The sequence below is a fragment of the Eleginops maclovinus genome, chromosome 22 (genome assembly GCF_036324505.1).
Source record: "Eleginops maclovinus isolate JMC-PN-2008 ecotype Puerto Natales chromosome 22, JC_Emac_rtc_rv5, whole genome shotgun sequence".
NCBI lineage: Eukaryota > Metazoa > Chordata > Actinopteri > Perciformes > Eleginopidae > Eleginops > Eleginops maclovinus.
In genome coordinates, this window is record NC_086370.1 from 13837880 (window position 1) to 14126237 (window position 288358).

General features: G+C 40.9%; 16 protein-coding genes across 28 annotated transcripts in view; 10 read left to right on the forward strand and 6 right to left on the reverse strand.

The window, feature by feature from the left end:
* The first annotated feature begins 492 nt into the window (after positions 1-492).
* LOC134858356 (rho GTPase-activating protein 19-like) lies at positions 493-8816 on the forward strand. 2 transcript variants are annotated; one of them, XM_063874209.1, is made up of 11 exons: positions 493-598; positions 1359-1612; positions 2059-2139; positions 4140-4349; positions 4481-4707; positions 4810-4896; positions 5498-5563; positions 6303-6524; positions 6619-6714; positions 6896-7009; positions 7510-8816. In XM_063874209.1, exons 1-11 carry the CDS (start codon positions 552-554, stop codon positions 7513-7515), a joined length of 1410 nt encoding a protein of 469 aa, XP_063730279.1. In that variant the 5' UTR covers positions 493-551; the 3' UTR covers positions 7516-8816. The 2 variants fall into 2 exon arrangements, with proteins under 2 accessions (XP_063730279.1, XP_063730278.1); XM_063874208.1 differs by having other exon boundaries at positions 520-616.
* Positions 8817-12802: 3986 nt separating this feature from the next.
* On the forward strand, positions 12803-96926 carry slit1a (slit homolog 1a (Drosophila)). Of its 4 annotated transcripts, none has more exons than XM_063875095.1 (37): positions 12803-13370; positions 23566-23637; positions 25736-25807; positions 27293-27364; positions 58837-58908; positions 59500-59571; positions 60704-60775; positions 61552-61715; positions 65626-65773; positions 70622-70693; positions 73102-73173; positions 73275-73346; positions 73581-73724; positions 75101-75264; positions 76264-76287; positions 78864-79008; positions 80001-80075; positions 80155-80298; positions 80412-80555; positions 80648-80814; positions 81554-81689; positions 83392-83460; positions 83543-83614; positions 83730-83801; positions 87822-87893; positions 89432-89595; positions 89686-89810; positions 89921-90018; positions 90099-90238; positions 90806-90899; positions 91015-91152; positions 91239-91467; positions 91582-91712; positions 91820-92013; positions 92874-93162; positions 93246-93457; positions 93603-96926. In XM_063875095.1, exons 1-37 carry the CDS (start codon positions 13171-13173, stop codon positions 93839-93841), a joined length of 4641 nt encoding a protein of 1546 aa, XP_063731165.1. In that variant the 5' UTR covers positions 12803-13170; the 3' UTR covers positions 93842-96926. The 4 variants fall into 4 exon arrangements, with proteins under 4 accessions (XP_063731165.1, XP_063731166.1, XP_063731163.1 ...); XM_063875096.1 differs by having other exon boundaries at positions 91820-91974; XM_063875093.1 differs by having other exon boundaries at positions 89432-89810.
* Positions 96927-98308: 1382 nt separating this feature from the next.
* Positions 98309-123785, reverse strand: wu:fc17b08 (ligand-dependent corepressor). Of its 3 annotated transcripts, none has more exons than XM_063874582.1 (7): positions 123675-123785; positions 115644-115709; positions 114479-114558; positions 114056-114188; positions 113523-113843; positions 113321-113420; positions 98309-104779 (listed from the first exon to the last, which is right to left on the reverse strand). In XM_063874582.1, exons 1-7 carry the CDS (start codon positions 123769-123771, stop codon positions 100129-100131), a joined length of 5448 nt encoding a protein of 1815 aa, XP_063730652.1. In that variant the 5' UTR covers positions 123772-123785; the 3' UTR covers positions 98309-100128. The 3 variants fall into 3 exon arrangements, with proteins under 3 accessions (XP_063730652.1, XP_063730653.1, XP_063730654.1); XM_063874583.1 differs by having other exon boundaries at positions 123679-123757; XM_063874584.1 differs by lacking the exon at positions 98309-104779 and adding an exon at positions 104952-111558.
* Positions 123786-123835: 50 nt separating this feature from the next.
* On the forward strand, positions 123836-132605 carry morn4 (MORN repeat containing 4). 2 transcript variants are annotated; one of them, XM_063875392.1, is made up of 5 exons: positions 123836-124002; positions 128207-128280; positions 129840-129954; positions 130042-130151; positions 130238-132605. In XM_063875392.1, the coding sequence occupies exons 2-5, from the start codon at positions 128214-128216 to the stop codon at positions 130384-130386; spliced, it is 441 nt and encodes a 146-aa protein (XP_063731462.1). In that variant the 5' UTR covers positions 123836-124002; positions 128207-128213; the 3' UTR covers positions 130387-132605. The 2 variants fall into 2 exon arrangements, with proteins under 2 accessions (XP_063731462.1, XP_063731461.1); XM_063875391.1 differs by lacking the exon at positions 123836-124002 and adding an exon at positions 127067-127131.
* On the reverse strand, positions 131480-137353 carry ankrd2 (ankyrin repeat domain 2 (stretch responsive muscle)). 5 transcript variants are annotated; one of them, XM_063875386.1, is made up of 9 exons: positions 137152-137353; positions 136403-136472; positions 136127-136275; positions 135792-135899; positions 135599-135697; positions 135362-135460; positions 135104-135202; positions 134930-135028; positions 131480-134071 (listed from the first exon to the last, which is right to left on the reverse strand). In XM_063875386.1, exons 4-9 carry the CDS (start codon positions 135888-135890, stop codon positions 133949-133951), a joined length of 618 nt encoding a protein of 205 aa, XP_063731456.1. In that variant the 5' UTR covers positions 135891-135899; positions 136127-136275; positions 136403-136472; positions 137152-137353; the 3' UTR covers positions 131480-133948. The 5 variants fall into 5 exon arrangements, with proteins under 5 accessions (XP_063731456.1, XP_063731459.1, XP_063731458.1 ...); XM_063875389.1 differs by having other exon boundaries at positions 136399-136472; XM_063875388.1 differs by lacking the exon at positions 137152-137353 and adding an exon at positions 136540-136588.
* Positions 137354-137996: 643 nt separating this feature from the next.
* st3gal7 (ST3 beta-galactoside alpha-2,3-sialyltransferase 7) lies at positions 137997-142215 on the forward strand. The gene is made up of 8 exons (XM_063875421.1): positions 137997-138108; positions 139437-139602; positions 139685-139811; positions 139896-140233; positions 140427-140613; positions 140742-140882; positions 141204-141353; positions 141738-142215. The coding sequence occupies exons 2-8, from the start codon at positions 139454-139456 to the stop codon at positions 141822-141824; spliced, it is 1179 nt and encodes a 392-aa protein (XP_063731491.1). The 5' UTR covers positions 137997-138108; positions 139437-139453; the 3' UTR covers positions 141825-142215.
* hps1 (HPS1 biogenesis of lysosomal organelles complex 3 subunit 1) lies at positions 142021-150551 on the reverse strand. 2 transcript variants are annotated; one of them, XM_063875420.1, is made up of 18 exons: positions 150399-150551; positions 148279-148450; positions 148031-148165; positions 147446-147588; positions 147253-147361; positions 146579-146739; positions 146336-146438; positions 146147-146231; positions 145988-146043; positions 145719-145886; positions 145126-145305; positions 144573-144646; positions 144344-144481; positions 144148-144213; positions 143830-143974; positions 143166-143279; positions 142965-143047; positions 142021-142871 (listed from the first exon to the last, which is right to left on the reverse strand). In XM_063875420.1, the coding sequence occupies exons 2-18, from the start codon at positions 148393-148395 to the stop codon at positions 142709-142711; spliced, it is 2040 nt and encodes a 679-aa protein (XP_063731490.1). In that variant the 5' UTR covers positions 148396-148450; positions 150399-150551; the 3' UTR covers positions 142021-142708. The 2 variants fall into 2 exon arrangements, with proteins under 2 accessions (XP_063731490.1, XP_063731489.1); XM_063875419.1 differs by having other exon boundaries at positions 145988-146046.
* Positions 150552-155035: 4484 nt separating this feature from the next.
* Positions 155036-202197, reverse strand: hpse2 (heparanase 2). The gene is made up of 12 exons (XM_063875183.1): positions 201923-202197; positions 199912-200066; positions 198975-199136; positions 176505-176678; positions 175365-175536; positions 172129-172176; positions 167187-167280; positions 165381-165487; positions 165069-165183; positions 160695-160840; positions 158480-158626; positions 155036-155825 (listed from the first exon to the last, which is right to left on the reverse strand). The coding sequence occupies exons 1-12, from the start codon at positions 202195-202197 to the stop codon at positions 155663-155665; spliced, it is 1758 nt and encodes a 585-aa protein (XP_063731253.1). The 3' UTR covers positions 155036-155662.
* Positions 202198-206129: 3932 nt separating this feature from the next.
* Positions 206130-219241, forward strand: LOC134858875 (metal transporter CNNM1). Its single transcript, XM_063875055.1, has 10 exons — positions 206130-207597; positions 211190-211333; positions 212434-212574; positions 212785-212954; positions 213181-213280; positions 213889-214034; positions 214447-214690; positions 215879-215983; positions 216516-216617; positions 217001-219241. The coding sequence occupies exons 1-10, from the start codon at positions 206130-206132 to the stop codon at positions 217078-217080; spliced, it is 2700 nt and encodes an 899-aa protein (XP_063731125.1). The 3' UTR covers positions 217081-219241.
* Positions 219242-219405: 164 nt separating this feature from the next.
* On the reverse strand, positions 219406-225092 carry got1 (glutamic-oxaloacetic transaminase 1, soluble). Its single transcript, XM_063875659.1, has 9 exons — positions 224874-225092; positions 222720-222901; positions 222516-222639; positions 222129-222241; positions 221929-222033; positions 221635-221785; positions 221083-221248; positions 220840-220982; positions 219406-220583 (listed from the first exon to the last, which is right to left on the reverse strand). The coding sequence occupies exons 1-9, from the start codon at positions 224980-224982 to the stop codon at positions 220447-220449; spliced, it is 1230 nt and encodes a 409-aa protein (XP_063731729.1). The 5' UTR covers positions 224983-225092; the 3' UTR covers positions 219406-220446.
* Positions 225093-232746: 7654 nt separating this feature from the next.
* nkx2.3 (NK2 homeobox 3) lies at positions 232747-235608 on the forward strand. Its single transcript, XM_063875218.1, has 2 exons — positions 232747-233378; positions 234520-235608. Exons 1-2 carry the CDS (start codon positions 232988-232990, stop codon positions 235146-235148), a joined length of 1020 nt encoding a protein of 339 aa, XP_063731288.1. The 5' UTR covers positions 232747-232987; the 3' UTR covers positions 235149-235608.
* Positions 235609-238773: 3165 nt separating this feature from the next.
* nkx3.3 (NK3 homeobox 3) lies at positions 238774-241992 on the forward strand. Its single transcript, XM_063874270.1, has 2 exons — positions 238774-239234; positions 239871-241992. Exons 1-2 carry the CDS (start codon positions 238958-238960, stop codon positions 240395-240397), a joined length of 804 nt encoding a protein of 267 aa, XP_063730340.1. The 5' UTR covers positions 238774-238957; the 3' UTR covers positions 240398-241992.
* Positions 241993-253462: 11470 nt separating this feature from the next.
* Positions 253463-259985, reverse strand: slc25a28 (solute carrier family 25 member 28). Its single transcript, XM_063875083.1, has 4 exons — positions 259448-259985; positions 256835-257063; positions 255912-255968; positions 253463-255460 (listed from the first exon to the last, which is right to left on the reverse strand). Exons 1-4 carry the CDS (start codon positions 259790-259792, stop codon positions 254886-254888), a joined length of 1206 nt encoding a protein of 401 aa, XP_063731153.1. The 5' UTR covers positions 259793-259985; the 3' UTR covers positions 253463-254885.
* Positions 259986-262637: 2652 nt separating this feature from the next.
* pyroxd2 (pyridine nucleotide-disulphide oxidoreductase domain 2) lies at positions 262638-269292 on the forward strand. The gene is made up of 16 exons (XM_063874231.1): positions 262638-262826; positions 263240-263259; positions 263359-263452; positions 263820-263893; positions 264084-264239; positions 264419-264572; positions 264696-264757; positions 264842-264939; positions 265030-265171; positions 265281-265415; positions 265491-265563; positions 266207-266360; positions 267609-267760; positions 267990-268096; positions 268452-268572; positions 268831-269292. Exons 1-16 carry the CDS (start codon positions 262694-262696, stop codon positions 268899-268901), a joined length of 1746 nt encoding a protein of 581 aa, XP_063730301.1. The 5' UTR covers positions 262638-262693; the 3' UTR covers positions 268902-269292.
* Positions 269293-270289: 997 nt separating this feature from the next.
* zgc:123010 (uncharacterized protein LOC641500 homolog) lies at positions 270290-278271 on the forward strand. The gene is made up of 16 exons (XM_063875133.1): positions 270290-270480; positions 272748-272830; positions 272916-272996; positions 273121-273177; positions 273266-273478; positions 273587-273700; positions 274126-274171; positions 274340-274430; positions 274515-274656; positions 274768-274872; positions 275029-275122; positions 275268-275295; positions 275460-275537; positions 275715-275817; positions 275908-276029; positions 276143-278271. The coding sequence occupies exons 1-16, from the start codon at positions 270423-270425 to the stop codon at positions 276276-276278; spliced, it is 1551 nt and encodes a 516-aa protein (XP_063731203.1). The 5' UTR covers positions 270290-270422; the 3' UTR covers positions 276279-278271.
* A 2952-nt stretch (positions 278272-281223) lies between these two features.
* The window catches only part of loxl4 (lysyl oxidase-like 4), a 22832-nt gene continuing 15697 nt past the window's right edge, over positions 281224-288358 (forward strand). Inside the window, exons 1-4 of the mRNA XM_063875568.1 lie at positions 281224-281299; positions 282645-282977; positions 283879-284174; positions 284252-284466. Coding sequence (XP_063731638.1) covers positions 282665-282977; positions 283879-284174; positions 284252-284466 — 824 coding nt within the window. The 5' untranslated portion in view covers positions 281224-281299; positions 282645-282664. The remainder of the gene's footprint in view (positions 281300-282644; positions 282978-283878; positions 284175-284251; positions 284467-288358) is intronic.

Genomic DNA, 288358 nt, shown 5'->3' on the forward strand with positions numbered 1-288358 from the left:
TCCACTACATTTAGCTTTACATTTACCAACTACAACATTTAAGCAAGAAACACATACATGCAAAATCGGAAATGGGCCATTCTTAATAATACTGTAGGTATTTTTCTTGGGTTACTGTAAAATATAAAACCTTTAGAACTTGAAAAATCAAAAGCAATGACAGATAAATACAAACTGAAAAATCACAAAACATGTAAAAGGTAGTTTACATACCAAAAACAATGTTTTACTGAAGTAAAACAAATTAATAGCACTTGTTTTTTCACTACTCAGTAAACAGTTTGTTCAAATAATGTAAGTGTGCAGTTTAAAGCTGTTGAATTCAACATCCTTTATCAATAGCATGTGCCACTTCAGGTGTTGACATGGCGGACCCTATACTGGTCTTTTGGAATTCGGGATTTTGTAATAAATTCAAAAGCCAACATTTTCAACTTTTTTCTCTCGACTAAATAAACCTAGATGAGAGCTCTTGACCTACGAATATTTCCAGCCAATCAGAACCCCGTGGGCGGGACTAAGAATTAAACAGCGGAAGATTCAAAACGAAGATGGCGGCTGAAAATGATCCCCACAACAATCACAAACTGAGCAGAAGGTACAAACTTTTCGCGAAGTATGTCTTTAAATGAACATCTAACCTTACATCTTGAAGTATGGGTTCTTGCATTTATTAGTGCAGATGCATTATTTGTGTTGGGAACTACTAAGTAGTAGAGTAGCTTAGTATCAGATGTGTTAGCGTTAGCCAGCTTAGCTTACCTAGCAACAGTTGTGCTTTCATTACCGTACATTATGAAGCGGGTTTATGCAAGGTACGCTTACACATACTTTTTTATTTGCTTTGGTGTATGGTGGTGCAAACACAAACATAAGAACATGTAAGCGAACATAAAACAATATAACGATTATAAAAATAATAAAGTATAAATATACAAAGACACTATAAAACGTAGTGCTATGACTATATGACAAACTGCAGTATATTATATTTTGAAATGGAAAGCTGTGCAGATTTAGGGATGTATGGAAATGTGCAAAATGTATTCAGAGAGATGGACATGGCTCTCAGTATTAAAAAAAGAAGGAGAGAGATGTGTATTTTTGCATTTGCATGTGTAACGTTTACGTATGTCACCCCTTTTGTCTTAACTTGACTAAAAGCAATTAACCTCTGAGCCTCAAAATGAGCACCAACCAGTGGTGTAAAGTAACTAAGTAGATTTATAACATTTTGATTGCAGGACTTTTACTTGTAACAGAGTATTCCTACACTCTGGTACTTTTACTTAACTATAAGATCTAAGTACTACTTCCACCTCGGGCCCAAACCCACCCTCTGTGTTTGTCTTCAACAGGGGAACAAAATGCACTATGTTTATCAGCCAGTTAAAGCCAAGCACAAGCCAGCCTGTGATCTTTAACCCAGACTTCTTTGTGGAGAGGCTGAGGCATGAGCATCCACAGGCCTTTGCGGATTTGGTGCTTAGCAATATCACCCGACTCATAGACCTTCCAGGGGATGAGTTTGCACAACTCACCGGAGAGTCAGAGGCCAAGGTGCCCTCTACCAATGGCTTTCTGCGATCCTTCAACTTCCTGAAACGGAAAGGTGGGGACACTGCTGTGTTAACACTTTTTGAAATGCAATTTTAGACTAATATTGTATGTGTGCAACAGTATTAACGAATGGTAAATTGTCTATAAAAGGCCCGCCGTTTATTTATCCACAAACCTATTTAATGTCATTAAATAACACTTCTTCAGACTTGCAATGTATGTGTTTCCACCAGGGCTGGAATTATTTGTCCATTAATCGATTAAGCAGTCGCTTAAAATGAATCTGTTTATCATTATTATTTGTTAAAGGATTTTTTTTGCTGAAAAATGACCTGAACCTTACACTATCTGTTATCCTGACATTAATAAATGTAGGTTCCATTTGATTGATCGGTAATGTTATAATGTATGAAATGATTATAATAAATTATTTTAGGGAATAAATCCAACATGTGCAATCTAAACAATCAGTCTTACTTTGTTTTTGATGACTTTCAGACAAAGGAGTTGTTTTTGGTGCACCACTAACTGAAGAAGGAATAGCACAGATCTATCAGCTCATTGAATACCTGAGTAAAAGTGAGTATTACTGAATATACGGTCATACATTCTGCCATGTTCAGGGCACATCCACAGCCGTTATGATGATTGATATCATGAATACAGTTTGTATGTGTCACTCCAGAGGCAGGCAAATCTGAAGACATGACATTTTGTTCAGATAATCACCTCTAATATTTATTAGATTTAATAATCTCTTGATATACCTAGTTTAAGTGCGTTATCAGCCTGTATCTGCGGCCATGTTCAGACCTGACAAGGAAATCCATTCACAAGTGGACAGCTCTAAGTACAGATATGAATGCATCCAATAGACTTTGAGATCCGATAGCCGACACTACGACGTTAAAAGAACCACATTATTTAAGCAGTGTGTGTATACATGCATATTATGCTACATTGAAGGACCACCTTCTCAAGTGTGTGTGTGTGTGTGTGTGTGTGTGTGTGTGCACACATGGGGCATAAAGGTGAAATTAAAGGTCTCCTATTATGCTATATTTAACAATGCATTGTAGGGTAATATCTATACGAAACATGTCTGTGAAGTGTATTGGCTCAAAATACCAAACAGATCCCCCATTGTAGTATGCCTAATACCCCTCTGTTTCAGCCCTGTTCCTGAAGTGCTGATTCTGTGACTGTCGTTTTAAATTTGAGTGGATCTGAAGCTGGCCACGCCCCTTTGGAGAGCATGCAGCTCTCTGTCTGAGGAGAATAGTTTCTAACGGTGATACTCAACTAAACGCTGCCGTGATTAAACCCCATATTATGTTCCAAACCACATCAAGCATTATTTCTGAAACACTTCTCAGTGTTTACCGCTAGAACAGTGACATTATATGCAAACAACAACTCTTAAGTCCCTCCTGCAGACATCCTGCTTAATACACAGACACACAGAGCTGCACGAGGGGATTCAGCTCGCGACTGTATATTAGGGACCATAGGTTGAGACGTGTCACTTGTGCGGAACGTTGCCTGGAGTTCAATGTAAAGCCAGCCCACATTTCCGATATGTCGTCATATCGACAGCAAATCTGGATCAGCTTGTCTGTACCCCCGTTTTTAGAGATGTGGGTAAGGAGGAAAAGAGAAAGGAGACTATTTTCTGACACTTTGTGAGTCTCCTTTCACACAGGGGACACATATGTATGTATAAGACATCAAAAAGTGCATTTTGCATAATAGGGAACCTTTGAGTTTACATTATCAGTACTGGTTACAAACATGCTCAGAAGTAAACGACATGCTAACTTGATGAAGGATTTTGTGAGTTGATTAGAGAAAGACCAAACGATATTTGGTATAAACACATTAACGATGCTGTAGTCCTGAACGCTCTCCGGGAAGTTCGCTGGAGGTGATGTATTGTAGCCCAGGTGTGTTTTATAAGTGATCGCTGCACCATACTTATCATGGTATTGTCTCCTCTGATTATTGTGCCATGCTGTTGCACCCGTCATAATTGTTTTTAAATGAAAACTGAACATGTCCGTTTTTATTTACATATAAATGGGGAAAGTGAGATCTGATGATAAGTGGTCACTCGAGACGCTTGTTGAGATGCAATCATATCCCAGGTGTGAACAAACGTAGTCACAGCTGACTTGTGATTGGATCCCCCAAGATGCATGTTAACGCAAGGGCTGAACAGGGTCTTTAAGTCTTATAAGAATTGGATTGCTTGAGCATCAAGGCTGTAACTTAAGTTGTACTACTTGTTCTTTGACTTAGGTGGAGTGCAGTGACTTAGCATGAGGTCATGTTTTTTTTCTAGAAAGCGATGATGTCATTCTCTGAAAGTGGACACCAGGAGAAAATGCTTGGGTCAATAATTTATCTGAAAGCACTTTGCTCTGGCTGTCTCCCTCCTTTCTATTTAAATTCACTCCGTCCCCCCCCCCTTACTTCTGTGTCTTGCCTCCTTCAGTTTTTGTCTACCCTCCTACACTCCACATCATTCTTTTTCCCTCCACTTTTGCCGTCGCTCAATATCTTTCTCTCCCACTCTACAGATCTTCATGTGGAGGGGTTGTTCCGTGTGCCAGGCCACAGCCTCAGGCAGGCAGCCCTGAGGGAGATGCTAAACGCGGGGGCAGATATAGATCTAGAGACAGGAGACTTCCACCCCAATGATGCGGCCACTCTGCTCAAAGCCTACTTGGGAGATCTGCCAGAGCCCCTGCTCACACACAGACACTATCATGCTCACCTGAAGATCGGAGGTGGGGGTTAACTCAACAGGTCCTTTTTATATCTCAAGATAAAATAAACCTGATCAATTTAAAGACAAGAAAGAAACCAATAGTTTCCCCCTTGCTCCCTTTGAAACAATCCTCTTATGTTCTGTGTCCAGAGCTGACTCGCTTTGATGATAAGGGCGATAAGACGGATGTGCCTGACAAGGACCGTCAGATTGAGGCCTTTCAGCTGCTGTTTATGCTGCTCCCTTCAGCCAACCGCAGCTTGTTGAAGCTGCTGCTGGACCTGCTCTACCACACCGCTCGGAATCAGCACATCAACAAGATGTCTGCTATCAATCTAGCCACTATGTTTGCTCCACACATCATCTGGCCCAAAAATGTAAGTGCTATGTGGATCTATCTACCTTCTAATTAAGTTAAAACCATCCCCACTATGTTTGCTGTCAAGTTCATTTTGACAGGGCTTTTGTTTGTGTTGCAGGTGATGGCGAGTGATCTTCAGGGGAAAATTGAGCAACTGAATAAGGGGATAGCGTTCCTCATCAGGCATTCACAAAAGCTCTTTAAGGTAAGCCACATCATGATGGTTTTCTCTGCAGCTGACTTCTTATTCTTTACAAATATATGTGTGTTGTTGCGTCTCTCTGTATGATAGGACATGATCGGATGGGATGTTTGTTTTCATTTAAAACAAACCCGTGAAGGTGTTTTTATTTAGATATCATTAGAATAATAAATGTAAAACATCACAGCTAGGAGGTAGTGATGTTGTTTTTTTAATATGATCTTACTTTATAATGCGATGCTTATAACCACCCTTTCATGTCAAGTGATGTTGTTGCCATGGTTGCATTACATGCAAAAGGGGTAAAGAAGAAGAAACATATTACATTTACATGTGAAACAAATATCAGTAAAGGCTATTTGGTTTTCAAAGTGACACATAATCAGCAGCATTTTAAAAGCCAAAGGCTGCAGCATTGTATTTATTAATTTATTTACATTGTATGCCTGGTTTATTGCCAATGCTCCACCCGGATGCCATTTTTTATGTTGAGAGTGAGGTCATACATTTCCAAATACCCTTCACGTGGATCACATGGTATACTTTTAATTGTTCACAATGAGCTCTCTTTAGAGGATTTATTTTACATTTACTTTCATTGAAGGCACCTACGTACATCAAAGAGTATACCCGCTTGTACTTCACAGGATCAAAAACTCTTGAATCGAGGGTGAGTGTGTTTTGCCCTCCAATCTTTTGTTCTCTTTCTAAGTTCATCTTAATAAAGAAGTGTGTGGGGTAGAACCATATTATATTTATCTCTAAAGCTCTGTTCAAATGTCGTTTGTTCCATTTTCTCACTTTTGAATCTAGAAATGTCAGTGTCTGGTTAATTTAGGGTACATCCTGTCTAAATACAGAACCTTGAGAGACTCTTATCTGCACTTAATAGCATGAGTTTTCAAAGGAAATTGACATCAAAAACATTCCTGCCCACTGCCATACCACTGTACAACAAATCCCCTCTGGCTGGCAGAGAACTCTCAGCTCATAGTTTCTCTCTGAGTACAGGACTTATAACTTGCTGTACATTTGACATATATATTTAATTCAATATTCCACTCCCTGCAATCAAATGTATATATTATTTTTTACTCTCTAATGCTGGTTTATTTCTATTTTTTATATCTTTTTAGAATAGTTTATTTCTACTCTCTTACTCCTAATTATGTGCAATGCCTTGTTTTGTTTTATGCTGCTGCAACGCAAACATTTCCCAGTTTGGGATTAATAAATACCTCTTATCTTATGGAAACGTCTCAATACTGTCAGCTTCTAAAGCCTCTTGTTTCTTGCTCACATGTTGTGCTGTGTAACTTAGCTCTTGAGGTGTTACTATGATCACTTGAAAAGCAATAGATTTAAAGAATTTAAAGAGTCTCGTCTCATGTGATGTCCTACATTTCTAGGACGACCTGACACTCTGTTCTGGGAGTAAAGACGAGCCCATACCTGCGGTAACAGCTGCCTCCCCTTCTCCCTCTGTGAGGACAATCAGAGGTGAGGTCAGCAGTTCCTCCACCTCAAAGTCCCCTGAGAGAACGAGTTACACTGAGTCTGCCCTCAGAGAACTGTACCAGCAGGTCAGCACCATGCCTGAGTCGGCCAAAAAGAAGAAACTAATCAGACAGGTGTGGTATAGGTCCGCATAGCTATTGCAAGGAGGAAGAACATAAACACACTATTTTCAACCCTGCACCTAAATGTGTTGTATTTTGTGTGTAGTTTGACAAGCAGCCATTGCTGGCACCTTCGTCTGACTCTCGGACGCCGTTCAGCAGGAAACACTGGCGCTCCCGCTCGTTGGGAGGAATTATCAAGGTTTGTTGACGGTGCCCCTGTGTACCATTACAGGTTTTTCAGCCTTAATTCCATTATGTTCAGATTCTAAAGGAAAAACATTTGAACGAAAAATACGCGTTTAGTTTACAATAGAAAAAACATAGTATGTTTAACACAACCCTTCCCATCTCAATGTCGTGCCCTGTTGTTTATGAAACAGAGGAAGGTGTTGGGAGGTCAGGTATTAAGAGAGAAAGAAAACTGCAGACTGCAGAGTCCTCCATCCTTTGGGCAATTGATGGCAAAGGAAGAGAAAAACCCCAGCTGTGGAGGAGTGAGTATTGGTGCAACACAAAGCAAACACAGTATTTTCAATAATTGTAATGTTGTGGTCCTGTAGGCCACCTGCCTTCAGATGCCTCTTGCCATCACAGGAGGTAATCACATGAATGTCAGGATGACTGACCGGCTCAATAAATAGTTTTGAAATTTTCTTTAATATTCCCCTATGATGGAGGGCATGTATGGAAATACACACAAGTAGCAATTTCCTTTTATTTAAATCAAACTAATCCAAATGTTGCATTTTAAATTGTGGGACAGCACGATTCTCTCCTAAAAGTGTCATCGACTATGACAAGTAGTTTTCCTCCTGCCTGTGCTGAAGCAGTTTCCTGGCTCGTCCAGCTGCCTGTCTGTGGTTCACCACAGGCCAGCCTGGCCTCTCTTTGACTCAACAGTGCTTACATTGCTAATGATGCCTGATGTACTCTGCTGAAAGGATTAAAAATAACCAAATCTTTTTTTCTCTACCTCTCTTCTCATCTTGTTTAGGATTAATCGACTTTAAAAGAATGTGCTCTACTAAGGAAACATTGGTCTGGCTGTTATGTAAGGGGTATTAAAGGATCTTCTCGAGGTGTCGACACAAACTAAACAGTGAAAGGCACTGTGCAGCTTTGTTTAGACACCATGTTTAGATCTGTACTCTGCTTTTCTTTCTCAAGAAGTAAGATGTTTATGTCTTGAAGGTTAGTGAGATAGCAATTTCTTGCAGTCTAGTAAGGTTTACTGAAGCTGAAAGTCTGATATGAGTTAAATCGGATGATCCACGCCTTTTATTTCAAGTCAATGCAATTAATGGATTTTCTTACAAGGTCAATAGGTGATCCGTCTTCATCTCCTTGCATATTTTTCTTTAAGATGTTTTGCAGGAAGCAAATGATCTGTATTGAAACCAATGAATTTGTGGGTGTTTAGCTTTATCATCTGGAACACATTTATTTAATTTGCAAACCACATTGTATTTATTTTTTATTGCTCATATGGCTGTTTCAAGTCCCTGATTCCAAAGCATCAGATGTTTTGATAGGATGTGATACGCAGGCTTTTTCTATAAAAATGTGACTTTTTTTTGTGTGTAAGTAATAATAAGTTAGTAGGACTCTCACAGTCAAAGCGGACCCTTCAAGACTTTTTTTTTAGACAAGTTGTGAATTCTGAGTGCCTTAAAGTGAATATGTCTTAAGTAACTGTATAATGCAATTCTAATTTCCGCTGGAAATTGCTAATAGCTTTGGGAGTGTGCTTAACTGTCTATAAAAATGTAATTCAGGCATCAGGTAGCAAGTGAAATACCAGCTTATGTAGATAGTTTGTCTATGTTTCCATTAGCTCAAATCCTGGGTGTCAAGCTGTGAGTCTTTAAACTACTGCTACTTTAAACTACTTCTTGATCTTGCTTTTATATTTAAGTGGTCTTAAGGCCAGTGTTGACTCTTATGCAACATTTTATAACGTTTTATATATCTCAGATGAATTTATGCAAACATTTTTCTTTTGACCTTTTTTAAAATTGTACTGTCTATATTTATCTTTTCAAAACGTTCAGTTCAAATGAAGGAGGATTTGTTGTTTGCCTTCAGATGTGGTTGTAAAGCAGGTGCTTTCTTTCAGAGTTTGAGCCACTGCCACTTTTAAAGCCTGCTTGTTGTCTTTTAACTCTTTCAGTAGCAGTTTTCAGGTCAATGGTCACTGCCAGGCTGTTACATTCCAACTATAATGTGATCATTGTCGACGATGTAAACTGATGATATTAATGCTACTGTGAAGCTATGCAACTTACTGTAATTAAAAGACAATCAAGCAAAGTTCTGTGGGTGTATTTTCTTTTGACATGATATAATGTGTGCTTAAGTAGGATTGCAAGGTAATTATGAACCTTTTTTTCATTAATTGGTGTTAAAAGACGTTTATTTTTATTTCGTTTTTATTACTCTCCCTGGAATTTGAGTAACGCTACCCTCTGCAGCAGTTTTTCTTGCAGCCACAAGGTGATGCTGTTTAGTTACAAATAGTCATTCAGCCAGAGCACATTCATCCATAGACTGTATGGGTACGACGTGCTTTGATTTGTCCGTGAAGTTGCTCAACTGTTAAAGACGATGATTATGAATATGATTGATATATCTGCATACACTCCTGTGCTGTAAAATACCCTAAATATGTACATAAACATTCAATACTTACCGAAAAAAGACATTCTTAATTCATATAAATGAAATTAAATACATTATCCCACTAGCCGCTGCAAATAAATGCTGCTTTACATTTTTGTTTCCCCTTTCTTTAACTTCTTCCAAATTGAACAGTGCATGTCCCGATGTCAAACATTCAGAAAGTAGTCAACAAGTTGTGTGTTCGTGTTTGGTTTTAAAAGTGTTCATTGCAGCAAATAAGAAACAGGAAGAAAATGAGATTCAAACAAAACAAATTGTACATAAAATAAGAGATTTTGCTAAAGTTTACAGATGTCAATCAGTTTGAAGCTAGATATGACCTACAATTAAAAAAATACCCAAAATGCCTCAGAAGGGATCATCTGTTACTAAAAATCGTTGCTGGATTTGCCCATGAAATGGACATATTTGACGGAGTCTGAGAGAGAGTGGGTGGACTGGTTAGAGTGGAGGCAGCCTTCTACAATAGGAGGAATGTCTCGGTGTGTCATTATAGTGTCCATGTCAATGCATGTTTGGTATTGTAAGTATATGTTGTAAACATCTGTGAGAATGGACCTGCTTTTTCTCATGTTCTGTAAATATACATCAGACAGCTTCCATGATAGGAATAGCATTGTTTTACAGCCAAAACTCTGGAGGGGCTTTATTTAGCATTCCTACTCCAAAATGAGAATGATGACTGTAAAATGAGTCCGACGTACTGTAATCAACTTCACATTATCTGGTGTGCAACTAAACCCACAAGCACTTATGATGAGTAGATGTGATTTTGCTAGTGTATGCAACAAAATGCGTTTCAGAGGGAGCTAATTTAGTCTAGAACTACCGATAGTGCAAGGACAAACATTTAAGGTTAACATATTTTTTGTAGATTCCAGCATAATTTATAGCTTTTTTTTGTGTCAACAATGGATGGTTGAGGAAACATTCTTTCATTTTCTCTGAGGCACAGCTCTTCTGAGGGTGAAATACAAATAACTGGGGTTTGAAACCATGCTGTGGACCTTTCTGGATGCTAAATTTGGTTCCTCTTTGTTTTTTTCCTTCTCTCTATTAAGCACATTTTGCTTTTGTAAATCACACATGTAGGAACTACCAACTTGATTCTTTTGTTTAGGTACGAGCAGCTGCCAACTCTGTCTTATTTCTTTGATTTCTAATTTAGGCTTCCAACTGTTGAAACGTATCTTTTCAACTGGCTTCAGCACTACTGTGAACTTCTAAATTAGGAGTCATTTCACATTAATTGCAGTTATTTCCTCATCAGAGTCAGTTGTTGGTGAGCTTGTTTGTTTTTGCAAACTCTTTCAATCCTCCAGATTAATTGCAAATTGCTGCCATGTCCTCCCAAGGCTTTGATAGCAGCAGAAAATTCAAGTTGCGTATTTGCGTGCATTCCAATCACGACTGTGAGAGCGAAGGGACGTTACCACCACCCCCCATTACCACTAAACACCACTGTGCCCTTTTTAATTAGCCATTCATTGGAGGGAGATCTACACGGCACTGACACTTTTACGGGGACAGATGGAGTATTTTTTCAGAGGAGCGTTCGTGTGTGTAGTGTACACCTGCACACACACCTCAGCACATGTACTTGTTTCCAGTTGGTACAGAAACAAAGCAGACAGACAAATGTGTCAGCTTGCATATCCCCTCTGTGTGCCTTTGTTAGTTAAAGTGAAAGAGATTTTGGGTCTTTGGGACTGTTCTACTGTTTATGTTGGGAGGGATCCACCCTGCAGCAAAAACCCTCTGCAGAAATAGACTGGCTCAGTTTTAGTTAAGTTCCAACTTTTTTATTACACTGATTTATTAACAAACTAAAATGGAGCAACAACTAACTGCTTGTAAGTAATAGTAATTCCTTCTGACAAATTTAATACAGGAGCTATGCCGTGTATAATATTGAGTTTATCAGTGAATTTCTACACAAGTGCATAATGAATCATTCCTGATAATGCTGACTGTGTACTAAAGGACACCAAACCAATAATGCATCATTGACCCTTACCCCTTACATGAGGGGATGTACAAGTATTTATTTATTATTTAAGTATTTTGTATTGATTTTGTGCCGTTTAGCAGTTGATCCAGCGTTAATCTACCAGCCTCATTACGTAGGTAAGGCTGCAGATAGCCAGGACCTAATCAATCTAATCATTAACAAGACATGCTTGTTGCTGCTCTTTTTATTGCTAACTTTTTCTCAATTTCCTGCACTTTATTTTATAGTGTCACCGTTTGTTTTATTGTGTGGATAACTGTGAATTGGATTCAACCCTTTAAAACCAGAGGGCCATTTCCTAGCAATTTCCTATTAGTGATTTTCACTTCAAGCAGCTACAAATCAATATGGATTTGGAAAAAGTTTCCTGAAAGCTACAATTTCACTGTCAACAGTGGCTGGACTGTAAAATATACAGTGTTTTAACTAAACGTCCAACTTTAGAAAATAATATTTATATGCTTATCATTGAGTTTTCCCTTCTCAACACAGTCCAGTTTATGTCAGTATGCTTTGAGTCCACTGAAATGCATGATCCTGGAATTAAGAGGGGATGTTATGCCAGTTACTGCCATAAATCCAAATGGCTGAGCAGCTTTGGTTATGAGAGTAGCTGCTTGTCTTTGAACGTATTAGGAAATCATTTCTGTTGCTGTTCATGCTTAAAATAAAGTGTTGACTTTTTATGGCTGTGGTCTGCCTTCCAACAGGTCATGAATATTTGTATATGTGTGTTTGAGTGCGTTTACTTTTTCATACCAGGTTGCTGCTGCAGCTTCTGTGTGTGTGGGGCCACTCGATCCAAACGTTAGACCCACATTTACAGATTGTTTATTCCGTATTTTTGCCTCCAAGGACCGAGGTGTTGATTTCCTCTTTTTCCCAGTGGATTCCCTTTTGCTACATGCATGCATTCACACACACACACACACACACACACACACACACACACACACACACACACACACACACACACACACACACACACACACTCACACTCACACTCACACTCACACTCACACTCACACTCACACACACTGACAGCCCAGTCTCCCCACAGAATCTCCCTTCGGGCAGGGGTTATGCAGTGTCATGCAGGTTAGGTCTCTCTCTCTCTCTCTAGGGGTGTGCCTGGAGGCCAACCTGAGAGAAAAGGAGTAGAGTGAGTACAAAATAAAATCTCATCTGTAATGTGAATAGAATCAAGCGAAAGAAAGGGATCTCGAGAATGAGAGTGAGTTCAGGCAGGGTTCTGGGGTGGGGGGGTGTTTTGTGAGGAGGGAGAGAAGTGGGGGTGGAGAAGAGGGGTAGGGGTGGAGTCGGGGGGCTCTGCTATTTGTAGATCCTTGTGATGGATGACTGGTGAGTGTGTGTGAGAGTGTGTGTGTGTGTGAGAGAGAGAGAGAGAGAGAGAGAGAGAGAGAGAGAGAGAGAGAGAGAGAGAGAGAGAGAGAGAGAGAGAGAGAGAGAGAGAGAGAGAGAGAGAGAGAGAGAGAGAGAGAGAGAGAGAGAGGATTTTTTTTCTCTTTCTGCTCTTTCTCTATTCCCTCTCTCTTCAGGCGAGCAGAGCAGAGCGGGACTGAGTGAGAGGAGGACAGAGACGCAGACGTGTGCAGACCAGAGCACAGCAACTCCACAGAGACAAGAGAGCAGAAGAGTTTGCAAGGAGAAAATAAGAGAAAGAAAGAAAGCTTTTTTTTAAATCAGCAAACTGTGGTGGATATCATACCTACATCAAAAGAAATATAGAAGAACAAAAAGGAGTTGCTTCACAGCTAATAGGAAAATATTAGCATTTTTTCTAGTTTTGTCTTCAATTTATAAACACCACACATATTTCATTATTTTAGAGGACTTGCGAGGTGTAGCAGGACTCTCTTTTTTCCCCAGAGAAGCAGAGAAAGGTGGACAGAGAGAAGTAAGGGTTTTGTTGAAGAAGAGCTGGCAGCAGTGTTGGTGTTGAATATGTCCATCAGAAGGAGCTGCTTTGGGGCAGGCATGGGACGGCTTGCACTCTGGATGTGGGTGGTGATGCTCTCCGCTCTGCTCATGGGCCACAGCAGCGCCTGCCCAGCCCTGTGTACCTGCAGTGGCACCACAGTGGACTGCCATGGACTGGGTATCAAAACCATGCCAAGGAATATCCCCCGCAACACTGAGAGATTGTGAGTACCATCTGTGTGTTTGTGTGTGTACATGTCCATGTGTGAAAGAGGAACTCCCTTACTGTGTCCCTCTGTCTTCTTTAGTCACTGTTTCTCTTCTGTTCCCTTGTTTTATTGTAGCAGTGCCCATGACTTTGCTTAGACTCAAACAGAACAATAGCTGTGCCTGTAAAGCTGTGTGTGTGAGTGTGTGTGTCAGTCAGTCAGTCAGTCAGTCAGTCAGTCAGTCAGTCACTGGCATTCCAGTCAGGTATAAATAGGCGTTAGGGACTGGAAAGAGCAGGAGCAGATGTGCCTTTAACATGTGTCCATAATTTACTTACCTGCTTGTTTATTCTTACTGCATGAATTTTATATTTATTTCTAAGTTGTGAAAGCAAAGTCTAAATTTTCCCATTTTCTTTTTACGTTGAATACATTTAGAAAGAGTTTTACGTAAAGTTTTTGAAACAGACCTGGGTTCTGCAGGTAGCTAGATTCTGTTCTGTTCAGGGAACATGTATCCCCCCCTTCATATCATATGTCCTGTCTGTGCAGCACTGTGCCTCTTTTTATCTCCCACCCCCCCACTCTTCCCCGTTTTCACTTTCCGCCACTCAGGGGCCAAAAGACTCCCCTCTCACCCCCTTCTCATGCCCCCGAACACTCACTCCACAAATTGTTAAATCATGTAGAAAATTAAGCAAATCTGCTACTTAAGTGAGCCTTGCACGAGGATCACGTAGCTGTCTTGTGAAACGGAGAGAGGATGGGAGAAAGAGGGAGAGGTGAGGCAGACGCCGGCTTGCCGAGTGGAGTTTCTCTGTCTTTTCGGACATTCCTCTGAAATATTCATCAGTAAATCAGAAGTGAGGAGTGCAAGGGGAAATAGATTGTTCTATTTCAGCTTTTAGAATATCAGTCCTGAATAAAACATGCAGTGGGAACCAAGGAGAGAAAGCCTGTGTCAGAGGCAGTGTTGGCATTGTGGGAGTTAGTTGCATATTTTATGCTTTTCATATTTAATTTCTAAGAACACCTTTTTTGTTGCAAGGCGGTGCATGCTTCCGGGTTGCTTATGTGCACATGCTGGTTCAACATTTAAGCAGAGAGGAAACATGCTCATTTTGTGGTTTCCTTTTACATGAATGGCCATTCACACTGGAAATATACCCTGCCCCTCCACTCAAGAGTATTTCTGTGTTAAAAGTTGTTTGTGCATTCATAGGTCATGTACAGCAGGGGATTTTATCGTTGTAACATCTCTGTGTGTTTTCATACACGTCTAGCACACTTGGGATGCTGCATTTTTAACATGATGTGTATAAAGGTCAATGGTAATTTATTCCTAGGTTGTTCCCTTTTTTTGAGGGGGGGGGGGGGGGGCTCGGGATTGTGTGTTAACTGCATTTATTAGCCGTGTGTGTAGGTCATGTAGATAGCCAGTCTCCACGGAGAAGCACTATTTAACAATAAAGTACTTTTCCGCAGGCCGTTACATGGGGTGATTCATCATGGTGATTGTGCAAGTCAACGCTGCCCACCCTGCCTCACATGATGGTCCCATGTGCAAAGCTAGATTTATGTGTATGCATTTTTAAAAAGCGTGTCTATGTGAATGATATTGTGCAGCCGCTACTGGGGTCATAAACTTGACCAAATGACTTGGTCAAGTTTTATAGAACTGTCCCAGAAGTTAGGTCACTGGTTTTGAGGACAAAATGTCAACTAAAGATTTGTTATTTGTAGAAACACTTTAAAATTACAAATGGATGTTGAAAAATGTCCTTGCATGTGGAAGAAGGTACTGTAATGTTGGGAGGGAAACGCAGATGCAGGCAAGAGAAAGCTAACAAACAGAGGAGGTTGCGTTTGATTTCCTGTGTGTTTACGGATATCTGTGTGAATGCATATGCGTGTTTGCACTAACGTATACAGGGTGATGCCTTCGGGAGATAGAGTGTGTGTGTTAAAGGAGGGGGTTGGTTTTGGGGAGAAAGTGTGTGTGTTTGTGGGGTGGGTATGTGTACAAAGGGTGTTGAGACAGACAGCAGAATCCCATTTGCACTTGTCAGTGTGGGTTTGGATCAGGTCTGACCCCTGCGCTCCTCAGACCAAAGCCTGTAATGAAACTGAGCTCCACGTATTAAAATCACACCTTGCCTCGTAAGGGCCACCGGCCTCTCCCTCCCCCCGCTCCCCATCTGCATCCATCCTCCCTCTTTTCTTGTATCTCTTCTACTTCGCTCTGTACATCTGCTGTGACAAAATAGCACATGGTAATTACTTTGACATCAGGTTATGCTTAGAGAATATCAACATCTGTAAGGCTGCATAGAGTGACTTATCACAGGCAATAGGGTTGTCAGTTAGGCGTTTAGGTGGACAACTATTGAACAAACCTGCATCCCACTCTCTCTGTTTTATCTCTATAACAGACCGGCTGTTTAGATTAAGTGTGTATCTCATCTGTGAATTAGTTGATTTGCAGAAGCGGAGGAGCTGCGTGCGCGTACCTTCATCTAATTGCGAAAAGCCAGAGTATTGATGTGTTTTCTGTGCCAGAACATACCCTGTGCTGAGATTTGGGGGCACGTTGGAGCTCCTCCAGAAAGAGGGAGGAGGGGGCTGCACACCATATGTGTGTGTGTTTGTGTTTCTGCTTTCATGCATGCCTATATAAATCTGATGTTCACTTGTGTTTGTTCATGAACTTAAGCATGTGTGAGCATGTGTGCAGTGAATAAGTAATGTTAGATGAAAACACATGATGCTGGTGAAGATGAGGGGCTCCATTGCTTCGATAACCATGTTTATGTATTTGGGGGGTTGAAGGTGGGAGGTGTTTGTTCATGTGCCAGGGAATGCCTGCGGTGTTTTTGGCACCAGCACAGAGCTGGTACCACTGACAGCTCACCGGCCACCTGATCCATAATTTACCCAGACAAGACTGAACACAGCCCTGCCCGCTACCTGCCAACTCCGGCTTTGGGACTAAAGGGGAAAGAGCGAGATGTAAAAAGACAAAGAAGTGGGGTGAAGGGTGGAGCTGTGGGGGTCGAGAGCAGGATGAGATGATCGTTCAAAGTGAGACTGGCACATTATCTGAGGTGGTCATGAAGGGATTACGGCACGGAGGACTGAAGAAACGTGTAAATCAACCACAAAGCTGATGAATGAATAAACAAGACTCTTATTTATAACAAAGGGCAAAAAGATCTAGGCTTTAGGTAGACTGACTTTCATTCAGGTCTTTTCTAGAGTCTTAATACATCCATCGTTATTGCCCGTAATCCCGTGAGGAGTGATAATGCCTGGAATGAAGATCATTCAGAGAATGTTTATGCTCAGTGGAGGATTGTGAAATTACTGGACTGGGACTTGGTCAATTTGATTTACTCTCTGCACTACACAGCTGTGGTCTTTTCTCTTCTACTGAATACTATAGCGGACACAATCGCTATAGCTGACTATAAGTCCGTCAAGTTGGTGGTAAAATATTCATTGTAGGTCAAAGTAGTTCCTTTTGTGGCACATTGTTCTGTTTTCATTTTTTAAATTGCTCCAAGCACATAGTGATCTTTTTAATTTTGACATACATGTTCCATGTTGCTTGTCTAAGCAGTGTGATGACAGACTGCTAAGCATCAAAGCAGCTGCTGTGTGTCTAAACTCACCCAACACCCTGCTCCTGCTCTCCTGATGAACGCAGCTACTTTATGGAAGTGTGTTATTGCAATCATGAGAAGAAATGACCCCATCAATGCGTGTCAAAGAATGCCATCAAACACCAATGCATGCACTTTTTTCTTTTTGTCTGAGAGCTTATATGATACATGGGAGCATGTGTGAGAGTACATGCGTGATTGCCTTACACGCCTATTTAAGAGTGGCTGTATCTCAGCAGACCATGAAAATCGAATTTGGAGAATCCACCTAGATCACCTTTCATCTCTCAGAAGTCCATCTTTCCTTTTAACCCTCCTGGCTAGTCAGTAAGAGGCTGGCAATTGAAGAGTGAAGTGTATGTGTGTGTGTGTGTGTGTGTGTGTGTGTGTGTGTGTGTGTGTGTGCGTGTGTGCGTGTGCGCATGTGTGCGTGCGCGCATGTTAAAAAGCACATCAGTGAACACTCCTGACATTGTAGATATGCCTTCATAATTCACATTTCACGCTAGTCAAGATGCTTTTGATGTGATGCAAGTTCGAGAGGAAATGATGGGCAGCAATCCAGATTCATGGGCTGCTTGAGATCAGCATGGGTCTACACACTTTTCAGTAGCTGTTTTCAGTACTACATGTGTGTTTAAATGAAAATGTTAATTCTCAATAAGTAAATGTATAATTTCATTAAAAGGTATATGAATGGCATAAAGCTCCAGGAAAAACCAAAGGTCTTAAAATCCATTATTTTTGTCTGAAAAAGCAAAGCTAAGCTTATATGTAGCTGAACCAGAGTATATATGGCATTTTTGCTTAAACTATGACCCAAACACACCTGATTGTCCAAGGAGTTGAAGATACCATTCCCTTTTGATCAACTTATCACTTAATTGACTTCTCATTCCAGCTTTGGCTGTAAGGTTGTCCAGCAGATGAGCTAATCTTTCTGAAGACCTGGAGGAATGCAGGCTGAGATTGGGGGGGGGGGGGGGCTTTACAAAGAACAACTCTTTATTCTCAGGGTTCAGCAGACAGATTTGAAGACACATGCAGCATCCATCAAGTACCAGTCCTCAGCGAACATCTGTCATGCAAACGTCTTCTGAGTCTTCTGTGTGGAGTAACTGAAACATAATAGATGTGGCAGAGCAGATGTCTTGTCCACATGGTACACTTTACAGTCAAAGAACACATTTATACAGCCTAGATGCCTTCACGCAGGACTCAAAGCCACAACAAAACCTCAGTGTCTGTCACTGAACAAACTACAAATACAGTACAAACCATGAAAGACCCTTCAGTCTGCCTCTACAGCGCTGTGTGTGTTATTTTTTCAGAAACATATCGAACCAGATGTTTTTTTGTTTCACTTAGGCCTGAAAGTGTGTCATAACGTTTGATCAGAAAGTGGCTGTGTGCTGCTTTCCTCCCTATTCGTTTGTATGGCTTTTTTTTTGCAATCTTCCACTCTTTTTTGCTATCAGTCTAGTTTCTGCCTAGAACAGCATCTGCTGTATGAAACCACTCTGAATCTCCTTGTCAAGGTTGTTCTAGTTTAGACCAGATAAAAAACAGCAAAAGAAAGATGCTTGGGTTTTAGTCCTTGACTTTCACCTGTAGCCGTTAATAAAAGGATGAAGGCTCTGCTGGTCAAGGCCCCGAGAAGTGGTTTATTGAGTTTGTCTGCGTCTGCGTGCAATGCATGTGGAGGATCTGCTTGGTGTTTACCTTTCCAATCAGAAAACCTGCTCTTGAGGCCTGACTGAGCAGAATAAAAACTGTAAATAGCCCTTGAGGAGCCCAGGAGCTAGGCAAACACTCTTAGACGTCTTTGCACACACACACATGCACACTTATGCTTGCTGATGCACACACTAGCTAAAAATGTACAGTGGAGGGACATAACTGCCTGTCTGAACCCCGCATTTCAATGTAGAGGGAATGTGTCGTTCAAGCTGAACAGAAATCTAACCTCTTAGCGTGGACAGAATTGTTCCATTTGCGTTGAAGAGTGTTATTTTGGTCATGGTGGTCGGCTTTCTCAATCTCTCTTTCTTTCACTTCCTTAGTATCTCTATCTTTGTGTTTGAGGTTGTTGTAAGCCCAGATGGTACTGCCTGGTTCTGTAGCTTGTTGGTTCACCTAGTATGTAGGTCACTCTCACGTCACAGTCTACCAGGCCTCATTGCTACACCAATGTTTCCCCGACAGCCCGTCAGCTCCTCACTGCCACGCGCAACACTCCACCACTCTGCTCCACACCGTCGCTTTCAGGCAGCTAACAACATTGTCACAGCAGCTCTGTCTTTTCTCTGTCTCTCAGTGCCTCTTTCTCCCCCCCCCCCCTTACTCTCCTCCTGCGTGTTTCACGGCTGTCACGTCCATATGTCGCAGAGTTCGGATAAATAAATTCTTTACTCTTCCGCAGCTTCTCAACCTGCTCAGCTCATTCATTAGGGAGAGCGCTTGCTCCGGTCCAACAGCATTATCACTGTGTGACTGTAGTTAATGAGCATCTACGCTCGGTCTGTACATGACCTCAGGCTTCTGATCATCAGATTGTTTCCACAGTGAGGAGTTTGGACAGCTCTGTGCCACCAATCCTCTATCAGCTGGCTTCTGTCTTCCCTGCCAGGCCAAAGCTGTTCAGGACAAATGGTCCTGTTGCGCTAACATCAGCGATTCACAATGACTGCACTGCTAAAATCTAAGCACCTTGATTAGTCATTTTAAATTCAAAGAGTCATTTGGAAAGATGTGTCAAAATCCTTACTTGTCTGCATTGTGAATATATCAATCTGAATGAACTTTGACCTTATACATAGCAACACTCGCCAAGTTTGACCTCTAGATAAACGATTATCAAGTAGCTGTTGCAGTTTGGTCTTGCTAGTTTAACTGTGAGTGTGAGTGAGTGTTATGACAGCGAATTAAGTGTTTGATAAAACAAGTACTATTTTAAACTTGTGAAATGCTCTTGTAAGCTTGCTGGGGATGTTTGCTAACCTGGCTTTGTTTTGTCTTGTCGTGCCTCCTTTTTGTCACAGCTTGTGAGTAGGAAGTTTTCATTGTGATCATTTTAGGCCTGCGAGCATAGGATTATTGAACTGAAGTTTGGACTTACGACTTTACCAAGTATTGAGAAGTAAAGAGAAGACTTAGCAAGATATTTTCAATTCTCCACGTCCACAGTGTGGCAGCTATTTAAAGGGCACTTAAAATTGACAGATTAAAAAGATGTGTCAGACTTTAGAGTGGCCTTCCATGTTATTTCTGACAGATCACATTGCCTTGTTTGCTAACCTGTAATGTTCCAAACGGTCTATTCATTTCAGCTCTCCATAAATAGACTATGTTGTTGGAAAGCTGTTCAGCCAACAGTAGTTTCTCTTGTGATCATTATTTTATTTTGCTCTCACCAGCTCCCAACAGAGCAAAATTGACTTTCCCACGGGCCCTGTTTGTGTACATGCCAGTAGGTGTGCTTGTGTTCACTCCCTGATACCGTATATTTATATGGTCTCTGTGTATGTGTGTAACAAACATTGCACATGTGGATATGTGCACAGTTTTTGTGAGAGTACATCTGTACGCAGGCCTTGGTGAGCAGTCTGTTTGCTTATTCTCCCTCTCGTCTTGGGTTTTTATTTCATGTAATGTTGCTCAATACAAACCAGGTCCCCGTCAGCCGTGAGACCCCAGCAGCTGCTAGAAATAAACATAATGAGTTTTCAGTATTGTAGCAGCGCCCTGAGCCCCTTTGAATTACAGAGATGTAGAGCGTTGGAGTATAGCTGCTGTGTGTCAACCCGAGGGAAGTTACACCAGGAAGTACTCCCAGGCATCAATCTGCTTGAGTCGGAAGATGAAGAGGGATTAGATAGTGATGTCATAAATCCACTCGCTCTCCAGGAAGTCTGTCAGCACTGGGAATCCTTGCACAGTTTCCAGAGGATGGGATGGATTTGACTGAAGCAGTTGAAGGGTGCAAATCCTTTGCTGTATTAACTGGGTATGATATTCTACCTCTATAATTTGAAAACCAAACATCTGTCAATGAAAGGACTGAACGTGCCTTTGCTTCTGTGCCAAAAGTCATTGCTTAGCCTCCTTTGATTGTAAAACAAAAAAAGTAGCCTTGACTGATATTATAGCTAATAAACAGCAGATTTAGCTTTGAGGCATTGACATCATATATTACTTTGGCATATAGTGCCCTTATTTAGACATGGAATCAACACAAAGACAATCACCGCTGACTCCAAACTCCAGACTTTTTGCACAGAAAGAGTAATTTCTCCAACCTTTCTGTATTTAAGTTACCTAGATTTCTTGATCCATGGAAGAAATGACTTCCTGGTTCAAAAATTGTTGTTGTTACTGTACATCAACGACTATCCTAAAAACAAGAGAGTAAATTGGATCATTTCTCCAGAGACAGAATACTTCCATGGCAGCAGATATCACCAGATTTTCCACTTTATTAGAAAGAGTTTCCTTTTATGCAAAATGCATGCTTTGGACAGTATATGTACTTGTTACAGAGCGGTATAAAAGTAACTTTGGAAGATAATGTCAACATACAGCACTCATCAATCCAAGGGGCAATGATATTACCAGGGCAATTTTCAAAGACCTGATTATCACCTGCACAAATTCAAGAAGTTGAAAACATTGCATGCTTTCGGTTGCAAAATAATGCCAATGGAAAAGGTCAGAATATGTCATAAACAGTGTGGATCCTGACTAGCTAAAACATCATATGCTGCCGGTGGCATTTGAGCACTGCCTAAATGTCAAGGCTTTGCTGAACAGGTGCAGGGCAAATGTGTTTTTTAAAAGTGGATACTTTCATCAGAAAAATACGTTTCCAGGAATAATACCTTTGTTCAGTTACCAGATCTCAGCTAACAAAACACTTTAAGATGTTGTTGCATGAGAGATTAGATTAATCAACCCTGGAGTACATTCAGAAACTATTGCACGTCTCCTATTACAGGACAAAGCAAGACCTCATTGCTGGAAGAGAAAAGTGGGGTTTCACTTGTTCAAGAGCGAGACATTTTTCCACATATTCCCCCTGCCACCCCACACTCTAACCATCTTACTGCGATTCCTCCTCTTCTATCTTTCTCTTTTTTAATGTCCTCCGGGTGTCATCAGCAATGACCACCCTGAAGATAAGACATTGGGAATCCAGAAGTATGTGCGTGGGTGTATGAATGTGTGTGGCGATCTGCGTAAGCACCTGTAATGAGCACCACATGTGTGTGTATCGGAGCCCAGGCTAATGAAGCCCAGTCCATTATTTATTTCCCGTGGCCCTGTCGCTTGGCCTGTCGATGCACCTGTGTACACACACACACACACACACACACACACACACACACACACACACACACACACACACACACACACACACACACACACACACACACACACACACACACACACACACACACTCATGCATGCATGCACGCACACAGACACACAGCTACACACTCACACACTCACCATCTGTCTATAATGACCGCTCTCTTTCGTACTGCATTGCGCTACAGTCCCTGGAGTGGTCATTAGACGAAAGAAGGAGAGAGTGACTGAGGGAGAGAGACCGGTGCTTTCGGCGTAGATTTGGATCCAGTTTTTTGGTTTTGCTTCGGGTTGGGGGGTTGGGGAATCAGGTTAGGGTGGACTTATAATGCTTATACAGTGCAGAAGCACAGTAAAACCTTTGCGTGCTTTGCCTGCTCTGTTTTCCCTGTCATGAGAAAACAATTTGCAAAAACATCTGAGTTTTAATATGGATCTTTCAGTCTTTCATGGCGGGACATTGTGAACCTCTCCTATATCAGAAAAGGGGACTGAACCAGTGAGGGTGCAACAGTCGAGTTCAGCGCGCTACAATTAAAGTCATACACAACACTTGATGGTTAACTTGTAAGAACCCAATAGTAAATTCAAAACCTCTCCTTTTTGACTTTTTTGTCCCTCCCTTCCTTTGCAGCTATGGCCAGCTCTCAGCAGGGAGGCTGCTTCTATTATATCCCCAGCACTTAGCTTGCTGGCCTTGTGGCCCTACCCAAATCCCCTCCGCTGGCTCCTGCTAATCCTCACCAATAGTAGAAGGACAGAGAGAGAGGGGGGTTGTGGGTGATGGGGGGAGAGGGCTCGAATAGAAAGACAAACAGGGAGCTCAAATGTGGCTTCCATTTTAATAGAACTTCTTTAAAAGCTCCCAGTAGAATACAAGCTTGAATTTCCCTCAATCACAACCTTTCTGATTTCATTCGTCATTATATGTTACCTTTAACATCTCAAGCCATTTGCATTTCATCTAAGACATTTTCAATATGCAAACAGCTTGGGGCACAGTGTGTGTGCTGTGTGCCTGAAGGGTATGGTTATGTGTGTTGCTTAGCTCCAAGTAAGATTTGGAATCAGGTATCAGTAGACATAGATGCATCCGTGCCACTGAAGTCATCAGGCTGAACAGGTTCTGAGGGAGAATGAAGATGAAATATTCATATATGTTTGCATGTCTATCTTTTCAGGGAGCTGAATGGGAATAACCTCACACGCATCACGAAGAGTGACTTTGCTGGACTCAAGTACATCCGAGTTCTGTAAGTACTTGCCTACAAGTTTATATGTGTATCTGTGCTGCATGTCCATGTATGAGTTTATCTATTCATGCATACCCGAGCTGTGTCTAACCTTGCAGCTCACACATTGTACAGACTTGCTGCTCAAATTAGCATAAACCCAGTGAAGTGGAGATGCTTCTGTCGAGAGTCCTACTCCAGAGTACATTAAGCTACTGAGTGACTGCAGCCAGCGGAGTAATGGACTTCTGTCACACTGTATTCTGTATGTTGTAGTGGCACTTATTGTCCCTTAGACGCACATTTGCTCACTTGCCCTCTGTTCCCACACATCAACATGTAATGTGTACACAAGCGCTAGTCCTAAATAGGCTCTCCACACAGTTAACACATTCAGGTAAAGTCATTGACTCCCTCTGTGTTGAAATTAAACAGCACTTGTGACTTTAGGTATTAAAGTAGTTATAAAAGTGACTTTATATGTGCATAGGAGCACACATACTTGTGAGTAATGCCAGTACAAGAGAGGAAGTTGTGGAGACCTGAACATGTTTTAAATGTAACACAAGCTGCACATAGTTCTTACGACACAGCAAAGCCAGGCTATTTTCAATTCTTATTGTTAGTTGGCCTTTCTGTCCCAACTGTTCTTGTCACTTAAAGTCTTCCTATGCATGTCCCCTTCCTGATCCGCCTTCTACCTCCATGTGGAAATTAAATGCCTTCATGTCGGCAGCTTTTCACCAGCAAGAAAAAAGGAAACAACACCTTGCAGGGGTACTAAAGACAGCCCTTCTTTTGCTGTAAAGCCTCTGACTCCCTCACAGCCACCATTGTGCTGTACGTAACACACACTGCTCACTTTCTGAAATGTCATTCATCTATATACAGGATGTATGATTACCATGGTTAGGTGGTGGTGCATGGCATGTCTGAAAGAAAAAAATGTCTGTCTCTGTGTTCTGGGGGGTGACCTCTGTTGGGCAACAGCATAAAGACTAACAGAGGGTTAACCCCTGACCCCTTAGCAACCCTCAGGAGGAGCCGAAAAGGAACATAAGTTTATCTTTACAGTCAGCTGCCATCAGTCTTAAATTAACACAGCTGATTTACTGCCATTCTGCCACTGCTGGTGTACATCATTGATGTGTGTGTGCGTGTTTGGAACAATAGAGGAACAATCGGGCGGAAGAGGTGAGATCCCAAAAAAAAGTTGATTTCAAATCAAAAGTAGTGATCCATTTTTTTTCCTTCCATCTAAATTCATGAGAAAGAGATCGGAGGTGAATTGCACTTTTCTCTCTATGTTTATGAAGTGCGAGCAGTGATTAGCATTTATATTCGATGGGGAGGAAGCCCAGACTGCTGAGTTGCAGCGCGGCGTCACAGGAGACATGAGAGGTTGCCTTCAACACAGAACAGTTGTATACGTAATGAAGGAAAGCTCTTGTTGCTTCTAAAGCTGCTGGACGCTTTTCTCTCCTTCCTGGCCTTGTGTTATTGTAACACTTCCAAAACCATCCAAACCTCTTTTTTTGGGTGCATTAGCTTTGGCAATGTAAGTGAGGAAAGGATGTGTTCCTGCTTGTGTGTGTGTACTGTAAGTTTGTTTGTTTGTGTTTGACTAATCACTTTGATGTACTGCCTGTGACTTTGATACTCTCCAACAGGCACACATACACATACAGCTGACTTTCCCTTGATTGTGCCAATTGTGAAAACTCTGGAGACCACCTCAGTTTCCCCTCTTGCACTTTCTGCCCCCTTGCCTACCTTTTCGTCTCGTCTCCACCCAGCCTCTGCACCCAGTGGACCACACCAGAGCCCGAGCCCACACTTTCTAAGCCACCTTAGAAACTTTCCTGGCTGCTATTCCTACTTCTTGTGCCAAGATTCCACACTGTGCCCTCAGTCCACACCACTTTCCTCTGTGCGTGCACGTGTGATAAATACACTGCACCCAGTTTGAATATACGTGCTGCAAAAAAACCCGCCACCCAAACCCCAAAGCCCCCTTTACTTTGTTAAAGCCTGAGTGACCTTTTACAGACTCGTAAAAAAGTCGAAGCCACACTGTATCACATTGTCTCTAAAGGCTCTCTTTCCCTCCTCTTTGCAGGCAGCTGATGGAGAATCAGATTACTGTGATCGAGCGTGGGGCTTTTGATGACATGAAGGAGCTGGAGAGACTGTGAGTACCACCAAGCATTGTCTGTATAAAGCCTGATCAGAAATAACACTTGTTCTAACGTCGTACTTCAAATCAAAGCCCTAATACTGATGTATTTTTTCCAGTACTGGGATAAGTAATTTGTGATGAGACTAACAGGAGGAACTGACCATGGAGGGTGTATCAAGTGTGAGGCACTTCCCAATCATTCCTTTGTGGTCGGATGGTGCTGAGAGGGTACAGCGTAGGCTGGGAGAAATGTTTTATTAGCCTTCCCTGACAGGAATGCCCTCAGTGGGATATGTGGGCTTAAGAGACCTCCCCCACCACAGACCCTGGCTCATCTGGACAGCACCAGGACTCCTCGACAGCTTGTAAACCGACTGGGAAAACACACAGACAAACACAGCCGACCACACCTCAACCAGCTCATTAGCAAATCAATAGTGCTAGCCGCATGGAAACCTGCACAGCAGATGACTTTAAGGACACATGCCATCATGCACACACAGTGGTTAACTTATAAAAGACTTTCCCCAGATCTGAAACCCGCATTAACAATTTACATTACCATACTCCAGACGTGTAGGCCTACAGCCCACCCCCCGCCCTTCTCCTTCGAGTTCAACTGATCCCAAACATTGGGTAGACATATCCGTTTGCCAGACCAATGTGGAAATGAAGCGGCTCGTTTCTCTAATGTTTAAAAGCCACTAACCCAGCAGCAGGTACAGCAGACCATTAATGCCCATTAGGCACTAAATCTCAACCTCAGCTGGCCAAGCACCCTTCTCAGTGTATACAGTGAGTGGCGCAGGTCCCAACATCTGTCTGAATGTGTCTCAAGGAATGGCAGCGGCCTGCCTCTCAGATTTGCAGCCTCTCAGTGCCACAGCCGATGCATTCACTCCCATGTGCCTCCAATGGGCCATTCAGGGAGAAGAGAGTTGTGGTTTCCAACAGATTAGCAACAGTCTGTTTCTCATTGACTTAATTGTTGTATTTGCATAAAGCCTGCCAGTCCTGGACGTTAGTTGTTTGACGTTGCCAACCACAATTCCTGTCAGTGCTTCCTTTGGCTTGAATAGCTGCATCCATTTCTCTCAATTTTTATTTAGGAACATCTTTTTTTGATAGTTCACCGAAGATAAAATCTGTTCATGCTCAGATAACTGGTATGGATGTCATTTGCCTGTTTAAATGGAAATGCTGCAATTCCGTTCCTCTGAGAAAGTCCGCAAAGCACTAAGTCCTACTAGGCGCAGCATCATAATTTAACTGTGCAGAGATAATTTACGGCGGTGTCTCTGACAAGAGGTTTAATTCCCCTGAACTTTCAGTTGGATATTTATGTGACATTCAGAGCACACTGAAACACAATAGCCTGTGGCTAAGTCGATTCTCCGGCAGCTAGAAGAAATTATTCACAGCCTACACAAGGGCACGCATGCATAGAAACGCACACACACAAATTCACCGGTTGATCATATGTTTTCCCTGCCGCAGGCGGCTGAACCGTAATCAACTGCAGCAGCTTCCTGAGTTGCTGTTTCAGAAGAACCCTGGCCTGTCTCGACTGTAAGTAAATTCAGTCTTATTTTTTCATTTGAGCACACTGATTTTCGTATTTGTAAGCACACACTCGCTATCTCTCTTTGTCTTTTCCATATCATGCATGCCACCAATATTGCTCAGAGATTGTATGTGCTACAACGATATACTGCAAAGCATTGATTTGAAAAGTCTGAAGAATGTTGGCTTGGTTCGGCCTGGGATAAACACAATTGAAGGACAATAAAGCTTCAATTTCTCTTTGCTGGAATTCCTTCAGATGTCATTAACATTCAGACTTATTAGGTGACGTTTGTGAAGTGTGCACTGTGATTTCCATTGTAAAGCTGCTGGATGATCGGAAATCTGAGTTCTTTGCACACTGTTGGGCCTTTGTGCCAAGCCATCTGCAGTTTCTCTGAGTCTGTCTGCAAGAGACTCCGGTGAAAGGGAGTTGGTGTGACATTGGGACTAGAACCGATGGACACATTCGACTTTGAAGGTGATAGGATGTCTGTGTTCCTTAATGAGGTCTTTTTATGTGCCCAAAGCTCACTCTGCCAGAAGACTCACATTCTTCAATGATAGTTTGAATATAATGGGTCATCACAGTTTTCATTCAGTTTCCCCTCTTAAAGCTAATCCTGTACCATCTCACACCCACATACAGCCGCGGAAAAAATTAAGAGACCACTTCAACACTATCTTTTCTCTTGTTTTATTATTTATAGGTATGTCGTTGCGTTAAAGTGTTTTTTATTTTTTTATTGTATTCTCTAAACTACTGACAATTTTTTCTGTGTGTTGGAATCCAACAGACACTGGAATGGCTGCCATACATGTAGAGATAAAGATTTAAGAAAAATGTGGAGTGTTCTCTTAATTTTTTCCAGAGCTGTATTCTGACACTGGAGTGCCCAATGCAGTAAGAAAATCCCACAGTAATGCTAGACTTTTATTCTCTTCTGCAGCAAGACTTTTTTTATTTCGCTGAGATAATCAGTGTCCGTTTCCTCGCTGATCATTCCAGCTTCCATCATTCCAGTTCGGATTACTTCTAGCATCTGGGAATAATGAAACAGTGGGACATGGAAAAATAATTTCCCTCCGTTCAATCCACATAGTGGTACAACTAACCCATGATCCCGGCCTCAGCCCTCCATCTGTTTATCTTGCTTTTGATGTTCAACACCATCTTGAATCTATCTGTCACTTCCTTGTAACTATCTCCCCACGTCACCTCACCATTACGCCCAAAACAACCTGCAGGGCTTGAGGGCAAGGACTCATCTTTTGGGGATAGGCAGGCCAGCTTGTGGCTTGCTTACACTGAGCAGCACTGGATTGTCGGTCTATCTGGAATAGACACAGAGCAGACGAGGGCTTCCAGACCAACGGATGGCCTTGAACAAGTGTGATTAGTCCATATGTAGTAGCGGTCTCTGCCAACAACCAGAGGATTGTACTAACAAAGCTCCCCTGTTTCATCCAATCTAACTTCACGCTCATTATTCTAAACCTAGCGCTGGCTTTTCTGCCACGTTCTTGAGACTTTGTTTAATATTGCTTAATCGATTCACTATGTGTCTGTTTATACACTCATTTGTTCTCTATCCTTGGCTGGATAAAAGAGAATCGTAATGGGCCTTAAAGCTTTTTAAGTGTGGAGGTGCCGTACATTCTTTAGCAGTTAAAACAAATGTGCAATCCTGGGCCAATGGATTTAAAATAATGCCATCTTTATGGTGCTGGTGTTTGATTGACAGCTGTTACTTCATGAAAGACTTCTAGTGCTTGTTAAAAATTAGGTCCCGTAACTGGGGATCAGGAACAGCGGTAGAAGACAAAGGTTTTTCCTAATGCGTTTCTTAACTCCTGAGCGGCGTGTCTGGGCCGCACGGTGGGTTCTGGTTCCAGTCTGATGCGGTTAGGTTACAGCCTTGTCTCGCTCCCGCCAGCAGCTTTTAATGGACTTAAAAGGTTCTCAGCTCCCAGAGGAAGACTTTTGCGCTTTTGCGTGTCTGTGTGTGTGTGTGTGTGTGTGTGTGTGTGTGTGTGTGTGTGTGTGTGTGTGTGTGTGTGTGTGTGTGTGTGTGTCTGAGGATACCAGAGAAAAAGAGATAGAGACAGATAGAAAGAGAAACAGTGTCTTGGATGCATATGTATTTTTGTGTGTGTGACTCTTTTCACTTGCTCAAAGTGCTCACGGGGGCTTGTTAGGGTCTGTCTTTATGATCCTAACAAGAGAGGTTAATGTGAAAGCCTGCTGCCCTCAGGTGGAGTGCTAACCCAGATGGTTTCTCTTCTTCCTGGACGCAGGATTAATTGCCCCTTTTCTTTTTCTTTATACTTTTTAACACTCTTCCCCTCCGTCTCTCGGATTCCCTTCTTTTCCCCTCTTTTTGCTCATTCTTGAGTGAGGTTTTGGAGAAAAACTTTGTATAACAAAGTGGCTATTTGTCTTAGACGTCCCGCTGTGAGGACAAACAGAAAGAAGGACGTAGGGGATTGAGGAGGGAGGGATAGCAGAGGAGATGGTTGCTCTCATTAAACTTTTAAGGAAAAGCTAGCTGGGTTAATAAAAGGCTGTTGTTAATGAGCAGAGGACTGTTGATTTGTGGGGAGTTTTTAAACACTCCACTTCCATGCAGTCATTAAGCTAATTGGGTAATGAGTTTCCACTACAAAGGGAAAATAAAGAGTGTCCTTGCTATAACACAGATCTTAATAAATGGCTAATAAAACCTACTCATACAAAATGAACAAATGTAAAATAATTACTAATAGCAATTATGCTCAAACCTAAGAAGTTGAAAATGTGGACCTTGTTTCATGAAAAAAGGAGGTAGCACACATATTTAATTTCATTTTAATTTCAGTTTTCTGCTTTCTGTTCCAAAAGCCTATCTCTTTATCCACACCCCTGCTTCCCTGTCCCTTCCCATGCCAGGGAGATACCAGAGACACTGATGCATGAGGGACAGAGAAGAGATAATTGGAATTGATTGGAGATGATTAGAGATAGTTAGAGTTAGTTAAAGCTGCCTGTGATGGATGGCGTCGTCGAGAAGGCATGGGAACAGCGGCCGGGAGGTGAGAGGTGCTGCGCAGAACATCAGTGAACAATAACAGTGAAAATAGAGTTGCATTCATCACTGTTAACGACCTGTTGCCCCCAGCCCACCACCCCTGAGTTCTCCTCATCCCACTTCCACTGCACTTCAGATCTGTAATCTACTCATCCATGTCTGTAATTAGTGTCTTTCGCAGTGGGAGAGCAGGAGGAAGGAAGGACTGAGGGACCCAGAAAAAAAAAAGCGATAGGTGAGCCGAGTTAGAGGAGTGCAGAGCAGTTAGCCTGATAGCTGGCCCCAGGTTATAGCATCTGGTTTGGGCTCGGGATGGGGGGTTGAAGGAGGAGGAGGCGAAAGGGTATTTTGCGGTTTTTGATTACCGTGTTGCTTGTTGCTGCCACAAACAAATGGCGGCAACAACACAGGCTTGTTTGAAGGGTTGTTGCTTTCGTTAAAATCTAACGTGTGGTATCACGTGGTGGGGGTGAGAGGACGGTTAAGAGAGGTGTTCCCTTGTGTATCACCCCAAGAGGTATGGAGGAGGAGAAGGAGGAGGAGGAGGGGAAGGTGTGGTAGTACCTGCAGGGGAGCAAATGAAACCCTGGCAAAGGATCGGAGAGGGGAGGCCATTCTTCTTTATGATCATTTTTTCATGTTAATGCTTGACGACGGGTACGCTGATATACACAAACCCTAAACACGCACGCTGAAATATTGGCTGGGTGACACACATGCATAGGAGCACATTCAGAAGACAGAGAAAAAGAGGGAAAATGTAAATAACACTAATTAGACACAAACACTGGCAGAATAGCGCTATAATTACATTTCTGTGCGCTAATGTGTGGATGGCAGGCACACACAAGGGATTACGTTCTTTATATGGCTTTGAATGTAGATAAAAGAGAGGCTTCAACTATGTGTTGATGCAGAGCTGCCTCTTCTGTGTTTGTGTTGGAGGGATGCTGTGTTTTCTGTTTGTTGATTGCTTGATGCTTAGGGAACGGTAGCTCAGTGGAAGAAGAAAGAATTGTTTGCGGGTAGTAGATCTGGAATAAATAATGTGCACTATCATTAAACCTATAAATCATCTCTCTGTCTCAGTATTCCCACTTGTTTTGACATTGTTACCATTCAATATACAGTATTTTCCCCTTTCATTTGCTGAAGATTGATTGGCTTGTAAAGTCACTCTGGTGTTCCAGGACCTTTTATGCCACAAAGCCAGCAAATTAACTCTTTCAACTTTTCACTATTTATGTATAACTGGCTAAAAGAGTGTCTTAAATGTGCCATTTTTTTTGTCTCCTCGTGACTGTTTTTAAGTGTTGTTATAATGCTGCGCTGTGCATGTGCGTGCGAGCATGCATGTGCGCCTGGCAGGCTGTTAATGGCCAGAGCTGGTCTTGCCGTTTCCTTCCCTTTGTCTCTGCTTATGAATGACCTGCCTCGACGTGCTAGGTCTCTCTCTCCCTCAGAGGACCGCATGGGCCCCCGCTTGGCAGCAGTCCCCATGGCAACCCATCATTCCATTCATCAGGGGGTTTCTGTGCCATCGATGGGAGACATCCTGATTTCTTGACTGTGGTTTGTCTGACACTAAGTAAACACTGACTGCAGAGACTTTAGTGAGCAAAGTTCCCTTCAGACACAATGAAAGCAAAATACCTGCGTGCATCAGAGGCTTTTTATGGTTGGTTCAGCCGAAAATGATAACGTTTTTTTTACTACTAATGGTATTTACCCGTACAGATATTTTTGGTTTACTTGATAGATTTTTCAGATTTGTCCATTTCTAAGTTGTGATGTGGTGACTACACTGAAAGGAAAGCATTTTTTTGGTAGGATGTTTTTTTCTCATAATGATGTTGGTGAGTAACAGGGTATAGATATCAAAATGTGTATGCAGGCTATGAAGAGCTTTTCCGAATGTGGGCAAAGCAACTATTTAAGTTTCAACTTTAAAGAAAGTATTAACTACCTGACCAGGAAGTCAACCGAAAAATACCTGGCAGGCCTTAACTTCTTGCCCCTACCTCTCTTCCTGGCCCTGTCCTTGTCAGCTGGTAAAAGTGGCTTTTATGGCTTGTCGCTGTTTTCTTTACGAGTCGGACCGTGTGTGAGAGAGAAATGCAGACCAAACCATGTGAGGGGAGCGGAAGCCAAAAGGGGGTAATTTAAAAACCACTCCGCCATCTGAAATATTCACAACCGCAGCACAAGGGAAGCGGGAGAAAAATGAAGAAAAAAAGAAAGAGAAAAGAGAGTCAAAGAAGAAAGAGTGAGACGGTCAGAGGTGCAAAAAAAGACAGGGCGAAGGCACAAGAGAAACAGCGGTGTTTATATTTACTAACGATTCTGTGTCCTTCCTCATGAATTATTGAACAGATGGATTGAGGCTTGTTAAATATTCACACTAAAGCGCTGGGACATCAGTGATGTGTGTGTGTGTCCAGTGTCTGGTACACACTGCTCTACATACTCACCCACACCAGCCCTGATGCTCTAAATATTCATTGGGGCAAACATGCACACAGAGACACACACACACACTCACGTTATTCTGCGATGACCGTCCCGATCATACACATCTGTGTGTGTGCATGTACGTCTTCACACTGGGGACTGGCCTGGTCATTATGAATTGATACAGCATGAATAAGACATCACAGTGTGGTCTAGATCCGTCATGAGTATACACACACAGGGATTTCACTCGCAGAGCTGCCGAAGGAGGCCTCCTCCTCCTCTCTGTGCTACTGCCGACAGTTTGCCTCTCTGACGGCTGGCTTCGCCTGGTCCAGATTGGAACTGACACACACACAGGAGGAAAAGGGTGCCCTCGTGTCTTCACACACATACACTCACTTCTTGAAATCACCAAGCAGGGGCTTGTGGAATGCTGCAATTCCGGCCAGGAATAACAACCCGTATAGCACTAGTTGGGTTGTCCTGCTTGTCTGTGTGTGTGTGTGTGTGTGTTCATGAACACATGCTTAGTGGGGGTGTGTGCCTTACTGCTATGTGCAGTTAAACGGCATGGAGCATGAATGCAGCCATCAGAATGAAACATCCAGCTCATTCATCACAGGCTTAATAGAGTGCAATCTCCCTGCAATAGGTGTTTCCCTCGCTCAGTGCATCTGTCCATCTCGTTACGCTACGGTTCAAGATCTGGGGTTTCGATCAACGGTATCTGCTCTGGATCATCATGTGGAAGTGTTGTGTGTGAGGAGCTTAGCAGGAAGACTACAGTGTCTGTGTGTAATCTCTAGTTATGAGCTGTTAGGGTCTGGACTTGAGACTCTGGAGATCAGCACTGGAAGTAACCCAAGCAGACCCAAACACAGTCTCTCCGCCTTTGAGCTGGAGTGGAGAGGGGGGTCAAAATCTTTCCCAATATCCTCAAAAGCAGGAAGAAGCAAACTGCCTACACATGCGCATGTGTTGCCCAACACAGCAAAACCACACAAATATGGTAAATGGCTGTTTCAGCCCTATCCTGCGGCCTCAGGCTCTATCTCTGATTCTGAGATTTAAAAAAAACAAACAAACTGCAGGGCAAATTATGCCTGCACACACACACATACACATACACACACACACAAGCACACATGCAATCAGACTAATGCCATTGCACCAATACTTTGCCCAACTCCTGCTGATTTGCTGCTGTAGCAACCAATGCTCTGAGGGGCTCGGGCTGTTTACCTTTTCTGAGCAAGCGGAAGACACACAGCAACACCCAAGAGTTGGGAGCTGAAATGGTTCCAAATGAGCTTCATATTTACTGAACGAGATCTCATACAATAGCTTGGGAAAAGAGCGGTGAAATGGATGGAAAGAGATTTTTGGATTTCTAGTTGTGTGTGTGCATACATAATTACAGGCTTTAGACGCATCCCTTTATCCTGTGGAAGGAGCGTCTTAGGTTAAACTCCTTCCTCTTCCCTGTGGCTATATTTCTGTTTCTATGTTCGTGTGTGTGAACCCTGAGCTCTGTCTCCTCTCTGTCTGTGGTGAGCAGGTCCATTCTTAGGGCTTTATACTTAGCACACCTCCAGGCCTTTTGTTCATGAGACTCCACAGGGTGTAGAGCTGTTGCCACATAGCAGCTGAACTTAGGAAGTTGGTTACTGTTTCATTGCATAAAGACGAAGCCTTGTGTGCCTCAAGATTAATTAGGTTGACATGGTGCAGGCTATGTAATAAAGCAAACTGGTGACAACAGATTTGCTAGTTGAAATCTGAGATCGAACAGTTGGTTGGTTAAGTGAATGAGGCAACTTTTGTCTTCTGCAACTGCTGCTGAGGTGCTCTCGAGCACACCACCTCCCCCCTACAGCTCCCATAGAGCTGCTAATATGCAGCTGTGGGCTGCGGTTGTTCTGTGGAGGCTTCCATGTAACACCGTTTGGATGCATTGCAGTGATGTCAAATTGAAGGCAACATTCAGATGTATTATAATAAATTAAACATTAATACTTCATGATTGCAAGTTATACAGACAATGTTTCATAGCCAATTTTCACAGAGAAAACCCTGTCTTCTCTAAACAGGACTATTGCAGAAAAAAGGTGTTTCAGCGTATAAAAAAAACCTTCCCCGCTCTTTGTTCTGGACCTTAAATCTTACATAATATCCAAAAGTAGCGCATTATGAAAATGTTACTATTTTAAAAAAGCTAATTTGAACCAATCCTCACAATCTTTGCCGTATTAAGGATAGATTTGTATAGTTTCAACCTGATACATACAACTTTTGAAAAAGGTAACCACCAAACATGAGCTGTTACTTTGAGTCATAAAGGCTTAGATAAACCTCTTTACCCACATCTGATTTAACACAGTTATGTGTGCATATTAGTTGAGAATCAAAAACAGACACTTGGAAGTAAAATTGAAACATGCATCTATTCAAACAGTCTTAAATGTGAATACAACCAGAAACTTCTCTCCTGTATGTCTGTGCTCTCTCTTCAGCCATCCAACTTTCTCAGTAAACAAAAGACACTTGTCTGCTGAGGTAAGTCGATGGACTGCCCACATTCCAGTAAAAATACATATTGAGCCGTGCAGGGCCACTGAGCACAGGGGAAAAAGTGGATTCTAGTACAAACGTCTATCTGTTTCCTATATTTGCTCCCTCTCACAATACTGTCCTGCTGGTATCACAGTATGGAGCGGTGATCTCATTAGCTACAGTGCGTTTGTGTATGCCCACTGTAGAGATATTATTTGGTGAGAAACAGTATGCTGCCTTCACTTCTTAGCTTTGTAAGGTCTAACAGGAAATCGCTGAGGGATGGAATCGATTCGCCTTCCCTGCTGTTTCAACTACAAGTGTTCACACACATTCACACACACCTGCCCCACCCATGCAATGCTTCGAGAAATGAGTGTTACATCTGAAGAGCAGCAGAGCTATGTGTGCGTTTACCTGGTGTGCATTGTATCCTGCAGTCACACCAATCTGATGCCTCAGAGGGCGCGCTGAGGTGGAGAGAGACATCGAGTATTGATTGACAAGGAAGAAGGCACAGTCGGAAACCACAAATGATGAAAGACAGAAGGGCAGGGAAAGAGTAATGAAGGTGTGGTAGGGAAGAAATATAAATCCTTTTTTGTAATCCTACTGTAGAGATCCTCTTTCCGCTCGGAAAGTAACAATTTTTCCTTGTAAACTTTAAATTGTTTTTCCAGATAGTTTAAAATTCCATTCTGCTAAAGCCAGTGAAGGCTTGCAATTCAATCAAGTAAACAGAAACAGAATGGGAGGAGTGAAAAGCGGGTAAAATGAGTTAGAGGGCAATGGAAGGACCTGAAAGGGACAGACAGTGCCTAGGAAGCAATAAATAGTGTGGGTATAGGGTAAGTGGGGTTGGCAGATAAAGCGAAAGAAAGAAAAAGAGGCAGAGGGGAGAAAGATTGGCCTCATCTGTAGACTATAAAAGGATTCTCATCTCCTCTCATCTATGTGGCTGTGCTGGGAGAGGGAGCCACGGGCACCTGCAGTGGGGCATTAGCCAAAAGCCCTATTATCACTTCAAAGCTGGACTCTGCTGGAGGAGGCCTGAGTGACACTGGGGCCCTATGGAGGATGAAACACGGCACAGAGATAGGAGTAGAAAGCCTCCTCCCTCTGTCAGCTTTCCCCATTTCCCCTCTATCATCCCCCCTGCCCCTTTCACTGTACCTTACTTCTTCTCTGTCATCTACCTTGTCTTACCTTCCTTATCGCTTCCCTTTCCTCCCCCTGTTTGACTTCCTCCCTGCCTCTTATCTGTATCTTTAACACCTGGCTGCCCTATATGAGCTCCCTTTCCCCATTCCTCTTCCCTCTTCGATGAATTTCTCCATCCTCTCTGGCTTATAAAAGGCCTGGGGACGGGAGGCCCTGATGAGCCCCAGGCTGTGGTAATGAGCTCGCAGGCCCTTTCATGTGGAGATCAAGCTGATGGCTGGAGGGGGTGTTGTTGGTGCTGGTGTTAGTGGAGTGGATATTACCAGCAATGGATTGTGGCTTGTAGAAAAGAAGAGTAATAGGTCAACCCAAGCCCAGACCGGACCTGGAGATGCAGACAGTTCCCATGAAGTCAAGAGTGTCCCAGCCAGACACAGAGACACACAATGCGGTCAAAGAATGGGTCAAATCATTATGGTCTTTGTTACTTAGCGCATTCCTCTGTCCAATACATTATCCCGGAGACCTTTCCCTATATTTACAGGCCACAGAAGGTCGGATGCTTTAAGCAGGACAACGTCTATAGGCCAGAAATCAATGGCAGACACACAAACTCATACACCATTTTCTATTACTTCTCTCCGCTTGCTCTTTGATTGTGTCAACACTTCATAAAATGGACATCTTAATAATTCCAGGGACACAGAAAGGGGGACAGAGGGATATTTGAACAATGGCTGATGCTCTTTGATTTGACTACGCCTAAAGAAATGTCGCTGCTCCTTAAAACCTGTTAAATCCTCCAAAACCAATCTATGCATGTGCGTGAGTGTGTCTGTGTGGTTCTATTAATCCGTAACGCATAGCCACACACCATTAATGCTCCCTCCCCCTGACACCTTCATTAGACCCAAAGACGGGAATTACTTCTGACTTGTAGATTAAGACCACTTTTCTGAACTGCCACGTTAATGCATGCTATTGTTTCAACTAATTCATTCATTATTGATTGACGTAGTGTTTAGAATTTAAGAATATGGTGAGAAAAGGCCTTCAAAGTCTTTCAATTAGCAGTATAAAACATAGGAAGGTTGCACATTCCTGCTACATATTTAGTGTCAGAGTGTTTGTGTGCAAGTGTGTGAGAGGATATGCCCAGGTTCCACTTCATAAAGCTGTTGTAAAGGAGGCCATTCATGGCTAACAAAGACTTTTCACATGGACAAGCTAACCTTCACACTTCCTCAATGCTATGTTTACACATTTTTATTTCTTCTCCCTCTCATGTGTTTATTTGGTAAAAATCTTTGGTGATTTTAGTTTGTAGAGTGCGCTACAAAACAAGACCTCCTACAAGGGGTTGTATTTTTCGCAAGACATTTTGGCAGAATCCCAATCAAAGATGGATATGTGATAAATACATCAGTTGAATCATTAGAGTGTCAGTCTGTAATCTGGGCAGGGTTGACTTTTTCCACATTCCTTTGTCTTTTTATAGTATGGCTTCTAATAGTTTCTATGGAGACTGAATTGGCAGAGTGTTGTTTTGCTGCGTTTAGCCCCTCGGCAATCGCAGCCTCACCTTCGTACCTGTGTTTCTGAATATAGAAAGATAAAAGGTGGTGAGACATGTGTTAACATCCTTGCTTTTTCTAGGGGCAGGGCAGTTAAGAAATGTTAAAAGTTTATTTCACATTTCGAGTAAAGTCAATGCTGGGTGATGTCGTGTCAAAATCAAATTAGTTGAAAGTTTCTCCCTGGCTGATTGAAGGGGACCTGGGAGTTGTCATGATGCTGTCTGTCCTTTTATTCTCTGTAGCATAACAAAGATATGTTCAATGTTTGACAGATGTCGTAGAACTGAACTGCACATTACTCAACGTTTTAGTTTTCTTGTTCTTTGCTTTTCTGGCTTTCCTCCCGGCCTCCCCTCATAGGAGGAAAGTTGGTTTAACTAAAGAGAAAAGGTAGAAGTCAGACAGTTTTTTTTCCAAGTTGTAAGAGTGAGCTGAGCGGAGCAGAGTTGAGCGGAGACATCCAGCTGGGTTAGAGAAGCACAGCCTGGTTTCCCAGGCAGGCACCGTCTTTGTGACATGGTTAAAGATGTGTCCTAACACCATTCCCATCACCCCTCGTCCCCTCCTCTCCCCACCTCGGCTACCATCCCTCCATCCCTCCCTCCATCTCCAGAGAATAGCCTGCCCTTTGCTCAAGCCATTCCGTCTCCTTGGAGCTCATTGTTCCCTGGTTGCTAGGCGATATGTGGGGCCTCATTTGGTCACCTTGGATACAGGGGGGAGCCTGGGTATTTGGTATGGGGTCAGGACTGACAGAGGTGATGTGAAGGTGTGTGTATGTACGTAAGAGGTTGTGCGCACACATAGTTAGCCATCAAAGTGTGTGTGGGTGGGTGCGTGTGCGTGTGTGTGTGTGTGTTTGGTTGTCTGTGTGTGGTTGTGTGTGTGTTTGTGTGTGTGTTTGGTTAAGGGTCAGGCGTGACAGCACTGGTACAATAGGGTGGGGTGTGACCAACCCCTCCTTCACCATTTATTAGCCTATTCAGTCACCCACTCCCTTGCTCCGAGCCAGGCTGGGCCAGGAGGCAGCCGAGCTGTCAGTCAACAGGGAGGGGGAGGGGCAGAGAGGGGATCCCACAAAACATTATTAATGTGTAACACAAAAACTGCTGCAGTATCCCTCTAAAGAGGAAATTAACGAAACAAGCAGCCACTGTAACGGCAATTACATCGCTCTGAATAGACCAGTGTCTTCCAGTTGCCAATGCTGCATCTCTCACACCTGCTCTCTCTTTCATCTCTCTCTTTTTCTCTTTCTCGCTCTCTATCACTCGCTTCCTTTCTCTCTTTCCATCTACACTCTGTGTTTCTCTCTTCCTGCTCATTCTGTAAAACACACACCAGGGGAGAGCCTCTTTGTCAACCGCCCTCCTGAATTCCGATCCTCAATCGTCAAGCTGGCCGTGGCTGGCCGGCCTTGAAGAGCCCTGGAGTGGCTTTCATAAACCTTCACCACACACACACACACACACACACACACACACACACACACACACACACACACACACACACACACACACACACACACACACACACACACCACACACCACACACAAACACACACACACACACACACACACACACACACACACACACACACACACACACACACACACACACACACACACACACACACACACACACACACACACACACACACACACACACACACACACACAGGCTACCCTAAACTATTGTTGCCAAAGCTGAAGCACTTATAGAGTGTGTGAGAGTGATGAAATGAGCAAAACGGAGAGGAATTTTTTTAGAAAATTAACTCTTATTGAATCGAGCCCTATTCTCAACTCTATTCTTCTGTCGTTCTCCCCTTAGCTCTCTCTCTCTCTCTCTCTCTCTCTCTCTCTCTCTCTCTCTCTCTCTCTCTCTCTCTCTCTCTCTCTCTCTCTCTCTTTGTGATTTACAGTAAAGTCTATAAAGTTTATTTGACTGTGTGATTAGCTGCAGAGGCATGTTCTCTGATATCATTAGGTTCTGTGGTGCATCCCCGAGCCCCGAGAGAAAAAACAGCAATGAGCATTCAACCCCTAATTAAGCTTCATTGAAGATGACTCACAGTCCGTGTTATGTGTCTGTGATTCATCAGTGTGTTTTTATGATTTTTTATTCAAGAGACAAGCAAACTTTTCCTCTGCCCGATTGCCCTTAACTCTTTTTTTCAGACAGTGTATCACGGCCTTCTGTTTTGTGAGTAGCAACAAACCAGCACCCAGAATGGATTTTGCAATGCACTGCAAAAAAAGGTCTGTGGTTGCATTGTAGAAAAAAATATTCCCTCGGGAATCAGTCTTCCCCCCGCAGGGCCTACATGTGTGTGTTCCAAAACCAACAGTGGAGCTAAAATTGTTGCAGTTTACCAGCTAAATGGCTGCCTTGTGTTTTCATCACTCATCACTAATGAGTTAGAAGGAATGTGTTGTCCTCACCCGAGCTGTACCTGATAGCGGATGTTAAGTTGATCTGACATGCCCGTGCTGAAGGAAAAGCAGAAAGCCTGGCACTGTGGAGGGCATACCTGCGCTGAGAGGCAGGGTGTGTCCGACCTGGGTTCACCACTCTGACAAAACCGCAGTGGTAATGCAGCAGAAAATGACTCCAGTAGCTGGCACATAAAATTGAGCTCAGTTTGACAGCGGGAGAGTCGTTTTTTCTTTTCCTGAGCCCTGCGCAGTTTCCGGAAGAGTCATTAAAGAATCATTGAGTGAGGATGCAGAGAGATTCATATTCATGAATTCATCAAAACAAGTTATTGAAAGCAGCCATTGCATTCATTAAGTGGGTCTGCTGAATTCGTCCATTGGGCTGCATTGATGTGGTGTTGACCCCGGACCACAGCGTGCATTGCTGTCAGTGTGGCTTTGTTGGTGGAGCGCTAACCTTTCTTTGTACCCATGTTTGGGCCAGTAACCTTGCTTTGTGATGCAGTGTGTATCAGGGTGTAGTGTGACTCCCCTTCTCCATAAATCACTGTCAGATTCCAGTGGTACGAAACAAAGCCCTCGCCTGAAGCTTGGATAATGGGCTTCTTGGTGTTCATGCGTGTGTACCCGTACGTGCATGTGTGCCAAGTCTGTATCCGTTCATCTACCAATCAGTGACAAACAGTTTATAAAAATTCATTGACTGTGAGATGAGTTTTCTTCAGATGAATATTGCACGAATTGCAGCATTGGGTGACAAAACACTCCATCGATTTCAAGGAAGGAAGAAGGGAGGGATTGAGGGAGGGGGCGGTAGAAATGGGTAAGGGAATGAGGTTGATCGCTGGTGCGTGATGGAATAAACTGCTGAATTTCTGTCACTGTGTGCGCGTGTATGACTGTGTGTGTGCGTATGTCACACACAGGGGGCTAATAAATAAATGATGTTTGAAATGAGAGCAGCTCTCCGTAGACCATCTCCACTTCATGAGAAGTGCCTGTTTACAACTCTGCGCACACAGTGCATGCACAAACCCTCATGCGCACACGTGCTGCATCTATGGCTATCAGAGCTGATGAATAAGTTTTTGCTCTCCTCTCCAGGAACATGTCTGTGCTGTGAGCCTCTAAGTGTGTGTTCCCACTCTCAGGCTTTTATCACATTACTCCCTGCATTCCATCTATGTTGATGGCGAGGGGATGGGAAGCATTACTTTGCAGGCCAAAGCAAATACACACACACACACACACACACACACACACACACACACACACACACACACACACACACACACACACACACACACACACACACACACACACACACACACACACACACACACACACACACACACACACACACATTCAAATAAACACCTACCTTGTGAGAGAGGCTTGAGAGCATTAGGAGAGCTTAGAAGAGCAAACACGGTGAAGGCAGGATTTGGGCAAATTCTAATGGGAGGAAGCGGTGGGGTAAGGAGAGGATTTATCCCCGGTATCCCCGCAGGCCCGGGCACGACAAAAGCCATAAGTTTAGAAACCAAACAGTGTGTGGCGCTGAATCATGGTTCCTGTGTTTGCTGTGCGGGCTGTCCTAACATATCATTACTTCTCTCAGGAGAGATGGCTGTCTACCTTCCAGACAAAACCTGACCTTTTACTTTCTCCCAACGGTAGATGAACCCATGCCATTCTTGATGAGCTGTGAGTGAAAATGAGAGGTGGTGGTGGTGGTGTGTGCTGCTCATGAGGGGGAGAGAGAGAGAGGGAGATTCATGGGTGTCAAGGAGAGGGCATTTGTTGCACAGAGGATTCCCACAGTCCCATTGTTTTTGGAAGATTTTCAAACATTACCATTTCTAGGCAACTGAAGCAAAGGTCAGAATGGAGGAAGGAAGAGAAGAACAACAGACTAGGAGGTGAGGGAGAGGGAGAGGAAGAAATGGGTTGGTGGCAGGGGATACAGCTTTGGAATGCTGCAGTGGTTTTAATTACAGACAGAGGAATAGTGTTTTTAAATATTTAGAGTACAGACGATCTCTGGGTGTGTGTGTGTGTGTGTGTGTGTGTGTGTGTGTGTGTGTGTGTGTGTGTGTGTGTGTGTGTGTGTGTGTGTGTGTGTGTGTGTGTGTGTGTGTGTGTGTGCACACATGTTGTGTTTATGCAGTCCTGTGAGTTACTGATAGCTTATTCATGTATGTGCAGGAGGGGGGGGGTCATGCATTTGTTAGGAAGGAGATGAGAATGTGGTATTTAGGTAACTTTCATGCTTTCTGATCAGTTTTGTGGTGGAAACCTCTGAAGCAATGGAGACGAAACTCAGAGAGACCTGGAACTTTGATTGCAAACATTGAAGGTTTATCAAGAAGTTAAAGGCCGGAGAATTGACAAGACATTTGCTGCATCCACGAGTTGACAGAGCGGTTGCCCGACCAATTCTGAAGAACTGTACTACAATACAAGGTTTTAACCAGTTCAGAATGGACCATCAACATTCTTCAGTCGCCAGACTAAACAAATATGGACCCTACGTCTAACTAAAGCTGTCGCACATTGGATAACAAAGTGCGTCCGGGAACCTACGTTCCAGATAAGAAGGGCTTCTAGATGTCCCTGAACAATAAACTAATCTCATGTCAGCTTGTGCTCTGTCATAGACTGGCATCAGCAATGCACCCAAGCTGCCCCTCCTTAAGGGAGATTACAGCAACCCCGAGGCCGAAAGACCTATGCCATGGGAATAGAGACAGAGGAAGGAGAAAATTAGGAACTATGTGTCATTATTATGTTTTTTATGAGTTGAGAGCATTACTTCTTGGTTTAAACAGAAATAAAAAGTCTGCTAAACTTAGAAGTTTGCATGTTTTGTGAAATACATTTAAAAAAACACAGCATCCTGTTCGCTTAAACTCCTGAGTTTGAGTTCCTGAACCAACGCAAGAATAAGAAACACAAAACTGAATGATTGTTCCCTCTAAACAACGTATTTTCCTCCCAGACAGATTGCAATAGAGATTCTCTTCAAACCCCACTTGACACAAACACTCAGGCTCTCAAAAGCAGGCAAAGCAGTAAAATTCAGCTATAAATGAAATGGAGTGGTGAGTAAAAGCCACAGGAGATAGGGTTAAGATTCAAGAAGTTGTTTAAAGGTGCTAAGTGCTAGATCTTGACAATGTGGGTCATGTTGTGAGAGACAGGCTTGAACTGCTCTCATGGTTCATGACTCTCCGGTAGATGCATCTGTCGGACTGACGTTTGGGTGCAAAAAGATAGAAGGGCCGTAATCTCCTAATCATTAAACAGGGAACTACAGGATGTAAAGAGATGGGACTGCTGTCTGTGAGCGCTAAGCCGGAGGAAGTCGGGATGCCAGAGTTAAGTGGAGCAATATCCTCCTTGCATGTGTGAAGGGGCTACTCTTGTTAAATGGGTGCTATCATAAGCAAACAGTCACTCCGTCTCTTGCTGTATTGTTTGCTCAGAGCGATGCCAAGGTCAGTGCAGACTCACATCCAGAATGGTAAATAAGCTGTAATTTTAAGGCAGCGCAGCGTTCTGCAGGCTCACATTGATCTGTCATTGACAAAGTTAATGAGCGTGGACATGAGGCACGGAGTCTCGCCACAAAGACATCAAAGTGCCGCTGCTATGACTGGCCTGCTGTGAGACTGGCCTTCAGGCAGACACCCAGGCTGCCGCAAACCCTGACTCCCCAGGAGGGGAGTGAGGGGAGGGGATGGAGGTGGAGCGGATCTTGGCTCTATGTGTAAGGAGTTTGAATGTCTTTATCCTTTTCTCCCTGTCTTAACTGTCTCTCTCTAACACACTAATTTCTGGCGCATGTTTGGCCTGTGTTTGTGGTTCTGAGCAGGGTTAATGGAAAGTAGCAGCAACTTTTGAGCAGCAAACAAGATTCCTTAACTACTCTGCCTCTGCTCACCACCTGCTGCTTGGGAACCTGCTGGCAGCACACACATGCACACACAAAAGTATTGCTACTAGGTAACCCGTTGGCTAGCTGCCTTTTCATTCCTCTCTGTCAACAGCAAATAAGAGAAGGGGAAAAAGCAAAATCCAACAGCAAATATTAGCCTATGCGGGACAAAGGCATTCCAGACAGAGCTGTCACTCTCACTCGCTCATCCACAGTGTCCCATCCTCCCCAGCTCTACCCCCACCTTCTCCCCTCACACAGTCACTCCTGTTCCTTCTTTTATTTCCTCCCATGGTCTCTCTTTTCGGAGGTAGGCATTTCTGAAATCTGTAAAACTTTGTTAAACTCATATCAGCTTTGTTATGACAAAATGCATCTCTATTTGTCATGAGAGTGTTTGAGTAACTGGTCCAGCTCTCAGTTAAGATCCCTGAAATCAACTTTATTATCTTCCACCTGGCAATGGAACTTTTTAATTTAAAGTAACGGTTTGCTTTGATATTTACTTAGAGAATTAGGGAATCAAGCAAACTGCTTGCATTTGATTTCTCAAATTGTAGGAGGCAATTCCCCTCACACCCGCTGCTCACATTCTCCCAGCTTTTTAGTAATGCTCCTCCCGATCCTCGTCTTCTTCCCTCCCCTGCCTCTGGGGGTTCAGATGTCATCCTCATCCTTGTCAGAGGAGTGTAATGGATCGGTCACGCTCAGGGCCCTCCCAGCCTGAGTCACAGAGCTGGAGTGAAAGGTCATGGCTAGGGTGACATCGGAAGCTCAGAGAGAGGACATCCGCTTGGCTGTTCCCATCTGCGTGTGTTAGCAGTTCAGTGTGTGTGTGTGTGTGTGTGTGTGTGTGTGTGTGTGTGTGTGTGTGTGTGTGTGTGTGTGTGTGTGTGTGTGTGTGTGTGTGTGTGTGTGTGTGTGTGTGTGTGTGTGTGTGTGTTGTGTGTGTTATTTTCTAAATAAACACCTCCTCGTGACTAGTATGCTGGCTAGCTGTGGGGGATGATATGCACAGAGCAGTACACAAGAAAATGAATAGCAATAGATCAGCTACATGATGTAGCATTGTCAGGTAACCATACAAATGTGTATTTACACACACTCTCTCTCACACACTCTCTCTCACAAACTCTCTCACACACACACACACACTCCTCATGCCTGGCCTATCTATCATAGTCTCTGGGGTCCTCCTGTTCTTTCTGGAGGTCAGAGTTGAAAATGGTATAGAGTGCGCCTACATAGACAAACCGCATAGAGCATGTGTGTGTGTCTGTGTGTGTATGTAGGTGCCAGAGCTGTGCAGAGCCTCAGTGTTGATTAGGTCTAGACCAGTGGGGTGATCTATGGCCATCTGAAGAAACATAAACCAAATGTAAGTCAACACATATGATGATATATTACTTGAAGTTCTCAGGGTCAGCAGCACTTTTTCACCAGACAGTTGAAGGTCTTTCTTGTGGTTTTCTTGATACTTACAGGATTTTTCTTTTTGTCGGATGGCTTTTTTCCCCATCAAACCGATATGGTATAGAAGAATCACAGCGTGCACGATTAATGCATGGCACATTTTCTGTCTGCCTCTGCAAATGTCTTTTATTTCATAGTTGACTTGGGTGATTTTATTTTGCCAGTCTATTATGTCCTGTCCTCCCTTGCATCTTTATTATCCTTTGTTTCTCCTCCACCAACCCATCTCTCCTCCTCCCCCCTCTTCTCCCTCTGACTTTTCCTTTCCCTTTTTTGCCTGGGTGGTGAGTTTTAATTTCATGCCCCCTGCTCTGGCAGTTGGTCCTTTAGCGAGTGCCAGGCTTGCTTTGTGACACACAGCTTCCTCAGGGGCTACCAGTCCCTCTTACACACACAAACACACACACACACACACACAGCCGCAAATATGAATGATCTCAGCCTCGGGCAATGCATCGTCATCCATGCAGAACTTATGGCAATAAAATGATCCAGAGGTTGCTTTCAAGAACAGACAAAGACGCGTGCTGTCGGAGGCATGATTACACAAGCAGGCAAGGTGGCAGGTTAGTTCAACAACAATGAATGGACTTGATTCAGTGTTCACACATATGGAACAAAAAGCCACTGTATTCCCACTTATCCATCATAGCTGCCATTGTTTCAGTAATTTATCTAAAGGTATGGGCCTCATCTGGCCAGCGCCAGTATGCTGTATTGGCATTCATTCATTACTCCACACAGACGACTGGCAGCCGTGGGGAGTAATCAGTCTTTATGCTAATGTTTGTGGATGATGATGGATGTGCTCCAGCCTCCATTATGTTGGACCCTTTCTGTTTCAAAAAGGAAATACTATTTCCTTCATTCAGTGACATTTTTATCTACACAGATGATAAGATGACTTGTAATGTTGAAATTCACCTTTGATATGTACGATATGTTTTTGATTAATTTGGAATACTGTGAGGTAGACAAAGAGACCCCTTTGAATTCATGTGTGTGTGTTATTGCTTGATAGTGTGTGTTTTTGGCCTTTGTGTAGTAATCCATGCCTACGGCGGCACCTCTGCAAAGGTTCATTAACCCTGAATTCTCAGTCTTCTCAGGCCTCAGCTTTATCTCCTGATCATTGTAAATATCAACTGCTGCAGGCTGGTGGTTTATTAATGAACACCTCAAGGCCACATTCGATTATTCCAAAAATATTTTAAGGCAAGAGGGTAATATCCCATGTCGAATGAATAAAAGAGGCAGGTAGTCCCTCTGTCAACCCTTTGAAGAAAGATTTTGTCTTAAAGGGACAGAAAAAAAACACCACCTTTAGTTATCTTACCATAGTTTGGGTTACAATTGTTGAAGTTTGAAATGTATCCGCTATTAGATGTTTGTTTAATCCAAAGACGAATGGAGTAACATTTGTGCAAGCAAAGCATTGAAAGATGACATAAAAGCTACTCACACAGTGAATGGAATTTCAATGGAAATACTTTAAACCAAAGTAAAAGTTCCAACGAAAAAGTCTGCCATTATACCATAAGGAATAATTGTTAATGTCTCCTCGGTCATAGTGGCAGATCATCTATATCCATGAGCTGAAATTGTTTGTCTTTGTCTGTCATTATGTGGTGGTTGTAAGGTCTGCTTCACTTACTCCCCTGCCTACATTGTATGTTGGCTGTCAGTGTGGGAGGATGAGGGTATTCCAGTCAGAGCAGCATGGAGGACAGAGTAAACATCCAGAGCACTCACTGATGTCCATTGTTCAGCTCTTTTTCTCAGGATTACTCCCACCCACTGCAGCACAGCTGGGACCAACTCTATTGTCCTCTTCCTTCCTCTGCCAGCCTCAGTCTTGTTCTCACAAACAGAACACACACACATGTACACACACACACACACTACCCTCAAGGCTTAGTCACAATTCCAGCTGGGTTCCGTCTCCTAGCAACCAGCACCTCTGCCATTTCTGGTCCCTCACCTATAGTTTGGACTGACAACCCATCCCGACATCAGGGATCGTACACACACATACATACACATTTACATACACACTGGTTGGGATTTTTTGACTTGCTGCCTGAGTGAAATTGAATCAGAAAAGTATTGGGTCGTTAGCTCTGGTGGAATTACTTTCTTTATGCAGTGAAGTTAATTAAAGAGCACTGATAGAAAGAGGAAGAGTGGAAGAAAAACCCAGAGGCTTCGATTCACTTTCACTGCATATTTTCCCCATTTTTTTCTCTATGAAATTGGAATTTAAAATAGCCCACACAAAAGAAAGTCAGCAAGTAAATTAAAGAACACACAAAATCAAAGTTTCAAAGTTGGTCTGTGTTGTTGTTTGAGTAACTATAGCCGATTGCCTTCCTGACAGCCTCATGTTATATTCATGAGAAGATTTCCATAGTCTCGGAGACCCTGCAGTTATTTATTCATCGCTTCCTGAATGCCTTTACTGACCCCTGACATTTACACACACCTGTCACAGGAAGGAAACATTGCCTCTTCAAAGACGCATGTAAAAGAAAAGCCCATTTAACTTTGTCTTATTTTTTATAGGATAGATCTCTTGTTAAGTGATTTCGACAAAAAAAACAAAACGTCTCACTTATTAGCCTAGTGTTCTATGCCAAAATGAATTGAAACCAAAATGATAAGTCAATGTAAAAAAACATATCAGCAACAGCTTTGATTACCAATGGGTTAAGTCATTTTGTTAACAAAACTGGTTCTCTTTGTCTTTGTCTTCCATGAAAATAATCTGAAAATATATTTGGGTTTTGGACTGTTGCTCAAACTGAAGAAGCACTTAGAAATGTCAACTTGATCTATGGAAAAAAAAAATCAAACGTGATTATGTCATTATGATAAATATTGGCCAAAAGTCTCATAGCAAATTTCCCATATAGCCTTATGATGAACACAGTGTTGCAGTGGCGCTATCAACAGGTGAAATCTGACCCCTGGTTAGAAATCCATAGTAACACTAGAAGATCTTAGGGTCTGCTCCCATAAACTGTCACACACATCTCTAAACCCCCCTTCTGTTTGTCACAAAGTTGTGTGCGCAGCTTAACATTATTCACCTGTATTGTGTAATTTGTGAAGCTCTGAGCGCAGATATACAGGGACGAAAGACCTGCATTACTGCTGATTACATTGTAGTGTGGCTGCACTAAGAGTGTGTGTGTGTGTGTGTGTGTGTGTGTGTGTGTGTGTGTGTGTGTGTGTGTGTGTGTGTGTGTGTGTGTGTGCGTGCGTGCGTGTGTGCGTGCGTGCGTGTGTGCGTGCGTGCGTGCGTGCGTGCGTGCGTGCGTGCGTGCGTGAGTGCGTGTGTGAAAGCACTGTATGTATTTGCGAGTGTGCCTCCGAGGGTTTGTTTGTGTGCATGTGAGTGTGTCCTGTTAAAGATAAGGTGATACATGCCCCGAGTGAATTGTCGACCTGACATCAGCCACAGTGCACCTGTCTCATACATCATGGTGAGCAGGAGGCAGTAACCGTGTGAAACGCCAGCAGCCTTTATTGCTCCATCACTTCTATGGGACAACTTAATCTCCCACTCAGTGCAGTGTGGCATAATTTCCTCCACAGGAAAGTGAATCTTATGAACTATATACTGTATATATATGTCAATGCACAACTGATAGGAAAACAAAAGAAAAAGTTTAAAGATATAATTTTAAGTCCAACAATGTCGAGGGAAAACATGTTTTTTTTTCTGATGAGTTCCCTTATTTAGAGTATGTGTCCTTGAATGTGTAGGCCGGTACCTTTGGGCTGTTTTTTGATTTAGCTTTCAAAGGGATTTGAACAGAGAGCAAGCATGATATAAAGTTAACTACTCGTTTCACCTTCCCTCTGGCTCAGTCCTCTCCTCTCCTCTCTCGTCTGATACTTACCATGTGTAACAGCGACTGCGAGAGTTTAAAGTAATGACTTGGAGGTTTCACTCTCGATTACAGTTAGTCTTGAGCAGACTTAGTACGAGTTCCTCGGAGGGAGGAAAACGGAGGAAACGAGATGATATATGCAGGAGTTCAATTTGGTCAGCAGTCATCAAATCTCCCACTTCTTCTTTCATGTATTATTTTTTTAACACGCACTCCCCAGAGGCTTTTCTCCTTCTGCTTCTTGATGCAACTCTGCACCTCTACGAAGTGCATGGAGTCGATTAAGTGTCTGGTAGTGTGTTCAGTTTACGTGTTGATTGAAATAGCTCCTGACTGTGTGTGTCTTTGTGTCAGCCCAGTGTTCTGGTATCAGCTGCCTGTGGTTAGGTGTGGTGGATCTGTCATCCCAGCAGCTCAATAACGCTGACCTCAGACCAGCTCTTCCTGGAAAAGCTGTCATTCGATCTCAAGGATCAGTTACCCACTTTTTAGGTAGCCAGCCGTCATAGAGGCATCTTTAACTACTTTAGTAAGACCACATAGTGTGTACTGTATCTGAAAGTGTGTGAGCAGCCACCCATATTGGCTTTGTTGTCTTTCTAAATGGTTGTCTCCTTCCCTTTAATGCTGTCCAATGTAAAACATGGGACTAACACAGCAAAATGATTTCCAGGCTATTCTCAGAGATGGAGGTCATTGTTTCTGGCTAAAGTAGGGATAGGTAATGGCACTGATAATAGACCTGTTGAGCGGTATGTTTTCTCTCACCATCCCTCGTTTCCTCTCTGTTCTTCCCACACTTTTCTTCTATTGTCCAGCAGGTAGACAGAATGATGGATGGACAGGGCTTGGCTGTGTCCCTGTGCAAAGTGGCGCTATCGAACACCCCGCCGTCAGTGGATAGCGCCTGTAAGCGCTTGTCATGATCGATGCCGCTCAGCCCTGCTCCATCACTCAGCTTGACTGCAAATGAAAGGCTTGGACACACTCAGAAACACAAGTAGACATAATGGCTGGGGGAAATTAGGGATGAAGCGAGAGTGGGGAAAAAGGATAGATTTTGTCCCTTCTTTCTTCACCATGTTAACTCTTTCATTTGCTTCACGGGTGGCAGCAAAGCACCCTGCCAAATGTATGCGTTCATATGGGTTTTTTTAAGCCTACAAACACACATAGACATCATGAATCACTTACAGTGAAAGAGGAGATGTGGGCAACAGTTAAACTAGCTTTGTCTCGATTCTCTGTGTGTGTGTGTGTGTGTGTGTGTGTGTGTGTGTGTGTGTGTGTGTGTGTGTGTGTGTGTGTGTGTGTGTGTGTGTGTGTGTGTGTGTGTGTGTGTGTGTGTGTGTGTGTGTGTGTGTGTGTGTGTGTGTGTGTGTTTGTGTGTGTCTGTCTGTCAGCCCTCATGTGGGCTTGATAAGTTCCACTGACATTGTGTTTTCTCTTGGTGGTTGTAGAGTGTTCCAGTCTGGGAGCGATGTGTGTTTCTTATTGGTTGGGGGGCTGTAGATGATTAGAGCGGAGTCCATCCATGAAATCCCCTTTAGGTTCCATCGAAAAGGGGCTGTGTGTGTGTGTGTGTGTGTGTGTGTGTGTGTGTGTGTGTGTGTGTGTGTGTGTGTGTGTGTGTGTGTGTGTGTGTGTGTGTGTGTGTGTGTGTGTGTGTGTGCATTGTGTGTGTGTTTTTGTTATGAGAGCAAGAGAGAAAAGAGAGAGAGAGAGAGAGAGTGTGTGTTTTGCTAGCTGTATTTTTCAACATCAGAATAAATCACAAACCGTCTCCAGATGCGTCCACATGGCCTCCTTTTAGAAGCGTACAACATTAGAGGGTTGACAATATAAATGAGGGCTTTGCTATGACAGTCTGTGGGGTCTGCTGAAAATTAGATAATGCTGCTTGATGACTTATTTCCTGAAGTCCATATGAATAAATAGAGAAAGCGACACTGCAGAAGAAAGAGTGACACGCAGCTACGCAGTTATTTTCCCCGGCAGTTTGTACTAGTTTTGGTGGACTTGTGTTGACATTAGCTTTCAAAAGAAAAGAAAATCTACAAAGAAAAAGATCCTATTGAATTATTCTGCCTTTGGTATTAGTGCAGTGTTTGTTTTTCATTAGGATTCTTTGTAGAGTCTATATTTAGGCCTAGAAGGGAGACAGAGAGGCGTTCTCTCCTGGGTTTTTGCGTGAGAAAATTCCTAAAGCAAAGCTGTTTATTTCTCTCTTAATAAGAGCAGCAGTTTTTCCTTCCCCGCTTATCAAGTCCTCCTCCCACTGAGCTCCATCCGGCTCTCATCTCTGCCACAAAGGGACTACAGAAACACCTTACACACTTTGCGTGATTGCATGTCCTATATCTGTACGTCTGTGCATGATAATTTGTGTGAACAGGAATGAAGGGTTTTTATTTTAAGGCTGTGTTTTTGACCTCTAGATGATAATGGTAATCATCATGATTATGATCGTGGTGGTGGTGTCTGGCTCCCTTGTCCAGATTGCACTGTGGCACATATCATTGAGTGTAGACAGGAGAGCGAGAAATTGAACTGAGAAGCAGATAGGACGCATGTTTATCATTTATTTTTGCAAGAAAGAAAGCATAATGGGAAGGTGTGGAGAGACAAGGATAAGAAGGAGGGGGGCATGAGGGTGAAAAAGAAGAAGCATACTCTTGACAGCACACAGAAATAATCAGTCACTTTCTCTGGGCCACACAAATACACACATATACATGCTTTTGTTTTGGCAAGCACCCAAAGGCCCTGCAGCCTCGATCCATACTCCTTCTTACCTCATTCTCCTTATGTTATCCCCCACCCTCGACGCCTTCCCTCTGCCCGACACTGCGGGTTTGTTGTCTACTGTAGTTCTCTGTACCTCGACCAAAGACATTTCTACACATAAATGCAGTGTGTTAACAAATTCCGGTTTTTAGTGGGCCTTCACGCACTCTGGACTCAGAAATGGCCTTCCTCAAGGGATGATTTGTTCTGTCATTGCTTTCTCATGGTTAGACGCAGACGCCCCTCGGTTGGCTGCATCAGCTGGAGCTTCTCCACTGACAAGGCTAACAGCTTGACTTCTGCAACAGATCATTAACTCCCGACTTCCCCTAACTGCTCCTACTGACTGATATTACACATAGACAGAATACATGGCATAACAATAATGTATAAACGCATAGTAGGAAAATTGAATACCCTCAAAAGTTTAACTTGTTTATTTTTGTAAAAAAAGTCTCAGTCTGTTTTGCGGGACAGAGATGCTTACTCGACCATATGGATACTACTATTATAAGTTTAGAAATTATTGGTCTGACTTAGATAAAGACAAATTGCAGATTTAGACATACACAGACAGTTTCTACGTCTTTGATTTGTTCATTTTAATGGATGGCTCCTTTACTTGCAGTACCTTGAGTCATTTGTTGTTACATGTCCGGGGTCAGCCACTTCTCTCTGAAAGCCCACTGTTTATGTGTGTTGTTGTTTATGTGTGTGTCTACTAGTATTTGTTTTACTGTGCAGAGTGGAAGAAAGTAGTTAGCAGTTAGTGGCAGCACTCTGCCATTCTTTTAACAGCCCTCACACACCTCATTAACGCTCTTAATGAGTAAGTAATCAGACACATTACCCCTATGTCTTTCTCTCTCTTTCTCCCCCTTTTAATGGAGGAATGAAATTAGGAGCACTTGGCAAGAATAAACCTTTTCTTATCATGCAATGTCGTTAAGAAATCAAGAAAACAAACACAACGTTTTAGGTAAACACACTCTAAAATAAATGCTCTCACACTGGCACACATACAAGCACAACATATGCACATTGTTTCAGGACTAGCAGTCAATTATCAGTAGGAAATGTAATCAGGCTGAAATTAAGGTAAGATCAAGCGTTTACTTCATATGGTTCTACTCTTTTTTTAGAGACAGAATTACAATGTGTTCTTAACTTGACTGTGTAATGATTTTGAAGTTGTACAAAAACCCAATGTTATCAGAAATAGGATGGAATAAGGTTGAGAAGCTATGAAGGCATTAAAAACTGTCCATAGCTGCACTGCCTAGAATAAAGTGTTAAGCAAAGGTTGATTTTATTCAGCCTTTCAGGTCATGTTCTTTGCATTAGTAAGCCACAAATCACCAGCACTTCTCCTAGATCCCATAAGTTATGCATGTGGGATCAAACTTTGTTTTACCAATCCCTACTGCAGCATACAACTTTAAATAACCATTTATCCAGTTTATTAACTTGAGTATTTTAAAGAACAAAGATGCTTTTGGTTACCTAAAAAAGCTGAAAAAACACTTAATATACATGCCTACCAGAGTTACCAGAAAAGACAGAATATGGGAATAAGACGAAAATGGTAACAAAGAACAATAAGGGTGAAGGGGGTCAGAGATGGAGAGACCTCCACATAAATCTGTATCTGGCAGTGTTTCTTTCCTCAGTGAAATCCTTGAAACTAAGAACCTCAGACCATCCCATCTGATTTAGGATCCACTGTGTCAACCACTGTTGTCAACCAACTGTAGAGGCTGAGGTTGTGAAATCTTTAGGGCATGAAAGAGGCAATTGTTTGTGTTCACATGTAGGCATGTGTGTGCATATGTATGCTTGTGCGTGGTTTCATTTATTCATTAAAAGCTGTATATTACTCACCCACAGAGTACCACACTGTGGAACCTGAGGCCCTGAGGGTTTTACCCAGAAAAGGCTGTCTGTTCTTGAGGTGGCTGAGCCATTTCAACATCACTAGGAACTCTTTTTGTGGTCAGAAATAAAATATTTAAGAAATAAAAGGGAATATTGTAGCCACAAAAAACAACCACCTGGAAATCTTTTTATGCTGCTTTTTTGATCGACATGATTTATGCCGCCACAGTAGGTAGTTGTGTCGGGCAGAGGAGAGTTGAAGTTGTGTACAGTATTAGTGCTGTGTACTGAGATAGAGATCAGAGGTTAATGATGGGAATCAGACAGGAACGAGACATTACTTTCAACTTGCGGCTAATCTCCAGACCAGGCGCCTTGAGCTATGTCTGATAACATTGCTAATTATACCAGATATAGACTCAGCGGGGATTCTTGTAAATAGGCATATCAGTAGCTGAGTTTATTAACAGGGAACTTTACACTGACTCAACGACACCATTGTTTGTACAAGGGAAACCTTAAAAATCCTGACCTCCGCGTGTTATGGGTTGTAGTTCATACAGCGAGGACACACCTGAAAACATGTGTGTTACCTCATCATTAGGACTACAATGGAAATGAACTGTGAGCAACGTCACTTAAAGAGAGCCAGGCTACATTAATGAACTAACTGCCCGCTTCGAGGTATGCAGTGCATTAAGGTAAATCTATACCAGGTCTAGGCCGTTTGAACACTAACTTTGCCACACTCGTTCACTCAGGCATGGGCTCACACACCTGGAATGAAAAAGGACTGGCATGCTGTGTGCAGGAAATAAGGAAACAAAGAAGTTGCCGGTCTGACATCATTACAGCTCTCTGGGAGATGCCGGGGGGCCTGGGCTGGGGATGAAGGCTGCAGCCTTGCCTCAGGGTTTGGGTCTTCCTTGTAATGTGTGGCTATGAAGGTTTCTAGAGTCCTTTAACCCTGACCAGAGCTGTGCCCTAAGGTTAGGACCTGTGCTCCGGCTTCTGATACATAACCTTGTAGGTTATCTGCTCCTTTAATAGTTTACAATCTGAAACGTAGGGTAAGCTTGAATATGTGCCAGATATTCAAAGGCAGAATGATTTGTAGGAGAAAAAAAGAACAAAGACAAAGGAACATTTTTGTACCTTTCTTTCAATTCTCTCCATGCCAGTTTGCTTCATTTAATCTCAAGTGATGCACTGTGGTGGTATTTGCTGAAGGGTTGTTCATCACGCTATATCTATTGTCATGCTTTGGTGATGGCGACCATGATGGTCAATATCATTGCGGTGACTGTCCTCACATAATCATGTCTGTTTCTGTGCTTCTCTGGAAATCTGCTTCCAAACTGATCAGAAATGTCAAATACCTCGGAGCCAACACAGTTGGGGCTGAGTTTAGAAAATACCAGTGAGGGGCAACCACAGAATATGTAAAATACAGCATGGTCTCCCGCAGAAATGTCCTGTTTGCTGTTTTAAGAATGTGTAAATGCAGAAATGAAGCGTTGCTAAATTTAATGTTGCTCTGGCTCCTGTAGGAATTGAACACGTTGATAAATCCCAAAAGGACACAGAAGACTTCAGACTCCAAACCATGACCACTAAGATTATTTTGTTATATGTGACAGAGGAGAAAATGAACCAGGCAGAGGGAGAAAAGTAATATAAGTAAATGAGAGAAAGACAGACTTTCTGGCACGATAGATAGCATCATTTAGGGGTGTCATGGGGGCTTTTTTGGGCACACATTGTCCCTAAACAGGCCTTAAGTTATAAAGCAACCTCCCATGACCTTAGCATCTAATCCAATCAAACAGCACCATAAGTGGGAGCATATATCTCAAGCCAATCGTGTTATAGCGTACAAATAGGATTATGGGGTTTTGAGTGTGTGGATTCCACCCTAGAGCTTTTTATTTTACTACTTACACACATAGCGTTGTGTTCACATTGTCAGAGCCTTCCTGCCCCGTCTTGCATTCCAGCTTTTTTATTTCTGTCGCCATCTCCCTGTCTCTTCCTCTCCTTTCTTCTGCACTGTAGCCTCTGGCAACAACCCTGTCCTTGCCCAACAATCTGTTATAATTTCTTATCGTAACCTGGGGAGAAAACACACACATTCAGACACACAAAAAAAGATATACCGCACTCCTCCCAGATGTCCATGGGGGGGGAAGTCGTTAACAGTGTGTCTGCAGTACAGCACAACTGATTCTCAGTGTGTTTTAGTGTGTTTGTTGCAGGAAGGTGAGGACAAGGTGAGAGGACTAATTAGTCATCAGATAGAGTGCATGGCCAGGTAGACCAAAAACATTCCTCTCGCATGGAGTCGTCTTGATAAGAGGCACCAATATAGCCCTGGTGCCAGACTGACTCAGCTTTCAATTCTGGTCTCAGGCTGTTTTGCCAAGAGAACAACAAAGGAGCTGGAGGGAGCACAACTGTTCCCATACTTGCTTGTAAGGAGACATGAAGGTGGTTTCATGTTTGGGATATAACTATTAATGTGATTGAGATAGATTGTTGTTGTGTTATTGCTTAATTTGCCTACTGTGTTGCCTGAATATCTTTGGTAAAGCAGATGTTATGCACATTTCCTAAGGAAATAAAACCATAAAACCTCAGAAGATAAAATTAGACTCTGCCATTAGATGGAATATTTATGTTCCCTTTGAACAAAAGCCAGCGACGTGTGTGTTTCATTTGCACATCTGTACATGCACTGCGCATCTTTGTGAGTTGTGAATAACAGCCGGATAAAGCTATTGTCAAACTGTTGAAATATGATGCAGTTAAGATTAATGGACAGCTTCTTCATTAGTTTATCAAAGGTGAAAAGGTGCTCAATTTAGGGCCGTACCCACGTAGTTATGTCATTTTAAATACACAGCCATCTCCTAATGGAGACTGTAAAGACAGGGCAAGACCCCACAAGTTACAGCCGTCTGCCAACATGCAGTTTGATCTCTACATCACTTTCACCCTGCTCATGCATTCATGCCATATGAAATATTGAAATGTGCATGTGGAACTTTACTATCATAAAACTTCAAGAGTTGCTTTGGATTTCTCATATTAAAAGAACCACAAAGCAAACACAAATTCCATTCATTTATTTGGCCTGCAGAGCCCTTTTTTAAATTTCTGCCGCACCATAAAGGCACAACCACCCATTCATTAGATCGATTGCACAACAAAACCCCTGCTGTGATTTGTGTTCCCCTCTTTTATACTGCTTTAACAAAGAGTTCAATATTAAATCTGGGAAAAATGATGGAAAGGGTGACCCTATGGGGACATAATGTGAGACTGGTTTGTGGCCGGAGTCTTGGGAACTCATTTCAAAATTACCCCGTGGGGTTTTTGCATAAATGTGTGATGTGGTGTACATTAACATTAAATAAGTAGAACTTATCAGTCCCATGCAAAACAGTTGAGTCTTTTTAGAGATTGTGGTGTTTTTCTTCTGCCTCTATGGGAGGCCATAAGTACTCTGTTTACGTCTGTCCTTGCTGTGGGGGCAAGACAGGAGCCTCTGTGGCAGCGCCCTACAGTCATCGTTGTAGTGTGCGTGTGTGTGCGTATATGTGTGTAGAGAAGGGGAAGAGCCTTTTCTGAATGAGATTAGCTCACCATTTAAAAGGCAGACAAAAGACTCTGCTAATTATAACTATGGCTACTTGTGTTTCACTCACTCTCCTTCCCTCCTCTCCTCTCTGACCCTCCCCTTTCTCACTCTTACTTTCCACACACGTGCACTTTTCAAATGCCTAATTTGTACACACCGTTGAGTGCTAGACGGACACACACACAGCCTAATAGTAAAAGACAATGTTCTTTGTGCTGCGTCGTTTAAATTAATCCATCCCACAGGATCAGCGAGGACCCCTCATTGGGTCGCCGCCCTGCTGCCTGTTTGTGAGTTGGGTACCTCAGACCGGAGCATGGTCAAGGCACAGAGAACAAATTATGGCATGAATGAACACTGACTAATACAGCTTTTATAAAATAACCACTCCATTGTGAGTAGAGATCTCAATGCAGTACCACACCTCTGGGTTTTGGCACAGATTTGAGAGGGGGAAAACACTGCAATTGGCTTTCTGTATCGCACTGAAGAGTGTGGTATAGGGATGAGTGATATTGAATAGAGTGCATGTTCTGCTTGTTGAAAACCATGCTTTAATACTGGAATATCAGGGGATAAGGTATGTGTAACTAATGACTTCTTATTGTTTCCACAGAGATCTGAGCGAGAACTTTATCCAGTCCATCCCCAGAAAAGCCTTCAGAGGAGCTACAGACATCAAAAACCTGTGAGTACCTCAGCCCTTTCAGCAGGGAGAGATGTACTAATGAAATAAATGATGATCTTGTTGTGAGCCTCTGATGTAGTGTTGATAATTTGATGAAATCAATGATGAGCGAAGCAAATCAAACTAAAAAAGCTACTGCAAGTGAACAGCAGTCAGTATAATTCCAGCATGACTTTTTTTCTTTATGTGGCTGAGTTAATGGCCCTCGCTAAGAATAAAACACCATGTGTGTATTGGTGTGTTTGTGCATGCTTAGTGGATTGACTCTGATTAAAGAAGACACAAGCAGCTCCCCGAAGATGGCTTGTAGCAACAGTGATTTACACCGTCACCAGATTACATGCACATCCACACACAGAAGCACAGATTTATGGTGTGTATTGATGCAGATAAACAGCCAGTCATGTCCCCCATTGCTTTTTTTCTTGGGTGTAACATGATCTGAGATGACTAAGCCAGTATGGATTAACAATAGCTCATCAGTGTACTGCCTACTGTATCAATGAATACAACTACTCCACAGGGAGACAGAAATATTGTGTAAGTGTCCCGTGTAACAAATCCTCTCTTTATTCCCTGTGTGCTCCACAGTCAGCTGGATAAAAACCACATCGGCTGCATCGAGGATGGAGCCTTCAGAGCTCTGAGGGGCTTGGAAGTGCTGTAAGTATCTCAAGTGACGCTATTCATTCAGCTTCGCCTTGCATCAATCCATTAAAGCACTTAGTTAAATCAAGGCTTTGTTGATAATCATATCTAATATATACACACATATACGCAGACCTTTAATTAGTAAGGCCTTGGTTCTTATGCCAAAATACCCCCAGTGGGCCTCATGAGGGGGCCTGCATGATGGAGACCAAGCTCCATTAACTCATTGTTCCACACAGTTGACAGCAGTGTTCCCCTCCATCACATTAACACCCTATCCAGCCCTGGGCGGGCCATCTGACAAGGGAGTACCAACCATCTTGATCAAAAATCCCATTCAAGTGAGCATTCCACCCTAGGCCCAGCAGCGGACATGTTATGCAGTTTTTTTTAAACATTTAATTAATCATCCCTTGTCAAAAAAATCATAATCACAGGCCTCTGTCAAAGCTCTCCACCTGAAACAATGGAGGCCGTGGGACAAAGGCACTTTGACAGCCTTGTTATTTTTATGGTGAAAGACTGTGTCGTGCATGTGTGTTTGTGGGCTTTTTTAAGGGGGTGGGGAAACAAAAAAAGCCATTAAAGGCTGCTTTCATGGCATGGATGGATTGCAGATGTAGTGATAGGTTTGTCATTATGGTGTAAGAGGGGGTGGGGGTCTGTATCTATAGGTTTTATGGGGGAGGAGGACAGGTTGTGTTAAAGGGGGGAGCAGCTTGAAATATGGTCGAGGGTTATTAGGCTGATTGAAATTACCTGATTCTCTCGCTGCAGCTGATGCCCAGGGTTCGATGGGGTGTGTGTGCATGTGTGTGTGTGTGTGTGCGTGTATTGTATCTTTCTCAAACTACAAGTTGGGGTGCTTGTGATATCTCTTGAATGAGCATCCATGTGTGTATATTTGCATGCACGACTGTACGTGTGCGTGGGAGGTGCGAGGGCTTCCCATCTGTGTGGAATGAGGTGTTATATTCCCAACGGGATGCCACAAAGAGAGACAGCAAGAAGGGGAGAGAGGGGGTAGATTAAAAAGGATGGAACGGAAGAGGACGGCCGCAACACAACTCTTTTTGAAGTATAGATGTAAAAATATCTCCCCTGCACTGACGATATGACTTTGTTTGCTCTTTGCTTTTAACAGGACGCTGAACAACAACAACATCAGCAGCATCCCTGTCTCCAGCTTCAACCACATGCCCAAGCTACGAACCTTGTAAGTTACATTTATCTCACCACAGTGCTCTATACCTCAGTAAAATAAAAAATATATCCTTCATGCATGCAGGCACACTAAAGAAAGTGCTGAAGCCCCATGTGCTCTCAATGGGAGTAGATAGGGTCTGTCATTCCAGGCAGTGTTAGGGAGCAGCCATAACCACAGAGCACCACAGAAGAGTCTGTAGCGATGCCAGCAGCCATTATCCCGTCCAACTAAACACACTCAGAACAACAACTGGACCGATAAACGAAAATAGCCCCAGAAGCCTATTGTACATTGTGCATTGTATGTGATTACTAAATCTGAAATTATGCACAAATTAAAACAATTATGCCTCTTAGAGCCGTGACTCCAAGGCCCTTGCGGTGGCTTTTTGGGGTTCTTCACTCCCAGTGGGGTTATATTAAATAGCTTTTCTGTTTGTGTGCTCACTATGTGTCTGTGCACATGGTTTTGCAAGTAAGCAAACGTGCTCCAGAGGTCCACCACACCACATCGAGAGTTATTCTGGACAGGCACAGCATTTCAGGAATGCTGTATTTGGAGTATTGGGTTTGTAAAAGTCCTCTTTAGTGTTTCAAATGTGCCATTTACAATCATCCATGTAGCGTATCATTTAGTGTGTTTCACCACAGGGATTGGATGTGATGAGTTCTCGGAATAAATAGACACTTTCTTGCTATTTATGTTCCAAGGTAGTGTTTCTTTTAGATAGCAAAGAAGGCAAAGACAACCTTATGATGCATTCAATTGTTCCTCTCATTTAACAGCCGTCTCCACTCCAACAATCTGAACTGTGACTGTCACCTGTCGTGGTTGGCGCAGTGGCTCAGACAGAGGCCTACGATTGGTCTTTTCACCCAATGTACTGGCCCTACTGAGCTCAGAGGACTCAATGTGGCAGAGGTACAGAAACACGAATTCACCTGCTCAGGTAAGACCCATCTAGTTACTAACACTTTAGAAGAGAGATACCACAATAGCATTGCATTTCATATTGTGTATTGTTCACTTGACATGGAAAGCTTCTTTTACTGCCTCTCAAAAAGGGATAAAAGGGCAATGTCATTGTGGGTACTTTTATCAAATCGTCATGGCATAAACTCTCTGTGCTATCTAGTATATATTCACCCTCCACTCCCACTGTGCTTTTGTGTCAGTGTGTTCACCTGGCAGCCACCTGACAGCTCCTCTGCCCCGGGCAACCCCACGGTTCTCCTCTGGCCCTGCATGTGTCTCCAGCTTTCAGAAGCTGGCAGAAAAAATTCCATGACATATATATATATATATAACACACAATTTGAGCAAAGTCCTCACCCGCTGACAGTAGTGGCCCTCGTTCAGTGGACATTATTCATGGCCTCTCACCTCCTCGCACATGGATTATTTGGCTTTTTAACTTGCTGTTTCTCTCTTGCCTTGTGCGTGTGAGAGAAAGAGAACATTTGTGATGGGGTTATCATATCAGGACAATGGAAAAACAGCATGAGAGCCTCTACTCCCCACAAGGCTATCTTTCTCTCAGCAGCAGCTGCGGCGGGTGTTTGTGTCTACGTTTGCGTGTTTGTCTCTCTGTCTCTCTTTCTCTCTCTTTTTCTCTCCATGGCTTGTGATTTTTACACAGCCATACGGCGTGACAGTACAGATCATTAACTATTCATCGCCCAGGGAAAGAGACTCATAGCGTGGGAGTGAAACAATTCCATATAGGAAAGGGGAGCAGTGGGTGTCAGGGACATTTGTCTCTGGATGGACACAGGTACAAAAAGTTGAGGTTTTGCATGATGGTGAGTTGCAGATCATGCTGGATGCAGATATAAGCTTCCATTATGTAAGAATGTTTATGGGTTTTTGTGTTTGTATTGAAGACAACTGTAGGAGATTATTTCTATGAATGTCTCCAAAGTGAATGATCATCGGCACTTTTTGAAAATCCATCGCTGTGTTGGTCCGCCTTCCTGTGCAAAAAAATACACGGTCATGCATTCACGCAAACACGTGCACAAACACACACTCCCAGTTTTTTCTTGAGTGGATGAGTGACCAGAAGTTGAACTCCCAGAGAAGGACTCATTAGGGACTGGCTTGTTGGCACACACACACACACACACACACACACACACACACACACACACACACACACACACACACACACACACACACACACACACACACACACACACACACACACACACACACACACACACTGTATTCTTGTGTACGTAGTTTGTGCTGTGACCAGGCCAGGCCACCTGCGGGGGAATTTGGGGCGGGGTGGCGTTCTGTTGGAAGACAGGAAGAGGGAAACAGAGGCATGTTGTTGTGAGGCAGTAGAAGGAAAATGGGGTACATTGTGTTAGTAGTTGTTGTTGCAAAATATGAGTATTTTCTTCAGCGTGACTCACTGACTATCACTCCCAGTATTTTCTGAAAGTGTCGCAATATTTCACATTTTTGTCAGTTATGAGCAAAGTAACACATTTACTGCTTCAACGAATAATATATTTTTCCAGACAGACGCATCAATCCAAACATCTTATTAAAATACCTCAAATTGACAGGCTCATTAAAAACCGGGGAATGCAGACCCAAAAAATGTGTCAAAATTGGATTTAAAAACTTACAAACACTTTTACCCCTATTTTTCAATTTCTTTCTTAGAGGCGATCTGATGCATGACCAGCAGCTCATTTGTGTTTCTCTCTCTCTTTTCTGTTAGGTTCTAAAAGGTCAATTTTCCTCTCATTTACTTAATCCCCTGATTCAAATTACAGCGACTTCTTTCTCTGAGTGGCTTCCACTGTGATTTTATTGAGCAAAACATAAGCCTGAAACCCTCTTGCTTATTTACAGGAGAGGTGAGTAAAAGTTGGACCACAATTGAGGTTATAAGACATAAAAAATGATGATGACTATTGCATTGAATGAATGCTCCCAGGGAAAAATAAACGAAGTAAAAATATTGTGTTTTAAATTAGCAATGAGTATTGACTTGCTTGAGGGGTGGAATAAAACACAACTCCTGTGGCTGGAAAAAAGGAAGAAATGAGTGCAGGGAAAAGACGAGAGAACCCAAATGTTGTTCTGAAAGGAATTCAAGGCAAGAGACAAATGGAAAGAAGCCAGTGATAACATTTTGAAATGATGAAAGAAATGACATGGAGTTAGGTTAGATTCAAAGTCTTGGGAGCAAATGGACAGGAGGTAATAGGTGGTGGTGACGGTCATTGGCAGAGAGGCTGAAAATGAAGATGCTAAGAAGGGTGAGAGGGAACAGAAGAGCAGCTGGAGGATAGGAAAGTGATGGAAAGGTGCGAGCAAATGAAATAAGGGAAATGGGACAGGAGAAGAGTGGTAGAGACAGCGGATGGGAAAGGGATAATGGGGAAACCAGCTCCAGGAGTAACAGGGGACAAGAGTACATCAAACAGCTTCACCTCAAGTATACCTGTCAGAGAGCTGTCATTGTTAAGGCCGCTCCAGCTGTGCTCTGCACTTTCCCTGATCCCAGGCCTGTCAAATATGCCATGTTGGATCAGAAGGGAGTTCTTCTCTGCCCTACAACTGATCCCAGATCTGTCAAAGCTCTGCCATCCCAGATCACAGGGCCTCAGATCACATGGGTTGAGCGACTGTTTGAGTGTTGATTCACGCTCTTGATGCTATTTGTTGTGTTTACCTGATTGCCAAATCTGTCAAAGAATCTTGTCTCTTAAGGTAATTGAATATGATTTGCCAGATACAGGAAGCCTAACCTGAAACATAGCCTAATGGTTTATGGTCCAACAGGGAGAGCCCATAATTTCACGGAACAGGCAGCCATCTTTCTTTCAGTTTTAGGAAGTGGAGTTTTGGGCGTGTTGCTTTTTCTGTCACTGACTTTCACCATCACTCACTCCGACTTCCTCTCCCTGAATCTCTATCCCCACTCCACTCTCTCTCGCCAACATTTTCCACCCAAGCTGAGCGATGGATAGGAAGGTAATCAAATATTCATGGTTTGAAACTCGGATTAGTAATGCTGTGTAAATGAGGCCATTTAAAAGTCTGTTTTATTCATTTTATCTGGGTTAGGCTCGCATACACACATCTGGTACACACACACACTCACAGACCCAACACCCCATACTGCCAGAGCAAGCTCTCACTCTTCACCATATCGTTGACAGTGCCGCAGCTATTTGAACAGGTATCTAGAGACAGCGTGATGGGTTCTGTGCTCTGTATGCAAATGTAAAAGTTGAAGTGTTTTAGAACAAATGGAAGGGAAGAGGTGGGGGGTTGTAAAGCTGAATGTGCAGAATGGCATCAATTCCACACAGAGAACGCAGACTCAGGAGAAAAATTTACCGAGCGATCAATGGATGTTATTGGGAGGCCTTCAATCGCTGCTCCGGCTCTATTATTCATGTCTTTCTTCTTCTCTCGATATACCGTGGCACTCCTTTGATAGATAACCCAGTTTCTTGCCCATTGATTCTCAAGGATGTTGGGCTTTACAACAAAGTCAAGAGGAGGATGTTTCATTTCTATTTCTCAATGTCAAAACATCCCTGGGAATGTGTTCATTTGCAATTCGGCTTATAAAGCACAAAGGGTTGATGACATGAACAACAAAGCAGTGTGAGCTCCACATGAGTGCAGGAGCTGCTCCATGTCGGCGCTCAAATCCTCCGGCAAAACAATCTCGCCCTGTAATCCTGCTCAGAGTCATGCTGCTCTCATTGAAACAAACCAAATCCATCTGTGATCACATACCTGTAGTCCCTTGTTCTTTTCTCATCATAATTGTTTCTCACTGTTTCACTTCTCATGGAGTTGCTCTCTTTTAATTTTCTTTGCAGGTCACCAGGAGTCTTCCAGCCCTCAGCCGTGCAGCATCGGTGGAGGCTCTTGCCCCGCCATGTGTACCTGCAGCAACAACATAGTGGACTGCAGAGGGAAAGGTCTAACCGCCATCCCAGCCAACCTGCCCGACACCATGGCTGAGATGTAAGCACAATACCTGTTTTCTTTAATGAAATCAACCTACAAACAGATGTCATATTTGTCCCAATGATAGAAACACTAAATCATTCAACTATTTGATTGGAATGTTCTCATGGGCTCCACATTTATGTGTCATGGTGAAAATTGTGATGGAAACTTCTGAAGCAATGGAGACGAAACTCAGAGACACGGGAGAGCTGGAACTTTGATGGCAAACACTGAAGGTTTATTATGGAGTTAAAGGCCGGAGAATTGACAAGACATTTGCTGCAGCCACGAGTTGACACACCGGTTGCCCGACCAATTCTGAAGATCTCTAGCTAGTTCAGAATGTACAATCAACATTCCTCTTATGTTCCAGATAAGCTCGGTCATAGACTGGCATCAACAATGCGCCCAAGCTGCCCCTCCTTAAGGGAGATACAGCAACCCCGAGGCCGAAAGACCTATGCCTTGGGAACGCAGACAGAGGAAGGAGAAAATTATGAGCTGTGTCAAAGTTTAACCATCTAAGCCAAAAATTCTTCAACTTTTTAGTAAAGGTGTGAATTTAGGTTAAACTGTGAATCAGCTGTGGGTATTGGGGAAAGAGTTGACATCTTAGTTATTTTTTTATACTTTGCACCTTTTTTTTTTCTTTTGTCTGAACTTTGCAAAGACCACTTAGAGTTTCATCAAAGCGAAGTAAAACAGGACACAAGATTTTGCATCATGTTATACCATCTTAACACGACTATTTACAGTTCCCTATAGGATAATGTGAGGTAAAATTGCTGTTCAATCAAGACCTTTTTTACCAATCAACATTTACATATTCAATCATGTAAAGCTCAGTTTTGATAATATTTTTGCGGCAGATGATGGTCAGAACTAGACAGCACTTTGGATCTGTCATATTAAGGAAGTTTAGATTCTTAAACAGCAGACCCACATGACTGAGGCGCTGGGAAATCCTTTGAAACATGGCACTGCTGGGCATTTGTTCGCAAGTGTGTGCATTAAAGATGTATATGTGTTTCCAAATATATATCTCACTGTCTGTGTATGCTCATGCCGGGGGTTTAACATGGCTGAGAAGATTTAAACATGCATGTTTTATGTACATATGTTGTTCCAGCTTGCTTTTCTCACTATGCATCACCGGGCAGCGAAGCATCCATCAATTAGGCGGACAGTGTGAGAGACGCACGCAGACTTAAGACTGCCGCTACATGCTCTTATCGGCTCAGATGGCTGTGAACCACATGTGTGCGCTTTGCTCACATCCCTCCATCAGTTTATCAGTCTTTCAACATCTGTCTGTGCATTATATGTTTACGCCCCACATGCTATCAGTGCACCATAATTCCCCGAGAATGCACGGCTAGACTTTCAAGGTAGTGCTTTTACTCCCTTTATCAGGGGTTTATTGCGCCTGGTAGAATTCTGCTTTAAATAGCATAGCAGTTATACGTTTTATGCATGTAGAGGAAAAGGGAGTATAGGGAAAGGCAGCAGTCAGATTGAATGATCTTCCAAGGAGCATGTGTGTAGTTCAGAGGACACAGCAAGTTTCTAGGTCTCCTCCTCCCCATGGGGTCTGTTTATAAATACCCAGTTATATGGGAGTCACAGATCCCATGTTCCCCAACAACCCTGACCCATTTCTAGTGCAGTGGTGTGCTGGATTTCCAAATTTGGACGTATGGTGCACACTTCTTATCTGATTATTTGACCACCCAAAAACACTGAGGTATTTCAGACCATTTTAAGTCTTTGCACATACTGTGTATTGACTTTTGAGATGTAAATAATTCAACCTCACCCTTGCCTCTCTGTTTTTGCCATGTTTTATGGTTTGTAAACTTCTCTGGCCTGCCCTCCAGTTGTAATGTTCCACACTTGGAGTATCTCATGGAGACTTATGTGATCTATGATCCCAATAACCGGGGAGCAGCAGTAATGGGAGAACAGGGAGACGGCTGAAAGATAGCTCCACCATGCAAAGTTTTTATAGACAGTAGGTTCTCTCTGCACAGCAGATGAGTAGAGACATTTAAATGTCTCCCTGCCCTTCTGATCTAATTGGTGCCTAACCACGTCCTGCTAATAAACTCTACTATGTCCTGATTCATGGTTTACAAGACCAGGGAATCACTGGCTGCTAACATGCACATTCCTCCTGTCCTGCCCATCAGCGCATTACCTTACAGGTTATATTCCCACATCACTTTTTCCTTTACTATTTCTCCTCCTCTCTTAATTTATTTTCCTCCTCCACATTTCTCTCCGTATTTCCCTGCTTGCCAAAGCACCACAGGCAGGTTTGAGGAGGCAGATCAGCAGTGAAGGAATAAAAAGGCTCAGTAATTTGGTGCAGCAGGTTTGATCTGTGCTTGAAGTTCATTATAAAATCAGTTTCAATTACAGCAAGGCGGGCTGCTGGATATCAAGGCCAGCCTAATGCCTTGTTAATGAGGCACTAGGAAACTCACATACACACACAAACACACACATGCTGCTCTCATTACGTACAAATCGGAGAACTGCAACCTCCATGCCCTGCTCTCCCCTAATGAATGCCAGTGTTGTGTTTATGGCTGTGGGGATGTGAGCTGGTTTCTGTACTCCTCTCTTGTGAGACCAGGCCCAGTTAGCCTAAACACTACCACAACAGATTATTATGCACCATAGTCTGCAATGACTGAACTCTGCCATAAAAATGCAGCCCCTCCTCTCCCCTTGCCTTTCATCCGCTGCTGCGGTCCTGCCATCCATATCTGACTCACGCACGCATTGGGTGAATACCCAAAGGCGTAATGTGTTTCCCCTTAATGAAAACCATGCTCAGACCCTAATGAAAAGGATGAGGAGCATTGATTGGGCTGACAAACACCAGCTCACAGATACACACGGACACACACACACATACAAATGTCCTGCCTGACAAATTGGATAGGAAATCATTGATTGTCCATCCGAAGGCGACTCTGAGAGATTGTTTCTTCTTTCTCTGGTGATTGGACAAAGCAGCTCCTTTGTTGATTGGAGGGATTAAGTCGCTTGCACATATCGATCTGCTAGCAGCCACAACGCTTAGGCAAAAAAAGTTGTCAGACAGCATTGTGTGCCCTTGTCTGGCTTGGAGGGTTTTTCTTATATGCTGACACACACACACACACACACACACACACACACACACACACACACACACACACACACACACACACACACACACACACACACACACACACACACACACACACACACACACACACACACACACACACACACACACACACACACACACAGCTCGTAGATGCTGAAACACATGCAGACAGCATGAAGAGTGCCAGACTGGTTTGAACCGGGCAGACAGACTGGTTGATGAGAGAAGGCGCTAAAGCCACTTGGCCCAGCACTCTGCCGCATGGTGAGGGCAGAGGAACCACAGCGCTGTCACTTAGCTGTAAATCCACAGACACACTGGAACAGGCAGACAAAAACAGACAGAGAGAGCATGAGCACCGCAGGAATCTGTGGTCTGGAATCACTGTTATCCTAAGAATGTCAATTACGCTCCTATGTCGCTCCATAAATGTAGGCCACTCCTTTGAAGGGTAAAGAGTCCTGATTGAAAAATGTGGAAACTCAAAACTGTTAAGCGGCTGTGGCAAATGTCTAGCAAAACATTTACCCCCCATAAACAGACATAAACATATCAATGCAGGACAGCCAAGAGGCATGTAATAACTCTGTCTCTAGAATAATTTAATTATGTGGAAATGGTCATGAACCAATAAATTACACACTTAAGAGAGGGTTGGTTAAAACTATCAACAACATTCAGTTTCCAAAAAGTTTTTTAATATTTCTCAATTTCCCTGTGGTAACAAATAGCATTTTAAGGATCTTTTATATTCTGTCGTCCTCTGGTCTACCACATCTCGCACAGGCCCATGCCTCATGTTCTGCCGCCAGTTCCTCTGCTGGGAGGCAGCATGGTCGGACAACCAGACAGGCCCACAGCTGGCTCCCTCTGGGCCCTGCTAAGCCTTGTTAAGGATAGTTTTAAAAGCTGTGAAGTGACCTGCAGATAAACAGCCCTCTGCCAGATACACCAGGGAATTGCTCTGGGACTGAGCTCTGGGTCCTAAGTAGCAGCCGGCCTGAAACACACAGACGTGCATGCCCACACTAATGGGGTTGAGTGATGTCTGGTTCCCCAGGACCATCTGACACTGATTAGAGTTTGTGACTGTTCTGTTCTAAATGACCAATTGTATGTTTTGTCTCTATGTTCATTTTGTTCTTTGACAGTTTTTTTATGGTGGGATTTTGTCAGACATTTTTCTTGTCAACGTTTTGCCTCAGCAGCCCTCAGGCTCACAGGAAAGAGTAAACTAAAAAAGTAATATTTCACCACACTGCAAAGGTTTCAGCAGACACTTTGCAGACACCCAGAGGAGAAAAACAAATTTCGCAAGAAGTGAGATCATTATTGATTTCAGGATCTCATATGAGAACATAAGTGCTGGAAACTGTAAATGTTATACTAAAAAGAAATATGACTTTTAGTTGACGGCCTTTAACACCTACACACAAATCGAGACGTAGCCTTTTCCCCTCCAGTCCTTTTCCACAGCACTTTAGTATTCAGACTGTTTATTGGTTCTGAGGATGTTATGACTCCAACATGCCTGGACCTATTACAGCTGGGAAATAGATCTCCGCTAATATAATCAAGCCAATAACCAAAGGTCAGAGGTAATGGGAGGATTACTCAACTATGTTGCCATGGAGAACCCTATTGTTGGTTAACTGATGGTATCTTTTCTCCTTTTCTCTCCTTTTTTCTCCTCTTTTCTACAGACGTCTGGAGCAGAATGGGATTAAATCTGTTCCTCCTGGAGCCTTCTCTCCCTACAAGAAGCTGCGTAGGATGTAAGTACAGCAGTACATTCACCTCAGGGCTAAATAATACAGACAAGAACAAGAAGTTGAGGGCTGGAAAAAGAAGCGACAATTGGCAGTCTTCTCATTCCACTCCTGAGGAGCATGAAGTATTTATTTTGTCTGCGCCGAAAGAACATATTCTTGTTCTCAGACTTGGGGTGGCATGGAAAGCAGGCACTCAGATGCTACATGAGCATAATAACAGTTCTCATCTTTCATGCTGCGCACTGGTATTCCCCTGGCCAGTGTTGTGTCCAGTCTGTGTGTGTGTTGTGCCTGCGTGGGCACACTGTAAACTGCGGCTGGGACGATGATGAGGGGATGGAGAGTGTGCTGGAATGAGTGCTGAGGCCTCGCTCTCTCTGGGAGCGAACAGCATTGGGCTGGTAGCTCAGTGGTTTTTCACCAGCTGTCCGGTCAACCAGCCAGCACACACCAGTCGGCCAAACCCACAGCTCCAACACCACCAGGCCTGACCGACACAGCAGCAGGGAAAAGGAGGAAACTGAGGGTCAGGGAGTTTCTCTGCACTTCTTTAGGGATCCTTCTCTGCTTTATAATCCAACTCCAGGGACAGTTTGATGTTCAAATGAGGTATATGCTGACCTCATCAAGAAACTGCTTTCTCATTGCAGTGCAACATTTACATTTTTCATTACTTTTTTGACAAAATGAGTAGAAAACCATGTGGCCTCAACCAAATCATGCTTCTATGTCATAGTAAAGGAAACAGCTAAACGCAATACATTTTAAGGTAAATTCGAAACATGATTACACAACCTGGTAATTACTTTTTACTGAATAATATGAAAAAGACTTTTAGATTTTCATGTAAAAACCAGGTTCAATGGCTATTAAACAGATTTAAATGCATATAAACAAACTGTTAAAGTTAATATTTATTTTGTGCCGAAAAATATGATGCATCAAAATACAAATCTTATCTAAACCCCACAAAAACAGATCTTACATTTAATTTCAGCTTGCTTTTTTTGTAAGTTTATGCTCAACAAAATCATAAAGGCACTTTAAGCTAAGTAAAACTTCAAGCAGACATGAACTGCTACTGTTTCTGATGGTGAATCTGCATTTAGCAACAACAATGCATGGCCACATGTCTGTGTTGACCCTCAGTCCCTCTGTTGATTCAGCTGGCAGTGTGCCCTCACTGGCCGGCCTCTCCCGGTGTCCAACACCCCCATAACACACTGTGTGTAGACAGCATCAATAGATCATGATACATACAGTATGTCCACGCTATGGGTTCAGGCTCTGCAGATGTTCAAATGTATGTCTTACAGTATAAATAGATGTCTCCCACATATTATCTATAGAAAATATGTTATTGTAAGTCATGATTCTATAAGTTAAAGTTATAGTTAGGGATATTGTGTGTTTGTATTGTTTATTTGTGGAAGTATGTGAGCATCCCTCTCCTGACCCTGTGTGTCCTCCTCTCCCAGTAAATACCAACCACACAGATTTTCTTTCACCTTGTCCCAGTTTAGATGCCCTACACATGAACCGCTCCTTACGACAGGGATGCAGCCTTCACACACCGACACATACACAAACACACCAGTGTCTGAGTTTACAGACACACACTGGTGCAGATTTGGCTCCTTCGCCACTTTTTTAGTTTCCAGGAAACCTCAGTCCTTTGCAAAAAGACAAATGGGTACTTATTTGACTGTTACCCTTAAATGAGAAAATATCCCTCTCCTTCACCACATGATGATTTTCCTTCAAAGGTATCCAGTCGACTGGAGTTCAGTCCACATAGTCCATTAACTCTCCCTCTCCATCTGTCTTTCTCTCTTTCTGTCCCACTGTTCCTCATTTACTGTTGCATTTACTCACACACACACACACACACACACACACACACACACACACACACACACACACACACACACACACACACACACACACACACACACACACACACACACAAACACATATGCACACAGGCTTAGTGGTTATCCTGTGGGGAGAGGCCTGTGGATCCTATTAACTATGTTCAGAGGCAGTCTACTGCATTTTGGATTCTAGCCCTGCACCCCATTTTTACTCACACACTCACCTTGATACAAAACAGGGCCAGTTGATAGGCCACAAATAATATAAGTAAATGTTTTGATTGGCTCCAAAACACTAGCTCGCTCAATTTCATTAAATCTCTTGAATAGACGCACCAGCAAATATGGGAAGAGAGCTGGAACTTATTTCCAACCAGCTCACACTACATTAACTTCCTCGTTGCCTGCCAGTGACACCAATGGATGTATTATAAGAACACCCAGGTGACACTGGGGTAAAACCTCCCACAGAAAACGGACTTTCTCACAAGAACTCCGTTTCTTTGACTAAATCTCTGACCTTCTTCTTCAACGCAGAGACCTGAGCAACAACCAGATCTCAGAGATAGCTCCCGATGCCTTCCAGGGCCTGCGCTCCCTCAACTCCCTGTAAGTGGCCCTGAGCCGAGTTTTTGCATGTATCTCTGCATAAATATTCACCCTGTTGTCATTTCCCGTGTTTTATGCAAGTGTGTGTTGTGATTTCCCAGTGTGCTGTATGGAAATAAGATCACCGACCTGCCCAAGGGGGTGTTTGACGGCCTCTACGCCCTGCAACTGCTGTAAGCAGAACACACACACTGCTGATATACTGCAGACTGAAACTGAATACCACACATCCTTTACTCCCACTCAGTAAAACAAGTCCTAACCTTCAAATAAACTTTGTACCTGTGCATAGTCTTCTAGATGGAATGCATAATGAATGAATACATAAAGAAACTCTGACAGGCTGCTTCCCTCCTTCCTTCTTCCTCGCTTTCTCTTTGTCTCCTTTTCTTCCCCCTTGCTCTTAGGTTGCTGAATGCCAATAAGATTCACTGCGTTCGTGCCAACGCCTTCCAGGACCTGCAGAATCTCTCACTGCTATCACTCTACGACAATAAGATCCAAACTGTTGCCAAGGGCACCTTCACTTCACTACGAGCTATACAGACCCTGTGAGTCGAACACAAGCACATAAACATGCCGCTGCGCACGCTCTGACACATACTGAGCTGTCACCATAAAACATGAGCCAACACAGGAGTTGTTTACTTGCAGGTCTGTGTAATAACACCGGAATGGAATCATGAGGTAGAGAGGAGAGTAAATCTATCATCTTCACAAACACACGAACACACACAGCTTCTGCGGCCAGATCGAGATCAAAAACAGCGCACACCACACCCTCTTTCCACCGCCGTTACCCAGACAGCACCAATTCGGTCTAAATGAATGTTCTCCTTTTTTCTTCTTTTACGATAAACAAGGCAAACCACATGCTGTTATCAATACAGACCCCACACCATGGCGCCTACCATGTCTCAAACACTCCACATGAGATTGTCATCCATATATGCAAATACATTCAAGACACCTGTTGAAGATGATGATGGATAGTGCTACTCCTATGTTCACCACACACACGCACATGCACATGCACACGTACACACACAAGCACACAGCCCTGGGTTTAAGGGTCCCAGTCTAAAAACAAGCTTCTTGTTTTGCCTTTGCATGTATTTATACCCCTTCGAATCGGGGTATAAATACATGCAAAGCCTTCCCACGATCTCTTAACTCCTGTATTGACTACATCATTCGGATTACAGCGCACACTGAAGTGAGCTAAAGAAAAGTTGAAGGGATGTTGATTACAATATTAGTTATGGTCATCTTGGATTCTTTATTTTCTGGTGCTTTTTGTTGAATTATTTTGAGTGTTACGCTGAGAGCTGTAGCTAATCTCGAGTCAACCCCATTTATAGATCATGAAATTGGAAACATCTGTATAACACAATATAAATCTCTTGCAGAACAAACTACTGCCTCCAAAATAAAGGCCATTTCACTATATTAAATTAATGCATGAATAATTTACTAAATAATCAGCCTAAAGTTATTATGTATTATATTATTGAATAATATGTTGAATTCTATGGAAATTCTTAACATTGTCATTTTTTGTTTTGTTTTTGAGTAGAGTTTGCCCAGAATCATGAATCAAAACATTTACATTTTAAGTTACAGATGGACAGAGCCAAGCTAGCTGTTTCCCTGTCTCTATGCTAACCAGCTACTGGCTGTAGTTTCATATTTTCCTCACAAGAATTAGAGTGGTTTCAACGTTTTCTTTTACTCTTGATAATTAGTGTAAAAAGCCATTTCCTGAAATGCTGTAGTATTGTATTAATGGTAAGATCATGTTATTATGATATGACTAAATATAGATATTTTCTTTATGGTGTTTCTGTTGGCCCATGGGTCACAGTTTCCATGTATTTAAAAAAAATATGTCAAACTCATTCTCTCCCTCCTTACTCCCCCTCTCCAGTCACCTGGCCCAGAATCCATTTATTTGTGACTGTAATCTGAAGTGGCTGGCAGACTACCTGCGCTCCAACCCCATCGAGACCAGCGGTGCCCGCTGTGCTAGTCCTCGCCGACTGGCTAACAAGCGTATTGGACAGATCAAGAGCAAGAAGTTCCGCTGCTCCGGTAGGCCGGTGGCTCTGTGTCAGTCTGACCAAATGTCTCCCTCACATTTCTCTCTCGGGCTTTGTATCTCTCAGACAGACTCTGCTGTTTTTATTCCACTTGTTTCTCACCTTCGTACTCTTTCCTTCTCTCTTCCTCTCCACTGGGAGTGGCTTTTATCTCTGCTTTGGTCTTACAACACATTTAATGAGTGATCATTCCTGGCAAAAGGTTTTATTCGACCTATCATTTGCTGTGCCGGTGCAACTCAATCAATATCTCCCCAGATGAACTTGGGCCAAGGAGAGACAGATTTTTCACAGTGTCTCTATTTCCCCTCCATATTACCACAGTCTGATTTCATATTCAAACCGCAGTGAGCTGAGATCACCAGTCGAGGCTGGTATAAGGGCTAGAGTTTCTTTATGTGCCCACCAGTCCTCTGCCCTCTGCCAATCTCAGCCTCTATCTCCCCCCACTGCTCCCCACTCTCTGCCTGCCAGACTCAGGTTTCCTTCACTCCCCCTCATCCCCCCTCTGCACTGCACTATCCATGCCTCACCATCCACCCTCCCTCCTTCTCTGCCCACTATTGTGTTTATGCACTGTGCTGTGCTGTCTGGCACTCTGCGCTGCTGAGGTTTCACACTTCTTTATAGCCTCATTTGTTTGGCTAGACCTGCTGAAGAAGGGAGTCCATGTGTTTTTCTCCTTCTGTTCTCTCTGTTTTTTGTCTTTTTCCTTCGTTTTTCTATCTTTCTTTCTCACTGTCTCCTTCTTTCCTTCATGTCACTCTTCCTTAGCAACAGCCAAATATTTACCACCTTTTAACATCGTTACTAGTTCCTCCACATTGCCATGCACAGAGACAGTCCTAGGCTCCTCTGTGTAAATGCCATATACCTTGTGTCGTCATATATAAGCTTTATATATGACTGTTCTGAAGCATAGCAACACCACAGCTATGCAAGCCAGACTGGTCTCACTGACATCCGTCCCTCTTTCTTTTCTCCATCACAGCCAAAGAGCAGTACTTCATCCCAGGTGAGTGCTTGTAAATGTTCACACCTATCATTGTCTTCCTCTTTTCTTTAATTATCCCACCGCAGCCATGTAGAGGCATCACTCTTTCCATTACGTACTGCTCATTTAAATACCATTCTCCCGCAGCTTAAAAGATATTTTCAGTTTATTACAACTTTTTGTAGTTTTGGCCCAATTCCTTTCCATAATGATAACATTTTATTTACCAAGTTTATTGCTGAGAGCTGGAAACCTGGCAACATAGGTAATACTTAGTCACATGGGGAAGGAAACAATAGCAAGATGCCATGATGTTGAAGAGCAAACCAAAGAGACTAAAAATGATCCTTTCATTTGGATGATGGTGGGATGAACAGAGGAAATTAACATCACAGAATTTACTTTGGGCATTAAAGGTTGAAATTATTCAAAATGTGCATGCTGGTAGGTAATTACACATATAAGAGCAGCTAATTGGGCGTTTGACTGACCGGACCCATGTGTTGATCTTAATGGATATATGTGTGAGAGCGTCTGTTTCTCCTCAGCTCTGTTTTCCTAACAGTCTCAGCAGATAGAGTCAAAAGGAAGTGGCTCTTTGCTTTGGCATGAGCACAGACAGTCACTCACCAAGAGGGGCAGAAACAGGGGGGGTGGAGGGAGGAGGACAGAGAGGGGAAGGAGAGTGTGTCCTTTCTATCTGTAAGCGCTAAAGAAAATAAAGCCCACCAGAGGACCGAGATTCCTATCAGCGGATGTTTCCGGACCTCTTAACAAGAGCACTTCCAAGAAAATAACTAGGAGGAGCAGTGATGTGTGTCGAACTCATTGCTTGTGTGTGTGCGTGCCTATGAGGTGCAGTTGCTTGAGTGATTCAGTGTCTAGGGCTGCTTGTCTGCGTGTTAGTAAATTAATGTGTCTTTGTGCGATGAGCTGAGATAAAGCTCTACACTGGCTAAGAGAACAAATGGGAGTACAATGTAAGCACAAGGAAGATCAAAGTCAAATGTGATTAATGAGAATTTTACCCCCCCTGAATTATAATAATAAAAGACTGCACAATACACACACAAACACACAGACACGTGCACTCAACACACACACAATCACCGGCAGCACAGGAATCCATAATACATTGATAATGAGGAACCAAGCTGCAGGGAATTGTGAAAACTTCTACAACTCCAGCGATGAGTCATTTTGTGCCTCAGAGAGGGAAAAACCTAATTCGTCTCCTCGTGCATTTTTCTCCCGTTTCGTTTAAATCTGCTGACAGTAAAAGTGTCACCACCACCCACTTGTGATGATGACGATGACTCAGGCTCGTCACGAATGTCCCCCGGCTCCTTTACATCCTCAAGATCAAAGCGCTGAGCTGTACTTTCATTGCTTCCTCTGTAGCAGGAAATGCCTTTTCCTGTTGTATGGCCTGGCGAGGGAAAGTCTGTTAATGACCTGCATTAGTGGGACTATCCGCACCCTCCACTGAGCCACTCTGAGAAGTGACTCAAATTACGAGAAGTCTTTGCATTGGCAGCCACTGGAAGGCATTTCTGTGAATGCAAATTCACTCTTTTTCTGTCCAAACATATTCTAATAGGATCAAAAATGAGGCTTTGAGGTTAGGTTATGGTTTCAAATGTCACTCCATTTATGTGAAGATCATTTTGGTGCATTAAATGTAGGATTTGTCCTGGTTGTTTGAGGTTTTCCTGCTTGGGGTCCAAAGGTGCTGACGTCATTACCAAACCTGAGGGGCATCGGTGTGACCATGCAAAAAGGGAACAGGATGTTAGGGTATCCTAACAGAAATCACTGGGCTGTTCCCTCTAAATGGGACATATGCACACACATTAAGTCTACACGCACATATATACACAGACACAGAGACACAATACACAAACTCAGACACACACACACACTGTTCTAAGTGGCTCCCAGTGCTTCTCCATTATTGAGCAGCCATGATGTAACTGGCAGCACGCTTTTTGGCACGTAACGTCTATTCATAGACAGAAGAGGTGCAGGAAAACCCACATTCCCCATGCTGCCTCATGCCCTTGCTCTCAGGACAGACGTCTTTCTGCACCTTTGCCACTCACCTTTCATTTCTCTCTCATCTGCATGTTTACATCCCTCTTCCTTTTTCTTTCCTGGATGCATTTCTGTCCCTCATGCCCTTCTTTTCTTTTTGCTACCTCTCCGCTCCTTTGACTTCACCTGTCTACACACGCTTCCTGTGCTCTCTCTTGGGTGCTCTGCTTCACTAAAGCTGGCAGCCTAAATCCTCTTTGGCATCCCTATCTCAATCTCCCCTGCCAGTGTTCTTTTCACCCCACTGCTCCCACTCTATCACCTCTCTAAAATAACTCACCCTCGCCCCCACCCTTCCATCTCTGTCCTATGAATAGTAGCAGAAAGGCAGGATGTTCCACTGCGTGCCTAAGGTTAAAGATTTGCTCGGGAAGATGCCTTTCAGGTCACAACAGGACAAACTACTGACATTCAGCCCATTCCTGACTACTGCATCAGTGAGGCAAGTTTCTTGGTATAGGAAAGAGACTTATATCAATCTGTGTGAATTTGTTCCTGTTCAGGTACAGAGGACACCCGTCTGAATAATGCCTGTAACAGCGATCCAGTCTGTCCTCCCAAGTGCCGCTGTGAGTCGAACGTAGTGGACTGCTCCAACCTCAAACTCACCAAGATCCCCGAGCACATCCCTTCATCCACCTCTGAACTGTAAGCAATCAGGAAAAGGCCACTTTTAACAAAGTCATGATAAGTAACATGTAATTCCTGCTCTGACCAGGCTTTATGTGCAAGGTCTTTAACAGCACGATGTTGAAGAGGATGTTGTTACACTGTGCTTCAATCCCTTTTAGGACTCCATACATGTACTTCCACTTTGGCTATGACTGGAGATATGGAAAGACATCAGATATTAATTTAAAATGCTTGGTTTTGGAGTAAAATGTTATAGTTGCTGATCAGAGACTCTCTAAAATAATGTTTAATGTAACATATTTGGTGGTAATCCTCAGGTTATGGAGATAAAACCTTTTTTTTAATTTTAATTAAGTACATAAACATTATTCCAGAGCAGATTCTTTGCTGGGTCAGTTATTATGTGATACAAACTAAAATTACGAAACTTAACAGCTCATAAAGAATAAATACTACTAACCTCATGTGAAATATAACCTCATCCAAAGACAAAGATCCCTTTGTGCACAGTTAGGCTCAGGAACATTACCAAAAGCTCCAGAGACAGGCATTAATGCCCCTCTAAATGAGGATAGACCTTGCTTGTTGTGTCAGCTAGGTGAAATTGAAAATGAGCTGCACTTTCTGTTTGACTTTCCTATCTACAAGGACATAAGACTTTTAAGTTTTAGTAAAATTACCTCAATTATGTGGATAACTTTTGGCTGTATGGCAAACAAAATTGTACGTTTGAAAGGAATGTTTTTTTTGTGGCAGATTTTATTTTCAAGCCTTCGTAAAGAATATTTAGTTTAAAATATAACGATAAAATACCCTGTAATAGAATAGCAGAGACAGCATGAAAAGAAGAGAATAGGTCAAGAGTGAACCTTTGAATTTGTTTTGAAGGAAATACAAAGTTGTTGACCAAGCAAATTCAAAAGATCTGAATATTTGAAGAGGACTTTATATTTTGATCCATTTGTTTGTTTGTAGGGCTAATTTATGTTCCACTTCTTTCTCTCCAGCCGCCTTAACAACAATGAGATTACAACTCTGGAGGCAACTGGAGTTTTTAAGAACCTTTCCCAGCTTAAGAAAATGTAAGTTGGACTTTTATTTTACTTTTTAACTTTACCTTACAGCAGTCATTATGTTAATATCAATTTCCTTCTCTGACAGTAACCTCAGCAACAACAAGATCACAGAGATTGAAGATGGGTCATTCGAAGGTGCGTCATCTGTCAATGAGCTTCACCTCACGGCCAATCAGATCGACTCGGTCCGGAGCGGGATGTTCCGCGGCCTTGAGGGGTTACGCATGCTGTGAGTAATGCATCTACACATACAATCACACTCTCAGACATGTTGTATCTCTAAATTCAGGATAACATCTCTGATATTTTTATGATGAGGTGATTGATTTCTTTCCTCTTTAGGATGCTGAGGAACAACAAGATAAGCTGCGTCCACAACGACAGTTTCACAGGGTTGCACAACGTCCGCCTGCTGTCTCTGTACGACAACCAGCTGACCACAATCACTCCAGGAGCATTCGACACTCTGCAGACTCTCTCCACACTGTGAGAACCTGGCATACACGCAAGTTTAACTTCAATCATGCATTTAATGTTTCAAAACTCTCACAAACTTTCTTACGCTCACTTTCCCGCAGTAACCTCTTGGCCAACTCATTCAACTGTGACTGCCGGCTGGGCTGGCTCGGCGATTGGCTGAGGACTAGGAAGATCGTGACCGGTAACCCTCGCTGCCAGCGTCCTGCCTTCCTGAAGGAGATCCCTCTGCAGGATGTGGCTTTGCCTGACTTCCGCTGTGAGGAGGGTAAGTAGTGCCAAGTCAAACTGCCTACGATTTAAGGCCCTTTCTGTATGTCCTTATTCAGACCGTATCTGAACTGTTGTTGCGGCTTCCTCACTTTAAATGAAGTCATCTGTCTCTGTGAAAGGAGATACACATCTTCAATATAGCAGGCGACCTCCAATATGTGTGAAACTAACCTGTCTGGGTATGACTGATGAGGTTTTAGTGTTGCACTCTGCTCCACAATACATTATGACCAAGAGCTGCTTAAAGTGTCTGAGATCATCTTAAATAATGACCGCTATTGTGTGACTCTTTTGTTTACTGAATAGATTGCTACTCAGCACTTCCTAAGCTGCTGGTCGATGCCAGGCTGAGTGGAGCTATTGAGCTGTTTGCCATATTGACCAGTCAGCCTATTTGCACCTGAATGAATGTTGGACTTGTCTTCAGCTTCCTTTCTTTGCTCTGTCTAATCGATATTACATTAGCGAGGCTCTTCTCCCTCTGTCCTTACTTATTTTTCACACTTGTCACTTCCTACTCTTTATTTGTCTCAATGCCTCACCATCAGCTAGAAGGATTGGCCTGTTTTGGCACTGTCTTTTGTGAGATTTGCTTTGTCTTCCTACACATTTTTTCCAGGGACAACAGCTCTCTCTGTCTTTGGGCTGTTTTCCATGTTTTTCCTCCTGGTCATTACTCGTCTCTCTTCTTGTCTGGTATCTGACTCGCCTCTATCTCTCCTGTTTTTCCCCAGGGCAAGAAGAGTCATCAAGCTGTGTGCCCAGACCCCAGTGTCCCGGTGAATGTACTTGCCTGGAGACTGTGGTGCGCTGCAGTAACAAGCACCTCCACACACTGCCCAAAGGCATCCCAAGGAACGTGACTGAACTGTGAGTTCCCCAGCAATAATTATGCCAATTGCATGCATATCTTATCAGTTTGAGTTCCAGGTATTTTTGTTCCTTTGTCTGGCTTTGGTGGAGGCAGCTCTGGGAAGAAAAACAAAGGAAACGATATATAACAAAAAAGTAGGGAGGAGGAATGAAAGAGATAAGAATTAGTGAAAACAGTGGAGACAAAGAAGACAGATCCCATCATCTGGAAGAGGGGAAAGGAGTCAATAAACCCCACAGTTATTCTCTCAGACATTCTTCTTCTGTGTTCCCTGCAGCCCTTAGGGCTAGCACTGATGTCACTCTCCAACTCCTAGCCAAGGATCTGTGTGTGTGTGTGTGTGTGTGTGTGTGTGTGTGCACGCATATTTGCGTAATGGCCAAAAGCCTGTCCACAGGAGCATAGGGGAGCAAGAGGACATTTTAATGAGCAGTTTTCAATGGAACGGGGAGGGAATGGAATAGGTCTGGAACTTTCCAATACTGCTTCAAGTGATTCAGACTTACACACACACACACACACACACACACACACACACACACACACACACACACACACACACACACACACACACACACACACACACACACACACACACACACACACACACACGCTGTGAAAGCCTTAAGGCCTGTCATTGTCCCAGCAGGTGTGACCAGGTGTGCCCTTCTGTTGTGGGCTTTCATCTATTCATCTGGAGAGTTTGCTACTCCATCATTATCCCAAGTGTCCTCTGCACCATCATTACCTATCATTACCTCTGAACCCTAAGGCCCCCTCCCTAACTAACCAGCAACCCACCCCCACCCTTCCCACCCAGAAAACAGTCAACACAAATAGCAAGAGAAAGCCCCTGCAGCTAGGTTCAGGGGGACCAGGACCCTAAATCAGCCATTTATCGCGGTGACAGCCCTCTGGTAGCACTTTATGTTGGCAGTCAGCAGGGTGGTTGCATCCCTGCAGGCATTATGTCAACTGTGGTTGCTTGTAAATACATCAGTATGTTAACACACACATCCAGGAACACACACTTAAGTGATGGTACCTCAGTCACTTAAGAAAGTGGTGTGCTTGGAATGTTTGAAATTAGCTTTATTTCACTCATTGTTTAGATACAATGAATATTTAACAGTATTTGTATGGAATAAAAATGATTTTACAGGGAGCTACAGACCCTAACCTCACAAGACACAATCTGATGTCAAGATATAAAACAAAAAGAGTAATTTTAAAGAAAATCAATCTGACAAATGATAACCAACAGAGGGCACTTTGGTATGAGAGAGGATGACTCAGCATTGATAAATGAATCAATAAGACATGAAAGCATGATAGGAACTGTATATTTGTTGTGCAATGTTGTGGTATTTATGGCAAAAATGGGCAAAGTTGGTCAAAGGTCACCCATGTTAAACGAGACACAATCTGAAGTCAAGAAAGAAAGTTTTTGCAACATGAGCCTTAATGGGCTGCAACAGCATGTAGAAGAGTGTTGTGGCTAAAAAGTGTGATGTCATACAACAAAGCTTTAAGCTCAGCCCCTAACCAGTTCTCAAAGTGAAAATAATATGCTGACAAAAAGCAGAATAACATTTCCAAATGTAGAATCGAATCGGTTTTTAATGTATTTGTAATATTTAATCCCATATTAAAATGATCCTGACTCATTACTGAACTGCTTGTGACGCTTGTGTTCAGGTATCTGGATGGAAACCAGTTCAGTGTTTTGCCAAAGGACCTGTCTGCCTTCAAATACCTACAGCTGGTGTAAGTATTCGTCTGGCTGGCTCCTCTGCCTCACTTTTCCGATCAATATAGTGAATGTTTGTTTTTTAAATGTTCCTTTCAGAGATCTGAGCAACAACAAGATCAGCTCTCTCACCAACTCGTCCTTCGCGAACATGAGCCAACTCACTACTCTGTAAGTGCCATCTCAGCCAAGAGCTAGTATTTCATTCCGGTGCTGACAGTAGGATGAAAACAGATGACTTTTATATGTATATATATATGCATATGTAATTATTTTTACATTGCAGAATCCTGAGCTACAACTCTCTGCGTTGTATCCCAAAAATGGCCTTCAGTGGACTGCGCTCTCTCAGACTGCTGTAAGTTTATTTTTTATACATAACATTCAGATTTCTGTGTGTTAGTCTTTGAGTGTCTGTTTAGGGTTAGGATTAGATCATAATGTATCTGTCCAGTGGTATAAAATGCATATCTGAAAAGTTGTCTCAGAATTTCAAGACAATGGTCAAAACAGCATTTTTATTTGGGACGGTTACTGAAAGCTTTCTAAAAGAAGACAGGACTCACTTTCAGACTAAGTGGGTTATTGACGAGGATATTTTTGCAGCTTGCACTGACTACAGAGGCGGTGCAGCAGATGCCAAGAATCTCTGATTTTCTCCAGAGGACAGAAACACAGTCTAAACAGTTATGACAGCTTATGAATTTACACACACACACACACACACACACACACACACACACACACACACACACACACACACACACACACACACACACACACACACACACACACACACACACACACACACACACACACACACACACACACACACACACTCACACAACCTCTGACCTATTTTTCTCTGTTTAAATGGCAACCATGGGGGCAGCAGCAGTGCTGTTGCAGCTTCTGCTCTTTCCCACACCTCATATAGAAATCTTCCCAGTCTGCCTGTTCACCTCTTAACGCCCCGAGCTCATCACTGCCTCACTGCAGGGCCAAACACGCGCCCCCACAACCTACTGTACAAAATCACTCTGACGCTGATTACCAGCGAATGGTTGCCCCGCTAACCGTAATGGTTTTGACTCTGCCTCCGGGCTTTTATGAAGTTATGATGTCTTTGATTGTGTCCTCTCAGTGACCATGGGCTCCCCGTAGTTGAATCGGTCTGCTAAATAACTGAGATGTAGAATTTAAATACGTTTGACAGATAGATGACGAAACAAAAACCAACCTCATGGCATACTCTGCAGATACAGCAGCTGGATCCCTCACACTTTAACTCGAACGTACAGTTTAGTTCTGTGAGGGAGAAACAGCGATCAGGCCTAGCATCACTCCTTATGAAAGTTTGCCTCTGTGTGTGTTTGTGTGTGTGTGTGTGTGTGTGTGTGTGTGTGTGTGTGTGTGTGTGTGTGTGTGTGTGTGTGTGTGTGTGTGTGTGTGTGTGTGTGTGTGTGTGTGTGTGTGTGTGTGTGTGTGTGTGTGTGTGTGTGTGTGTGTATGCATAGTTTATATGTTTGTCATCTCCTGGCTTGGTGCCCGTTAGTATGTGTGTGGGAGTGGACTTATCGGCCTTCCATGTGTGCTCATAGCAGGCACACTTTTTACTACTGACAACAAAGCTTTGACAAAGCCTCTTTTTACGGCAGGATTCGTCTAAAGTCCCGATCATTACGGGGCACAAAGCGTAAGAGCCCTTTTAGCGTGGAATGAGAGTGAAGCTCGGTCATCATTAGCCGATGCCGCCTTGCTAGCCGGGCGCGTCGCTTTGATCTCTAATGAAGCAGCATCCTTTATTTCTGCTCTAACTCACTCACGCCACCTTCACTTTTAAAAATATTGCAAATGTGCTAGACGCCATGTGAGGCCCTCTCCTCAACGCCATCCGCCCCACAGACACCACACAGGCTCAGAATTATATAAGCTCACACAGACTGTCTGGACTACCTTTTTTGTCTCAGTCAGGCGAGAGTCCACATGAAGCAGAACACTTTGATGTCTTTACTGCTGGCGTGATCAATCATAAGTCTCCCATTAAATGTCAATTGGTGCCAAGCTTTTTTTTTACAACAAGGCTGTGTGGGTGCAACAATGCTAAAGCGACAATGAGCTCCATTTAATAGTTTCAACCCGGTTCAAAGTTCAAAGTTGGAAGCTTCATAGAAAACCACAGTGAGATGCCAAAGCCGACTACAAGCGGGACACACTTGTGCGTACTCACACACACTGAGGTGCCAAAGGCTTTATAAAGCTGCCCCTTTGGCTTTACAGAGCAGTAAAGAGGAGAAGAATCATTAACGCTCAGGGCTTCAAACAGACCAGGGGTCTGAGCCTGGCATGGGTGTGGTAATGTGGTTTGGTGCACAGTGTGTGTGTGTGTGTGTGTGTGTGTGTGTGTGTGTGTGTGTGTGTGTGTGTGTGTGTGTGTGTGTGTGTGTGTGTGTGTGTGTGTGTGTGTGTGTGTGTGTGTGTGTGTGTGTGTGTGTGTGTGTGTGTGTGTGTGTGTGTGTGATGGTTGTGGTTTTTTGAGCTGCAGATTAATAAACTGCTAATTGGCCTGCTGGGTATTAGGTGTGAGGTGAGTGAGCTGAGACAGCGCTAGGGCGTGACTCGCCAGGGCTTGGGTGGGAGGCTGTGAGAAAAGAAAGTGATATCAAAGACTGTGATAAAGTAAAAAGAACCAAAGAAAAAGCTCAAGCCTGCAACAAATGAAATAAAAGCCGACATATTTCGAAAAATGCCGTTGGATGCAGTGCTGTGAGGAAATTCCAGTATCACATGATCTTCAAAACATGCAGCTCAGAGGACTCACAGAATCACAAACACATTATTAACTGGTTGCAGGTGAACAAGGCTGTGTGAACATTTTGAACAGTTGGATAGCCTGTGCACACTGACTGTTCAGAACGTCTTGTGAGTTGCAGGAACATCAATTGCAATTCCATTCTCAGGATATGCAAGATTAGAAATAGATTAAGACGTAGGTAAGATGGAGTGATGTAATGAGTTACAGTTGTTGAAAATTAAAAAAAGGAGACAGACGGAGAGAATGTTAGCAGGGGAGAGGATCAAGTTTCTTCCTGGAGACTCCCTGGCTCCTTTCTCCCATGAGATCTGTGCCTAGCTGGCACACTGCAGCTGGCTTCATGCCCTCAGTATCCTACCTCAACCCAACTTCTCTCTCTACACTAATAAGCATGCTCCCCTGCACACAGGCCAATTAAGTTGTTGTCTCAGATGGTTACATTGTATGTTTTCCCTTTCGTACTCGAGCACGGCTCTGCATCCTTACGCTGACCAGCTTCCCCCTCTGTATCCTTTCCCCTGACTCGTCCACAGCTTAGTGGTAATTCACAGATCAAACAAAGAAGGAAGTAGGGTGTTCAGTGTCTGTTTATACATCCCTTTTCCTCATCCAGGCACAGAGAGCAGATGTGTCATGTATCGGTGCTGCAGACTGAGCTGTGGTAACATAAGAGTGTGGTCAGCTGAGGGTTGGAGGTGGTAATGACCCTGCGGATTACAGCACCCATCAGTCATTTAGCCATTAAGCCATGTTGGCTTGTCACCCTGCATGGAAGTCAGAGCAGAGCAACAGCATATACACAATTGTTTATATATACCCAAATATTACTATGGATGCATGAGCCCAACCACACAAGCACATACATATATGTGTAATTCTGCATTCATAAATGTTTTTTTATATTTTGCATGTGGTGCAACTTTGTTACCCCCCCCCCCTTCTGTGGAGTTGCTGGCGCTGCCAGCAGACAGACATACATAGAAACTTGACACCAGTCTTTTACAGACGCACAGAGCTTCACATCTTTGCCAGCTGCACAAGGCTCGACCAGAAATACATACCCAATACAACCACTGAACACAACAATATTTCCTGTTATATCTGTTCTGATTAGTTGTCCGAAAGCAAAGTATAGTACGTGGTACAAGGACTGCAACTAACATGTATTCATTACCATTAAATATGCCAATTAATGTTTAGAATATGTCAGAAAATTGTAAAATAGACAATCTCAGTCTTAAACATTACATTTTCCAGAGATAAATAATTAAAATGACTGACCCAACAGTTCCTAAGCCCAAAGAGGATCAAATTCAATCATAAAAGAAAACCAGCAGAAATGCACACTTCAGGAACCTGTAAAATGCTTTGCGACTTAGTGGTACATTTATTACAAAAATAGTTACTTTTGAGTTTATAGTTGTCCGTCAACTAATCAAAACATTTTCTAAGCATTTAAGAACTGATACTACAATCCAAAAGCATTTATTTTTCCTTCGATAAAACATGTTCATGGTTTTAATTATCTCCTTTTTGTCGTCTCTTTCCTCCATTGCCCTCCAGGTCTCTCCATGGCAACGAAATCTCCGAGCTTCCTGATGGCATCTTTAACGATGTGGCCTCACTTTCACACTTGTAAGTAGTGACACACACACACACACACACACACACACACACACACACACACACACACACACACACACACACACACACACACACACACACACACACACACACACACACACAAATCTGCATGCCCCAAAGCTAGCTTATGTGATCCCATTTCTACTAACCACTGAGTTTGTGGCCGTAACACACACACAGTTACAGGCACAGAGAGGGTCTGGTCAGACAGCCGGGGAGCGTGGCTCACAGTAGTCTGTCTGTAGTCCTCTTTGGTGGGCTTCATATGAGCCAGGCCCTCCCTTCATCAGCCGCAGTCCTGCGGTTAAAGAAACACACAGAACCCTGTACTGTCTCATCTCCCTGTGACATCTCTGAAACACACACACACCCACTCACTAACTCACACACACATGCACACACAGATTCTCCATGGTCCGTGGACCTCAGTGTTTGTTTTAGTTTGCTTATTTATGTCTGTAATTGTGTGTGTGGTGTGTAGCCGTGTGGTTGTGCATGTACTCGTGGACATGTGCAAAAGTACACAGAGGTATCTTTGCAGTGTGCCCGCCTCTGCCATCCAGCCTAGATATTCACACCATCCCTTGAGAGACACTGATCAATAGACCTATCAGTATCAGAGTGTGGGAGGGAGAAGGGAGAGCTAAACAAAGACATTTTTTAGGAGGGCGGTACAGGAGTCAAGGCTGCATTAAAACAAGGTGAAGGGAGGGATGGAGGGCAGCCATTGATCCACAGTCACAGTCAAGTGGCTTTCATGTTAGCAGATGTCAGGTGTCAGCTATTGGCCCGGCCTGAAAGATGAGCCTGTGTTCCACCGTAATGGAACAGCATCGATTCAGGAGTGTGTGTGCATCCAGCAGGAGGACAGAGCAGCATTGATTCACAACCACCATGACAGAAGTGGTTAAGAGTGCCTTCTGTTTGCACCTTTGCCTATAATTAAGAAGCCCACCTCAATATGATGTATGGCACAGAGTGGCATTGAGCCTTAAACTTTAAATCCGTTTTATTCTTAGAGAAGCAGCGGTTTAGTTGTATGATCAAAAAAGTTGGCTTGGTTTGTTTTGCGTAAGGTTCTAGAGACACCTGCTGGTGATAGAGTGTATTACAGTATCATCCTATGGAGCTTCAAAAGTATAAATCAGAAACCCTTTATTCATACCACAGCTAGGAAAAGGGATGGTGCAGACAAAAGGCAAAAATAAGGAGCAGAGTAGTTGAGTAACATTAAATCAAATAGGAACACATCCATGTTATCAAACATTAGTAGCAGCATTATAAAAAGTAGGTGAACATATGGAAGTAATGAGGCAGCAACATGTGACCTCATTTAGAGTGTGTAAAAATAGTATATTGCACATTGTACAGTCAACTCTAAACACTGGTGTTAGAGTATTGAGGTAGCAGGTAACATGACATTATATATTGCTGTTACTGTCTGTATTGTGGAGTGATCTACTAGGGGCAAAGCACAGCAGACCTACAATATCACAGCATTTATCCATTTCTTTATACTGCTCTTTTAGGGCAATTGGTGCCAACCCCTTGCACTGTGATTGCCGCCTGCGCTGGCTGTCAGACTGGGTGAAGACTAGCTACAAGGAGCCTGGCATCGCCCGCTGTGCTGGTCCTCAGGGCATGGAGGGGAAGCTGCTGCTCACTACACCGGCAAAGAAGTTTGAATGTACAGGTGGGTTATTGTGTTGGAAACAGAAATATAATGTTAGCAGCTCTAGAATATACCTGCAATTCATTTTTATTGGTTTGGCATTTCCTTTAGGTGATGTGGACACTACAGTGCAGGCCAAGTGTAACCCGTGTGCGTCCAGTCCCTGTCTCAACCAAGGCATCTGTCACAGCGACATGGTGGAGGTCTACAGGTGCAGCTGTCCTCCAGGTTTTAAGGTAAAAGCTAATGTAAACACCCATCTGTGGGCATCCTTGATGTGTTGCAGGTCCCAAAGAATGCATAATGTAGATCTAAGTAATAATGAACATTATCTCTGTTCTGTCAGGGCAAGAACTGTGAGACAGCTCTGAACGCCTGTGTGAGTAACCCCTGTGCTAACGGAGGAACCTGCCAAGTGGATGAAGAGGCGGAGGGAGAATACCGGTGAGGAAGGGAGCTTTGTGAATCTATTCTTCAGAAGAAACTTTAGACAATAACGTAATGAGTTTGTATGTTTGTTGCAGTTGCACATGTCCACTGGGATTTGAAGGCCCCATTTGCCAAACCAACATTGATGACTGCGATGACAACGACTGTGAGAACGGAGCGACCTGCCTCGATGGAATCAACAACTACACTTGTTTTTGTCCCCCCTACTACACAGGTCAGTGCAGGCAGGACAGTCTGCCTCAATGCAACTGACACAAGTACCAGCAAGATAAATGTTTTCCAATCCAAAGAATTTGGCATTAAACAAAACAATCTGTCAGCATATAAATATTTCTTGAAATATGCTATAAAAAACAAAGACTTGACTTAATCAAAGAGATTTGAAATGAAAGAATAATAATAATTTATATTGATACAAAAAACTAGATTGCCTTTTAACTACACACCATTAAGAAGTATCTAAGAAATAAATGATTCTGCTTCTTTATGATAAAAATATATACATATATTTATTTGACAGTTTTTGTTTTAAAATGAGCAAAACAAACGACAAAAAGAGAAACGCAATCTAACTTTCAGACCTAATTTTGTCTACATTTAAATGAATGCTTTGAATATCTAACCTAGACAATTAAGGTTAATTGCAAGTATTACGTAGTTAGTTAAAATAATGTTATGCATATAGTGCATGACAAGATTATTCATCATGAATTAGAAATATTTTCAATAAATCATTCGGAATAAATAAAAAAACGTACTATTTTTTACTTGAATTGTGTAGGGGAGATGTGTGAAGAAATGGAGGATATGTGTGCCCCTGGACAAAGCCCCTGCAAACATCAGTCTACCTGCCTCATCACCTCCAGTGGACCCAAGTAAGTGCCAGCCCCATTAGAATAAGCTAAATATGATGATGCACTATATTAAAAAAAACAGAAAGACTAGGGGGTAGCTTTTCCTTGATTCCAGTATTGTCTGTGTGTATCGCAGGTGTGTGTGCTCTCCTGGTTATGTTGGTGACGACTGCAGTGTAGACTACAACGACTGTGAAGAGCATCGCTGCCAGAATGGAGCTCAGTGTGTGGATGAGCTGAATGGATACTCCTGCGAATGTCCTGAAGGATACAAGTGAGAGGAGCACACATTTAACACACGCTGTAGGTTGATAGTTTAATTTGCTTTCCTTACGTCATCTTTCCTCTTTCTCTCTATAGTGGTCAGCTGTGTGAGGTCGCCCCGTCTCCTCTGTCCCTGTGTGAGCTGGCCGACTGCCAGAACACTGCCCAGTGTGTTGAGCGAGGTGGACGGGCCCTCTGCCAGTGTCCCCCGGAGTTTGGGGGACCACGCTGCGAGAAGCTTGTCAGCGTCAACTTTATTGACAGAGACTCCTACCTGCTGCTCTCTGACCTCAAGAACTGGCCACAAGCTAACATCACACTACAGGTAAACACAGAGTGTGTTAATGTGTGAGCGTGTCTGTGATTCCTCTGTTTCGATGCTGCCGATCTGAACCACGAATAACTGAAACACCCATTGCTAACATTTCTCTCTGCATAGGTGTCAACAGCTGAGGATAATGGCATCCTGCTGTACAATGGAGAAGATGATCATATTGCTGTGGAGCTCTACCAAGGTCATGTCAAAGTCAGCTATGACCCAGGCAGCCAGCCAGGACATGCCATCTACAGGTGAGTTTCCTTTGACACAGCAGGTTACTGTCGCTGTGAGTTTATGTTGTATTTTTATTACATCTAATCACGATATCTGATTTGTTATCTCTGTTTTCCTCTACCAGTACCGAGACTATCAACGATGGCCAGTTCCACACAGTGGAGTTGGTGACCTTTGACCAGATGGTGAACCTGTCCATTGACGGGGGTCTCCCTACCACAATGGACAGCTTCGGGGCGGTGCGGCCCCTCAACGGGGAGGCTCCACTATACGTGGGGGGTAGGGGCCCTCTCCAGAACACACCTCCCTCCTCTGCAGGCACTCTTAACTACTACACTACTGTCAATCACCACCCCTCCCCCCTCGCTTTGTCACCACCGCAACCGATCCCTCCCCTCAACCATACAACCCCTTCAACCCTTTTACTCTCCTCCATCCACACCTTCAGTCAGGACTGTGTTTGCTAGGTCACACAATGTTTACATTTATTAATAAATAAAACATTTCAAGATAAAACCTAACTGTCAAAAAGCACATCATAGCCTTTCAGCAAACAAAACACCACTTTATAATCCCATAGCTGTGATCAGCTCCTTTCTTACATTGGGTAAACAACACCCTCTAGTGATCACCATAGGAACTATCAAACACAGTCTCAACTTCAGATTTTTCTATTTTTGCATGCATGTAATTCCACAAAATGTTACTGTGTTTAATTTTAATGTGTGATTAAGCCACTCTTGACATTTGAAGATTATGTTGATTCATACCAAAAGAGAGATTTTCTGAAATGTGTTGTTGTGCATCCTCAGCTGACATTTAGCTCAGGAGTGGCTCAGAAAACGTTCAGTGTGTTTCATTGCTGTGTTGTGTTGTGCTGTCCTGTTCTTCATTCATACAACACTACAGAAGACATTTTCCCCATACCATTGTTGTTTTTGCTATCAAATGTTTCAAGGATGAAGTGTCTTGTGGTGCAAATGCAAAAATATCCAAGCCAATCAAAAAACAGTTGCATATAAAAATGTGACATACTGTACACGCACTGTTGGGATACCCATGTTTGAAATACATTCCTCCATTATCTCATACCAGCCCTGTGTTAGATGTCTGTGTTGGTGATCCAGCAGGCACGTCTCCACATCTTTTAACATCATCTCTTTTTTCTGCTCCTCCAGGCATGCCGGTGGATGTACATTCAGGCGCTTTCCGTCTCTGGCAGCTCCAAAACGGCTCCAGTTTCCATGGCTGTATCCAGAACCTGTACATCAACAATGAGCTCCAAGACTTCACCAAGACCCAGATGAAGCCTGGCGTGGTACCCGGCTGCGAGCCCTGCAAGAAGATCTACTGTGTGCATGGCATCTGCCAGCCTGACGGGGCTCAGGGACCTGTGTGCCACTGCCAGCCGGGCTGGAGCGGGCAGCAGTGTGACGAGCCTGTGCTCAACCCCTGCCAGGGCAGCAAGTATGTTAGCTAATGGCATAAAATGAAAGTGTTTTTTTTTTTTTTTAACTGAGCAGGAAATGTAATCAAGGTTGTCTTCCTAGGTGCGTCCATGGAAAGTGCATCCCACTGGACACTCAGTCGTACCGCTGCGAGTGTGCAGAGGGTTATCGTGGCGCCTTGTGTAACCAACAGGGAGAGCTGTTCAACCCCTGCCGTCGCTTGACCTGCAAACACGGTCGCTGCCAGATCTCAGACACAGGCGATGCCTACTGTCACTGCGAGAGTGGCTACACTGGGGAACTGTGTGATGCAGGTGGGTTGCTCTATGGCATTATGTATGAGTAAGATGCGAAATGAGCAAATCTTATATATTATTTAAAAAGATCAGTGAATTTGACTTCAGTATTCCTGTGTATACTCTGATGAGTAATGTCTGTGAGTGTTCTTCATGTTTCCAGAGTCTGAATGCCGAGGGGAACCTGTGCGAGACTTCTATCAGGTCCAGCGAGGCTACACCATCTGCCAGACGACACGCATGGTCTCTTGGGTGGAGTGCTCCGGAGCTTGCGACACCGGGGCCTGCTGCGCCAGCCAGCGAATGAAACGCCGGAAATACACCTTTGAATGCAGCGATGGAACCTCCTTCAGCGAGGAAGTGGAAAAGACCATCAAGTGCGGCTGCGTGGGCTGCATGTAGCACCATTCACTCACATTTCCTGCCGCTGCCGCCGAGCAGAAGATAGAAAGAGAGAAAGAAAGGATAGAAGTAGGAAGAGAGAGGACTGGAGGAAAGAGAGGGAGGGAGGGAAAGAAAGAAAGAGAGAGTATAAAGAATATATATAAAACCTCTATCTATATATTATGGACAACAATGTTTGTAAAATAGGACATTTCCTCCCCTTACCAGGGTGTGTGAATTACAGTAACACAGAGAAACCAACATCATGAGCAACAATGTAGATGTGACAACAACGGCAACAGAACCATTGCATCTGCAACATTGTTCCTAGGGGTCCAGAGATTTCAAAAGTGTTGCATTCAGAGTGAAGCATCCCTCCAACCCAAATTACCCGGTGTGAATTCCCCATCCATCTGTGAGGCCTCTGACAGCCTAACCACCATCTACCATCTTAACCTCGTGGAGGCAGTGAGGGCAGTGGGGGTCCAGCCTGGCCAAGAATGGCAGAAGGAAGGCAGAGAAAGACACAAAGAGAGAAACAGGAGAAGAGACTTTGACTTGGCAAAGCTATCTTGAGTTGAGCTTGGCTGGGTTACCCGGACTGGGCTGGATATGGCTTGGGTTGAGTTAAAGTTGTTGTTGGTTTGGTGTAGCAATTTCTCTGCCAGGAAACAGTCATCCATCCACACATGCACACGTAGAAGGGAACAATGAAAAGGTAGGGTTAGAGTGGCACATACTCCAGTGTGGATGTCGTGGCTTCGAGGCCCGGTGGCTTCCCAGTTGTTTGCTGTGAGGTACCTTAATGTAGAAACTCCATAAAAATAGAGACTGCACTGACTAGCAGCACTGAAAAATGACATACACCTCTCTGTACATCATCACACGCATGGCATACATACATTTACAGTCTTAAAAAAAAGTGAGAGGGCTTGTGTGGTAAAACTATCTATTCTGTTCGTACAGCAAACCAATCTGGTGCTGGCATTGACCAGTGATTACCAATCCCCCAGCATGCATTGCCTCAGGGTTAGGATGATTTGCATAATCCCACACCCTTCAGAGCAGGAGGCCGCTCCTCTCGATGCCTGCAGTATTAAACTTGTGCAAACTGTTGCATGTGTGGAGAAGAGTTTGCCAACAAATATGTAGAGCTCCTTAATATCGTTATAAATGTTATTACAAAACAAAAGTTTGCAGAATCATCTTCTGGTTTCTGTTTTGTTCTGTCTAATTTCTCATATTGATATGTTTTTATTTTTGTTATATTTTGTCTCATGATGTAACCTAACTCCTTTAGCTGCCCCCAACCCTCCTCAACAACTCTTTATATAGAAATGCCTAACAGATTCTAATATATATATATTTGTATTTCATTTTGGTATAGTATTTTTCTATGTTAAAGAGTAAGTCTGTTTCTGGAAGCTTTGGGACTGGTGGAAAGGCTTTCAGTTGGTTCCCTAGGTGTTTTTATTTGTTGATCACACTCGCTCCAACAAGGTAATTAAATACATGAATTGGCCACAAATACAGCAGCTGGTTGGCCTTGTTGTATAGAAGGCAGTATTGGTCTAGAAATGTGTGTAATATTGTATATGTTGTCTTCCATGTGAATATTACATCTAATTCATGAAAGTCTGTGCTTGTTTTTATTTATTTTATCTAAAGGCGTTTTCTGTAGAAAAGGGCGCACATGTTGCTGACTTTCAAATATTTTAAAACATTTCAAAAAGATGAAAAAAGGTAAAAAATAAAGAATAAAAATACATCTGTAAGGTATTTGTAACATCACTTAATAACAAGTTACAGCAGTGTTTTCCTCCTCTCTGGCTCATACATTCCTCATTCGCTGCAGGAGCTGGAGAGGTCAGAGCCGGGATCAAGAGATGTCCCCCCCCCTCAAATTTACCTTGTAATTACCATACCACGGCTTAAAGGCTTCTGATTGTTTTCATGTTCATTTTGTTGAAGTGTCCTGTTGTATTTCTACCATTTTAATTTGAGATATGTTTGCCATAGAGGTGTTTTTAGTTCATTAGTCAAGCTCAACTGATCATAAGCTGCTGTCAAGCCACAAAAAGGATGAAATGCTTCTGAGGACGATGATCATGTTAAGGTTTATCATTCGAGATCGGTCTGAATAGGCGACCGTGTGAAGCGTTACATGCCTACTACTGACGGATCATAAATGAGAGAGGTCTGGACATTTCAATGTTTGTCGGTTCTATCTGGCGATCCACACAAAAAAGTAATAAATGGTGCCAATTACAGTGAACACAACAGTCATACCTGAATGTATAAATGTGTATAGATAAATATGACCTATGCTTATTCATGAAGTGGTAACTTTTAGCTGTTATTTAGTTTCCAATGTAAAATATAGAAATCACATACTGTTCAATAAGTAACAGTCCATCAGGATGGCTTAAGGCATTGTTCTTCCTGCAGATTTGGATTGTGTTCATCCATTTCGCCGATCTAAATGTCTCTTTATAGTGTGAAAAGCTGCAGAGCCAGTTCTCAGCTTGGTACATTGCACACAGAGCTTCTATTCATATTGCTACCCATGTTAACTTTGTTTTACATGCTGTAGATGTGATCCAAGTGTTGTACAATAACTTTAATAGAAGATCTCGTAAAGGATGCTTATGAACAGTCACTGTAACTCTTAGGCTGTGTGCCTCGTAAAGGTGCATATGTAGTTGAACGTGGCTTTCTTTTCATGTCTCCTTTCCTTCCTCTGCACTGATCTATACTGGACTGGTGCATTCAACTTTCTGGTAGACATCTTAGTGGTGCTTGTGCTATATTGAGATGTAATTCAGTTATCTGGTCACATACCAGAAACACATATTTTTCATCCTATGAACTATATACATAAATATGTTATTGTAAACGACACGATGTCTCTGTTGTATTGAAATGGTGCAAACACTAAAAAATATCCCTCGTTGGGTTCTGTCTATTTGCTTTTTGTTACAGGATAGATGGTGGGATTAAGCGGAAAAAATCCCAATATTGCTGAATGTATGTAGTGCCACCGACAAAATGTTTACCAAACCTCCACTCTTTTTCATTAATTAAACTTAAATGTGTGTGCTTTTAAGAATGTGTTGTCTTTTTTGTTTTAGTTAACGTCTTCTTGGTCTTCTGACACAATTTAAAAAACAAACATTTATAAACCAACAGAGATAATTAATCCTGAAAATAATATATTTCATGAATAAAGTCATAAAAAATGTTGTCGCAAAAATTGCAAAGATTTAGTAAACAATTTAAAGAAATGAAGAATCTGTAATACTACAGTATGTCATACATATAGAAAATAATGTAATATAGTTTATTATTAAAAGAAAGTCATAGAAACGTCATAGTATAGTATCCTAAATGTAATATGTTGTAAATAATATATGAAAAGGGATTGCAGATTAGTTGCTACAATAAAAAGGAGGACTCGCCTCTTTTAAATGAAATGTAGTTTTCCTCTCCCTCTTCTCATCTGAGTGAAAAACTGCAGTGTGACATTATGAAAGTCCTTAAGTTAGCTAACCAGTTAAGAGGCTTGAATAACAGAGAAGTCTATTTTAATATAAGGACAGTGAAATAACTGTACACACCATGGGCACACTTTCTTTTGGAAAGAGGATGCCACAAAGGGTCACCGAACAGTCACAGCCTTAAGTGGAAGCACCCCTAACCTCAACAGTGTAGCTTAGTGGCTTCACATAGCACGTGTGTCTGTCTCAGTGGGGCTCTGCCTGAAGTGTTACCAGTGGACAAGCATCATGCTCAACATGATAACATTCAACAGCTTGGCTCAGTTCAGATACCCTGCTGGGTTTGCCTTTCAGCGGCACAGGCTCAGTTCATTGTCTTTAAGTAATAAGAAGAGCAAAAGGGGTTTTAGTAAGTGTTAAAAGACATGTGTTGCTATCTTTACTCCTGTTGGATTTTTGGATTTCACTGTTAAAGGTATATGAATCACACATTTCCTAATGTCATTTTGGTGTGATGTTGTTCCCTCAGTTTTCTGCAGGGCCTGAGGTGATGGAGGCCAACTGTTTACCAATCTGTCCCTCTGTGGGAGCTTCCTGTGGTGCTCAGGACTCTTGCCTCTGAGCCATATGGCCAGTCCCTACAGTGTGAAATGCCTTCATTTGCTACCACAAGGCGTTTCACAAAGATTAAAAACGGCAAAGTCTTCAAGGAGCACCGATGCCTCCCCCTAGATGTCATAAAGGGTAGTAAATATTAGCATGGAAGGATTTTAACGGGTCATTATGTGTCAAATTAGGCATTAATTGGAACAGACAATGCCTGAAACAGACCGTTCTCTCAGAACAGGTATAAGGCTTTTAAATGTGCAACCTAGTTTATTTCAAGTAAATGGAATGCTAAAATGTTCACTTTGCCACTTTCTTCACTTCATTCAAGTTTGGTTAAAGAACATTTTAAACACTTGTACAAATGAGCCAAAAACCAAGATAAAATCCAACATATTTATATCAACTCCAGCAAAAATACAAAATTCATAACATAAAGATGTTTCTTTCTTGGGATTACCACAAATAAAGCAGTCATTTCTTTCTAATATACAAAATCAAAATCTTTAAATAGCAACTGTAAAGAATAAACATGTTCAAGTCCGATATTTGGTGGGCTGTTATAGATTTGCTAAACTAATTAGCTGACAAGGAGTTAAATAACAATAAAAACATGAGGGACATGTTTTTTCATTTACAGACAATTTACCCTCTAAAGAGAAATGAACACAACAAAATAACTGTGCTAAAAATGACAATACACTAATGAAAGGTACTACTTTGGAAGTTAGGAAACTTCACATTATGAGAACATCTGCCTGACAATAAAACATAAACTGCAACATACATACATTGGATAAACAACACAGAAGTGTGACGAAGACTACCCAAAAATGTCACATCCAAACTTGTAAAATCAGGGAAGGAATGAATCACCCTATAATGTGTCATTAATGCTAAATAGGCCATAATTTCATTCATATTTACCAATCAAATATACATTTTTAGGCCTTTGTTGTTAGGGAACATTGTTGCCAAAGTTATAAATAGGCCGGTATCCCAAAGTCATCTCAGATTTTTCAGTACAGCTTTTTGACTTTTAATTGTGCGTACAAAGTCTTGAATGAGGTTAGTATTCTTCGAAGTTCAAGGGTATAAAGATGGGTATGGGTGTGAGCTCTGGGAAGGCTACAACTTTAATGCTAGGGTTGCTTTCTGCACCTTACCAAGACCTAACACGTGCAGAAGCAGGACAAATGCTTAATGGGATGTTACTGTTATGAGTATAACAATGGTCGACAGGGATGAAAAAAAACCAAAATAAGATACAACATGTTTTTGATGACACACACACAGCACACCTGTCTGTCTAACAATTGAGACTTATTTGCTTTAACATCTAGAGCCTAAAGTGAAAACAATATTAAGTTAATGCTCTGGGAAAATTAGTAACCTGAATGCCTCAGTCAACATAAGAATGTACAGATGACACACGAGGCATAAACTGTGTGAAACATAAACCCCTTTACACACACTCTGTGAAGCTAGTTAATGCAGACAGCCTCTCCATTCATTGAACGTTTGTATAGCTACAAAGGACAGGAGTTTTCACATTTAGCGACACATTCTATTTGTTTACACTTCATAAATAAGGCACCGGGTCACAACAGTCACATATTCACAATGTTGTGTTTAGAAGACAAGCTGGAGAAACAAACTGTCTACTTATCTTTTACAAAACACGATCTCCCTTCTCACAGCAAGCATTCTGAAAAATGCAGTGTATGCTATTATCTAAAACAATCATTATTTACAAAATGGCAAAAAAAAAAAAAAAAGTAACAAAACTGAGTGAACTCAAATGTCACTTCGATAACTGCATCAAATGTTTGATGTGTATCCCAACTTTTAAAATGAGGTTTTATAATGTTATCTGCAGCCGTGTGTTGGGTAGCTGGAACGGAAAGCCGAACAGTAACTACATCCATTCCACTTCGTGTAGGACGTGTCTGTAGCCTTAAACTCAGAGCAAACACTCAGCAAATATCACAGTTGTTTTTTCACACTGAAGCTTTACAATAGTATAAATGACTTTCAGAAAGTCTTCCTTCTTCACATATTCGCCAACTGAACAAGGTGTCCTGTGAAGGGTTTCATGCGAGTAGAAAATATATATATATATTTCTGGTCCTTCTGCATGTACTCCAGATAAAAGAAAACAACATAACTTACTCAAGACTACCCTTCTGTGCAGGTGCACTTTCATTTAGAGAGTGATGTCCTGGTGCGCTTTGCTGGCGTCTCTAAAGGCTCCTGAGCTCTCTTGGTTGCGGATTTTGTCGCACTGCGAGGCAACACGGCCGTCTGCCTTCTTTGCGCCCCTCTTCTCATCAGCATGGTTCTCTTTGCTTTCCTGACTGGTTTAGAAGATGCATTTTTTGTTTTCATGGACTTCGCAGCCTTCCTTGAAGCCTGACTGGGGCCCCCACTCAAGGGGACTGCTACCTCGACTTTTCTCTGGGATCTTGTTAGTACCTGGTCAGGAGAGGTCGGAGCCTTGACATCCACACTTGGCTGTGGGGTTTCCTCAGCCTTCTCGGCTCCTTTGACTACAGCGACAGTGCTTTGTGATGATTCCTTTGTTAGGGATTTGGTAGGACTCACTTTATTTACAGCTGCTTTTTCTACATCTGCTCTCTCTGCTTCAGTTTGCTTTTTATTGTCGGCCTTGCTTTTCGATTTGTCGCCAGGGTTCTGTTCAGATACTTTAGGAGGCCCTAGTCGTTTAGAAGATCTCTTTGGCATTTTGTCTTTCTTAGTTGCATCTCTTGAAGCTTTACTGCTGCCCTGAGCCTTGACTGCCCTCTGTTGAACAGGATGCTTAGCAGTTTTTTTACCTGCCAATGTTTTCCTTCTTTCCATCTTTGCCACAGCTGCTTTCATTTTTTTCCCTGCAGGTAGGGCTGATTTTTGTGCCTTCGTAGATGGTTTCACGTTTGACTTGGCAGCCGACTTTTTGTTGTCCAGTCTTTTCATATTGTCATTTTTTAAGGTTTTTGAGGCCTCTTTCAGTCTAACGTTGGTTTGAACCTGCATCTTCTCTCTGATATTGGAGTATTTCCTCAGGATCCGTGCGCTAGCTGGATTCTTTGATTTACCAGAGGCTTTCTGGGATTCACCCATCTGTGCACAGGCTTTTGCAGAGGAGTGTGACTTAGTCAAGGACTGAGAAGTACTGGGCAGTTCTCTTCTCTCTTTCCCTTTGATTGAATTTGCCATTTGCTCCAGGGCTTTAGCAATAAGTTTCTGATTCTTGGGGTTGCTCTTCACAGGAGAGGCGATGGCAAACTTCTTCAAATGTTTCTTCAAACGCTCTGCCTGTATGCTTGGAAATATCCCCTGAGCGGTCCCTGAAGAACTAGCACTGTGGAAGCACAGCTGAGTTTCCGACGGAAGACGTGTATTTATCTTCTTCACAATGACGAGGGACTTTGTTTCTGTTGTTTCGAGGTACCAGCGACAGATACTGGAGAGATTAAAACCTTTCATGAAGAGCATTTGGACAGGGGAGTATTTCTGGTGCTCTGAAGACTTTGATTTCCGTGCCCTGCGCTTACTTTTCCATATGGCTGCTTGCCTGTCTGCCTTGTTTTTGTACTTTGTTGCCGGCTGACCCTCTTTGTCCATTTGCACCCAGCCCTTTTGCATTTTATCATACTTAAGGTTCAAATTTGTAAGTAGGTGTTGGTTTTCTTCAGCAGTAAAATTTTCAAGGAATCTGTTGGTTTGTTTTGGGGGCCCAGATCTTGATGTAACGATAGGAAGGGCAGAGCTTTGGGGAAACTCACGCGCAACAGCCACTGAAGGCTTCACTTGAGCTTTGGTTGCTTTTTCTGGGATTAATCTAATAGGGGAAGCTAGGTCATTCTGTCTTCCAGCTACAGTAGCACTGGTAGAGGGTACAGCTGATCTCTGGGATCTCAAAGCCAATTTCTTGTTGTCAACTGGTGATAAATGAGTAATAGTTGGAGGCATCTCAGCTTTACTCTCACTCCGTAATGGCATTCTTGTGGGTTTGTCTGAAAGGGAAGAACTGCTCTCATCTCCACTTGCAGACTTGTCTCCTAAAGATGCTACATTTGACTTCTGCGGCAAAGCAACATCACTTGCCTGTGCTTCCTTTCGGGGAACCAGCTTACTTCTTATTGGCGTAATCTGTGTTGGCATTTCAGTCTTTACAGGACTTGGACTTGATTCCGCAAGTGGCTGTTTGTCATTCTCACTGCTTTCTACTTCAGCATTTGTAGATGGTAGTTTGGGTTTGGTCTGTGATGTACTTTCTTCTGTGTTGCTCTGCATTTCTTGAGAGGTTGTCTCTACTTGCTGTGAGTCTTCAATCTTTTCTTCCGCCATTGTCTCTGGGACTGGGACTGTGTTCTGATTGGACTGTTTAGAGGCTTCAGGGGAAGATGATTCGATTGGGGGAGGAGAAGTAACAGGAGGCGGAGAAGGAAGGGGTAGGCAGGGAAGGGTGTTGGTAGATGGAAGAGCATGGGTAGCAGTAGGTTTTGGAGATGAAACTGCAGCATTAGATTTTGGCAGCGAAACTGGAGTTCCAGCAGCCTTCTGTCCGGCTGATCTAAGTTGTCGCTGCTCGGACAGGGCAGGCAAACTATCCTTGTCTCTTTTTTGTTTCCGTGTTGGATTGGTCCTGGGGGAAAATGTAGATGTTGGACTTGATAGTGTGGCAGAAGATGGTTCCTTATTGTTCTGAATCACATGAGTAGTATCAATAGATTTTACAGCTATGTCCGTTGGAGCAAGATGCTCCTCCGAATGCTTGTTTTCAACAGCTAAATCAACCAAGGTCTTGTTGTCGACATTCTGGCTAGTTTTAACTGGGGTTTTAGTAGGAGATGTGATGTTGTTATTTGCTCTACGCCGCAGACTTCTATCAGAGGCCGATATGGGTCTACCATTGACAAAACCCACTACGACAGCTTCTGTTGTCTTTATCCGCTTTGGCATTGATACTGCAGTACCCTTTTTTCTACGCCAAGGGGGCAATTCCTTCAGGAGTGCATCAAGTGTCTTTGTGGACACGTCTTCATCATTATCACCTTCAGTCTCTAAGGGCACTACACAGTCAGTTGCCTCGGACATTTTCATTTCTGGCTCTTTTGGCTGCGCTGCCAAATCTGTGGTGCTGGACTTTTCTGTCACTTTGAAGTCGTCATGGTGTATCTGTGTCTCCGGTTGAAGTTCCTGACCTTGCTCATCTTGGATTTTTTCCCTTTTATTTTCATTTATTTCTTCCTCAACTTGAGCCACTGGTGATGGGGCGCTATTCTCCTTGAAAACAGGCTCACTGTTATGCAGTCTTTCTGATGAAAGCTTGGGCTCATCTTCTTTTATGATACTGTCCCCTAATGGCCCGACTTCTGTTTCTGCTACTATTTGCTCAGGACTTTCATGCATGTCCTCTTGAGAATCATGCTCGTTAAATTGTTCTGCTTCAAATGGAGCCTGAGAAACAACTTCTTCGCTTCCTGTTGTCTCAACCGAATCTGCACTTGTATCCATTTCTAAATCTGTGTTCGTATTCATTTCTTTGTTTTCTTTTGGGGACCTTATCAGCGATGAAGGGACAAACTGCTCTTTGCTCTGACACCTATCTGTCTGACTATTTTCTACTATCACATCTTCTTCACTGGCTGCTACCTCCACCATATCTCCTGTTCCTGGTACCCCACTCTCATTTGACACTTCTCTGGACATTTTCTGACTCATTGTCTCTCTACAGGCTCCAGCAAAAGGCATATCTACAGGTGGCACACCTTCAGGCTTTGAAAGCATTTGTTTTGGGGTGACCAAGGTGATCATCTCTGGCATTGGAGTGGGACAGTTTCCCCTCCCTGCCAATGTTCGGACAGTTTTCAACTCCCAGATTTCATCTGAATACAAATGTCCTCTGGTGCTTTTTCTGGCATTGCGGCGAGGAAGCATGCCATGCTGCTGTTCCTTAAAACACTCCGTTATTGGTTTGTCAATAAAAACAATGTCACAGTGGCCAAGATCAGGGTCAGCCAATCCCCTACAAGCTGAGTCCCTAATTCCATGATCAGAGGATGACCTGACGGTCTTCCGGGCAGTCCGTGGAGCGTCTGAAGGAATGCTCATGTGGACTGAAAACAAGTTTGCTTGTTTATCTTTGACATGCCCCAGACTATCTCTCTGCCTAACGTGATGTGCATGACTGGTTTGATTGTGTCTTTTCATAGAGGAGCTAAGTCTAGCACTATGATTCTCTGTTCTATTGGATGGATTTGAGTTACTCTGCCTGTCCTCCAATGTGTCAGAGTGAGATGAAAGAGAGGCGTTGAGCACACACGACAACTTTTTACCGGCAGCAACATTACTGGCCATGATTTTCATCTTAAGAGGAGCATGTTCACCATGGCGGTTGTTTTCTGAATCCAATGGATTTGCAGTGTTAGGGACCAATGCTTGGCCAGGGGTGCGAAGATCCAAAGCAGGGCCAGCTGATGTTTTCAGCAACACAGCATTGTTTGTCACTTTTCCTATTGCATGGGTGCTTGGGATGGAATAGGACATATCATGGACTTCTGACTTGGGAGTGGATTCACAGGGAAACCTTAGCTCAGAGCATGACTTCTTAGGGGTGCGTGCACTGGATTTTGAAGTGAAACAAGCACTTCCCTGGATCCCAGAGGAAGAGTTAGAAACTTGCTGTGTATTGGAAGATGACAGTGCTTTGACCTCAGTCTGTAGAAAACCTATAGCATCTACTATCTGTTTCTGATGTTGAGTACAGAGTTTGGCCATGAAGCGCTCCAGCGTGGAGGTCGACTGCAGGTCTTTTGCTTTCGCAATAGGAAAGTCTTGAGACTCCCTGGGGGGGGAAAAAAAGAAATATTATTGCACACGAAGAAGAAGCATTATCTGTTCATACTATTGATTGGTTTGTTATTAATACACTTATGGAGAGAAATGTTCATTTGAATCGGCAAGTCTGTGGTTTACTTGCTTAAGTTTGTTTTAAATAATTCACAAATGGTACACAATGTTTATCATTGCATATTTATTAGAAGAATAGGTGATTTTAAAAGTGAGCCTTTCATCCAGTGAACATAACCAATTACATTGTTACAGCTATTACATTTTTTTTTCTTTGCACAGTGGTGCCTTTTGTTACAGTATACATCAAGAAAATCTTACACATGCACAACACATTTATTAGCGGTGGCCCACAGGTCAAACACATGTTTATCCCTTGAAAGAGAAAATACAATGGGGGCGAAATATAGTACATTATTTTTGTCAATTTTTCATGTATTTAATAACTAGTGTAAAGGGTGACAATTCGATACAAGTGCTTAACAGCTTAAGACAAATTAACTAGTAAAAGAAAGATCAAGCGAGACTAAACAAAGCTAAGTTATTATTTCTAATACCTGTGTTAATGCTAATCTAATGTAATCAGTCAACTGGGTGGAGCATGTTTTATATTTGTGACTAACATTTTTTCAGTGAGGTAGGTCTATTACAAAATCGTCTGCGACCTTTGGAGCATTTATATTATTATATTATGCCAAAAATATATAATTCTGAAAAGGTTATTTTCTTTGTAAAAAAAGAAGAAAGAAAGAAAGAAAAAGAAAAGACAAGTCCTTCTAAAGATACAGTGGATACATTTAAACAGATAAATGAAACCACATCTGGATTCCTGAGGTGACATGTCACAAGGCGTAAAAGTAATGAAGAACTGAAATAGCTTAGCCCACAGCATGTGCTGCTGAGCGAGAGGTGCTGGCAACTGCAAGATGAATATGTGGTCATAAAATGATCTGCGTCTGATATTTTACGCGCCAAACAAATACTTGCAAACTATTTCTTTACAACTATAAATATTGCATTGCCGAATAACAAACTACGAATATTTATTCTTTGACTAAGTAAAGCTGAAACCTATAGCGTTTCACATTTCACCTTTAAGCTATAGAGGAGATGCGGGATACCTAGTGTAAAGCTTGTTATGTAGACTCTACCTAGTACTACGATTCAGCTATACAGCAAAGTGAAGTTTAGATTTGTATTATTATTGGGAGTATTGTCAGTATACTCTAAAACATGAAGAAACAAAAAGTTATTTAAAATGAAATACGTTTTTCAGCTCTAACTCGCAAATTTAACAATCCAACCTTTGAAGAGGGAGGTGTAAATGCTGCAGGACATTATCTGAGATACATTTTAAGGTTTTCTGTAAATACCTTCAGAAATGCAGTATGAGGATGTTGATGAAAGAATGATGTATGAAGTATTTTTTTAAAATAGGATGTGCTGTTTGAGGCACTGAACTTGAAAGAAACTGTTGAACTAAATAGCCATTGGTCAACATCGTACCTGCAGGTAGGTTGCAGGAGGTTAACTTTGACATTCATTGTGTAACGAGTATGAAAAACAATAAAACTGAGAAAGATGCACTGAGATTTTTTTTGGACCCAAACACAGAAGTGTATGGCATTTCAAATATCTCAAATGCACATTTGTCAAAAAAAGAAAAAGAAATTAAGAGATTAAAAAAATAACATTTCCTGGAACCTGACCAATGTTTTTGCTAAGCCCACTTTAAATCCTGCTAGCAAGTTTCTAAGGAGTAAAGTGGAGTACCTGAATAACTTGTGGTAAATGTTTCATCCCTGAGAGTTTCGCTCTCTGTTTTACTTTGCATGAGCAAGTCGGGAACTGATACACAAAGTACATGCCTTTTTCTTCCAGAGGATCAAAACAAGCAGAAGCAAACAAAACTCATTTTAACAATATTCCAAGCACACAAACATGGAGGTATTGACTCATCGACAATGTCCATATACTGCACTACGGAGAGAAATAATCTCGCAATTAAGCACAACTATATTTTACCAGACAGGTCCAGTGAGCCATTTACCAGATTTGAAAAGGTTTCTGGATATTTCACTTTCACAGTTTATCTACTTGATACATTGTTGACTTGACAGTAAACACACCAACACTCCAGTATTTTCAATAAAACACCCTCAAAGATAAACCGTCACCATATACAACTAACTTCCCACTGACACAAATGATTTAGTACCAATCATGCAAACATACCCAGTGTCATTCCTGTACATTGTTAATGTTAAATCAAACATAAATATGTACATTTTCTTTTTAAATACAGGAATATTCTCTGCTCTGGTCAATGAAGACCTTCTGTCCTCAAACAATATATTTACCAAGCAAAAGTTTCCCCCCTTGCGTCACAATAAACGGGATCTTATCCCTTCGCATTTATTACGTAAGACAGTTAAATATATATTTAAGCATTATCTACTTATGTCTATACACACTCAAGTGAACAACCTTTTGTTTGATTAAAGCCATTTACATTCATGGTTACTTAAGTGGTGATAAAATCATTAATTCATAAATATTGATTAATAAATACTGCATTAACAAAATAACTCCACGGATCAGTTTGTGTAGAAATGTAAGGGGGTGTAAACGCTTCGCCCACTATGGAAATAAAAAGGTTTCCCTAAGTAACAACTGTGCAAACAAAACCCAGACCCCAAAAAGGATTTAGACAACGTAAATATCATATATTTGAGGCGGCAATTAACTACAAGGATACATTGAAATATTTACATACGGTTGAATTCAAGCGAGATATTCTCCCGTCCTATAGAACTTTATGAAAGCTTTTTCTGTAAACTATTTGCCTTCACTCAAAGATTTTACAAGAAACTGTGTTGAGTACATGAGAAATTGCTACATAAAACAGCTATGAGAACCGTAGACTGTGATATGGGATTTCCAGATGAGGTAGTCGGCCATTAGATTTGCTACAATAGACAATAAGGAGCGAACATTTTATTGTGTTACCCGTCAATGAACCAAAAAAGCGTGTATGCCTTAACAAATTCATTAAGATGCATTTAACACGCTGAATGAGAAAACAAGAGTGGCTTTTGAGTCATGCTGGATGATTGTCAATGCTAAAAAATACAGTTAATGAAAACGAATCAGCGAGCAGATTTTACATAATGGTATTAATTAAGTTTTCTTGGAGAAGCTATTAATTTTTCAACCAAGACAAAGTGATTCAGAAGTTTTGAGTATCTAAGAAAATCTGTGTAATTAAGCATGGTTGATTGAATGTATCAAAGTGTAAACTAAAAGTGAGCGGTGAGATGCAACCCAATTAAAAAATTCAATTAAAGAGATAAAGCCTTCAATTAGGAGCAAGTCACGAAGGAAATGAAAGCAAACTGAGGAAAAGGGATGCCCAACTAGTTAGTTAGAACCATTTAAAAAAGTGATTCCATTGTTACATTGCGATTAACATACAAGTGTCCCTGAACGATGTTACTGCTGAACCGACTCTCACTTAAACATGTTTACAATTGATGCAGGTTGATGTTACGTTAGAAGCTAAATGCTTGTGGTGAGAGAATCATTTCTTTTATCAAAACATCCATATTCATCTAAGCAACATTAATAATGCTGGAGGAAAAAAAATGACCAAGATCTACTCGAACTGTGCATCGACCTGATAGAAAGAATATTGGGCCATGATCCCATATTCTGGAATGTCCTGAGGTATAATTGGTAATGCACAATGAGGTGTCCTGATAAAGCAAAAATACCGGGCAAACATTCAATGAAAAGGGCTTTTTATCCATAACGTGTTGTACCATTACCATGACAACACCGAAATATTCTCAAGGAAAGGAGCGTTAACCCGCACTCTCACCTGGTTCATGATGAAGAGATCTATTGTCATTGAATGTTTGCCATGGGAACTTCCGCAAATGCTAGATGTGGGTAGAGGCATGACAGTAGCTAACATGTTTGCTAACTTTTCTAGCTAGCAAATGTTAGCAAGCTAGCACAGTCAGTCAGTGTGTTTGACTCCAGTTGCTAATGATGGATAAAAGTTTTTACAAAATAATGACTTTATGAGCATCTCAAATGACATAACGGCTCCTACTCACACATATTTGTTAACATGACGTAAACATTTTTAACATATACACTGTTGTATTGGAGAGAGTTAAAAGTTATCGGTTAACAAGTGTTCAGCTAGTGACTGTGAATAATCAGGTCGTTAAAATGGAGTCCTCACAGACCGATACATGTTAATAATTGACCTGAAGACAATTCTTTATCATGTGCCGAGTGCGAGCGAGATGTGTACATATGTGCTGTATATGTATAATTGTTTATACATCGTAAATAAATAAGGATCAATTGTGCCCTTCTCGTGTGGAGAAAGACGTTCCCAGAGATAATACCTGAAATCTGAAAAAGACATGCCCTGATTCACAAAGAACTGTGATGCTCTGAAGGCTTACACTGGCACTGAAATGCTACTGAAAACTAGTTAAGGTAGGTTGTGAAGTTATCTGAGAGTAGGACACACATACTTGTCAGTAAGACATCCTGACAAGTTACCTCAAAAAAGGGGGATTTGGTCATCATCCCCTTCAGAGGTGACTAACACGAGGCAATGATTCAGTGAAGCTTATCTCTAGCTGAGGTATATTTATGTGTATACAGTGATCTACTATCTGAGAGATATTTTATATTTTCTTTGACTGACAAGTATTGCTTCCCCAACTGAATTCATCCTGAGTGCAGTGAAGGCAATGGAAAAAAAATACCATTCATAAAAAGGACAGCAACACACACGAATAAAAGTTAGGTGGAAAAAATGTGTCGTGCTTGACTTGGATTCATAAGGAAAGTGAAAACCTGGACAACATTTCATGCTATTGCAACAGACTAGAATAATAAATACATTTGTTGTATATAGTGTTTGGAATAAATACATACTCTGAATATAATTTACTTACATCTCCAGTGTCAATTTTAGTCACAGAAGTGCATTTGCAAAACAGTGATAGAGACCTTCACTGTCATCCATAATGACCTAGATACTCTGTAGGATAAACTGTATCTGATATACAGCCGCGGAAAAAGTTAAGAGACCACTAAAGCATCATCATTTTCTCTTGTTGTATTATTTATAGGTATGTTTTTGGGTTAAATTATTATTATTTTTATTATTGTATTCTATAAACTACTGACAGTTGTTGTCTGTGTTGGAATTCAACAGACACTGGAATGGCCGACACACATGGAGAGATAAGGATTTCAGAAAAATTTGGAGTGGTCTCTTAATTTTTTTCCGTGCTCTGAACAGTACCGGGAGAAGACACCAAGGGGCGCTACTTCCTTAAGAAATATTCAATATGGCATGCATGTATAAAATACATGTTAGAGCCAGGAATGACTCATTCAAAAACATAACCAAAACAAACAAGATAAAATGTACGAATAATGTTGTTAGTTATAGTTCTTAAATAGTAAGTATGCCTTCCAGGCACAATATAATTGTCGAGGAGACACTTTGAGTGTGTAAAATAGATGGCCATAGCATATTTATCTAAAACTGACTGAAAAGGTAGGTGTAGAATTAAATATATTAATAATAAATATGGCTAATGAGATTTAAATGTTACTGTCAACCACTAAGGGTTGTGGGAGAACCGTCAGCTACTACGACTGTCTGGCAAATGCAACATCTGTGGGGTTGAAAAGTACATCATTATGGTCACATTAAAGTTAGATCACTCATTCGATGAGAGGCTTCCATCATGGAAATCCTCTCCGTTCTCATCAGATGCACTCTCCCTTTTGTCTGAGACAATTTGCTGGGAGAGTTCGATCCTCTCTGGGGACCGTGAAACACCCTGCTCCTCTATCTTTATCAGCTTCAGTTTCTTTTTGGGTGGGTGTTTCAAGGTCCCCAGTCGCTCTTTAACTTTGTATTCCAGGGTGCTGTGTGGAATGCCATAGATCGTTTGGGCTTTGGACACACTCATTTTCCCGCCCATCACCACGTCGATAGCCTCTTCAAGGAGGTCGGTGTTGTACTGTCGGTATCGACCACGCTTCTTCCTTGGCTGCTTGTTACCTAGGTCTGACTCAGAATCCAGAGGGTAGCTTCCCTGCAAGGATTTGCGGTCAGTGTCATAAGGCCAATAGTCCTTTTCTGAACCTGAGCTACTGAACCCCCCACTGCCCTTTTTCTGGATCTGTCTGGGTAGAATGGAACGAAGTGCCTTTCCCAGACCGTTCTCATAAGCTGATCTCGAATACTCGCTGGAAAGGGAATCCCAAGACGAGTCTGTTGCTGAATTCAAAACTCGCACCTGGGGGATCTTGAGGTCAAAAGGTGATGAATGAGAAAGAGGGAGGCTGTGGTCCCTACAGGCCTCCTGGAGGTTCCTTTTCTCATAGGCAAGTGACTTTGTCAAAAGTCCAGCAGCCTCCAACAACCTGGGTATGTCTTTGAGGTGCTCACTAGCCTCGCTGTTGGTTTTGAGTTTGAAGAGGGCCCCAAAATGACTTTTAGAATTCCAGGAAGAAGATCCATTTTTGAAAAGGTCAGAAGGTCTGGAGCCGTTGCTGAGAGGTGACTCAGGGTCGCTCTCCAGATCGGGCTCCTCTTTGATGTGCAGCGAGTATGCAAGAGATGAGGAAGGCTTATAACGGTTGGAGTGGCCGATATTCTCTCTCCTCCTCCCATCCTGTAGGCTCTTCATAAACAGCCCGACTTGCCCGTCTGCTCTCAAGGATGGCCTGATTGGATGGAAGGAAATTGGGTGTAAGCAGAGCTTGCACAGTGCCTTTTCTCTCTTTTCTAAAGGAGGATGGGTTGGGGAGGGGAGGATGTTGGCCACTCCTTTATTATATGACCTTGCTTTGGTAACATCACTGTGTTTTAAAATACCTGACTGCGTAGTTGAGTGTGACTTTTAAGAACAAAAAAGTGTCAAGTTTGACCATTTTTTTATTTAATTGCTGTGATGATTGTTCACAACTTTTGCATCAACAAAATAGATAAGAACGAAAAAGAAGACAAAGGGCAAAGAAACATAAAAACAAAAGCAAAGAAAAGGCATTTATTGGAGTCTTGGCTGGAAAAGCATAGCCAGAAGGAGGCCTTACTTGTCATTACAGTAAGGCAGCTGGGCACGTAGCTGTTAAGCACGGCACACTAACAATGTCATACAAAATGACCGATGCAAAGCTCTTGACATTTTGTGTGACGTTACCACTGAACAAGCGCAGAAATAAAAGAGTAAGCCAGCAGAGGGTTTTGTGTATCAAAAGTCAAAACCCAACTCAAGTATGAACCAAAAAGATACACGTACTTTAATTGAAAAAAGTTCAATTTCAAACATAATAGAAAATCAGAGCCAGCTTTATTCCGCTAGGATTGATCATCATTTTTGGATTATATAGGCTCTCAAAGCAGTAATTGAGGAGCATTCAAAGCCACTAGTGTTTAATAAATATACAAAATATAATTATTGGTACATTTAGGTCCAGATGGATATAACTAAAGGGGTAAACAAAAACAGAAACAAAACAAATCCTATTTAGATAATGTTTGATATAATTAGATGGCTACAGAAAATTCCATTTAAGTTTGAAATACAGCCGTCATGTTTATGTACATATTGCACGTTTTACAGGAGAACTACCTGTGTTACCAACATTATAACATATGCACAAGCAATGCTTACAGTTTGAGAATATAACAACTTAATACAATGATTCCTCGGGAGAAGAACATGGTGTGCAAATGTGAAATTATTTATTTAAACACCTCTACTTCTGCTACAACATAGAGAGTCTCTGAGGATTGCGTTAAAATAAATATGGAGAGCTACATCCGCTGCATTTGTGCAGGGCTTCAGTCCTCAATGAGAATTTTTGACAAAAGGAGTTGCAAGACTCAAGAAATGAGCAAGGCCATGAGTCCTGTAGTAAATCAATATCAATCAGGCCAGCCAGTTCTTTGCCGGACAATAATGAACCAAAACAAGGCTGAGCTCACAGAATCCTTTGAAGCCACAGTAGCTCACACATTAACAAGATGCTACCCATTTATTCCCGAGCTGGCCATACCAGTGACAGGTCCCACAGAAATCAGGACCAGGCAGCTGCATTAAAGTCTGCAAGTCATTTCATTGGAATAGCAGCATGAAACAACTGCATCCAAACGACGCACTGGAGTGAGGTTTAAATTTAGAATCCAGCAGCAGAAGCACATGAAAGATGTCCCTCTATTGCAGCTGAAAAAAGTCTTAACTGTGTTTATTGGTGGCAAAAACACACTTCTGTTAGCACAACCCTGTTTGTTGCTATTCATATTTCAAACTTCCAACGGTCTGGGATTTCAGGACTGAGCTAATCACATGAATTGATGCTTTTAACTTTAACCCCTCATTCCAAATTCGTTTTGTCCTAAACTACAATCAAACATATCTGTGAAGTCATCATTGCTTAAGGAATGGAGACTAAAGAAACAAAAGAAAATAGAAACTTATCTTACCCTTTGAGTGTGGAAGTGGCTGGAGAAAGGCAGGGACTCCGGTCGGAGAGGCTGCCACTGCTGCAGCGGTTCTTTTTGACAGATAGGTCAAGAACTCCATCTGTTAAAAAAAAGGAAGGAAAAAACTCAATGTTAAGTTCAGAGCACCAGGGCACCAGCTCAGTCATGAATAGCTGCCCTGTTGCAGAAGTGTTCACACTACCTTGTTCAGTAGGCAAAGACGGGGGCCTCTTGATAGTGAGGTCAAGAGGAGCCTCCTGGTCAGCCATGAGGAGCTTGCTGAGGACGGGGTTCTGGTTGTGTGCGGGCCCAGCCACGGTGGCAGTGGGGCTGGTAGGAGGAGAAGCCCCTGAGAACAAGGGAGGGGGCGGCAGGCTTTGGTCAGGGCAAGGCTGGGAATCAAAGCCACTGTCCTGAGAGGAGCTGGTTTTTGAGGTATATTCGGCAGCAAACTGTCGCATCATTCTCTGAAGGATCTCCCGAGCCACTACAGGAATGTTTGGGTCCGAGAAATTTGGCACATCTGAAAGGAAATAAACATGGAGTTAAAAACTGTCAAGTTCCTTGAGTGAACATTCAGAGTCATGAGTTATCGGATGTGTAATTGTAGCAATAGGGTAAAACATTTACTTTTAGAATTCTCAATATAAGCCTACAAAGCTACCCTACTAAGTTCCCTACTAATAAGCTTTTTAGTGTCACTTAGCTTTCTCCATCACTGCCACACACACTCACCTTTTCTGCCAAGGACTGCATGGAGAAATTCCTCGGCTTGTTTCTCTAGTCTGCTGATTGTGTTCTGATCTTTTACCAGGAGGGGTTTTGGTGTGTCTTCAATCCCCTCGTTGCTTAAGCGAATTAAGTGTTCCTGTCAAATGACAACACTTCTAGTCAATGGCATTCAGACCTACACAGGACATGTACACTGAACGATACATGGGAACGTTATTTTATTCGGCTCATTCAGGTCAGATGGCTGTTTCTCACTTTGTGTAATTTGATGATAACTAATCCCGCTAGTAAACAGTAAAGGATTAGAGAGCATGGGCACTTCAAATGCATTCCTTACATCCATCCGTCTTTTACTTTTAGTATTTCCTCCTACAAGTTCAGAAATGAAAATGTAAGGAAAGAAATAGAGAAATCAACAACTCTTACCTTTACATTGTCTCGTCTCAAACAGCAGAATAAACAGTTTTCATCGAATGACCAGTCAGACACTGCTGTGGGCTCTAAGTCTGTGGGCACAAAACAGATGACAAGCAATGAAATACAATTCTGTCACAAATCTGTGTTCTTTACTTTTTCTAAACGACGTGTTTTATCAGAAAACACCTAAAAAGGGGGGTTTTGGACCACGGTTATAGTAAGAGCTTTTACTTAAAAAGGTGCAGCAACAAATCTTTTGACATTCAATAACCGCCCCATAGGACGGTCAGGCTGCGGTCACTGCTTACGTAGAGCCAATGCCACATTGTTACATAAAATATACATCCAAGCCACCCCTGCTCCTCCTACGCCTATTTCCAGAAGGAATATTTAAAAAGGGGGGGGGTTCATAATATCTGAATGAATCTTATGTTTGTTGGTTTGGACAAAACCCTCTCCCCCTCCACGATACATTTTATTATTTGACTATGTTGTTATCTTTTTTCATGATTTAACATTAATATATTAAGCACATTGAATGAAGCCCTGTTGGAGGAGTCTGGGACTGGGACTTTGTGTTGCCACCAACTACACCACAGCTATTGTGCATATGTAAATAAAGCCTTAGACTCTTTGACTGTTAAAAATGTGGGATGCATCACAACAACGACCTACAGTCTTCTACAATCAGTATGTATCCTTCTTCAGAGTATGACTCAATAAGAAGACAGAGATGTGTGAATGAAATAACGGAGTGGGCCGTTACATACAGGCTTTTTGATTTGTTTCGGTGCGACTGACAGAAGTAGAGTGGTGCAGTTTAACATAATGTTCAGCAGCCTTACTGATATTGTAAAAGCTCTACTGAGACTTTAACAATCATCTCTGTGAAAGTGTAATGAATACCAAATTAAGGGTCACTATTGTCTCACTAGCATCATGCATTTTAAAATGTCTGTAGTACACTGTAGACTTTTACACTGGCCCCACGCCATCCAAAACACCAACTGTGTGGGGAAACAAGGCAGCTTCTCTTCTGCAGTCTGGGAGAGTGAATGTAGAGAGGTACCACATGGTACAATGCAGCAGTCATAATGACCAGTTACACGTTTAACCAAAAAATCTCATTCATGCACGCGTGTGATCATGGCCACAATTATGATAATGGTCTTACCTTTAAATAATTGTAGGTCTTCTTCCAGCTGTGGAGTAAACAGACCTTCGAGAATGCTCTCAAACCCTGAGGAAAACGATGAAATTCAGTAAGTATGCAGTTAAAAAGGATCATATACATTTGGACGAAATATTTGTTATGGTATACTCCTAATTGAGGCTTGGTGCTCCAAACAGCAGAATAGGCGCTCAAATGAATCACTGTTTAGGGCACCCTCATTCGCCCAAGGGCCCAAATTAATTTGTTGTAGTCAGGGAAGAAAAAAAATGGAGCATGGTCTACTGTACATCACTGACGTGATAATGTCTCGTACATTCACCCAGGCTCGTCTTTGCATTTCCATTTCATCTTGACAACCCCTGTAAGCAATCCCCTGCTTCTATTAAAGCACACATTATCAGTTTTCACCCCAGGTTTTTTTTTTACTTCAACAGTAAATACATGCTCTTCATCCTCCTGTTGCCAAGCAACGAAAGCTACCTACAGAGTTGGGAGAGACTGCTTGGTGAAACATTAAAAACAAGAGCGCCATATGATAGTGTAAAAGTACCCTATTCAATGTTGCAGATTGGGAATTCTGCCAAAAACCAAATCTAAAATTTCACTTAATGCAGTTAAGCAACTTACAAAGAGCTAGCAAAACATCCTTCATCCCATAAACAGGCTGCAGAAAATCTTGGATGCATTACTGATGAGAAGGTGGTGTCCTGCAGCCCCAGCTGTTTCAAAGATTTAATGTGTTATGCTGCATAGGATGTGGTTCAACAGTGCATTAACACAATATGCAATGTCTGCCTATTGCCGCGGGGTCAGCGTAACAAATCCAAAACCACTATATGCATTAAATCAAGCGCTAAAGAGGTCAGGGGTAACATCTGTCTACTGAACTGGATTTTAAATGAGTCAGAGTGCTATTTCAAATGATGCAGGCACCAAAACAGCAGCATATAGTGAATCAAACCATTCGGACACCGAACAGCTAAACAGATGGCTGTAAAAAAGAGAAAAGCAATGCAAAACATATATATGCATTTATAGGATGGAAATGATATCACAATTTAGCCTTCTATTTAAAAAAAACAACATCACAAGTTAAATCAGCCAGATGTGTTTCTAACATCTAGTGCTGAAGGCCTATTTACAGAACGTCTTCACAGAAAAACAAAATGAAAATGTACAGTGCTTACCGTCCCCCCTGTTCCAAAACTCACAGTGGATTCAATAAAAGCTGTCATCTGTTAAAATGCCCTCGCTGCCTCCCTACAAATTCCCACCCACTTTTCAACAGCCAAACATAAAGAGGGGAGTGGGGGGGGGAGTGGTGAAACTCTGCCTTGCCTATAGCTGCATGAGTCTGTTTCTGGGTTAGTGCACAGGACTTCAGCTGAAGCTATCCAATCCTATTTTCTGAAATATTTCAAAGGCATGGGGAGAAAAGTAGGTCATCCACTTTGGTTTGACAGAGAAGCGGCGTGACATCAAACTACTCTTAAGGAATTCAGTTTAGGGCATTTTATAATGTGTCAGTGTAAACCATGACTTTGAGGCAACATTAACATGCATTCATACTGGCACATCGTGACATCACTGAATCAGAGAAAGAACCCTCTCACAAAATAAGAACAAATCCAGTCACTTCAAATATTTATAGCGTGTCATGCAAGCTCTACAAAATAAAAACGGAATAATGGCAGAAGTTAAAATGCACAATAAATGGGATACAAACACTGCAACCTCCCTGAGTGCCCTGCACTTTGCCTGCCATATGTAACACACTTTTGGGAGTAAAAATAACACAGAATGTTCAACTTTTCACTTACAAAGGAACGTTCACCAACTAATTAACTTAAGAAGGAATAAGGCCACGCTACGACATATCTGGTTTGGTGTATAGCGATCAGCCACCAGATACAATCATAAGCACGGGGTAGAAAGGTAGAGAGTGATAATGGGAAAGAAGCAAAAAGAAGACCGGTGGTATTTGCCATCGGGCTTTAGACCTAATTATAATAAAACTTATCGAGAACTAATGAAAATGACAAGCCAGTGATTTCAGGTTAATGAGGCTAACGAAAGTCATCCCATCCACTGCGAACATAGGGGGGGTAGGAACCTACAATTGCTAGTTCATGTATTTTTTATTGTAGGCCTATATACATTTTTTTGGAGAGCGTTACTCATTCTTGTTAATCATTTTGCTTTATATGAGGAAAGGGATGATTCAGGACCATTTTGCTATTTCTAACCCTTGTTGCCTTGTGTATTTATTTACTCTAAATGCACAATGTGGTTTTTCTCCAGGCAATTTGTAGCCGAGTTACGGCACAGCTTCATTTTAGGAATGCTGAAACTAAAAATGTATTAACATACCGAGAGTGTTGCTGAAATGATAAATGAAATAAACTCTGTTCAGGAGATGAGAAGAGCCCCTTTTTGTCAACAGCGGAGGATGAATGTTCCTTTTTTGACCAAGGAATAAAAATGATAATAAAAACACATACACTGTAAGTTCAGTCCATTTCAAATCATACACTTGAACCGCATTGCTATTATTAATCGTATTGGAAGTCAAAGGTTAACTATTATAACGATATCTCAGATTCAGTATTAATAGACACACAAAGCTAAGTGCGATTTTATTTGTCATCATAGAAATATTCTGTTACCATTACCATTACCGTAGACGGACTAGGAACCATTACTGAGACGTCTATGATTTTTAATGAAGCATATTTGGACAGAAGGGGAAACACACTCTACCCAGAATTTAGACATACCTACTCTTCATTTTTTCTGAAGAGGGTTTGGTTAAAAGGTAAAAGACATATCTGCAAGAGACTAGCTTTCAACCAAGCTTTTCATGCAGGAAACATGTCGACAGAGAAAAAAAACATCAGATTTTTTGAATAATTGCTTAAAATGTTTCCATTCAAAAATATATCAGGGTTTGTAACTTAGAGAGTCTATTGGCAGAAGTGGAATGTTTTCGTCCATGAATAAATCAGACTACATTAAGAAGCGTTGTGTTGTTGTCCGGACAGAAAGTCTTCACTAAAGGAGCGCGTCCTCCTCAGCAAGTTTGCCATGTTGCACTACCATGTTTCTACAGTAGCCCACAATGGACAAAACACTGGCTCCAAAGTGTCGTTAGCATTTTCGCACAACCTAAACGCTATCGTCGGTTCTTTTCGCGCTCTGAACAGGAGTGTTTAGTTGGTCGCAATCGTACCGCTAGGTGCCACTAAATCCTACCGACGGGACCTTTAACCCTTCTTCTGACCTACATCTCCAACCAAAACAGACAAAATGAAGAGAGGAATGATTAGGAGTGTATGACACCCTCACCGCTAGCACTTTGAAAGATTAATCCCACAGATCTAGCATCAGCTTAACCTTTCTAAATGCTAACCTTAACCTATGCTGTACATCACTGTGAATTGAACATAATGAGTGATGAAACCGCTCTTTACTGCTTATTGCTCGCGCCAAGTGGGTTGGTGGTGTAGCCAAAAGGTCAACATTCAGCATATGCATAAAATCTCTGAAGAACCCCCTTGTCATTTCTGCAGTTCAGTGGAAGTAAACGACTTCTTTGATAACCTTAATGATGCTGCTTTACTTAGTGCTAACAAGTGACTTAATTGATTAAACCATTATTGAGAAATCGTTGTTGGTAAATGACACAATACTGTGCTGTGCATGAACTTTGATGGCAGTGGTTAAGACTTCAACTAGAGGAACCACATTTTACTGAGTTTATCCGAGCAATGCTCTACAACATTGTGGTAGAGTTTACCCAAATTAATCCAAAACAACAAGGAAGCAGCTACGGTAATGTCCTGTCCCGTGTGCCTTTGAAAAACCAGCTATTCAACAATACAGACAAAATGAATGGACTTTCACTTGCAGAACCTGGCTACAAGAAGTAATGGCGTTTGCTAGCGCTGTCCAATCATAAGTATGCTAAACATTTAGAAATCAGTTCAAATGTTTTCATCTGACAAAGCATAACTGTTTCTGGCACAACCTTCTGATGGTAAAAAAAATCTGGTGGGCAGCAGGAAAGGTTGTGTGTCCATATTGTAAGCTTCACAGTCTTCCATATGAATTCATTTTACATCAATTATTTCTACAAGCAATCACACAAATGTAAATTCTGAACTTAATCATGCTTGGATGTATGCATCACAAAAACGGCAATGTTAATAAAATGCTTATTTAGCCTCCTCTTGAGACTGCAGTGATCTTTCCAGTGGATGACCCACCCTTCCCTCTGCCGCTCTAGTGCTGTGGGTGTACAGTGCTGCATCAACCCCCACTCAGCCCATCCCCCACTGTAACTACTGTACAAACGCTATCTCTGAAGGAGTGACCGCGAGCTCGCAGAACGGGAGCTTCCCTAAGCACGAATCTGTATGCAGCCAAAATAAACTTTGCCTACAGCCTTTGGAATACAAAGGGGATTTATCTGCCACAAATTATTTTATCTTTTAAAAACCTGCATCACGTTTTAAAAATCCAACCAATGTTCTGTATGTGATGCTTATGCGTGGATTTTTGTACGAGGAGGGTCACTGATATCCCCGAGCAGTGCACTATGAAGATGTTAGAAGGGGCTGGGGGCTGAGGATGAGTGCAGAGATGACAAAGTTGCACAAATTAGTCGAGATACACTACATGACTATTTTCATCTAAAGACAGAAGATCAAAGAGAACAATTCTTATCCTGAACGATCTAAAACGCATTTTTTGTTGCCTTCTAAGCTATATACAAAAAGGAACTCACTGTAGGTCAAAAAACATGCTTACATGAGCAAAAAGTGCTTAAAATGTCATTTGGCTACACATTGTGTTCATTAGAAGTATACAGTAGTTTGGAACGGGCTATACAGCGAAGAGGTGGCAGCTTTGGGCAACATCTACAGCAGAGAAAAAACTCTGCATGAATACTTAACATGATATGACGCAAACTGACAGTCAAATGGTGTAATGCTGCGCAAAGCATAACTTTGAATAACAAATATGATACCGCCATGATTTTAGGCAAATATGAAAAAAAAGGATGCATGCACACACTGCTGAAGCACAGAGGAACACACAATTAAAGTGCACTCCATATGAATCCATTAAAGCTGGAGGTTATGTTTGCAAGATGTCAACAAACCTCAGCTGGCTCTTTTTAAGGAAAATGTAGGCCAAAAGCCCATCAGAGGGGACATGCTGGAGGAGAAAATGGGCCATGCTAAAGTTTAAATAATAAACAAGACAATCTGCCTGATGTCAATATTTGCTCGTCATATTTGAGCACCTTAATCTCACCCACCAATGCAAGCATGAAAAACTGGCATTCTTGGGATTTTCAAATGTGAGCTAGGGCTGTTCCAGTCCTAATGTTCCCAAATCCACACATTTCCATCCACACAGTTTCATCTGGGGGCTGGTGGACCATGAACACATGTAGAAGCAAACATACAGAGACAATTGTTGCTGCTGTTCTGTGGGACAATTGCCCTTGTCTCTGCCCTGCAGTTCGACTGCAAACATTAAACACACAAAGACAAAAAGTCCATTTCAGCATCAGCAGGGTGGTGGTGGCGTGCAGCCCTCTCCACCAAAAAGCCAAACAAAAGTATGTCCTTGTTGTCATGGACAGAACATGCCATTCTGCAGAGAGCAGACTGAAGCTGTTGTCATGTACTCTGCAGCTTTACAATAATAGCCCAAACACAAGGGACATTTGTCAATCATAGAGGGGGGGCTGACTAACTGAACTGCCCAGGGAGTGGGGGCAGTGACTAGTCAGAAACTCTTATTCTTTCTCCAATTCATTTTAATAATGAGCACACAGCCCACCTAGTTTTAGACTGGAATATGTTTTTCTGGATGGGTCTAAATCGCCAGCTGAGTCATTTAAAGTAAACTCTTAACATAATAAACATTAGAACGGTCAGCTGTGCTGTAAAGCCCTGCTATTACAACAAATAATTATGTCAATTTGAATATTGTGCCTTTTACATCATACAATATGTCTGTTGAGATGGACTATAGGGCTGAAAGTCTGCAGCTTCGACTGGTCTGCGTCGATGTTCTGCTGTTCTTTCTGATCATGAAGTCGGCATCTTCCTTTCCCAAATAAAGTAAGAGCTGAACATGTTTAACATGCATGAATTTTGTGCACACACAAGCCTTGTACATACATTGAACAATTCAATAAGACCTATTCATAGAGCAGCCCGATGAAGTGAGAGTGATTAAATGTGACATTTTGAGATCAGCAGTGCCAGAAGTGGTGTTCTGGGTTTTAAATACATTTTTATGATGCATGTGTTCATGTTAAATTCAGTTTCCTATTCTGCCCAAAACCATAAAATGCATGCATTTAAATAACATAAATGTTGCATCAAAAATCCAAGAGGCCTTATTTAAAACATGGACAGACAGATTTATGTGTATAGATTATTCTCATAATTAAAGTTTGCATGTTTTTTTCCTATTAAGCTAACAGCAAGTATCAGAATAATATGGGAAAGGTTTCTTAATGGTGATTGCTGCATTTCTTTATGAGTTAACACAGGAAATGATGTTTTCACATTACCCTATGAGAGATAAAAGTGAAGATCAACTTTGTTTTAACCAGAAAAAAACGATTTGATTTGAACATTAGGGTCAGCGAGCAGCTCTCTCCTCATTTGTGTGATCAATGTGTGTGATGGTGCCGAGTGTCCACATTGGCTGTTGCTATGTTACTGACTCAAAAGAAGAAGGTTGGCAAGACATGGATTTAAAAATGGCCTCTCCGTCTTCTTCAAGTCCTACTGTAACATTGTGTAACACTACTAGTGTAAGCCAAGTGACCTTATCTGCTGATGATCAGTCCTAAAACTTATCACAGATACATTCTTATGGTTTAAGGAAGAACAGATGCTTATAATAATAAAGTTTCCAGGAAAAAAAAGAAACATGAACACAACAACAGAAAGGTTTACTGTCCTAAAGCAGCAAAGTAAAATGGTTTTACATTACTTAAAGCAAGTCGTTAAAAAACAATCACGTTTCTACACACATTCAATGCTTAGACCGACCAATTCTTTGTAAACAACACCAGTTATAGATTAAAATGAATAATACATGTGTAAATCAAGGGATTGCACCCAGAATGCATCACAGAAGGAAAAAATATATGGCTGTAGGCTAACACAACCGTGTTGCTTTTTAACCATAGAGTAAAAGCATTTCACTAAAACCCGAAGCTGTCAAACAGGTGGACGGACGGTAGGACAGACGAAGACACTGCAATAAGCATGGCTAAAAGTCTTCCTGTCCAACCCCCAAGGTCCTGTTCTGCAGGCTCCTGCTATTGACGACATTGCTTTAGCTATACTTGTACAAAATTGTTTCAACGTCCACCCCCACACACAATAACAGAGCTTTAATCCTTCAAGTCAACGAGGCCATTTAATTATTTGTTTTAAAAAGAGGCACTTTAAGTTTATTAGTGCAACAACGTCGCCAATAAAAGACCCCCAGCAGCGAGGTTTCTGCCACTTCCTCAACACAATATTGCACGCATGCATGGGGTGATTTAGATTAACAAACAGGAAAACATTCACCAGGGGCGTAAGTCGCCCTCCCCCATCCAAAATACTACAGTATCATTACACGGGGACGCGCATTTTAGCAAACGGGGTCTTTTAGCCGACGCAACGCATAGAGACACTCCCTTTAAAACAAGCACGGTGCCCTTTAAACAAACTAACGCCAGAAACGTTAGATAACTCAAGTCTACAGTTCGGATATGATATGCAAACAACGACGAAACCTACGAAGTACGGCAAATTGTCACAAAATGCAGTTTATATAAGAAACTACTACTACTGGCTGCCGTGAGAAGGAAACAGTTGAGGACAAAAAGTCGCTCGGAGATGCCCCGAGTGAGTCCGGTTATAGATGGTTATTTACACCGATAAAGGTCGCACAGAAGCAAAATTCAACCGGTGCAATTGTACGCCGTGTACCTGACATTGTCCTTACCTACACAGTGAATGAGTTTATGTTTCCAAGAGTCAAGTTCCTGCCGAAAGCCGCGCCTGTCGATTGTGCATTGCTGCCTTTTACACTGACTCGCCATTTTCTATCGTTCTTGTCTGGCGAGCACGAGCACGGGAAGAGGAAGCGCTCCTTATGTGAACGCGCACGCCCCTGTGTTGAAGAGGAAATCACTCCATAGGGAAATGTAGGTTTAGTCAGTGGTGGATAGTAAAAAAGTACATTTACTCAAGTACTGTAATTAAGTACTTTTTTTGTGGACTTCAACATGACTTGAATATTAAATTTAATACTACTTCACTACATTTAAAAGGTAAATAAAGTATTTTTACTCCATACGTTTATTAAACAGCTTAGCCACGTTTAACCAGTGGTGGGCCGTCAGGGCCAGCAAGGCCTTCTCTGCTGGCCTAAACATCATCAGAATATAAATTTAATTTTGATATATTTTTTGCACAAATACGTATTAAATTATTCCCCAAAGTCTATTCTCTTCATTTTATAGCGTTCGTCTTGGCTGCGCTGCTTCCAGCCTCAGAACGAGATTTGGAGGGCTAGCCTTTATGTTAGAGCTTTTATCCAATCATATTTCAGCCATAATGTGTTGCTAGGGTCAAACAAATCTGCCCTTAGGCCTTCAGAATCAACAGTGCGGGCGGCTGTAGCTTAAAGTGAACGCAAACAAAAATGTGGCGTTAACCAATCAGATTTCGAGGTGGCGACAACGGGCCAGCTAGCAGGCGTACGCTAACGTTAGCACGTGCACATCTTCTGATTGGATACGCACTATTGAGAGGCAGAGCTAGGCAGTAGGCAGAGCCATACAGTCTATGGGCAAAGCTAGCAAACAGAACTAGAACTTGAGCGAGCTAATTTGTGTAGATTTCTACAAGCTATTTTTTTCAACCCACAATGGCTGAAGGAGGAGAAGAGATCAATTTGGTCGAAGATATAATTACAACGCCATTTTCAAAACGAACTTTTCAAGTAAAGCTACACATCTTGAAAAGGGAACGACCAACTCCAACGCTAGGGAGCCTAGCACTGCAGGGAAACTACGAGCGGTACCCCTGGCTCACAGCCTCCGAGAGGCACTGCAAATTGTACTGCCGGGAATGCCTGGTATTTGCAACTGATCGATTTGGTGTTTGGAGCCACACTAAATTTGCAAACTTGAGTTGTCTAACCAAGGCAGCAACGAGACACCAAAGCACAGCTGGGCACTTGGAAGCACTGGTGCTTTTGAAAACCTTTGGGGACACCCGAGTGGATCTACAGCTCAACGAACAAGTGCGCAGGGAAACGGAGCTCCACAACGAAAGGGTGAACAAAAATAGGGAAATATTGAAAGACTGATTGATTGTGTCCTGTTTTTGGGTAAACAGGAACTTTCATTTATGGGACACGATGAAAGCGCCGAGTCCAGAAACAGAGGACACTACGTGGAGCTTCTTTCTTTTCTTGCTGAGAACAACACAGATTTGCATTACCACCTGTACACAAACAACATGTTTACTGGGACGTCAGGCAAAATACAAAACGACCTGATTTATGCTATTGCTGAAGTGATGGAAGAAGAGATCAAAATGAAGATTAAAAAAGCACCCTTTGTCGCTGTTATGGTGGACGAGACGTCAGATGTGGGTAATGTAGCACAGCTGGCACTTGTTCTGCGTTATGTGACGGACACAGGTGTCAAGGAGCGGTTTGTCAGATAATCTGATTAATTAAGTTAACTGTAAATGCTGATGTATTGATTATAAATGCTTCGGAAATATTAATATAACTCTGTTGTACTTGACTATGTTAAGGTGATGCAATGCCCGGTTATACTGCGTTTCTGTCTAAATGTATAGTGTCTAGAGCCATGGCGTCATAATGATGGTATTAAGAGGTGGAATAATTCAGGTAGGACTGTGTAGGACATCACTGAAGGCCTAGGTGTGAAATGCACGGCCCGCCACTGCGTTTAACAAAATGCGTCTCTGAAAGATGTAACTATTGGACTAACTCTTTAAGTCACAAAAGAGTGAAATTGTTCAAATATTTACTAAAGTTGGTCAGAACTTTGTTTTTCTACAACAGTACAATTCTACTTGATGCAAGAATACTTTCGAGAAATGTCCCATTTCTATACAAATTCTATATTACATTTAATCCACCAATGTTACCAACAATAATACTTATCTGGTAGTTTATTATAGATTCAAAGGATTCAAGGGCTTTATTTTTTCATATGAACTATAGCTAAATTGGAGTTTTTGGAAAGATAATCTTGAGTCTTAGGCTCCTCAAGCTATGCTACATGCCATATACTTAACATAAAAGTACATTTACAGAAAATAGTACAAAAAAATAGAGCAATGGACAAAATTGTTCAAATGAGGCTGAGGTATTTTATTTTACTTAAAGGTCACTCACTGTGGTGGCATTTCTGCCGTTTATAAAAGGCTGATTTAAACAAACAGGCAATAGCCCTGTGGTGCTAGATCCTCGGATCCCAAAGGCTCCCATATATGTAGTAATGAGTGGTAATTTCATTAATTGAACAAAAAATGAAATTGTTAGGCCCCAGGGCAGATCCTGCTATTTTGACCAATGCTTTTCCACACTGAAATATCTCCATAAATTGCAATTGTGTATGTATATAAATATTTGATAGTAGTAGTAGTACTAGTACTACTAGTAGTAGTAGTAGTAGTAGTAGTAGTAGTAGTAGTAGTAGTAGTAGTAGTAGTAGTATTAGTAGTAGAAGAAGCAGCATAGGTATTAGTAATAGTAAGGGTGGTGAAGTGCTTTAATAATCTTCAGTAAAAATGCCCAGCAACCTATTTGAAATATTTCTGCTCCAGTCTCTATGCTCGAGCACTAGGCCAATCAGAGAAAGTTTTCAATGAGAGCCAACAACTGTCATGCAATGAAACTGCGCGGCGCTTTAGTCAGGCTGCTGTTGTAATGCTGCCTTCATAACTGTCGGGATTATTGAATTCGTGAGCTGAGCCGAGCGTGAACGTGAACACAAAAACAAAAGTAAATACTTTCAGACAAGGAAACTTTTCTATGAAAGTTTTTGGTTGAGTCTTTATTCGTCACGGATCATATGAGACATATCTCAATGTTTGACGTTTGAGATTGTATCGTGTAGGAATATGTTTTGCTATTTCCATGTAACTAAACTGCTATAGCATAGCCATTCCCCTCAATTCTAAAATAAAATAACGACCAGTAAAAGCTTTTATTGACGATTATCTTAATTTGTGACAAATATAGCGCACTTGAAGCTTATTTTTAACGTAATTTGTTAAATGAGTGTAGGGTGTAGGAGTTTACGAAGAGTACCTGAACGCAGCATACGTTTCTCAGCCGGTGTTTTCATATTGTACGCCCCTCCGCTCTTGTACGTTGGTTTCCATGCTTCATCGACGACAAACGTAGCGTACAGGTAAATGATAGCAATAAAAGCTGTTGTCGCTTTTTGCTTATTAGCTATGTTGCCATAGGTTACGGTCGATTAACATTGGCTTGTCATTACAAGCGATAGGCTATTTAGCAACATGCATGTAAAGGCTGCACTGACTGAAACATTGAGTCTAAATTCGATATGATAACAATATCGTTTAAGTGTTTCGATCTTTTGTGAGCTGATGAATTATTTAAGATTTTCAATGGCGCCCCATGGGTAAAACTACACCTTACTGCCATTCTGTAACAAAGTGTTATTTGTTGTACACATTATTTCGAAACGGGCACTATGCGATAAGCTTTTGTTTATATCTGCAGTCATGCTACAGTCACGTTTTCCTGCTTATTCCGTCACAGGAGGCGCTTCGCCCCCTTAGTGTGCTTTTAAACTAGGCTAACACACCTCAACAACCAACCTGCACTAATCAGACTTCTTAGGTTGACAGTTATAGGACCTGGTGTAACTTCAACCTATGAACCCACCCATACTTAGGTAAAACATATAATTACACAGACGTTTATTTTTCTCCTCACCAATTCTGACAACAGTATCCTCACTATGTAAATATATGAAGACAGAAACAACTGCCTCAGGCTTTAATTGAGGAAGCTGCATGACCTTAAAAAGAATCCTTAAACTAATGTATTTATGATGTTTGGTAGTGTAACTAAAGGAGCTGAATACTAGTCAAATGAGGTTGTATGCCACTAAGCCGAATGCATGATTTGCTCTGTCTTTATTTTATTCATTTATTGTATTAATGGTTATGCCCAATTAGTAGTATGTTTGAAAAGCTTGGGTTAGTTGCTTTCGTTACCATTGTAATGAGCTGGGCTTGAACAATATGTCCTGAAGTGACAATTATTCCCTCTGCTTTAAGAGTTGGAGGAGGATTTATAATCCCATTATGGAAAAGGTATTTCTGTCTTACTTTCCCCCATAGTTGAGGTTAAGGTAATGGTCAGCTAAAAAAAGTATTTTAGAGCTGAAAGCTGTTCAATGATTGTGTTCTTTAGCTCTGTTGCCAATGTGTGTGTCTGTGTGTTGAAAACAGGGGGGACATGACTCTGACCAGAGGATCTTTCACCTATGCCAGTGGGGAAGAGTATCATGGCGAGTGGAAAGAAGGCAAGAGAGTCATGCATCTTGGTTTATATTTAAATTTGTGTGCAAGGATCCCCAACTTAACTACACATAACTTCACTTGCACCTTCTGTACTGTACACAGTGCTCACAATGTCTCTCTAAGGCATCATTGTGGTTGCAATCAGTCAAGTAAAGGAGAATGTAGAGACACTGACGGACTGGGAAAATGCATTAAGTGTTTTTTAGGTACCAAATTGGGAAAGACAACTCAACAATTATTCTCTCTCAGAATGCTAATATCAATAATATATTAAATTAATATTTCTAAAGGTTCAAATCTATTACTGTACTAAGTTCAGCTCTACTTATGCACCATATTTTAGTTCCTCAAAATAGTCTTAATGTACGAGTTAAATTGTAACCATAATTAACAAAGCCATAACTGAAGAGAACGCAAATTGATGTTAATTCTCTGAATACTTGAATCTTGTGACATAAACTAAGGTAACAACATTGATTCAAATGTAATCACAGACTGTATATAAAGAAGTTAATGAAAATATATGTTGTCATGAATCTGCATGGATGTGTGCATACTAAAATGTTAAATATTCTTTCAAAGGTTCACTTTAGCAAAGATTACATGGACGTTTGCAATGCTTTAACTCACTCTCTCCACGCACACATGTGTGATGCTGGGGACATGCAAGCCCAAAGCTGTTTATTAAATCCCAATTAGCTAGTACTGGTGACCCAAGACGAGCAGAGCCAGATTTACCAGATTTAATCTTCTGGATTAGACTTTGAACCTGTTTGGGAACTCTTGGAGAGCCCTCTGTCAGCTTCTACTAAATACAACCAAATCAATTGAAATACAAGGTTGATCATCAAGGGGGTTCTATTCCAACTTGACATCAGGATTCTAATAATTTACAAATGCTTTTAGGTCAACGAAAAACACTGTCCACACCATTTTAACTGGTGTATTCCTTCCACCTTCAAAGGCATGCTGACCTCCTTTTACAGTTTGGCAAATGTGAGCATAAAGCCAGTAATAGCAGATGTCCAGCAACGTGTAGGTGTGTGCCCTCTGACATGATTATAAGCTTCAGAAGTGGATCAAAGGTTACCAGAAGGGGAATGCAAGTATATTCCTTGAGTGTTTTTACAGTCTGGATCTTGAAGTGGAAATCCCTGCTAAAAAATCTGCTGGATTAGAGTGCTGTAATTCCCACTACACAGGAGGCAGATGGGACTCCTAATTCAGTAGTAAACCCTTAGCTGACAGAGAGGGGGGAGGATACCTAAATCCCAGCATGTACTGACTTGTGACATATGTAGTGGCTCTCCCATACCAAGTGAATATAAAACCATGAGCTGCATTGCGAGTTCAAATGTCATGCTCAGTTGGTCGTCTCTTACAGTATGTTGCACCATTACGAAGGACTAATCCATAAGAGGCTAAGTGGTTAGATAGGGTATGATGACACCCATGAAGATCAAATGTGAATTGACAAACAGTATAAAGGTCATATGCCCTTACAGGACTCATCATCTGACAGAATTTAAGCCATTAATCACTTTGATCTGCATCTTTCCAGGTCGGAGACATGGAGTTGGCCAGCTGAAATTTCAAGATGGAACCTGCTTCTCTGGCCAGTTTGAGAATGGACTCTTTCATGGCTTTGGTGTACTGCTCTTTACAGATGGATCCAGGTGTGTGAGCAAAAAGAAAAAGAAATGCATGTTTTGTCCTCAATCAAAAGTTACAAATAACACCCTAATCTCTTTTTACCATGTCAGGTACGAAGGAGAATTTGCACATGGAAAGTTTCAAGGTGCGGGGGTCTTTAGTCGATGCGATGGCATGAAGTTTGAAGGAGAATTTAAAGATGGACGTGTTGAGGGATATGGTAAGGCTATTACACCACGAGGAAAGTTTGCCCATCAGGATGTTGGTAATATCTCTCTTCATTGTGTCCTGTGTCTGTGCCTCCAGGGCTTTTGACTTTCCCAGATGGAGCTCATGGTGTCCCACGAAACGAGGGCTTGTTTCAGAACCACAAGCTGCAGAAGAGGGAGAAGTGTCCAGGAGTGGTGCAGCGTGCACAGGCTTCAGCCTCCAATGCTCGCATTCTGACACTTTGACCTTCATGGACCCTGGAGGACACATGATCAGGGTTTCAGCACCTTCTAGGAGGATCTCAAGGATGCAGTGCACTCCAGCTCTTCTCTCCGTGTCCTCTCTTTTTTCACCATTTATTGTTTTTTTTCTGCATCCTCCTTGCTTAGCCTTCACAGTGGCTTGGAATGCACATGCAATTTGACCAAATAATGGCTTTCTTTCTGACTGACTTGAAAATTACCACACCATTAAGCACACCTTTAACTTCACAAGTCATGCAAACACCAAATGCTGCTTTTTCCCCCTTGTACTTATTGTTGCACGCATAAATAGTATCTAGTGTTTTCTCTAGAGTAGTTAGCTATCATATCAAACACCTTGTTCTAATTGTAGATCTGATACTTTAAAGAGGGTTTTTTGCAACTGCATTTTGAGTAGTTGAGAAAAGGTACTCTTTTAATTATAGCAATTCATATTTTAAAAGTCTGTTATCCATTACAATAGAGTTATAAGGTCCTATGTGGAGACTTGGCCTCTGGTACAGCAAGCAAGCACATATGGATCTAAACAATGCAAAGCTTTGAAATTGGCTTTACACAGTTGTTTTAGGATAAAAGATACACTTTGTACATTTGTGTGAATGTACTCCACAGGGCACCTCCTCTCAATTAACAGTGCTGCTGCAAAATCCAGCTTTGCATGTATTCATCATAACTGGTGTGTCTCCTTTAAAAAAAAATCTGTATTCACGTTTGCCTTAAAGACATTCTGGTACGATTGTAGTTCCTGGATGTCCATCTGAAATTAAGATGACTCACAGTTCCCCTTCCTTCTCCTCTGCATCATTCGCCCTAAGGTGTCTGTCATCTTAATAAATTTGCGGCCTGTTTAAAGATTGCCTTCTCTGAGGGACATATTGTTAAGCTGATGCTGAGTCTCAGCTACCATTACTCACAAGTCCAGCAGCTCTCCTCTCTACAATAAACCTCCTCTCCAAGTGGGAATCCTTGGAGAGGAGTTTTAACTCTGCTGGTTAATTATCTCATATTTGTATTAACTGAAAGACTTGGATGACTGGACATCCTCAAAGTTGTTAAATAATCATAATTAAATGCATTGAATTGGGGACATTTCTTTTAATTAAGGCAGCTGAATGAAATCATTTCTAAACCAGATGTATATATTAGAGTATGTAATTATGTATGTGTTTTTCTGTGTGGTATATACATATTCATTGTCATCTGTTGGGTTTTTCTCACCTTAAGGAATTGGGTGTTTCATTTGTCACAGGAAAAACTGTTACTGAGTTAGCTGAGACCGTGTAGTTGAGTATTTTGAGAAATGTATAAACCATTATAGCCAATCACATCTCTTGTGTGATAACCGATTCATTCAGTGTTCTTTAACAGCAAACGCTTCTACAAAGCATTTTTACATTCACCTACATAGACGTTTAACCAAAGACAATCAAATTATATTACAGGTGACGAAGCCTGGAACAGCCAACAGGAGTTACATGTGTTTAGTCTCACTGCTTAACAATAAAAATAAATCAATAAGGACAAACCCACCTGGGGATTTGGTGCGCATGAAAAACTAACGGACCTAAGATTAAACAGGGAATTGTTTTGAGGTTCTGTTTCTAGCCTGGATTATTACAGTTACTGATTTTGACTGTTGTTTTATTCTGTGAGGGGGAAAAAATCAATACTCTGTTTCATGAACTCACACAGCTACTTGCTTTCAATCCCTTCTTTGATATGTCAGTGTGCTGCAAGGTACAATCAGAAATATTGAAGATAACATTAGACATAGAAACAGACCATTGCATGCCTCAGTGCTGTCCTCTAAGAGCACACAATGATGCTTTAATGTTGGCTGTATGTGCAAAGTGTGTAATATGTGTTTCAGATCATGTTATGGTTTTTTCCTTTCTACTATTTCGGAGATTGCGCCAACTCAAGCCTTCTCTACCTACACATGTCTGCCTGAGTGGAATTTAATTCTCAAAAATTCCACCTTTTTCCAACTGGAAACAAATGATGCTTGAAAAGCGTGCCTTTTCCAGATTTTCATCTTCCTATGAAATATCATTGCCGTGGTTACCTTTTTTCAGTAACAATATAATGTTGCTTTAGTGCTCTTAGATAAAACTACTGCACAGTATCCCCTCATTCTCCTTGAATAGGTCTGACTATGTATTGGAAAGGCGATAATGTGTTTAATAAAGCCTTGTGTTGAGAAAAGACATGTATTTCATTGGGCTATCTTGTAGATAGTAACATGATAGAATTTTTAAATTTTAGATACCTATTTAGCTATTCCTGACATTTTAACACAGGGCTAGATTTGCATTAGGATGCAGCTGTACATTATGATGATTTCATGGTTAAACAGGTTTCTCTGGTTTTTGGCTGCCACACAGCACAAAGCAGAAGCATCCAGTTCTCCCATCCCCCTTCTCATCCTACACTATCAGCAACAGCTCAACAGCACACAGTTTGTATCTCACATGGCATTTCAAACAACACAAGTGAAGCTGTTTTACTTATATACTGTAAATCCAACAGATTTAATCTTTCAGAACTACATTACATTGAATACTGTATACTGTATTATCTCTGTTAGGGTCAGGTTGGCAAAATCAATGTCACATAGCTAACCTTGTATTGTACACAGTATGTGTCCCTGGCAGTTATTCAGCCTTGCCTGGAACAGGAAATGCTGTGTGTGGCTGATAATGTAGCTGATGAGTTTCTTACAGTGAGCACATTGCTTTTTAACAGGAGGCTGCATGCTTTCCAAACAGCGTTATGCATTTACATTGTGAAAAATACACACAACATTTGTTGAAAAAAATTAATGACTAACTGTGCATAAACAACTGCATTGCAAGCAGTGGAGCAAGCTGTTGGTATCCCCTGTATAAATGAACAACCTCCCTCAGAAACATTTGAGCCACTGATGATAGAAGGAAAATATGTCCACTGAGCTCCCCTTCAATCCCTGACTTTAGCAGAGGCATACCAGCCATCTCTGCTATCGTCAGCTGGCGTCTCAAACACAGTGCTACTGTGTGCTCTGGCCTTGTCTGTCATCTAGATAAAACAAGGACTTCTTGATGTATATCCAAACGCAGCTTCTGCACAGCACTATCTATTAATATTATTCAACTTCTAAAGGCATCACAAATCAGATATGAAACATCCATGAGAGTGATCCTCAGATCATAAAGCTCTTTAGAAGTAAACATCAAAAGCCAGGGCTTGGCTAAAACATTTGAGAAATTCAGCTTTGTTTCCGCATTTAAATGTTTGCGTCTCCTTCTTTAAGATAAGCAGATCATTTTGAATCTGTCACATCCAAGCTGACATTTTCTAGTGTCAGAGTTCAGACTAATCTCAAAGGTTTAACTGCCATGCCCTAGAAAGGCAGATTTGGTTGGTGAGCACATATAATGTATGTATTCAAATATCATGTACACAGACCTACAGTGGAATTACAGAATCTATTTTAAACCTGAGACAGATCATGGAAAGCGATTTCATAAAAATGTACTGTATGGGTAGATTTGCAGCTTTTGCACTAATCATTCCTCTCTCTTGCAGTGTTTTCTGGTCCCACCTCCCTCAGCTTCTCCAGTCTCTGAAGGGTCTCCATGATGTCAAACTGCCATTGTTTTACCTGCTGCACTGCGGTCACTCCCTCCTATAACACAGTTACACAGTTTCTGTTAGTGAGGCGGAATATTGTATTTTACCACACGTTAGCTTCTTATATGCAATCAATGAGTAACCTTTCTAGGAACTGTTTGACATTTTGGCAAGTAACGTTTACCTGCTATGGACTGCCGGTTATCTCTTTTTTAAATCATCAGCATTTCTTTGAGTTCTCATTGAGTTAGCTTAGCATTAAGACAAGGAACACAGTTTGACAGTTGGCCTAGATCTGTCCAGGGTCAAAGGTAATACATTCTGCCTACCAACACCTCAAAAGATCCCCAACTTATATCTTGTTAATTTAATAAAAACCCAAGTTCAAAAACCTAAATTTGCCAAAAGGGTTTGTGCTGCTCTATTTCTTGATAGGTCCAATTGCCATCAACCTGCAGAAACTCAAGGTAGATACTTTGCATGACCAGGAATATATCACCTCGTTAAACAACCAATTCATTTTCTTATTCTTTGTTTTTTGTATCAATTAAATAACGAGAAATTGGCAGCAGTAAGGCTAGCTTGGTTGAGCTTGCGACAGATTTACTGGGGCTCAGATACCATACGGAGGACCAAGGATCGATCTGGCCTGGGACAAGTTACACGTCTTCCCCTCTCTCTCCTGTTTCAACACTGTCACTCTCCTGGCCAAAAAAAACGATTTTAAAAAACCAACAATATACAACATGTTGATTACTGAGCTTTAGCTCGTTCTACTATAAATGCTAAGATACCCAACTGACGGAAGCTGGCTGCAGTATCATATTTACATATAGGCAAAATATATGTTCCCAAAATCTCAAATCCTTTAAAACCATCTTGAAGCCATACGAGAAATTTTGAAAAAACTCACATGATTTTTTATTTTTGTGTCAGCCCCTGCATCTATGAGCAGCTTCACTATCTTGAATCTGTTGAGATGCACAGCATCATGAAGGGCTGTGTCGCCTTCCTGAGAGTAAAACAAGGTATTAAATGCAGAAAGGGTATCAAGATGTTGAGAAAAGGCTGTTGAGTTGCTACCTACCCTGTCCCTGGAGTTGATTTTAGCACAACAGGACAGCAGGTACTCTACAATGGTCGTGTGGCCTGTTCTTGTGGCCACATGCAGAGGAGTGCTGTACAACTGCAATGTGGACATTGACATACATTCACTGTGACAAACACATTAGGGACTAACTGTATAGGCGTATAACATTACGTAACAGTATGTTAGACAGTAGTTCCATATACACTAGTATGAGTTCCTGTACAAGATCAAGGCACAAATAAAATGCACATTCACCTTATCTCTAACATTCAGGTCAGCCCCGTGGCTCCTCAGGGCTTTGACAACTCCCAGTCTTCCCCCTCTGCAGGCCCAATGAATGGCCCTGGAGCCCAGCTGAAACACAGTAGATTGGCCCCATTCTATTAATAGCTCACTCCAGGCCACTAGAGGCTGGAGCTTTAGTGAGTGAAGATAATCTCAACCAATCTCATCATCATCTTTACAAACAAGCCATGTGCCCACATGTCTTACTTGATCTTCAAAGTTGACATCAGCCCCTTTTTCCAAAAGCGTTTGGACAACTGCAGTGTGTCCCTCTACAGAGGCACGGTGCAGGGCTGTCCTCTTCAGCTTGAAAGTTGAAATAGATCACAAGTAATAAAATGACTTATTGTATAGTATGTTGTAAATGTATCTGATTTAGTGACATACAGGGAGCGCATACCTCATCATGCACATTAGGGTTCCCCCCATCATCCAGATATTTATCTATTACATTCAGTTTCCCTTGTCTGGCTGCTTTCATTAATTCTGCAGTATCCATAGGCTCTATCTATCACGCGCATACGACACACACCGAGACACACACACACACACACACACACACACACACACACACACACACACACACACACACACACACACACACACACACACACACACACACACACACACACACACAAGACAAGACAGGTAAGGAGATCCAATTTTATATATCGTTTTATCTATTTTATCTCTGTTGGGCACATGAAGATGGGATTCTTGAAAAACGTAGCTCACCAGAGGGATTTCAGCTGACACCCTGGGCGACTATGCTCTTGATCTTCCTTTTACTTTTGCACAGATCTGTGATAGTCTCTCATATACTCAGATCCAACATTTCACAGTGTAGGTCTGAAGACATCCCCACTCTCTTCTCTGCCTGGAAACTGACAGAAAAAAGCAATACCATAATAATTATATATATAAATGATGATTATCATGCTATGAGCCATACTGCCATATTAATGGAGAATCATCAAACATTTTGGTAACATTAGTATTTTTCTTACCTACCTGAACTTATGTTTCTGATCCTGTCTTAAAGGTTGCCACATCAATTGGCCGCTGTTCAATGTCTCTATCTCTGTAGGACCCAGAAAAAAATAAATAAAACTGTCAATAAAGTCACTTTGAAAGTTGAAGCTTTATACCTTGAAGTTACAATACTGGGTAAAATGTGGCCAACTGAGTGTTGCTTTATACAGAAGCGCTGCAGCCCAGTGGCCCCCTGGCTGAAATATCGAGTTCATGGTGGGACATTGTGTCACCCCATCAAACAGGTGTGTGTGCATTTTGGTGAGTGTGTATGTGTGTACGTGTACTTGTCAGCATTACAATGTCCCTCTCTCTTTCCCTTTCTGTCATGCACAGCACACACACACACACACACACACCACACACACACACACACACACACACACACACACACACACACACACACACACACACACACACACACACACACAACCCCCTGGCATGTCATGGCCCGGGTCATGAGCTCAGGGAAAATTCATTCCACAAGATCCCGATTTTCCTGCAACATTGTGTACCTCTCTTCCAGTGTTGCCACAGTTACCTTGACATTGTTACTTTACTGATTACTTGATTTTAAAAGTAACTAAGTTAGATTACAAGTTTCTTTATTAGTTACATTCAGCAGCTGCCGACAACCCCCCCCCCCCCCCCCCCCCCCCCCTCACACACAACATAAAAATGAGTCCAACATACTGCCCGACCAACTTCTTCAACTCTCCCCCACTTACTGCTTTAGTTCGACTGTGCGGTGCTGCGACTCCAAATGTTTCTTCAAATTTGACGTAGTGTTTTTGAAGCTAGATAGCACTTTGTCGCCAGCACAGAGTGTACAACGAACCTTAATATTGTCATCTTTAGCTGACACAAACTCAAAATAGTGACTGTATTTCCACCTAGAAAACGCGCATCTCTCTCCTCCCTCCATTGTTGTTTACGTTTGTGTCGCTGCGTGGTATTACACGTGAGTTGTCCTCAGGCTGAAAACGTGACTTAACATAGACGTCACTCCCTGAGACGAAAGAAGAAAGCAAAAATATATCTTTTTACAAAGGAAAATAACAAAAATAGTAACGCATAATGATTTGGATAAGTAACTTTAATCTGATTACTGGTTTGGAAATAGTAACGCGTTAGATTACTCGTTACTGAAAAAGTGGTCAGATTAGAGTAACGCGTTACCGACATCACTGCTCTCTTCACAGGAGTACAACCCTCATAAACACGCCGTTTTGGGGGATTATGTTATTTCTAAAGGTTTCATTACTGCCAAGTGATAGCTTGTAAATATCTGTTTGATAGCACACCAACAATCAATGATACAGCCTCAGCTTTGATGTTTATTTTACAACCATGTTATGGGTAGCCTATATGAGTTGGACTGAACAGACATCACACAGTAGATATAACAATTACTTTTTAGTGCATTAAACCTTCAAAGTGTCATCCATGGGTTTTTAAACATTTATTTATCACATTTTCTCACAATGAACGTGTTTCTGGACATACCTCTCACTGACATTTACCTGCCACAGTGTGACCAGGGTAATGGTTAACCAGTGTCATTGACGGAAGTGGCAGAATTCAGTGGAGTAGGAGGCAGCAGCAGCCATTTTAGCAGCATAGGACTCTGTTTACCCTTCATGCATGGAGCCAATAGCTTAGATCTCTCCCAGGCTGGCTGTGAGGTATTTTGTTCGTATTACTCAAGAACTGTTTCTCTTTCTGCTTCAGTTAGTAGACACGATTTTTTTAAACACAGTGTTTGTTGACATTTTGTCTTACTCTAAACTCCATAAATACAACCATGTTTTCATAATGAAAATTTGTCTTTACTATTTAGAATAGCATTATTGGTACATTTCATTTTAATTATGGGTTGTTCCAGAATTGGAGGACGTTTTGACATCACAACTTTAAAAAAATGAATCCTTTATTTTCTATGTTTGTTGTTATGTATTTTATAAAAACAGGTAGTAAAGCATCACAAAAAAGGATTTGGCCAGCTCATACATCAATGGTACACTTCATCTTAGATATTTTATTTGTTGCTTTTCAACAGCGCTCAATGGGGGCTAGAACTTTAAAAGCAATAGCAATCAACTTTAAATAAAGAAAAAAAAGACCATTTTAAAACATGTAGATTATGCTAAATTATATAAAAATGTTATTTTTCTAAAAATAATAAATTGTACTGCTATTGTGCAACCCTGTTTCTGTCATTTCCTATTGATTGATTGAAGTATAGTGATAGGGTTGCAGGTAACAGGGTTGCAATCAATGCTTTATCCTTTAGGAATTCATGCTAGCTGCAGAATGTAATGCTACTTTCAAGGCAAGGATACATTTGAATTTAATTTGTCTTATTGTGATAATGTGAGTAACAGGGTTGAGTGGCGAAGAGTGCCACACTTGTTCTAGACTGAAAGAATACGATAAATATGAAAAATAAAAGAGAGGACTGAGCTTTGATCTACCCATGGCAGTAGCACATGGCGTGATAATGTTATTTCCTCTGTGTTATGTAACTGCAGTTTATTTTAACGTCCTCTGCCAAGTTGTGTGGGTTTGGGTAACAGGGTTGTGCGCATGTTAGAGACACACCTTCAGTTTAAAACTGTTATTCAAAATAGGTTTATGATTTAACAAACTGCTATGACAATTGCAAAAGACATGCATTAACACAAAAATAGCAAAAAAAAATGTAAGTAAAAAGCCTATTTTAAATGTTAAATTAGACATACAAGTTTTTCACCAAGAAGTAGGGACAAGAGAAAAATGCTTTTTTAGAGGAGTTTTTGAGCTATTTGATATTTTAAATAATATTTTGAAACCACTTTTTCTACAACTGATTTTACATTTTGTCTAAGGACAAGTATATTTAACACAACAAGTGCATGTTTAAGCATTTTGGGCATGGATCATTTATAATTTTACAGGTGGGACTGGAAATGTCCTCCAATTCTGGAATGACCCTTATAGGATTTTGATCATTGCTGTGATGTGTGTGTTTCAGGTGGGCGTACAGGTGCCATGGTGACGCTGAATAATCTGAGTGTAGAGGATTCATACGATGGCTCTCCTCTGCTGCCTGAGGCTGCGGAGGCTGCAACACCAACGTCTGTCTTTCATAGACTGCGAGGGATCACACAGATTGAATCCAGGGGGTTTTTCCTCAGCAGGTGCATCTCTGCAGGATCTGTATTTGTTTATTGGACCTGTTCTCACATAATGCTATAATGCTATTGTCTTTTCTCCGCTCAGGAATGAGAACCTTACTTTCAGTCTGGTGCTGCTGATAGGATGCTACTCAGCTATTCTGATTCCTGCATATCTCCCTTCGAAGACAGTGACAATTCTCAGTGATGACAATATACACCCTAAAGATCTGGTACAGAAGCACATATGAGTGATTGTTTTAGATTATTTCTTTACTTTTATCAAACCCCTTTCTTTGTTTTGCTGCTCACTTCAGGTCTTACTAAATAAGTCAGCCTCCCTGCTGTCAGGCCCCTGCAAGCCTCACTGGTGTCTGAACCACCTCCAGGCCCTGTCCTGTTCTGCAGGCCTCCTAGACATCCCAGTGTTTGTGCAGCAGGACAGGCCTGTGCCCTGGGATCTGTCCCCTCCTCTGGGGCTCCAGGGCAGCGAACAGCATCTGGCCCTGGCTCTTGCATCTCTGCCTCAGCCTGGCCTGCCTCCATCACTGAGGAGTGATGGCAGCTGCAGGCGATGTGTGGTGGTGGGCAATGGAGGGGTTCTTCATGGGAGCCATCTAGGATCCCACATTGATCAGTACGATGTCATCATCAGGTATGTGTGCCGATGTTAGTCAGAAACATGTGGGAGGAAATCTTCGTTGTGTGACGGCTCTGGTTCTATGGTAAACCTGTGCTGATGGACCTTTTCCTCAGCAGCTAAAATCAGAAAGAGGTCGAGAGGAAAGTCATGCAGGGAGAAAATACCCTGCATCATCAATTTCATACTTTTTAATCTCTGCAACCAGGCTGAATAATGCTCCAGTGCCTGGCTTTGAGAAAGATGCTGGTTCCCGCACCACCATCCGCCTCATGTACCCAGAGGGAGCACCCCATTCTGCATCTGAGTACAAGAAGACCACCATGGTTGCTCTGGTAGTCTTTAAGTACCTGGACCTAGACTGGCTCACTTCTGTCATCACCAAAAAGCCCTTGGTAAGCATACATCACTGAAACCATTGCACATACAAATGGAGTATTACATAAGCCATGTGCGTCATAGATATTCATCATCACACTCACTGCCTCACATGCTCTACATTTCCTGGGTTGATTTTTAATAGAGTTTCTGGTCCAAAATGTGGTTCTGGAGGGAGGTGGTGGATGATATTCCTCTGAGACCAGAGAGCTTCAGGATTCTCCACCCAGAGATAATTCACAAAACAGGACAAGTCCTACAGAAATATGCTCTGAAGCAGGGAAATGTGAGTTCCATCATGCTTTGCCAATGCTTTGTTCTACACTTTCATACAATACAACATGCCAACAGAAAACCAATCTTAGAACAATGGCACGTCTAGGTGGCCTTACATCTTCGTAATATATTTATATGCCCGGCTCTGACATGTATTGGTTTTTGCTCTAAGCCTAGGAATTAAGGGTGTGAAAGATGAGCAAACACAACCTTCAACTCAACATCGTCATACTATTACCTATTCTCTTAATAATGAGTAAATGTTATAACACTAGTTGGTTCTCAAACTGGTTGAAGAAAGGATAAAAGATAATTTTCTCTTCTAAAAAAGATGGTGCCAACACTAGGTGCGAGTGCGGTGGTGATGGCTTTGCAGCTGTGTGACCAAGTGAGCCTGGCAGGGTTTGGGTACGACATGAAGCACCCAGAGGCAAGGCTTCACTACTATGAGACCCTACGCATGGGTGCAATGAAGGCTCAAGTAAGTTTAGATCACTCAATGTTGGTACTAGGGTGGTAAATTAAGTATTTTCTTCTCACCTGCGACTATGGCAGGTCATTGAGCATTTCTATCAGTCACTCAAAGTTTTTGTCTTAGTTCTTAAATCTTTGCATTCTTAACACTTCATCAATAGTTCAAGACAGTACAAATATATCATGTAACCTTAACAACTGGCTATTTTTACCTCTGAATTCTGCCTTCTGTCTGCCAAACAATAGGACCTGCCATCTGCCATGGTGGCAGCAGCCAACATTTACCGTGTTTGGCAGGGGGCAGGTGCTAATTGCATTCTTAGAGCAGTACACCTTAGCAAGCCTCATGTTTTATTTATTTATGCCTTGTTTTTTTATTACCATTGTCCAGGTGGTGCATGATGTCAGTGCTGAGAAACTCTTCTTGAGGGACCTGGTGGCTGCAGGGGCCATCACAGACCTCACAGGAGCTCTATGAGGCAACAATGCAGAAACTGATAACGTACCGACCCCACTCCTCCTTCTCACTGCGAGGCCGTGTGGAGTCCCCCATCACAGTGCCCAGCTGGAGGAATCGTTTGTAATGCGGACTGACCTTTCAAATGCTCACAGTCTCCTGGGTCGACTGACAAGAGAGCGTATTAAAGGTTGGACAAGCTCATGGTCGGTGAGACTAACTTTAGAATATCTTTATTAAAACTCAATAAAGTTGTTACAATACTTGCAGTTACTATTATATTAATCATCATATGGCTGAATAACTGTTTCATCACACCTAGGACCAAGCTGCATCCATTTGCAAGGGTGAATAGTTCAAATGATGCCGTTTCAATTCTATTTATAATGACTCAATAAACAAATAAATGTGATATTACTGATGTTTATTGTCTCCCAAAATACACCGCTACTCAGAGAGACATAAAGTAATTACAGTGTTACACTAGCAGTAGCAAAGGCAACAATGGCAATATCTACATAACTCTCAACAAAACACAAACATACAGATTTACTTATAAATAAGAAATGTGATAAATGAGTATTCATATATTATAATAATACAAATATATTATAAACATCCAGGAGTGATATTATCAATAATCTTTAAACAAGAATCACCATAAGTGCAACAATGGTGTCCAATTGTGCTTATAAGTAAAAACATAAATGCTTCGAACAAGTACATATACATATATATACATATACATACATATGTCTGTCTTTCATAGACAGACATATGTCGGGTGTGCTCTGTATTTATATGTATATATGTATATAAAGACAGTGAGAGTGTTTTTCTCTTCTTGGCAATACAACAAACAAGTACCTTGGCTACTGTGACTCAGTTTAAGTGTGTGGGTGCGTCTACAGCAAAGGATTGCGCGAAGGCTCCCATAGTTTGCTTGCCAGCTGTCTGCAGTGCTGGAGGATGACCTCCGTGGGGATCACCCCCAGGTGAACCGTCAGCAGTTCGTAACACTTTACCACCTCACCCTGGTGATTCTTGCTGTAGTACCGCAGCAGCTTCCTGCAGGACATGTTACTTTCTTTAGCCAGCAGTAATCTTGTTTAGATTAACATCAACAACATTACATCTATATTGTCATGTGTAGGTGTTTACCTGTAGTAGTCCCAGGCAAGCATCCCAATGGGGGCAGAGTCGTCAGGTAGGGTGGGTATGTCCCCTGCCTCTAACTTGTAGCCCTGATTGATCACATATGCTATTTACATTATGCCATTTTTTAAACCTTTACCATATAACATGCTGCTTATTTTTCTTTGTTATGATCTGATATAAAAAGATGACATGCCGGTAACTCACAGTTTCATTTTCAAACCAGAGGAAGTAGCAGAAGTAGAAGTCTCCGTCGCGCAATGTGACCGTGGAGTAACCCTTCTGGAGATAGCGCCGCGTTGTGCTGACCAAATTCCACACCTTCGTGATGGATAGGTAGAGAGAAAATCATTTGAGACAAAAATTAGCACAACTATTGAAGTTATATTCATTCAGAATATGCTTATTTGCTTTGTTGAAGAAAGTTATGTTATCGTTGCAATATGGAACTAGAGACAGTTGGCTTATCTTAGCATAAAGACAGAAAAAGTTCACTAATAAATATAGTTATTTTCGTTTAATCTTTACAAAAACTTAAGGGTCGCAGCTGTTTTCCTCCATTTCAGTCTAATGCTAAGCTAACAGGCAGCACATACAGTATTTACTGCATTGTAAAAAGAGCATATTTCCCCAAATGTCAAAATATTTCTTTAAGCTCATACATTTTCTATACTACACTATACCTAACCAATCACATCATGAATATAAAATTATTTTTATATTATGGGTTCTTTGCACTGAAAGCAGGAATAAACTAACAAAAAGTAAACTATGACTTAATAAGATTAACAGTTTCTGCTCTGTATTTATCAATCCGAAATTGAACTCAACGTCAATACGTTTGAAGGCGTGCACTTTCGGTATGACTGACCTTGCTTTTGACGAACTGAGCCAATGGTCCCTTCCCCAACTCCGACGTATTGCGTTCGGTGATGTTGAGCGACGGTGCAATCATTTGGCCGCTGGATCGGTCCACGCAGATAAAATGTATGAGGCCCGGAAAGTCCTCCAGGTAAGTGAGATTAACTGGGTCAAGATCAATACACTCAGGATAACAGTAAATCATATTTCAAAGAGATTGCTGGGTGTATGCATGTTGTTCAAATATGCATGCACTTCCAGAATGATCACAAATTAACACAGACAACACGGCATCACAGGGAGCAAGTTTCATTTGCTGAAAGGATATGACACCATGGTTATATTCCTCTTGCTTTTAACCAGCAAAAAATCCTTCCAGTCCATCAGTTTGTCTCTTTGAGAGAAGAAAGACAGACATGATCAATGACTAATACCAACTGTCTTGCAAGTTAAACAAATTCAGATATAATTCATATTTGAAAATCTAGATTTGTGTAAAAGATGTTTGGCTGACTGATACGCACTGCACCATGGTCTGGGCCCGTTCCTGCAGGCCGGGGGAGAGCCGTCGAGGAGTGTCGGCCGTTCCAGATTCAATGAGAAAACACTGGCGGTATACTCCACAGAGCTGTGTCTTCATATTCTTACAACTGCGGATAAGCCTAAAACAAGAACCATCAATATAATCACTGAAAGCGTCGTCAAATAGCTGTGTTATGCCACATGTTGGCCAGCAGAGGGCTGCAGACTCACTCTCTGTTGAACCCTGGTCCCCCTTTGCCGATTCGGTTCTTGAAATCTGTCCAGACATTATGTAACTGTACGGACTGAATAGAACATGACAAAAAAAGGCAGATCTTACTGTTGGTGCAAAAATGGAATACATGGAAATGGTTTCATATGATGTAATCACAATGATTTAGTAATATGCAAAGAACTGAGCATGAACGACAAGCTTCAATGGTGGTAAAGAAAAATCTACCAACTAATGTTTATTTGCTACATCATGTTTTAGGAGAGGTACAAAAAAAGGCTTTTAACAGCACATGCAGGCACCAAATTTGAATAAATTACCCATCAACTATTTCATGGGTTGTCGAGGACCAATTTTATTGAAGAATCTGATTTAAAAAAATACAATATTTCAATGTATTATGTTTTTTCATATTCTTAAATGTTTTTTTTGATGACTGGTATTCTTTGACAAAGGTTGGTGTGTATATCAGTAAAACACAAAAGCCTAACTTAAAGGACATACTGTATTGTGTATGATGCAAACCACGTTGGTCCACGTACAAATCCATACCTGTATCTCACTAGCCCCCAGGGCTTTTATGAATTTATCCAGTTTGCTGCGGATGTCTTGTATAGTGGGCTGGCCTCTGGTAGCAGCTGATCCTTCCTGGCCTTCATTTAAACGCTTCTCCAGTTTGGCGAAGGCCTCCAAAAACGTATACACTGACATGGCCACTGCACTGGTGGGAATCTGTCAGAGATAGAAGTGAAGGAGTTTAAACAAGGGAGCAAATATGTATTTATGTAATGATAACAATGCATAACATTGCATTTAATATGACCAGAAAATCGTGTCACAACTCTGCCCCCTACTGGCCATTCAAGTTTACAAAGATATACAAATAAATTACATAATATATTATAAAATTACAAAATAATGTATGTAAAAAAATGAAAAAATTAATAATTAAATAATAATAATATCTATATGTATATATGTGTATATAAACTCTTTTTAAATTAATATAAAATAACCCTTATCACTTATCACTTAATATAAAAAAAGATATATGGTAATAAATTAATTAAACGTAAATGAATGAATACCAGTTGGCCTGAAAGGAAAATAAAAATGTAGATAACATCAGTTTGGTTTCCACAAACCTTAGTTAGCAGCACAAGTGTGATGCCGGGCCATAGAGGCAGGCAGTACATGGAGTGAGGCATCATGGGAAACAGCCCATCTTTGAGTGAGACTTCTAAGAATACTCTGCGAGGGGTCGAAGGGTCGGGCGGAGGAACTTCCAACGTGTGCAAGCTGTCCTCTGCCATCTGACGACACAATTTTACCGAGATCTCATTCAAACCGAATTATAGTTTATTTTGTGTTTGATATAATAAATCTGGATTCACTATTAGGTATATACACTCACCTGGACGTCTGGGTCCACAAACTCAAACACAGGAGTGCTTTCTCTCACTGGCATGTCTGCTGACACACAAATGAAGACAACGTACAGCAAACTGTTGTTGTTATAATGTAATGGGAGAAATAACTGGATAAATATTGGTACAAAGACTCCTATACCAACCTGAACTGCGCGAGTCCATATCTGTAGGGGAGGGTTCTGGGGTATAAAAACTTTCAGGACCAGAACCAGATGTACTCTCAATGTCCTTCAAAGACAAACACACAACATGCACAGAAACGGACGATGAACATTCAGAAATAAGGTGACTAACTACTTGTGTCGGTGTGAGCTGCTGTCATAGTTTTCTACCTCAGGATTAGGATCATCCTGGTCCATGTTGCTAGGATACATATTTTGTGCCATGATGATGAGGGCCAGGAGGTCTGAGGTGGAGAGTGTGCTCGCATTGCGGCTAGAACAAGAAGATGAGCAAAGAAAACTTGTCATTTATAAAGAAAACCTTGAATAAACAAAATAAAGCCTCACTGACACAGAAGTTATACATAATAGTGATAAGAAAAAGGTAAAGGGGTTTAAAGGACACATCTGTACCTAGAGTAGAAGGCGAGTAGTTTAGTGTGAACCAGGATGAAGGCATGCAGCACTTCCTCTCCAGCTCTCTCCACACTGCTGTTGAGCTGCTGAACTAAACGGCGCTCCAGGAACTCGATGCACTGCTCGCACAATGTGGGGTGGATAAGCCTTTCCACTGCCTAAGAGGAGGAGGGGGTCCAAGAAAATAAAGATGTCAACCATTGCTTTCTTCCTCGCCTGAACATGAGACATTTCTGCCCTTAAATCATTTGGTTTAGGGGCAAAAAATTATCCTAAATGTGAATCCAACTTAAATCCAAATTGTTATTTACTGGGTTGTCTGATCTTGTTCTCACTTGGACCCCTTTTTGCTATTGCTATTGATTTGGTCAGGTGCAACTTTAGTGGCTGATTAGAAAGCTAAAAAATAATATAAATACCAAATTAAAAAAGGGAATTTCTGGCTTTCTGCCATCTAGTGGTGAACATTTATATGTGGAAAATAGAAAATCCTTAAACTGGCTGTCCACCAATAGCCCGATAATGTGTGGTTGATGGAAACTTAGATCTAAATATATATTTAAGCAAGAACAATCTGATGAGGGACACATTTGTTATACAACAAGTAAGAAACAAACAAAAGAGGAGGGGAATGTTTCCTTTAAGGCCTGCAGTATAAAGTGTCACTGCACCTCCACTAGGAAGCTCTGGTCGTTCTCTCGGAGGTGGCAGTAGGTCTCCAGCAGACTCTGGAGGTGTTTCCACAGCCTTGCTCTCTGCTCTGTGTCCTGAGGACGCAGTCTGGGGACAAACACAGTTCATATTTAAACTAGATGATGCTTAAAGTCTGTCCAGTATAATAAAGGAATGCACAAAATGTCTTACTCTTTCCTGAGGAGGATACTGCTGAGGGTGACCATGCCAAACTTGACTTCAATCATCTTTTTCATCACGTAGATTTTCCTCCTCAGATCCCCCTCCCCCTCCTCACCATCTCCATTCACAGCAATGTAGAGACACTCATCAAACTAAAGAGGACACAAAATGACATACTGAAGCCTACATTGCCCTATGCATGTACATTTAAAGAAAATGAAGTTAGTTGTTTTAAACTGTTCTCCAGAGAGTAAATATTTGCATGGAAAATGCCTATCAGGCTGCTGTCAGTGACTGAACCTGAAGGAATTATCATGTGCTGCAGGAGGACAAAACATGGTTTGATTCCTCAAGACTCACGTGACTAACAGGACGCTTCACTGGACGAGAGGCCTGCTTTAAGATCACAGTGCTGCTACTGTTAGTAAAGCAAAGTTAAGGAATGCAGGAATCTGCTTCCAACGCGAAAGGATTAAGGGTCAAAAGAGGTTTAGGAGCAGAATTGCATCCTTTTATTATTCGATAGTGTGGATAATCTACTCTGAGGATTGTGCAGTAGTGAAAACAGCTTTTATTTTGAAAGGCAGGCGCTACCTGGTGTAGGACGTAGATATGGTTGTTCTCTGTGGTGAAGGAGGTGTAGCTGTCACCCAGCCTGTCCACCATGGTGATGCAGGAGATAATGATGGGAGCAAACAGAGTGCTGATGCTGTCCTCAAAGGCTGGAAGCTGACCATGACAACAGAGAAAGGTAACAACAAAAGTTAGGAGTTATTTTAACAGCTACAGAAAGCCTTTTGAAAGGAGTGCAAATAGTATTGGTTGATTTTCTTCCTCCTTACCCCATGGCCATCTTCTTGAGACGCCCCGTACTGGTCTTGTACATTCTGATGGAATTCAGGGTCGGTCCAGTGGAAGAGGACCTCTGCACTCTGACTGGATATCAGCAAGCACTTCATCTGTCCTGCTTCGCTATGGTGTCCTATTTACTCCAACCGCTCCACATACATTATGCTATAAAGAAAAGAGTATTGAAACAAAAGATTCAAATAATGTCAAATATTATTTTCAAACAGGCCTAGTTATATACAGTATCAGCCACTGGAGAAACTGGGGGACATTTTCCCACACTCCATTGCCCTTTGACCTAAACACTAAGATACTGGTAAATACTGGTAAACAGTATCTAAGAGCTGATATTTTATCAGTGACAACCTCTGGTGAGAGCACTGATAAAAAAACAAAACAAGTAAGGTCAGACGCAAAAATGCCAACTGGGTGGGATTTAAGGACGCTGTCGGTCAGAGCAGATATAAAAGTCCACTGCAGTCATTTGCTGCTGCTGATGATTGCACCTTAAGAAATATATTTTTTAGTTTAATCAACCAAGGATTTTTAAAAGGATTTAAAATGTTGTATTTTCTTCTGATCTAATGAAATCTACATATTCAAAAAAGAAAAAAAGTTCAACGGCTAAATGCCATAGTTCATCGATAATCTTTTCAATTTAGTTCAAAGGAAGATTCACTTCCTTCACTTATTTCTAGTCTCGTCTCACAATTGTAGAAAGGCAGAACAAATGTGATGCAACACTTCCTTAATATTGCTAACCATCATCAAGGTTGTGCACACAGCCTGCAGTGACATCCCTTTACTCACACATTTGATCATGTTCATGTGCTGTAAGTGGACATGTTGTAACAATCAATTGACTCTAGCTGTATCAATAAACCATGGCATACGTTTACATATTTTCTTAAAATCACATTTGTTACTACAGTGTTGGTCTGGAAATACAATATTGAGTCATTCTATTTAACCAAAGTCCTTTTTTTCATGTCCCTTTCTAATTCCTTTTCTAAATATTATACTTTTTACTTTCTAACCTGCTACACAAACATGCTTTACAAGGTAATGTTTCTACTAACTAGATTATTTTCCTTTTAAATTAAACTATGGTTCATTGCTTTTCCTTTTAATTATTTGGATTTGAATCATTTGAAATCCACATACGTTTGGTCTGACACTCAATAGTTAGAAGTGAGCTCAACCTCAACTAACTACAGCAGAACAATCCTGCTTTAACATGAGAGCATACTGTAGGTAATAATAGTCTAATGACATACAAGTATACAGTGGTTTAATGTTACATAAAGTACATTCACTTAAGTACTGTACTTTAGTACTATTTTGAGACACTTCTACTTTACAGAGAATGTCAAATCTTTACTACTCCACTACAATTCAGAGGTATATTGAGTATTTTTACTCCACTAGATGTATTTAATATCTTTAGTTACTTTGCAGATTTGGAATAATTATGTGAAATATAAACACCACTTAAATAAGATTAAGTAACATTAACAAGCTACCCTGCAGTATACCATGTCATTCAAACTAGCTGCAATAATTATAATCAAAACCTATAATATACTATTAGTGAAATGGGCAACATTTGCACAATGAGTACTTATACTTTTGTTACTTTAAGTACATTTTGTAGCCCAAAAACTGTTCTACTTTTACTTGAGTGACATTTTGATTGCAGCACTTGTACTTGTAAGTAGTAAGAGTATTCCTACACTCTGGTACTTCTATTTGTACTCAATTACAAGATCTGATAGTATAATAGCATAAAAGGCAAAGGGCACATTTTTCTGCATGTAGTACCTTTACTGGTATAACTTTAAGCACATTTTCCTGATTATACTAACTTGTACATACTTATTAAATGATTACACTAGTTATTGGTACGGTACTTTTTCTAAGTCAATGATCTGAATACAATATAAGCCTGTATGCAACATTGGAGTATTTTGTAGTTGTTCCAATCCGTACATTAGGCTACATCTCGTGTTTTACCTTAAGCTGTTTACTTCCCCTCCCCAAACTTCAACTTCCTTAATTCACGCTGAATGCCCATGCGGAAAACAAACACACTTATATTTATGCCACTACTCACTCTGTGTTTCCTGCATCTCAGTCCAGTTTCTCGGTTGTCCGAAACTTCAGCTGTCCTCAGTTTGCCGACGCTTTCATCGCGGCTGCTGTCTCGACCCTGCCTGCTTCTTCCTGCAACACGGGAGAGTCATGTGACAACAGCAGCAGGAAGTTAGCGCACAGATAAAGAGCTATAGAGCAGCCTCTTAAACACAGTCCGGTCTAAAGAGTTTGTAATAAATGTGGATGTTTTCAATGGGTTGCCCGCGTCGAGGGATCCGCGTGCCACTAAAAATCACATGTTAGTGCCTAAAGTGGGGCACATGACTGAGGCTGTGGGGCAGACAATGGTTTGGCATTTGTGGAATGCAGTTTACTTGTTGAAATAGAGATTAGACATAGAGTATTGCAAGTGTCTAAGACAAAATCCCTTATATATTAGGATTAACAGGACTGAGTAGCCTAATAATAATATTAATTAATTAATAAAACACCACTAGAAAATGTAATTTAATTTTACATTCTGTTCTTGTACTTATTATATTTGCATATAGACTTCTGCATTTACTTCGTCACTACAACATTCTCTGCACTATTTAGTTTATTGTGCTTATTTATTTATTTTGTGTATAGTTTTCTTCATCTCCATTACTTGCACATTGTTCTTGCAACATAATCTGCACTATTTTATTCCAAACTATTCTACTCTTTGTTCTTGCACTGGTTTTTATTTGTTTATTATTATTTTATGTCCTATATACTGTAACTAGGTTGCTTTGCTGGAGGAGCTTGGGACTTACGATTTTCAGGGCTATTTCTACACTGTAGTTACTGTTCATATGATAAGAAAGCCTTTGAATCTTGAATCTAGAGTATTAATGATTTCATTAAAAAAATGGACAGCTGTCAGCTGGATATAAGTCCTTAAATTGACCAAATCTACAATTCTAATAAGTACGTTGAAGTTATAATATACATGTAATTGCTAACAGCTTTCCTATTGCAATACATGGAACTGAATAATTAAAAAATAAAAAAGTCCCAGAAATGATCTCACAGATGTATGTGTAACTTATCTGGTGTAACTACTATTTCTAAAAGACAGTTATTATATAAGAGAATTAAGAAATGCACATCAAACTTTAAACTCAATATTTAGTAGCCTCCCACATTTGTTCCTATAAACATAAAATACACAGGTTTTTCATCAAGGGAGCAACTTCTAGGAGACATACATTACATATGCTGCATATACACAAATACACACTCACCAAACAACAGGCTGTTTCTCTGAGAATGTTTTGATGGCTATAACAAATCTGTGTTGTATCACAATATTCAGCACAGACTCTATGCTTGACTTCTGAGCAGAGCAAAGAACCCCATAGTTAACATAAATATTTATGTTTTATTAACCTTGCTCGGGTCAAAATGGTCCAAAATGCCAAGAGAGTTCTTGGTTGTGGGCCGTAGTTTAATCTAGTCCATCAGTTTTCTGTGGGATCCAGCATTCATGGAAGTCTTATTTAAGCTGACTCCTGTATATACAGAGTAAACATCATGAAATCCTCAGTGTATGCTAACAGAGTGAAGGGGCCTTGCATGTCTCAAAATGGATCACCGAGTGTAAACAGTGTGAGGCAGGCCTGGCTAACAGTTACCTCCACTAAGGAGGCACTGTCACGCAGAAGTGGCCAGACACGGCCCAGTCCGCCTAAATCACAACACAATTAGATTTTGTCAGAGGAAGTGACGCTCAGCAGTTGTTATTTCAAGGTGCAGGTTTATATGAATCAAAGTTTGCCAAACAAAACCATTTCCATGGATCAGCTTGATAAGATCCTGTTCTGAATGTCAGGAAAATCCTTAAGATCTCACTGATCGATATCTCTTTGGTAATTATGACTTAGGTCAGACACTGAATTTACTCCAAAAACATTAAAATGAGATGTGTTTTGCCATGGCTCCTAAGTAAAACATTTTGTCTGTGGATAAAACATGTAGCGGATCTAAGAACTTTTATAACTAACACTGACAACCCCTTTCAAGCCGATTTCTTGAGAAAGAGCAGCCCCATTCAGGTTCCTTCTGTCAATTAGCGGTCTGTTCTCTCTGTTTTTCCAGGTTTGTGTGTGTTTTAAAAACAAAGCATGGCTGCACAATTATCCAAAGGGGCATACATGTATGGTCTTTTGGATATGATGAATAATATTTATTTTCTTTTGCAACCGATTAAACAGACCAGGTGTTAACGAGTCTGGTTTGATTCCTACTGTCAACATTGTTGGCCTGTTTGAAACTAACCACATGCAAAACGAGTTAAACCCTTTCTGCTACTAACATAAAAGCAAAAAGAACATTTTCCATAAATAAAACAAAAACATAATTAAGGGTCGTGCTTTGGATCACCTCTGAATGGCCGCCCGTTTTAATGACTGATCATCATGCAACTTCAGAACACCTTTTATAGTAACTACTTCAGAGCAGTTTGCTAATACCATGCTTGTCTGGGAGAAACTGAACAAGCGTTTTATTTAATGGTCACTCTCTATCTTTCATCTCCGATCATGATCCTACCAAGCAGATCCCAGTTGTCTATGCATCAGCAGACACTGAGCCAGGTCTGGCCCATGTTCAGTCTGTCTGGGCCAAAGCTAAATTCTGGAGGTTTATCCCCATCCTGCCTTCATGTTTCCCATCAGCAGCTTCTCACTACAAAGACCTGCTCCAGCTGCTTCCACATCTGGGGCCACATGAGTTTTACAGTTTGTGTATGTGTGTGTAAGAGTGAGTGAGAGTCCCAAGAGGTGACTTTGAAACAAAGGTACACTGTTAGACATTTTATGTTGAATACTTACTGTATGATATTTGCGGCAACTTTCTTACTTGTTACAATAATTTTTGACAAATTAGGTCCAGTGAAAAAAACGTACAATGGCTTGAAGATATAACGCTATAGAAGCACGGTGGAAAACAATGGACTCTGTTAAAGTATGTTTTCTGTACTTTGATAGAGAAAGTTAACAGGTTTCTTATTAAGAAATTATGGTACCAACAAATTCAAATGTCTTCCTCATTTCTCTTAATTTTGGTGGTCCTGGTGTGCAATGGAATGGCTGCTTGGTGTATTTCAACAGAAAACTTGAAATGCATTCAAGCAGAAATACCTTACAGCTTTACAAATGTAGCCCAGGAACTTAATTCTGCAACCTGTCAGCAAAAGCTTGCAATATTATCTCAAAAATTAAACTTGGTAGGTATGCATCTGAATATAGATTTATGAAGAATCAAGGTATCAAAACCAAAATCATAAAGCAGAAGCAGTAGTAGCTTTTTTCTAATAAATAATTAATTGTGTGTTATGATTATTATTTCCTTAAAGAAGTAGATATATATTTGCATTTCTCAGTGTTTATTTACATGATGGAACTGTTTATACTGAGGCGTTCTTTAATGTTTGAAACTAGTGAGCTTACAAACACAGTTTAATGTAGTTCACTAGAAATGTATTTAGCACAAATGGTGAAAATACAACTACAAGGTGTTTGTAAGTGTTTATTATCAATGTAAACTTTTTTTTAAGAAAAAATAATATACAGGCACACTTTACATATTAAAATAAGACTCTCCAAAAGAAATATGAACATCTCTACATTAACTATGCACACATACAAAGGACACATAATATATTTATACAGTATATATATTTAACATGTTGGGGCAGTGAAACTGCTGCTGCAAAACTTCCACCACGTAAGAGTGTACACATGTAATTATGCAATCTTATTCATGCCAATAAAGAATACATGATGACCCTTTTTTTACTCACTCTGTGGTTGCAGTCCAGAAAATTAAAAGCTTATCTTGAAGTTAAATGATTAAAATATGATGAACTATAAGTAAAATAAATGGGAAACGTGGGTAATGTACCATGAACTATCTTAAGGTATTTCCTTTTTCTTCCAAATAAATAGAAAACAGTCTGTGACGATGACATTTGCATCTTCATAAACTCCACCTGTGATTCAAAACAAATTATAATTTGTTGTTTGGCCATTAGTACTGCTAACATAACAGAGTCATTTAAAACTAGAAATGTTAAAGCAAAGCAAATTATGTAGTCATATAAATTAGATGTATACTGTTTGTAAGTAAACATATCAATCTTAAATCACGTATTTGCATCACTCTTTCTTATGTACAATACAAAACCTAATAGTTTGACAGTAAATCTGTACAAAATTATGTAAAATATATGTATATTTAATACAAAAAACTCTAGCAGCACAATAGGATTATAAAACGTGAGATCACAATGAAGCTAGTGACATTACATCTGCACAAACCCAGATTTTGTGTGGCCGCAGGGTGCATGGTAGAACATGCATCGCTGCAACACAACACTAGAGACACATCCTGGCCAGATGCTGCAGTGGAAAAGCAATGACACACACAACATACAAAAACAGACTTTAAAAGAAGAATATTTTCCCTTCAAACCACTTGATATGGCAGTGAAGGAACCACACTTTTAGAGGCAGAATAGACTAGACGGACACATCAGTAGCTTTATCAACACATGCATACACAAACACACACTTACACTTACACTCACACACACAACACACTACACTCACACACACACACACACACACACACACACACACACACACACACACACACACACACACACACACACACACACACACACACACACACACACACACACTTTGTATGTTCTTGACTTGTATAATTCTTCAGAAACGCTGCCTGTTCTTTTCTCTTCATCGTCAGTGAAAGATTAATTACAAAGAAATGAAATAAAGCCTGGGCAGAAAAAAGATAAGATCTTTAGGTTTTACAACCCAAGCAAAGAAATGATAGTTCGAGAAGTTGAATTAATGTAGACTTTTGTTATGTTGCATAACTTCATACAAAGTCACACAAACATAAGAGTCTTGTACAAAGATCTGCTGGAGAAAAGAATTAAAAAGAGTTCAGTGCAGCCCTTTTTTGTGTGTTTTGGGCAAGTCTTTCTTCAGTTGGACCAGAGAGGATAACAAGGGAAGAGGAATGATGAAGAGGCTGTTTTTAAGCTAGATGATTGTGCTGTTTTCAAGTCAAGTGTCTACTGAAGTGTCCTTGACCATGACATGCACATCCTAAAAAGCTGTTTTCCCAGAAAAGGAAACAACATTTAAAAGCCATATATCTTTTTTTAAAGCTTTGGATAAAAACTGTGGTTTGAAAACTTTTAAGCAAAAGTTCCGGGATGAGGGGTCAGTGTTATCTTCGGCAGGCGTATGCGTTAATGTTTTTGATGACATAAAAGCCAATAGTCATAGGAGGCATGGCTATTGTCCGTCCAGCCCTCAATGTCTTAGGCTTTAACTCAGGAAATGTCTCATTGTCCACCATGAGCAGCTTCTCCCCGTTCAGCTGGACATATCTGTAGGATAAGAGAGGAAAACAGGGAAATACAAACTGCGTTAGCTTAGAAGGATACCATTTTTAAAATAAAAAAAATATGTAGGTAAAAGTGACAGGCAAGACCGGTTTACGCCTCTCTAACAAAGCAAAGAAAAAGCAGCATTACTCTTTAAGGCTTTTGATTCTGTCTGTGTACACTTGGGGGAGCTATTGTAAAAAAAATGCAATTTCACAGCAACACTGTAATAGAAGTGAACATTCGAGTCAAATCTGATGGAATCTGACCACTGGAGCACTAAATCAATCCTTTTTAAAGACCTAAAGAAAAGAAAATATTCAACTATCACTACTTGTCTTTGCAGTATGCTTATTGAGCAACACAAAATATAACAGTACAAAGAAGAATATTAAGGATTATACAATGTGGGTTTCTAATCAAATGATTAGCAACACATATTTTAGATATCATTTCATTTGTCATTTTCCAGTAAATTATCACTTGATGACACACAGGTTGCTAAAATACAATAACACCATTTAACTAAAAAAAACGAAAACGTTTTTTTTTATTGAAAACAGCTAAAAAAAAACAACTTTATTTTCCTTATTCAACCTCTAACCATGAATATATATTATTAATGAGTTGCTTTAAACACATCACAGTTATACTATAGGGAGCAGTTTTTCGTAAAAGGATTATAGGCTGAAAATAAGCATAGTGATGTACAGTGATACTACAAAAAATATTGTTCAATATCTAACAAGATCTTTTACAAAGCAGGAAAACCATTAAACATCACCTTGAGTCAGATGTTCAGTATTTCATATACCTTGTTTCTCTTTATATTTACAAGATATAATTCAAGTATATTAAAGTCATTGTCAGATTAAAATAATAAATCATGCTCTTGAGAAAATTAAACACCTTAAATTGTATTTCTACTATACATTATCACCTTTAACACATACCTTTTCAACCTCAAAGTGCTGTTGTTATTAGTAACCATGTTTTTTTTTTTTATGTTTTGTATTTTAAAAAACATATTAAACTATAAAGTTCACAATAACTTAGAGATTAAGGCCAATGGTCTGTAAATGTTTATGTGAACATCAAAATTCAATTACATATCATATTAAATTACACTTTATAAGGAAAAGTAATGAAACAAAGTTGCTTCAAGCATTTCTCGAACACCCAATGGACCTAAATACTTGGCCAGAGTTTAAAAGTACCTCTATACTCAGAAACATTTATAGACATCTGGTGTTGCTAAATTCTTCATAAAAGTTTCCCTGCGCTGCGTGTGGTTAAGGCAAGCAGTTAAGTCCTGGAAAAGGCCCATCGTTAGCTTTCTCTCCTATTAATTACCCTGCAATCCTGTTCTAACACCTAAAACATCCTCCATCGTTATGCTGTTATTCAAGGATTATGCCTTGCCACCATTAGGGCCAAATGTCGGTATCGTATAACACACACATACACACACACACACACACACGCACACACACACACACACACACTCCTAAACACACACCTGAGACTGTTATTCCAGGATTGGAAGCTTACGCCTGAGTCTCAGCATAACAGGCTTAAAGGAGAGAGGAAGAGACTAAGAGTATAAACCTTTTGGGCAATGTGACTTATATGACCTTTAAACATGAAGTGTAATATACCGTAGGGATATAATTATAGGTTTAGATAGCAAAAATATGAAAATAAATAAAAAACATAAACAAATCACCTGTTGCAGGCTATACAAACATATTCAAGCAAAAGGCATTCTTACATAGCTCAAACATGTAACACTGACTCCATTAGCAAATACAAATACGAATCGATGACATATTTAAAACGTCTGTTTCATACTGGTTAATATATATATATTGTGTAACTCCTTTGTCCAACTAATGTGTAACCTGTTTAAAAATACATTAAAAAAAATATGAGATTGGTTAGTGTTAAGCAAGCAGTTCAATATTCCACAGTTTAAATTAATTCAATGTTCATTGGTTTGTCATTGAAAAAGGAAAAGTGTTCAAACTTATTGACTTTTTGTTTCATGTTTTTTGTTTCATTCTTTAAATCGCCTAGCTATCTACACTCTAGTTAGGCATGAATAAGTAAATGCATGTTTGTTTGTGGTGTGTAATCACACAACATGCTGATGCAGTGTGAATTATACCACTCCAGTCCAACACCCACTGATTTCTTGAAATGCATTCACTGCAGTGTTTCAAGAGCCAGCTTAACACCATATTAAGGGTGGAAAAAAATAAAACAATTAAACACCCATAAACTTGTCAGAAAACTTCTCATTATTCCTATTCCTCATTTAAATTCCTTTCACACGTTTGCCAAAATGATAACTTTTGGAAAATTGTTAAAACCTTGTTTTTCATCATTAGAGGAAATAAAATGTTGTGTTAAATATATAAGCAAATACGAAACTACAGCTGTTTTGGAAACCTGGTTCTTTCCTCGGTGCATTTGTCTTGTTCGATTATCCCAAATTAATTGCATAGGATGTTCTGTAGGATAACCTCTCTTTTTTTTTCGGGATCGAAAACATAATCCAATGCCGCTGTGTGTGTGTGTGTGTGTGTGTGTGTGTGTGTGTGTGTGTGTGTGTGTGTGTGTGTGTGTGTGTGAGAGAGAGAGAGAGGGGTACTCACTTGGCTCTGAGTCCGTCAGTACCGTAGGGTTGCAGCAGGTACTGATGGACAGTATTGTTCCGTAATGTCCCCGCCAACTTGATTTTCTTTCGCGACCGATGCAGGTTGATGATGTAGATTGTTATGGACCCTCTAACATAGTTATGGCTGGTGCCGTAAAGAAAATGATGAAAATCTCATTAGTTTTCCTTTACCTTAAGAAAAGACAATCAGTAAGATAAAAGGCTCCTCTCCACATCTGTTAATAGGGATTTATTATAGACATTACGTTGCCATATTGAATACAATTCACCATAATTAAAGATGACTACAAAGAGAAGAAAGCCTTTGATATTTTTATCACACACAAAAAGAAGATCAAACCACAACTCCTTGATCTAAGCTGGATCAAAAGGCTTGCAGAAAAATAATACAGTAAGATAAAGTATGCTTAAGAATGAAACTCCATGAAGCAGCAAGTTATCATCTATATTTAGTTTGAACCATAATAAACCACATTTTATTTTTATCATTCCTATAAAGGCTGATGCTAAAATCTGCTCCTCTTGTACAGTTTCCAATGTATAAATCTGACGCTGTACAGCCCAGGGTCAGATGAAGGGTGTGAATGCGACAGGCAACACTTCTTGAGTTACACAGACAACAGAGTGTGAGTCCCGCTCCTGAGAGCAAAGCGCTGGGGACACAACTTGATAGGGAGACTGGCCAGAGGTAAATAACTAAGCGAGACATGATAAAATCTAATAAGGGCCCAGATACGAGGACAAAGACAACACAGCTTTAGTGAATACCACATGTGCGCCTTAGTGTTCAGGTTCAGGGCTGGTAGACAACTCTCCCTGCTACCTCCTCCATAATCTTATATCTTTAAGAAATCTTGGGTTTTGGTTCGATGTTTATCTTTGTTCTTTTGGGATCAGGGTGAGCAATTTATTTAGTTACCTCAACAAGACTGACAATATTAAATATATCTACAGAGAGAAATAGAGTATTGATGGGAATGTGTCTGGCTCTGTGTTAAACTCTTGCAGCCTTGTTTTTGAAAACTGTGGACCATGGCTGTGAATAATAGATCAGATGGTTAGATTGGAGGCAGAGATAATGACCTCTCAGGCCTTTCAAATGATGAGGTTCTCAGCGATCCAAACCAGGAATATAAACATGTGTTGATGCCGTTTGATGTTGGAGCGTCGCTGGAAAGTGAAAAAAAAGCATAATGGCAAAAAATGGCAAGCAAACCACTAAAAGGGGTAAAAGTGCAGTGAAAGTGAAAAATCTAATCTGCAAAGACTTTTTAAACCAGGGACATCCTGAGCACATTTACAATAGTTGTTGTCTTACACAAACCACTAAGACTACAATGGTTCATCCTCTTTAGTGCTGACTGTGTTGCTCAAAGTGGCAGAAATAACCACAACTGAAGCTTTGTGTCTTATGATCAAATAAATCTTAGCTGATGGGTGCATTAGGTGGGACTAAGCCACTTCTCTTTCTCCCAAATTCACTATGCATACCAGGTGTCTAATTTGAAAAGTATTTCAAATATTTGCATGTATGTCATCAGGCCTCATGTGTGTGTTGGTTATGCAACTCCTGCCCAGTTATCGACCATCTCTAGGTGCAGCGTTCCGCTATTTTTCTAAGAGATGCAGCACCTGTCTAGAGTAAGGCCGTAAGTCTAGCCTGGTGCTGACAGCCACTGGCCTGGGTTAAATGATAACCTTGAACAGACCATGATGGCACTCTTTATCTCCTCCAGGCACAGACCGCCTTATTGTCCCTCCCCCTCCAATACCCCCCTCCAGCCAATCCGAGATGGGATAAAGGCCTAGCACACCTTTCAGCGGCTCTTTGACGGCAGGGAGACAGAACCCACACACCTGATAAGTGATACCCGTTAAGTTTTATAGGCTCTGAGCTGTGAATGAGCGGGTGTCTGCGGTCTGCTTATTTATGGGAAGCCGAATGGGCCGGCCTCGGATTTTGTTCTTCCTCGCCAGACACTGAGCCTCAGGTGATTGCATGAGGACACGGAGAAGGAAAAGTTAAAACCACAGCAGTCTGTTTTCCATCTAAATCCTCAAGGACATTTAAGTATTGCCACACCTCACTGAAAGGCTGAGAGGATGTGTGCTTCGTCATCTGTCAGCTACGAAAGAGACAAAAATCACAGTATATAACTCCGTGCTAAAGGTGGTTACACTGTAGCACGTACTTGTAGTAGCTGGTACAGTGGGCGTAGATACGCAGCTTGTCCCGTATAACTCGTCCTGGTTGCGGCTTCCTCTGGAGTCCAGCCACCCGCACGGCTAAAACCCTCGGACCAACCAGACGCTTGAAGACCAGAGAGAACCAGTAATCCTGTAAGAGCAAAACCATTGCATGCACGCATACACACACACACACACACACACACACACACACACACACACACACACACACACACACACACACACACACACACACACACACACACACACACACACACACACACACACACACACACACACACACACACACACATTTGGGGTTACTTTTATGAACGTACGGGTTAATATGATCTTCATAATGGTCCCGGAGCTATAAGGAAGTCTTGATCTAACTGCTGGAATGGAAACAATTTAATAACTCTGCAAATCCACTGTAAGTAAATGCAAGGTTAAATCAAACGTATGAAGTTTTATTAAAAGAGACCATTTGTGAAAGCATTGTTGGATTCTGGATTCCCATGAAAGGAAATATAACCCATATTACTTCTTCAGCCATGAAATGTTCTGGTGATCACGGTTTGAGTTTCATAAAACTTAGACAATTAATAATGTGCCAGCAAAGCAGCTGGTCAGTGACTTAGAGATTTATTCAAGAAAAATGCCAATCCAATCATGTCAACATTTTGACATCTGCCATTTAGTTGGAGCTGATTGCACCATGTAACATGTCACATTGTATAAATGCCAGCACTGACCGTTTTCACATTGACAGGTCTTAAATATGACATTTTTACAAAATATTATGCTCCATAGTGAATTGGGATTTTCTGTTATCATTGTTGAGTGGTCCACCATACTGTGTCTCAGTCTATAGACTACACAGACTCAACACCTCTCCAAGAGACCCAGAACAACATGTGTTCCTCAGGAAGTTCCCATGCAATCCTGCATATGGCAACATTTAAGGGCTTCTTTTTTCCATGCAGGGCTTTAACTTAATTTGCTGCCAAGGCATCGAAGAAGCAGAGCACAGTATGGAACTGTATAGTGTTGGCCACAGGCAGAAGGATGGATGGGTGAATGTATGGCCAGAGCTCTGATCTATGATCATTACATAAAGTATAAAACAGAGAACAGTTATGAGTCTGAAGTGTTATTTGAGCAAGATGGCCAGAGTTATGCTATACTCTTACTTGGGATTTAAATTTCACAACTCAAGTAAGAGAAACCATCAATGAATTGGCATATTTTAAACTAGGACTGCGTTTAAATCCCAGACCATAAAATAGATTTTTTTAGAGGAAGATCAGTTGAGGTCTTAATCCTAAACGGTCTCCCCTTTGTTTTCTATTTCCCTGTCCAAGTGCCTGTCTTTCTCATCCTGTCTTTATGCTCCAAAATGTTCAAACAATAAGACAACAAGTGGAGGAACAAACATCCAGATACTATACAGGCAGGCACAAGTTACCTAGGATAATGTAATGGACTAAGGATACATAAATCCATGCACCAGAGAATAATTAAACCTAAACTGTGCGGAATATGTAGATTATAACAAGGAGAAAACACAATTAACCTTTAGTGTTTAGCGTAATAGGGCAAATGAGCGTCAAACATTTGGCTGAGACGCTGTTAATCCATGAGATCATTAAGTATGAAGTCATACTATAACATTGCATATAGCGGGAAGTTAAAACAGTTTGTGGTTTTCAATTAAAAAACAATCTTTAGCAAGCTCTAATTGGGCATCCCAGAAAACACTAAAAGATGACAGCTGTAACGAATTAGGAGAGAAACACTCCAGGAAAAGGTAAAAGAGACACAAGTATACCCACAATATTCTGCCATTGAGGTTTGCTAGTTGGGGTGTTCGAACTCATCTTGTATCTGCTTTTGCAGCTGCCTTAAAGGGATAGTCCGGCAAAAATTGACCCCAGGGTCTTTTTCTGCATGAAAACTGATCAAGTAAGCCCTCCAGAGAGTTTTTTTCGTTCATCAACCAGTATTGAGCTTGCCTGGAAAAACCGGGACCAACGCTAATAGCCAAAATGGCTTACAGTGCATTCGATCGGGGCAGTGCGCAGAACACTTCCAAAAACGACATTTTTTAACCACTAACATTGCTCGAAATAGCACCAAACCTCTGCAGTAGCATGACTACGGTCCCTACATATAAAACGGAGCACCAACAACATAGTTTGCTAATTCAAAGTTTATTAAAAGGAACTGTTTTACAAGACTCACCAACTGCCCCCACACCAGCTCCTCTCCGAGGAAAGTCTGCACAAGTCGATTATCGAATGCACCAGAGTTCAGTTCAAGGAGGAATGTTTTGGAATTGATAATTCCATGGAAATTCATATCTAGTGAGTGTTGACACGGAAATGAAAGGAGTTGCCTGTAACTTACATGCAACTCCGTTCATTGGAATTATACATTCCAAAACATTCCTCCTTGAACTGAACTCCGGCGCATTCGATAACCGACTTGTGCGGACTTTCCTTGGTGAGGAGCTGGAATGGGGGGCAGTTGGTGAGTCTTGTAAAACAGTTATTTTTAATAAACTTCGGGCTTGCAAACTACGTTGTTGGAGCTCCGTTTTATGTGTAGGGACCGTAGTCATGCTACTGCAGAGGTTTGGTGCTATTTCGAGCAATGTTAGTGGTTAAAAAATGCCTATCTATTTGGAAGCGTTCCGCGCACTGCCCCGATCGAATGCACTGTAAGCCATTTGGGCTATTAAAGTTGCTCCCGGTTTTTCCGGTCAAGCTCAATACTGGTTGATGAACGAAAAAAACTCTCTGGAGGGCTTACTTGATCAGTTTTCATGCAGAAACTATCGCCGGACTATCCCTTTAAATCTCTTGAAATATTGTCTCTCTTCAAAGCTTTTGAAGGATAATGTTTTCCAACAGGAGCAATAGGCGTTCGCCTACTTCCAGACACTAGACACTGGCATTTCTGTTTGAAGCCTACTTCACCTTAGTTTAGAAGTTTAAAAACCAGGCATGTGGACTGTAAACAAAAAAGAAACAATTTGATAATGATTGAAAAAATAAATAAAAAATTGGTACAAGAGTAAGTAAGGCAAAGAAAAAACAGAACTGTGTTAAAAATGAAAGGTAGTTGATTCATTCTGTGGGCAGGGGGGTTTAACTGGATTCCACCATTGGGGGAGTCATCCTATAGGAGAAGGGGCCAGGTCATAAATTTGCTCTGCAGAGGACAGGTTGGCCCTGCAGTGAATTTTCTCAGCAGGTAGGCTGGGGCAGCCTTTAGACATCCAGCCATGTTAAAAGTATTGTGATCCTAGCGGGAGACCGCCATTCCTAGAACAATAATGGAGAGGGAAAGAGAAGAAAAATGAAGCCATCTCGATCCAAATGAGGTGGCGTGACCCTTTTCTCCCACTTTCTTTGCTTCACAACTATCAGGTAAAGAGAACTAATGAAAGATTAAGTGAAAAATGTCGTGATTCTGTAGAAATAATTAGTTCAGATGCGTTAAATTATTGGTTGTATTAGTATTTTCAGAAATGCTAATACTCATTCAGGCAGCTATTTATAAGCAGAAATGGAATAAAGTAATCTTGAATGATGACAAATGTTTGATCATATTCCTCTTGATTGTAGGGCAATGGTTAACGATACATGCCTGTAATGTTAACCTCTCACCCTTGCCCTGCCTCAGCTAAATATAAACCATTTGGCTCATGGTAGACTTTTGTAACTATATATTTTTCCTAGCTAAATTAAATCAGTGTAACCCTTAAGTCCCCACTTGTTTGCTTTGTTTTACCTAGCAAGAAACATCTCATGTTTAGCTTTAAGTGCAATAAGAACATTATAATCTCAAAACTATACCTATGCTTGTTGTTTAAATTCTTAACGTTCATGAACAACTTAAAAAAAGATCAGTGTGTGTCAGAGGATTAATACTTGTTGTATTTCTGTACCTTGAGGAACTTGGGATTGGGCAGTTCCATTTTAAACAGTGCTTTTTTACTAACATGCCTGTGTATGAGCATCTCAGGTTGCAGATCTCTCACCGGCTGACTGTCCCACACAGAGAAGCGCACAGTAGTGATGGGGGTTGAGGGGAGCAGTGACACTGTCCTGAGCTACTGACAAAGGGCTAAGGTTACATGGCATTTCGCCCCCACGTCTAAGCACTCATCACCACTAAACGCCTTTCATCTCACCTAATAGCTCCCACGGGAAAGAGCGAGAGGTGCTATCGAGGCACTGGGTCGGGTACAGAGAAGGTCCAGATAGTAACAGGACTATTCAGGTCAGAACCTTGTTATTATGAGAAAGAATTAAAGCCTTGAAAATAAGAAGCAATGGCAATTATAGTCCTTGATGGAATGAGAGACTCACAGGTAGAGGGTTAAAGTTCTGGTCCACAAGGTGTGTGTATCCGTAGTCAAAGAACGAGTGACGCAGGACAACATCAATCCCCTTCACAGCAGCCATTCCCAGCGCGTTCACCCACCTGGAATACATATGAACACATACACAAGGAAGAGAAATATTAGGCCTGCAGCAGCAGATGCCTCTAATTGTGGTACAGGTAGCACATACTGCATTGGAAATAAATATGTTTCTCTGTCAGTTTATAATTATCAAAGGTGTCATTATCCTCAGAACACATCACGCTGCATTCAGCAACAGTATGATAACAGTACTCACAAAAAGCCAGCAGCGTATGTGTCAGAGAGATTGTTGATGCCTCCTGCCCACGCTGGCCCGAGTCCACCCAGCCACACCTTCTTACCAGGAGAGTGTGTGTTCACAACCTGCATGGAGAGGGACAGAAACGCAGGTGTATCAGCAAAATCAACCATGCAATCAAGTTAATGAAAGCTCCATCTCCATAACAATTTTTTCAGTGAAATTGTCACAGTATCTTATACCAGTGGTTCTCAACTGGTGGGTCGCGACCCAAAAGTGGGTCACGGACACATTTTGAATGGGTCGCAGATATGCAAGTGAAAAAAAAAAGTTGAGGAAAAATAAAGAACATGTGCACGTGCAGTAGTGGTTTGACTGGAAATGTCGGCGAACAGAAACGGTTTTAAATGATCATCTTCTCAATAAAATATCTTTGCTGATGCTTCTCGAGTCTTCTGGCCAATCAGAAAGAATACGGCATGTTGCTGCAAGTCCCCAAGGAGAATAACTGCGGTAGAACTACGCTTTATACATCCATGTCATTTACCGTTTGTTTTTTTATAATAACAAAAAAATGTGTAGGCTGTCTTTCATTTTGAACCACAGAACAATGATAGCTATCTACCCTTATCCACAATTTAAAGTAATTTACACAGCCACCCTCCTCTCTCCTCCTCTCTCTGTGAGGAGCAGCAGCTTCAGCTGGCAGAACAAAGTAACAAAAGATAAATGGCCTTAAATATGATTAAATATGTCAGGTAATAATAGATGTATTTATTTTCTTCTCAGAGTGCACCAGAATGCGTAGTTTACATGTTAGAATTTCAAAAAATCTCAGGGGTTAGGTTTTGAACTTGTCACATTTTGTTATGTGTGGTGAGTTTCCAGGATTGACTCCAAATCTGTCTTTTTATTTAATCCAAAAAATATTTGCCTTTTTTATTTGATAAAGTTCAATTCTGATTCTAGAAAACGTGATGAAGATCACCAGTTTAAACTTTTTTTTAAAGCATGCTTTAGTTCTGTGAAGGGATATATTCTCCCCTGCATGGCATATACTGTATATATATATGTATACATTACTGCAGTGGTTCAAAACTTTGGGTCGTGATTGATTGACGAAGGAAAAAGTGGGTGCTGAGGCTTCACCAGTTGGGAACCACTGTCTTATACTTCTGTTGACTGAATTTCAAAGAATCTGCAATTTGCTGGAAAGTCATTACAGCTTGCAGTAAACATACTCTACAAACAGGAGACTGAACCTTAGAAAGGCACACAGAATAAAAATATGCAGGTGAACTCACTAACTTTGACTTGGCAGTGTTGTACTGCAAAAAATAATCTCACTTTTGTTACATTTCATTGTATGTTTTAACCTTTTTCTTGGCAATGATTGTTTATTTTTCCCTGAGGCACTTTGGCACTGTCCATCTCTTACAACTCAGCAAGTCTGCCATATCAGCCAGTGTTGATAATATTACCTCATGGTGGAGAGACAACCATCTTACCCTGAGGGCTCGAATTGTGTTTAGCACATGTGGCCTTATCATTACAAAATATAGCTGAGACGGCATGACTTGGCTACCTCAAAAATGCTAATATAACTTGTGATTGAAATTAGTTCCTATCCAGCCTTGAGGTGTTGTGAATGACCTGTGATATGACATCTGAAATATACACCACATAATACAGTTTTTTTTAATCTACAATACAGCTCTAACTGACATTTGATATACACAGAGAAGCCACAGCAATCAAAATAGTTGATGTAAATATTTTCACCGTAGAAGTTCAGTTTCAGGACTTTAAGTAAAACTCAAGTACCTTGGTGACTTTATTTATCTGCTCTGTCAGTGTGTCCAACAGACGGGTCTTTAGGAAGTCCTCCACTTTGTTCACTCTCCCGTCCATATAATAACTGTAATGGAAATGGAAAGAAAAATGCTGTGAGAGAAACACTCTGTACACACTTTACAATGTAAGCAACAAACATCATTATCATCACAGTTTTACAGCACTTAATGGTTGGAAAATAAACTGAAATGTACAAGCCTTAAGTTCATTATCCATCGAAGCACACGCCGAGTATGAGTGTGTGTAACTTAAGTTCAATTGATTGATAACAATATACATTATATAGTGTTACCATATCCTTCGGCATCTTGGACCATATACACCAAACACAATTGACTAGTGTATCTTATATTGTGAAGACACTCTCTTTATTTCATAATATTTGAAATGGTTGTTGAGTTTCTTTAGGTCAAACCTGTGAAGTTGACAAACCTGGTGCCACCAGCCTTCATCACTTAGCTAACTAATAACCTTTAATATATCACACAAACAGGCGGGACAATGGTACGTTAACTGTACAACAACACCAAAGAAGCCTCACAAATGCAATACTAACGTAGCTGCGGTTCATTCTTTGGTTGCATAAAAGAGCAATTGGAAGCAGTGAGATTTTAAACTGACCAACGCAGACATCCATGTGTTTTAGAGATAAAGTCACAAAGAGAGATGATAATGAGAGATGATGTAAAGAGAGCACAATGAAAGAAGACTGTTATGGATGTTAGAGCCAAAGTCCTGAGGAATATCACCCAGATAGGAAGCCTCTCCAAGATCCCCTGCTAGAGTCCAAGAGAGGAAAACAAGGGAGCAACAACCGCACACTCCTGTTTCAGGTCACATAATACACATACAGTGTATCTGCACTGCTGAAGACAATATGTGTGTTAAATTGATGATAGCCAAAGATATATCTAGTGACAGTATCCCAGATTCCCAAACTTCCAATGTTGAATGTAAGAAAATCAACAATTTAAGAGCCCAATAAACACTATAACAACATCTGACAGTGTATCAATTAAGCAATTTGATGTTAAGTTTTAATATCCAGCTGATCTTCATGTTCAGTTTGATCCATTATAATCTGAGTGCTACTACATTTTCTTCACCTATTACTAAGACTTTGAAAGAAACTCTTTTTTTACATCTTCTTTCCATAGTCTTGTTAAGTAATTTTGCTGAACTAATCTACATTACTCAGGACTTACCTAAATAAAAATGTATAATTAAATGTTGTAGTCGACAGCAGAAGGATTTGAATGCTCACTTTTAGAAATGGTGAAAACATATGCTTGCAGAGTTGTATAACCCAGTAATGTCACATAAGGGCACTCATTCGCTTCACATAAGCAATGGAAAAAGTGACACACATGAGTATCAAATGACTCAGTGGAGTCATTATTTTTTACAGCGCCATGACAAAATAAAATAACAAAAACCGATACGACACGTGTTTATTAGATATTAAAAAATATATATGTGAGTCATTGCAGCGCAGATTTGTCTTCAAAAAACAACAAATGTTATTAATCAAACACCACATCAGTAAAAGTTTTATTCCAATTTAGAATTACTACAAAACACTTATAAACTGGGATGAAAGATTCAAGTTCCACGCCATTAATTAAAAGCTCAACACATTAAAGGGGGACAAGGCCAGGGAGGTTTGCACTGGAGTTGGAATAATAAATCCAATAGAAAAATGGACCATATAATCTTAACAGCAGCATCAAAAGAGTTCAAAACTTTTTAGAATAGTCTGATATGTCAATGCAATCACTTAAAAAGAGCTGAATTTTATTCATGGGGGGTGAAGCAGTGTTGCAATCTGAGTTTAACCTCATTGAAAATTTCGTCACCATGTTGGAAATGTCCCAAGCTCCTGGCCTCAAACTGTAAACAACTTGTGGATTAAGTCATAGCTTTACACAAATTATTTGGTTATCCTGTCATCTTTCCAGAGAGCACACAATAACTCTTCAGACCAGAACCCAGAGAAAGAAATTCCAGTTCATATATGGAAACAGAATAAACTGAACAAGTTATTTTACATCTATATCTCACATTATAAATAATGCTGTTATGGTCACAGCCTATAAGAGCACAATGCAACCAGGAAACATTTGCTTTCTTTGCTTGAGTTTGGTGGTTCATTAGAGAAGGAAGCCTATAAAGAAATAAAAATATAAAGAAAACTGTTTAAGTATGTTGACCAGGATTGAGGGGATTTCAGCTCGGTATTCCTAGGATTGCCCAGTTCTAAGCTCCCAAAACAGAACCAATAACTTTTCCCTTGTTCATCCAATATTTGGCATGACACTTAAGCTGCCAGACTTAGAAAAACTCAATAAAATGCAGAAGGAAAAACACTGGGTCTGAATGTTTTCATACAAATATCCACTAGATCAGCTTGTTTTCTGTAGCTCTCACTGTGCCAGGACTGCACTAAAGAGACAAAACAATCAGCACTCTATTTAAAAAGAAACATAGCATGGACCACAATAGAAGTGGATGTGATCAAATGCCCGATGGTTGAAGTAGAGAATATCAATACCAAGCAGGCAAAAATACACACATGTTAAATTATATTAGAGAAATTTAGAGTTAAATGTAGTCCCACATTAATTTTGCTTTAGATAATGATCACAGAGGACATGTTGTAAATGGTCTGATTGTGCAGTCTCAGTACTACTCCAAGTCAAATACCTTGTGTGTGTGACATGTATCTGTTTTGTTATGCTGCAAAACATTTTTTTTCGTAATGAGTTATGTTACCATCTTCTGATTCCTTTCCCCATCCTTTTAACCCCTATTCTTTTAAAAAAGTAAGATGGGTCTCTTGATGTGGACCGGCAGTTTGAACACAGCTGAGAGATATGTAATTTCCCTCGGGAATGCCATCACGGAGTTTAAAGAGTCTCTGTGACTCACACGAGGAAAGGATGGGATCACAAACCTTTGACACTTCTTTTTTCTACACTCAGCTGTAAATACACACACACCCTGCTCTCTGACATGCAGCACTGCTGTCATTCTGACAATGTACAAGAAAAATGTGAGTATAATGTGTAACCTTGGCTTTAAATTGTAATTATGTAGCTGCATAGCACGTTTCATTCTTTATTTACACATATGATTTTTTATTAAGAAAACATTAGCAAGGAAATTTGAAGGAGAATTGGGTAAACCCACTAGGGTCTTAAAAGGGCATTCTCCATGCAGCACATTGGCTTACAGATAATAATTACTGTAATGTTATATCAACAATTTGCATCTATCCATAATTTTACACAAAGCAGACAATTTTAAAGAGTTTATGACTATCCAACCAATAGCTGTCAAGATATCTTATTGAAAAACACAATGTAACCTCATGGAGCCACCAGAGGAAAAGTCAGGGCGCACCAAATATTCATCTTCTGTGGATAATAAATCTATTTCAATCTAATAGTTGTTGAGGTGTGTCAGCCTGGACCAATGAGGAGTCCTCAATGCATCTTGGGTGCATTAACACCTGGACTTAGAGATGTCCAATTGTGATAGGATCACAAACACTCATGTAAAAGCCAGGTCTGAGCAGGGCCACATAGCACAGTGAGGTCTAGCCAGAGTATGTGGTGTGAGCACCACAAATTAAATTACATTAACTTCAATTGTATTGGCCTGAAATCTCAGACGTATATATTTCAAAAACTGAGTAAACAAACTCAAAACAGTCTGCATCGTATCACGCCACCAGAGGACATTGACAAACGTTTTCTCATCATTCGGGTTCATTTCACTTTAAGTTTCAACAGAAAAACAGATAAAAATGTGTACACCCAGACAATCAGGCAAACATCTTGAGAAACAATGGGCACACTATCTATAGTCTTGGATAACATTGTATTGCAGAAAGATGGAAAAGAGGGAAAACACGGGAAAGAGAAAGATCATGTTATGTTGGTGATTCCAAAACTGGATAAGCAGCACTAACTGGACAAGATGCTCGAAATGTCAAACTTAAATGTTGTGGAAAAAGCGTAATGACATAATGGGAACCAAATATTAACGTTTTTACCAACAGAACACCTCCGACTGTAAGCCATGGACAGACTGTCTAAAAAATCCATATGATTCTCTAAAGTTTTTAATGATGATGCGTTTCTAACCTGCTACGCTTCATATCTACACAACTAGCCAACTGCAAAGGAGTAAACACTGTGTTGTAGACGTGTTAATGAGTGGTCTCTACTTTTATACGTTTGGCTTTTTTTGTAGAGGTCAGAGTTGCCGTCAGGAAGGCTGGTTAAACAGGAATCTGGATCTCCAGTGTAAAACGGGCTAATTGACAGAGGGAATGAGCCAGAGCATATGGTTTGATTTTAACAGTGTGGGTGGTGTTTTTCTAAGCCTTACTGACAGCCCTGCCTCCTTCCGTTTCTTCTAACTTCTCCTAATTAGACCTGACCTTCACCTTAATGGCCGTTCACTCAGTCGCACAGGGTTTGTCTGAGCTTACAGAGGGTGTGTCTTTTAAATGTAACACGTGTGTGTTAGAAATACTGATGAAACATGGGATGAAATAACCATTGATACGTCTCCAAGCATTCCTGCAGGATGTGCAATAGACAAATTACAGGTGTTATTAATTTAAAACACAAACACACACTCTCACACTCTCTCTGAAGTCACTTTTCCTGTTGTTCCATTTACACTTTATAGCCATTCATCCACATTATGCACCAGTCTCTCTCAGTAACAGGCTTAGAGTACTACTACTACTGTGCAATTGGGTGATTATTATACAAAACATGGTGCAGTTAGATTTATGGTTTGTTAAGTAAGTAGTCTGCGGTTTAAGAAGAATGCACATGGATTCGGGGGTAATCTATGGATAAAATAATAAAATAGAAAAAAAGGGTAAAATACCTACTGTTGCCACGTTACTGCATCTACAGCAGAGCCCTCATTCTTCATGAACCTGAAAGTCAGAAAAACAGAGTTATCTTCACGTTTTTACAAACTGGGTGTCATTTTCACAGTTATTATAACATTTTAACCTGCAACGGAACTGCTAATTCACGGGAACATATAGGGAATATAGTGCTAAAGACAGTTTCAGACAGGCATGCAGGGTGCAATACATTTTACCACAGCATATTGGACAACATGTTTGACAAGACAAACAGTTTTCCAAGAGCAAAATAACTTTACTCTTGGTTGATATCTACAGGGATATTTCGTAGGGTTGGTTAGATTTAGCGAAGACATTTATATATTCTAGAGGTGAAATAAGAACTGAATTAAGATGGTCAAACTGCAAACATAGAAATATTTCCATTTGAAGCCCAGTAAACACCAAGTGAAGTGTTTTCTTGAGCTGTTTCCGCAGCCTGTACAGTTTGCTTTGATTCTGTTCATTACAAACTCCTGCACACAAACAACAACTCAGCACATACACAGTGACTCATCTGCCTTCCTCCTCCTGAGCTTCTGCATCTGTGTGTGTTTCCTTGTCTACCTGACCCAAATCTCTCCATATTTGGGGGTAACAGCTTGGCTTTAATGTGTGTCTCTAAACTTTCACCCCTTCAGCTTGTTTAGTCTGTCCAGCTCTGGTATTTGGACTGTTGAGCAGCTCAGTGTCTAATTCATCTTATTTCCTGAGAGCAGCAGAGTAGTTGGGCTGTCAAACACAAGAGCCAACCCCTCGTAACGGTGTCAAACACACGAGGATCACTCCGTGGTTAAATGTGTCACCAGTGACCTACAGATACTTCATCCATCACTTCTTCATCCACTCACTCCCTCTTAGCTTCTCAATACATCTCTTCTTTTTCCTATGGGCCCACTCCTTGTTAATCAGTACAAACACACACCTTTTATTTCTGAGTAAATTTGATCTGTCAGCACCGTGAGATAAACAGCGGTACTGATCCTGTGATGTAAGTAGCTCGAGTACCTAGAGGAGGGAGAACCGTATCAAATTATTCTCTCTCCACTGTCTTCCAACTACCTGTCAAAATGTGTGTGGATGCAGAGAGGAGCTGGAGACAGATCCAGGCTGAGATATACAGAGACATTTAACTGTTCCTGTTTCTGCACACAAACCTTTTTAGCCGGGATCAGCTTAATTTCATAGACTCTACTTGGCTTCACGAGATGCTGTTTCTCAATTTACTGTGTTTAACAATGTCAGTTAAGGTCAGAGAGCTGTATCTTGCACCTCCGTCATTTTAAATTGACTTATTACCCCTGGAAATGTTTTTATATTTGATGACCGACAAGTATTAGCATTGATTATAGCTTTCTTTCAGCCAACCTGCACCAATGTTGATGGTCAACAACTCTGACCTTTCCACTCAAAAACCATAAAGTAAATAGCAGCATTTCAACTGAATTCATTATTATAAAGAGAAAAAGATATCTAGATGCACCCACATCTATAGTTCATTTAGTGAAGTTGTTTGGTTATGCCCCCTATAGGATTTATAAAGACTATAAACAAGACACGTTTACATAAAACATATTTTATATAATTACAACACACATTTTCCTTCAGTATCTGTTACAAGCTCCTACTTATGGTTGCCAACATGATGAGTTATAATTGTTGACAAACACATAACAAAAAAAAAACACTTATGCAGTCGTGTGAAGGACCCTGATTCGAATCCAGATTGGGACCATTAGCAGCGTGTCCTCCCCTGTCTCCCCCCTTTCAACTCTTTCACTTTAATCAAGGCACGGATGCCTCAAAGAAACCTTGAAAAAAAATCTGCTTATATTTTCTCACCAATAGTTTGTTATAAACTGTTTATCAAGCATTTATGTATTGCTCATAAGTATTTTATTGGGGGATAAAGTTAGATGTTACCACTTTCAAATTCCACACTCAAGTTTAATATTCTTGATAATAGAAGCAATTTTCCATTTCAGGGTCACGAAAACATCTCTTTATAAGGTCTCGCTTTATTTGGAGCATCCAACAGTGACAGAACTGTGTGTATCTGTCGATGTTTTATTTTCAATCTGTTTGTTGTACAGGGCCACTGGTGCATCCATTTTAGTCAAGTTTGTTTCCATTTCAACAGACACAAAAGCTCAGAGAGGCTTAACTTTTTTGGAAGTGATGAATATGTTTGTGAGCTGCTGTCATCTATTTGGTCAAAAGAACTGAGAGAGTTTTTCTTTTCTGTCTTAAAGGTGTTTTAACAAACTAAGACAGGCAGTAACATCCAAAAGGATTCGGCATACATGTTTTCAGTGTCTGATATTCAGTGAATCTGAGGGTTGTGTTTGAGTTGATATGATCACACAAGAGCAAGAGCTTGTGTTACATAGAGGTAACCTTTTTCTGTCACTCTTTAGTTTATTTCCTATCAATACTGGGCTGTCTGATTTAAAAGTGTGTTATACTATGTCCCATAATCCAGGTTTTTATACTTATAGCTTGCCAACTCATATGATGATTTTATCTTGCAAATGGCTATTGAAAGATGTGTGTATTGTTTTTCTTGGTTGACAGGATTAAGCCCTCAAATGCCTGGAAAACTTGTACAATAAAGACCCTCCTCATAACCTCCTCTAACTACTTCACTATTTTTAAATAACATAAATTCAGTTCAATCCAGGAATTATTCATAAATAATGAAAACGAAGTTTGCATTTGAAAAGGGTAAACAGTAAAGTATTACAAAGCTGCCTTTTTGCAGTAAAAATACAAACTACAATGTTGTAGTCTCAGGAATAGAGGGAGAGCTGTTGGATAAGCTATTAGAGTCAGACCAAAGCTGGTGGAGCTTATGGGTTAAACCAGCAGGTGGGACGTTGTGCGGTCACGTTATCAATCAGATGACACTTTATTTAGGTTGACATGGTATAGCTGGAGCTGAGACGCTGAAACCTGCTGAGTGGAAATCCATAAACACTTCTGCAATGTGTGTGTGTGTGTGTGTGTGTGTGTGTGTGTGTGTGTGTGTGTGTGTGTGTGTGTGTGTGTGTGTGTGTGTGTGTGTGTGTGTGAGTGCTTTAAACACAGTAAAGCTCAGTAAGAGTCACGATCCCCTGCAGCATATATTCCACTACCTTACCCCTTTGTTTCCCTGCCGGATAGCCTTACAAGGACAGGAATCATTTCCAATCAATGTTTTAAATGTTGACACTCACCCATCCAGCAGCAGGATGGCGTTCTTCCGGGGTCGACCTGCATTGGGGCCATAGAGGTGAGCTCGGTGGTAGTAGCGCACGGACTGCAGCAGGGTCCGCAGCTTGGTGTAGTCCTGAGCCAACTGCGTGCTGTTGACCGCTCGACCCACCATGCTGCGGTACGCGTTCGGCTCTGGGAAGAAGAGATGCAGTACACTGAGCCAGAGAGACAGAGTTTACAAAAGCAACAGTGAGGAGGTCAAGGTGAACATTTTGTGTTGTTGTAGTCTGATCTTGCTTTCCTAGAGAGTACCAAACATCCAGTAGAAAAAACGGGTAATTGGGCAATTCGCAGTAATAGAGACAGATGGACTGAATGTGAGACGGATGGTCCAAGCACACAGGGTGGCCTAGCAGATTCAGGAAAATGAAGATGGGAGGGACATAGTTTCCCCAAATAGAGGAAAACTAAAATTGTACAGGATATTTAAGCAAGATAATTGTTATTATCTTGACCAGGTTTTGTTTGAGCTGTAAAATATATTTTTCAATAGGTCTGTGCTGTGTTCCGGAAATCTTTGATGGGAATATTATTGGCCAATTTTAAGAGGATTAACTTCATTCAACCACTCCGAATTTGCTCTGCGTCTGCCCTGTCTGGCTACTTTTACTCTGTTTCTGCTACAGTCAAAGTCCTCACTTAAACCCTCAAACGGTTCAATCAACGGATTTTCAATGGTACTTTAAGGCTCAGTGTAAAATAAAAGTTGCTATTGTGGGCTTTATTGCAGATGAAATGAAATAAATTCTGATGTGATGTGCAGCAGGGAAACACAAGGCTTTGTGTGCACTGCAGCTCCCCAGGAACACAGATGGTTAGGATGACATGAGAGCTTGCAGTTCCTTTGATCCCCAAATTAACCCTTAACCTGCTCTACACTCACTTACAGCTCGCCATCTCAATTTGTTCTCTTTCGAAGCTGGAAAAGCCAGTATATCTTTAATAAATAAACGTATAACTGCCTTCTCTTTGCTCTGGACTTTATACATGTACTTTGGACATGTATTGGACTAATCCAACATTAAAAGTTCAAAACAGAGTGCGGACTGTAGCTCATCATGTTATTTAGTATGCAGCATGTGGTGTGTATGTGTACTGACCGTTGCCAAGCTCCCAGGAGATGTTGTACTTTTTGCCAGCGCCGTACTTTAGGAGGCTCAGGGTGGAGGAGGTGTTCCAGGAGTTGTCTGGGTTTCTGTGCAGCGCGTTGAGCCCCAGGATCAGGTGCAGACCAGCACAGTCGGCAAAGTTGTACAGTTTGTCTAAAGACCTGGCTGGGAGAAACCCACAAAGCAGTTGTAACTTTGACTCTTTTTACACATCTGGTATCACATGAACACAATAGGGACGATGTGCAACTCATGGATGTACTTTGTGTTGTAGGATTTTTTGCAGCTATAAAGAGAATATAAACATATGATAACATGCAGATTGCAATATCGAGTACAAACTGCACTCAAAGTGTTTTTTACTGTGATTGTGATGCTACTTTACCAGAACAAAAATGGTTAATGTCAAAAGAAACAATTTTGTCATCACGCAACGTGTCTGGCTAAAAGTCAATGTACAATAGGATGAATTTTGTGTGTTATGAAGCACTAAAGAGATTTCAATACTGAGAAACAGTAAACAACTTGTAATTCAATGAAAAAATAAGTTTATTCAAACAACATTGGGTTTGTCCATTTAAACAAACAAGCTCTTTCTCTTGTGACCCTTTTTAAAAAGAGTGGCTTCTTCTAAATTATTCAACCTCAGTAAATTGTAAGGTATACAATTAGTTCAAGAAGATTCGATTTCTCAGAAGTGTTCAGTATTTTGGATAAACTACAAGACTCCGCCGGCATTTATTTATCAAACATTTGTCGTGTGCCAGGTATTGAACTTTGTGTTTGCATTTGTATGTTATGCACATGACAGCAGAGTCTGGTATTCAGCAACATTCAGTGAGAATCCAGAAAAAACGATTTTCCCATCATGGACTCCTGCGGTGTAGTGCTCCTCAAAGCTGCGAGCACAGGATCATTCAGTTCCTCTGCAACTGACCACTCACTCACGTTAATGTCTGCTGTCTCTATCACATCACGTTATTCTCACTGTGCAGTAAAGGATAGAGCGCCCTACCACAGATGCTGGTATGTGGTGAAAGTGCCAAAAGAGTTTGTTTATATGTTAATGTACGACTGCAGGCTTCTCCGAGAACCCCAGGCTCTTGTATTGAAATGTTATCTGCTTGGAGTCCTTCCATTAACGTATAAATTACCTCTATGTCTGACCCTAACTTCCTAGGTTCAACAGGAAACAGATGAAGTGTGTGTGCAAGTCTGGTTCTGGCTAGAATTTGCCCTCAACTGTGTGTTTGGCACCAAATGAGCTTGCCAACTGTTTGCTTTGTCCAAACTGGAATTAAGACGGGCCGACTAGGGTGCATGTGAGGTCTTCTGGATACATATGGTGCTGTTACGACCATGTGAGCGGTACAAGGTACTCTAATGTTTAATATCTGAAAGGGAAACGTCTGGTTTTAAGACAGAGTCAAAATACATTGGAACATGAAACAATGCTTATTAAGTCACACCTTGTGCAAATGTATTCTTTTATATTCAGCATTTACTGTAAGCCTTTATTCCAATAGAGCAGTGGTTATGAATAATCCACAGAGCAAATAGGGAGAACAGAAAGAATGCATGTTGCACCTGGCATTCATTCGCTTTCCAGCAAGGGCCGGACAAAGCCTGAAAACAAAAAGCAATGCTAGCAGTTACAATGGTTTTATTACACAAAGTGCTCTTTGGGAGTGTATCTCCTGAGTAAACTGTCTGTTCTCCATCTTATTAATAAGCACCAATAAAGTTATTATCATAACTGCTATTATCATAACTCCTTTTCTCTGTGGTTACACCAGAGTGGTGTCTGTTTGCAGCAAAGTTGAGGGCAACAGTACAGAGAAAGCAGCGCCAGATGTGGCTGTCAGGATGAGTGATTCCAGGCTTTTCCTCACCTGAGATCTGATCAGAAGGCTAGCACAGCTAGCAGCCCCGCACACATCATAAAGAAATAATTTGACCTAAAGCTGCTAAAAATATTGTTTCTCTGTTGGCAGGCCTAAGAGCACATGTACACATAAATTAATGTCCAGGTGTTTATGTGTCAGTTCGGTCCCTGGGGAAACTTACTGGTGATCCTTCTTAACCAGCGGCAGACAAACTCATAGCGATAAAAAGGTATAAAAATGAAATATCAAACTGCAATGCTGAAAGGGGGGGGGGGCTGGCCGTTAAATATATGATTTATCTTCTAATTTCAAACAAATACATGGATATAAAACCTGAGCTCATCATAGTACATGGAGCTGAAATGACTAGTTGATTGATCTACATATATAACACTTTTTAAAAATCATATCCTCAGGATGCAACTTCTCCAATAGCAGAATTTGCTGTTTCTCCCTGTCATAATATATTTGTAAATTAAATATCTTTGGGTTGGGCATTTGAAGATGTCACTTATGGCTATCCCTATTATTCAGATGGGCAGTTAAATACTTTAGCTAAGCTACAGCTAGACAAGAGTTTTTTCTTATTCAGGGTAAACAGGACAAACAATAGTCAAATTCCCTGGGAACGGTCTATCCTTTTAAGGATAGTTAATCCTCAGTCAGCGAGTTTCTGTTTCGGTTGCACACACCGAAAACAGCTTTTAGCCCGAGGAGTGAGTATAGTATTACTGGCCAACGTAGCCAAGCTCTCACTTATAGCCTGGAAAGAGAGGGTCATCATATGTTTTCTTCCAAAGAGAAAGGGATGCTGGGTAAATTCACCCTCCTGCTGTTAGGAAATCTGCAGATCACTAAGGCCAAACATGAAAGTGCTCCTATGCAGACACTCGCGAGGCCCTGAAGCTACAAATCTGTAATCTCAGTCAGATGAAAGTAATGACATTTCCAAGACACCGTGAATCTGTGTGTATGCACATGCACACAAACCGTTTGTGTGTGTGTGTGTGTGTGTGTCTGTGTGTGTGTGAGCTGTTACTTTCAGGTCTGTAAATGAAGAAAAATGATATGTAGCAAGATTTAATGAAATATTGGGGCAAATAGTGAAATATAGAGTGAAATAGCAGCACTTATTTTTATTGGAAAATAACTCTCCCAAATGGGAACAATATAAATGATCTACTGTTTTGAAAACACAGTCATAGACGATCAATCAAGCCTACATTGAATTGCATTCACTTCTGTTAAAACTATCAAGACAATAAGATATGGAGATCATCCCAATGACATTGATTCATTTCTCTAAGTCAACATCATTATTCACTCGCTGATTTTTTTGTAAGAAAGATGTGTCTTGTGTTGTAATATTTTTTTAATTCAAGTCTCAATTCAATTCATTAAACAATGAAAGCATGTTTAAGAGGTCAGACTGTACTCACTACAAACTTCTCTTTTATCTTGCAAACAGTCCAGTTGGAAACAAGCAGAACAAACCCAGAAAACAGTGTGAGCAGGCATGTGTGTGTATGTGCCTGTGTTGGCGTGCCTTTGTGTGTTTGTGTGTAGCGGAAAGAGTGGGGTCTGGATATTGTCAAGCTGTCTATCTGATAGAAAAGCCAGTTCTGTGAAGCAGGGCAGCCGGCAGAATCAGTCAGCGCTATGCCTCATTTCTGCAGCTCTGCATATTCCCTCAAACACTGAGGTACACATAGCTCTATGTACGATTGGCCTGTATGCACTCAACACAAACAGTGTCGGCTGCTTTATACAGTATACCACCCACATGAACAAGACACCCAGTTTGCAATGAAATAACACTTTTCTCTGCTCTGCACCTTTATCGAGTTACTGTCCGCAGACAAGACAGGTGTATTTTTATATGACTCTCTTTCCTGATGCAGTCTTTCAAATGTGATCAGCTCCTGGGTCATAAGGAAAGTCTTCAGATAAAAAGAAAACAGCTTTTCAAACTGAAAGTCATCGAAATCTCATAAAGAAATGTTAATATATTACACATCAATTTGGCCTTGGAAATGAAATAGGGAGCAAAAAACTGATTTCTGTGTCTGGTTTCATTAAATATATAATATAATGACGTGCTGCCGGACACAGCTTACTGTACTTCCATAGCAAATGACCATTTGAATGTTTAGTCCCATCAAAGTCTGACTAGAAAAAATGAAGTACAGACGCACACACTCATACACACAAACACACACACATGCAAGTTTGAGACTTGAGCTGAGTTCTGGCTCGCTTTAAAAGCCAAATCAAATCCGAATCCTCAAGAGACATGTGCAGACAGGGCAGAAGACTGTTTAGAGAAATTAATTCTGAGCCTTTTTTCCTGTTTATGGATACAATGTGTTTTTCCATATCTGAAGATGCACATGTTGCGCTCAAGCTTCCAGAGGTCTTAAAATGCATTGTTAGGGTTTACATTCTTATGAACATGTTCAAAGAAAAAAAATACCTCAACATTCATAATATCAGAGAAAATGTGTTTGGATTAAAAAAAACATTTTTTTCATTTTTTGTGGATAATAAGCATCGAAAGTGAGGCAAAAACGCTGTTCCCATATGTGAGAGCATAGAGGCCTGTCATTTTTTATGTCTGCTGTAACAACTCACATTACGTCAGACTAAGATGGGAAATAACACTCACACACACACACACACACACACACACACACACACACACACACACACACACACACACACACACACACACACACACACACACACACACACACACACACAAACACACACACACAAGAGCATGGTGGAGACGGCTACTCTTAGACTGTCCATCTATCAGATGGTTTTCCACGTGCTGTGAACAATTGCTGATGACAGTATTAAAGGTCTTTACCAGATGGTTTGAAGAGTATTTTCACATTTACTTAACACACGCCATGTGCAAACATGCAATTGCAGACAATATGCATCAGCAGTCATGAAAAATGTAGAAGTAAACTGCTAAAATGCTCGAGAAAACCAAAGTGTGGCACGCTCATCATCAGCTCCTTCATCATGGCTACAATCTCTCAAGCTCCACGGAGTCTTCTATAGCAACTCTCTCCCTTCTGTTTCTCATTGGCAGAGGTCCTCCACTAACCAGATCCTCTGTGGCTGCAGAAAACACACTGTGACTGAAGCAAGGTCATATCAAGTCTGACATTTCAACTTTTTATAAGATTGTCAAAAGTTTAAGAACTGCTTTCAATGCAGTGTGTTATAAATCCAGACCAGTATACTGTTACGGTCGCTGTATCGAAAGCTATTAAATGCGGTGGTGTGCTATGTTAGCATGGTGTATCTGCGAGTTATCCTGACGCTAACTTGACACTGCATTTTAGGGTTGCGCAGAGGGAGAAATGTGGTTCCAATACTTTGTGTCTCTCCGCTACTCGACCAGCATGTTGCACAGAACCCAAAGCATCCATGTTTACCCACACACACACACACACACACACACACACACACACGTCCACATAGACTCTTCTTACATACAGTATGGCTACACTCCAGCGCAACCATTCAGGTCAAACCACTTTTGAGTTTTTTGGAAGAATGCAAGATATGTGGCGGGCACCTGCTTTCAATTCGGTTAGGAGAGGGGGACCGATATGTGTGTGTGCGCACATGCGTGTGTGGAAACAAGAGTGTGAGAGAGAGATTATCTCAATCTGTGAATTTGCTGTGACTAGACTTGTGTGTGGCCCTCCTCTGTGCACCAGTGTAAGGAGATGCAGAGCGAGCTGGTGAGTAAGATGAGAGGTATGTTAACATACACTGTTCTCTATGTAAAGTACATCCACTCTATTCTGCTGTGTGTGTGTGTGTGTGGTTGAGAGAGAGAGAGAGAGACAGAGATAAAGAGAGAGATAGAGGGAGAGAGGGAGAGACAGAGAGAGAGAGAGAAAGAGAGAGAGGGAGAGAGGGAGAGACAGAGAGAGAGAGAGAGAGAGAGAGAGAGAGCGAGAGAGAGAGAGAGAGAGCCTTGCAACAAACTTCCGTAGACAACAAATCAAAGACAGAGAAGTGGACAAAATAACATCAACTGCCTTTCATTGGCTTTGGGCCATGTAACTCAAACCACTTGTTAGGGGAACAGGGTGTGAGGGAAATGTGTATGGGATGTGAGTGTCTTTCACATCTGTTTGGCAATGGATGCTGTCTATCAGTCCCTAATGAGAAAAGTACGCTTTTTAGATACTAATGATCTCACTGTGTTTGGCTTGTAAAAAAAAAAACAAGGTGTGTGGAAGTATCCCAAGGAGAGAAACATCACCATGTCCCCTGTCTTTGTTTGCATTGTGCAGCCACCTACAAACCACAACCAAACACCTCCAAAGGAGAGGGACATTTAAGGAGCAATGAGTAATGCCTAGCCACCCGCTTGTTTGTCTTGTGGAAAGTTGTTAGCGGCCGCAGCTATTCCAAAATCACAGTGCCTAAACTCCAATGCCGGGAGTCAAAGCGTGGTGGTGGAGCGCTGGATAAAACTGATAGCAAGAGAAAGTTTGCTGGCCAGATGGGTGTCAGGGCGGTACCCAAGTATAGACCCCCGGTTCTGGGTTTGCACTGGATCAATTTCAAACTGACAACCGATAGTCAGTCTCCTTGAGCTTCTAAACGCTTTCAGTTAGGCAAAATCATTTTTGTTTGCCGGGGAGTATGAGGTGATGTAGTGAGTCGTTTCAGCCTCTTAGACTTTACTTCAATACATAACTATCAAATCCCCCTATGGTGACTCACTATCGCCTTAGGAGAAACACGTGTTACTACAAGGCATAACGAGCTGGGGCTAGACAGTAAAGAGGCTTATTTCATTGTGTTGGCGATATCCCTACAAGGCGTCATACTAAAAGTTGCTGTCATGTCATTTTATTATTCAAAAGAAGACGCCCATTGAACATTCAAGCCTCTTAGTGGGCAGCCCGGTGAACATGCTTGATTGTCAGCTGTGCGAGAAGTAGTGCAGAGACAGAATCTAATCCAATTTGTGTGACTGTAGCTTTAAGACCACTACATACAGGATATATTGTTAGCAGAGGTGTTGAGAATAAGAACTACACCATTAAGCCTTAAACTTACCAATCTTAATGCTGCTTGAATCTTAATCACTATGTTATGATGATACATTGCTCTGATGTTAGAGAGCTCATTAGAAGAACCGAAAAAGTATGATCACTATCTCTCCAGTTTCCTTTCAGTCCTACAGAGTTTTGTTTCCTACCGTCCATATCTTTAGTTCTTCGGTTCACTGTCACCACAGAAAAGCCTTTACATTTTCGTTAAGTACATGTGAGTCATAAAAGTCTTGAAGTCCAGCAGATAGGATTTAAAAAATGATGTCTTTTGATCACTAAAATGCAATGAGTGGGACTTTGCTGTTTTAAAGATGTTAAAGATAGGGAAGCAAGAGCCACTCCTGACATTTTTACTACCAGAGATTACTAACACTGTCACCTCCAAAGAGGGTGGTTTGAAAGCCTCCACCCCTATCCAGTGAGCCATCTCTTCACACACCTCTCCTGATGCTGTAATTGAGCTCTTATTGCTCTGTAATTGCAGAGAAACAAGACTCCTGTGGGCAGGCAGGAGTGAAACAACAGGGAGAGTAGCCCAGGGCTTCACTGCCCCTGAACCATCAAAGAGTTTGGATTTAAAACAATGTCTGTAGTCCTTCCCACGAGACACCTGCTTAGGCTGTGTGCAGATCACTCAGTATTCATCCACAGGAAGAAAATTCAGTTGTCAAAGCTTGGGTAGGTTACATTGGAGAAGCAAACACCACTAAGTTTTTTTAAAATTATCCACTCACAATAAACCTGCAGAATGATGCACATTTTTTTATGAAAACGTGGTCACACTGATCACCCTTTTTTTCAGTCTTCCCTACCAAACTGTTCGTCCTAAATGAACATTATGATGCGAAAAAGGAACACGGCTATTATTAGGACTTATTAGTGTCCTGCGAAAGCCAACAGAGCATTTAATTCCTTGATCGAATTGATTAATTATGACCAAGGAATTAAAGAACAAAAGACAGGATAAGAATCCAAAATTATTTACCCACTCGAGCCATAACTGATGCCTTTTTTAACACCATGAAATTGATCATGTTAAGAAATCCTAAGACTGGCAAACAAAACATTTGTTTATGAGGTATTTAGGACATCTGCTACATTCCCAGCTCACAAGTGTATCTTTGATCCCAGGCCGTGTGATGGATGAGGGTTATGAAGACCAGATCCCAAGCAGGGCAGCAAAGCAAACACACGGTACCCCAGACTCCCTTTCACTGCAAGAATAATCACCATAATCACAGCAATCATCTTCCACTCCCAAACTATATCCACACACATTACTTATGCTTCATTTAACTGCAGGTTCTGTCCTCAGCTTAAAAGAGCACAGCCAGATTAAACAGTTACAGAATTACAATCAGTTATTTGAAAGTAATTACATTTATAATATCAGATGCTGGGAAAAGTAAAATAATGTTCAAAAAATGCTACTATGTATTGACCACACCGATTAAACAAGGTATTTTGTAGTTTAAATTTAATTATTGATAATAAACCTTATTAAATACAATTGAGTGCATAATAAAGTTACATTATTTGTTTAATAATTTCATATTTAATCTGTAAAAAGACATGTACAAATGTTATCACAAATCTGCCAATAATTTAAGCAAAGGATTTTTTTATACGCGGCCCATAAACATGTAAAATAGCCCGACTTTCATATTTTACTTTCTCAATGTATAACTAATTTGTAACCTAAGTGTTGTATAAAAGCTTAAACTTACAATGCAAAGCCACTCATTGAGCAAAGTTTCAGGGTGATCAAACACATTTTTCAAGGCTTAAATAAAGTGAACCTTTATTTTAAGTGATGCTAATACTTTATGACTGTGGAATATAATGATTTTGTGCTATAGAACTGCAAATAATTCAAAAAACAGAAGCATATCATCGGATCAACCCTTTCCAGATTGACCAGTAGGACGAACACTACAGGGGGCACCTGTCTCAGTTAGCCTCTTCCCATAACTCATGACTTTTTTAAAAATGCCATTTCAGTTTCAGCGGCAGGTCGTTAGGACATTACTGGGATTCATCCCAGCACTGTGATGGATATCCCTGCCAGATGTTTATGCAGAATGAAAATGGGACTATTTTCAATCATTCACATGAACTAATATCTCCCAAAGTCTCAATGCTGTCTCCTGATCAGTCTGCAGAGTTTCCCTGATCCTGTTTGTGGAGCCCTTAAAGCTGCAATATGAGAATCTGAGCTGATTTCCATATTTTAAAAAAGAAGGTCCCACCATTTGTGATTTCCATTACACTAAGACACGTTAGCAGACATTTCCAAGCAGTTGAGATCTTGCGATCCCATCTATTGTGTTTTGGTCAGTTAGTCTGTTAGATTTTGCAAAATGTTCTGCTTTAACACTTGTGGGGGTTCTTAAAATAAAAATAAAAACAAGTACAGGAAATGCTACTAGCTTTGAAAGCAATACCAAAGAGTATTGTTTTGAGTTTTACAAAAAAATAATTTACACCCTCTGTAGGGAACATAAAAAATCACTTGTCTGTCAAATTGTTGTTGAAAGATCAAACATCCAAATAAACATTTTAAGTAGTTTTTGTTTCATTATTTTAATTTGCAAACTGTAGATGATTTTGTATATTACATTATAAAAAAAACATTTACAAGTAAAGAACATTGTAGTTCTTTAAATATCTGACCAACAACATATATAGTGCTTTTATGCTAAACTACACCAATGTGATCATAGTCTCTGCCATAGATTAGTTTAAAGAATACAAATGACAAAAACTAAATCCATGATTAATGTTATGATTATGGTCTATCTGCATTCAGGGAGGTTAGATACTCTATACCTTTATATATTTCAAACCTGTTCTGAGGGCGATATGATACCAAAATATAACTTAACTTTGCTGAAAATGCAGCACAACAATTAGCTATCTGAACAATCCTCACACTAGAAGCAACATTCAACACCTTTAAAAAAGGCAGGTAGGTTTGTAAAGGAGAACAAACAAATGCTGCTACAAGGAAAATGTATGAAGGAGCCAGTTTAAATAATAAGATACCTTTTAAAGGCTACTAAATCAGTACAGAGAAACTGGTACACATCTGGTAAGAGTAAGATGTTATGTTACATCTGGAGGATTTAAAAAATGTTTCATGTTGGGAGGATAAGAACCTCAGCTGAGGTCTATGAAGATGAAAAGGCAGAACGTCCTGTAATATCTTGACTACCGGTACTCTTGAACGCTGTTAAACACAGGAGACAGCTTTTATCTGTTAGTGCACAACATAAACAAAAAATATGAATTATTCAGAGGATAATTCAGCATTTTTATGTAAAAAATGCTTTCTGTCAGTCTATATACTTTTAATTAATGTGTAGGGATATCATTGAGGAGACGGCACTTATCTCATTCTTGGCATAACAAAATGGTATTACTTTCTTGATTCACTCTTACTCTCCTATGATAACTTACACAATACAAAATAATATCTGTATTTTCTAATGGAGAAGAATGGCAATTCAACGTTTCTGCCAGTGTGGGCTGCTGCAAAACATCTCTTAGTTTAGACTCGGGTTTACAATGGTAGCAGTGGGAAGACAGTTCTGATGAATCTATTAAATGTCCAGCATAACAACTGAATCACCTGCAGCATCACTTTAGTGTTGAGAGGTTTGTGTTGGTGTGAATCTAGAGATCTGCTACGCTTGGCTCAGTCCACGTGTCTGTTCTGGACCTACAGTGAAGGATTTAGAGGCAGTGGAGTTCACCAAGGAGAGAACAAGTGATGTAGAGCCAGGCTATTAGCGTAGCGAGTGGGGCATGCTGGCTGCACCCAACCAAGGGCTAACTACTCTGCCAGGGAAAAGGACCAGTCCAGGCCAAACATCTGCTCCTGCTTAGAGGTGTCGGCTGCTGCCATTCAAAGCAATGGTTCAAAACCTCAGGGAAAGGTTTCACTTGGCCTCCTCTTGCCTGGGGCATCGAGAGCAGTCCTGTACGCTCCCTAAGGGAATGCAGGTCTAAGGAAAATACCACAGAAAATTCAATTCCACTTTCCCTTTCCGTGCTTCAATCTTCTGACCGAGGCAAATTTCATTACACACTTATGGACTCATAAAATACCTTCAATAACATGCCGCTGCGTCCCGCACATCAGAGCTTCAGAGTCAAGGGGCTTGGAGGGCAACCAGCTATAATGGGTAAAGTGCCTCAGTGCATGAGACCCAGCCGTGATTCTAGTCCAGTTATATATATATTTCTTCCATCCTTTTTCCCCTTTATGACATGTAAACAGCTACCATGAAGAGTTAAATTAATATGTGGTATAAGGGTTGCACTGTCTGAGTGACGAAAGTCCATAAAATAGTTAACATATTTTCCCTGTCATCTTGCAACCATACATCAACCGACATCTAATAAAACCTCCAAATAAAAACCCAAGGCACCAATTACTGGATACTTAAGCCAATTAACAAAACTGAAACAAAGAGAAACTTTGGCAAATGAGAACGAAAACAATTTGATCACACATCTAACATTAGGCCTCCATTACCCCTCTAATGAGCCAATAAACTTCTCGGAGGTGACTGATCTTCAGATGTAGCCAAACCGCTATCTGTTGTTGGTCTCCGTAAAAGTAGGTTACCTTCCCAACACCAAGCCCAAACTGGCTTCAAGATGTGGACAAGTTTCTCGCGTACTTTGATGGATTTACAGACAAACAAAGCCCATCATGCTTCTCTCACTTGAGTTTACAACATGTTTTCATCTGACTCAAACAAGTGTAAAATAAAAAAAGCCGCACTATAATCCATTACAACATAAAGCTGTTCAGTAATCACTATCTTTCATAACAAACAGAAAAGCAAAACATTTCAAGGAGACCTTTCTGCCATGAGGTCAGTTCCCTTTTAAGACTTTACATTTCAGCTGTTTCCTGGAACTCTGGATTATGTTGTTTGGATACCAGGGTTGTTTGTTATTTGGCTGTTTGCTTGACAGAGTCTGCACTGAATCATTGTTTTGGAAGGTGGCTGGGCACCTGTAGGGTTGAAGTTTCCAAAAGGAAACAGGATATCTGGGTTTTTATGCAGATGCTTAAGGGGTTTGATGTTGTGGGTGAGAAAGACAATGAACTGAACACCTTTTAATAAACCCCAAAGGTAATAAGAGTCCCCTGTTCAATATGTGAGACACTTCTGCAGCTTTTCTCACCAGTAAGCTATGTGCTGCCCCTGTAGTTGTGCATGATGTTGCATAAGCATGTTGCAAGACAGGAATCTGAGAAAACAAATGTGACAATTTGTTCAATTTGCAATCTGCCAAATGGTAATTTTGCAAGACTGAATAATGCATATTGATCAGGAGTTATTTGATGAAGCAACACATCATTATGAGCAGCAGCATTCAGTAAATGTAGAACTTCTGTGCGACCCTGCTTCTGGCACATACTTGAAAACCTCTGAATAGATTTATTTAAAAAGAGTCTCGGTCAAAGGGTTCAAGACATCTTGAGAAAATGTTGTTGCTCTTCATTTGAGCTTAAATGCAACTTTGCTGAAGAAGACACAAGGTACCATGGCACCATTAAGACCATTTTTGTTTAACAACATTATTTTCCACCTTCAGTTTGGGAGAGTTTTCAGAGCCCTATAGACACCACACACCGAATAATAAGGAAGTAGCTTCTTCACAAATCCCTCTAAGGCACATACATGTTCTCGTTTCATGTCAGGGTCAGAGGTCATTCACAGCCAGGAGCCTTGCCTCTGGAGCAGGTAGAGCTTTAGTCTGTTTCGCAAGCCCCTCAAGGACGGACATGTTGTCTGAATTACCATGTTTTTTTCTTTGTTAATATAGAGAATGTTAAAGTCGTCTAAAAAGGTTTCTTTAAAGAAAACCAAATGTAAGATTTGATATCAATTCAATGAGAATATGTTCATCATCTATAAATATAAATACACCAATCACATTGAAACTAGAGTCTGTCACGTATAGAAATAGGAAATAAATATGAAACATGCACTTTTCTGTTTTCCATCTGTTAATGTCAGAGGTAACCCGAATTTGATGCAAATTTTAAAACGGCTTGTGAAAAGAATTTGGAAACACCCTTTTTATTAAAGATGTTTTCTTAAGCGAGCTCTGAAGATATTATTTGTGCTCCGGGGCTGTTGGGAACTCTAACAAAAGTGAAGCTACTGAACCCTGAGCACTAACAGCTCTGCTCAACCCCGAAGGATTTTTACACCACAGGTGTCGGCTGGGTTCTCGGGTCAGAACTGCCAGAGCTGGCTAAGGGGGTTAAAAGGTTGGTTCAGGGGAAGAAAAAAAAATGTGTTGGCTTCATTTCAGGAAAAAATATTTGATTCTTCTTTTATTTAGTTCTTTCTTTGCTCTATTCACACCCTCATATTTTCCCATCTGTTGCTGTTATTTAATTTCTCACTCCTTCCACCCCCTCCCTCTTTCCTAATCTAACTTTGTTCCCTCTCACTCTTGTTTTCACATTTTGAGGGCTGAGAGCCACACTGTGAATCCCGAGCTCAGCGGGACACCATGGAGTGATAGATGGCCCCTGACAAGGTCCAACACAATCCAACAAGCCATATGCTCCAAGTAAAAAAAAAAAAGGGAAAGGAATTAAAGAGGATTCACAAGTGGCCAGAAAAGAAACACGCCAAACTCTTATGCAAGCACCATTTTCTAGAGTTTACAGTAATATATGGGGGGGTTTCAGAGTGAGATGAATGACTCGAGTGCTAAAGACTGGCTGGCATTTCCTCTGTTAAGTAGGCAAACTCACAAATTCAGGCAAATGATATAAAGGAGAAGAAAGAAACAATCTATTTGATTAAAACCTAATTACTCAAACTATCGAAGAAAGCTTAGCAAAGCGTCAATGCTGGAAACAAACTAGGAACAAATGATGGTGAAGAAAGAGGAAGTATACAAAGCATACATCTTAAAAATGTTAAGCATGAAAGCTGTTTAAGATAATTTCGACACGCTTTAGAAACGCAGAGAATGAATCTGTGTACTACTTTCATGTAATGTTTAAGAGATGACATTACTAGGAAAGCATAGGAGAGACAATACCCCTCAGTGAAGTGTCTTCAGGCAAAAAAAACCAACGTTTTATGACAATGACTGCAATATCAAATAATTGTATTATTCTATTCATGCTAAAAGGCTAACTGAACTCCTCTGATCCTTACTGATGATGACCGATCAGCTCAGTACTACATTGTATTCTCTCACTTACAAGGAAAAGGAGACTATTTCCGTGAACACACAAACACACTCCAGCAAGCCGAAATGCTGCAAACATTTGTGTGACGCTAATGAGTGTGTTAAATTCCAGCGTAAGTAGTTGAAAGAAGAAACATTAGCGTAACATTCTTAAACACCAGGTCAAATCACCTCCCTAAACAGTGGTTACAGCTTCTTAGCCCCTTACAAGCCCCTACTTCCAGTGCAAACTTTACACACAATGGATACATATGAACAGCCACATACACACATGCACACACACACAAAGGGCGATCTCATAAATAACGGATGACAGCCTGAGAGTCAAATTAAGGAAATAAAATGTGTCTCGCTGGTAATGAAGGAGGCATGTTTCCCCTCAGGATAACAACTTCATCTGGACCCATACAGCGCTCACTCACACACATACACACACACACACTCACACACCGTATGTACCCACAAACATATGCGCACATACACACACTAAAGAGGTACCAGCATTCCTGCTACAGGTCCATCCCATCGGTACGAACTGGCAGAGCAGTCAAGAGCACCGTGCCATGATTTGAAATTTGACACAAAACGTATGTTTTCTAGAGTTCTGAGGAAAAATGTGGAGGTTGGATGTCATGCCAAACAATCATAGGAGAGGAAGGACTGCTTTCAAACATTTCCCATGCATCAGGCTATTAAAATGACATTCATTTGCAGGTTGCTGGCACTTGTCTCGCGCATATTGCAAACACATGGAATTACATGTTATGTCCATCCATGATTTAAACACTCTAGGTTTTCTTTTCGATCGAGGAAAAACAGACACTTCTGGATCTGCGCAGGCCATATGGAAAGAGTGAAGAGAAGAAAAAAAAGCAGGCAATATCACCATCAAAAGTTTGTCACGCTGAGGTTACATCAGAGCTGACAATTCTAAACTGACAGGTAAGCCCCAAAATGTTATAAATAACCAAACACACAGGACATAAGGTCATGTAATGTGACATGTATTCACATTCTGAGAGAGCTGCTCATCATACTTGTACCACCACATCTGTGTTGTACAAAGACTATATGTGTGAAACTGTTTAATCCTGGATCCAAATATTTTCGCTCAGTACTTGAACATCAGTAATTTCATCATACAATTTTTAAAAAGATGATTATTATTAAAGATGCATTTTACTGCAGTTCAGTCGAAGAGTTACAATTTTCACACAATAAATTGATATAGTTCAATTTTGCGTTTGCTTTGTTCAGTAGCTGCCAGGTTTGGCTCTTACTGCCAGACTGAGGCAGCCATTGCCTTTGGTGTTCCTCCAACACATGCCAAGATTTCAATTTGCTGTGCCTGGTTCATGCCAGCGGGACGTTTGGCTATTTCCACATGCTCCTTGGTCTGGTTTTAATACACCATCATCGGTGTGTTGGCATCATTTAATTTACAGTAAGGCTGCACATAATTTGCTATGAAATACTAAAGCCAAGGCTGAGCAGAGTTCAAAGCCAATTTGCAGTGGGAAGCCCAGCTCATTTAAAGGTCATTTAAAATACAGCATGGTATTTTAATGGATTCTTTTTAAGCTTGTCTTAGTTTTAAAGTTATGTTTGCTTTAATGCCATGTGCATCGACATCTCTGCTCATGTCCAAAGACCGTTAGGACATCATTCACCACATTTACTCCTATTACAAATATCTTTTGAAAGTAATAATGAGTATAAAGATGAAGGTAATAGCGTTGACATTTTTTTATAAAACAAGAAAAATCGACATGACTTTTAGATCTCAAGCTTATAAACACATTGACTAAGTCCGCAGAAAATTGTTCAGTTAATTTTCATTCATAAAGCAAAGATAAATCGACATTAAACTTAAAAAACTTAGCAATATAGGGTAATTATCCCTTCTTAAATCAGAAAGATAACGACAGGAAAATCTCTGTTGAGTAACACATATTTTGGAACCAGTTTGAGATCACTTTATCAGTGTAAACATTGGTGTATTGCTTACAGCTTATTTATGCGTCTCGTCTCCCCTCGGTTGTTGGAAGCAGAGCTCAGCAAGTTTCCAGGTCCTTTGCATAAAACAATAGAGTAAAGCAAACAGTCGGGCAGATCGTAATGAGTAAAAACATACACACAGCCCCTAATGTTTTTTTGTATTACCACTTTACTTTCCAAGATCCGCCATAACTGCTCATATCCAATAATATCATTACGGATATCAACAAATCAAAGCAGATTATATTCATTATCCCGCTATGAAGGCAAATAGCTGCACTGCGGTGTTACAGTGTGAAACTTGGCAGGAGAAACTCCTTCTCTGCATTCAGCATCGAGATGGAGAGGGAACGGGTAATGGAGAAGCTGAAGCCAAAAACTGAATCCATCACAATTCACGCGTTGTGTGTGAAAGACCGTGCATATTTACTGAGGGAATTCCACACAAAGGAGATAAGGCAGATGTTGGGGAAATAGTTTCTACTTTATCCTAAAAAAAAAGGACAACAAATTAAAGAAAGAGTGGATGAAATGCTGGCAGGAGTTGTATGGCAGAACTAATAGGAAGGATTGAGCATGTTTCCTATTGTTGCAGTGAAATATGTCTTGATTTTTAATTGAGTTAAAACAGAAAGTTATAACTAGAGGCTCTGACTACAGACAGCTGTGCCAGTTTGTTTTGAGGAAAACATGTTCAAGCCGTTCACAGATGTTGAGTAAAATCCCCTTCCTTAGCTTGCTCCTAATGTTCGTCTTGCCAGATTCTTAACCTTCTGCCGTTCTCTATGTGCTGTTTAGTCACTCATAATAGTTTTTGTCAGGGACATGCAGTCCTCTCCATTATTGTATTACAGAACAGAGTTTTGCTCATTGAAATTCTGATGTCATAACTGAGCCAAAGCCATTTTAAAATATTCAAATGTGTGCCCCTAAGGAACATCAGTATTACATCACACAGACATACTGCAGTTTTCATAGCGTAGCATGGTTCATCCTTCACAGCAGCTCTCTAGGATTCTCTAAACTACACACAGTATGAATGTAAAACATCACTGCATTCATTTTCAAACTTAGCATCATTAGCCAATTAGGATCATTGAAAAGCTAAGATATGCACAAACTCAACTTTTGTCTTGTGGCGAGTTGATGTGTAAGAGGATTTGGAAAAAGCCTACGTTCAGTAACAATGTCCACCGGAAAGAAGACATAATAATCTTGCTTTCTACTACATCTGTACATATCAAAAAGGTATGGTTAGGTAAGGGGAAATAGTTGACATGGCAAGGTCTAGCTAACCAAAACAGTGCGTTTGAGACAAATTGTGTTCACACTTCAGTCTACTGCATGAAGGTCAATCCCCCACTCATTCTGATCTGAGATTCGTCCAACACCTCATATCAAAGCCAGAGCACGCATCCTGGAGGTCAGCACATTTGGAGTTAAAGTTCGATTTCGATAAAAGTTGGCCACAAAACCCAGTAGAAAATCAGGACAGTGAGAACCATTCTGCACTCTGGCTTGTGCAGCTGCTCAGGAGCGTGTAGCCACTACCGCAGTTGAATATAATGGCTTCGCTCTGTTGCACTTGCATGTTTGTTGTGAAAGCAGGGTTATATTAGTATTGCTTCACACTTTTCTATTTTGTCATTCTTTTCCATGGATCCCTGAGGCTCCCTGGCTGTGACTGCTACCTCTCTCTGTCAGTTCAAAGAGAGCCGGGCGCAGGTATTAGTGTCTCATGGACTCTCAGCAATCTTTACCTAAACCAAACAACTGATTAGAAACTGTAAACATGTGTGCCACTTGACACCACACACGGTGAGATCAGACTAAGGAAGAGAGGAAGAGGGAGAGTGATGTCAGGCTGAATGCCATCTGCCTGGTCATGCAGCCAACTATGGCCCATCTAACATTAAAATAATGTTCATTAACTAGAAATGGGGATATAATTAAGAGTATGACATCTTGCATCATGTGGTGTGGAGTCAAACTCCACCTGCTGCCCCCCTTTGCTAAGTTGTGCCTACAATCCAGGATAGGCATTTCTTTCTAAAGGGGGTGTCCTACTTAACATTTACATCCCCTCCAGATGGCCTCTCCCCGATCACCCTCTGTCCCCTTGTTGTCCAGTAGCTACCTGTGTCCAAAAACTTAAAATAACCGATACAACAGCAATAACTGTTCCAAGATTCAATCTCCATTCAAAATCGTATCTACAGCATTGAAGCTAGAGGACAGTTATCACTTTTAAACATGTTCTTGCACATTGGAGGGTCACAGGTTCTAATTCATAGCCACACAGAGTGCAGAGTGCAGACTGGTAGCTGAACAGGCACCAGTTGGCCACCTTGGCACTGATGAGGTGCACCTGAGAAAGCACCGGACCCCCAAAAATGCTCGCAGGAACTGTATAGTAGCTGCTCACTGATACTAACACTTAATGTGTGCGGTGGGCATGTTGCACAATAAATGCTGATTTACATTTTTTTAAATTTACATTTTGAATCATAATATCATTTTTTGCTTCTTTGTGAGGTTGCTTGTACACCGAAAAAACTGAAACCTTGACTTTATTTAAATGTTTTATGTCGACACATTTAACATAACATTATTAGGTTAGTTGAAAGCAATAATATTACATTTAAATAACAAATATTAGGTTCAACTCAATATTATTGCTTTCAAGTAACCTAATACTGTTAAGTGAAATCTGTTGACATAATACAGTTAAATAAAGTCAACATTTCAGTTTTTTCAGTGTCCTAATACAGACATTGGAACTTTTTACTATTCTTTCCTCTCTTAACTTTAAATATGTAAGTATCTAATAAGAGTTATGTGATGTATAGACATTGTGGCTTTTATCTGCCATATAATATCCTGTAGGCATGGTGACAGCTTTTTCTGTAAACGTGCAAAAAAGTATATCTACATGTATAAATGAATACATTTTGAGTATTTGCTCCAATTGATTAAATATGTATACTTGTTGTATTGTGCAGATACGGTATTACCTTTATTATTGGAATAAAAAACAATATTTAAAGAGAAATTGTTAATAACAGAAGAGAAAATATACGTTTCCATTCACTGAGGAGCAGCTGCAGACCTTATAACTAAAAATATCCTCTGTTTGACTCTTGCTTCTCCAGTTTCTCTGTTTTGGGAAGATTTTCTGCTAGTCCATGTTCTCAAATATTGATCGGCCGGCCTTGGACTACAAGAATAACACAGTATAGGAATTCCTAAATTGAGTTGTGTTTATCCTTTGAGCCTTAAACACACGGATGAGGCCTTTGAGGTCACAAGTTGAACGGAGTGACTGCCTCATTCTCTGAAGTGTCAAATAAACAAAGGACTTTCACACGGAGACACAATATACACAGCTAAACCAACAGTAAACATAAGAGAGAAAATGAGCGAAAGAGGCATTAAGGTGGGGAGAAGAGGGAAGAGGAGGAAGAGAAGAGAAAAAGTGATGTCTGATGGAGGGATAAACTCCTGCAGGGAGACATGAGATCACCCCGACCATGAACTTGTCTGAGCGTTGGGTATTTTACTAGACTTGGATCCCAGCTGAATGTGTGTGTGCGTGCATGTGTGTGCTGGCTCGGAGCGGCTCCATTATTGATAGCTCTAACAAGCATAGGTCAAAGGTCAGACAGTGGTGAGTGGAAAAGGATGGAGCGAGACTGTTTTAATGTCCTTTAAACACCTACTACCCTTCCCTCTCTCTCTTTCTCTCACACACACACACACTCACACACACACACACACACACACACACACACACACACCCACACACACACACTGACTGATTGTTACCAGACCGTATTTAAACACATCTCTGGTGCCTCTGTACCCCTGTTACCCTCCACCACTGAGATGTGAGTGCACAGTTTGTAGTTTACACAACAGGCTTGGAGTTCAAATGAGTGTACTAATGAGACCCGAGCACAAACATGTTCACACTCTCATGGCTTGATCTGCATTTCCAGGGCCTTTTCTTAAACAGTCAATGTATTTTGGATTCCATCAGAGGCCTCTTCCTGTACTATAAGAAGAAAACAGCTGCTCCACCTTCACAAACAATCTATATCCTTCAGACTTAAACATTTCCCAGGGGAGAAACCTGCAGCTAGTGTCTGCTTGAAAGAATATGCGCTTCTGTGGGAAAACTCCGCAGTAAATCAGCTTTATGTAAATAAAGTCCTTCTGCTTGGCTTCGCCCCCCCTCCTCTCCCAGCCAACCAGTCTGTAACAACTATGGCACCTGCTCAAAAACAGCAAAACACCGCTCTCTGTCTCTTAATCCACCCCTACACTTTCGCTCTACACACCCATGTTACATTTCAAAAGACAAAATCCTCCATAGGGCCATAATCAATCTGTGAAGTAGTTCAAATAATAAGTGGGAAAATAAGATGCAGTGGTGATTTATAATCACCGTTAGTTTTATTGTATCAATATTTCTCACTAATATTTAATCATATATTTCCACCTGTGAAATCATTTAGCCGTTTTGGAATGCTATCTTAGCTTCAGTAGATCCTTTCCACGTTTGTTTTTACTTCACTATCACTGGGAAGACTCTGTGGGACTTCACGCTGCAGCAGAGGAAAGTAAGCAACGGTAACATCCTCCTTGGGACAGGAAGCAGTAGGGTTTATGGGAAATGTGGTTTTCATTTTGAGAAACATTAGCGCTACACCACATGTAGACAGGGGTTATTTGTCTCGGCCATGGTTTTATTAGTTTTTAGCTATTTGACACCAAAATACACCAAATTAGATAATATTGGTCGTTATTATGATACTAAATATGTTGTCTGTGACTTTGGATCTATGGTTTTGTACAGTTGTTTACATGTATTAAAAGCGGTGCGATGGTTTTGTGACATTCAAGAGGCAATATTTTGAAAATGCAAGGCCCAAAGAACATCCTTAAGTGTTAAAGTGACTTTTAGTGCACTACAGATGAAATAATAGGGTGCTATACAAGTCTCCTGATATGAACTTGTGAACTCTCACATGAGCAGGTCCAAATAGTTCTTACATGAATACGTCTCGTATGATAAATGCAACAAGGCCATGTTTTCACTGTTGCACTTGAGAGTATCTGCAAAATGAAGATGATGTACAAAGACATGTTGTTCCACATCTATCACTTATATTGGAAACTCACAGCGCGGCCACTTCAGGGAAGCGAGACCTTCTGAAAACATGGGGAAGCCATTCATGCGAGACCTTCAGTTCTGTGTGCATTATGACCCAATGAATTAGTGACACATCCAACTGGGTTCACTTGAGGTAGATTTGGATTCTTTGTTGTATGTCATTTATCATTGTCTTTTCAAAACACATGGCCAAGTATTTATCTGGATCTACAGTGAACATGGGGTTGTGGTCATTACCTTAACTACACTTTTGGGTATTTTTTTGGTTTGAATAAAAACCCAGCCCACCCAATTAAAACAACTTTTGACCCACTATCATTTGAAGATGCCAAAAGAGTTTAATTGTCAGCATTTTTGTATGAAGATGCAAAAGAGCAGTTAACACTCGGATATGTGCTGTATTTTTGTTCTATAATGCCGCTCAGTTTTGTATTCTTCAGGGGTTCACTTTTTTTTTTTTACATTTTACAATTTTAGGTTAATCTTTAAATTATTTTCTCTATATACTTAACAAGCCACTTTAGTTACTCACTGTGTGTTTCCAGCTCTTTAAAACCATACAAAGTTGACTGATCATTTCTGACACGGTCTCCTTTTATGCACTCACTCATACCATGAATCCAAAAACTGCACTGATTTTAACAGAAAAATCTTTCATTTACTCCCTTCTCCTGCAGTTCCTTATTTCCATCGAAGTCAATCACAGTAACAGATAAGAAATGCAGCCCACCCAAACTGCGGACTCCAGAGTTCTCTCTGCGGTCAGGTTGAGTTAACTGTAACCATTGAAAATGTCAGTGCTCTGTTTACTAGCCTCCACTGCTGCAATCCTCTATCCATCCCCACATTCCTCCTTTACAAATTACATTTGTCATTCTGAAAGCTGATGGTTTACATTGGCATGCTTTGAACCTTGAGAGAGTGCACGTGTGTGTGCAAGTATACATTTGCATGAACGTGCATGACACACAGGGTCCAGACTACGCTATGTGAACATGCAAAGCGTGTTTCTCAGGATACAAGTGTGTGCAGGAGAAGCAGTATTTTTGTGTGAGTGATCTCCTACCTGTTATTGTGATGTTGCTGTAGATGTTGGACAGTTGCTCTTTCAGCAGGACGAGCTGTGTGGTGGCGGCTTTTTCTCTCTGCAGCTCCAGCATTATGTCAGGGTGGTTGGCCAGTTTGCAGCCCTTCTGTTTGTCCAATGCGATGTCACTGCGCACTATGTCTGCAAGCCAGCGTAAAATGGAAAAATGAATGCAACATTAATATTTGTCATGACCTTAACAATATCGTACTCAACTGGCTATATTGATCAAAAAGTAGTAGTTATCACAACATTAAACCATTTTGTATATATTGTAAATAAGTGCACAAATGTATTTGCAAGTTAAACCAGGACAACTTGTTTAACCCTAAGACGTTGTGTTGTTTTAAATGTGTATTTTTTTGACAGACATTTGGATATTTGAATTTCTCATTAGACGCTTGTTAAACTGTTGTAAAAGTGCCTTTTACTCAGCCAACATTAGCTCAAATATAAGCCTCACAATAACTCCCCCTTTAGTAAGAAACTATCATTTTAAAGTAAAAATGTAAATGTTAAAACTATTTAAAAGAGGTGTTTATTCAACTTCATAGTTGACTGTGGTCATAGTTTTGCATGCTGCATTTTGAGGTGCAGTAAAGTTGAAGCCAATTGTGCGGTACTGAGAGGTTTTTCTTATTGTGCCTTTCTCATTTAAACAGGATTAATATTGGAGTATGCATAGGTCCGTGTTTAAGCCACGTGCTCCGAATTTGGGCAGCGTAATGTTTTTGAATGAAACTATTTCGAACTATTCGATTTAGTGGAAAAAGCAATATGTCTGCATTGAAATGGACTCGGTGCGTGTAACTATTCATACAGGGAGGGAAAGCAGACAGACAGACGAGGGACGTACAAAAAAGACTAAAATACACATGAAGACACGTAGAGGAAATGAAATGTCGCGTGCAATCACCGTCTTCGTAGTTCTTCAGATAGTAGTCTGGCCCCGGCCCTCTGAACTTGGCGAGGTTCTTCTGGTTGTTGAACTGCAGGAAGTCGGTCCGCTTGCCCCCGAAACGCAGAAAGGCAGGCGACAGGCCGCGCGCTAGGGTCACCAGCCGCTTGGAGCTTCGGACACAGGACAAAGAACATTTTAAAGAAATGTGACGTAGAAACAATTGTGTGTTATTTAAACGTTGTCTTTGTTTGTGATTTCAATACAGCCAAATGTAGGCGGAGCAGAAAAACCGACAAAGCGAAATTCAGCTCAATTTACTTCATTTCAGATATATTTCCATTTTGGAAATATATATAAAACATAAATATAGCCTTATACAGTCATATTCAAATTAGGGCATTTAACCTTACTGTGGCGTTTAAAAACACCATTGGCCTGTGACAAAACGCTCTGTTTTTCCCTTTCACATCAGCGGGCCATGAAACAACTTCCACACCAGCCGACACTATGAGGAAAAGCATATACAGCAGGAACAGTGTATCTAAAAAAAGGATTAAAACTACACACAAATGTAATGTTTGGAGGTTTTACTCTCCACAATAAATTTGAATTACTTTGTATTTATAAAGACCAACAGAATCATCAGTAGATGCTATACTTTTTACTCCCAGCTGAACTTCTAAAATGGTAATGTGCTTATTTTTTGCAGTTATCAATTGTTGTGCTTTTTGCATGAAACATATGATTATTTAATTACCAAGTGTCTACAATAACAATTTGTGGAGTTCATTATAACACTGAGCTTCAGTCTCTAAACACACCAAGCTGCAGAACAAGTGCAATTCAGCTGTACATGACAGTTAAAAAGTAAGTGATTGTAATGTTTAAATGTTTAAAAAACGAATAAGAGTAGATGAAGTGTCTTTACTTTGGTGTTAATCTTTGGTGTTTTTAATTACAGTCTACGTGGCAGGCGCCTCTAACTCCAGACAATAAAGTGACGGAAGATGCGTAAAGTGACGACCGAGAGTCCTAAAGGCTGCACTGCTTGTTATTTAGGTTATTCAAGTGTTTTCAATCACTAACTTCTCCATTTCTGATTAATAAACATACATTTATTACATATTTTAATAAAAGGAATCAGGAAAAAAAATAGTAACCTTGGACAAAGTTATAACCTATAGGAGGCTATGTAACAAATAATGTGTGATTTAAAATTAAAATGTACAGATTCCTTTAAAATAAAATATATATTCTACATATTATTATTTTATTAAGGTAATGACATTTGTCAGTAATAAAATGCACATAAAGCAATATCGTAAAAAATAGCCCATCTTGAGCAAATCCTATTTATTTCTCACAATAATATAATGTAGGAGCTGGAATAAACAATGTGATTAAACAACTCTTTACTTGAATCAAATCCAGCACATGATGATTCAGTACCCTTGTCATGTAAAAGTCATTTTCTAGTTAAATATTTTGCCAAGTGTTGAATTTTAAAATGTCATGATATAATCCATGGCCAAAACGTACCGTTTCATAACGTCTGTCTCTGAGTAACGCTTTAAGGTGAAAAATCACAAAATTAACAACATGAATTGCATGATAGAAATGTTGTTGTTTTAAGAGAAAATAGTACAACTTCCAAACTAATTTGAATGGCTTCTGAAATTAGAATGTTGCATGGACTAGAAGGGTTAAGGGCACACATCTGTGTCTAACGTAATCAACATATCGTTCATATAACAGCAATACAGTCGTAATCGATCATCGTTGAACCAATCGTTTACTCTCAACATTGAATTATTTATTTGTGGTATAGCTTTTGTCCTTTTCCGTCGTTGTTAATCCTTCAGTTATGTTAGACCACTAGCCTACTCTGGGGTAGTGAGAAACGTGCTGGCTCACTATATGACAATTCAGACAACGTGGCCGCCTAATGAATAAAAGAACGACCAAACATTTAATGTGGACACAGATTCAGATCGAAGCTGTTGGTAAACAGGAAAACTCTTGGTACCTTAGAAAGTCCAGCCACCCGTCCTTGATAATCGAGGGGTCCAACTGCAAAGAGAGGAAGTTGTCGTTGAGGACTCTGATCGGACTGCGAGTGTTGACATCCAGGAGAACCAGCGTCCTCTCCATGAAGCCCGGTCGTTTCCCATCGGCTGCGGATCTCTGATACGTAGAGGAGGAAGAGTAGGAGGAAGAGAGCACCGACTGCACCACCAAAGTAGCCACAGATGCCAGCCACAGGGAGGACCATGGGAATGCGCACGGTGAGGATTTGGGCATCTTCTTGATTTGGAGAGCAGAAGTATCAGTGCGCGTAATGAGACTCAAAAGGTGTGAAGACAAAACAAGGAACAAATTGTGTTGTCGCTAAGTTCGATGGTTGTTCTTTACCTCGCTCCCATCGATCTGGATGGGTCTTCCTGTCTAGTTGTCTCACCCCCTCTGCCCCCCGCCCCTCTGAGTCTTTTTGGGAGCTGCTCACCAGAGCGCACGCCCCGAGCCAGCCTTCCCGCTTGGAAGAGCCAGAGGCTGGGGGAGGAGAGGAGGCAGCACCGCCCCTCCAAGGTTCTCAGAGGTATGAGTACAAAGTTATCAAAAGTACTACTCTTAAGATGTGATGACGCACTGCAGAAACATTATTGAAAAAAGGAAAGTGTTTCCTGCTACAATGCATACATGTTGCTCTAAAATCTGCTTGAATGTGTACATTTTATAACGATCGAAATTAAGGCTTGGAAAAAAGTTGAATCAAACAGAGTGAAATATATTGTGTGCTCTGTCAACAAGTAACTACCAACATTATGTTATAGGTCATTATAATGACATATTAATGGTGCAATTACAGGCTGCGCAAAGGCCAATCCGTAAGCAGCTCAGGTAAAACTCACAAATAAACTCATATAGAACCAGTTTATATAGATTGTGTTTGTATAAATGAAAATGTACATCATATTAGGAAGTGAATAGTGACTCAAGGTTGCCGTGGCCCACTTGAAGACGACGTCACATTTTGAAATGTGCAGACACATTAGGCTACCAATGAAATGATCCAACAGAACATTTATATTGTTAGGCCCACAAGGCTTATGCCTTCTTTTGTTTCAAGAGAACAAAAGAAGGCATGCTTCGAAAAAGAGAGAAGACACAATATTCTCAAAGGATCTCTCATGTTCCTGGGTATGTATAGGTGCTTAAATTATTTTTGACAAACAACTGATTGATTGCACATGTTTAAGACCAATAACATTTGGAGATGGCAACATGAACAGATTGGACCCTCTTCAGAAACATTCAAAACTAATTTAGGATTTAAGGTTCTACACATGTAACTCACCTATAAACTCTTTTTATGACTGATCCAGATGTTTTTCCGGCAATTGCGAGCAAGAAACCCCAAAGAAAGTTAAGTCTATCGGGATTTCTCCAGGGCGGTCAGCATAGCAAGAAGTGGTCGTGTAAGGTCACTGCTGTGTACCAGATGAACAGAAAACTACATGAGAAGAAAATGTACCAAGCAAAGGGCGATTTAATCTTTCCATCCCAGCCTACAGCACCTACTCACGAACATAATAAACAGCAAAATTATCCAAGGTGTTAATGTTTCGCGTTTATGCACGACGGTTCCCATTAAAGGCTTTAAAAGAACCCAGTCGGTTTTGCTTTGTAATTACGCTTCTGCCAAACTTGTCTGTTAATACTTCAACTAAAGGCCAATATAGGGTGACTCTTGAGTGCCAGAGACACTCTATAAACATACGATGAAACCCGCACTTCTTAATCCGTCCTATTCCCAGAGATTCATTGCAGATCAGCAGAAAAAGAACAGTCTGTTGCTTCATGTTGTCATTCTATTTCAGCTATTACTCATAGTAAACATGTGGTTTCAATATAATCAGAATTTGTTGTATTATACTTTTTAATCGAAAGGTGCTTTACTTAATTGAACTAGGCTACGAGTTCCTGAATAAACTCTTCCATATTAAACGGGACACCTCTGCCGTGTCACTGATAGTTTTAGGGATGTTTTTCTAAGCCAAAGATAAAGAATATTCAGCCTGACAAAACATCAATATAATTGTGCTGACACACACACACACACACACACACACACACACACACACACACACACACACACACACACACACACACACACACACACACACACACACACACACACAATGCGAAACTTGTTCTACGTCCCTTTTATGAATTATGTTTTTTTTGGACAGTTATAAAGATAATCTCTCTCAGTGTTTCACTGTTGGACGAAAGGATGAAATAAGAGGGGTTTTTTCAAATTATTTTTTGGACAGATCTGAGGATCAGATTAAAAATAAATCAAAGCAGTACTAGAATCCTGCAAAAAAGCTTAGCTGACTAGCATATTTAAGGAATTACATGATACAACAGGAACTATTTAAGACAAGAGATAAGATCCGTCGTTCTGAACGTAGCTCAATATTTTATTGAACGAAACCATCTAATTAATATGACACATGTTCAGTTGGAAAACATAGCTAGCCCCAATGGCCTACACCAGTTACTTGAAAAGCTAAATTATAGGCGTATAGTATTAAAAGGTGGATTTGGAGTTATAATGAAGGCAAAACAAGAGTATTGGTCGATCTGAAGGGGAGCTTTTGTCCCATTTGGTTCTATTGTATATGAACTTTAAAAGCTTTTGCTCGAAAAAAACGTAATTGTTTCTTTTGATTAAATTTAGTCTTTATTCTTAAATTTGATAAGACTTTGAAATTGAGCCAAGATCACTCACGAGTATTTTTGGTCATTATATAATTGTAATAATAGCAGGGTATTGCTGTGAAATTGTGTCTCGGGACATCTTTCACAAATACTGATAAAACTGTCAGTTAGAAAAGTGTATACATTGTAATGACAGCGAATACAATCCATCCTTTAGTGCATCATGGGTTTTTTTCGTATAGGAGGGATTTAATTTGTATTGTATTTTGCCTGCGAGTTTCTGTTATTAAATTGCTCGACAATACTGTAAGTGGCATGGACAGCATTCTAAATAGCTTAAAAGGGAAAATGAACCTTTCAATTCATTTTTTAAGAATCAATTCTGCGGCCAAGTTTTTCAAATAATTTTGGTTACCAAATGATTACCTGACATAAAGGATTCTGTCCGAAAGTTACCTGAGATGTTAACATTAGAATATAGTGTTATGTAATTGTTTTGCATTTAATTGCAGGAAAGAGGGATTGTTTTGTGCTCCCTTTAAAGCCGTAATGTTTTGTTCTAGTGTGCAAAGCTTTTTTCTCCTAATGTCACGGTGGATGTGTGGCTGATGGAGAGCAGGGAGAGCGTGTAAGTGTTTAAGACTTGGCAGTGCTCTGTTCTCACCTTCAGTTTCCTAACTCGTAAATCCTGCAAGCTCTGGTCACCCAACTGTAAATGGCTTCACTGTATTAAATAGATGCTCATCATGTGTGATAACTAAATCTCCTAAATCGTTTCCACTTAATTCATTTTTATTTTCTCAATATTAACAACTCCCCTTTACGCATGGCAGTCCTATTAATATCTTTATGCATAATACATTCCTTGGGATATAAAAGTTGTATGTGATTTTAAAAAGGGAAGCTCTCTTTAAAATGTGTTGAGGGATTATTGTATTATTTTAAGGGATGCTGATTCCGAAGCCAAAACTGATATTTTATGACAATGAAATAAATCCAGGGACATTACCTCGTGTATTAACGTTAGTCTGAAAGCTTTCAGAATGGACTGCTCCGAACTAGGGGATAATACTGCCATCCAGTGGAGACACCAACACATAAAACAAATTTAAAAAGAAGAAAAAGCATTAAACACTGCGATTCCGCATGTAATCTAAAGACGGACTCTGGTGAGTCTTTACTCATTTCCTTATCATGGTTTCATTTTAGCCTCAATATTGGTAGAGCATGTGTTATATTTTTGTCTGCTACGCGGTTTCTACAACTGTGAGTCTCGTGTGCATTATATTAATTATACATGGCTGGGCATTTCCTGCTGTCTATTTTTAGAAAGTAGCAGAAAGCAAATAAGACAGTCCTACGTCACGGGTTGTCATGTATATTTAAGGACCCCGGTGCCCCCCTCCTCTCTCTCTCTCTCTCCCTATAACGTGCCCATGCTCCTCTGCATGGATATGGCCACCCAGCTGCTCTTATCCCATCCGCAGACCACGTGACCCAGTTCTCCCATGTCCTTCAGTAGTTCATTCAGCATGATGGCTGCGGATGCTGCGGATGCTCTCTGCTGCATCCTGCATCCGCGCCGGCTCTCTCTTTTCTTCCTCACCGTCACCCTCTCCTCTCTGCCGGCCCCCACAGCAGCGCTGCTCGGTGTCCGGCCGGAGGACACCCAGAGCGGAGAGCTGTCCGTCCAGGATGGGATACTGAGGGCGATCGAGGGGACACGCTTCATACTGAGGGTTTACTACTCCACATCCCCTGCTACGGAGCATCCAAACAGCCTGAACATCAGCGGCAGACCTGACGCTGCTCCTGCGGCTCCGTGGATCGCGTTTATAGAGGAAGCAGGGGAGGACAGTGGGGACACGGAGAAGCACAGGTCCACAGGGAATCCGTGCGAGGACGAGGATGCCCGGAGCTCGGATATCGAGCTGCTGGGCTCTTTCAGATCCACATCAAGTCACAACTCAGTGATGGTGGAGCTGCTCGCTAAAGACCTGCGCAGAGGCGAGCTCATCAAATACTACTCCATGTGCGCGTTTGATGGAGTGAAATGGGAACATTTCAGCACCAAAGACTTCTGGTTGGCAGTGGCGGAGAGACCTCCAGAGGCAGATGTTTGGCTCCAGGCGGGTGTTTCGGTGCTCTTGATAGGACTGTCTGCGCTCTGTAGCGGGTTGAACATCAGTATGTTGGCTCTGGACCCCGTGGAGCTGCGTGTCCTCCAGAATAGTGGCACAGAGAAGGAGCAGAAATATGCACGGAAGATAGAGTCAGTGCGTAAACATGGAAACTACATCCTTTGCACCGTTGTACTGGGAAACGTGCTTACAAATACATGCTTTGTGGTGTGGATGTGCCAGATTTTAGGATTGACAGCTCTCTCAACTGCCTCTTGCACTTTGGGAATATTCTTCTTTGGCGAGATTTTACCTCACTCCCTCGCATCAAGGCACAGTCTCGCCATCGCCTCAAAGACCCTCTGTGCGACCCGCCTGCTGATGCTGTTGTTTTTCCCCATTGCATATCCAGTCTCTAAGATCCTGGACATCATGCTGCACCAAGAGATCAGCAACTTTTACACAAGGGAGAAGTTAGTGGCCATGCTGCGCGTCACAGATCCATACCACGACTTGGTCAAAGAGGAGCTGAACATCATCCAAGGGGCCCTGGAGCTGAGGACCAAGACCGTAGAAGACGTGCTGACCCAACTCTCTGACTGCTACATGCTTTCCTCGGATGCCGTGCTGGACTTCTGCACCATGTCGGACGTGATGCAGAGTGGCTTCACCCGGATCCCGGTCTATGAGAATGAGAGGTCCAACATAGTGGACATCCTCTTTGTGAAAGACTTGGCCTTCGTGGATCCTGACGATTGCACTCCCCTAAAAACAATCACTCAGTTTTACAAGCATCCCATGCACAGCGTGTTCAATGACACCAAGCTGGATGTGATGCTTGAGGAATTTAAGAGAGGTAACTCTTTAACACTTTAAAACATTTCAGAGGTCAGGCCTCAAAAGTGTTCTGCAGGAAGGAGGTGTGTCCTTTGTTTTTACATGTCAAAAGCGTATAACTTGTGGCCAAGCAGTCAGTTATGAGTGTCTGAGGCGCCATATGTTGGTTTTGGAACAGACTCAAGGCTGTTATGCCACCTAGGAGTTAGATGTCTTTTGAAGTGAGTGTGCACTTAAAAACTATGTTTTCAGTGCAGAAGTCAATGTATACATCACTTCATTGGCTCACAGTGGGCCTGCCAGAGAATCCTTTTGATCCTCAGAGCAGTGAGAGCCATATGTGAAATCTGATACAGTGTCACACAGTGAGTTTGGGTCAGCCAGGAGTTAGAGGCTGCCAAAGACCAGAATGGGTATATCTTAAGAATTTATGTAGTGAAAGTGGTTTCCCCCATGTCAACATCACTGTGAACTTTATCTGCCCCCACCCCTATGCTTGCTTCCTTTTTATATACTATGCCATGTGTATCAGTTATCAAATATACGCTTTAATGTAAAAAAAGAATTAAGCAAAAGGGCAGGCTTCATCGAATGTCAGTAGAGGCAATGAATATCATGTCTTTCCCGCTGTGACTCACACATCTTTTGTCTGATAAGCATCTTTAGTGACAAGTTCTTTCACAGTATTGCGGTACCTCATACACATGCTGATAGCATCCGTTCACTAAGTGTGCAACCTTTCCTCATGGACCTCTTTCAGTCTCGATGATAATGTTGAATAGGATTCTGAATTGATCCCCAGCTGCAGATAGCTCAAACTGTCCCACTGACCGCGTCACAAGGTAAAATGGAAGTATATGACAGGCTACAGGGACGACTGTTATGTAAGGACTTCGCTGACATTGGCTTATGTTAGGGGGGGATTAAGATGTAAATCTGTTTCATTGACAAAGAGAGCTCAATAGATGTGGGTCGGAGCACAGAGCAGCAGTGGTCAAATCAGAAAGTGAAAGGTGACACTGTGGTGACTTTGGCAGGATCATAAATTAGATTGCCACTTACAGGCCAGGAGGTCTACAGCTTCATTTTGCTCAGGATTATGAAGGATAGCCTCAGTCTGACACAAGTGATCCATGGGCCCCCGCTGACCCTGTGTGTTGCCATATTGTGTTTTATTTATAGAGCAGGCTTCACCTTTAAAATGTTTGTGCGCTCCAAACTGTCAGCCCGCGGTGACTTTGAAGTTTCCTTCTCTCTGTGGGTTGTGGCCATCAAAACCTGCAGAGCAGCCATGAAAAATTCAGCTCCAACCTTTTCTTTGACCCCTCTTGCCTCCTTCCTACTTTGCTCTCATGGATTAAAGGCTCCTGCTGTCAGGAAGCCTGGCTGGGAGCTGTGGGGGCATCTCACTGAGAAGGGTGAGGGGATGGGGTGAGGTTCGTGTCAGAGGAAAGGATGGAAATGTCAGCAGTAATGAAAGAAATGTAAGGGAGGACTGTGAATGTGCTCTACAGTGTAAGATATTAACCTTTATATATCAATGCTTTTATGAGCAATCCAAAATCTGCTATTAATATTTAAATATACTAGGGTATTCATCTAAGGCAAAGCACATTGTTACATATAGCTATGTACATAAAGCTATGTAACAATGTTATAACTATACTACATTTTGAAAAGGTCAACTATAAGCCATAAAATGCCTTTTAAGTATCAAAGCATTGATGTAGTTAAGGTGTAGCTCATTGTAACTACTTAATAGACTGTTTGACAGCTTAATCAATAACACTATGCATCATATTTTATAAGCTGATCAGAAGTTTTGAAGGTACAATCTTTATCTGGACAGTAACTAGTATCTATGGGCGTGAATGAATGTATTCCAGCAAATGGTATATCATTTCTCGCTGAAGAGTAAAGTAGTACCTAAAATTTGATTTAAGAGCAGCAAATGTATTTAGTAACTTTTGACCCTTGCATACAAATTGACTATAGAAACCATTTCACTCACAAACAATACAATATAATCCAAACTTTAAGTGAACACACAACAAATCATAGGCAGCCATTGTGGTTGTTATCAGCTACAATTGTGCGTAAGCTACTGTGTGTGCATGTTTGCAAAACATGATAAAAAATATTATTTCCATGCATAGTATTGTATGGTTGTAATGTTTGCAGAATGCCAGACAGTAAGTGCACAATTGTATACTAACATATTAAGCATTATGATCTCAAACAACACAGAGACTGGAGGTGCCTGGGAAACTGACGGAGCAGAAAGGGACATCAATGCCAGACCCAGTTTTGCCACAGGCATTTGTGTCTGCGTGTGCGAGTCTGGTATGTGTGTGTGTGTGTGTGTGTGTGTGTGTGTGTGTGTGTGTGTGTGTGTGTGTGTGTGTGTGTGTGTGTGTGTGTGTGTGTGTGTGTGTGTGTGTGTGTGTGTGTGTGTGTGTGTGTGTGTGTGTCATTCTGCTAGATTATGTAATATATGAATGATGTAATGCCGTGCCCAGGCTCATCAGCAGTTTATGGCAAATCCACCTCACTGACTCACCTGAGCTTTTCAGACAAGTTGACCTGAGCCCTGAGTACATCCGCGTCATTTCAGCCAGAGTTTCATGTTTGGAGATGGCTGCCTGTCGGTCAATCAGGATTTTTTTTTACTTGTTGCATTGGATTAAAGCGGTTGATCTTTTTTATCCCCTGGCAGTGATCCCCCCTAAATCTACTATGAGCCACTGATTTGGTTCAAAGTAAGGTTGGAGATTGTTTAAATCTGTGTAATGACGTCATACACTCGGTTAGATAACTTATTTGTTGTAAGAAGAATAGTGACAATGGCGGTATTGATGAAAAGGAAAACACTAAAATACATTGAGCATTATAATAGTTTTCTATCTGTGTTTCCAGGGGGTTAAGAATGACGAATACATATATATCTCACAACTAATAGTGTCATGGTTGACGTGTTCATGTTGAATTGTTCTTTTCTCCTTGTGATGTTGGAGTGTGATGGTACCTTTAACTTCTTGTCACATTCATTTTATTGTCTCGAGATGCTGTTGGCGAGCTGTGTCATTGTATCTGGCAGGCTTGTCATGTTCAGTCTAACGCTTCCTGAGAGGGAGCGCTGGATCTGCTCATGGATGTGTAACGTGTGTGTATGTTGGTGTGTGTTCACAGAGGTGGCAGCAGCATGGGCAATTTAGTCAGCAGACGCAGGCATCCCCAGACTGATTGCATAATCTCTGTGTTTATGTAAGGATCCCCAGTCTTCCAAACTGTCAAACTTTCTCTAGAATAATCCCCCAAAGTCCACTTTCTTCTAGTCTCACACAAGTGAAGTCCTGACACTGAAATAATTGAATACAAAAGGTAGATTTACCCTTATTTATGGTCTCTCAGCTCCAGTTTTCTGATTTCATTTCCTCTTGACTGCGCACATACAGTTGGAGGCTTGTGTTATTCTTTATCCAGTGACGTAACCAGTTATTCTTTATCCAGTGACGTAGCCTCTCATCCCTTGCATGGCCAGTTTTTTGTAGCTTGAACTCACATTGTGAAAACATTTGAACTCACCCTGTTTCTTTTTTTGAACAATGCAGGTAAGTCCCACCTGGCCGTGGTGCAGAGGGTGAACAGCGAAGGTGAAGGAGACCCCTTCTATGAGGTGATGGGCATCGTCACCCTGGAAGACGTCATAGAAGAGATCATCAAGTCTGAGATTGTGGACGAGACAGACCTGTTTAGTAAGTATGAAGCATAAAACACACTGATTCTGAGTCTCTGGGTCTCTGTTGCATTAGCTGTGAATCCATTTTATTATATTTCCAGCTCCCACACTGAATAGATTTTCCCTCAGTTTGTCACAGCCACTGACAGAGTTTACTCAGCTGTGTGGTCTGCAATATCGCATGAATAATACCTTGTGATGGGTTGTTGAGAGGTGGATTTAAGCTTTAAAAGCACATTGGAATTTCCTTTCCGCCCTCTCCTATCATGCTTCATATTAAACTATTGATCCCAAGTTGTCTCCCCTGCTGCTCACAGCTCCGCGCTGCTGCATAATTAAATAATGAGAGTAAATGGCCCAGTCCCACAGATAATCTCTTTAATCCGCTCATCTTTAATTGGCTCGCAAGGCTCTCCACAGAAAAGAAGTCAAATGTCAAACTCCCCTCATTTCATTTCTAATCTGATCGGTGCTTTCATTTCACTCACTGAGTTTAACTATTTGCATTTCGGAGAATATCTTCCACAAAATAAGCCCTGACCATAACATTTTTATGTGCACTACAATTTTAATTGCATGCAGAGTGTGTAAAACAGTCAGCGATGCACTTCATAAACTCCGTTCTTCTGTGTGTCCCCATGTGTATAATGATGTGTGTGTATTTATAGAACAGGGGAGCTCATCTCTCCAGACTTTGCACCTCAGGCATTCATAGCACCAGCTGTTCCTGCTGCAGCTACCATGTATTTAATGCGATATAATGCATTTAATGCTTCTGGCGTCAGCAGACGATAAGTCAATTTATCAATGAGTGCAGGATAATATCAAGCAATCTGCAGCTGGAGATAGATAATCCAACTAATATATTTGCAGCTTTCGTTAGCAGCATTAAAAGCGGCATTAACTAAGGCAACCTTAAAGTAGCTTCTTATTCCTTGTAGTACTAGTGCCGGCAAGAATACTGCACTCATAAAGCATAACTCAGTGTTAGGCAAACCTAATGAGTGAATGGGTGATACTTTTCCCTTCTCATCTATTGATAGAGAATATAAAACAATGTGAAATCTGAACTGCATACCTGGCATTTCATGATTTGCAATCTGTCTGTGTTCATAGCTGATAATCGGACCAAAAGGAGAGTGTCGCACCAGGAGAGGAAACCACAGGATTTCTCCATCTTCAAACTGGCAGAAAATGAGCTGAAGGTGAAGATCTCACCCCAGCTTCTACTCGCCACACACCGCTTCTTGGCAACAGGTAGCATCGTACATGTGTTTAAGGATGTGTGCATGCAGTGTATGCAGAGTACCTGTGAGTGCCCACAGTGGATTGTTTGATAAACCGAGACCAAGGTGACTGGGAACGTGATGTTCTTTCTTTGTGTGTGTGTGTGTGTGTGTGTGTGTGTGTGTGTGTGTGTGTGTGTGTGTGTGTGTGTGTGTGTGTCTATATGCATCTATCTTATAGAAGTGGAGCCTTTTAGGCCGTGCCACCTGTCAGACAAGATCTTGCTGCGTCTCATCAAACATCCCAGCATTGTGCAGGAACTCAAGTTCAACCCCAAGAACAAACACGCCACTCAACACTACCTCTTCACGAGAAACAAACCTGTGGACTACTTTGTCCTCCTTCTGCAGGTAAATCCCCATCTCTATGCCAGATAATAATATTTATACTAATGCCAACAGCCTCCCCCTAACAGATGTGGCAGAAGAATTATGAAACACAGCAATAATCACACTGTATCTGGATGTAGTTATTACAGTATTCCTTTCCTGTGTGGGAGGCTCCATTACATGAGTAATCAATGTCCTACCATGAGCATCATGCTAATGTATGTTAATTGCTGTGTGGATGTTACAGGGACGGGTGGAGGTAGAAATTGGAAAGGAGGCTCTTCGCTTTGAAAATGGAGCTTTTTCACATTATGGCATGCCAGCACTCATCATGCCCCTGCCTACTGGTAAGTTCAAATCAAGCAATACAGATGAATATTACCATGAGAAGGGAGGTAATGACAACAACAGAGACAGTTCAGGAATAATAAATATAAAACGAATGCAGTGCTGGACATGTTTTTGCAGTCTAAATCCCACCCAGCTTCTTATCTGTATAGCGTCAGCCTGCAAGAGCTGCAGCAGCCGTGGGAAGTAAGTAATTAAAAGAAGTGATTTCAGAGAATTCCCCAGTGGAAGGACATGACCTGCACAGGATTATATGAAATCCAGCTAAGACTGCAGAGCCAGCAGAAAGCCTGTCTCCCAATCTCTCTCCCTCTGTTTCTTGCTGTGGTTGTTTTGCATGTTTTCCATGTGTCAGGGTGAGCTTAAAGCAGTTCGGAAGACCCCATTTTAGAAAAATTCCTGCCAAATTTTCCTTTGCTTTCCTATAGCTTTATTTGAAAGCTATAAAACAAAATGTAGCGCTCCAAAAAGGGGCTGCATATAATGAATGAAGCATGATTTACTGGATTTTTGGTGTGTTAACTGTTTTTGTATTTTTTGACCTAACAGCAATGAAGTGTGTTTGAAATACATAACTAAAAGCATGGTTCCCTCTTGTCCTTTTCAGGTCGGAGGTATAGTTCCCGGGGCAGTGGTCTGAACCAATCAGAATCAATGCTGAGTGGAGGCAGTGCGGGTCAACTCACTACAGGAGGGGGGGTCTACTTGCCAGACTACTCAGTGCGACAGCTCACAGACCTGCAGATCATCAAGGTTACAAACATGAACAGCTACACACACACAAAACAGAAACAAAACATTAATTGCTGCTATTATAATTTCAATCAAATGTATCATTTCCTGCGTGGTGAAAGTAAAACATTTGGAGCAAAAGCAAGGAACTGCACTTTTAACCCAAAAACTCTTCCTCTGCAGCAGCGTTTGCCTTTGATATGTCCTAATCCCTGATTCTGACTGAACACAGACATCCTGTCTCACGCTCGCCTCTCCACATACCCTCTTTCCTTTAATCACTGGGGATAATTGAGCTCATTTTCAACTATGAATATTTTACCCCTAAATGGTGGATATGCCCTATCGCTTCACCTCTCCTTCCCTTTCTGCAATACAGTCCCTGTTTCTTTCTGTCCACTGAAGCTAATTCTTGCTTTCTGTTTCCTTACAGATCACCAGGAACCACTACCAGAACGCCCTCACAGCCACCCGGATGGACAGCTCCCCTCAGACTCCAGACCCTCTGTATTCTGATGCTAAAGGGAGGCCTGCTGTCCCAGAGACCCGCTCACACAGCATTGCCCTCCCCCTCACACACACACACACTCGGCTGGGGCTGGCACGCCTTGCACATCTCCATCCCCACGCTGGCCTTCGCAACACCTCCCAGCTCAATGAGAGAAACCGCATTGTTCGTAAGTGCACTCTTATACCATATGTTGACTCATGTTGCGTTAGAGTGTTGGGTTAATCTAAATGGTTAAATATTTAGTCATTTCACCCAGCTATCTTTTTTAATGATCTTTTTATGTTTCAATGCTATTTTAGAGGTTGTTTGATACAATAATGACATTTCTAAATAAAACACTTTGGTCTAGCATGAAGATTGACAGAAAATACCACCTAGTGACTGCCTTAATCCACATATATAATTATTATTAGCAAAATACCTCAAATGTTAGTTTCCATCTTAGTTTCCACTTCCTATATCCTTCCCATTTCAATGCGTGGGATGCAATCTTTTAATACCTTACATCACTATCGCTATGAGTAGAAGAAACACCAGAGCCTTGAAATGTAAATGAAGATTGAGCTCCATAAAGCTCAAGATGAAGGTCAAGATTCATTGGAGTGGTAGCAATTTCTTTTGAAGAGGAGAAAAAAGGAGGTTCAAAGGATTTATCACATTGATTGGAGTGATGTGTGGGCTAGGAGCCAAACACCCGTACCAGGAGCAATAAATGATTCATTTAAATGTGGGATACTCTGATGGTTCAGGGGCAACCTGAAAATGTTGACGTGTTGACTTGTGAGTGGAATGATGAAGAATTCTGTAAAAAGCCCCACACACGTTTATAAAAAAAAACAAAATGTCAGTTTAAAATTATGAAAATGAGCTTGATTGCTACACACAGTATATTGTCAAAACAGCAGGTTTAATTATTACTGTTTATAATTTTAACGTCAGTAAAGAATTCATTCTATATGTTGATAGTTACTTAATCATAACTGGGTGCAAACGTGGCATCATCCAATCTGTACTGGTTTCAAAGCTTAAGGGATTTCCTACATACCATCTGTCTTGCTCTGAGCAACACGCACCCAGTTTGTGTGTGTTGGCTTTTGTGTCATTAAGAAAAATCTCTGCACAGAAGGCTCTGTTGGTTGTCAATAACACAGCAGTATCCACTTATAAACAGCCAGGTTTCATTTTAAGTCTTATTTCAGCAATTAAATCTCCTCCACTGGCTGTAGCTCACTTTGAGTTGGAGCTACATTAACACACCGCCTGATAGATAGCAAGTTCTCTACCTCCCTCTACAGGCAGAGCTACAAACCAGCTGCTGAACGTTTAAGGCTGATTGGTCCAATTCTGTTTACAGGCAGCAAATCTGACGGGCAGAGGAGTCCAAATGATACTGTGTTCCTCCGTTTGGACGAGATTCCCTACATCCACGAGGACCGGCCGGAAACTTATGGAGAGAATGGTGAGTGCTGCTGCTGCTGCTCATGTTTTAATTGCAAACTAATAAAATATGCCTTTCAGGCAATGCAATTTAGCTTCATAAAATAACCCTGAAACATTCTAATGAAGATAAAGCACCTTCTTCCTTTTAAAGATTAAAGTTAAGTCCACATGCACTAAACAACACATCTTGTCATTTGCTGCTACAGCTTTAATTGTTTCATTATGTTAGATATTATAATACATTATATAAACTCTAGATACATTTCTTTGTTACCCACATTACTGAGTTTATGACTTCTTATTCATTGCTTTGCTGTACTGTTACACTAAAGTTTAGCATGTTAGATTTCAATGGTTTTATTACAAAAGGAGATTTTTCCTCCTTGTCAACAAATTCTCCTAAACCACTCTAATCCATTTTTCTAACAATGCAGTCTTCCAATTTGAACGTGTAAGATGTAAACATTTCATATAATCGTAGGTCTGGGGAATTTTCTACTCTGCCTGTCATTCCTGCTGTATCCCCTCTTTATCTTAATGCTCTCTTTCAGACGTGCCTACAGAGTCTCAGCCCTTTGCCTCTCCCTTCATCAGCTCTCTGTCTCTGTCCAGCTCAGAGGAGAACATCGGGAAGAAGCTATTGCGTAAATTGAGTGAGTAACACATTTGTCACAAACACCAATGAAAGAGCACACACACCCACGCACACACACTCAGCACCGAGGTGCCCGAACTTCTCTGTTAGATAAAGTGGCGTATCTTAGCAACAGGTGATGTGTCGTGTCCCTCGCTGCAACCTTTTTTAGAAGAGCAGATTTTCCGGATGTATCTGTTGGTTTAGATATGACTCATTGAGGCAGTATCTGCCATACCTGGGACAGCTGACGTTATTTAAGTTGACGGCAAATATGAGTTTGTTTAAAAACAATAAATGTACAGCAAATGTACAGATAAGAAAAGCAACATATAATGGATGCACTCACAGTTAAGGAAGGTTTTTGTATCCAGCAATGACCTCGGTTTCTCCTGTTTCTAGGTAACAAGAGGAGGAAAAAGTCTCGGGATGGAGAAAACTGTTTGGAGGAAGGTTCAGAGCAGCCACCACTGACAAGCTAGCACAGTGACGCTGAGGAAGAGGGATGAAGCTGCTTCCTCTTTATCACTCACTCATTGGGTTTTCCTTTCTAAACAATCAACCTCTCATAGACTCCCTCTGTGCTCCTGAAAAACCCTCACAGGAAACTGAGCCATCTCATGTGATGTAGATACACTCAGGACCCCAATCGCACATTGTCCCGCCACTGCCTGACTCCACACCCTTAAAATGATAATAAGTGGAACAGATCTGTAAAAAAACAACAACTTTAATGTATTACATTTGGAAAAAATCAAAACAATATAGTATTGGATTTTTCCAGCCTTACACTGGACTTATCAAGGTTTCTATCACGTTTTGTAGTAAACCGAGAACAACTTTTTATGGTAGCTTTGTCCGTAATGTTAACATGTCATCATCTCATTTAAGCCATATGGTCTCCACAAGGTCTCTCAATATGGAGCCTAACAAGGTCCTAATGTAATATCTGAGCCAGTTTTACTTCATCAAACAATGAATACAAGAGTTTTTAATATTTATTTGTTATTATGAGGAAGTTCCCACATACTGATAAAGTTGTTTGCACAGGGAACTGTCCTAATTTTGCCATAAGGGTGCCACCTACTGCCAACAATACCAGACACACTAGCCATTGGTGAAGAGGTAACAACCACAAGACAAGAGCACAATTTTTATGCCAGATTTAAAAAACACAATTATGAAAAAAGCCATAAATCAGCTTGAATGACTACTTATTGTATACACTGACCTCTGAGCAAGTTCAAAGTGGTATGCGCAATTTTTAAAAAGACCATTGCTTGAAAAAAAACCCATTTATTACCCGATTTTTATATGAACGTTTTAGAATTACCTAAAGTAATTTGAAGATAGCAATATAAGTCATCTAACGTACTGTAAATGTCTACAACATGAACGCATCCATCACACATTATTGCATGTGCCCTACATACTGTACAGTCTGTCGTGTATGTCCTCCCATTTAAATGTTCCCTTCTCACTGCATTATGTAGCTGTATGGAGACAATGTCTTTATCAACAGAACACCCTTCCTTAGCCCCCTTTTCTCTAAATGTAACCACCGTCTTTCGAATAATCAGCCTATTGTTTCTTGCATTCAGTAGAAGTAGTGGCAATCGACTCTTCCCATTAGCTGCCAATCCTCTATGTACAGTTCATCTCACTTTAACAGCATATACCAATTAAAAATAAGCTAGGGGTTTTGCGTCTATAGGGATCCAAATGGATGTTATGAGTATTCTCCAGGAAAGAGTAGTTGCTACCTGCATGTTTGTTAATGCTGCTTTTACTGTAGAACCATCCACTGTAGAAAGCCCTGCTATCCATATGCATGCTTAAGCCAAGGGATGCATGCAAAGGAAGATCTGCAGTAACCTTTCCGCACAAAGGTGCGATGTGTAACTTATTAAAATCCTACGAGATAATAGAAGTTTTAACGACAAATGTAGAGAAAAAAAGTTAGGTGCAATAAATATGGGGGAGACCATACAATGCTGCTTGTTGAAGAAAAAAATAAAGAACTAATTTTTCTATAAATAATCTATTATTGCAATAATGAAATAATGATTTGATCCTTTTCAAAATGCCAGAAGCAGCTGCATCTCAGAATGCACTAAGCTGCTATGCGTTGGGAAATCTTGGCAGGTACGCAAGAACAAGACAAAGATATGAAAGAGGAGAGCAATATGACACACACACACACACACACACACACACACACACACACACACACACACACACACACACACACACACACACACACACACACACACACACACACACACACACACACACACACACACACACACATACACATACACACCTTTATGAGTACAAAGGAATCTGCACTGCTAAGCTATTCACATTGACCCCTCATTGCACACTAAACATCCAATCGGAAGTCATTGGATCCGAAAAACTGACTCAGTGAAAGAGGATTTATGTGAATCAGAAAGTGTCTCAGCTAAATGCTCACATAGATTGTGCAGTTAGTTAACACTGATATATTTGTGAATAATTATATACTTTACTTAAAAAAGGCAACGATGCATTTTATAATGTAAATCCAGATGATTATATAAGCGAGCGAAAGACATGAGAAGACATACCATAATGTTCTAAACAAGGGATTTTAAATGATTAATAAATGGACTGAAATATTATTCTTGTGTAATCTTCTTTGTTTTGACTATAGTGCGTGTAAACTGCATTAAGGTCTCACTTCAGATTATTGGTACATGGGATTCGAAAGGCTGTGGCATTTATACAAACATTATCATGAATCAATTCAAACAAGTGACAACACAAACATCATATTTATCTTTATTAGAGTAACTCATTCATCTCATTGGAAGATAAGTAAGGACATGTTCTGCTTCATTCAACAGTACTGTTTTATTGCTGTACTGTGCACAGTAATACGATAGCCAACTGGTTGATGATTAGCGTGTTTGTGGCACTGACATGAGGGTCTTACATAACAGTGCACTATTGATAAAAACAGGCAGTCGCTGTGCAAACTCAACATTAACTCTGCATGGGACCAGAGCCCTCACAACCTTCATCTGTGAGCCCAAAACAGGTATGACTCAAAACCTGTTAAGATAATTCAGCGCCATTTGTGCTAGCAGAGCACAAACTAAAAATAAAACACTTCAAATATAAGGATTAAAATTGAGGTAATTAGAACATCCCCTTAGGGCGAAAGACAGTTTAATTATTAAATTACATTGTTCAAGATATCTTCCTGAGAACAACCATCTCCTGTTCATATTGCATCCAGCATTAAACGTACCCCTCCACACATGATGGAGAAGGTAAATACATTTAAATCTATAATTGCTGTGTCAGTTTGGTCGGTGCTCTTAACTGTAATCACACATGCTAATAACGGCAGGTTAAATACATTTGGAAATGCGTTATCAACCCTTGGAATGGATGAATCATAGCAGTATGACATTAAACAAGACAGTTGAGTCAGCACTGCTGAGGTCATTATAACACAGTCACATATGTACCAACCTTCTCAAAAGGTCCTGAGTAGTGACGCATACACTAAAAGTAAGGTGGACTAAGATAATATAACAAGAAGCGACCAACATTAAGAAAACTAGGACAAATAATTATCATAATTAAAGGAATAAGTCCCATTTGTGTGTTAAGATAACTTAGCACAAACACTATAGAAAGGTGAGGGCAGTGAGATTAGGGCTGTCTGCATATTTGTGCAAATGAGAGCATATATTTGCCCCAAGAAATCTGCTAGAAAAAAAATACTTCCCTGTCATCAGGTGACTTGGGGCCAGAATGGAGGGAGTACTAAAAACTGTGGGTAGTGTAGTCTTCTACTAGACACTGGTGACAGTCGCATGGATGGACTCTGCCACGTAGTCTATGTTCTTGGAGGTCAAACCGCACATGTTGATGCGACCACTGGCCATCAGGTAGATGTGTCTCTCCTTCACCATGTACTCAACTTGTTTGGCTGCAGGAAATCACCACACAACCACATTTAATTATTTAATGATTAATGATGTGATACTTTGCAGAACCTATACAGATATTTGTGTGAATCAAAAGGATGATATATAGCTTATAGCTCTTTTGAGTTTTGCAAAAAGAAAAATACATTTTCTACAAGTTGTGTTCCTCTACATGTCAGGTTTTTATGTACCTGATGATAATAGCCTTGTTATATTAGCACCTCTTTAACTTCCCAAACTGAAACAATGTTTACTCACAGTTGAGGCCTGTGAAGCTGAACATGCCGATCTGCTCTGTGATGTGGTCCCAGGTGCCTGGTGTCCCCAGAGCTTGGAGCTTAGCTTTCAGCTGAGCCCTCATCAACAGGACCCTGTCAGCCATTGTCTTCACATTTTCCTTCCTACACTCAAACAAATACAAAAAAACCCCTTTATATCAAAATAATACATTAGTTTATAACTGTTATAACTTTATACAGTGCTTTGGTATTTTGTACAGACCATTCGCTGAAGAGTTCAGGTGAGGTAAGAGTGACGGCAACAATGCGAGCTCCCTGAGACGGTGGGTTGGACCAAGTGGTCCTCACAATCTTCTCCATCTGGGACAGCACTCGCTTCAGGTTGTCTGCATCACGAGCCACAATGGTCAGGTTTCCCACACGCTCATCTGTTGAACACACACATGTCAAACATAAATTAATATTGGAGTTACCGGGGGAGTGAATCTTTTGAAATCTCAGAATTCTTTCATGATTTTTGGGGTCACAATTTGATTGTTTCCACTTTGATCCTTGACGACATGCACTGTACTTTTGTTGCATTAAATGAGTACATAAAGCTGTGTTGATCATGTACAGTATATTGTCATGTTTGAAAGAAAGAGAGGTGTGGGGTATGATAACACTTTCTAAATCTCTTATCCTTAATTCCACTGTAAACATGTTGCCATATCGAGCACTTTGTGACAGTTATTGTGATTAAAACAGTAAAAAAAATGTCACTCTTTATGAGCAAGTTATGTACAACAACTTAATGCACCCAGGGGTCACTCACTGTAGAGGCCAAAGTTCTTGGAGAAAGACTGAGCGCAGAACATTTCAAAGCCCATAGAGACAAAGTAGCGGATCGCCCAGGCATCTTTATCCAGATTGCCTGAGGCGAAACCCTGATAAGCCGAGTCAAAGAACACAAACAGGTTCCTCCTCTGGAAAGCAGAAAATAAAAAGGTCACAATTATCATACTGTGATATACATTCAGCATCGGAAAACTTGTTAAAACTGAAAATGAGGAGGACAGCCATTAAGACTGTGTGTTGGTTTGTATTTGTGCAAGAGTTTGTGCAATACCATCATAACTTCAGCGATCTGCTGCCATTGATCCTGTGTCGGGTCTGTACCAGTTGGGTTGTGCGCACAGGCATGCAGGACAAAGATAGAGTGTGCTGGACAACTCTGTGGGGAATTGGAAGAAGTGATTTAAACTCCTAATTAAAATGACTCATGACCAAACTGAAATAGTACCAGAAATCCTTTTGCACACTGCTCACCTCCAGGTCTCCAAGGAAACCAGCCAAATCAAGGCCCCTATTTTCTGCATCCCAGTACTTGTATGGACGGACATCATCAAAGCCAGCACTGGCAAAAACAGCATTGTGATTTTCTGCAACAGAAAGGAAAACACTTTCACTAGTTTTCTCATTTTATTGTTTATATGATAATAAAAGGTGAAGGTTTTTACAATTATTTTCTTTTCATAGGAACTGAAAACAAAACAAGATCACTGATTAGATGCATCACTCTACTCTACATCGTGAGTCTAAAGTCTATTTTGAGTCTATAAAAGTCTCTGTATAGGATCACAGGTCCATGAATGAGGACTTCCCGTGTTCATGTACACTCTGTGCACGTTTGTGTGTGTGCATGTGCAGGCATACCCCAGGTAGGTGCGGACACATAGACGGGTGTTTTGGTGTTGTTGTTTCCATTGTAGAAACGCCTGAGAAATTCTGCACCCATCTTCAGAGCCCCTGTACCACCAAGACACTGGACAGCCCCAACCTGGCAAAAAGAAACAGACAGTTGGTTTCAATTTAAATAGATTTAACACATTAAGACAGTCTGCCTTTCTCTATACAAACCCTGTTCTCCTGGATGGCAGGACTGTCATCTCCCAGTGCGATCTTAGAGGCTGAGGATCTGAATTCAGGCAGGCCCAGGATGGGCAGGTACTCATGGTTAAGACTGTCATCGTGCACAATGATCTTTTCAACCTTTTTCACCACCGGCAAAACCCATGGCTTTCCTTCATCTGTCCGGTAGGCTGCAAGAAACAAAACAGTGAGGCTTTGATGTATTGCCTCATGATTTTAGATAGCAACAACAATTAGTTTTAGGCAGGACAATCTTCCATGGTCAAAAAACAAGAATGTAACACTGACTCTGGAAAGCTGACCTGCACTTTCATCACTCTGTTTGCTTTAGCGGGCTGAACTCCATGTCAACACCTGATAAGGACTGAAGTATACAATAGCCTTGTTATCTTTAGAACAGAGATCAGCAACTTGCTTTGCAACTCAATAATACGTTACAGGCTTAATATCATCTTTAATGAGTTTTATTTTCCATGGTTCCCACTGGCATGAAAGGCATGTTTATTTGGTCTATTAAAAAATTTTTAAACTGAAATTCAATGTGAAGTCCTCATAAACCCAGAGATATTTAGTTTATTAGAAGAAGAGATTTTTAAAAAAGTAGTAAATCCTCATCTTTTTCTTGAAATTTCCTAATAATATTAAAAATGACCTAAGCAATTGGTAGATTATTTTTGGATTAACCAGAAACTTCCTATTTGGGCTCATATAATCATCGAATTTGCAGATTTTCTTTTCTATCACTGAATGCATCAATTAATGTAATACTTGTTTCAGGTCTAGGGATGTTTAACACACTAAACATGGTGTGGCCTACATTACCCAGCTGCCCAGTAGCGGGTGACCATCTGTGTGTTACATAGAGAGGGAGATTATAGGGCCTCAGCCTCCAGTTCTAATCACCGGACTCAGGCAGCCTGGTCCTGCAGAACAGTGCCATTACACACTGCCAGAACAGAGCTAAACAATGCTTCTCACACTGTGCCTTCGCGATGTTAGCAGCAAGGATTACTGCATTTAATAAGATTAAGACTGAAAACAGTTGTACTGAAGTCTAAAAGGTGCATTTGCTTGCTTCAGAAGAGAAGCAGGACTAAGCCATAGATATTTAAACTCATGTGAGTAGCAAGCAACAGGGAACAGTAATCCAATCAGAGCTGCAGCAAGAGGGAAAAGCAGAGAGGAGACTAAAGAGGACAGGCACACATGAATCCACTATACCAAACTTTTACATAACAAGATTATCAATAAAGCTGCTTTCAGTATAGTTACAGTAGAATGAGTGAACAGCAGCGAACATGTTCTGAAAAATCAATCAGATGTATTTACTCTTTACGCGCTCTGTTGAAACACTGAGTTGATTCACAAGATATCTCTACAAACCATGTGTCAGTTGAAATCAAAGGTTAAACAATGTTATTATGATTTCTGCCATGGCAGTAATGTTACACTGAAACAGACATTTTAGAGATACTACAGAAATAACAGATCATGTGCCATTCTATGTGTTACACCAAAAGTCTGTGTCCGTTATTAATAAAGTATGCATTACTTTAATATTGTAGTCACTAAAGATGAAGATAAGTGGAATTACTTTGTTTACTGCTGGGTAGAATAACCTGAAATTCATTATAATGTATTAGTTGTTTTATACTTTGCATTAACAATCCAAATCTGTAAGGGAACTATCACTATCAAATAAATGTAGTGGAGTAAAGTACACAATTTACCTCTAAACTGTAGTTGAGTAGTGCAAAGTAGCAAAAAATGTAAATACTGTACTTGAGTAAAAAATACTTAGTTAATTTACACCACTGCATACAAGTATGCCATCAGAGCTATAAATATATTCTATATTTAAAATGAATAAACCCTTTCCAATAGAAAAGAGAGACTCAGTGTTGGATTAATAACAGCTTTTATAATTTGTGTCAGCATTTTATACCACACAGGCTGCTTCATTTGGCAACTTTTGTCAAAATGTGGCCTCTGGCCACCATCATAAAAAAAAAAAAAGAATCATAAACAGGTCATAGAATCGTTGTTATTCCTGATACATCTGGTCACCACCTAACATTAACTGGCTGCAGTTTTGGCTGAAGATGTTACTGTTTTGTAGAAGTATAGTAACATATACCTTACCTCCTACTCCAAGATTCACCTTGTTGGGAAATTGATCGTTGTTGAAATCCTGTGACAGCTTGAAGACAGCTACAGGGGCTGCCTGAGAGACCTCACAAAACACCGACATAGCTGCTGTTTATGTTACAGAGAGACTGTGGCGACAATAAAACAAGCGTTTAGGTTGACATTTAACGGGACGACAGCGGATTTCACCTTCAATTTGGATATGGGAGGATGTAAAGTGGGCGTGAGCGGATTAACCAATAGGAAACGAGATGTATCTGCAAAGCCAATCAGAGCACAGATTTCTTTCAGGTCAAAGTTCGAGTAAACACACGTACAGGGGCTGTTGACCAATGAATACCTTTGGAGCTTGACTGACACGCATCACTATAATGTTCAGTGTTGGAAGTGGGTGGTTCAAGATTGTACTGCAATACTAAAAACATCCACAAGATGGTGCAGCAGCCTCGATAAAGACCATCGATAAAGATGTTATCGCCTGGCACTGAAAAAAACCCCTGAAAGTATAGTTTTTTTACTATAGTGGTGTCTTCAATGTGTAGTCAAAGTAGAAAATACAAGATATCAGTGCACCCCATCATAAATGTCAATTTGAATCCAGGCTGAACAGACAGCTGTTATGCTCGGGCTCGACACAGTTTGAGTAAGTGCGTGTGAGGATGTGTAAATGAGTATGTGTGAGCATCTTCATCTGTTCAGTCCTGAGGGCCTTGCTGAGCTGTGGTGTAAACATGCTGGCTCCTCTGTGCTCTGTCTGCAGGAGTTGAAGTGCTTGATAAACTAGGGCCACTCCAGCCGGCTCTTCCCGACCAGGATTGTGAGTTTGTTGGAAAGCTTTTTGGCTTTACTGGAGGCAGGACTCAGCCCGTTCTGAGGCCTCTGTGCTGGCTTTTAATGTTTCTGTCTGAGAAAGAAGGGGCTGCTGCATTGTTTAACCTAGTTTGTGTATATAAAGTCAGTGATAGTGGAACACAAAAAGACAGTACAATCTTCCTACAAGTATTATAATAACATTTGTGTTGATGCATCTTTTAAGATTGAGGTACTGAACAAAACATGAAGTAGTAAAATTACCTCAACTTCTATCAGCTGAAGTGTTATCTTACAGCTCTTGTTGAGTTTGTCATGCAGGAGGGTATAGGTGGCGATGTCAAAGTGGGAATAAACAGAGGAGCATAAAGCAGCTAAAAAGGGGCAGATTTTTTTCTTCTTAGTTGGTGGTGAACAAACACTAAAAGAGCTAAAGAGAGTAAATATGGAATTTGCAGTCCTCAGGTGAGCAGAAAACACATATTTTAATAAGCGCTTATCTTGCCTCTGTAAATAGGCGACGTTCACAGTTACATGGTGATTATATACTAACTACATATTGTTCCATTGCACCAAAATGGCCAAAAGAATAGTATTTTAAAAGACAGTTTTGAGTTAATATATCTTGAACTATTTATAGCTCACTACTAATAGGGAAAACTTTAAAGGTTGAGAAATATTAGCTTGACTTTTTATTCTGCCATTTTAAAATAAATAAAATTGGCAATAAACAAATTTCAAACAAGGTTTTATTACAGAAACAAGTGGTTTTCCTGATAAATCAAAGAGCCAGTTTAACATAAATGCTTTTGAAAAAAATATAGACTGGCTAAATGCATTTTTACAAAGTGGTAACCCCACAAGTTATCCTTAATAATGGCTAACTTTTGATTCATAAATCACGTTTTAACTATTTATTAACTGTCAATGAAGGATCTGTTCTAAACAAAATTGGTACAATGTATCCTAACATCACTGAACACCAAGTTATTATTTTGCCCTCATGTGTTTTTCCCAGAGGTTACTCACTTTCCCCATACCCCGTACCACCCCCTCTCATTTGCTTCACTTTGACAGTAGATGTTTTCATTCTTTCCGACCAGGTGAGGGTGTCTTGTATGTTAGCTATCACTGTCAGCCCTGCAATTATGGGATTTGAGCTCCCAGAACAAGGCTCGGGGCCCAGGGCAGGGTTTTGTGTGTATACGTACCGGGGAGGCCCCTGGACCTCGGTCTGCGCTGTGATGTGAAGTGTGAGTCAGAGCAAGGAGTGACAGCAGCTGCCTCTGGCAAGACAGTGCCCACAGGGGGAGTGTGTCACATCCAGATCAATTGGAGTTATTCAGCCAAACATTCACAGGCACCTTCCCTGCATGTCCCTGACATTGATATGTGGAATATTTATTTTGGCATCTAGAAACGCAACGCAAATATGACAAAAAAAAAAGTAAGGGCTAACAAAGTGTCTTTTATCGCAGTGTTTTCATTTTTGGACGCAGGTTACCATTGTAACTGTAAGACGCTGACACTAAAACACACAAAGGCACACATTCAGGCACAAGACAGTCACATTCCAGCCACGGTATCAGTGAAACACTAACAGGAGCGTGTGCACACACACTGCAGCACATTCCAAGGGGGACGCTGCAGCGTTGCTCACATGTTGCGGTGGCCTCTGTGTCTCTGGGTCAGAGAGCTGTGGTGAGTGACCACCTTTTTAGCTTCCCGCCTTGTTTGTTTTCCAAAGACAGTGTCATCAATTCTCTAACAAGGGACTAGACACAGCAACAACAAAGAGCACAGGACCTCCCTGTGAAGCCCAATGACTGATGGAGCATGCATGCAATCACAGACAGATCAGTGCTCTGTACGTCTGACAACATTCCAACTAGTGTATTTGTGTTTGTGTGTTCGTACATGTCATTTTATGATATGAAATCAGTTTATTTTTTGTGCAAACATTTACTTTACTCTGTGTAAAAAATCATATTTGTTCACAAGTCACAAGTTGTTTGAATAAGTATTTTTTAATTCAAGTAAATACAATCATATTAATATAATTGCAATAAATCTTAAGATACAAATGATTATTAAGTGTATATTTATTGTATGTTTTCATGTTTGTTTTGTATTTCTCTTTTATTCTATATTTATGCTTCTAGTTATTTCCTATTTAATTTTGATTTATTTTACTATGATTCTGTAATGCACCAATTCACCATGCAAATTCCTTCTGTCTGAGAACTGACTTAGCAATTTACCAGATTCTGAATAGTACACCCTTGCCCCTTTTTTTCAAACAGATAATTGTCACAGTTCCAGCTGTTACTTTCCACAGCTGGGAACACATGACATTAGTGATTGATACCTCTTAGTAGAATGGAGCTACATCCAGTAGCCGGTTAGCTTAGATTAGCATACAGAAAAATGGGAAAGTGCTGGTGTGGCTCTGCCTGAAGGTCACAAAATCTCTAAAACTAAGATTAGATGTTACCAGTGGTTAACATGTTAATCTGTGAGACTCAGAGATGCTAAAGGCGGAGTTTGGTTTTCCTGGGTTAGCTCTTCCCCACTCTTTAAATTAAGCTAAACGTGTTACTGGCATGTATAGGTAGCTGCTTTATATTTAATGCAAGGACATGAGTATTCATTTTCATCCATCTAAACAAATTATTTGGAGTATTTCCAAAATATCCATCAATAAGTTTAAATTGTAAAAAAAAACACAAAATAAAAGTTAAACAAACTGTTCCCATATTTGATCAAATTATTGAAATGGATCATTATTTTATAAAGATCTGCAAATATGCATGTCACTCACTGTTTTTCACGGATTTGGCCTTTACCCTATAAGGCTGGGTGGAACACAAGGTCTACAGTGAGCCATTTGAATTGATTGATTTCGTCTTTTGGCCAACGTAGGCTTTCCAGACCTCATACAAATATGCAGGCAAAGAAACAAAGACAGGAAGAGGAAGACTTTTGTCTGATTGATCACCCTGACTGATTATTTTATCTTTGCATAAAGCCACACAAATGATACTGTATGTGATTAAAAAAAACCTGACTATGTCATTATTGAAAATGAAGAAGAATATTTGTATCCACATAGGTAGCTCATCTTTAGGAGTTTCATTCTCCCATTCAGAGGTAATGAAATTACCTGCCTGCATGGTAGTTATTTATAAAATATGAACTTTATTTGTGAGGAGTTTGAGTTTTGCCAAAACAAACTGTCGCTTTGATAAAGATACCAGCATGTTTGCTGGAGAGCCTGAGCATTTTATTTCTACAGTGTTTACCGCTTGGGATGCAAGCATGCTTCTTCAAACTACAGCAACATTGTCTTTCCCAAGAGAGCCATTACTGCCCGAGCTACTTAAAGCAAAGATGAACTTGATTCAACCTTTTGATATTTGATACTTTTTCCAATGCCAAATGGGACAGAAGCTAAGGAACATTCAAGGTCCACACATCCTATTCAGTTAAAGCCTGCAGGGACATTATCTACATGGTCTGTGTGGCCGCAGAGAGGATAAGCCTATTTAGATTGCATGTTTCCTTCAAAACTACATTCCCAACACCGTAGATCACAGACATTACAGCGCTTACATCCCCCTGTTAGCGCTCATATATACAAACACACACCTGCTGGGGCAAGGCCGTCTGGGAGAGAATTACAGCAGGCTAATTTATGAGACCCAGGGGAAGGCAAAGGGCAGGAGACCCAGACTTGCCTGACCTCACTTCCTCATTTCATGGTCTTCATGTTAGACCTTTGGATACACACAAAAGGGCATTGGTTTTCAACCACATCAACCACTCACAGTCTTTCAAACAAACTAATTTGTATATTTTTCGCTAACGCAGTCAACACAATGAGCCCTGAGTGAATGTTGCAAGTGCAACCTGCAAGTTAGTTAGCACATTAGGCCTGCCGTTGTGGAATAGTTAACATTTCCCAAGTTAAGTGGGTTTTGCTTAAAAATCTGGCCCCAGGCTCGCCTCTGGCCTCCTCACTTCCTCCAGGGAGAAGGCGCTGTCATCCGTCACTCGGGCCCAGGCAGGGGCACAATAGCAGTCTGGATCCTGGCTACTGACACCATCACATGGGCTGCTGATAAGACTCACCTTCCGGGACCTACAGTTTAACCATTACTGACAAACAACAGTTTGGTTTGGCTTGGTGCTATGGCATTCTTACGGATGACCATGGAATAAAAATCAAAAAGGAAAGTCCATCATAAGCCACAATCAAGCACACTCTGCATTTAATGTGCTTTCTTCTATATTTTCAAGGTCCTTTATGGTATTGTTACTTCCATTTTGCCACGCTGTCTTCTAATGCAGAATGCTGGGGAACAGCTCCACTAAACACAATATTGAAAACAAATGACGTCGACGCACTTGAGCTAATCCATTTCTTCTAACGTAACAATCTAGCTTACTGTGAGACAAATGGATAGTCATACTTCAGTTTCTCATCACACATCCAGGCTGTTAGAGTAGGACCACCTTTAAACAACAGGCTCCTTTGTAAAGATGTTAAGTGCTCCTCTACAGAGCTCTGTTAAGTCATTATAACAAACATTTTCTTTCAGTACACACACGTGCGCTATACAACAGTGAGCCGAAACTGGAGGTGTTGAAGCTTTCTTTACACAGAGTTTACCACTGCGGTAAAACCATCAGATACCAATCGCCTTTTGGCTTTACAGTAGCAGAGGCTACAGGGGGAAGATAATTGAAGTCATTACCCAGTCATCAAACTTTCATTCAGTGTTTGGGGATCTGTTCTGAACGTTCAACCCTACATCTCCAAGTGCATCGGTGTTGTTGGCCTGCAACCACTGATATACACCTGCCACTCTGCAGAGAAGACGTTGCTTCAACAGGTCCCTGCCAGTGATATGGAGAGAAGGGAAGGCAAGAAGAAACATGTTCACCCCTGCATGGTAAGCCATCAACTTCAAAGAACTCTCCAGAATTTGAATAGTGAGTGAATTGAAATTGCTGCAAATGTCAAAAAAATCAAAATATATATTTTATATATATGATATATTTTATAAGTTATTTTCCTCTTTGTTAAATATGTTAGGACCCCAGAAGTGTATTCGTGCTGACCTGCGCTGTAGGGCTGACCTAACCCAGTTTATCACGATGATTCTGAGATGAAGATGATATATGGGAAACTCGCATTCAGCAGTCGAGCATCTCCTTGACACTCTCTGGGAGTCTGGGTTTTGTTACAGGCAGGAAACAGACTCTTCCGCTCCGTAAACACGCTTCTCCGCCCGGCCACTTTTGGGGCAGTCGGTGGCACGCGAAGACCACTGTTGATGGTCAGTTAAGGACTCGCGAGCTTGAGCGCGCGCACGCGTTAAAATGGTAATTGTGCCATTACAGCCCGCGTCTCTGAGCCGTGACGCTCTGAATTCACACGGTTCAGCGGCCTGAAAGCATTAATTTCTCTGAACGGTTTTATCCTATGTATTTAACCAGCCTGTTTTTCTTTAGCTGTTAGTTATCTGTAAGTAAAGGTTTATTTTGTGATCGTCTGGCACTGGTTCCTGTATTCGGTCTGTTGTCTCTTTGAATGATTGCCCTCAATAAACAGGACAAGGTAAATATCTGGGAAACACATTGACCAGCTATAAAGCATTTAAGGGTATTTAACGTGCCAATATATTCCTCTTAAGTCCTCATAAATTAAAAGTATACGTGTCCTTATAATAAATCTCACAGAGCACTTACAATGTAGTCTGTTTCACGGTTTCCCAAGCGCACACTCAATTTAGCATCCAAAGTAATGTTCTTGTTTCACGAGAGCACATTGGAATAGACAGCCTTGTCTACACTGAAGCCTATTTTCTTCACAGACCTAATGCTTCTCCACTTAAATGGAGCATTTTAAAAGACATAGATCCCCAGAAGAGGGGAAGAAACTGCCCTAATCTAAACAGTGCCGTGTTGATGGTGAGCGGATGAGATTATGTCGGCATGCCGTCCTTTTCTTTCCACACGGTTTAGGAGCAATGGGCCTTCTTACCATGGCGCCTGCACTTGGCCACAGATAGGCGAAAAGTAGAGGTGTCCCCTTTCAGCCTGTTTGCCCTTTGGCACACAGGTAGTCCTAAATTTAAGAGACAATTCACATAAATGTATTTAGTGATAACTTTGTAGTGTTAACTAATATAAATTGAATAGGGGAAAAAAGCGTTCGGAAAATGTGTGAGCATAGTCCCACACCAGATTTAAAGAACACGTTATTCCAAAACTATAATTTATATCAACCAGGTGGTGTTATTTGTATTATCATTATTTAAATACTTTAAGAAACTGTCTATTAAAGATAGTAGATTTGCAGATAGGCGAGTAGACAAAAAAAATAGCTTAACACCAATTGAGCGTCTAATATTTTACGCAAGGCTTTCCCCCAGAAATGGTGACATATTGTTAAGGAAAAGCATTATCGTGGCCAACTTTTGGTGGGAAATAGTTCAACTTTCCCAAACTAAGTAGACAAAAATAAATCACTACATTTATATTCTTCATATCTCTTCTGGTTGTCAGTTGTATCGCATCTCCCACAGTTACGGCAGTGTATCTTATCCATGGTTTGCCCAGACAGGAAACGAAGATATGCCTAATCTAAAGCACCGTAGTGATGATGTGAAGAACTGTGAGGCCGTTGGTCCATTCAGCAGAAGCGAAGAGATAATAAATGCTATTTGAGTCAGCGGATAAACTAAACTATTGGGTGGATAAACAGTGGATTTTCCCCATATAAACGTTTTCATTGCACTCCATGAAAGGCTTTTTTAATGCCTTATTGGGGGTAAGTGTTTTCTGCTGGGAGAACATAAAGCATGTAAGAGAGGGGGGGAGAGAGGGGGGGGAGAGAGAGAGTGAGAGAGAGAGAGAGAGAGAGAGAGAGAGAGAGAGAGAGAGAGAGAACCATCATCCCTCCCCCGGTTCAGCACGTCACTGAAATGGAGAGGAGAGCATCTTGGCTGACCCAGCTCTTTCTCTATAACCTAATTCAGCCAACCAAACAGGATCGACCTCTCTTTCTCACCCATCCCTGCATCCATAGACACGCAGCCAAAACAGAGGGATGTCACAGCTGAAAGAAAACCAGTCCTCCTCCATCTGCATGAAAAACAAGCAGTGTGCAGCCATTCTTCAAACTTACGCACCGGGTATTTACAGTTTTTACGCTCCGTCCGGAGACAAATTAGTCCCATTTCGGGCCTGCTGACTATTTGTTACCCGTCATCTCTCTGTTGGTGGTAATAATGCTCCCCAGCCCGCTCATAACTTCTCCTACCACGCCTTTCTCCGTGAAGGATATTTTGAAGTTAGAGTTGCAGCAACAATCTCAACAGCACCCTATTCAGTATTTCTCCTGCTTCGGACTCTCGGGTGCGCTGTCACAACAGGGAACTTTCCCAAATAAACCCTTCCGCTCTCATTCGCCCCCCTCCTGCATGTTGGCCGGGAGGGACAGTCCGAGTCCCACTAGCTCTGTACTCTCTGAGAGCGAGGACAGGATGTCGTACCTCAGCACAATGCCTGCACAGGACCGGCTGCCGGAGTCCGGGCTGCCGGGGGAGATGTTCGGCAGCCCGGCGCAGAACCACTCCTCAGAGCTCCGGCTGGAGATCGAGCAGGAGGACCAAGATAGCAGTGAGTTATCATTCTTGATAATATGTTCATCCAAAACTGAGTGAGGATGGTGATGATGACAGATGTTGTTAGTAATTATAGCATGGAGGACATGAAATGACAGAGGAGTTTCATTTCTTGCAAAAATCATTTCTTGAACCATGAATAAATGAAACCATCGCAAAATGCAATTAGAGGGAATAGATAATACACTCTGCTTTGGGATAAGTTGTACTAAAATTATATAACCATATTTAAATTAAATAGTAAAATATATGTATATGTTATTTTGTTCGTGTTTCATTAATATATAGCGTGCCCCACCTTGCATGATCGACGCCTATCCATTAGCTACCAGATTTGTCGTTGTGCATAAAGCTTACAAGCATTTAAGAGTTTTTCAATTAAATAATGCTGTCATATTCAGCAAAAGCATTTTGATATTGGGCAAGTAAGAAACAGAAAAAACGCACCGATGGACACGGATCATTGTTGGTGAAGATGTTTTTCAAAAAAATAAAAAAACGAAGTAAGATAGGGTTAAAATCCAAATATAGCATATCACCCTTCAGCTCCGCAAAGCGAATGGCATATTGGATCGCTGTTGTTTAATTATGAAGTGCTTTGTAATTTAAAAAATAAATAAATCCATAAGCAACAGCTGCGAATAATGTTGCCTGCGTGTGATAAATCATCACAGAAACCGGTAGCAATGTTAGAATGAATTGTGTTTAACTTGTTCGCGTTAAAGTTCATGGATAAATTGCTTTATTACTATCAGTCTTTCATTAAGTCCTCTTTTATTATTATTATTATTTTAAATTAAAAGTGATATTTCCAATCAAGTAAACGTTTAAAAAAGAAATTAAAATACATTTTTTAAAAACTATATTTTGTGTAATATTTGAAAGGTTGTTGTGGGGAACTTATACAAAATATATAGCTTCATTTTAAAAAATCAAAAAAGATGTATATACTGTTGAAATAACATATTTTATAATAGTCATATTTTAAGAAAAAAATATTTTGAAATGTATAAATTCATGTGGATATCAGGAACATGAGTTGCACTAGCAGCAGCGATATTCCTCAATACTGCATAATTAACAGTCTAGCTTTAGATTTTATGAAGGCTACATTTAAACATTTCTTCTCCAAGCAGAGAGCTGCGGGCTGTTACGGGTCGAGTGTGAGGACCCGGACTCCGAGAAGCCGGCCACCAAGCAGCAGAGGACCAGGAGGAAACCCCGCGTGCTCTTCTCCCAAGCTCAGGTGTTTGAGCTGGAGCGGCGCTTCAAGCAGCAACGTTACCTGTCCGCCCCAGAGAGAGAGCACCTGGCCAGCTCCCTGAAACTCACCTCCACCCAGGTCAAGATCTGGTTCCAGAACAGGAGATACAAATGCAAGAGGCAGCGGCAGGATAAGAGTCTGGAGATGGCAGGTCATCACCATCACCTTCACCACCCACCGCCACCCAGGAGGGTGGCTGTGCCAGTGCTGGTCCGGGACGGGAGGCCGTGTCTGACTGGATCCCAGAACTATAACCCTTCTTACACAGTGGGAACTCCAACCCCGTACAGCTACAATGGCTATCCGGCATACAGCTACAACAACTCGCTTTATACTAACACTTACTCTTGTACTTATTCGAGTTTGCCTGCTTTGCCACACAGCAACACCTCTGCTAATGCATTTATGAACATGAATTTAGTACAGACGCAAAGCCAGGCGCCCCAAGCACCAGGCGTCACACCCTGCCAGGGAGCTCTGCAGGGCATACGGGCATGGTAATGGTAGCGCAGGCTTTGCGCACGAGCACAGCAGCGAGAGACTTCATCAGGGAGATGGATAAATGGACTCAAGTATGTACACCAGATCAACAAATGCTACGAAAGTACAATTTAAAACTCTGTTAAAACAAAAGTGAAGGCCCGCCTGTAAGTCAAAGCAGGCCTATGAGGAAACCCTAACTCATTGACTGATTAAACCAAAACAATATGCGCATTTTTCCACGAAAGTATTAATAAAAAAAATGATTAAACCTGATGTTGGATATTTGATTGTCGGATGTATGTCGCAGAAGAGCAAAGACTGGGTGACGATGCCTATTTAGGCTCAAATTGTTGTCTGTATAATGCAATACATAATGGATAAATTATAATAAAGTATAATATTATAATAAATACATACACATGTATTACATGCATATGTTTTATAGTCCATATTAATTATGGACTATAAAACTAAGTAAAGTCCGACTAAATAATAATGATAATAATACAATTTCATCATTGCAAGAAAATAACTTTACCACAAGTGCATGAAAATGCATTCTTATGAAGTATTGTGCTGTTTTCCCTTTTTAATACTTTGATTTATTTTTTGCAAAAATACTTTGTTTTTACTCTAGAATTGTCTAAATTAGATAAACAATAGTTTATATAACCTGATGGTTATTGTCCGTTTACACTCTAGTTACAAAGACAAACATTATCACCAATAATTAAATTATTGTGTGTGTGTGTGTGTGTGTGTGTGTGTGTGTGTGTGTGTGTGTGTGTGTGTGTGTGTGTGTGTGTGTGTGTGTGTGTGTGTGTGTTAGTTTGTCTAAGTTTGTGTGTGTAACTGGGACATATATGTATGTAAAAATGCTTCTATACGTTTGTGATATTTCAGAGCACGTCTTTGCATTTCAATAATTATCTCGATCTGGATGGGTAACTCAAATAAAGTAACGTCGAGATCACCTTATTGTATATTAACGTGAGGTTTCTCATCGTCTCCAATCGTTTTTCACGCGAAGCAAAAAAATTTTTTCCTGTGAGAAAGCTTGGGTAGACTTTAGTCTGAGACAAGAACCAGAAACAGAGAGAATTTAGAGGCAAGCTAATGTCCGGTCAGGATTCAGAGATGGACATTAACCAGACAGCCATCGGGACCCACACAGCGAATAAACTCGGAGCTTTGGATGATATATAGTGTTGGGAATTTTTCTCTTCGGTGATGTATGATACTGAAAGACGAAAATACCAAATATATTTATAATATCGTCTAGGCTTATTTTAATGAATGACTATTATGATTACAATAATAATAATAATAATAAAACAAATGGTTTCAAGGATATAGCCTACCAGTAATTGCCCTGATATATTACAACATAATCCCTTAATACTCACCCACTTTTTCACACACACACACACACACACACACACACACACACACACACACACACACACACACACACACACACACACACACACACACACACACACACACACACACACACACACACACACACACACACACACACACACACACACACACACACACACACACACACAGAGTGTTAATTGGAGATGAGTTAAGTAAACACCTTCACCTCCTAAGCATGGCCGAATACGCAGACACTATTAATGGAGATGAATGGCAACGTAAACAGTGTTGGTCTCCTCTGATAGCCTGACTGGCAACTTCCCCTGGCTACTGCACTGCCGGTAGGACATACCTGGTGTCAGCTCTAAGTGCTGCACAGTCACTAGTGTAAATAGAGATGGCGACAGGACGGCGATGCCTGAGGACGCGGCCTGGCCATGGTTGCTCTGACAGGCGCTGCGATCGCTATCTTGTGCTTCCAAAGATAGCAGCTCCGATCTTCGCCGCGTTAGGCGTGGAGTTTCCTAAAACAAAGTCTCCAATGGCAACTTGAGGAGCTCACAAAGGAAGCAGAACCCAAATATAGAGAAGGAAAAGTGCGTGGAAAAGCAAAGGTTCAGCCCGGTCACCAAGATGGCATCAGATGTGGAAAACGTTATTCAGGACTAAAGTGAATGTATCTCCAATTAGAATTTTATACATCAATGTAATAATAGGCGACTGAAAATTGAACATGAAATTGGAATTGTTTAATAAGGACTGGTGAATTTACAGAGTGTAATGATACACAGGTGTTCACTGTATGAATAGTTGGCTTGACTTGACTGTGGAAGCAACTTGATGCAGACTCAAGACCCAGATTCAAATAGTATTATTCTTCGAGCGGAACAGAAATAATAGCGTTTTCTCACATGAAAGCAAACATATGTTCAGTAATTGCAATCGGTCTGAATAAATGTATTCGATGCTTATTCACAGTTTGTGAACGTCAAGGAACAAAACACAAGGGCAATTGAAAGTGAGGTCGAAAAATGTGAGTGTTTTTGAATACAGTTTTAAGAGGCACGTTGCCCACAAATCTGAGTGAGGAGGAACATCTAATATAATCAATTGCAACAGCGTATTGCAGAAATAATGTTACTAATGATCTAAATTCCCATATGCTTTTGCCAAAGTAAAATTATTGGTGTTGATGTCATCTCTTAGTTTAAACACAAGCTCATTGTGCCTCCATGTTTCCCATCCGGACGTGTAATGACATTCTGGAGCTGATTTGTACTCAAACAGAGAGATTGTTTCCGTTTAGTCACAGGACAAAACAAACAAAACAACACGCAGGAGGCTGGCAGATCAGTGCATCTGTCATCGCGTCTACTCAATGAAGGGCATGTCTGTTGATCGTGTAAGAGCGCGAGTGTGTGTAAGAAAAAGAGAGAGAGGGGAGGAGTGTATTTATGCAGTACATCTTCCGTTTTTACGCACCTCTTTAACTTTGGGCACTTAGGGCACCATGCATCATGACCACACGGCGGCGCTACTCACCCGTTTGAGTAAACATGACTAAATGTCCACTCTTCAGACTTTAAAATATGTATACGGTCAATTTCAGTGATTCAGTAAAATTAAGTGAAGGGATTTGCTTTCATATATTATAGTTTGATGTCGTTTCAGCCTTTAAAAACTCAGACTACTTCATTTAAAACGTAAAAAGTATAAATAAAAATGGAAGTGAAGTAATTATTATCCAAAATACTGAAAAAATGCTCAAATTTCCAACAACAAATATTGCATTCAGTTAAGATTAAAACATGTATTGAAGCTAATTTAGCCATTTTAATTAGAAAGAGTAGAGTTAAGTGGACGCTAAAATTCAAGTTGTATAAAATATAATATTTCAGTTTGCCTGGGCTGTGGAATTGTAGAAGGGTTGAAAACAACTTGAAAACCTGCGTTTTACGCACGCTCAACGGACTTTACGCATCAGATTTTCTTATTACAGTGTTCATATAATTGATATTTCTAAAACTATTCACAAATTACGCTAAAGAGCTATTCATTAAACAAAACAAAAATATAAATATATACTTATTTTAGTTCTTGTAGAAATCACACCTCACCAAATAGTAATCCCTCGTCTGTAAAATGATTTTCCGTTGTTCTGGCGCATGGAGCTGGGCGGTGCGGAGGAGGGACCATGCAGCCAGAGTCTGTCCTATCCAAGGTTAACTGCTGCTGCTGCCCAGAATATAGTAAAGATTTGACAGGTCTTGATGTAGTCTGTTCATTAGCAGACCGGACTTAGCTCACCACAATTAAATTAGTGCAATTTGCCAGCTGTGAAACATCGATCAGTAAGGACCTTTGTTTTGGAGGGGATTATCCCTCGATGCCTCCAAGTAAATCTCATGCGATCTTGAAGCACAATCCATGCTCTCATTAAAATCATGACATTGAGTTTTTCGTCATTTTCAATACAAGACATCCTCAGCCGACGTGATGCCGGAGGGAAGCCCGGTACCAAGAGTACAGAGGAGCTTTGCACGGCAAAGCGCAACATCTGTACAGGGCATGGCACGAGAGTCTCGGGTCTGTCCAAAGACGCGGATGAGAACAGCATCTATCCAGGGAGACTCCCCGCTGATCTCAGGGTGCCTTTGGGAAACCTCCGATCTGTTGCTCTCAAAGAGGAGTCCACAGGAGAGGAGTCTGAACTCAGAAAAGGTGAGCAGTTTTATTCCATGCGTTAGAAAGCAATTGTGTTAGGCTCTAGTGACTGGTTTTACACTCAAACTAAAATTGCAACTTGATGGTCATTTTGCTTGTTACTTTAATGTAAATTACACATGCCCAAATGTATTTATATTGAAGTTAAAAATAAAGTTGTGGGGTTTTTTTTAAAGAAAGAAAAGAAAACATTGCCTTGAACAGTGATGAATTTGTTTCACCTCAATGGCACATTTGTCTCATATTTTAGAAATAAAATGATGGGTTTGATTCACAACAGATTGTCTATGATGAAATGTTGATCATTGTTTGCAATGATTTAATTTATGAAATATATATATATATTTTTTTAAATTACGAATATTCAATTTTATAGCTCAATAAATATAAAAACATATTTGTTTGAGAAGGGTAGTCTTGCTGTGGGACAGTGCTATAAAATGCAACCAAAGGTTATTATATTTTCCATTCTATCCCAGACTTGTTGACTGTGTGAAAGGGAGGAGAGAGATGAAACCTCATACTGGCCAGCATTAGAACTTTTAATGAACCTCTCAGCCAGCAGTTTAGTGGCTGTTGAACATGATCTTAACAGAGAAAAACACAACTATTGTCATCTCCGTTGTCCTATAGGGACTGCAGAGCAGCAGCCACACTGTGTGGATCTGGATAAACGTCTGAAAGCAGAGGAGGCTGAGGAAGGATGCCACCTCAGCGGGGAGACGGTGAGCTGTTCATCCGATGAGCAGCAGTGCAGGCCCGGTGCAAAGAAGCGCACCAGGGCAGCCTTCTCTCACGCACAGGTCTACGAGCTTGAGCGTCGGTTCAACATGCAGCGCTATCTTTCAGGTCCCGAGCGGTCCGGCTTGGCAGAGGCTCTGAAGCTGACAGAGACCCAGGTGAAGATCTGGTTCCAGAACCGGAGATATAAAACCAAACGGCGCCAGATGGCAGCCGAGCTGGCGGGGTGCAGCTCACCAAAGAAAGTAGCAGTACAAGTGCTGGTGAGGGACAATCAAAAGCAGTACTATCAGGCCAATGGACTACAATTCCCAGTGACTGTGCCTCTGTACCAGCAGGCCTACCGATACCAGCCCTGCCTGCACTACTATTGCCAGCCCTGGAGCCTGAGCAGCAGGTCATGTGGGGGGATGTTCTGAGCTGCTGTTTACTGCTGAGGACACATGACTTGGACAAGTGTAGTTCTCTCCACACTCAACCTGTTGGCAGCTTTCTGTATGGATCACACGCTACTGGGATTGTACTTGTACCCCCCCCCCTTTCTTTTATAACTAGAAGCCTGTTTAGCATTTTGGCCTGCTTTTCAGGTTTTCTAAAATGCCAATGTCTTACAGCATGACTAGTTAAATTTCGAGTTAATCAGTGAATCAAGGCAATTTAAAGGATAATGATAACAAATCATCATCGTTATTATTATTATTATTATTATGATACATTATTAAGTGTTAGCCTTCAGTAATGTAGTTTGCATATAAGAGGCATTACAAAGCTCTGTAAATTGATAAGATTATTATTGTATCATGAAATGTTTTTATATGAAAGACAGAAAGAGTTTCCATAAAAATAATTATGTAAAAGCTAACTACTGCTGATCTGTTCTTTAAAAAGAACAAAACAAAACAAACATTTTTCCATCTTTTTGTTTATTAATATTATTTGATCAATTTAAAGAAAGAACTGGCGGGACTTTGAAGGGCATCTGAAACAAGTGTTGTGTTTGGGTTTTTTTTTTTTGTCAGAGGGTAGGGTTGGACATAGAGTGAAGGGGAAAAGCATTTGGGTGATTTTCATTTCAAGGACAAATTCCAAATTAAGTATTATCAATGTTAGGGAGGGAGTTGTAACACTGTAAAAGGAAATTTGAGATGTAATACTCCTCAACATCCCAGTTATTGTCCAAATGTTCCTGAATATTTAACTTTGAGTGGAAAAAAGAATGAAAAATATATTTTTAAAAATAATCTTACATTTAAGTTCCCCTAATAATTCATTCTTTTAAATGTGTCAAATAATACAAATAAGGCAGATTATAAGACAGCAGGCCCCTGGGAACCAGCAATGTGGCTTCCTCAGAGTTTAGGTGTGCATATTAGTTTCACAGCTGCACAAAAGTAAAATTTAGCTGAGGGGATAAACAATCACTCCCTCCGTTATTGAGATGAATGACTAAAGCTTGACTATGTAAAAACAAAACGTACACCTTCAGGAGCACATGAAATAACTCAAGTAGATCTAAAGAGAGGGTACGTTTGAAATCATTTGCAAATGATCTACAAAATATATCTGGGTAAATATATATCTAATCACCTTGCCCCCTCTTCATCCAAAGCAATTGCTCCTACACGGCCCATAGAAGGATCTATATGTTATTCCTCTCTTAATGACAGCCAGTTACAGTCTAAGAGACCAGACAGAACAGAAAGGAATCCTGAATTTATACAAACCCAATGAGAGAAAGTAGCCTAAAAAACATGGCAGACAATCGGACATTTTTAGAAGGTATTTATTGTATTTACGGGACATCTTTGTTAATCATAAAACTCTGCACCTTCAAAAACATATTCTTTACGTTAGGTTTATGGATCTTTGGGAGAGATTGTCAGCATGAAAATATCACGTACTGTAAAAAGTTCCAAGTAAAGACATCCTTACAAAACAGCCGATTTAGTTTACAGATGTTGGCAATGTGCTAAATGGACAAATTTCAATACTTATAAAGATGATGGTAAATATTTACAGTTCCTTTCTTTCTTTTAAAAAAAAGGTGTCTTTTATATGTGTGTCAAGAGTCCTGCTACCCTCAACTGTATGCTGCATGGGTCAGAGAGGGCCAATAGAACGTGGAGATGTTGCACCACCCAGCCATGCTGCAAAAGACAGCACACATTAATCACGTCTTACCGAAAAGACTACACGCATGTTAAAGACATGTACAAAATGGCCTCACTTCATAGGAAAATATAAACTGAATCACTTAACCTGAACTATGTTCTACAGAGATTGAGTGCTCTTTTACAAGTATTTGCCTATACAACAAGGTATCATGTTTATAAGCTAAGAAAATATTAATATTACAAAATTGAAACATTAAAGACATCAACATGATTATAATAGGTACTCAAACTTCCCTTTTCCCAACACCAATTGCTTTGGTAGAGAGGGTTACCTTGTGCAACACACTGGCACCAGCCCAAACCTCATTTATCTCTTATATCAAAACACCACTTCAAACTCTCATAAGTGGTTGATACAACACCTTTTTTAGGGGGAGGACTCACACACACATAACACCTCTTTTAGACTGTCAGACTGGAAATCACCAGGGCATCAATAAGTCTTTTTTCACTTACACACATGTAGGATTATTGGCTCTTCAAGACAAAGACAACTAAGATGCAACGGAAAAGGTCATGGTGTTGCATTGTGGTATGCGATTTTCCATGAGCTCTGATTAGTCACATTGTGCTGTTGAATAGTTGCACTAGTCACTGCATTCTTCCATGACTAGATACGATTTTTCTGTCTTTTCTTGCACCCATTGATGTTGTAAAGTTCCATAGACAAGTAACTGAAAGTAAGTGACACAACAAAGACATCATTTTGATGGGCCTTCACTTTGAAGATAATTCAGGTTTAGTTTTTCATCTGCTTAAGCCATTATTTGAAGCAGTAATAATGATACAATTATTCTCACCAATTGAATTGATTGAATCTGCGAGCATGGAAACATACAAAAACACATCATGAAGCGAGTGACAAAACTCAACATTTTAGCCATAAGATCTTTTTTTACTTTAAATTAAAGGTCAAGCTAAATGTGCGTACATACCAGAAGTTTGTGCATGAACACATGCATGTGTGTGGCTTTGTGTGTACAAAATGTTGTTGTAATCACTAGGGAAGAGCAGTTTGCAAAAGAAAGTTTGATTAATAATTAAAACATTTGTTTAAAATCTGTATAATTGTCTGACTGCCGTTTTTTTTATGCCCTGTCAGACGTCTTTGTTACATCTCAGATATTGTGTGCTATTGCAGGCAATAGCCTACTGAGCCTACAAGCATTACTGCATGTGTAAATATGTAATGCTCAGGTATGTAAACACTTTGAGCTGTGCTTTATAAGTGTGCCTCCACATGAGTAGGCCCATAAAGCAGAGAGAGAATAAAAGGAGCCAGACATTAGTGCAGAAGAACATGTCCACCTGCCGCTTTGAACAATCGTCAGCACCAGCGTCCACTAAACACAGCAGATTTGAATACCACTTGTGAATAGAAACGGGTACATTTGCTGTTGTCTTTTTGTTGTAGATTTCTCAGCTGGGAGGAATGCGTTTAGGGTGGGGCTAAGTTAAAGTGAGCAACACAGGAATGACAGCCCTCACCTAATCCATGCGTGGCTTGCTTTCAAGATCCAGATCTATTGATGGAGAATTCTCACAGGGCTCCTGAGCAGCAATTACACATGCATTTCCGATGTGTCTATTGAAACAGGAATTATTTTCTCAAGGGCCTTGTTGATTCAAACAATATCATCTTAACATAACCGCTCTTGGCACTGAGACTGTGACAGGTAATATGAACGAGATTTAGAGCTCACACGAAAGCGAGACAGGGAGAGGCTTCCCAGTTATTATTCAGTTGCTGCTACCAGTGGTTGATTGTACTATCAGAAACAACCACTGAATATTTGGCTTTGTGAAAAGGACCGAGCAGTGGTGTGCCTTGCTGCTCTTAATGCGTTAGCCCTCGGCAGACACAGGGGCAGGACTCAGGAAGGAGAGGGGTCATGGTTAATACCTCTGTTTAAAGACAGATCTGCTTCCCTTTGACCTGTGCTAAAACACACATACACACGCACAAACACACACACACGCACACACACCACAAATAATCCCACCCAGAGGACTCTTCAGGCTTTTTCCAGAACGTATTAGCAGATAACATCAGTGCATGTAGGAATGTAAACATTTACAGTAAAGCTATAAGACATCAACTCCCCCTGGGGAAGACAAATCTATCACGCCAACCGCATCAACACTCACAAGCACCCCCAGCTATAAGAATAAGATATCACACCTTAGAATATTGATTGAAGAAGAACATTTTGTTAGTTAAAACCCTCTGTTCAATGTTTATTTAGTTAAATATATATTCAGATTTAACACTGGAGTTTTTAGAAATGTTTTGGATAACACAAAACGTAATCAATCCTGCAAACCACCACTACATTACAAATACTATAACATAACAAGAATGATGCCTAATCTTAATCTATCACTGTCCAGAAATACCCAAATAAAAGAAATATATAGATATTCCAAAAGAAGTGCAGCACTCAAGTGTTGATAAACAATTAGAATGTCAACGTGATGAATGAAGCTTCCAAGAGACAAACTATTTGGAAGTCTCCAGAAACTTGGTTTACATCTTTTGACAAATCTTGTTTTGAAGCTTAAGGCTGAGCAGAGCAGCAGTTATTGTGGCCCAGTGGTCATAGCATTGTGCCTGCAAAGAGACGCAGTGATCCCAGCTCTGTGTTTGTCAGAATAGGAGCAGGGGTCATGTGGGGGGATTAAAAAAGATGGAAAGATGAGCCCACCCAGAAAACAGGCTCATCTGAAGAAAAATAAGTAACACAGGTTTGTGTGTGTGCATGTCTGTGTGTGTTGTGGGTGTGTCCATCAGGAGCAGATTTGGGATTTTAAGAGCTGAGAGTTTGAGTGGAGGCAGATTAAGAAACAGAACTTCTAACGCAGGAAAATGACAAAATCAAAAACACAATACCACTACACATCCCCACGCCAAACACATTATTATCTGTATTTCCTCTTCTTTGTGAGCACCTCACCTAGTTTACAATTTTTTGCTTTGACACACAAGACAAACATTGAATTAAAACTAGAGAGATACATGTTGAATGAAGTGTAATGGGCCTTTGTAAAAACAGTTGGTCAACCAATGGATGATGGTGAGTTTGTGTTGAGCTCCTCTGTCCATAGATGGACAGGAAGTCTTCCAAGCTGCCACATGTCCTTCCTACGACTCCTCTGTGGTCTCATGTCTCCCACACACACATGCTCAGACAGACACACACTCCTCCAGAGCCGGCCGGAGGAATCCAAATGTTTTAATTAGCCATGATAAGCTGAGACAAGGAGAGCACTGAGCAGCTCTGACACAGAGACGACTCCTATCAGGGGGCTGATAAAGGAACTACTCAAGCCCACTTACGGCCTCTCATGCTTTCCTCTTCCCTCTCCTCTCCTCTCCCTGGTCTTCCTCCTCACCTCCAATGAGAGGAACTCTCATCACTGTTGAAACAGAGTATCCAACATCGCCAGATTGTTTTCTTATCACAACTTAAATCCAACTTCCTCTCACTTGATTGCACTTTATATCTTGCTTTGTTTCTTTATTTCTTGCAACATACATTAGTTTAACCCATCTGTGCCATATTTTGAATTTTAAACCCTGTGTTCTGCTATTTAGTCCCCACATAACTAGAGAAACAAGAATATGAATATATTTCACAAGGCTACAGGGTTAGGAGCAAGACAAAGAAGGCATAAAATATGTCCTAACCTTGAACCAATGCTCTATCTCTGGCAGTCCAGAGAAACACACTCACACACACAAACCTCAAGTCCACCTGATTCACACAGAGTTACAAAGTCAATTGGACAGATCCTCCCTAAACATCTCTGTCAGAGAAACACATTTTGGACATCTGTTATAATTTTTAGCTGGGCTGTCAGCAACTTTGCAGAACAACAATGAAATGGAGTAAACTAAATAAAAAATATAAACATTTATAAAAGGAATGGCTTTAGTATAGATTGCTGCTGATAAAACCTGTCACTCAAGTTGTTTTAGACAAGTGTATAAGAACACGTTTGATGGTGTGAATGCTTCTGGTGATGAAATGAAAGGCTCACAGTTTTCACCAGACTAGTTTGTGCTGACTGGAGCTTGGAGGCATATAGCAGTTGAGCTTATTTGACAGGAAGGGAAGACAGCTTTCTTTTCAAGATCAAGTTCAAAGGGCAGGAGGCCGGTTTCTTCCTCAGTGTCCCTGACTGCACCTGTGTGGCTTTGTTCACACACACACACACACACACACACACACACACACACACACAAAATATTGTCCACACCGTTTGTACACCATTGACAGACAACTTTAGTTTTGCTCTCGGGCTATGTGTGTGTTTGCAATTGCACGTGTGCTGTGTGTGTGCATGTGTCTTAAGTTCCAGTTGCAGCTTACTGAAGTGTTTGTATGAAGATTATATGACCTCGCTTACCTTTTAAAAAGGAATTTGTCGCAACATTTAGGCAAAGGGAAAGGCAGAGGAGAGAGATTGCTGGACACCTGCACCATGGGTAACAATGCTGCAATTCATCAGACCCTGCCAAGGCTTAGCTCACAAAGGCTAGGCGAAGAGAAGTGTGCGTGTGCGTTTGTTACTTTGATCATAGTAGAGGTTTAGAGATCGTTCCTTAGGCATTTTGCTCAAAACTTCTATATCTCTTTTTCACATTATCCCACTTTGTCTTCTCTTATGAATATATCACTTTCCCTACCATAGGAGCATTTTTGCCTCTCTCTGCTTCTCAGTAATCTGGGCCATTAGCAATGGCATTTTACTATAAACACTTGGATTTATCGAGGAGCTTTCTTTTCAATGCAAGTCTTGCATGTTATTCTTTTATTGCACGAGAAGTGAGCAGGATCCGGTTTCAAACTCACACTCACACCAGAGTCAAACACAACATCTTCATGGTGTCCTGCGTCTATGCAGGCTTCACATCACACACCAAAACAGCTGTTTTCTCTTCTGTTGCAGCTTTCTACCACAGATAAATTGCTGTGTGCATGAGTGTGTGTGTTTAATTGTGTGTATGTGGGTGTGTTAGCGATCATCTAGTATCCTTGGTGGTGCATGGGAAGAATTTATCCTCCCCACTTTTCCTCTTAAGTGATGACAGGAGTTGTTTCTCCCCCACATTCAAATTTTCCACAGCAAAGCACTATGGGAGGAATTCAAGCCACAACTGGACCAGTAGATTCATAATCTTTCTGTTATTTTAGTAAACTACCCCTCATCCAGAATTTACTGATGATCTTTGGAGGCATGTCAACATGAACAATGATAAAGAGATCATAAAATCAAGCTAGGGACCATTTTTCAAAAGTTTGGCAAGACCTATTTGAGAAAATCCCAAAAATTGGGCATGAATGAACAGTGAATACATTTTAAAATATGCATCACGTTCTCATCCACAGCCACTTGTCACACTCCCATAATTGATGTTATTTGTTCTGAGGGCATATTAAAAAACAACATTTGTGTTTAATCAGGGGCCACAGCTAGTTTTTACCCTGAGGCCCACTAGCAAGTTTACCTAGCCCTGAGTAAGGGGGAATGGCCACATTTCTCAGAAATACAATTTGTATCAGATCACATAAATCTAATTAGCACTTAGCTTGTGGTCATTAATGGAAAAGAAACATGATGAAATGTATAGATAATATCTTAACTCATGGTTATCTTGTCTGCCTATTGTTGTACAGGATCAAGTTTTACGGAATGCCAGTAAAAGCTAAATCCAAACAAATTACACCAGGAATACAGTGTATCATGTTCTTTTATTTGCTCAATGAAGCTATGTACCAAAAAGCTTGTTTGCTCTCTCTGGAGCCTTCCTGCTTCATTTTCTGCTCGCTCCTCTCCTCTTGGCTTCCCTTCCCTACTCCCATCAAGCGTGCTATCTTCCCAGAGTGGGAGAGACTGCAGCAGACAAAGGGATTAAAACAACAGCTACTTTATCCAGCAGCACCCATAAGGAGCGTGAGATCAAACCTGTAAGTGTCTGTGTGTATCCCAGTGAGCACGACGAAGAGCTAGTTATCGCACCTCATTCATTAGCTGCTTGCAAGGATGGAACAAAGTGGACATTATGACATAATCCTGTATCACACTGTAATTCATTCTGAGTGGTCTAGTCATGATTTGGCTCAATATATGAAGAGAGATCTGACAAAAGATGCCATAAATAAGGAGAGCATATAAGAGAAGACGAGCAACCGAGCGAGAATTGTTGTAGAGGACAAGAGTCTTTCTGGCTTTCACATTCCTAAGTACCCCTGGAGTGTGTGTTTGTGACCGTGTGTGAAATAGACCCTTCCACAGGTGCTTGCTGTAAGGGGCTTTGACCAGAGGCTTGAGTTTCCAAAACATGGGCTTACACCAAGACACAAGGGAGTGTATGCGTGTGTTCCTGCCAGCCCTTCATCAACAAGTCTTTTTCACCAGAAAAGATACAACAAAGAGTGTTTGTGGGTATGTTCAAAATAAGACAGAGAAGATGGCCTTGAAATAGCAATAATAATAATATTTGGTCAAGCAGAAAAATGGTTTAAGGTCTGCTTTGACGGTATTGGCCACCGATGTGTACACACACACACACACACACACACACACACACACACACACACACACACACACACACACACACACACACACACACACACACACAGGGTAAATATGGTAAACACTCAGAGTAATTATAACTGCCAGAGTTATAGCTTTTAGAGTGGTAAACTTTACACAATCTTTCCTTTCATGTCTGTGTGTCAAATTAGATTGCTCTATTGTAGTGATTAAAGGGAGTAATTGATGTGACAAGATCACGACTCAACATTGGAACTGTAAACATTGTTATCACAACGGTAGACTTCTATTAGGAGACATTAGGATTGGAGAGGTTTTAAGTACATTTCGAACAAGACGTTCTGTATTCTCTTCATAGACAAATCGCTCTAACTTAAATTACTTTAAAGAGCGGAGAAAAAACAAGATATAGTTGGTTGATAAAATACATATCAACCAACAAAAACTTGCTTTGTCTAACTTATCCTAGGCAACTTTATATGAAAAAACATATTTGCAAAATAGGACAAAGATATCTAGCGCTGACAGATGAGTGTTCAACAGCTGAGGGACACGACAGTTAAATGTAATATTGCCACTGTATGAGACAGGATTGGCCTGTTCAACATGAAACTTATTTTTTACTCTCCAAAGAAACACCTGGCTCTTGGGACCTTCTTTCACTATTTTGGATTATTTTTGTGATTGCGTTAATTGTTTAATGTTTGCTATTGTCTTGTGAATTAAAACATTAGAAAAGAAGAGGTGTCACTTCTGCATAGACTGAGGGTTCGCTTCCAAATAAATTGCATTATTATTGTTATTCATCACATATGACACATCTGTGGGACTTGTGGAACTACGGCAGAAACAAATAAATATGATGGCAGCAGCAGAAACAAAGGCGACATTGTTATCATTAGCCAAGTGGAAGCACTTTGTGCACAAATGAGCAACAGCTATATAAACACAAACTGCTAAATTTGTGAGTTGACACCTCTTATTTTATGCACAAGGGGATTGCATACAGGCAAACTGAGGAATTGTTTTAACTGGTCATCTTGAAAATGGCTCCAAACTTCTCAATCTGACCTTTCAACATGAAATGCAACAACTGAAGGAGACAACAACAGCTGTGTGAAATGCAGACCAAAATCTCCATAGACTGGGCATCAGTATCAGGAGTCATCAACCAGGAGTAAGTGAGCGAGGAAGAACAAAGTCACTACATCTGACCCAAAATAATCAAATGTAAACACACACTGGGGTTATGAACTCCCCATATGATATGACTGAAGTGCCAAATAGTCATCTCTCTCCTGATGAAGACAACAAGAACACAAGTATCCTTAATTTAAAACCCTCAAACAAAAGACAACCTTCCATCCTCAAAATCTGAAGGCTCTTGGGCCAGACACGTTTGAAATTTATGAATGTATAGTCTATTATTTTTTCCACTTTTCCATTATTCTCCCACCTTCAAACTATTGTAATTGCTTTCCTCTTGTTTAACTTATAGCTACGGATATTATATAATACATGAATGCTCTCCTATACTCTGTCTTACTCTAGTCCACACATGCATGCACGCTCAACCAAACCCGCAAACAAGCACCCAGACAAGTGGTTTAGGCAGAATTATTTAGGCAGGCCCTGTGAACAATTTGATGGATCTTACATTCTTCCATGATCGCCCTGCAATTCCAAATGCACAGAAAAACTATACTGTAGCAAAAACAAAACAAAAAAAACTTGATTCAATTATTCATCAATATCAGACAATGAGCACAGACTTGACACAGTAGTCTCTAACATGCTCATGGAGGACGTTAGCGCTGTAGGAATCGGCCTACTGCGAAACAAAGCCAAATGGAAACCAACAGACCAAAACAAACTTTAAAAAACGATCACATCAAGCAGTTCACAATCTCAAATGTAATTTCAAAAGCAGATACACATAAATACTCTAAATGCAAAGCCAGCACATAGAGACAAACATTACACCAATCTCAACACATGTTCGCTTTTATAATTCGCATCACATTTATTGGTAATGGCCACACAGCGACGTATAAATAGCGTTTTATTTTACCATGGAGGACGCTTCCTTCATCACAAGGTGGGGGCCGCATGGCTTGGGGTTGATTATGGATATGATTAAATCCAATGAATCTCCCATCTCAAGATGCAATGTCATGAAGTGAAGTCGTTACGAATGAATTCGTAACCTGTATTCGGGAAATTATCTTCCCGATTTGACTGCGCGTTTCTTGCTGTTTTTGGTTTACTTCATTGAAACTAGCTCAATACTGGCATGGTCGTTAGAGATAGGCTATTTCTTCTTAAATAAAACCGTGGTTTCTTTACATATCTTGCTATATTGTACTATGCCATGTGATTTATAGTAGCCGGAACTTATTTGTTTTTTGTTTTTTTACTGCAAAGACTCGGAATACTTTATTTATTGACCTCACACACCTCACACAAACATTTTCACACACCAGTCAAAGTTCAACCCCGCCCACACCGACGCTCCAGGCTTTTAATTGGCTGGCAACATCTTCAGGAAACCAATCACATTTACATCCGTGAAAAAACTAACGTAACGGAACCTACAGATAGAGTAGCTCTGTAGCTATATCGATTCTAGGTAGCTCTGGTGTAGCCTATTCAATTACGCTCCTTGTACCGTAATGATTTTTTTCTGCTAGTTAATACTTCTACTCAACATTTAATTCACAACATTAGTAAGCTAGTTTCAGACCTAGGTTATTAATGCAGAGTGTAAATCAACTAATATGATTACATTATGACGTACACCTAATATTACATCGGCAGTTAAAAGTAACTAACTTGTTTCTTCTTTACCAGCTAAAGCATTAACGTTATAGAGCATCAAATTAATGCGTCAATACTTAAAATCAAGATACATAACATATTTGGTCCTTAGAAGGACCACTATGCATAATAACTACTAATGCTAATACTTTTACTTTCAAGAGCGTGTTCATTATCTGTGACAGTATAAATAAATCATATTCGACTGATCAATCTGGCCAGTGCTTGGCCACAGACACAAAGGTACACAGACACAAAGGCACACACACACACACACACACACACACACACACACACACACACACACACACACACACACACACACACACACACACACACACACACACACACACACACACACACACACACACACACACACACACAGACTCTGTTACACAAACAGTGAGGAAGAAATGGGCAAATGACCAGACTAAATAGTTTACTCTCAGACTGCTCGGATTTGTAGCAGACGGGCTCAATCCTGGTCTCCCACACAGACACAAAGACAAATACTAATCTGAAAAAGAAAAGAAGATAAAACTCACCTTTGAAAGACAAGTCACATTCAATTTCTACTAGTTGCCCCTCTGTATCTGAATCACAGTATTTCTACACTCGTGCCATATCATAGTTCTTACTCATGGAAAGCTTGTCAGTCAGTTCATTCATTACTGTAAATACAGTGAACAAGCTCTAGCTGGCTGATCATCAGGAGAGAAAAAAGAGCGACACACCACTCTATCAGCATACGACTACAACAGGCCACACATATTGTACATGCATAGATAGTTGGGTGGAAGGCGACAGGAATGGTTCATTAACACTCCCTGTTTGAACAGGTGTCTGCCTGAAAAGAATGGGTGTGAATGTGTGTCTGTTTCTGTGTTTGTGCGCCTGTATACAGAGGCTGATGTGTTGAGGCTTTCACTTCTCACTATGATTTGTAAAAACATTAAACTTGCTGCTCTTAAACTGAGTTTTTTCTAAATTAAAGAATTCTATCTTTGTGTAAAGTGTTTCATATAACTCCTGGCCAGAGTGATGTATTTATAGACCCTAAGGGAAGCTTAGACTGACTGACTGACTCACACCAACAGGCATAATGAAAGAAACATTTGAAGTTTTTCTCCCCATCTCAATTAAGGTATGGTGCTGTGGAGCCAATACATTCACCTATGACACAAGGAAATTCAGAAAATACATGTTTTTAGATGCCTAAGCACAAATCATGATATTCATACTGTCTACATGGCTCTTTCTCTGAACATGGATGAAGCATTTATAATAGATAGTTTTTGTGTTTTTGATTCAATTCTCTTTATCCTAACATGATCATTTAGGGGGGAGGTCTCAAAGCAATCTTTCCAATGGTGAATGAAGTTTTTCTGAAGTGACCATTCACATGAAGAGTCCTCAAAAGTCTTTTAGCGGCAGGTCTTAGAATAGAAATAGGTCTTTATATTTGTTTTTAATTTTCAATCTTAAAGTCAATTATGTCCATCTTATATTATCAAGGTTTACTCTATCACGCGTCAATTGCTGAATTCCTCTCCAGGCTGTTTGTACACCGGGCTGTGTGCCCATGAGTTCAAATTGTGTTTTAAGTCTTGAAGGTCAAAGTTGAAAACTGCACCTGTGTTCAAGACTAAACAACTGTACCTGCCTCAAACTAAAGATAAATACCTGAAGACACACACAAACTCACTGTGTGCTACTGGCAGGACAGATGTGGCTTAGGGCATTGCCTTCTTTTCATTCATCCCATTCTTTCAGTTTCTATTCACTAGGAAAACAAAGACTTAAGACCTTTTATAGGCAGCCAGAATATAATGACAATATGAACCTGTTCGTAATGACTGGTGAATGGGAACATTCTATCTTCTCATACTCTAGCAAAGTATTCAGAAACGTTTAAAGAAAGGAAAAGAGTGCTCCCATCATTTATGAGCAGTGAGTAGAGACCCGCTGCTCAGTCTTTATTCAACGAGTGCAATTCAGTGTCGGGAACAATGAGACATCAATTAACAAGAATGACAGTTTCCATGTATGTGTACTTAATGGGGGGGGGGGGGGGGGGATTACAGACACATAACTTGTGGGATACTGAATCCTAGTGGGCACAGTTAAATGTACACAAACTTTGCTGTCAAACACAGATATGGAATCTCAGTAGTTCACAAGCTGATAGCTACAGTTAATGCACAGAAATGGCCTTCTCAATGCTGCCCTGGTCTGCTCTGCCAAACACGTACACAAGGCATAAATGGTGAGAATTTTGGTGGTCAAAGGGTTGATTTAACATTTAAATGTGGAAAATATTAGTTTAAAGTAATATATTTGCTGGGAAATAAAATACCAAATAAGGAATCCAAATTAAAATAACCCAAATGCACTCTTCAAATACCTCAATGGTAAATACTATGGTATGTTTGTTGTATGTAGACCATACTGTCCAATTATATCAAAGGGAACATTTGGAAATGTGTCATTTGAAAAAGCAGGGAAAAAAATTAATTATTGCTTTATTTGCCAATAGAAAAAGAAAAAGAAACCCCAAATCTGGTCTTTGGTTACGATTTGAAACCATAAATTACTTCAATTGATCAAGATATACAAAATTACTGTTGCTCTTGGCCTAAAGCTGCCAAGTTTGCAGGGTTCCATTACAGTTCAAGTTTTTCTGGGTACTGATCCAGAAAATAATGTGTGTAAGAACATGTTGTCAGCAAGGGGCAGTTTGTTTTGTATTCTTATTGGATGAAAAACTTTAAAATTAGATCAAATCAAAAAATACTTTGATAAAAAGGACTGAAAGCCTGTGTGTTGCCCAAACTAGAAAGTGTACTTTTCATTTCTTTGATTACTATCAGAGTAGTTCATTATTATATTATTCCTTAATCCAGAAAAGGGTCAGGTTCAAAAGCCAGTTATCATGTTTAATTGCCAATTCCAGACTTAGATGGGTGAACATTAAAACCTGGTTCCTGGACAGCAAACTTGATGAAACTAAAAGAGTTAACACTACTGCCCTCTGCTGACTACCATTCCAACTCAAAACTTGTGCGTTCTTGACATTAATCCTCAGCTTTGACAAGCGTAGAGGTCACTACAATTGCTAAAAAAAAACCTAGTTCTATATTACTGTATAAGTGTTTTCTTCTGGAGGAGAGAATAAACACAACTCAAACCATAACTAGTGTTGAAATAGCGTAGCAGAAATATTACTTATATGCTATGTTTTTAAGTATGGGAAAACTGAGGTGGATTTTAGTCATATTCTATGTGCGTATGGACATGATCTTGTCCTCGGAGGGAGGGCAGGACAATATCATAGGAGAATTAATCGAGGAGATATTTAGATCTCAGCCTCCTTCTGCTGTGATCTCCTCTTATTGTGCTGGTGCTTGGTGAGTCCATACTTGAAGAACTCATAGACTGACCAGCTGATGGCTGTGGAGGGCATCTGGTAGATGATCCTCGCTTGCACTCCCTTGAAGAAACCTTGCAGGCCGCCCAGCCTATAAACAGTCCGGAAGGCATGGGCCAGGCCTGAGATTTGTCTGTGGGCTCCTTGGCCATGGCCCTGTCCGGGGCCTTGGCTGGAAGACAGGGAGTTGAGGGTTAGAGACTCCTGGGTGTTGAGCAGGGTCTTGCAGACATCTAGAGGTGTAGTTGCCGCGGCTGCGATAGCTCCAGCCAAAGCTCCGGACATCATGTGGGACGAGGGATTGTACTGTCTGTGGGGGTTTAGCAGCTCCTGAAGGTACTCATAGGTCATAAAGTGGAGCGCCTGGAAGGGCACGTTCATGGTGAGCTGGGTGGTGTAGCTGCGGTAGAACGCAGCAGGGCCTTCTTTATACCAAACGGCGCGTACGCAGTCCATCACGCCGCGGTAAGGCGAGTTATACATCTGCATGCGCTGCTTCACAACTAGAGTCACATGAGCAGATGAAGAAGGAGAGGTCCAAATGTGTCCAGGGTTGGCAGTACGAGAATGGCAAAGATAGAGAAAGAAAAGAAGATTAGTTAGCTATTGACTTTGTGAATCTCTCCTTACAACACACAGAGTTTCAAAAAAGATGAAGTGTCACTCGAACTGCGTTTGCTCAGACAGCTGCACCCCATCCAACAGCTGCACACGAGGACTCTGACCAGTGTCCTTCTATTAACATGTTGGGGCAGGTGGACAAGAGGCAGATGTGAAAGTCAATATGTGAGACTGCCGGGTTAAGGCCAAAATATGAAGATGGTTGGCAAAGGCGTGGAACTTGTATGTGTCATTACTGACCATCTGTATGGTAGGCTTTTGTTACATGAGAAAAGCTGTCCTAATTCAGTAGTTAGAAGCTAAAGGGATTGTACTGTAAAATGTTGCCTTTACCTTCGGCTGGGTTCATGATTGCATCGTGAAGCAGTGTGGCCACACACCCAGCGGTTCCTGAAACAAATACACCTCAGAAGTGACTAAACATTGAGATAATGATGAAGAATATAGAAGGAAAATAGAGGAAGCTGCAGTAAAGAGGCATACAGAAAACATTGTTTACACTTGCAATAGTAAGGACCCTTTTGATCATGTAACAGCTTCCAATGCAATATTCCTAAAAGTTGCAGATGTCATGCTCAAAACAAAATATTATAGTAGCAGATTAAGAGGAAACTCAGCAAATTGTACATGTGTAAAAACGAGGGATCACACCTGATCGAATTCAGGTGGCCAAACCTGAGCAAAGAGAGACACCTAGTGGACAAGACTCTCTTTTGAGAGATTTAAACCAAAAGCTTTAAAAGAGAGGATAGACAGTGGAGGGAGCAGATGAGACGGGAGAATGGGGAGAAAGAGGACTTACCCAGCCTTGCACTAAACTGGAAAAGAAGGAAGAGAGAGTAGGAAGAACAAGGAATAAGGAAATGATTGACATTTAGAGCACGGTTTTTAAATCTCTTTCTATTTTGTAGCCAATGTGACTTTTCTGTACTTGATCCACATTGTTTAAGTTTAATAAAAAACTGTAACCGATTGAAAGCTGACCCTGACACTTCATTATAGTGAAAAACTGTAGCTATGAAAAGGCATTATCCAATTTGATGGCATGCTTGGGGTTCTTAGAATTGGCGAGGCTACATCTAGCCAGATTAGGCTCAGCTTCATAGAGATTACACTGGTGATTCTTGGCATTATGCTTGAAATGAAAGACCTAATTATCTGCCTATATTAGTGATACCATTGATCTCAAATTTAACATCATGTATAAATCTTTAACATGTCAATGCTAAACTGTGTTTATGTATGTTATATGGTACCATTAGCCAAATGACTGTTAGCCCCTGGGTGAATGACATCGCTTAGAGTCTTTTTGAGTTTCTCATAGCTGGCAAAATAGAGGGCATGGGCAGGTCCCGCGCCAACTGCTGTTGCATTCAGCCCCCTCATTGGCCGCCAGATTCCCTCTGTGGCTATAATTCGGCGGAGAGCATCCATCACATTCCTGTAGCGGGCTGCAGGGGCGGGCTGGAGGGACTGCATGCGTGTCTGGAAAAGAATAAAAGGTGAAATGTAGCAAAGTTCAAAGTCAACAGGTTGCTCCCTTTCCACCCACCAGTTCTAAGTATTAAGTTAAGCAGTGGCTTCAATACATTTCAGCTGAATTCAAGATAAATATAGAATGTAATGTGTCATTTCGATCCTATTATACATGTGCCTAACAATTATACAACAAAAAAAAGCATGGCAATGAAAAGGATCCTGAATAGACCGTTGTCTGAATAGGGGTCAACTAAGGGAAATGAGGTGCTCCACATTGTGTGTTGGGTACATGCATAATTCAATAGAAGGAAGTATGGAGTTACGAGCTCCAAGGTCACAAGGGGACATAAGCTGACTTCCTGTAAGCCTCTTTTCCCACTGACCCTGAAGCACACCTTTCTCTCTTCCTCTCAACTCACGTATGCACGCTGAGATATATGATAAGGTAGAAATATCATCTAATGGACACGTGCAATTAATTTGTGATTCTGTCACTAGCTAATTGATATTTGGAGAGTCAACTACAGTCACACTGCGTCTGAGGAACCAGCAGCGACATAATCCCTGAATACCACACTTCCAGCTGAATGGACAAACTTACACCCCACTGTTTATGTGCGTGTAGGGCTCTAACGAAGCATAAACATGGCCTCATGTCACTCCATGGTACAGCTGTGGAATGCAGGGCCCAAAATGAGCTATCTTACAGTGGTTCGGGTATATGCATTAACTAACTTCACTCCTGGCCCTATTGCACACCACATATTTGCATGATTGTATAACTAAACTGTAATTTGAATGCTGGATTTGATTGGTTCTCTACACAGTCCTTAACATCTTCCATGTCCAGTGTTTCGTCTGGTGTTTGAGCAGGTCGAAAACGTTAACCTTTGTCCTCAATGCAAACACTACTTCTGACATACACTGGAGCAAACACTTAAGACTTGTTGGCTTCTTTCAATGAAATAATCAATACAATTGAAATTCTAGTGATGTGGACTGTGCAGTACTGTACACTCTGGCAGAGCTACAAATGCAACACGCGTTTCAAAATCCAAACCAATTACTGGGATTTGGGACACATTAAGGGAGAATGACGGCCTATTCTAAACTATAATTACACTGCAATCTCTTAAGTGAAAGGCTTATCTCACAGGAGAAAAAGTCTTTATTTGGTGAAGGGGGAAACCTCCAATTAGGAAGCCTTTAAATAAAAAAAAGGCAAATGTTAGACGCATCTAAGATGCCTCTATATGTTTAAGTGCAGTATGCTTTAATTTGCGGAGTCACAATGCTCCTATTCTCCTTGCTTGAAATGCTGATTTTAAACTGGTGTGGCAGAAGCTGTGTAAATGAGAAAGGACTGTAAACATTGGTTTTGTCCGGGTTTAGGGCTCGACAGGCCGCATCCAAGCAAGACTACAGGTGGCAGAGACATGGATGAAGCATGTGCATGTACAGCTTTTCAATCTGACAAGGACAGCTGACTCAATGCCACTTGCCCCATCTCTAACCCTGTGCTTTTGTTATATGTCTAGAGCCATCTAGATGACCTTTTGGGGCAATACGTGTTGTCTCTACAGGTTTAAGTTAAAAGCAAAATAATCTCATACATAACAACGAAGACCACATGATAAAGAATGACCCAGTGAAATTGCATGACTTGCATGTGAACAAAAAGCTTAGCAAACAATTAGTTATGGTGTGTGAAGCAGTAGGCATGCTGCAACACTGCATACAACTCTGTAACAGTGTGTTAGGAAATGTCAACAGATGCTGAAACTGTGGACTGCAGGGGTCAAATGGTCTCAAAACTGCAGTGTAGGCTATTCTTTCATGTTAATAGTAAGTTACTCAAAACAACAGTTAAGTAATTCCTTGTTATCTTAAACATAGTAAAGCTTAAGTCTCCTAGAACTCTTGTGGCAGAAATTAATAACTCTCATCCACGCTACAAAAAGTTAGTTAACTCCGGTTTGCTTACACGTGACATGGACATTCAGTATTTACGTACTATTATATCCATTGAGACATCAGATTGGTTTGACTACGTTTAGTTAGTAGTTCAAACTAACCAAGTGGGCGCCTGTGTTTGACCCTACTAAAGGTTGTCATACCTACGGACGTTAGCCGGTAGCTTCATATATATTAGCATGCTAACGAGTTAGCTTGTAGGGATGTGACATGATAACTGAGCCGACTGACCTTGTCCTCAAACCAGTCTACACCACAGCGTGTTTATTAGGTAAGCGAACAAGCTAGTGAGCTATGCTAACAAACACGTTGGCTAGAGGAATAACACACACATTACCCAACATATACCAGTTTGTGGAAGCACTGAGCATTGATAAAAAGTTGTGGATCAGCCGGTGCACATTGGGCTAAGCTACCTTGACACAGTCGATGGGGAACATGAGGCAGTGCTCCATGATCCCGGCCACGGCTCCAGCCAACATGTGGGTGCTAGTGGAGGCTCCCTGTGGCAATCCCTCATAGTCTGGTTCAGAGTCCTCTGTTTGAGCATCTTGTGCACTACGGTTAAAATCAACAGTCTGCAGCTCCGTTTCCCCTCCGATCCGGGGTGACAGGCTACCCACGATACTTTCCGAAACTCCCCAGAATCTTCCCCCAAGCCATCGAACTTCTGCCCCGGCAGATGCACCAGCAACCCCGGGATCATTGCCTGTAGTCTCCGCTGTCATCCGACGCCTCCTCACAAATCCATCTGCTTCCATGAGAAACCAGGTAAAATGTAAAAACACGCAGATGCAGCGACTTGTTGGTGATATCAGTCCTTAAGGTTCACATTCCCGTGGGGAGGTTTTAACGATGCTTCTCTACTACACCATTCCCTCCCCGCCTCATTAGGCTACTTCCCAGCCAGGGCCAAGCAAGGGAGGCCGTGGCGGACAAATACACAACAAGCCCCAGCAGAGGCCGCGATGAGGAAATGATCTCTGATTGGTTACGATGGTCAAGTCCTACTCAGGCTATTGGGTGATAGACCTGCCACTCATGAGAGGGAAAACTTCAGTTGACATTAACTATGGCTACATGCAGCCTGCATTTGGGAAAGCGATCAAAGCTATAGGTCACTGCAGGTCATCCATAACGACATTTCTTAACTACATAACTTAATCAGTTTTATTTGTTTACATTTGATGTGTCACTTAATGCTACTTTTATAGTCTTATTTTCAGTGTTGTGAAATACAGATTTTAAAGTTTACATAAAAAACACATAGAAACCAATGTAGAAGCAGTATCTCTCCACAGGATAATAATAATTGTAATCCAGGAATTATTGAACTATAATTTTTCAACAGAATTATTCAACGGATATACAGTATGTGCTGTTGAATACTTATAGTTTGGTGATAGCTTATGTAAATGTCCACCTGTGATTCAGCCCACTGCTATTCACACTGCTTAGCCCACTGATATACACTGATGGCCTATTTTGACTGCACATATACAGTGATGGTTTTACAAATATGTAGAAACAAATTGTTCATCAGAAAATCTACTCTGTGATCGAGATTTAAATGCAAAGTACTTTATTGTCTGTATACTTTATTAAAATAGTACGGGATGTTGATCAATGTTAGAAATTAATGCTAAAATTGGTAAAAATAACATGTTCTAATGTATTAATAAACAAACAGCACATCATGGTGAAATGTAGAATGTGAAGTGTCTTGGTGTGGTTTTGATCAGTGTAGGGCTGCATACTTATATACAAAAGATAATCTAACAACAGCATACAAATATGCCAATCGCAATTTGCTTGTAATTTTACTTCAACAATGTATGAATTTGAACAACTATTGGTCCTTTATTTTCTGTCGATGAAGTGACAGAGTCGTTGTTTCATCACTACATCAGTGTTCACAATACATTACACAGACACACACATTACACCTCAGAAAACATGTCTTTTTGTCATTGCTTTTTTTTCAGGACACGTGCAGCAGGATCTTTAAAAAAAACACACCTTTTATGATGTTATATAAGATAGCATCTTGTATTTTAAAACAAGGAATTCTCAAAGCTTTCAGATAACTTCTTAAAGTCTTAAATCATCACCAGTTAACCTCTCCTCCTGGAGGAAAACAGATATCTTTTTTCCCCCCAGAAAATGTTGTAATTGTGTTTTGGTGCGGCACTGTTATAACATTATTGAATTTTCTCCTTTATTGCCTGGGAGAGCCTTCAAGGGTTGTAGTGTTGAATTTCTGCCGACAAAGGGGAATGAAGTGTTAATTTCTGCTTACAAGAACAAAATCTCCTGCTTCTGATCTAGTTATGGTTGATTGGCTGTTGTCCGCAGACGTTCCTTAAAGGAAAACCAAGCAGAGAGGATATCAGCATCAATCTCTTCCCTGAAGCTAATGCTACTCTAATACACCAAGGGAGAGGCATGTTAGGTCTAGCGGGAAACTCTAGATCACCATAACACCTCATTTAATTCCCTCCACCAAGAGAGTGCACAGACTATATAAACCTCAGGAATTATTTTACACTGTCTAAGCAAAACATAGTCAAAAATCCACATTATATGATACGATAACTCAATTCTATTCTGCTGTGTTTAGTTGTTTTTGTACCAGTTAACATATTTCCTTTGTTAGATATCTGGCTCTGTCTATTCCCTGCTGCTCAGGCCTGAGATGATAAATGGCCTCTTATCTTATTAATGCATGGTAAGTGAACCACTAGGCCAATAAGACATCTTCAACAGCAGCACTAAGAAACCCTTCTTTGTTAAGAGCTCTTCTTAATACTCTTAAGGTGGGTCCTTACTGTGAGATAACTCGAGCCCAACCCCAAACCAGCTAAAAGAAGGTGGCTTTATTTGCCCCTTTTGATTGGTATGTATTTTTTCCCATATATATTATGTGTAAAATCAAAGACTTTAACAAACAATTTATATATGCTCTTTGGAATCTTACATGCAAATATTTTAGTCCTATGGTATTCTGACAAGCTGTAGATTTCTCATATAACATATCAGTATATTCCCAAGATCTGGAAAGAGTGTTAAAGAAAGTCTGACAACTATGTAATACAGTATATTGAGGTATGGCTATTTGTTCTTAAACCGATGCTCGCTTGAGCATTATTTTACACTATAGCTACAATACAAATATAATGTGAAATTAATAAATACGAGTTTAGTGAAATCACTGTTTCGTAGTGATGCAACTTTGAAGTGTCTTTTTTCTTGAAAAACAACAACATTAAGGGGCTTTATGGCTGGATTAAGTGAAACAACTATGCCACCAAGTGGACAACTGAATGATGACAGGCTGATGGATCAATTGGATGTATTGATGAACAGCTTTAATTAATTCAGTTAATATAATCAAATTGCAACATATTATTATAGGCTAAGCATCTAGTACTTTATGATATTTTTAAATTAGCTTCACCTCCCAACTACAATATTCAATATCTAAATATGTACACATTACTGCATCATTACTTCGGTAATACATGTACTTGGGCACTTGAAGCCCCTTACTCCAGACCGGTTTAATGCGTGACTTGGGGTTGGACAGGAAACCCGGATCTACTCCCACAGCTGCAGGAGAAAATGGGAGGGACTGAAGTTGGATCTTGCCTAAAACCTTTGCTATGGCCGCACCGGTGATGTGGACTGATCGAGGACGTTGGGCTGCGGCTGTTGTGGGGACTGTGACCAGATCCAGATCCAGATCAAGTCAGGCCGCTTTAAAATCCCAGTACGACGCTCTGGTCATTGGGGGAGGTGAGAACTTTCGACTGTTTGGGGGGGGGTGGGGGGGTAATGTGCAGACAACACAGTGGTTATGCTACAATAATAAGAACCCAACGACCTTTTGCATTGTACATCGTGTCAGCTGAGTTTGCACATTTTTCTATGAAGTATTTATCTCTTGATTGTACAAACGAATTTACCAGTCTGAAAAAAAGGCTTTTTTTCAAGTTTTTTTTTAATTTTTTTAGCTTTTGCAAGTTTTAACTCAACTTTCAACTTTGGACTCATTGTGCTTGGCCGTAAAAAGTCATGGAGAGCCGTTTGCATACTTACACATAAACTTAACACACTTGAATAGTCAATGAAGCTTTATTTAAGAGTTTTTCTATGGGGAATTTGCATTTCAATGAGAACTGTCTGATAAATATCATATTTCATTGCAGGACACAATGGACTGGTTGCAGTGAGTTACTGCATGTCTTTCACAACACCTACAATATGCTGCAATACATTATATGGCACAGCAAACTTTTCCCTTCTGCCGGTTATTGTGTGTGTGTAGGCTGCCTATCTGCAGAAAGGAGGACTGAAGACAGCAGTCCTGGAGCGCAGACATGTGTTGGGAGGAGCAGCTGTTACAGAAGAACTCTTTCCCGGTATGGTGGATGTCACATAGGGTCATTTCACTGAAGTTAAAATAAAAAAACAAACAAGACCTATTTCCTTGCATAGGCCTTTTTTATATCCTAATGCACAGGTGCTTCATACTAGAACAATCTTTACTTCATTTGAATACTATACAAAGTGGGTTCTATGGCTTATCCAGATTAACAGATGCGCACACATACACACTCATACACACACAAACACACACACACCCATACAAAAAAAAGGGCTTGAATAAACCCCAGATACACACTTAAGTGTATTATTTCCTACACTGTTAATACGTGTTCTATTAAGTCATTGTTCAAAGCAATGTACATGTTGTCCTTGTTACATTATTAATACTCTTCTGTGCAGGGTTCCACTTCTCCAGGTGTTCCTATCTGCTCAGTTTATTACGACCCCACATTACAGCAGAATTGGAGCTTAAGGTAAACAAAGCAAAGTTTAGATTTAGATGTATTGTCCCCAGGGGAAAATTCTTTTTCACAGCACTGTGCACAGTATACATACGATATACAAACAACAAACCATAACATAATTGTAACATTCATGAATTCAGCTCATTTTGGAAAAGGGTTAAAGGAGTCAGTTTTCATAATGTTTGCATATTTTCTTAAGAAACATGGGCTGAAGGTGTATATGAGGGACCCCCATGCTTACACTCCCATGTTGGAAGATGGGGTCAACGGGGCCCCACCAAGGTCTCTCACCCTGGGTGCAGATCTGGCCATGAATCAGAGGGAGATTGGCAAGTTCTCACAGAAGGACGCTAAGGTGATTAGACTTTGACGATAACCAGTAACCTGTTGACTGCATTACGAATCTTTCTGCATTCAACACTTTAGCATGCATCTATTGTCACAGCAGTAACTGAAATACGTATTCACTGTCTCTATTTTCACATACTTGCCCACATGCGTTCACCCTCGTCTTCATTTTGACATGTTTCCCAGGCCTTTCCAGAATTTGTTGCACACCTTGAGAAGCTAGCAGCAGCAATCCACCCTCTCCTGGATGCTCCTCCCGTAGACATCCCAGGTGTTACCACTGGATCACTAAGGAAGAGGCTGGCTGCAGCTAAAACACTTAAGCCTATTGTCAAATGCGGTGCGTTGGTGAATGCATGTTTGGGAAATATTTTCAATGCCAGACAGGCAAGTTCAAATTCAGCTACTACTCATATTGTTTTTCAGTAAATGACTCATACTTTTATGTTATTCTTATTTAAAGGCATGAAACTTGGCAGAAATATTCCAGACTTTTATGAGATCATTACTGCACCAATAATGAAGGTTTGATTTGGCTTACACTAACAGTCACCTTTATTACTATTTTCAGTTGACAACATGGTTGCTAACTTGTGTTTTGTGTCTTAGATCCTCAATCGGTGGTTTGAGTCTGAGCCACTGAGAGCAACACTGGCTACTGATGCTGTGATAGGAGCCATGACAAGTCCTAGTAGTCCTGGTAGTGGGTGAGACACATTTTAGGACATCCCATGGCACACAAACACTTTTAACTACATTTTAACTGCATTAAATGAAACACTGACCTTGTCTTGAAGGTATGTGCTCCTGCACCATGTGATGGGAGAGTTAGAGAAGGAGATGGGAGCATGGGGTTATGTGGAGGGAGGCATGGGAGGCGTGTCTAAGGCTATTGCCAGCTCTGCTCGATCCTATGGTGTAGACATTTTCACTGAGAAGGTAAGATGACTTTGACTATTCTATATGCAGGCTTTGATGCAGTTTATTTTGTGTAAAATTGTAGCACTGTATTTTCATCGTTATGCATAAACATGTGTTTCATTGGCAGGATGTAGGACAGGTCCTGGTGGGTTCAGATGGTGCTGCCAAGGGCGTGGTGCTGAAGGATGGCACAGAGATCCACAGTAAAGTCGTTTTGTCAAATGCTACCCCATATGTTACCTTCAAAAACCTCACACCACAGGTAATACAGAGAAAAAACACAACATATTACTCTGCAGCAGGCGTTTTTTATTCTGACTTCCTGTCTTCCACATAGGAGGCTCTATCTCCAAAGTTCCTCAAAGCCGTAGATCAGATAGACTACACTTCACCTGTGACCAAGATTAATGGTAAATCAGTTTCTGTTATACTGAGAGTGAGCTTGTGCAAAAAATAATAAGCTGGTAGTTGTTGTGTTTTGTGTGTGTGCTGAGCCACTACACACATAATTTGAAAGCCACATAGAAATGGGCACTTGTAAGGCAGACTTGGCTCTAAGTCACAAAAATATGTAGTGCATTAAGAGGAATCAGCTATAAGTCATCCATTATAATATTATACCAGTGTAAGATTGTGTCACTGCCTAAGCTCTTTGGAATCTAAGGACATGTTTCAAGTTTGGGGTATTATAAAACAGTGTACAGCACACATAACTAAGATCTTTAGAGCTCCTCAGCTTCCTGTGTGGTGCTGTTTGTAGCTCCTGCTTGTTGATCACAGCAGAGCAAGAGCTGTAGGGTTTATAATAGGAAGTGGTGACTCCCAGATGATTCTGCAGAGTGCATTGCTTCTTAGAGTTAATGATAGTCTGTTCTTTTTATAGAATCTATTTTAACAGTCTTAGATTTACCAGGTAACAGGTGCGGTATTACGTGCACTAATTTGCCCTAATAAACTTTAGCACACACTTGTAAATAAAGACCAATAATGACACATAATTTCTCTCAGACTCTCACTCAATTTTTTTTCCTTGCTGTGACATCTGTTTTACAGTGGCAGTGGACAAGCTACCAAACTTCCTAGCATCTCCCACTCCAGATAATATTCCTGGACCCCATCATCAGTGCTCCATCCATCTCAACTGTGAAAGTGTGGATCTACTGGAGAGTGCATACAAAGAGGCCATGAATGGACGTCCCTCATCAAGGTACAGCATTACACTCAAAGTAAAGTTTTCAACACATAACATTTTATCCTTATATGAGATTCAACAAACACCAATTAAATCTTCCTGCTGGTTAGCTGACCATGCATGCTAGAGATAGTACTGAAATTGAACATGACAGGTGTATACTTCAGAGTTATACACATGTAACTATTATATCATGTGCCGTGAGGTAGAATGTTTTCCACATATTTATGTAAGCATGACTCAACAAAGAACTGGATGAGGATGTTCAGATATCCTTATCTTGTAGATACCACTAAGCCTTCAATAAAAGGCTGTGGTCAGAGGTGGGAAGTAACTTTCCTCAAGTACAATTTTCAGATACTTGTACTTTACTTGAGTTTTTCCATTTTATGCTACTTTTACTTTTACTCCACTACAATTCAGAAGTATATATCGTGTAATTTTACTCATTTTGTACCTTTAGTTACTTTCCAGATTTTGATTAATAATGTGAAATATAAACAACACTTAAATAAGACTTTAGTTACACTTGGAGTGAATTCATAATCTACCCAGCAGTGTATACAGTAAGTAAAAATAGCTGCACCTTAACCAGCTTTGATGACACTTTAAAGCATCAATAATAATGATCAAAACTTATGATTCTGAAATGGACTTTTACTTTTGGTACTAAATATATTTTGAAGCTAATATTTTTGTACTTTTACTTGAGTAACATTTTGAATGCAGGACTTTTACTTGTAACAGTGTACTCCTACACTCTGGTACTTCTACTTTTACTGAAGTACAAGCCCTGAGTACTTCTGCCACTCTGGCTGTGGTCCTCTTAACCTATACAGATTCAAATCTAAAATATCAAAGATTCAAGGGTTTTATTGTCACATGCATAATAGCTTAGTGTAGGTTTTAGCAATAAAAGTCATAATTGCCGGGCCTCTTCAACAATGTAACATACAATACTTGAGGCAAAAAAATAAACAAGTAATACATTGCTGCAATAAAATACTGAAAGGGACATAATAGTGCAATTAAATCCAGGAATAGGAAAAATATGTGTAGAATAGAATAACATAATACGGAATGTAAAATGCAATGGTGTAAACTAGAACAAACACTTAACTATGTTATATTACATAAATGATAATCAATGAGGTTTAGCTCCCACAGTGTATCATTAAAAAACATCCAGAATTTTCTATAAACAACTCACCCAACCTTTACTCTCAAACCATATTACCTCATCATGCCACTCTGCTCCTGTAGACCCATGCTGGAGATGACCATCCCTTCAGTGTTGGATCCTACTCTGGCTCCCCCTGGCTGCCATGTGGTGTCACTGTTCACCCAGTACACCCCGTACCACATAGAGGGAAGGGAGTGGACTGACCAGGACAGAGAGGCCTACGCAGACACTGGTTTGAAAAACAGAACATTCCAGGAGTATTAGCATGCTGTGCTTAAACTGATATATATATATATATATATACATATATATAAATGTAATGATAGCAGAAATAGAAAGAACATGTTATTCCAAAATTCACATTTCCTGTTTTAAATGTTCAGAAAGTTTAAATATATCAAGTGAAATGTATACTTATTAACCTGTTTCAGTAAAATATCTGTGTCTGTTTATCTTTTCAGCATTTGACTGGGTGGAGAAATACGCCCCAGGGTTTAAAGACTCAGTGGTGGGCAGGGACATCCTGGCTCCACCTGACCTGGAGAGGATCTTTGGGCTCACAGGAGGGGTACATACAATACATACATTTAAGAGCTGAGCAGCACATTTGAATGTTGATTCACAGTTAATTTGCTTGACACATAGAACTGTCCACTGTATGAGGAAGTAATTTGCGTCCTCTGCAGTGTTCTCTCATTCACCAACGGCTCAGGGACAGACCTGTTGCATAAGCAGTTAATGGTTACAGACAGTGTAACCACAACCATTGAGTCAGTTTCAAAGTTCACAGCTCTAGTGTAAAGTGAAGGAAACTCTTGGATTAATGCATACAATTGTGTTGCCTTTCAACAAATTGTAACTTTGTAACCATAACAACATTACATATTTATAAAAAAGTAAATATTTGGTTTTTATCTTTACAGAATATCTTTCATGGATCAATGTCGCTGGACCAGCTCTACCTAGCACGACCTTTGCCCTCTCTCTCGGACTACCGCTCACCAATAAAAGGGCTGTATCTATGTGGCAGTAGCTGTCATCCAGGTTAGCTTTTAATGCCTTCACTGAATTATGAATCGCGAATGCAGCTGTTTTTCTGTGTTTTGTCAATGCTATGTTTTGTGGTGTCAGAAAAGCACAGCTGTGAACCTTTGGAACTTTGGATGAAATCTTATTCTCACTGCTTATGATAAAGAAATGCAGTCACTTTATGTCACGTTGCTCAGTAAATGTTTGTGATTCCCAACACAGAACCAGAGTGAATAATTATTGTCTAATTTATTAGCCTATTGTTTCTTTTAGGTGGTGGTGTGATGGGTTCTCCTGGATGGAACACAGCGGTCACTGTCCTGGCTGACATGAAACGTCGCTAAAACATGCAACGGGACCAGTGTGTGGTTATCTAATCAGTGTTGTCTACATCTGTGTTATCTGATTTTAAGCAATATGAGATTAATTTTAACACTCACTCCAACAGATATGCTCTTATCCATCCTATCATGCTTGTAAGGATATCTGAATATGAGAAAAAAGGGGCTCAATGATTGATTTGATTATACAACTGACATGAGATTAAAGAGAGAAACACTCCTGAAACACTAGTGAAATACTGCCACGTTAAATGTGTGAATTCGTCTAACTGAGCCAGTAGAGAATCTGTGAAATGTTAGAACAAAAATGAGACTTAAACGTTAATGTTATGATGGAATGAAGCAGAATGGGACTTTTCACAACTTTAAATAAATGAAAACAAATCAAAATGTTTCACTGGGTTAAATGATGCCTAAGTACACAGCATAAAAAAGCCATGATTCATTTTATTGTTTACACCTGTGCTTTCCTTACTGTGATCTGTAGCAATGTGATTGTAATTGAATGTGGCCTAATAGCGTTTCTTTAAGTGTAGTACTTAACAAAAGGCATACCCTTTATAGGTATTTTACTGATTTTACTGGGTTAGTTCAAAGATCGATGGGCCTATAATTATGCATGGGTGACCTACCCGGCTTTTCCTCTTAACTCTCTCTGGAAGACCCCAAAACAATTATGTCAAAGCTTCATTGTTGACCTATTGGCAGTCAATAAATGTGGTTTTACAAAAACAAAGTTTAAAAAAATACTTCTGTACTCAAACTCAACTTTGTACGCAGGGTCAAGACACACTACTCCAGACAGTGTATATGTACTAGTATATTGTTCAGCAACGTGATTTATATATTTTTGGATACGTTTGACATGACACACACAGACAGTATCACAAAAATTATATAAAATACAGTCATTAGGGCTGTAAATGACAAGACCAGGAATAAAAAAACGCAAACTGCCATTACAAAATACCAGAAAATTACAACAATGCAAGTTAAATTGAGAATAGCCAAAGGCAGGCAATGTGAAAAATAAATATAATAGAGAGCAATAACATTGACGATAAGTAAAGGTATGTTGGAATTAAAATGATGTCCTTACATTAATGAAAATGTTTAAAAAAAAAGAAAAAGTGATTTAAATAGGTAAGTAATAAGTAAGTAACACTAACTAATATCATATTATGACATTAAAATGTGTAACAATGGCATTAATACCGCTATTATTTGTATGAATAGCCTACTAATTAATAGTATAACAATTTGTTATCAACGATAAGATGCAAAAGTCATTGTTTAAGATGTTTTGATAAGATATGCACCTTTCAATAATCGATAGCGGGCACTGTGCCTTTAAGACGCTGCTCAGGGTGGACCCAGCGTCAAAAGCTCAGGAAGTGGACTAAACCACCAAAGATTCCCGCAGATTCAATATCGATGATTGTCCCAATGTTACAAATGTGGCCCAACTAACCTAAACATTTGTTTCAATACGTTTTGGTGGGATATTTGAGACGATAATGCTGGATGGTTGCACTCATGAAATTCACCAGAGATATATGCAGGCTGTTGGGACTCGGGAGCGGTAAGAAACGTCCCACTTTTAAAAAAACTTTCTAAACTCAACCACAAGTTAAAACCGATTCCGTAAGCGATTGTAAAGAGCCTGTCACAATGAAACTGCATATGATATAACTCGCGGTTTATTAAACCGTATATTTTTGGTAGTATTTCGCTATTGTCTTTGTCGCAAATTGAGTTCTTGGTCCAAACAATGAAAGTTTCCCTCTTGCCAGTTACACCCTAGCTTGCACCACTTCCAAGTTTGCGCAGTCGGTGCCATACAGTTGTTGCACTTATAATAGAAAACACACTTTTACAAGCGTTAACTTTCATGTATTCAGTAATAACATAACGTGTAATTCTATATGCTTTATATAGAGGGGATGTCCGTAAAAGGCCCAGACGAACACAGATTAGAAGCACATTCCCTGTTGCATGTTGGTATGATAACAATGCCTCAACTAGGTGGCAAAACCCTGTAGCCCGGAATTTGCGCAATGATACAAGTTGGCATAAAATGTGTCTTTAAATGTCATGTGCCTACACTTTGTTCCTCTTCTTGTTTGTCCCTCTGTGTTTAGTTCCTAGAAACGCAGGCTGTAAAGCAGGTTAGATTTTTTCAAACGCAGTTTAGCATCAATTAGTGATGATATATTTATATATTTTAAGTGTGTATCTAAATGTGTGTCTTCAAATGTAACTTTTTCAAAGTATTATTAGACAAAAAAAGGTTAGGTTGTATCACAGAGGAAACTGCGTTTATCTTTAAGCTATGAGGACAAGCTGTCAAAGTGTCATGTTGTATGCACTTTATTTAAGAAATACCTACAGTATGATTCACTGCATGGTACTATTTTAAGGTTGTGTAAACACATGGTCTTAGTCAGTTATCCTGTCACCTGATTTAGTTATTGTTTTCAGGTTACACTTTGCTTTCTCTTCCTTTCTCTAGAAAAGGTGTACTATATAATGATACACTGTTATTTTACATTCCTGTGGTAGGAGCTCACCTTTCCACTCAACACTAATTTAACCAGTGTCCTTGAAGGGGAGAAACAGAGACCCTTTTGTTGCTTTTGTCCACTGATCTCGGATCATTTATTTGATAGGAGGACATTCCATTAAAGCTAAGATTGAACAAAAAGCCTGATTCAGCTAGTGGGATGGAGCTGCGCTTAAGCAGTGGTTGTTTCTTGTCATTTGAGTAGTGAGCCAAACACGGACAGCTGAAATTCCTTTCACTTCCATGTATATTTTGAGACACTAACTCAACTAAGATGGTGGAATGGGCAACTTTATTAAAGCTATGGAAACTCAGTTTTACATGCAAATAAATATATTGGACTGTACATGGTAAGATTGTTTAGGTGATTGTGTATGTGGTCCCTAGCACTTTTTAGTATATAGAATCAGAATGAGGAGGATCAAGTGGCTTTTCTTCTTTTTCCTTTTTAAAATGAATTATGCTTGAAAAGTGAAACAGTACTGAGCATATTGAGAATTGCAATCACTCCCCTCAATGCCTCCCGAAACAACATGAGTCACATACCAAGTATGAATTTGTCACTGCTCTGGAAATCATTGCTGAACAAATGGAAACCTGACACCAAGCAGAATCCTGCATGGTGCAGTGTTTTGCTTTCTTTTGTCTTTTCATTGGGCCTTAATCAAATCCAGTGTTCTCGTTTGATCCGATCTTTGCCCTCTTACACAAACACACACATTCAAGGCAGTGGTTGTTTTCTATGATTGTTTTTGAGAAAGGATACAGTGTTCTTAAACAGCGTTGCCTAAGGCAGCTGTGAGTTGAATGTTGGGCCTGTGTCAGTGGAAACGCAAACATTTCTCTCGTAAGACCACAAAGAAACAAGTTCAGTCAACAAATCTGTGTGCGTTTTTGTTTCATGTTCTGCATTCCGGACTCGCTTCATTATAGAGCATTACATCATCCCACGTTTGGCTTTTTGTGGTTAGACTCAATTTTGAATGAGGAAGAAGCCATCCAGATCACCAATATTATTTTGGTTGACAGGTTAGGATGTATAAAAAGCCCATGCGGCTTGCAGATGTTTAAATGTACATTAACTTACATCTTGTACAGAGCAATATGATAATGGATGATGGCTACCTTGATACATGTTACCATCTCATAGAACACAATGTATATAAATAATAAATTGCTATGCTAGCAACCATTTTGTTGATTCAAGCGTTTTCAACTTACACTAAAAAATTAAGACTGCTTGATTTTATTCTGAAGAGTTGATTTCCTGTGTATTTTACCAACAGGCCCCCCTGTCCAGCAGCCGGAGGAGCAGATGGACTGTGGTGCCGCAACCTCTGACCCTAGTGATGATGCCGCTTTGTCACAGGTAAACAAATGGTGACACATCATGGTTAGTGCTGCCAGGGTGAAGGCCCAATGTGCAATGTTCAATTGAATGTGTCTTTGTAAAGGATACATTAAATGGAGAGGAGGATCTGAGTGAGGAGGAGAAGGTCAGACGAAGGGCAGAGCGACGCAAAGCCAAGAGGAAGGTTAGCCCACAAATCCTTACAACCCTTAAACATGCTACTGGTTGCACTTGTAATACGTCTATTATGTTATGAATGATAAAGTTAAGGGCATTTTCTTATGTGTCGAGTACTGCATCTGTTTCAGCGCCGTCGAAAACGTAAGAAGCAGGAGCAGGTGAAGCCTAATGAGAGTGCTGAACGGGTAATTATCACGCTGTTCCTCGAGGGAATGCACTGTACGTTTGTCTTCACTGTGGATGACTTGATATTTATATGATCCTACACATAAGGACGATGAAGACGAGGATGGGGGTGCAGAATCTGAACTGGATGACAGCGATTCAGAAGCAGAAGTTGGTGCTGAAGAGGAGAAAGAAGGAGTGCAGGAAGAGGAGAAAAATAACACAAAATCAGCTGCGTCACAAAAGAACGTCGGCATTCCTGTCATGGCTCCTTCGGGACTTAAAGAACAACTGAAGATCCAAGGCCGACCTGCTGAAGAGGTAGGAGAACTATACTTGAGTATAATGCCTGCATCTAGTTAATGTTCAGTATGAGAGTTCACGTGCGCCCCCATTGAACACCAATGTGTGACTTTCTGTGTGCATCAGGAGCCCGAGTGGGATGTGAGCAGTGCCTTTGTTGCTAATGCTGCTAGCCATATCAAACCCAAAGGATCAAGTCGCAAGTCCAAAGAAAACAAGGAGAACGAGACCAGGAGAGAGGTGAATAAATGCTAATAGATAATGTTAGTTGAGAAGGCAGTCATAAATTACCCGTTTTTCTTGTGGCTGCAGTATTTTCCTCTAGCAGGTCCAGAGTCCACTTTACTCGCATCAGACTTTGGACACAAAAGCCTTACAACAGTTGTTGTTATGTGTGCGTTTTGACCTACTATTTCTCAGCTGTATGAGGAAGCTTTAAGCATTTGTAGCTGCATACAACTAAAACACTCTTCTAAAAGCTGTTGTTTCTGCTGTTTAAATGTGTTTATTTATACTTTTTTCAAAATACACATAATACAATACATGTAGTATGTCTTTTCTACATCTCAATTGAAAAGGGAAATCAAATCAGAAGGCTGTTTTGAAAATATAGTACATTTTCACAGCTGTGAATAAAACTGCCAAAAATAATATTTTTCTTATAGACAAATGGAACTGACACCATGACAAAGAAAAGCGCGTCGCTGACAGGTAATGGATTGTTTTTTAATAACAGTGTACCGAACCAGCCTCATTGGAAAGAGTACCTTGGCCTCAAAGACAAATTATTGATTACAACTTTTAGCAAGTATGTCAGCGTGCAGTAAGAGCTGCCAAGTCACCAGAGAATTATTTTCAAGTACTTTTTCTTCCTTGCAGAAAAAGGCATAAAACTGGTGCAAGAGGGGCAGTACACACAAGCTGCCAGTATGTTTACAGAAGCCATCAAATGTGATCCAAAGGATTACAGGTACACCATCTGTGATCATGGCTTGTTAATTACAAAATGAGTAAACATTTTAGGCGCATGTAACATGTTCCGTTTGCCTTACAGGTTCTTTGGGAATCGTTCCTATTGCTATTACTGCTTGGAGCAGTACCCTCAGGCCTTGGCAGACGCTGAACGCTCCATTCAGCTGGCCTCAGACTGGCCCAAAGGATACTTCCGTAAGGGCAGTGCTCTAATGGGCATGAAGGTGAATTAAAGCTTGTAATTAAAGAAATATGTGCTGAATAGCTTTACACTTCTAGTGAGACAGGATTAGCCTTTACTTATACATTTTTGTGGGTCTTTGTGTGCGTTGTAGCGGTACAGTGAGGCAGAGAAGGCCATGGAGCAGGTGCTGAAACTGGACAAAGACTGTGAGGAGGCTGTCAATGACCTCTTTAACTGCAAAGTGCTCCAGTTAATGGTAAGTACCCCCGCACACTTGGTGGCAAAGGTGTTTCCTGTTAGCTCGGTAACTTCCTCAGTACTTTCTATTTCAACGAAACAACCGTTTGTTATTTAATTAGTCTACTTGTTCCTTTTAACTGTAACTTGTGACTTTTGTTCATTCTTTTTTCAGGAGCTTGGTTTTGAAGAAATGCAAAGTGTTTTACTGCTGGAAAAATCTTCGACTGTGCAGGCTGTTCTGGCCTCTTGTTCTGACGCCTCCAGAGGTAAGATAAATGTAGATTTAAAAAAAAATGTGACTTGTTTTTCCTCTGTCTTCCAATGGAGAGCAGTAATGTAAAAAGTAATTGGCTTTTGTTAAAATCCCACAGCCTTTTTACTTGTATTGATGAAGCTCTTTTTGTTTTGCAGCTGGGGGCCAAGAGGTTTTGCAACCAGGGTAGGTGACTATTTGTTTTTCCAATCACAGCTACAGTTCACAGGGGTTAGCCGCTTCTGTTGTGGCTAGAATGTATTTATTTTATCAAAGTTTCTACGAATTCTTTATCTGAAATGTGATTTTATTGCTTTTAGTAACATTTTATTTCTTTGTCTTTTCTTTAGAAGCCCTTGCCCGTCTCTGTGGGTGGGAAATGTGACCACTGAGCTAACTGAGAAACACCTTTGGGACCTTTTTAAAATGTATGACACTACTAGTTCACTAAAATATGTTATATTTACTACATTCTTGACTTAAAATCTGAACCGGTTCTTAATGAGCACAAAATCGATTTCTTATTTAATAATGGGACATTTAAACAAGCCTGTGTGTGTCAAACCAATGTGGTTATTGACAGTTTTGTTTACTTTGCATTTTAGGTTTGGTGAGATAGAGAGTATCCGAGTTCTGCATGAGAGATTCTGTGCCTTTGTCAACTTCAAGAATGCAAACATGGCAGCTCGTGCCATGGAGAAACTAAATGTAAGGATTTATTTGGCTCTACTTTTTCAATATTGTGTCAGTATTTAAAGAACATTGTTAGGGACTTAAAGTGTATGCTTCCTCTCACAGGGTCATTGTATTGAGAACACACGTTTAGTCGTGCGCTACCCTGACCGGCGCACTCAGAAGGTCCTTCCCATCCCACTAAAGACCTGTCTGCCTGTCACACAGCAGGCAGAAGCAGCGGCAGGGTGAGAAGCTCTCCATCACTGAAACCATAAATTAGAAATGCAGTTCTAATCGATTTTATACCTAATATGCTTTCTGTGTTTATTTTCTCTATGACATCTTCCTGTCGGCCCAGACCTCGACGACGGGGCCCAGTGAACGGAGACGAGTGTTACTTCTGGCGAACCACCGGCTGCCATTTTGGGGACAAATGTCGCTACAAACACATTCCTGATCAGAAAGGCAAGGACAGGAAGCCCTGGCAGCCGTGAACTCAGCTTACTCTCTGCCTCAGTATTGTGCAGGAAACTGGGATGCACAGACTGAGCCAAAGGAGCCGGTACTGACAGGACCAGTTTCTCTGGGCTCAAATATTTTCTGTAGGAGAACGGACCAGAATAGTGAAAAGGATCAGAGCCAGCACCCAGGCTCAAAGGCAGAGATAGTCACACAATGCCAAATGAATGCAAGTATTAAGGTTTTTATCTGATCTAAAGACTTTACTCAACAATATTTCTCGACAGTACAAATTCAATTAGAAGGTAGCCTCAAATTGACCTGGTGTAGTTTTTGTTAGGAATAAAAACCTTTGTATTAGCAGCCTTAAACAGCACATGTTGACCTGTTCCAGCTTTAAGGGATACGACCGAACCTCACAGGCATACAACCTAAGGAGGAAGTGAAACCGTCATGTACAGTAGATACAAAAGAACTTTTAAGGGCCTTGGTTCCTCAGATGATTCTGGGATCCTTCCTTCTTTGTCGTCACACCTCCTTATTTTTAAGTACAGTAACTCAACCAATTATTTAACTTGCAGTTTGTTTCATCAGTTATGGTTTATCAATAGCCAACAACGTTTCCCACTTGGTGTTCCTCTCTCAATTTCAGCACATTGTTGGTCAGACCAAAGACTTACCAACAGATGTACTAGACATGTCAGTAGCTCTTCTATGCAGATGTGGTTCTTTAAGCAAAAAAAACTAGACAGAGAGAGACAGTTTATAATGTGCTATGTAGCCTTGGTTAAGAGGTGCATACATGGGTAAATAGACATAAGAAAACCAAAATGTATTTTATTGCAAACATAAGGTGTATATTTCACTTTATCTATTGGCTTCCCTTTTCTTTAAAGATTGAATACACACTCGCATGTCAGTTTAGATGTCTGTGCCTGTTATGAAGATGGAGGACTGAATTTATAACCCTACTTGTATGGCGTTGAATTAGTGTAGAACACATGACCACTTAATGTCTATGCAAAAGTAACGTGCCAACTTGGGTGTCAATTCTGTGTCTTAGACATACAAACACTTACTAAATGTCTAGAGCAATGTCATTGATTAACAAGTTCATACAACAAAACAGTGCCTTACAAAAAGAAATGTCTGGTCATGTGTAACATGATCCACTTACAGAACTTTTGAATCCTGAGAAGCAGTGTTTTTGACCTAAGGGACTCTATTTCAGTATTTCAGTGAACCAAAGAGTGCTATGTCTGATGGCTCTGCACTGAAACAGTCTGTTCTTTCATAGGTGTCAACACTAGGCAGTGCATTCAAACCCATTAGCATGTCTGTATCATCCACTAGATAACAATAACAGCTGGTTAAAGTCAACACTACGTTCACTAGTAAATTATGCACAGCATAGTTAGAGTATTTATTTCCCTATTTATACAGAAGTTTGTTTTTCTTTTCCTTTTTTACAACATAACTTGCTGGCTGGATACAGCCTTCCATTTACTGGCCTTTTAGTAATTTGAAAGGTCTTGTGTTCTTTATGGCTTTAAAAGGCAAACATTATTAAGAAACCCTTGGTGTCACACAATCACATGCTGCACTTCTGCTTTTATTGTTGCTGATACTTGTGAAAAAGGAATTGAACCCAAAACCTTAAGTCTGCACTTGATTTAACCAACATGCTAATGTTTTTGTGACTGGTGCTGTTAACTCTGGTTGTGCAGTGAATTTAATTTTGCAGACTTACAATGCATTCAATGTTACAAAAGCATCATTTAATTTCATCTTGTAGACATTTCAAGATTGTAGAGAAGATTTCTTGGGTTTATTTGAGCTATTTTGTATGTTTTTTTTAGGCTTTTAACCTTTTTTCAAATTATTTCAGGAAAAATGCAATTTGAATCACGATGTAAACATTAATAACCAGAGCACTGCAATCTTGTTAATCTTCCAAATATTTTGTATTATCATTACTGCACTGCAAAAAAAGAGTCTTTTATATTTAATAAATGTATTTGAACCATCTTTTTACTGAGTCTCTTAATAAGTAATTGCACCAACTTTGAGAGAAAGGTCTGAGGTATGCCTTTTATCTAATATGTCAGGAACATGAACAACTCTCTGCCAGTGGTGTGTGGTTTTCCTGCCTTCCACAAGGCGGCAGTGTTGTACATGAAAGGTTTGAACAGAAATATGTCACCAACTTAACAAGCTTATGCGATGCATACACATTCATGTTTTTTGATCTCTAGGAACCAAATGTTGGCTCTAACTCATTCCTGATGCTGAAACCCCTGCAGTAGTCAATCAAAGCAGTCCAGGCTGGTGTGGGGGGGAATATGGTAACCCTGTCATCACTAGTCGGCCAGGATGAAAGTTGCATTAGAGTATCTTTAACCGCTAAAACCAAGGGGAAATGGAGACATGACTGTGGGAAAAGCAACCGTTATCCCACAGATTATATCTTGAATAGAGTAACTAAAGCCTTATACCACCTGCAAATGCATATGCAAGTGTGAGAGCACGATGCTGCAAAATTAGAGGGGGCACTCTTCATAGCAAGTTTACTCAAAAACAGCCGTATACAGCTTTCCAACGTTTAAAATAACCCATTAAGGAAAGAAATGTGTTGCAAATGAGAGATGCAATTAGGTTGATGAGTTGATATCTTGGCCTCTACTGCTTTAATTGTGTCCTTTCTTTTTTAAATTCCCCTGATTAGGGAAAAGTGTAATAATAAATGTAAAATTGCATGCATTAAAAAAGAGAATATTTTGTTTTCAGTTAAATATTTTCAACCAATAAATATGGGATCAAAGTGTTAAGTTATAATTAAATATGTCTTGTAATTTAACCCAATCAATAACATTTTCACCTCATAGTCAAATTTAAGTGCACCTTGGGGTTAAGACCAAAATGGCCTTTGATGCTAAAACTAATGACATCAACCCTTTACGCACTGCTCTGTGCCTGCTGAGCCCTTAAACCTGAGCGGCGTATTCTCTACCTTATGTGCCTACAGGCTAAGTAAAAGCATTATAAAAGCCCAGAGAGACGGCGGTGGGGGTGAGCCTGAGGAGGTGCTGTCCTTTGAAAAGGCACTTGTTTATTGTTGGAGAGCATGTATTTATTTCATGCCTCCACAGATTGTGGGTAAGGGCAGAGCCTGCTTGGTCGGCGTAATTAGAGAGGTGGAGAGTGAGAGAAAGAGAGAGGCAGTGAGAAAGAAAGAAAGAAAGAGAGAGAGCTCTCGGCCCTGTGAGCCCTCCAAGAGCCTTGTAATGCACTCTCACTGGGACACACACACACACACACACACACACACACACTCTCACTGGCACACACGCACGCAAGCACACACACACACACACACACACACACACACACACACACACACACACACACACACACACTGAGCTGTTAAATATTGGCACACACGCAGGGACACCTGTCTAGTCTAGTTTAATTAGTCTGATATACAACAGTGCATCACAAGTTATAATTGAAAAATGTCACACACATCAATGATAATTATATTTTTAACCTTAGCACCCTCCTTTCCTTTTTTTGTCTCTCTTTACTTCCCTGTCGGCCTTGTAGATCCCTCTGATTTGGCCCCGCTAATAGGGGGTCTGTTCTTCCTGTTCGGGTTTACCAGTCAGGGAGGGACCACCATCCTGCCACCCAGTCGCACCAGCACTCCGCACACAAACATCTCAATTACAGCTTCAAAGTTTACATGTGTGCACACAAATACACATATATGTAAGGTGACTTTTTTCTTTTCACCCCATTGGGGCTCTGCATACATTTTTTTTTTTTTACGGGTTTTGGTTGGTGTTTCCTTTCCTACCTCCCCTGTCATGATTGTAATTCTTCATGCCTAAGAATAAACCATGGTGCCTCAAAAGGTGCCCACTGAGGTTTACGTGAAAACAGGGAGTTTATCAACACAACACCCAGAAGCTAAAGATGTCCATGTAGCTAAATGTATCCAACATCATCCAAAAATGAATCAAAAAACAAATAAACAAGTTTCCAACATCTAGGAAGGCCTTAGTAGACATCTGCAGGAAGTCTAAATCGGATCAGGACAGAGCCCTTAAGTGACCCCGGCTAGAAAGCCATAAAAAAAATACGTTTCCCTCATTTTTTATCCAGACCTATATGGATGACTCAAAGCTTTATGCTGCTCTATGCCATGATGTTATGTTGGACTATAGTAACACACTCCTGGGCAGGGGTGGAATGGAGTATTCTCATCAGTCACGAGCACCATGGCTACGGTGAGGCTGAGCCTTTTTTAGATTTAGTGGTCTGCGGCAATCTCAACAAGGAAATATCTACCCTGCGGTATAGGGAGCTTCTTTAAGACACTTGGAGCTTGATGTTTGAAACTATTCTTGAACCAGAGCCTTTCCTGTTGGTTACATTTACACACGTTCACCCTGAAGTTTTGTAACACTGTGCGTGTGCAGTTGTGTACAGCATCTTCAACCTATCAGAGAAGAGGGATGTAAAGAGGCCCAATCAGGGACGAAACATTTGATTTGATTATGAAAATAAGTTTCATAATGTATGACGCTATTGTCTGCTTATCCATTTTATCCTGAAACGGATGACTCTTGATTTTGCTTGGTCTGATTTCTTAGACATTCACTGCCAGATTCATTTAACTGTGACAAAAGATTTAGAAGTTTCCTCACACATCTACACAAATGCAAAAAAACTACAGAATAAGTTAAAATGTTAGTGGAAGGAATTCACCACTCTATTTTTACATTTCATAGAAAGTGTTACGCAGGCAAGGTTGCAATGTAATAAACCGGCTTTACATTTAAGCCTTTGCATTAACCCTTCTATATGAGACCCTAGAAGGAAAAAGAGCATGAGAAGGGAGGGAGGGAGGGAGGGAGTGCAGGGAGGGATATAGGGAGAAGGAGGGCAGAAGGGAGGATTGACTAAGGAGAGCAGTTAGTGGACTCACTCCTTCACTCAGTCACTCTCCCCTAGCCAGTGACGTCCACCACTGCTAGCATTTGCTTCCTGCCAGGTGAGTGAACTTTCAACTTACCTGCTCTTTTTACATTTTATTTTGGTATGGAATATTATTTACTCTACCTTGATTTATCAGTTTGTTGTTTTTTTATTGATAGTCTATCTGTGTGTAAGTGTAACAGGTGTAACAGTGTTGAGATGCTTTTCTGTTTTTGACTGTTAGCTTTTAGAATGTATTTTATAAATCTGTTAGCTAAAAACTATATATCTGCCAATGTTCAAACATTAGGAAGAAATATTCGTTGTTGTTAAGTTGTTACTATGAAATAAGCATAAACACAAGACAAACAGTGCAGTAGGATTAAGCTGCTTTTTCCACTTTGATTTACTGTATCCATGCCTGCAAAGTCTGTTTGTTTGTAGATGGTTTTTTCCTTTATAATTTTACCGTCAAAGTAGACAAGCAGATTTGGTGTATTTCGTGCTCTGTGTTGTTCTGCGGCATGCAGTGATTTAATGTTTCAGTGTGTCTGTCTCCACCGCTGCGTTCTTGTTTGGCTGTGACACTTGTTAACCTCCAGTTAAAACCTGTCTCATGTCTGGTTAGTACGCCTTCAGGGATGTTAATTCACGTGAATTCCAATACAAGTGCGTTAGTTGGTCTTTAATTATATGCCTATGTTTGACATGACCGAAAAGTAGGCCTAGTCATTTAATGTGCTTTGGCTTGCATTGTATCACTACAAAATTGATGATGCACCAGTGAGGTAAATGAATTGTGAGACTCAAAACAAGTCTGGTTTTATGTCTATGACTGAGATCCCTTTTTATCTCTTGGCTTTATTCTGCCATTGAGTAGAGTGAAAATAGTTTATTGTAGTCTATCTGCATTAGATAGATAGATAGATAGATAGATAGATAGATAGATAGATAGATAGATAGATAGATAGATAGATAGATAGATAGATAGATAGATAGATAGATAGATAGATAGATAGATAGATAGATAGATAGATAGATAGATAGATAGATATGACTTTTATTGATCCCAATTTGGAAATTCTTTCAATTTGGGAAATTCTTTTGTCCAGAGGATGTCACCATTGGTCCATTTAATTACCACGCGTATGAGGGGTTTCTAAAGACTGACTTTGACTTGTGTGTCTTTATACAAGGTAGTTTTAGTTTCAAGATGTATGTCATCTAAAGGTGATGGCAGGTGTTTTTTATAAGGGGGAAATTAGCCTGTAGCTTTAAATTGATGGCCTAATTGACTAGCCAGGTATAATACTCCACTGGTCAATTTAAAAGGAGCCAAATTAATACAATAACGTGAAACATCGTTAAATAAAGCATAACAAGAGGAACACATTTAATCATGCAGTGTCTTGTACCTGCAGACCCCCTCCTCTCGGTCACGATGATCCGCACCCTCTGCTTGAGCTTCTTCCTCCTCCTGCTGCTGTCCCTCTCCTCTCCCGCACACGGTGAACCTAGGCGGAGCACATCCAATCAGCGCAGGGCGCCTCGCGCGCCCGCCGCCAAGGTGCGTTTGGCAGGCAACTTTGCGCGAGAACCTCACGAAGGGCGCGTGGAGGTGCTGCACAACAACACCTGGGGGACTGTCTGCGATGATGAAGTGGACATCAAGTTGGCCAACGTGGTGTGCCGAGAGCTGGGTTTCCAGAGCGGTGTGACGTGGGCTCACAGCGCTCAGTATGGAGAAGGAACCGGTGAGAACACTTCCTGTAACAAATTACAACAATTGAGTCACTTTTGGAAGTGAGACGATTTACTGAAAAAATGTAAATGGCTTTTTATTGTAGGAAAAAAACAACTTCACTTGATGACAAACTATGATTGGCCTTTGACATGATAACAGGGAAACCACAGAACCAGGTGTAATCTTAAAAGGACTGCATAGCTCCAGAGCACTGTCTCTATGCATGATAGCTCACTGACTTACTCAAACAAAGCTATCCTTAGTGGTATTAATTACAACTGTGCTATTCACACAATAAAGAGTCAAAATGTCTGCACTTAAAAACGCCCATTGTCATTTATTATATTGAGACTCTAAGGTAGGCGGCCATATTGGAACAGTTAATTGAAAACCTGTCTCCTGTGTGCTTCCTCCACAAAACTTTAAATGCATGGCTACATGAAAAGACCACCAATTAAGGCATCCAAAATAACTAACATCATAAAGTGACAAAGATAACTTGTTGTGGGATTGGACTCTACATCTCATTAAGGTCGCCTAGCAGGCAAATATATGGGCCAAGATAGGGCATTTGTTTTAGAATAATAATAGCATTCACTTGCCAGAGTTGTGCAACACTTGCTGTGGTTTATGCACATTCTTTAGTGCTGCTTTTAAATCCAAATTAAAGAGAAGGTTGAATAGATTCAAGAGGCAGGATCTACAGCAACCTGCCTTGTAAAATACTGTGTATCCACTGCTAAACACGCCGCTAAGGTGCAACCCTAAATCACGGCGCCAGTAAAAGTCAAGTGTTAGGTGTTTAGGAACTGATTCGGGTCCCTTGTGTAGATGCAATGCGCGGTTTGTTTATTGAACAATCAATGAAAGTCACTATGAATGACATAATGAAGTGTTTATCCTTTCACAAGGCCCAATATGGATGGATAACGTACGCTGCGACGGCTCAGAGAAGTCCTTAAAGGACTGCAAACACAACGGCTGGGGCGTGAATGACTGTAAACACACGGAAGACTTGGGGGTGGTGTGCAACACTGAACGCAGGCCGGATCAGACAGCCAGTCGAGGCCACACCACGTACGCCAGGCCCAATGGAAGCCCTGCACCTCAGTGGCAGGGCATCGTGGCCACCCGCAGGCATCCAGGATATGGCTATTATGGAAACGGACATCAACAAGAGATCCCCAGGTTCCAAAGACACCACCCGGTAAAGCGGTTTACTTCTGATACTCTCTATGTGAATCTTAGAAAGGCATGTCAATTTACAATTTCCTCTTCCCCAAGGGTCCAAGTAAGGTGCGAATCGAGGAGGTCCGTCTTCGTCCCATCCTCATGGCTACAAAGAGAAAGAGCCTGATCACAGAAGGTGCGGTGGAAGTGAAGCATGCTGGGAGATGGAGGCAGGTTTGCGACCTTGGTTGGAGTCTCAACAGCAGCCGAGTTGTGTGTGGGATGCTTGGCTTTCCAGAGGCTACTCAGCACAATGTCAAAACATACAAGTGAGTGTTAATCTTTCCTGCTAGCGGCACTTAGAGCAACACATTTTACATTTATGAACTCAAGTTATTAGATTACATTACACCGGGCTGTTGACTGTAGTTCAGAAGGGCAGCATGCTTTGTCATTCATCCCATTGTTAAGGAAATAAAAACTCATACTGAAGAATAAAAACGCAACAGTGACATCCTGTTTAAAGCCGCTTTGAGTAAAGACCTTTTGTTGGGCTTATCTTACTCCCCCAGCCACTTCTGCCTTGTGTCCCCCTTTACTCCCCCCTCCCTTCCTCAGCCTCAGGATGATGATAAAGGAATCCCTGTCCTCTCTCTGCTGCCCTTTCTCTGCACCTCTCTCCAGGCAAAGCACCTATGCTCTCCTCTCTCTCTCTCTGATGCTATCTTCAGCTTGCAGCTCTCAGACAAACAGCCCCACTCTAACTTTTAGATTCCCATGCTGAGGTGTAATATCACTGCTGATTGTGCTTTAACTGTCCCATCAATACCATGTGTGAGACAGAGGTGGTTATTGGAGAGTGGGATGGGGGTCTTTGTGATGCGACTTGTCTTATTGACAGGGCAGCCTCGGCAGGCTTGAGTCAGCCATGCATCCCTTCACTTTTACACCCCACTTCAAAAGCAAGTGCCAGTGTGTGTGTGTGTGTGTGTGTGTGTGTGTGTGTGTGTGTGTGTGTGTGTGTGTGTGTGTGTGTGTGTGTGTGTGTGTGTGTGTGTGTGTGTGTGTGTGTGTGTGTGTGCAACTATGTGTGCTAGAGCAGGGGTTTTTAAATGGTAAAAAAGCACAACATTTACAGGTGGTTTTGTAAGATTTAAAAAAACCTGTGGATGAAGCCAGGCTAGCTCCTCGTTTCCAGCCTTTATGCTAAGCTAAGATAACCAACTGCTGGTTCCTGCTACATATTCAGACACACATAAGAGTAGCAAGTGGCATTTTTGTCTTCAACCACAGACCACACAGAGTATTACGCCATTACTTTTATAAGAATAAATAACCTCTGACTAATTGCCGTTGTCAGTGGAAGGGGGACCCAGTTGGATGCAGTTCCTGGAGAGCTACTGGCTAGGTGATTCATAGTTTAGCTATTCCTTCCCTCTTTTGGCCAAGCCTATTCTGACTCCACACAGGACAGACAGGACGCAACATCTCCTCTGTATTGTATGTGCAAGAATCCTCTTTCTACTAAAGCTGTTGAGGGGGTAACTTATTTGTTTTATAGACTATTTTATAAACAAAATACTATTTCTTTACCAACAACCCTTTGGAGCACACACTCACTGAAAGTTTTTCTGCATTGCCGTTGAATTAAGCTGTGTGCTCCTAACTCTGTTATTGGGAACACAGTGATGCTTTAACTGGATTCTATTGTTGGAAGAGGGGCATCATCAGGCGTCATATCTCCAGTAATAAAAGGTCCTCAGAATGAGCTGTCGTCGAACAGCCTGGCCGTGTCTCTGTACACGTTCGTTTATTAGAGCTTCCCCGCATTGCAGGTGTGATGCTTTTTATGCTTCAGTTCGATTTTCTATCGCAGTAAAGATTTGCCACTTAATGCAAATGCACGGGAGATGAGAAGAACAAGAAGGAGATGAGTGAGGAATTAGATGGGTATATTTGCATTGCTGCCACATAAGAGATCTGGCTGCTCACCAAGAAGAGAGGTATGACAGAGGAGGACGAAGCTGCTGTGGCTTGAAGGGCTTGGACTGAAGCCTGCAAGGAATCTGCTCAGTGCCTGTTTCAGGGTGTTGTTTTTAAGTCTCCCTCTAAGGTCAGGAAAAAGAAACTTAAACAATAGAACTCCACAAGCTCTTTAAGGCTTTGACCTCAGCCACACCAAAGTGGATAATACTTCTTAGCCAACATACATCTGCTTATAAATGCACAGTGTAAGGTTTGAGCGGACGCCATTATGTTGATTTTTCTGCTGTGCGCGTAAATTCTAAGGCATGAAAGCAGTCGGTTTGGATATATGTTGGTCGGCTTGTCCTGGGTATGACCTGGGTTTTTTTTGTAGCCTCAGTGATGTGTTTGCTTCTAAATATGTACCTGTTTTCTATCCGTGCAGATGCATATTTGTTCTCTCCCAAAATGTGTTTTTGACTACAAGGTGTACACATGCCTCAAAGTCTCGGCTGCCAGTAATGTGTTATTTTTGCAACAGTTTTACACTCTTGCAATATTTTGTTTTCAGGGTGAAACCTTATCGTTGTTATTGTATTGGGATGTTTATATACAACAAACAGTTACAACCAGCAAAAAAATAGTTGATAAACACAGGTAATGCTTTCTCAGCATTTACTTTTAGGTAATTGTAAGGATTGCACTCTAAATTGCCACTGTAACCATAATTACTGTACAAAATGTAAGAGGAGTCATGGAGAAACAATTGGGTGTTAGACAATATCATGTTCAGTTTCCATGTAACATCTGAAATACTTAAAAAGTTGCCAGGAAAGTTTAGGATTGCATTGCATGGTTTGACTAAATTTAGCCAGTGACACCCCCCCTCCCCAGTTTCTCCACCTTGCTACAAGTCTCTCAGGCCATTCTTAGAAACCCGGACCATGCCATGTCTCTCGGCTCGCTGTGTCTCTTGGATGAGAATCTGAAGATGCTGAAATTACAGGTTGGTCAGGACCAAGGCTCTCCGGGGTTTCTGCTGAGAGTGAAAAAAAAAACACCCCCAATTATAGCTGTGTGTGAGAGAGAGTAAGACATAGTTGGCGATCGAGGAGGAAGAGAGTAACAAGAGGAAGAGGAGATTTAGAAAAAGCACAGGAGCAGCAGTCAGACGGGCCAGATTTTCGCTTGCTCGTGTGAAATATGTTCAATTACAGCTGCCGTTTGCAACACGGCCCGCTGTGTCAGCAGCTGTCTGTCTTCGTCTGTCACCATAGTGATTTGGGGACTTAACCGGCATTTCATATTTAATTATGTTTTAGCTGAAATGTTCTTGACGAGGCTACCATTTTCGTGCTTTTGTGTGACATTTTTGAGTGACTGAGTCTGGCTTTCCTGTCTGATGTCTGTGTGATCTTCCTCAGTGACCTTCTCTTTAATTAATTTAACCATCTTTTCATTTCTGTTCGCATGCCGGTCGTTATTTTTGTGAACAGACTGGAAGCCGGCTTTCAAAACTGAGTTGAAGGATTGGGATTTATGACAGCTGCTTCTGGCTGCGCGTAAATATTAAATTACGATTTTAAATGCAAGATCCTTTTAGAAGTGAATTAAATAATGAAATCTTATATTTGATTTGGGCAAATGAGATCTCTGAACAAGATCAAATATGTTTAATCTTGGCCTTTTTCATTTAGATTTTGGTGATCATTAGTTCCAACGTCACATGCTTATTATGAGCTGAACAAGCATTATGCAAACCAAGGTTTAATGGCGATATATTTTAGCATTCTTGTATAGTATAGGGAATAAAATGGTCAACGCTTCCAATTTCACTTCAATAAAAAGCAAAACATAAAGAGAATATTAAACCAAAGGATTATACATTAACTAAGGTTTTTACTCTGATAAAAATGTCCCAACCCCCTAAAGATTTTTCAGTTTTTCTGCTGCATGAGGATGCTATTAACCGGCTTAAGAACAGCTCAACAGTTCCCCTTAAATTAGATTTTTGGGGATTTTAACATCTTCACACTGCTCAGTGGCTTTAAGGTGATGAATGATATATAGGTAGAAAAAACCTCAAACTGAGTCCACCTGTTCATTGCTCTTGCTTACTATTATTACACGAGTTTAAACATACTTTTTTTTGTGGATGAAATTCAGCATTTAAAGCATTAGCATTGAAATTAAAGACCTGACGGTATCGTTTAAATCCTGTATAGTAGTCCTGTTGGTTTCTTAAGAGGGAAAATG

Excerpts from the sequence above, each read along its gene's own strand:
- morn4 (XM_063875392.1), top strand. The coding sequence starts at position 128,214 with ATGACTCTGACCAGAGGATCTTTCACCTATGCCAGTGGGGAAGAGTAT. Across the intron at positions 128,281-129,839 it reads TCATGGCGAGTGGAAAGAAG|GTCGGAGACATGGAGTTGGC; the intron begins GCAAGAGAGTCA and ends GCATCTTTCCAG. Across the intron at positions 129,955-130,041 it reads CTCTTTACAGATGGATCCAG|GTACGAAGGAGAATTTGCAC; the intron begins GTGTGTGAGCAA and ends TTACCATGTCAG.
- wu:fc17b08 (XM_063874582.1), bottom strand. The coding sequence starts at position 123,771 with ATGGCGAGTCAGTGTAAAAGGCAGCAATGCACAATCGACAGGCGCGGC. Across the intron at positions 114,559-115,643 it reads AGACCTACAATTATTTAAAG|ACTTAGAGCCCACAGCAGTG; the intron begins GTAAGACCATTA and ends TTGTGCCCACAG. Across the intron at positions 113,421-113,522 it reads GTCTTTGCCTACTGAACAAG|ATGGAGTTCTTGACCTATCT; the intron begins GTAGTGTGAACA and ends TTTTTTTAACAG.
- hps1 (XM_063875419.1), bottom strand. The coding sequence starts at position 148,395 with ATGAAGTGCTTGCTGATATCCAGTCAGAGTGCAGAGGTCCTCTTCCAC. Across the intron at positions 147,589-148,030 it reads ATATCTACGTCCTACACCAG|TTTGATGAGTGTCTCTACAT; the intron begins GTAGCGCCTGCC and ends TGTCCTCTTTAG. Across the intron at positions 143,280-143,829 it reads CTCAGTTCGTCAAAAGCAAG|GTGTGGAATTTGGTCAGCAC; the intron begins GTCAGTCATACC and ends TCCATCACGAAG.
- pyroxd2 (XM_063874231.1), top strand. The coding sequence starts at position 262,694 with ATGGCCGCACCGGTGATGTGGACTGATCGAGGACGTTGGGCTGCGGCT. Across the intron at positions 265,172-265,280 it reads TAGACATTTTCACTGAGAAG|GATGTAGGACAGGTCCTGGT; the intron begins GTAAGATGACTT and ends TTTCATTGGCAG. Across the intron at positions 267,761-267,989 it reads AGAGGCCTACGCAGACACTG|CATTTGACTGGGTGGAGAAA; the intron begins GTTTGAAAAACA and ends TTATCTTTTCAG.
- got1 (XM_063875659.1), bottom strand. The coding sequence starts at position 224,982 with ATGTCGGTGTTTTGTGAGGTCTCTCAGGCAGCCCCTGTAGCTGTCTTC. Across the intron at positions 220,983-221,082 it reads CCTGAACTCTTCAGCGAATG|GAAGGAAAATGTGAAGACAA; the intron begins GTCTGTACAAAA and ends GTTTGAGTGTAG. Across the intron at positions 220,584-220,839 it reads CAGCTTCACAGGCCTCAACT|CCAAACAAGTTGAGTACATG; the intron begins GTGAGTAAACAT and ends GATTTCCTGCAG.
- slc25a28 (XM_063875083.1), bottom strand. The coding sequence starts at position 259,792 with ATGGAAGCAGATGGATTTGTGAGGAGGCGTCGGATGACAGCGGAGACT. Across the intron at positions 257,064-259,447 it reads TCCCCATCGACTGTGTCAAG|ACACGCATGCAGTCCCTCCA; the intron begins GTAGCTTAGCCC and ends ATTCTTTTCCAG. Across the intron at positions 255,969-256,834 it reads TAACAGTCATTTGGCTAATG|GAACCGCTGGGTGTGTGGCC; the intron begins GTACCATATAAC and ends TATTTGTTTCAG.
- hpse2 (XM_063875183.1), bottom strand. The coding sequence starts at position 202,197 with ATGCCCAAATCCTCACCGTGCGCATTCCCATGGTCCTCCCTGTGGCTG. Across the intron at positions 175,537-176,504 it reads CTCCTGGGAGCTTGGCAACG|AGCCGAACGCGTACCGCAGC; the intron begins GTCAGTACACAT and ends TCTTCTTCCCAG. Across the intron at positions 160,841-165,068 it reads AGAACTTTAACCCTCTACCT|GATTACTGGTTCTCTCTGGT; the intron begins GTGAGTCTCTCA and ends TTGCTCTTACAG.
- nkx2.3 (XM_063875218.1), top strand. The coding sequence starts at position 232,988 with ATGCTCCCCAGCCCGCTCATAACTTCTCCTACCACGCCTTTCTCCGTG. Across the intron at positions 233,379-234,519 it reads GCAGGAGGACCAAGATAGCA|AGAGCTGCGGGCTGTTACGG; the intron begins GTGAGTTATCAT and ends TTCTCCAAGCAG.
- nkx3.3 (XM_063874270.1), top strand. The coding sequence starts at position 238,958 with ATGACATTGAGTTTTTCGTCATTTTCAATACAAGACATCCTCAGCCGA. Across the intron at positions 239,235-239,870 it reads GGAGTCTGAACTCAGAAAAG|GGACTGCAGAGCAGCAGCCA; the intron begins GTGAGCAGTTTT and ends GTTGTCCTATAG.
- ankrd2 (XM_063875386.1), bottom strand. The coding sequence starts at position 135,890 with ATGGATACTGCAGAATTAATGAAAGCAGCCAGACAAGGGAAACTGAAT. Across the intron at positions 135,698-135,791 it reads ACCCTAATGTGCATGATGAG|CTGAAGAGGACAGCCCTGCA; the intron begins GTATGCGCTCCC and ends TCAACTTTCAAG. Across the intron at positions 135,203-135,361 it reads ACCTGAATGTTAGAGATAAG|TTGTACAGCACTCCTCTGCA; the intron begins GTGAATGTGCAT and ends TCCACATTGCAG.
- zgc:123010 (XM_063875133.1), top strand. The coding sequence starts at position 270,423 with ATGGTTGCACTCATGAAATTCACCAGAGATATATGCAGGCTGTTGGGA. Across the intron at positions 272,831-272,915 it reads ATGATGCCGCTTTGTCACAG|GATACATTAAATGGAGAGGA; the intron begins GTAAACAAATGG and ends GTCTTTGTAAAG. Across the intron at positions 273,701-274,125 it reads AGAACGAGACCAGGAGAGAG|ACAAATGGAACTGACACCAT; the intron begins GTGAATAAATGC and ends TTTTTCTTATAG.
- st3gal7 (XM_063875421.1), top strand. The coding sequence starts at position 139,454 with ATGGTGACGCTGAATAATCTGAGTGTAGAGGATTCATACGATGGCTCT. Across the intron at positions 139,603-139,684 it reads AGGGGGTTTTTCCTCAGCAG|GAATGAGAACCTTACTTTCA; the intron begins GTGCATCTCTGC and ends TTCTCCGCTCAG. Across the intron at positions 139,812-139,895 it reads ATATACACCCTAAAGATCTG|GTCTTACTAAATAAGTCAGC; the intron begins GTACAGAAGCAC and ends TGCTCACTTCAG.
- slit1a (XM_063875093.1), top strand. The coding sequence starts at position 13,171 with ATGTCCATCAGAAGGAGCTGCTTTGGGGCAGGCATGGGACGGCTTGCA. Across the intron at positions 58,909-59,499 it reads GCTACAGACATCAAAAACCT|TCAGCTGGATAAAAACCACA; the intron begins GTGAGTACCTCA and ends TGTGCTCCACAG. Across the intron at positions 80,815-81,553 it reads TGACTTCCGCTGTGAGGAGG|GGCAAGAAGAGTCATCAAGC; the intron begins GTAAGTAGTGCC and ends GTTTTTCCCCAG.
- LOC134858875 (XM_063875055.1), top strand. The coding sequence starts at position 206,130 with ATGTCCTTCAGTAGTTCATTCAGCATGATGGCTGCGGATGCTGCGGAT. Across the intron at positions 211,334-212,433 it reads GGACGAGACAGACCTGTTTA|CTGATAATCGGACCAAAAGG; the intron begins GTAAGTATGAAG and ends CTGTGTTCATAG. Across the intron at positions 215,984-216,515 it reads GGAAACTTATGGAGAGAATG|ACGTGCCTACAGAGTCTCAG; the intron begins GTGAGTGCTGCT and ends GCTCTCTTTCAG.
- LOC134858356 (XM_063874208.1), top strand. The coding sequence starts at position 552 with ATGGCGGCTGAAAATGATCCCCACAACAATCACAAACTGAGCAGAAGG. Across the intron at positions 2,140-4,139 it reads CATTGAATACCTGAGTAAAA|ATCTTCATGTGGAGGGGTTG; the intron begins GTGAGTATTACT and ends CCCACTCTACAG. Across the intron at positions 5,564-6,302 it reads CAAAAACTCTTGAATCGAGG|GACGACCTGACACTCTGTTC; the intron begins GTGAGTGTGTTT and ends CTACATTTCTAG.